This window comes from Vigna unguiculata, chromosome 1 (genome assembly GCF_004118075.2).
Source record: "Vigna unguiculata cultivar IT97K-499-35 chromosome 1, ASM411807v1, whole genome shotgun sequence".
Lineage (NCBI taxonomy): Eukaryota > Viridiplantae > Streptophyta > Magnoliopsida > Fabales > Fabaceae > Vigna > Vigna unguiculata.
In genome coordinates this window covers 405,257-693,614 of record NC_040279.1, presented here as the reverse complement: position 1 = coordinate 693,614, position 288,358 = coordinate 405,257, and the positions used below count along the sequence as shown (strand labels likewise).

The following is a 288,358-nucleotide window of genomic DNA, read 5'->3' as shown; positions in this document are numbered from 1 at the left end:
CTCAAGAATCATGGTAAGGTTCTCTTCTATTGAAAAACAAATAGTTGAGCTTAATACTGGTAGACAATAGAGCTTATGTACATGGAGCATAGTCAAAAACGTTTCAGTTCTATACAATGTCATCAAGGCTTTTTTGCATAAAACATTTCAAAAGACGAGAAAAAATAAAGTAAAATAAATAATTCTATTTGTGTAAGAGAGAGAGAAAAGAGAATATAATGAAAATTGTTTCGCAATTATGACACATACTCAACCTTCATGAATACAAAAATACCAGACAATTATTAGTTACTATATTTAGTGATACATTGACAGACATAATCCACATCTCTAACACTCCTTCTCAAGACATATATGTCATACGGGTTAAGTATGGTACAAATTGAAGGCGAATCACAACTGGACAACTGTTGAAATGTAATGTTCTTTTATTATCATGTATGGGATCCCTTCTTTAGGGTTAGGGTTAGGACTGATGACTCTTTGTATTCTGCCTATTTTTTCTTATATAAACAATGGTAAAACAGTAACAGTGATAGTTTTTCACTGTTTCATTTTCTCTAAACTTCCTCAAGTTGGTATCAAGAGCCAGAACATCTTTTCTGGTTCCTCTTCACTGTTTGTCACAGTGACTGTCGCCGTTCGCCGCTTGTCCGCCGTCTTCCGCCACCGTCCGCCCTGCCGGCCGCCGTCGCCGCCGGCGTGTCTTCTCCGGCGAAGTCAGGGTTAGGTGCGCCTCGAGAAGCGCAACCCATCCCCGCAAGTCACGTCCCCGGAATCCTCCGCACGCTCCGCCACGCGCCGCCACTCTCCGGCGGCCTTCAAGCGCGTGTTCACCACGCGCCGCCTTCCCGGCGCCGGAATCGCACCGCGCCACTGTCGTTCGACTCGCCGGAGCCTCCTGGATCTGTTTGTGCTCTTGTTTCTCTGTTTTGGTGGCCATAGCTTGTACCTAGGGTTTCTTCTCAAAAGTTAAGTTTTTTTTTAATGGCTTCTGCGGCTGCTGGAATGGCTCCCTCTCTGTCAGCTACTCCTATTATTACTTCTGCAAAACTGAACTGGAAAAATTACTCCTCTTGGTCAGCTTCGGTGGAGTTGTGGTTTCTTGGTCAAGGCTATCATGATCATCTTGAAAAAGAGGTCTCTACTATTTCAGAGGAAGAGAAACCTAAGTGGCAGAAATTGGATTTTCAGTTGTGTGCTGTTTTATGGCAATCGGTTGAGCAAGGGGTCTTAGACATTTTGAGACCTTACAAGACATGCTTCTCTTTTTGGAAAAGGGCACAAGACATTTTTGCTAACGACATTCAGCGCCTCTTTGATGCAACTCAAAGAGTAGCCTCACTCAAGCAAATCAATCATGATATGGTTTCTCATATAGGAAAGGCTAGGGCTGCGGTAGAAGAATTGAAGAGTTTTTTTGTAGCTGATTCATTAGACGATATCAATAAAAAACTTGATAAGTTTTACATGGTCTTAATTTTGAGGAGCCTGCACTCGAGTTTTGATCATGTGCGTGATCAAGTTTTAGCTGGTGATCAAATTCCTTCAATGGACAACTTAGTTACTAGACTTCTTCGTGTACCTACCTTGGTCAAAGATGAAAGTTCAATTGATGTTTTTGAAACATCAGCAATGGTAGCACCACGAGGAAGAGGAGGAGGTCGGAGCAACCGTGGAGGACGTGGTGGTCGAAGTGGGCGTCCTCAATGCTCATATTGTAATAGAATGGGCCATACCCAAGACAAGTGTTATTCCTTACATGGTTTTCCTGATAAAGCTGCTCATGTGTCCAAGTCTGATCATTCAGAATCTAGATTTTCTGATGAAGAGTACCAAGAATTTTTGAGGTACAAATCTGAGAAGTCCAACAATCCTGGCCCATCCTCTTCAATGTCAACTGCATGCATTTCTCAATCTGTGGAAGGTCTTAGTCCATGGATTCTTGATTCAGGTGCCTCCGATCATGTCTCTGGTAACATTTCCTCATTTTCCTCCATATCCTCTCCCAAAATTCCTCATTTTATTACTGTTGCAAGTGGATCCAAAGTGGCATCTCAAGGAATTGGCAAAGTTTCTTTATCTCCTTCACTAAATTTAAATTCTGTTTTGTACATTCCTCATTGTTCTTACAATTTAATCTCCTTGAGTCAATTGACTCGTTCCTTAAATTGTTCTGTAACCTTTACTGCTAATTCCTTTGCTATACAGGAACATGGTACGGGTCGTCTGATTGGAGAAGGACATGAGTCACGGGGACTTTATTTCCTAAAACCAAGCTCCTCGGTATCTTGTTTTGCAACTTCATCCCCAAAACTTTTGCATGATCGTTTGGGTCACCCAAGTTTGTCCAAGTTGAAGTTGATGGTTCCAAGTCTCAAACACATTCAAGCCTTAGATTGTGAATCGTGTCAGTTAGGAAAGCATGTTAGATCTTCCTTCCCTAGAAAGTCTGAGACACGATGTAATTTTGCTTTTTCTACTATTCATTCTGATGTTTGGGGACCAAGTCGTGTCACTTCTTTTGGTTTTAACTATTTTGTAACGTTCATTGATGAATTCTCTCGTTGTACTTGGGTTTATCTAATGAAAGAAAGATCTGAACTTTTATCCATATTTGTGTCCTTCTTTAATGAAATTAAGAACCAATTTGGGAAGACAATTAAAATTCTCAGAAGTGATAATGCTAAGGAATATTTTTCTGCTGCGTTTTCCTCTTTTTTATCTTCCCATGGAATTTTACATCAGTCCACATGTCCTCACACTCCACAACAAAATGGCATAGCCGAAAGAAAGAATAGACACCTTATTGAAACTGCACGCTCTCTAATGTTGAATACTAATGTTCCTGTTCATCATTGGGGAGATGCAGTCCTCACTGCTTGTTTTCTAATCAATAGGATGCCTTCTTCTTCTATTGAAAATAAAGTTCCTCACTCGATAATTTTTCCAAATGATCCTTTGTATCGTGTCTCTCCACGTGTGTTTGGATGTACTTGTTTTGTTCATAATGTCTCTCCAGGTCTTGATAAACTTTCTGCAAAGGCTATTAAGTGTGTCTTTTTGGGATATTCTCGCCTTCAGAAAGGGTATAAATGTTATTCTCCCTCAACCAAAAGGTATTATATGTCTGCTGATGTTACATTCTTTGAGGACACACCTTTTTTCTTGTCCTCCATGGAGGAGAGTTCATCTGTTCAACAGGTCCTTCCTTTACCATCCTGTGATCCCTTGGTCATTCCTGAAACTCAACCTCCCACTCAGAATGACAATGACATTGTTCAACCACCTCTTCTCACATATCAGCGTCGCACTCCAAGGACTCCTTCCTTGCCTGAAGACCCCTTGGACTCAAATCCTTCTCCACCAGATTCTCGAATCATGGATCCTTCATCCTCTTCGTCTTCTCTTGACTCCGATCATCCTTGGCCTATTGCCCTTCGAAAAGGTATTCGCTCTACTCGTAATCCACATCCTATTTATAATTTTTTGAGTTATCATCGTTTGTCTCCTCCATATTTCTCTTTTGTTTCCTCCTTGTCTACTATTAAGGTTCCTAAGAATGTTGATGAGGCACTTGGTCATCCTGGATGGCGACAAGCCATGATTGATGAAATGCAGGCACTTGAACACAGTGGGACTTGGGAACTTGTCTCTCTTCCTCCTGGTAAGAAGCCTGTGGGCTGTAGATGGGTCTATGCTATTAAGGTTGGTCCTAATGGTGCTGTAGATCGACTCAAAGCCCGTCTCGTAGCTAAGGGGTATACTCAGGTTTATGGCCTTGACTACTGTGATACTTTTTCTCCTGTGGCTAAAACCAGTTCTGTTCGTCTTTTCCTTGCTATGGCTGCCATTCGCCAATGGCCTTTGTATCAGTTGGACATTAAAAATGCCTTTCTTCATGGTGATCTGGAAGAGGAGATATACATGGAGCAACCTCCTGGGTTTGTTGCTCAGGGGGAGTCTGGGTTAGTTTGTAAGTTACGTCGTTCTCTCTATGGCTTGAAGCAATCTCCTCGAGCTTGGTTTGGTAAATTTAGTCGTGTTGTGCAGAATTTTGGATTGAAACGTTGTGAAGCGGATCATTCAGTATTTTATGGTCATACTTCTCCCGACAAATGTGTTTATCTTATGGTTTATGTTGATGATATTGTTATCACAGGAAATGATATCACTAGAATTGCTCAATTGAAGAACCATTTGTTTAGCCACTTTCAGACCAAAGACCTGGGTCGTCTTAAATATTTCCTTGGCATTGAAGTGGCACAATCAAAAGAAGGTGTCATCATTGCACAGAGAAAATATGCTCTTGATATTTTGGAGGAAACAGGCCTGACAAATTGCAAGCCCATTGATAGCCCTATGGACTCAAATCAAAAGTTAACAAGAGATCAAGGTGAACTTTTCTCAGATCCAGAGAGATATAGAAGGTTGGTTGGAAAACTCATCTACCTTACTATAACAAGACCTGATCTTTCTTATCCAGTGGGAGTTGTAAGTCAATTTATGCAAAATCCCCACATTGATCATTGGAATGCTGTGATTCGCATTCTCAGATATGTGAAAGGGAACCCAGGACAAGGATTGTTGTATGAGAACAAGGGAAGTACTCAAGTTGTAGCATATTGTGATGCAGATTGGGCTGGTTGTCCAATTGATAGAAGATCTACCACAGGGTATTGTGTATTCCTTGGAGGGAACCTTGTTTCTTGGAAAAGTAAGAAACAAAGTGTTGTTGCTCGATCTAGTGCAGAGGCGGAATATCGATCTATGGCTCTAGCTACATGTGAACTAGTGTGGATTAAACAACTCCTTCAAGAGTTGAAATTTTGTGAAAATGAGCAGATGAAGTTATGTTGTGACAATCAAGCAGCCCTTCACATTGCCTCCAATCCGGTGTTTCATGAGAGAACAAAGCATATAGAAATTGATTGTCATTTTGTTAGAGAGAAATTACTATCCAAGGATCTTGTTACTGAGTTTGTCGGCTCTAATGAACAACTTGCAGACATTCTAACTAAATCTTTAAGAGGGCCTAGAATTCAATTTATATGTTCCAAGCTTGGAGCATATGATCTATATGCTCCAGCTTGAGGGGGAGTGTTGAAATGTAATGTTCTTTTATTATCATGTATGGGATCCCTTCTTTAGGGTTAGGGTTAGGACTGATGACTCTTTGTATTCTGCCTATTTTTTCTTATATAAACAATGGTAAAACAGTAACAGTGATAGTTTTTCACTGTTTCATTTTCTCTAAACTTCCTCAAGTACAACCATACTTAGATGCAGTTGTGGAAAAATGAAGTCCCATATTGGTAAGTAATACAGAACACAAGTGCATATAAAGCAAGGGAAGGGATGTCAAGTCGAACTGGTCAAGTCATTTTGGACAGACAATCCTATTCGAGTTGAAGTCAAAATCACAAGATCTGTCCTCACACTTCACCACATAGAAAAACTTGCATGGCCAGATCACAATTTCCAACATATTATTATAGAGTTGCATTTATACATTGACTAGTGGCCTATTTATAAATGTTATTGAAGTTTTTTGGCAAAAATACTGGATAGAATAGTTTAAGTTATCTTTTAAGAAACTTTGCAAGAGCTGTTTTCTGTTGTATCTGTCAGTGAGAGTCCTAGGGTGGACTTTATATTGTTTGGTTATCTCTCTCTTTGTACTTTTGTTGCAAGATACACCTCTCTCTCTCTCTCTCTCCTGCCTCATGTGCAGCTTCTTTGCATGGCTCAATCAAGGGGTGTGACATCCACACACCACCTTCTGGTCACCAAAGCAATGCCGTATCACTTCCTTTGGTTTTGTTTACCTTTCTGATCCATCTTTCAACCCTCTTTTCACTTTCCACTACTGGTTGAAGTGTAGAGCATGTTGAACACCTTGTGTAATGGGTTTCTGTTTTTACCCTTTCCTTCCCCAAAAATGTTTTTAGGACCGTCCACTCTTTTTTGTGCCTCCCACAATTACTTCAGAAAAGCTTAATGGCAAAATTTATCTTGGTTTGCAGCTGTTAAGCTTTAGGTACTTGATCAAGGTTTCCGTGATCACTTGAAAAAGGATAAAAGTGAAATATCATTAAAAGTGTTGGAAGAAGCAAGATTTTCAACTTCGTGCTCTACTGTGGCAACCTGCGGAACCCAATATCTTGGGAACCCTGAGAACAGCTAAAATGTGTAAATCCTTTAGGAAGAAGGCTTAGAGTACTATTGCAGAAGATATTAGCAACTTTAAGATTTTGCCCATAAACTTGTATCTCTTAACAAACAAATCATGACATGACATCTTTTGTTATTGAAGGTCAATATGTTGTTGAGGAGTTAAATATGTTCTTAGAAATTATTCTAGTAGATATTGGGTTTAGGATTTTGGATTTAGACTTAATAATTACTCTACCATACTCAGTTTTAATAATTATTCCAACAGGTACTAAGAAATGTGAAAGTCTTAGGAAGTCATAAGTATTTTTCATAATTCATATATGCAATACTTTCACCAAAATCTTCAAGAATTGTGCCATTAATCTCGTCAAAAGAATCAATAATATGAGATAATAGATGAGAAAAGGCACATATGATGACAAACCGAAAACTACATGTATTAATACAAAGCAGGCTTAAAGAAAAGTACCAGCAGCAGATTTCAAATCATACTCGGGTATCGTAAAAGCTGATTTGATCCCCTGTAAAACATTTGATACAGTTGATGAGATAACAGAAGCCAATATAATCATGGCAGTTGTAAATGGGGGAGAGTTCTCTGCTCGGAGAGGCCTCAGCACAGTTTCAATAGCAAAGAAACAACCAGCAACTGGTGCATTGAAGCCTGAAGAGAAGAAAATTGAAAGCTAAAATTTGAAAACTGTATATAACAGTTTATTATATTTAATTCAAAGCTCTATATAAAAAATCATTCAGAAGCTGCTAAAGAGTATTGAGTAAACTTAATGCTCATCAAAAAGTTATTAAGGTCAGTTCAACTTATTTCCTGTGACATAACAGAAAGATTAAATGCCACATGGCTACAAACTTATTAGCTAAAACAATTCATTACTTATGAGATAACATCAACAACACATTTTTTTTCATAAAAGAATAATTTAAGACGGGAAAGGGAACAGGAGGATCAATCACAAATCCTCTTAGGTCACAAGAAGGGAGGAGCAGGGGGGAAAAAATAGCTGATATAAGCACCCCAAGTTTCTTTTCTTGTCTGACCCTACCCTTTTACAACAGGTAACTAAATATTGAGCTGAGTGTTAAGCTAGAATTAAAAAGAATAAATGGAAAGAAACTAAAACCAAAAATTCTTCTCCTCTTTTCTGGGACAAGGCCAGTTTCCTTATTCCCAAACCTCAGTCCATGGTCATTATCAAGGGAATGGAGCAGTTTGTTCATGTACTTAGTTTTCTCTCAGTACAGTTATTTTTCTTTTGTTTCTTTAAGGGGGGAAGTTTAAAATTTCTCAACTGTCCATTCTCTTTTTCCTTACAAGTTTCTTTTGTAAAAAAAAAAAAAAGGGAAAAAAAGAGAGATAAATCTCGGACTAGTTGTTAGAAAGGGCTGCATATGGAGGCTCTGAATAAAAAGGCTGAGTGAAACTTAAGAGTGCAGCCATTGGGAAAATGCAGTGCTAGATAAGGATGCAGGAATTATGGGATGCCAAAGTGCCATATCAAAAAGTATGACATATTCAGTGGAGTAATTAAGTGGTTTTGTTCTCACCTATTGACAGCAATTTTTTAAGGAAAATTTCAACATGTGATGGGAGCTAATCAGTAAAAGGAAATACCACCCTGTGAAGAATGGCAGTCGCAAGGGCTGGGATTTTTTCAGAAGATAGTGATCAGATATCCCTCTGCAATAGAAATGCTATACAGGGTATGTTCAGCTATGTTGTTACTATCAAGTGTCAAGCTATAGCAGTTGTCATTCTTCTTTTATGAAAAGAAAGGGTAGAAAAAAACTAATAACACATCATGTATACTGGGATATATTAAGGAAAAACTACAATGAGTACAAACATCTTGGCAGGCATATGGTGAACCAATAAATAAATTTCTCCTGTAGCAATTTTTCGTTGATTAAATCACCATTGAAAACATTCAAGGAGGTTTAAATAACCAGAATATGAAATGAACTGTTAAACTCCAATAGAGAGAGACAAACTAGGCTGAAACCATGTACATTTTAGACAACACAGATATTTTATTTATATTGAGAAAAAAAAAGAATCAATACAATAAATAGAGGAAATTTGATATCCTCTGACAATAAAGATATGATATATGGGAATAAATAAAAAAATCCTAATAATACATATATAATCTAGACATTCCTCGTTATATAGAATAGAATCAGCACCTTATTTTTATAATGATAACAATATTCCTTATTGTATGGGATTAGCACCTTATTTCTATAATTATAGCATGAACAAACATCAAATGCATTTTAAAAAGTGACTTTGACAATATTGCAGGCTACCTGACGAAATTCCAGCGGCTGCACCAGCAGCAACAAGTGCTATTTTCCTTTCTCTGTTGTGTTCCATTATTAGCGAGAATCCATTGGCACATGACTTCCCAATATCAACACTAGGACCTTCAGGCCCCAATGAACAGCCAGTACCTAAAGTAACTGCAGCCTGAATAGCCTTTATTGTCGGAAAGATTCCTGCAAGAAAATCAAAACCTTGTGTTTGAGAGGCCGTGGATTGCTTTATTTGGTCCAGTATTTCCAGTAAACCACACATCATTCCGACAATGACTCCTCCAGTGACAGGTATTAAAAGGATTCGATGCCATGTATCAGCCAATCTCTGAATACGAAGCCAGGCAGCACCCTCAATTGGAGTACCAGCCCATACCCATTCATGTATTATATGCACCTAGATTACCACATTCCAGTATACGTCAGATAAATCATCTTCCTCAACAAGTTTGGCAAAGATCGTTAGTAAAATTAGAATTTGTATAACCAGATAGCCCATAACCAAATGATTCCGGTGTTTGATGTATGATAGAAACAAAAAAAACAGGTATCAAAGATAGTTTGCAAACCATGACAACATAATTTATAAATGCCCAAATTCTCACAAGACAACATTGTGAATACAAAAGTCTACAACTACAAGCAAGCCTTTTTACAGTAGATGGGGTCGACTACATGGCTCAAATGATATCATAATGTTTGATTGTACTTGTTTCTCCTAAAATTTTTAGTAGTCTCCTTCTTCCTCTAAACACTAGGCTACCTCCATCTGAGCTATTTGCCTTACTGCTGCTTGTGTAGGAGTTGGTCCTCTACACACATGACTAAACCAACTAAAGTAATCTCAATAATTGAAGTAATAAACAAATAAAAACAGCTACAAAAAGACTTATAGATGATATAGCTTCCAACGAAGAAATAGAAGAAAAAGGGAACTTGTAATCATTTCAGTCAATCATGATTTATGCAGGGCAAGACCAAACTCACCAAAGCTCTAGCATATCATGTTTGTTCTTGGATTTTGCAAATAGATCAGAATGTCTGGCCAAAGAAAATATATATTACGTAGAAGCTAGCCAATGAAGAGGCAGACCAACAAAGCACATGATAGCAAATTTCCACAAGGATAAAAGCTAACAAAAATCCACAAAAACAAAAAAGATGCATACACCCTCAAGGCCACTCTGGTTGGGTGAAGTGTTCAGACACATGCTTTATACACCAGATAAGATAACTACAGCGTATATTATGGGTTGTCTAATTCATAAACCACCTCTACTTCTAATAATTTAAGACACTACTTACTTCAATTCCAAGTTTAAACATTATTAGAGAAATTCTTATGAACTTTGACAGCTCTACAATAGTTGCAGTCCAATAAGAAAACAAACAGTCTAAATAAGATCTGGGTTGCTGAAACACAAGTCTTACTAACTCTTTCTACTAACATTATACTATGTTATGTTTTTGTTCCTATCCACTGAGATCCACGCTCACATTACATCTTGCATCCATTAAATGAACTTGTATAACAAAAAGACAAACAAAGTGCAACCAATGCTAAGAACAAGCGAGCAACTCAAAATATGTTCTTTGGTGAGAGACTAACAACAGCAACACTGTTAACCTTTTCATTAATGGATAGAGTTGACTACATGAATTAGATGACACTATTGAGTTCATCCATAAATCCACAATTGCAAGCATCTCAAAAACTGTTACCTAGTGAGAAATTAACAATGATGACCATCAATTACTTTACTAATGGTTGGAATTGGATACATGAATTAGATGACACTATTGAGTTCATCCATAAATCCACAATGGCAAGCATCTCAAAAACTGTTACCTAGTGAGAAATTAACAATGATGACCATCAATTACTTTACTAATGGTTGGAATTGGCTACATGAATTAAATGGCACCATAGTGTTTATTTGTAGTCCACTATAAGCAACCAGCGCAAAAACAAGCTAAAATCCACTCAAGCAAAGCAACTCAAAAACCCTCCTTTAGAGAGAGATTAACAAAAGCAATAACCATCAAGCCTTTACCAACGAAAGGATTTGCGACACAGATAGAATTACCCCATTCAACGATAAATCATGTCTACGCACAAACTATAGACCTCTAAATCCTTCCTAATGGTTTCAACAATAGTTTTTATAGGTCTCCCTCTACATCCAGCAACTGGAATCATACTTGGCAAGCACCTGGCTCTGGTATATGTTTCTTGTAATTACCCTGTCCATCACGTGTTACATTATAATTAGAAGACTTCCTTTAAAGAGAATCCAACATGTACTAAGTGCCAACCACCTAAAGCAAGTGTGAGAGGGGAGGCATAGGCCATAGTGGCATGTTTATATGGCAGAATTGTGGCTTTCCACCAATCACCGTTATAACACAGCTAAGTGCTAGGTGAATTTTGGTAGGCAATACAGAGGGTTGGTGGAGAAAACTCCGTAAGTACCCAGATTTCTCGACAGATAATTTGACACAACGTCATGGTTTTTGGACTCTCTACGACCATAATTGCATCCACATTTGTCTACAAAGTCAAGGATCCCAGTTAAACTACATCTTAAAACCTTGGTAACTATTCATTTGACTATGTCCACCATCATGTGATCTATTAGTCAAAAATAACTGAGAGATCAAGATAAAAAGATAGAAATTTTGGCATACCCCTTTATTGAAAAAGGCAACAAAGAGGCCAGTTGTGAGTCCAATGAGGCCACCAATGAGTAGCAACGCCCATTCAGGAGGTGCACTGTCGCCAAGGACCTCAACAGAAGAATCAAGATCCACATCGTGGTGATGCCGGTTCTGTTCCCTTCTATCTCTATCCCTGTCTCTATCTCTATCTTCTTCCTTCTCAACGCGCTTTAAACTCTGTCGGTGACCCGGCAACCTTAACAAATCCCTCAAACCTTTGTTGTTGCTGTTGATGCCGCCGCCGCCGCCATTGACGACGGCCAATTCCGACCCTCGAGCTTCCACGTCATCCTCCGACAGCCCCAGAAGACGGCGCTGATCGTTCTCCGACATCGAAAAACTCCCTCAGATTCCTTCCACACCCATCAACCAAAGGCTCCCGCTTTCCAAAACCCACTTCTCAAATCGCGTGAATTCCAAAACCCGTGTCTCAAATCTCGTGGATTTCAAAACCCATTTGAATGGAGCCTAGGAGAAGGAAAGGATCTTGCGGAGTCACTGTTCCATGTGACGCATAAAATGGAAATGGCGTTAGGCACGTTTCCAATCACTTTGTTTTAGCATTCAATCAAAATCGAAAACACTGTTTGCGTCTTCTTTACTTCTCACAACACAACCTTCTCTGCCTTGTCTTCTTCCCCTCCCAGAAAGCGTGTTTTCATCAAGATTGAAAACAACGTCCACCCTTTTTTTTCATAATTTCCAATTTGTGGCACTTCAAAAATAGTTGTATAATAATTGGTACATAATTTAATTGTTATATAACAATTACAATTTAATAGTCACTCAGAGTACAATGTTTTTGACATTTTTTAACTAAATATTAGAAAAATGGTGAGATATCAACTATATTCAAAACGTAACTTTAAATTTAAAAAAGTTAGTTTAATGATCTCTTTGCTGTATACATAAAAAAGTACATAACAACTAAATTATTTGAGAAACCACTATAATGTTGGAATAATCATTTATAAATGACCAATTAATCATATAAATAAGGTGTAATTACCAATTATGCCTTCCTTCACACTCAATTAACATTTTTTCATAAGACAAGGATCGAACACATATTCATCCAATCTTACTCTCACGTATTCATCCAATCTCAAGATATTCATTCAATCTTAAGGTAAGTGCACAACCAATCCAATCAATACATGTTTCGTGATAACTCTTATAAATCTAGCATTATATTATCACTCATCATAATCAAACATATTATTATTAAAATAATAATTCATTAAATAACACACAGGACTCAAACCTAAGTCCTCTTAACACAATGAAGTACTCTTAACCATTTGAATTCATTTTATTCCACATCATATAAGTCAGTATTAGATGTCATAAAGGCTCACACTGCCTGCGTTTATTAATTTTCTCAGGTCTTACACCAATCTCATTGCTCATCTTTTAACACTAAAACATGTCTGCTTAACACCATTTTCTCAATGACTATATCAAAGAGTTTGCAAGCTCTAGTAGATTGATATCTGACAAAAACCATAGCCTCACTTTTATCCTCGAGTTTAGTTCTTCATTGGTCAGGCACATGTTGAAATGTTAGTGATCCAAACACCATGAAATGACCTATTGTTGGTTTCACTTCAGACCAGTTTTCCAAGGGCACCTTTCCTTCTAATCTTTTAGTAGGACATATGTTAATGATATAAATAGATTATTGTCAAATGTGTCAAACGGTGTAAACAATTCAACTACAATCATAAATTGCGTTTAAAATGTCAAATAAACTTAACAAAATTTGGTAAGAATGACTAAATTCACGCATTTCTAAAGATGAATGATTAAATTGGTATAAAGTTTCGAAGATGGACTAATTCCAAAATTCATTGAAACTTAAGGGACCGAAAACATATTTAACCCTAATAAAAATTATGCTTTTAAAAAAATTTCCCTCTTAATATCACAGTTCAATTAAAATATTTTCCTTCATTTTAATAATCACAATAAAGTAAATAGAGTAAAAGAAGAGACCTTACGTCCAGTTGTTAATCTCTAAAAAACAATTCAACTACAATCATAAATTGCGTTTAAAATGTCAAATAAACTTAACAAAATTTGGTAAGAATGACTAAATTCACGCATTTCTAAAGATGAATGATTAAATTGGTATAAAGTTTCGAAGATGGACTAATTCCAAAATTCATTGAAACTTAAGGGACCGAAAACATATTTAACCCTAATAAAAATTATGCTTTTAAAAAAATTTCCCTCTTAATATCACAGTTCAATTAAAATATTTTCCTTCATTTTAATAATCACAATAAAGTAAATAGAGTAAAAGAAGAGACCTTACGTCCAGTTGTTAATCTCTAAAAAACAAGATTAACTCGACCACTAAAATAAATCACAAATACAATCACATATAAGAAAGATTAGGGTTTAGAAAAAATCTTTCTTGAAGCCACAAGAGATGAACACATCCTTTGAGTCCCACAAAGGATGAAGACATCTCTCTTGAATCACACAAGAGATGAAGAAACACCTTCCTTGAACCACACAAGGAATGAACACCTCATTTGAATCACACAAAGGACGACTTCACCTAGCAACAACAACATCACTCGATCACTCAAGATCCTACTTGATGAAAGTTATTGCTCTACCCACACTAAGTTTCCAAAGCCTTCCACATAGAGTTCTCAAGTACTTAGACTTCTCTAACTTCTGTATTTTGTAAGATGAACTCTCGCTTTCACTTATAAAAACCACTTTCAAAATTAGGTTAAGAATATGAAAAGTTAAGTCACAATTGCCAAAGATAATCAATTATTACTTATGATAATAGATTATTCTAGAGCAGTTTCTGAAAAACATTGTTTAACTCTTAACATACTATCTTAACTATTTTAAATAACATACACATATTAAAAAACGTAAACAACTAAACTTTTAAGTCGTAAATGTATCTCTTGAATCCAAGTTCCATGAATTCATTTATGTCTTCAACATTTCTCAATGAATCATTATTAAGTCTTTCACATTTCTCCATAAGTCATCATCATCAAAACTCATTATTGAAACAAGATGTCCATCCTTTTCTTTTGTCAACAATCTCCCTTTTTTTTATGATGATCATTTTTTTTTAAAACTTGTGATATGTCATGTTCTTAATCAACAACTTAAGAGAAAATAGTAGTTAATCAAGGAGAAAAAAAAAATTCTCCCCATTTTAAAACACAATTAATTACAATACATAAACATAAACATATATCTCCCCCCTCAAAGAGGTACAAGTTATCATAAGATATCAACACAAATATATTTTTCCCTTTTTTTTATCATACTAAAAATAATGATTTTAGACAACTCCTTTCAATAAGATAACTTAATAAAATAAAACTCCCTTTTAATTAAGACTTGTATATATCTCTCTCCTTTTTATGAAAAAAAAAATTAAGAGTTAAACACCCCCTACATGTAATATTCCTCTTTTCATAAAACCAAACCTTTCAAGAATAAATACTCTCCTTAAATTAAGAAGGATTCTAAAGATTATAGAGGAAAAAAAACAAGGGTTTAAAAAGGGCAAAGTTATATTAAAAAAATGAGCCCTGTACATATTGGGGAAAAGGATACCTATAACCACCGAAGTGGTTACAGCTTGAAGGGTCGAGTATACTTCAGCCTGATAAGCAAAACATTCAGTCCTGGCACACACCAATACGCTAGTCCGAATATTCTCCAGCCTAGGAGCTTTCATATTACACAAAATTGTCAAAAGTAGATAGGCAATGTGAAGACGAGTGAGGATGTCGTGATGTTATGACTAACTAGGGAATAGGTCTAGATGACTTCTGAACAAGGGCAAGGGATACCTCTGCTGAGTAAACTGTAATAAGGACTGAGAACTTGTGCTGAAAGGATGGAGCAGTAAGAAACGAATTAGATTAAGTAAACATAGTTAGTAAAACCTAAAACCAACTAAACATTGCAAACCCTAGGCCCATAGGGTTTGACCCATTAAAGTAGTATAAAAGGCACTATTCATGAGGTAAAGAGACCATGCTATTTTTTACTATTAGTGTCATTTATTGCTTTGACACTGACTTGAGCGTCAGAGTGACTTTGCAGGCTCCGCTGCCAGTGGGACCTATCATCGAGGGAGGATACCTCGGCTCCTGGACTTAGGCACTGAAGTGAAGAAGGTGGACATGTGCATTTAAAGGTTCATTGGCTCCTACAACTTGTGTTCGCGAGTATATCTATACTCAGTAGGAACAAGTCCCAACATACTAATTTGCATTTATGAAATACCGAGTTGTTTGCTCATGATCTAAGTTTTTTAAAAACTCACTCAAACGGTACAAAAATTAAAAAATACGCGTTGGTCAAGATAATCGATCATCAGTTCAAGATAATCGATTATTGTTTCATACTCAAGAACATAATTTCTTAGCTTTGTTGAGATAATCGATTATCTCAATGGAGATTTTTGGAAAACACTAAAATAAATTATTTCTACCACTTTGGACATATCTAATATTGCCAAATCCATTTAAGATCATAGAACTTACCCAGATACAAAAAAAAGTGTTCCTGGTTTTGAAATTAACTTGCAAAATTGAAAAATTTTGGTCCCGAAAAACTTATCTCGGTCCTTTGAAGTTAGAGACATGTTACATTATAATAGAATTCTAAACATATCTTCAATTAAGAACATCAAAATGTTTAATTCTACATTTGTTAGAAGTATGTCCTTTTTGCATATAATAGAAACATGTTACACAATTTATATTCCTATAATGAATTGTTCCTTTCTCTAACCATACCCAACGAGTTCTTTCATTTTTATTCTTAGGAGCTCGCTTATTTTTATGAAAATCCTTTCTCTTAAACATTAGTTTTTCAAAACTTTTTTTATTTGTTGCATAATTATATGTGAGATGGTAGTGTCTATGAAAATGGCAAACAATGTTTGTAGCGATAATAATTAAGGTTAAGTATATTTTTAGTCTCTAATCTTTTATACAAAATTAAAATTAATTTTTGTCCAAAACTTTAATATATTTTAGTTATGAAACTTAAAAAATGAATAGAAATACTAGTTTGTAACACCGTTTAACCAACATTGTTGGATTAAATGAACTAAATTCATTTATTTTTAATATTTGAAGACCAATATATATAAAAATTTGGAACAAAAATAAATTTTAATTTTATGTCAAAATTTAAAAAATAAAAACATATTTATTTCTAATAATAATAATGATATGCAACAATAATAAGTTAAAAATAATAATATAATTATTGTTATACTAATATTAAATATATACATATATGCTATCTCTTATTGAATAAAAATTAATTCTTCTAATTATCATTAAAATAAAAAGTATTATTAAATTTATTCAAAACATATTATAGAAAATAACTATAAAAATGTAGATACAAAGTCTAGAAGGTAAAATTATTAATAAGGTAATTTATATTGATAAAGATAAATGAATTTAAAGTTGTGTATACTAAAATAATTCACTTTGTTAATATTGACAAGGAGAGATAGATAATAAATTGTGTATACTAAAACAATTTTCTTTATTAATAATTAGTGAAAATACACAGACATACACATGTGTTCACAATTTTTATGATAATAAAAAATAATAAAATTATTATTATTATATTTATTAAAATAAATATAAATATTTTTATAATAATTATTTTTTTGTACATAATTATTTATTATAAAAGTTATTTTAATTTTAAAAAATAATTAAATTTTAAAATATGAAATAAAAATCGTTAACTTTAAAAGAAAATATTTAAAACATATATTTAAGGACAAAATTGAGAAAGAAATATTTACAATAAAATGAAAAATGTTTCATCGTTTAACTCTTTAATTATTTTCAAAATAAAAAAAGAATACAATACAGGAGAAAAAAAAATATAAATATATTCTTATTATTATACCAAATAAAAACTATACTTGATAAGGTAAAATATCTAAATTAAATAATATTTTATAAATTAAATCAATTTACACGCTTTAGTTTTTAGAAAAAGAAAATAATAAAAAAAGACTTCCTTATTAGGAAGGTGAGACATGTTATAAACCGAAATTAATTGATTTAGAAAACTAGGAAGTTAAGGTGCAATTAAAGTTTTACAAAAATAAAAATGATACCTTAATTATAAGCATGAAAATATAATTAACTCTTTTATTCACAAAAATCAAAGTTGTTCACAAACATTTTCATTTTTGAAAGGTAAAACATAAGAAAACATCACTGATTCGTATATATAGGTGTCATGTAATAGCAAATTAATGTTGAAACCATGGAATTGACTTAGGGCAGTGGCTTTTCACAAAGAAAGGAAGAAAAAGGAAATTCTAACACAATGAGTAGTGACAATTCAATTTGTTCCATTCACGAGCGATCATAGCTTCGTCTTCTGCAAAAATCTTAATCGGTGGATCAACTCTTCAATTTGTTTTTGCCACTGCTGATCAACAACCACTTCACCAGAACCCTCAAACCTAACTCCTCTATCCTTTTCTGGGAATCTTGATTTGTTGTATGGCTCAGAGATTGAAGATTTCGTGGAAAATAATTTGAATTGGGTTGATCTGATCTCGCAGAGAGAAAGTGAGAATAAAGGGCACTATGCAGGCTCGGCAACGCAGTCCGCGAGGGTTTTACACGGCAGAGTATCGGCAGCGTGAGGGGGGTCTGGGGAGAGGACGGAGAGGGGACATTTTCGTAGAGGCGGGACGGCTAGCGGCAGAGTATTTGGTTTCCCAGGGGCTGCTTCCGCCCAACGCGTTGCCGACGAAGTGGCAGAACCAAAAGGCTCCCGTGGAGGGTGGCGGGCGGCAGTCGGCGCTGGCGAGGCTCGGGAGCGTGGATGGGAGGAGGAAATTGGGGTTTGATGAATTTGGGCAGAAGGGGAGGAGGAGAGGGAGCTTCAGCAGGAGCAATGGGATGGATTGGGGGAGGGAGTATAGGAGGAATGGATCTTGGTCTGGACGCGTGCCCAACGATGTTAGGGATGGTGAGGATGATGATTATGAAAGTGGTGGATTTAGTGCTAGACATCAAGATGAGGAGGACCAGCACCATTACCAGCACCAACATCAGCACCAACACGTGAATAGTAGTGACGATGCTTTGGTAAAATCAAATTCGAATGAATTTTCGGCCAGAAGTGAGGATGGTGGTGATTTGAATGGTAAGGATAAGGATAGAGATAAGGAGAAGGTGAGTGTTGAACTGTCGGAGATGAAGCAGAGTGGTGTAGGGAAAGATGTGTGTGATGTGGATATGGGGGTTGGTGTTGGTAATGATTTGGAGGGTGTGAGTGTTGGGGTTAAGGAGGTGAAGGATGGTGGTGCTGGCGATGATGATAGTGAGAGATTGAGGAATGTGTCTGCGCAGTTGAGTGATCAGGAGAATAGTAGCTCTGGTGGGGCTGTTACTGATTTGGTTTCACTTTGCAAGTCTGTGAAGGTGCCCACCCGGACGCGCTCTTCGATCACACGCAAGAATTTGAAAGCTGGGAACAAAGGAGATGGTGCTGGGAGTGCACATGATGTTGGGGAGCTTCAAGTAGCTGACTCAGCTGAGGAAGTCTTGGCTGAAAATGAGTCTGTTAAAGGCTCCTCATCGGGTGAGTTACTAGGCGAGAAAAGTTATGATATAGTGCATGTTGATGCGGATGTTGCCGAGGTAGAACCTGTTTGTGTTGCCGAGGATATGAGAGACTTGGATGCTGTGTCTAAAGCTGAGGATGTGAGAGAATTAGATGCTGTGTCTAAAGTCGAGGATGTGAAAGAATTAGGATGTCAGCCTGGTCAGGATAGAAGCTTTATTCAGGATAACAACCAAGAGTCTAGTGCTACACTACCGGGGTATGAAGTTTGCAGTTCCTTGGATGGGGAACAGGGTCAAAAGCGGGTTGCGGAAGATGACGACGATGATGTGAGGGAAGACAACAAGAGACTGAGGGAATGGTTGCCTTCCCTTGTTCCTAAGACTGGGGGTTACTTTTTGCATGGTAATCCAATAGAAGTGAAAGAGAGCCAGGTAGAAGATGGTATTTCACACATTGACAAAGTTACTATGACTTCTGATCAGGGGAGCCTGATGGGTAGCGGTTCTCAGTTCTCAGTAGGTGGAGATAGACCTTTTCTTCAGTGTTCGGACGAGAAGCCTTCGTTGCCGAGTTCGTTTAGAACCTGTGATCTGAATCTTATTGAAGTGTCTGAAGTGAATGAAAGTCATGTTGATCACCCAGTTCTTATTTATCCCCCCGCGGTCTCTGAAGCAAAGAAAGCGGTGCCAATTGACATAGATCTGAGCATGAGTCATGCTAGTGTATCAAACAAATTCAACACTCACGCAGCAAATGGCAAAGAGATTGAAGTAATTGATTTAGAAAATGATTCCATTCAAGAAGAAAAGTCAATTGACAATATGGATAGAAAGTATGAGTTCCTACTTCCTTCCCTTCTTAAGTTTTATGTTAGCTTTCCAACTTCCTATTTTTCACTGCTTCTTTCAGTTACTTAGTGAAAGTACCAGCTAGAGCATGGGCTTTTAAACATCCTTCATCTATCCTACCACTCTATGTAATATGTTGTCTTTGAAATCACAGGACAGAGACTATGTTTCCTGGCCTTGATGGTTTTTCCAACCATGCTCAAAATGCTGCTGACATACATGATGTTCAGGATGGATATGGGCTTATGATATCAGAGTTGCTTGGGCCAGATTTCACTAACTGTTCTTCAGTACCCGGTGACATAAACTCTGTGCACAACGAAATGGGCCTTCATAATGGAACGGTACAATGCTACCTTCAAATCTAGATATATTTTTTTTTTATACCAGTCCGTTTAACAGCCTTTGCTGACTTGATGGTTGCTGCATGCCTTTTTGGTCTATAATGAAATGATTCTCTGTCCTGATAAGATATTTATTAATAATCAAATTTGATGACATCCACATAATTCATTCTTTTTGGTTGCAGGGGACACTTGCTGAGGATGATTCAATATATATGTCGCTTGGAGAATTAAGTATGCCAGATTTTTATTAATGGTTTGTTTTCCTATTGGTTAAAAGTACATGTAATTAGTTTAAGTGGATATTTGATGCTGCAGTTATGAGTGGTGATTGGGTAGGTTATTGCACTAATACTTAGTGGACTTTTAAGGTGGTTGAGATATAACTATCTATTAATTTGTTCTATATATTAATAAAGGCATAGCTGTTCTCTTGAACTGTAGAATGTGTGCATGCATTTTTCCTATCATTAATAACACCAAGACACATATATATTGCCAGACACTTCTGTATGTGGGCTCACTTTAAGTTCCTTTTATTTTCTGCATTTTATTAGGAGATGCGAGTGGGGTGATTAGCCCTAATTATTTCCTTCTTCTGTTCTCCTTCTAGCAATCCTGTTTGGATGTGTTCTCCTTCTAGTTCCTGTTTGGATGTGTTCTCCAATCACACATGTTTGATTGTGTACCCTACGCAGCTCACACATTTTTGGTCCTGAATGCTTTGAAGTTTGATTGATTCTACCATTTAGATTGCCTCATCCTTGATCAAGCATCCTACCCAATCTTGTTGCATCTACCTTATCATGTTCTTCTATAACATGTTGGCCCTGTCACTTGATGTTGATGCGTGACACAATCTTTTTCCACAAAAGTTGGGTAGTATGCTTGCAAATTGATTTCTAGATCAGGAAGAAAACTTTGCATGGATTGCAAAGTCTTACACAGGGAGACCTTGACTACCCAATTGAGTTGGGGCATGGATGTAGTAAGGAGGAAAGCCAGTAGGAATTCAAGGATCAAGTGGTGGCAAACAAATGAATTAAAAATGTGAAGGAACTTTCAATGAAGAGTTCTTGGGAAGGCCAAAGGAAGTGCTAAATATATTTCTTTTTTCAAATATCCAAAAGAGTATTTATTTAATAGAAAAGGAATACTAATAGGGACTTTACTTTGATAGAAAAAACTAAGGTAGCACTGCCTCCCTACTATTGCTTTGTAGATTTTAATTCCATTAAAACTAAGGTAGCACTGCCTCCCTACAATTGCTTTGTAGATTTTAATTCCATTTATTGACTCAATAAAGAGCAATCACAAATGAAATAATCCTTCAGGTTTTTTATGAAAATATGTGGGACAAATGGCTAAAGGGATTAGGAAGGTCGTAACGGATTGATGATGAATCAAGAGGTTGGGGCCCTAAGAGTAAATAATCCAGTTGGAGAAATGCAAGTCTGAAAAATAAAGTTAAGGTTAAAATCGAAAGTCATATGGTGTGGATTCATGTAAGAATGTTGAAAATCGGGAGGAATAGGTATGTAGTTGCTAAGAATGAAGCCAAGAAGGTGGTGAATGAGTTGACCACTTCAACTTTTGATTGGTACTTAAGATGATGAATGAACCGTTTACAACTTAAAATTAGGGAAATGAAGTGGAATGAGTTAAGAATGAAGTTAAAGTCTTGATAACAAAATAATGTCAGCAGGATGAAAATCACTTCAACAAGCTTTGTAATGAAGATAATTTTTTTATTCACATTCAAATGGCTATTAACAATGGATGAGGACCAAATTTATGCCTTTTATCTTATAATTTGGCAGCATGAGGTTAACAATGCACTGAAGGGGATGGTAAGTAATAAAGTTGTTGGTATGTGTTGGAAGTCTCACATCAATTAGAGATAAAATCAATTTAGAATATATAAGTTGGTGCAAATCTTACCTTACAAGCCGATTTTGTGGGGTTCCGTTAGACTTAAAGTTCACTTCTTAACATGGTATCAAAGTCATTATTTAAAGCTTATCCTAGCAGTGAGATTTGTGTTTGTTGGGCATATAGTTTCACCCTCTATCGGGCTGCCATCGGACCATACATTAATGTCTAGTTTCATGCATGATATATATATATATATATATATATATATATATATATATATATATATATATATATATATATATATATATATATATACTTTTGCATGAGGGGATGTGTTGGAAGTCTCACATCGACTAGAGATAAAACCAATTTAAAGTATATAAGTGAGTGAAAACCTCATCTTACAAGTCAGTTTTGTAAGTTGAGTTAGGCTTAAAGTTCACTTCTTAATAGTGTGGATAACATAATCATTGAGGTGTAGAAGGGTCTTCGTATGGAAAGTATTAGTTGGCTTAGGAAGTTGTTTAACAAGATTACAAAGGCTAAGAAAATGTTGTAAAGTAAGGTGCTTGGATCCCAATTTATGAAAAAGCGAGATTTACATTGTAGGGGGCAATTAGAGAAGACTTTAGTTAAAAAGACAGAAATTTCAAAAAATGTCTTATAATTAAGGACTGAGACGAAATAATGTTAAAACTCAAGTTGGCATGAATGTCAAAGAATTTTACTTCTCAAAGGTTGGGGTTTTATTCTCCTTATAGATATGATTTTGTAAATAGGAAAATATTGTATAGCTTTATTTTAGGGTTTACATTTTATTTTTCTTTCCTTTTCTTATTTTTATCATTATTATTCCTTATTAATAGAGAACCATGTATGTGATCCTAGCACAAAATTCTTGTAAACCTGTTATGTGGAATCAGAAGATGAAGGTTTAATTCTCTCTTCATGGTGAACAGCACCTTAGAAGCAAAGAGGGATGTTACAGCAAAGAAGAGTTTGTGTTGTGTTAGCATAGAAAGTTTGATGAACAATTTCTCACGAAGTGAAAAAGGATTAAACCTCAGTAAACAAATATACTCTAGCATTATTTGTTCACAAAATTTTAACAGCCATCCCAAATTAGTTGAGTCTCGTATTTTTTTTTTTAAATATAAAAGAAAACATCAGAATGATTTTTCATTAAAAAAACTTAAGCATAATGAGAAACATCATCAATGAATGTCATGACATAGAAAAATCGTGAAGTTTTTTATTGATGTTCATGTTTGCGATCCTACTTGGTATAGAGTTGATGCTTAGTTGAATATAGCCTACTATGGATTATCTCCAGCTACTCCCCATGTTTTGTCGATATAAAAATAGTTGAGTTAAGGAGGAAGGGTAAATCTTATACACTTATTGTCAACGCTTTTATGTGGTTGTTCAAAACTGTACTAAGGCTAGATTAAGGTTGCTGGAGCCAAAAGCTCATTTTGCTGTTAGGTGTCAGCTGTCACTGATCATATGATACCAAAGCTTAACCATTATATTTATGGAGTTTCCTGGATTTTCCTCACCTTGTGAAATCTCTCCTTTTCACCTGTACATGCTACTGTATATCTTGATACAGATTCATCAATTCCTGCTTCTGCCATTTTTCTGAACGGGGTAACCATGTAGGGATAGTTGCTCGTGGCTATTTTGGTAATAATCAAATCTGTCTCAGGTTTGGTCACACTGATTACTGTTGGTTTCTGCTAAATAGAAAACTGCCACAAATTCCAATATTTTCATTTTTGTTTTGATAATTGAGTTGCTCCTCCGTTTGAACTAGTTAACTCTGGTATCGGCAATCCTAATTGAGCTGCTTCTACAGTATGTAGATGACATGGTATATGGTCCAATAGTAAATCTAAGATAAGATTTGATACCATCTTAAATTGAGTTTAACTCATTCCTACCAAATTGGTTTGTAAAAGGAGGGGCCTGCCTAACCTTTATAAGCTCTTATCAGACAGTACTTTTAGTCAATGTACTTTGATTTTTTTTTTTTTTTTAATATTGGAATTATAGTATTGTGATATTTATTGATGATTATTCTTGTCCCACTAGGTTATCATAATCATAATGAAAATATTTGATAGGCTTTCCTTTTGTACTTTCACAATCAAATTTCTACCTTGATATATCATCTTTGTTTTGATATGGTCATGAATAATTTTCTGCTTTGTTTACACACCGTTGCATCATCATCACCCTGGGGTTTCCATATCTGCTTACACCAATAGTATTGGTGATCATTGCAAAAAGGAAAAGTCTATCAAAAGACAAAACACAAATAGAAAGGTAAGCTAGAGTAAAATATTTTAACATGTTATCGAGCAAACAAATGATAAAACAGGTCATAATCAAACTAAGCAGTAAGCACCCAAATCATGTGAAACAAACAATTACAAGACTTGTCGACTCAATATCCGGATCATACTCTTGATATAGAATTCTAAAGGAAGTATGCGTTGTGTTGGCTTCTAAACTCTGCAGAGTCTAGACGCTAGGGGTTAGTTATCACCCAACCACACACAAGGTTAATCCTCTAATGTCTTGGGCCCAATATGTCTCAAGGCTAGGACCTCCTGCCACTCTCACCACATAAGTCGTCCTGCTCTATGTGAGCGTGAGCGATTATTAGAGTTCAGGATACTTCCTTTATCTAGACATCTCCTATATCAAGGTATACACTAACCACCATCACCAAGAGTTTCCCTTGAAACTCTTGTACCAACAAAATCCACATGCCACCTCAAGCATCCCATCCTCATACCAAAACACCACCAACCAACAAATCCATGAATAATTTCATACCAAGCATGCCAATTTCAGTTCATAGGAATCAAATAACCATGCATATTCAAGATATATAGTCAATCATAGATAAATCAAAGAATTAAAAATCAAACCTGCAACGTTCTCGCTTAGGCTAGGAGCCTTCGCCCAAGCGACAACGACTGCCTCGCTTAAGCTAGGCATCCTCGCCTGAGCGAGACCTGCAACAGTGTTATAGTGAGCACTCTGCGAATTCTCGCCTAAGCGGGGTCTTCTTGCCTGGGCGAGATCGCTCTTCGCCCAAAACTAAAGTCCCTTGCCTAAGCTACTGTCCAACAGAAACACACAGGTTTTCCTCGATTTCTCGCTTAGGGGAGCCTCTCTCGCCTGAGCAAGATGGTTCGTCGCTCAAATCTCTGAGCGAGAGCTCGAGCAGAAAACCAGGACGAGGTTCTGCTATTCTCACCTAGGCGAGACGAGCTCGCTTGGGCGAGAATATCAGATCTCGCCACTGTTCCACCCATGCAAAACCAGAGACTCATCCAAAACATCACACAAAGCATTTTCATACCATCATAAGCACCACACAATCATCAGAAACACAAATCAGAACTAAAAACAAGTAGAATAAATTAAAAACTCGAAACCCTAGCTCCCCTTACCTTTTTTGATTGTAAGCTACGAATAAGATGTTTAGTAGAGGAGCAACAGTAACCAAGTAGCTTAGGAAGCTGAAAACAGAAGTATAGAGGGACAAAAATGAGACCAAGGTCAAGACTTAGGTGAAACCAAAGCTTATGAGCTAAAAGACGAAGTGAAACAGAGACTGATAGGATTATTTACTTGGAGGGAACTCGTAACTTAGCCCGTAGAGAATGCTTGCTCAAAACCCTAGCAGAGCACTTTGGTGGAGAAAAGGGAGGGAGAAAGAGAGAGCTGATTTCTGGAAATGAGACAGAATGAAGGGGTTAGGGACTAGGAAGAGGTATTGGGTCCCCTAATGGGTTGGCCTTGGGCCCACGAAAAGGCCAAGCCCAAATCACTTATTGAGCTGAAAAATGGGACTTACAATCTCCCCAACAACAAAATTTTCGACCTCGAAAATTATGACAAGACTGATGTCTTTTCCCTTGAGCTCTTTAACTTGGCGATCTTCTATATCCACTGGTTGTACCTCCACTGTGAGATCCTCCCTAACTTGCACATTCTTAGCCTCCAACACATGTGACGGTCAAACACATACTTTCTTAATTGAGAGACGTGGAAAACCGGATGGAGATTAGCTAACTGAGCTAGTCCAGCTTCGACATAGGGCAGGGACACTTCATTAATCTTCATGCAATCTCAACCCTCGCAGTAATGTTCTTTTGAGATTTTGTGGTGGGTGATGCAGTTCTCATTGTGGGTTACTTCGTTGCTAACCCCCTTTGGTTTTACTAAATCAGATTACCCTTTTTCTACATTCATCTGTATCTCTCTTCCCTTTGTGGGTTTGGCTGCACCGTGCATGTGTTTGTTCTTGACCTTGAACGGGACAAACTTTGTGCCAAGGCTCACAAATTTATGTTCTAGGCGTACTCTTTTCTTCAAAAAGGGTATTGATGTTCTTGCAAACTGCTACCTAATCGATGCAAATGCAACCTCCTTCAAAAGTTCTGCTGAGCATTCCCTTTGTATGGGGCTCCTCATGTTTCCTTGACTGGTTCTTCTTCAGAGTTCAGGTTTTAATTGTTGTTGCTCACATCCTAATCCTATTGCCCGACCTCTTAAAGCACCTGTTTTCTCTCTTTATCCAATTCTGTTACCTTGCACAATCCCATCTATGGTAACTAGTTTTTCTGTTTCTTATTGCAATGTTATTTGTTCCACTCCTGGTCTGAATTGCATGGATGATTTTGAGTCACCGTTTCTATCTTCACCCTACTATACTTTGGGCAGTTCTTTTCATCCTGTCTCTATACCAAAGATTGCTTAGAAGTCTTTGTGCCATTGTGCGTTGCAAGAACAATGGTGGATTGGACAGGATGATTGCTTTGTGTTCTACTGGCACTTGGTGGCTGGTTGTTTGATCTTTTTCCAAAGATACGTTTGGCTGTTTGTGTGCATACACAAGTAAAGTTGGCCAAGTGGCCAGATTTGTTTTCTCAAAGTATGGTTTGGTTGCTTATTGCTAGACAAAGATGTGGGGTTTGGATAATGATGATACCTTCTGACCAGGTAAAATTTCTTCTGTCTACGTCTTTCTCTTCATGGCTGCCGTCTGCTTTCACAATTTGTTAGAAATTGCTATAGAGGTTTATATGAAGAAAACACCATAAGAAGTTTGGATTGGTCTGCCGACTGCCTAATGCTCCTTGTATATTGTGGCAGGGCAGCATTTTAGCCATTATTGGGTAGATATAACATTATTATTCAGGAGTTTGAGATGATTTATAGTAGTGACCACCAAGATCTATTTGGTGGTCTATGTGGGTGATGTCGCAATGTTATTGCAGATTGTGATACAGAAAATATGCGCCAACTCGAAAGCATACTTTCTTTCATGATTCTGGGTAGATATATTGTTGCATTCTCGTGCAGAAAATATGGACTAGATGTACTTGAGGATACTGAAATAACAAACTTACTATCTGTTTATACACCTGTGATCTAAATGTCATGTTTCTATCTAACAAGGGGGAGTCATTGCTAGAAACTAGGTGGCGTTTGAGCTAGTTCACTATCATGTGACCAGATATCTCGTTTATTGTGAACATGATATATCTTTTTCATCAGGCACCGTGTGACAGTCACTGGGATGATGTGATTCTCAGTAAAACTACAAGGAGAGGGATTTCTATATATTTTCCATATCTCCATGACATTTAGGGTACTTCGTAGGTAATCTTGTATATTAGAAAAGTATCAATTGCATTGGCAACATGTGATCTCTGTTGTCTAAAACTATTGATATATGACAAACTGACAATCAAGTAACCCCTGCACGCATCTATGCAAGGTAAACTATTTTCCCTGCACGGACCAACCAAACAAATAGAGCTAGGTTGCCTTTTCATGAAATAGATATTGTCTCAGTAATTGTTTATTTTTGGTCATTTAAATGACTAACAAAATATCTTACTAGTCATTTAGTGATCCTTGGATTATCTACGTTAATAACAAACAAGTGCGATGCATATGACTTACATGTGCCGTGCATATGCTTTATATGTGCAAACTTGAGAGAAAACTCAAGATGGTAACCATCTATAAAATCATTTTGTTTTCCTAAATATTCATATATATATATATATATATATATATATATATATATATATATATATATATATATATTTAAGTGAGGCGTTTGTTTGGCAAAATAATGAAGGTTTTCATGTATATACTTGTAATTGTAACAAGCTTGCAGCATAGCAAGCTTTAGTTTACTGAGGATTTTCTTGTTTACCTTCTCTGTCCTAAAACTTCAACAGTTATATTGGGGTGTATGAGAGTGCATTAACAGTTAAAACATTGCTTGCATAGACATGAGCCTGAAGCGCTGAACATATGAATCATGGATTGTTACTTGAAGCATGGTCAGATGAAGAATTGAAACATAATTGATTATTGAGAGCTTAATGTGGTGCTGTTATTAAATTGTAGAATTCATAAAATAACAATATAAAAATATTGGTGTGCAGATTTCACATATGCAATGTACTTAATTTGATTGCTGTTTGTGTAGGTTTTTTTCGGCCATGGGAGCAACCTCCATCACAGGATTATCAGAAGCACTTTTGATCTCTCTGGTCATTCAGTCCTTTCAGGAGACATTATGTAGTGGTATGTTTTGTACTAGTCAACCATGGTTCTCTGTTAGTCACCAGCTTTATACAAAAATGAAATGCTGCTTTGTTTTTCTTTTTTCATTATTATAATTTGTCTCCTGTTTGGAATTATGTACTATGTAAGCTGAATTCTATATTGCCCTAATGTTCTACTATCTCTTTTTAATGCCTCTGCCATTACTAGGTTATTAGAGGAGAATTGTGTCTGATGATGCAAAATTGTAAAATATTCCATTGTAACACATTTGCCCAAGTATCTGGCCATTATTTAATACAATGGCTTTGAATTGAAATTCTTGCTGGGTTACTTATTAAAATTAATTTATGCATTAGATTTTATTTTATGCTATGTTTTCACTTAATTTATGAATAACTTTAGGTCTACTGGTTTATTTTAGTGGATTGCAGTCTTTATCGTGAAGTATTTTCATGCTATCTTGTTTTTGTAAAAGACTTGTAAGTTTAATTTATTTTTCTCTTCTAATAAGTTATTGGAAAGTTTATAAGGTCACTGTCTTTTAAAAGTATTTATTCACACTGGTATTTTTTTTTTATGGACATGACATGAAAGGATGAGAATACAATAAGGACCTGTAGTGGGCCATTTCTTCTGTACCACCGTAATTTCAACTTGCACTTCCATATATATATATATATATATATATATATATATATATATATATATATATATATTTTGTATTATGTATTTTACATTTCAAAATATAAAATAAAAAAATGTATTTCAGAAATATAAATAAATAATTGTACATTTCGAAATACAATGTCTCATTGTGCTTTAAATTACAAAAGATTATATTTTGGATTCTGAATACAAAATAAAAATATATCTGAATTATACATTTTAGAATGTAAATTTTACATTTCGAGATTATATATATTTATTTATTTTTGGAGATATAAGAAGAAATTTATGGAGGTATAACCATATAATGGCATATATAGAGGTGTAAGAATCTATGGTGTACCGGAAGATAACCATAAAATATGAATTATACTTAAATGATAGTTTTTTAATTAATTTTTAAAATAGTACTTCTTAATTTAATTTTCTGACAAACTATGAAAGTTAAAATTTTAAATTAATTATACAACATTAGCATTATAATTTAAAATTTATAATTTTTTTAATGTTTTATTTTGTTGAAGTGAAATGGGATAGATGAGTGAAAGTATAAATAGATTGGTTTGTCTGGTGAAAATTATTTTTAAATAGATACAGAGTCATTTGGTTAAATTTAAAATAACTATTTGTTAAAATATTATTTATGATTTGCTTTTTAAAAGAAAAGAAAAAACGGTTTATTTAAAAAAAAATAGACAAACAAAAGCAAAAAATAAAAATCTACTTATTTTATGAAAAACTTTTAAATTAAACAAACAGATTAACTTGACCATTATATGTACAATATATACATTCTCCTCTTGGCCATGCAAAAAATTTTTTGTTCTTAAGCAGATTTAATAATATTTAGAATAATATTCATGTGACTAATATTAAAAATTATTTTCATAAATAATGTTTGATGAACATTTTTCATTCTTTGGAGTTCTTTAATTTTTTAGTTAAAAATAAATTAAGGTGAAAATTGAAAGTCATTTTAATTACTACGTGAATATAACATTTCTAACTTGTACAAATAATATAATTTTATTCATAAGGTAAAATGCTATCATTTTTTCTTCTTGTAGAATTTTATTTTATTTTATCCATTTATTGATGGCATACTGATCATGTAAGATAATAAATTTATTTATTTTTAATTCTTTTTGATATTTCTATATTACACAATCCTTTTCACTTTTCACTTTTATACTATTTATAATATTTATTATTCCCACAGTGTATATATAATAAATAATATGTGTGTTTTTTTTCTAATTTTAATCGTCTTTCGTGGTTATTTTTATACTATATTGCTTAATTTAACTATTATATCATTTATGATATTTATTTATTTTATTATTCAAACATTATACTTCAAGTTATTGATATTCATAGATGAAAATTTTATTTTATTGCTATTTTCAATACTTCTAATATTGCAACCATTGCACTATTTACATTATTTATTATTTTTTTAGTACTTTGAAAGTATGATTTTTACTTAAAACAAATGTCATTTTTATTTATTTAAAATTTAAGATTTTTTTTTAAATATAGTAATAGTAAAATACACAATATAAAAAATATTATAATTGAAAGTAAAAATGAAATTAAAATAATTAAACTAAAAGAAAAACTACAGTTTAAAATTTTGGATTAAAGTGGTTGTAAGACAACAGTTTGAGGGACATACTCTGCATTTTTTCACTTTCAAAATTTAATGTAATAGTGCTTCAAAACAACTATCAGATTCTCCAAACATTACAGTAAATGCCTCTAACAAAGAACAACAATTTGCCACAGTAATGGTTGTTTTTTGAGGTTCACAAGGAACATTAGTACATTCATACACAGTGATGTTTATTGCTACATGTTCAAATTCTCTACTAATTTTGTGGTGTCATTTTTTTTATTGAATATTAAAAGTACATTGATGTTAATATATTAAATTTTTTTTAATATACTTTAAAACATTAAAATCAGTGTCTATTAGTGTATTTCAAAGAAAGGTACATCATAGAAACACCATAGAAAAAACCATTAGAAAATCTAAATTCAACATTTACACAACTTCACTGAAGGTGTTGTTTGTATGAAGTTTTAACAGTAAAAGTGATGACACAACAAACACACTCTCATCATCATATCTTACTCCTCATTCTCACCAACCTTGCCAATGTGTCTTGAGCAGCCAAGGTCTGTGCATGGTTATGGCCAAGCATCACAGTTCTGATACTGATGCATGTTCTGCACAGTTCCTTGGCACTGTCTAGATGCCCCCCTCTTGCTAGCAACTTTGCTCTTGTCTCCAGCAGTGTTGCCTTCAACAAGGTCACATCCTGCCACACATATTCATCTACTTTTTGGCCTCTTTGGAGTCTCCTTTTCCAACAAACTGAACCATGGGAAGACCAATCTTGGATTTGAGACACAAAAGATTTCTCAACTTCCTCAAGAGCATTGGTGCACACCCTCAAGAGCTCCAAGGATGAGTTGCATCTTGAGAAAGAGGTGAAGGCTTGAATTGCTAGAGGAAGAGCTGTTCTCTTGATGTACAAAACCATGTCAATTGCCTTCAGCTGCACCAGAGGAGGCTCAGATTTGAACCCAAAAACAAGAAAAGCTGAGGTCCACAAATGATCTGAGTTAACTTGGCTTCCCATTTTCCTCACTCCTTGAATTGCAGCTTTGGCATATTGCAAACCACCTTTTCTTTTGGCAAATGCTTGTGTTATGGGGTGGAAATGAAGCCAACATCCATCATGGTGATTAGCCCTTCTAGCCAGTCCCATTTTCACAAGAATCATTGCTGATTCTTCTTCATTTTTCCATGTCCGTGGTGATAAACAACTTGTTAGGCTCAGAGATTTGGTCCACTTTTTGAGACGGTTTTCCACTGTAGGAATACTCTTTGCTGCATTGGCTAATAAACTGGCTGAAATGGGAGAAGGGGAAAACCAGCCACTTACAAGGAGCATTCTTATGGCCAAGAGGTTCCCTTTAGCTTTAGTTTTCTCCAAAGTTTCCAAACAAAAGAGAAGGGTCTTCATGAGAAAAGGGTTGCTCTTGCACCATTGCCCTTCTGCAATGCTCATATAGCAGGAGTTTGAATCTTCATCCAGTGGCACCTGGTTAATGGCCTCATAGAGACAAGAAGGGCCTATTGAAAGTTCAGCCAGCAGTGAACCAATCATCCACAAACCAAAGCTCAACCTTCCAAGTTTCTCATTGATTTTTTCAAGCAGGTCTATCTCATCTGCCGAATACTCTTTCCTCTTTCTTCCTATCATCAGAATCATTGCATCAGATAATGGCAAAGGTGGAAGCTGAATCGTATCATAGCTCATTACTTTGGACAATCTTGTAGTAACGATCACATGTGTTCCTCCTGTGTTTCTTGGTATCAAGTCATACAGATCCTTCCCTTCCCACCATTCCTCTTCTGTCTCAAGATTGTCAATTATCAGCAAGTAAGGAGTCTCACCAAACAGTTCCCTCTTCACTCTCTTGAATGCCTCAAATTCTTGATCCTCAAAGCTACGAATCCTACCCCTTTCCATTTCAGAATCAGCACCAACATCCAATCCCAAATTGAGAGACAAGTTCAATAAGTTCTGCCTCAGATACCTGGCTTCACCACCAACCCACAAGACCATTTTGTACCTCTGGTGATATCTATGAGCAAATTCTAGTGCCAGCTCTGACTTTCCAATCCCAGAAACCCCATTAATGCAAATCACACTGCTGCACACGCTCTTGTAGTTTCCACTCTTTGATTTCTTATTCTTCAACCTCTTCAAAGAGTTGTTTCCCATGATCGGTTCAACCCAAGCCTCTAAAGTTGGTTCTTTGCTTCTCCCCATTTCTAGACTGATATACCTCCCACACCTAGCTATCACTGGTTCACTTTCCTCATCTGCAAGGCCTTCAGATTGTCCACTTCCACTAGCTTCTCCTTTGGTGAATGCCTTACAATGATCTTGGACTTGTTCCATGCCATTCCCTCGACCGAAAAAAAGACCCTCAATCTCCATAATCTCCTTCTCTCTTCCTACAAAGTACGTGTTCCTTGGAAAGGGTAAGTTCTCAAGTCCTTGTACATTATCCTTCTGCTCAGCATTCTTCCTACCAAGTCTTGCTCTTAAAATACCAGCAGCTTTCGCTATGCAGCTTCGCCAATTACCATCATTGGCTTCTAGATTGAATTCATTGCACTTCATAAGTCCATCTATTGCCTCTTTACATTCTTTGTCAATTGATTTGCAGTTGAGAAGAGCCATAATTTCTGCAGGTCCCGTGTCAAACAAGAGGGGAATCAAGTTCTTCTTTTGAGCAAAGAATCTCACCTCCTCCATGCTAAAATGGTTGAGGAAGCTGGAACTTGTAACAACCACCACTCCAAAAGCCACTGAGCAAATGACTCCATCAGCAATCTCATGACTCTGACTGTCTGAGTACTTTGCTCTGTCAGCAAGCATGCAATCGATCCCTTGAAGCTCAAGCTCAGACTTGAGCCACCTGCAGAAGCGCACCAAGTTGGGATTCTGGCCATGAAACCCAATATAGACATCACAGCTTCTGAGTTTGGCATTGGTTGCAGGTGAGATAGGGCCTTTTGCAAAGGAAATTCTAGGGACTGGAAATGAGAATGAAATGCGTGGAGGAGCCGGTTCAGGAACACATGTCACATACTTGAGCCTTGTGTCAGCAGCGTCATCAGAGAACTCATATTGATCAGAAGGGGGAGTGTAGGAACTGCTAGGCACATCTTCAGGGGTGGAAGGGTTGGTGGTGGAAGTGGCTATTGTTAGTAGTTCTGGTTGGTTTTCCAAAGGAGATCCATTAGGTGGGTCTGGAATAATGGCCCTTGGAGATATATATGGAGACTGCAATGCAGAAACAAATGCTGATGAAGGTGGTGACACAAGAGGAGAACCATAAGGTGATGACTCTATGCCATTGTTTATGTTTGGTGAGGGTAAGTTTGAGTTGTCTAAACTCTCCCCACTTTTGCTGCAGCTCACAATCTTAATTTTAAGTGTGCTAGAGATGGCAGCGTGTGTTGAATCAGTGCCTTTGTTGTTGTCCTCTCTTTCACTTTCCATGAATAAAAACTCTTCAAAGATGGCTAACAAAGGCAGTTGCAGTGACCTTTAGGCTAGATCTCACCATGGATATACATAGCATATTACTCTACACTCTACACTCTGCAACATTTGTTTCTTAATAATTAGCAAAGGCTCTTCTATTGTCTTTGTGGGGCATGGTAGGTCTTAAAAAACCTATTATTTGCTGCTAGAGTACCCAAGACCTGAATAATGTATCTGTGTGGCACTGATTGTGACCCTACAGCATTTGTTTGGTCCTGGAAACATAAATGCAATCCAACAGTAAAAGGCTAAGACACAAGAGTTCTGCATGTGGTAAACAAACTCATCACTTGGATTTTAGCATCTGAAGCTGTGTGTTGTACTACAACAATAGCAGTTGTACTGATTGTTGTGGTGTGAGTTGTGAAGCATCCAAGGTGTTTGCTTGAATGTGAAAGTGGGGAGATGAGTTTCAGCTTCCAGTTTGGCCACGCAACTACTGTTGTGGCAAGGAAACAGCAACAATATCAGCACAGAAAATGTAAGTCACTCTCACATCACTAAGCCAATCATTTTTTTGTATGATAATGCTAACACTTCTGCTCTGAAAACAATGAAGTTACCTCATTTTTCTACCATTTTTTTGCTGAAAAAACAAAACTTTCAATGCCCTTTACTTCTCTGTGTCTCTGCTTGAACTTCAACTTCAACTTCAGGGTACCCTTTGAAAGGAAGAGAAGTAATGGCCCTTGTCAAAGTCCAGGGTACCCTTTTCTCTCTCCTTTATGAAGATGTGCAGAGTATCTAACATGGGGGTTGATTCTCCCAAGTTTGAATTGATCATATAATATTGTTTTCTCTGCCAAAACAAATGCACACATAACAATTAATGAAAACAAGTATGGTGTAGTATTTCAATACTATTATTTCTTTTCATGGCAGAATCAATGGTAATAGTTTAATGCAGTATAGTGCAATTTTCATTTTGTCTTATTCACTTGGCTCTGTATCTTCACATGCTGTAAATCAAAACACCTGCAGTTAAAGTTGTCAATGGCACAAACATCAAAGTTTTCTTCACACCTCACCGATTTTAAGTTTCAAAATTCATCAATTAATGTTTTCCAAACAAATTTATAATCAATAATTGAGTAATTGAACTTTATATTATAATATTATTATGTATTTATATTTTTCAAATAACATCACAACCTGAGTCATTTTATCAACTAAAAGAAGAGTAATGTAATTTGTTCAACATATTCAAATAACTTCAATTTTAAATGAGATAGTTTTTTTTTCAACTTATTTGAATTATATTCGTTTTTATTTTTAGATCAAAATGTTTTATTTTATTTGAATTTATGTACTGTGTTTAAATCTTAAATATCTTTTTATCTATGTAAAATAACATTTCCTTATTTTAGTCTGCTCTTTTATTTAATGTCATCTTTTTAATTATTTTATTTTGTTCCTTTACATTAGTTATTGTTAAAATATCTTCTAGAGTGTTAACAAAGTGTAGATTTTAAGATTTAAATTAGTAGCATATTGTTATTAGTAAAGTTATTAAATGTTTTCTTAAAATAAACATTTGACAATATTAAGAAGTAAGGCTAAAAATTACGAAAAAGAAAAACGAAAATAGAAAAAGGTGTTAGATTACATGAAGAAAAATATTATTTAGGCCGAGAAAAAAATTAGTATTTTTGAGTAAATATAAGAAAAAATCTTTGTAATTGAAAAGAAAAAGAGAAAAGTTCTCACAAGAAAAGAATGAGTAGCATTAGGCCTAATTCAATCAATCCAATATAATTTAAATTTAATATTTCAAAATTTATATTCAATTGTTTAACTTATTGAAATAATTGAATACGGATTCTGAATTAATTTAAAGGGATTATTCCAATTATAACAAATACTTTTTTCAAAAAAATATTTTTATTAAACCTTTAAAAAAATCATACATATGACTATAATAATTATTTTTATGATAATCTACAATTCTATATAATTTATTATTAAATTTTAACAAAAAATTATCATACCAAAATAAAGTTAATTTATTTATACAATATTGTCATTCCTTAATTCAATTTAAGCTAAATATACTCAAAAAATTTGCTTCGAATTTATTCCGAATATGCATTTATTTCCTGCGAGATTTAATGATTTTAATTTTGAAGTGCAGAAAATTATTATGCTAGTATAGTACTGTAGTTGGAAAGAGAATCTATTGGAAATTGGACCAACGACTGGTCAACCAAACACTAATAATTTCATAAAAACTACAAATTTTATTGTATTTCATTTTGAATGGTTTAAAACTAATTAAAATGTATCTTAACATAATATTTTTATTTCATATGATATTATATTTATGATACTATATTTATCTTAGAACCTAGTATATGATAATAAAGGTAATACAAAATGTTTAGGAAAGATAAATTTAAAAAGTGCTAAAATTTATTGCTAGTATATAAATTTTAATTTTAATTACTAAGTAATTTATTTCATAAAAACATCTTTCAGTTATATTTGTATTATTCTTTTCAAAAAAATGTTAAGAGTATTTTACGTACTTTCTTTAATGAAGTAGTTTTTGAATAAGCTTTATTTTCTTTTATAACATGTTATCTATTTCGTTTTAAGACTTCCATATGATATTTTGTGTATTTGTGATTAATATAAGATTGTATAAATATATTTTATTTGAAATAAACATCTTAACAATAATTTAGACTTTCTTAATTTTCTCTAATTATTAAATTATCTCATAAATTAAGATGAAAGAGACCTAATTAATTTTAATTAGTTAATTAAGCTGATTTAGATAAATGAACTGTCACAAATGTATAATGTAACATCCAAATGTATTATTATGTAATATCCTAATTTAGAGTACGTTGTTTCTAGGTGAATATCACAAATTTCGGTGTGAATGTGTCACACCACATAAAACATCTATATACATATAAAACTACTAATAATACCACATGTTATAAAACCATAATATTTAAACAAAAATATCAATTCTCACTTTATTCATATAACATACATTCTCAATTTTATAACTCTTACTATAATATATTATATATTATAGACTCAATTTAAAAAATATTTATGCATTGAACCGAATATTCATGAAGTTATACACTTGTCATGTGATCATGAAATAAAATGTTAAGATCGATCCAAATTTACTAGGTCTCAAACTCTCATAACGAGGTTAACTCACTTATAGCATTGTCATAAGTGGTGTCTCTCACCCTAAATTCTGCTATAGGAATCTCTTTTAACTCTCATTACATAAACTCTATTCTCTATATAAGTCGGTGTGTTTAGTAAAATTATCTTGACTTCACGATATGGACCATTACTCAATGCATAACACTAGACTAACCAATATGACATTCCTCCTTAGGAAGTACCATATCCATATAATGCACCCAACATCTCAATACCAATTATTTCATTGTTTCAATATACTTTCAACCACTTAAAACCATAACCATTCCATAACATTGATAATTCTCATTAAAATTTCCATATTTCAAACATACCTCTTTTTAAACAATCACAAACCCACTCAGCAAATTCACTTGCTCGTTTAGCGAGTTACCATTGGGGATATACTTGCTCAACGAATAGGTGACTTGTCCAATGAGTCAAGGCCTAAAACCAAAAACATATAAATTTTTCCAGCGAAATTAGACTCGCTCAATGACCAAACCTCTCTTGCCTCTCTACCATTTCCGAAATTTACTCTCGCTCCATGATTCATTCACTCGTCCAGTGACTTAGGTTCTAGGAGATTGTTTAAATTAAACTCACCATGTAAGATCTGACTGACCTAGTGATTGAAAGGTTTTGAAGCTCTCTGTGATCCTATTTTTAATGCTAGTTTAATGGAGGTTTGGCTTGCCAACAAATCTACAAAAAAACCAGAAAAGAAATATGAATATCATATTATACCATTGGCTTTAATGAGCATTTTTATCCATTATCTCAATCAAAATCATTACTAACTTAGTTTAAAATGGCCAGTTAAAAGCCAATCATACAAACTCATATATCCACCCTCAATGTTTCACAATTCATATCCAAATTTTAACTCAACAATGTTTAGTACATATTAAACTAAATCAAGAAATTTAAAATCAAACAATCCAACCATTCCATCCAAGATCAACATATACACAAATGAACAAGATAACAAACTCTAAAATTACTAACTTCCTTTACTTGAGGTAAAAAATCTTTTAACTCAAAGTTGCTCCTTAGAGCTCCATTACGGATTACACAATACGAAATTCAAAAATATAAATTTTACACATTCCAAATTGTCCAATATGGAATGTAAATTTGCATAATGGATTCTACAATTCAGAATGCAAAGATACATTTTGGATTTCATAATGCAAAGATACATTATGGATTGTACAATTCAAAATGTAAATATACATTTTAAATTGTACAATTCATAAAGCAAATTTATATATTGGATTTGTAATGCAAATTTAGAAGAAAATCCAAAATGTAAATTACATTTTAGATTGTATAATTTATAATGCAAGTTTACATATCAGATTGTATAATTCATAATGTAAATTTAGAAGACAATGTATAATACAAATTACATTATGGATTGTATAATCTGTAATACAAAATTATATTTTTGATTGTACAATCTATAATACAAATTTAGAAGATAATCTGGAATAAAACTACATTTCAGATTATACAATATATAATGCAAATTTTGAAGACAATCCACGATCCAGGTTGCATTCCAAATTACATAATCATTAATATAGTTTTATATTATAAATTATACAATTAATAATATAATTTTGTATTAGGATGGACGCAATGGAGGTGAAGAAGTTGGTGCTTCTCACACACGATGAAACCTATAGACGTGCACAATGACCTAGAAAAACTTGAAATGAAATTAGGATTTTACATATTTTTTAATAAAGGGTAATAAGTCATTTCACCTATGAAATGCAGGAAGAAAACATTGGGTGGGTGCAAGAAGAAAACATTGGGCTTGGGGTTTGCAGGTAGAAATCTCCATTATCCCTACTTCTTGTTAATTAATACTTTTTTTATTCATGAAAATTTAAAACACAATAAACTACTCTGTTTTTTTAACATATATCTAAATTAGACAAATCTCGTGTCGTTTTAAAAATATGTTATCCACTTAAAATTTTAATATACTATCATACTTTATTCCATTTAACAATCCTAACTAATGTTTTTTGGTTTAAACAATTATTCGTATTTAACCAACAATTACGAGGTAAGTGTTTATAATCATTAATTGTATATAATTAAATATTTTTTATTACAACACAATTTTGATACAATACGATAAATAATAAATTTAATTTTTTATATAATATAAATAAAACTACATAAATAAAAATAATGTATATTTATTTACGAAAAAGTTATAACATAACTTAACGGCGTGTTTGGATAAGATAATTTGACAGAGTAAATCATCTTTTTCTCACGAACGATCCCTTTCGCCAACGTCATTTTCTCTCTCCAGGTTCGTTTATTTTCTCGTTTAATTTAGGGTTTTCATGTTCATGTTGGATTTCGATCTTTGGTTTTGGTTTTTGTTTATTCAGTTTCTCATATTGATTTATAGGTTTCCCAGTTTGGTTTTTGTTGTTCCGTTTGAAGAGTAAACACTCTGTTTCATTTATGTGGAATTATTATTACATCAACATTTGATTAGTACAGATTTTTGGTGTGAGATTGATTCATACCTCGTGCTATAACTCATTGGAAAAGTTAGCAGAAGTGAACTATAGAAACTGGACTCTGACACTGTGTTCATAAGATTAGTGTACTAGATGGCAGATTGTGAAGGCCAGTAAAAAATCCATCATATACATATGGTAGTTGGTATTGCGGCATATGGAGGAAGCATGATAGATTATAGATATGTGGTTGTATGACCTAGATTTCCTTCTCTCACTCAGAAAAATGGTTTTCTATTTTCTAATCATATATGCTGCCTGTATAAAATTTGTATAATAATTGTGTGTAATGTACGATCGTGATACCCTTTTCATTATCTTCAACCATTATCTTTTCCTTGGAAGGTTGAAGTTACACTGCTTAATGTTCTCCAACCGGAAAGCTTCAAACAAAAGCTTTTTCATTGGATTATGGTTATTACTGATCTATGTGACCACTTTTTAGCAAACATGTCATGTCACTTTGTCTAGGCCCCATGACTCTATGTTATGGGTGTCAAAATCTCACCATATTTTACGAGATTGCTAAAACTAAAACGTTGAAATGCAAATTTGTAAAATCAAATATTTTTTTTGTTTGCTAATATTCTAAACGAAAGGCTTGATATATAAACCAAATCATATTCTATTTTAGCATTCCAACACTGAATCAGGTAAACTTCCTTTCAGTTGTTATGAAAGAATAACCAATGCTAACTACTTAATTACAAAACCTGGTGGTCATCAGAACAACCAGAGTAACAAGTAAAATTGAACATTCAGAGCACACTGTATAATTCAGAGCACACTAACTATTTAATTACAGAACTTGGTGGTCATCAGAACAACTAGAGTAACAAGTAAAATTGAACATTCAGAGCATACTGTATAATTCAGACCTGAAACAAATCCTTTCAAAATTAGTTGTTTTCTTCTTATGAGTTTGTGTGTATTGAATAACTGTAGCAGTTTGCATGGAGTTTCTGCAGATTTGAATATATCCAATATCATAACAATAATGTAACACGTGAAGGCTGAAGACAGTTCATTTTTACTTCGAACAGATAATAAGAACCTGGAATTACTGATGTGATAGATAAATGTTATTGGCCAGGAGCTTGATTTAGGGGCTGTTTGGAGTGTCAGTTTGTTTGTTAATTGTTAATATCATTTGTTTTTTTTTTTGGCTGAGATAGCGAGGAATTTAGGCAGATTGCCTATAAATAACAGGAGAGGTGGAAAGAGAAAAGTGTCTTGTTATGAGAGGGATGGGGGCCACTAGGGATTGGGAATTAGGCAGTTTTATTTCAATAATCTGAGCCAGTTTCTGTAAGGGCCATTTCGTACTTTTTGAAACATAAGATGCCTAATTTAATGTTTTAGACTTCGTGCCTAATTTGTTTCTTATTATTGTTCTATTGTCTTGTTGCATGATAAATGGATTATATTTGTGAAGTTGTTTGTCTAAGTAATTTTTATGGGAATAGGGGTGTGTATGCTTGTAAGATGTTTGATGAATGGTTTGGTCTTTTGTTTTAGAAAAAGAGGGAGGTAATGGTTATTGATGTTTCTGTTATTGTGTCTGTTAATATAATTATCTTGTTTATGTACTTGTTTTACCTGGGGCTGACTGTATTTATAATTAATTGAAGTTGAGGATAAGGATGATAGCATGTGAAGAGAATTTCAAATTATTTTATTGAAGGTTGGTTTGTAGGTCAGAGTTAAAGTGTTCGAGGTTTGAGGCTCTCATGCATCAATTTTATGGAGTTGTCTCATTGCGATAGTTTTCAATCATTCTTGTTATATTTGAGTCGTAGACTGCGATTTATTTGTCTTAACATCAAGCCAACTAACTGGTTTTCTACAACATCAATGTGAGGTTGCTTCAAATTTTTACCCATAAATCATTTGAACTTGCATGTTGTGTTATGGTTTTGGTAATACACTTGATTACGATCATAACCCGTTTGGATGTCAGATTTGGATCTTTTCTATTTTAGAAGTGTTAGATATGAGCCTTCAATTTAACTGTGAACCTCGTCTTATTTTAGTTCTTGACCCATATTTTTGTCGAAACCAGTGCTATTTATGCATAGTTCTTGTTTCTGTCACCACTTATATATTAAGTTGAGCTACATTAACTGAGATTGTGTTATGTTGATTGTTCTATAAATCTAAAACAAGTAGAGCTTTCATTTTTAAAATTTTGTGCTTTTTTCCAATTCAGTGTAACTTTTTTAAGTAAAGTTTGAGTCTACATATTGTAACCGTTGGACAACATTTACTGTATAATGTGTTGCTTGCGTTAGAGACTCGAACTCAAGTGCCATTTTAAACATACAGGAGTGTTAAACCATCAAAACTTTACATTATAATTCCATTATATTTTATTGTGTAATGCTAAAGTTTCCCGTATTAAGTGATTTTATAATATAGATTCTTATTACATAATCTAAAAATATTATAATTCTAGAAAAACCATTCTTAAGTACCTAATTCGTAAATTACGGCTTTTGGATAGACTATTCTAAATTTTCTAAAATATCTTCAATGTATTTAAAAAAGAATGAGATTTTTTATTTAAACGACGGACAAATTATATTTTAATAATTCCTCTACATTTAGGGGTGCAAAAAGGAGGTATGAAAGTGGTACGTAAGTAAGTTAAAAGATGATTGGCCCAAAGTAGAAGCCCATTAATAAAGCTTTGGTTCTTGGCCGGAGTCTGTGGCAGGGGCAAAGGCAATCACTGTATTTTGTTTGTTTCCGTTCATTCGCCAACGTTACGCTACGCAGAAGAGAAAGAAAGAGAGAAACCCTAGCGAAGCCATTGAAGATTACTTCGCACTGTGGTAGCGCTGAGCCTCACAACTTCAACGCATCATTCCTCACCTTAGCGAACGTTTTCCAGGTCAGTTTTTATTTCATTCATGCTTCTCTTAAAGTACATCAACTATACTTTGTGCTCTTCAATAAGTTCTTTAGTTTCAAAATTGTGAATCCTTCTTTGATGTGAAATTTTCATAAACAGCCGGTGGCGCCGCTGCCTAGGACTCTTGTCCTGCGGCCTTCATGAATATTTTTAAATTACAATTGAAAGATGTTATGTATTGATGTGAATTGCTATTTTTTAATAAAGTAGATTGTTAAGTGGAAATCAAGTATCTTAGTGTAATCAACTTGTGATCTGAAATTGCATTTACACTTCAATGATTTGAATGGTAAACTAAACTAGAATTATGCAGCACATTGACAAACCCACCTTGAACATTGTAAGACAAAATTTATGGTTCGTACATTTTTACAAGCACCTTGTAACCATGTAAAGGATTTACAAAGATTCACAAAAATTACTCCTTCAATCCAATTTTACATTCAGATGCATAAAATAATATTTTCAACAAGAAGGTCTTCTTAATGGCTTGTCCCTCTCATGCGGTTCTGCGTCATTCTTTTTGCGCTTCTTGGATCTGTCTACCAATTTCTCTTCCTTTTTTTTTACTTCTTCAATCTGGCTTTCTCTACGCTTACTGGTTTCCAACTATGGCTTCTTCTTTTCGCTTGCGTGTTTTCTATCTCCCAAGACCTCCAACTATGACTTCTTTTCACTCAGGTTTTCTCTTTGCTCAAGGCCCAAGACCTGGGTAAATGGGAACTTTTGTGCGCTAGGTTACCCGTTATTCCATATCATTGTATAGTATACCACTTTGCTTTAAAAGCTGGTCCACAGGTTCTGCATATTATTACTCTGTAGTCTGAACAGCAGTTGTACTTTTGCTCATAACTTTAAAGGGAATGAATTCAATAATGATAAAATAACTAAATGTTTGCCCCCCACTAATTCTAAACCATTTTGCCCAATAAGTTTCTATTCCCTATACTTGGCAGAGCACTAAATATAAGGACAGGAAAGATGTAAAGACAGGTCCTTAGTTAAAATTTCCTTTGGCAATTTTCATTGGCATTCACTTCAAGAAGCATGTTTTCATGTTCACTATAGATTTTTTCAGTTAGATGACTAGGATATTATTCATTTTAATATTTTTAGTAGCCAAATATGTTTTTGGTTGAATTGTTTCCGATTTATTTTAGCAGGGAATAAATAAATAAAAACATTGATCTGTGTTGTCATTGAGTTTTCTGCAGTTTGCAGAAACTTGTCTTGCAAGTACTAGTTTGTCTCTAACAACTTGCTGTAAGCTGAAAAGTGATCTCTGATGGAAGGAGATACTAAGATTTTGGAGGAAGATGACACTCGGAGCAAGAACGGAAGTTCTCTAGTGAAGATAAAAGTGTTGTTTTTTGCTAGAGCACGTGATCTCACTGGCTTGAGTGAGATGCCATTGGAGTTGCCATCTGGAAGTACTACTCACGATTGTTTGAAAAAGCTTGTGGTGAAGTTTCCAGGTTTGGAAGAAATCAGAGGGTGTATGGTCTTGGCTCTGAATGAGGAGTATACAACCGAGTCAAGCATTGTTAAAGACGCAGATGAGTTGGCCATAATACCTCCAATTAGTGGTGGCTGAACAACTTAATATCAGTGCAGGGTACTTCTACTTTTTGTACTGCAGTAAATATTCTGAAAAAAAAGAAGAATTTGAGTAAATGCTAATAAGTTTATATCTCATCTTAGGGTAATTTTATTGATGTGCAATCCCAAGAGGTTAACCTTTCTAAACATTTATGTGGAGACCACTAAGTTTTCTTAGTAAACGGTTTAATCATGAAGTTATTGAAAAGTAATAATTTAACGAAAGGGCTCGACCTCTTGGAAAGCACTCTATGAAATTACCCTACTATTAGAACTGTTGTAATTTGTGAACCTAAACAAGTGTAGTGATAGATTTTAATGCTGGATTTATTGTAATCCAACATTGAGACTTTTCTTTCTTCAAGTGAAAATGAGAAAATTTCATTTTACACATGTGGCATTCTATTTTAGCTTTATGGAAAATGTTTTTCTTTTCCCTTTTTCGATTTATTATTGGAAAAGTGTCCATGCCTTGAAATGAATAAAAATACGATGTTCTTTTTATACTTAAAAGTGTTTTTAGGAATAGAGGTTCTCTCAGGAAGATGAGAGCAACATCGAAATTGCTGTACCTACAACTGAAATTTGAACTGAATTACAAGTCTTGGTAGGGCTTGTTAAGTTCTGTAGAGATTTATCCGAGTTTTTTTGTATGATTACTAAGCTTTTATGATCCATTAAAGCCTCATTCATCAATAAGATGATGTTTTGTTATTGAATATTACGATTTTTTCCCCCAACAATTACACAGCACCCAGTTTTCTGTCAAATCCTATGATGCTGTTGTAGTTTTCAATTGACTATTCAACAAAACTTTGATGTTAACATAATTTGCTACAATAACTAATATATTATTTGCCATACACTTCTTTTATTATTACTTTTCTGAATGTTTACTATCAATTTGGTTAAAGTCAAAAAGAAGTTTTCAACCAAATTTATCACTTATTCAACAAAGTTTATTGTGCTCAAATTGACTAAATGGATATATTTTAATTTTACAAACACAAAAATAAAAGATTAAGACATTACATATGAATTAATACTTTAGAAAGTAATACCATATTTTATTTAAAAAATTAAAAGTCAAAGTAAATATAATAAAAAAGACAAGGATTAAAAATACAATATTTACAAAAAAGGTGAGAAAATATATTACGCAGTATACAGATATTTTCGTATATTTCTTTCTCTAATTTGATATGTATTTTATACACTCTCACGAGAAGATACTTGTTTTGGCAGTGACCATAAAATAATAATAATCACTTTTTTAAAAAATTTATTTATGAATGATAAAAAGTAGATTTACTGTGTTGAAAAGATTTACCTTTTCTATTAAAGATATTAAATTTTATTAAAAGTGCATATTAACTAAAAGTATATTTATTTTTTAAAATTATGTTGCAGTGAAGAATCTGTGATCCAGGTACACTGCTTCCATGATATGATATGACTGTGGGCCACCATCTCCATGTGGCCCACGTTCCTCATTGTCGCTGTTTCAGCTTTTTATCAAATCAATTATTATTTATTTAATTAAATTATTCAATCTATGATTAGATATTAAATTGTCACTATATTGTTCGAAAGAATTTAAAGCATAATTTATTATCTCAACCTAATTTAACTTTTTTTCTACAAACTCGGTTCTATTAATATTAATGATTAAATATGTGTAATTAGTAATTAATGTTCTGCCTTCCACAGTGCAATTTAATGATAAGTGTTGAGTTAAATAACAATTATACTTAAAAATATTGTAACATCCATTTATTTCCTTAATAAGTGTAAATTATGCAATTTAATAAATAATAAGCTAACGAGACTTAACTAAATCATTATAAAATTCAGAAGAGAAAAATAATGAAAATTTTAGTAAAGGAATGCAATGATTTGTATGTCCATAAATATATAGTTAATTTAAAAATGTTATATTTCACTTCCTACGTTCGATCCCTTCTCTGCCTATAAAACAACAATTCCCATCAAAATCCCAAATTTTAGGGTTTCCGTGTCCAATCCAAGGACTTCGTTTATGAAGGTAATTACTCTAATTCATAGATGCTCTTCTTTTTTCACTTTCTCTCTCTCATTCAATTTTTCGATTGCTTATTTTAAAAAGCCGTTTTTTTTTCCTCATTTTTTTTGAGTTATTTTTCTTGTTGCTTTTGTATTGAAGTTCTTGAATTCTCATTTCATTTGCTGTTTCAACGGCAATTAATTTTAAGTGGGTTTTGATCTCCATGTCCAGATTTAGAAAAGAGGGTAGAAACTGATCATGGATTTGGGTAGCGAATCCGTGGAAGAGAACGAAGTGAATCATGATGGAAATGGAAACGGTGGTTCCTATGGAAACGAGAAGACTGGGTTGGGATTCGAGGGAAATTCGGGTGTCAACGGGTTGGATCAAAAGGGAACGGTCGATGAAGTTGAAGTGGATAGTGGGGAAGGAGTGAATTCCAAAGGTACACCGACAAAGGGGGTTGGGTTGAAGAAATGGAAGAGAATTCGGAGAAATGTTGTTAAGGATCCGAATCCAAGTGCTGATTCTAGCAAAGTCTTGAAGAGGGGGTTGTCTGGCAATGCCAATTTGAGTGGAAAACAGCCTTTTGTGCGTGATGTTAAGGAGAAAAGCGATGGATCTTCGAATATGTTTGGGAATGTAGTGTTTTCTGACGGCAATGTGATTCATGGTTCGAGTTCGGATTCTAGATACGCACTTGGATCTGGTTTTGCTGTTGGAACTGATTCCGAGAATAGCGAGGATCGGAGTAGCAAGTCTTCTACGGCGGCTAGTGAGCCCAAGTTGAGGCCAGAGAAAAACCGTAGTAAGAATGCGAATTCAAAGCATTTAGCAAACTCGGCTCAACGAGTTCAACAGGGGAAGGGACGGACTGAAAGCACTAAGAAACCAGGAGGAGGTGGAAGAGTGCAAATTGAGAAAGAAAATTCTTTCTCTAGTTTGGAATCTGATTCTAGAAGCTCCAACTTTAAGCAGGGTGCTTTTTCAGTTACCAGTAATGGAAAACACAGTGGTAGGACAAATATTTATGATGGAGTTAATAGCGGTGAAGCACACGTTAGTGAACATTTCACTGAGGGAGTTGAAGCTGGTTATGGCAACGAAAATATTGTTGAGGATGAAGATCTTCTACCGGAGAATTTGGCTACAAATTTGTCTTGGGATGTTACAGAAGAAAAAAGTGTGAACAACCAACCATCGTCCGTTGAAGATCCCTTAATTGAATCAGTTAACAGTCTTCAGGCTGTCCAGGAAGCACTTCAACAAGGTTTGTCCTTTCGATTTTTCTGGAAAGCTTGATCTTTTCTGTGAATATTTCTCTTGCACCATTTTGCAACTGATATTGTTATGCTTCTTTGTTTTATAATCCTTTAGAAAATTTATGCTGCAAATATTACCTTAATAGCAGTTTCATGACTATTGGATTCTGCTGCATGATTTAATTCAGCTGTCAATTAAGCTATAACAGTAGATATTAATGGAATGACTTACGTAATACGTTTCGGTCTGATTGAACCTCAACATTTTAAACATTATGATTTTATATTTTTCTAAACTCAACAAGAGGATACCATTGATTTGGTTCATTTTAACGAATTTGATCCCTTGAGCACCTTGCATGTGGAATAGTGAAGGGTGTTATTGCATGAAGGAGTCTATTCTTGTTTGAAAACAAATCTATCATTTTAGTTTGAGTAGCAGTTGGCAGTTTTTGGTATAATTTTGGACATTCCATAAATATTTCACTAATAAATTATACGTGGTATGTGGTTGAGGCTTATCCAATGGATCTGAATGTGTTGTGAACTAAATCATTGAATGATCAATATTCTGTTTCCTTACAGTTTGTATTCTTTTAAACTTGATTAATTTATTATATACTTTAAATATGTGATGGTCTTCAGGTCTACTCTAGTCTCCTTTGTAAACCTTCTTCATAAATCAAATAGTCCTCTAATATTAAATTTAAAACCCGTTGTCCTCTTGCTTTTGTTCACAGTTCGCTTATATTTCTTTTATTAAAGCTTTGTTTTTTAGTAAGACCACCATGCATAATGTATTACTTTTATGTTTCTTTTCAAAACTAGCTTGTTTGTCGTGGCACTGTGATATTGGCTGTTGATTATTTATTCATGATCTAGCACCTGTAAAAGTGACCAACTCCTTCATGGAGGGTAGGTCATATTCTTAGATGTTAATTAGAAAATCTATGCTTAATGGTTAATATTTAGTGTGCATGCACAACAAATCATGCAATCACAGGAAGATCGACCAGTAATGTTTTCATTAACGACTAAGATTACATTACCTCTACTTGTTTGAGTCAAATCCATGTATTCAGAGTGTATATGAATTCTAGATCAGCTCATTTTTCTTGGTACTATTAAATGGTCAAATACATCATTTATGACATCACCAACGGGATATACACTGAAAGATAGGTTATTGACTTTTAAGCTACTTTCTACAATTCTACCTTCCTACCCTATCTGAACTATTATCTGTTGGAAAAGCATGTGCTGTTTTCTATTTCTCATTTATATTTAAATTTGTTTTACTTAAATAATTAATGACTATATATATTATAACATTTCCTTCAATCTATTTAGGTTTTGCTTGTGTTGATGCCGAAAGTAGATTAATTGCATAATACTGAGAAACAACAAATTTTTTCTTTAGTAATTTATTATGGTATGTTAAAGTTCCTTCTTTTCTGTTAAGTGGTTTAAAAGTAGGAAGAACTAATATAGATGTGCCATTGCTGACGATCAATCCACATATACTCTTGCAGAACTCCAGAAATTCAGGGAGATTGGGATTGAATCCCTTTCACCGGATGTTGACGACTCTGCCAAGTGTAGCAGTGCATCTGCTGGTACTACTGTTGATCTTGGACTTAATAAATCAAGCCATTCTGATCATTCTGGTGCTGAAGAAATTAAACAAACTACTTCGAGTTCCTCAGATCCTCAGGTATTGAGCCTGACACAAAATATAAATATTTTGGAAGGCAAGTTGGAGGAATTACAGGGTGTGCTTGCTCTGAAAGACTCCAGGATTGCTGAACTTGAAACATCCTTGAGTAGTGTAAAGATTTCTGGTGAAGAGATCGAGGGCCTTTTCCGGCTGAAGATTGAAGCTGAGATTGAATACCTAGCCATCTCAAAGGCAACGCAGAAACTGAAGGATGGAGCAAGTATCCAACAGACATTATTGGAAGAACAAGAGAAACTGTCTGAAACTCAAGCGCAGGTTCTTGACAAACTTGTAGATGCAGAGGGTAAGGCTTCAGTTCTGAAAAACAAAGCAGAAGAGTTGGAAAAATATTGTGGTGATAGTGTAGTTGTTCAGGAGTCTTTTGTGCTGCAGAAAAGAGTATGTAAGCTTACATTTTATCTTTTCTTACAGATCATATTTTTAGTTTTCTTCTTTTGGCTTTTTCTGTTACAGTTATCACCCAATTCTGGGATGGTTGTACCCACTTAGGTCTGCAAAATTAGGTTCATTTTGTGCAATCTCAAAAGTTCTTTTTTTGGCTGATCTTTGAATGTAAAATTCCGTTGTTATAATATAAAACTGACCCTTCTTTCTCTGGGTAGGGGGAGAGGCTTGTATTTTCCTCTCTTTGTTCTATTATGATTTTGTGCACAGCCCCTTGTAATTTGTGCTTTACTAAACAATTGTTATTGTAAGTTTCTTCTTCTTCTTCTTCCTGTAGTTAGTTTTAATACATGGTTAATTGATTGGAAATAATCTTGTCTTGATATCATTTTTATGGTAATTATTACATAAATTAACTACCTTATCATTGATAATAATATTGATTAGATAAATATCTAAAAAAAATGTTTACAAACCAAGAGTGGGGAGGGGGGAGGGGTTGGGTGAATTGGTTTTTCAAAAATTAAAAATATTTTTGTACAATTTCCAAGTTACATTGAGATGCTTTTTATTTGAACTTTTTCAAACTATCAAAGAAAAGCAAGGTTGAAGAGAGAACAAAACACACCAATGAAAAGCAAGATTGAAGAGAGAACAAAACACACCCATTTATACCGGTTTAATTCAATTAGAATTTACATCCAATTTTCTTTTAAGCAATATGAGCTTACAAAATTTATACTATATCAAAAGAGTTTACAGAATTATAAGGATACTTTAATAATCCTAAATCTTAAGACATAAAGAACTTGATACACTTGTCAAGAAATACACTTTAAATGCAATGCTTCATATAATTGCATCAAGATTATTACCAAAACAGTGAAAACAATATAAAAATCTGAAGAATTCAAAAGGTAAATGAAAATCTGGAGTATAGATATTACAAACAGTCATATTAACAAGCAAGAAGCTCTAAAATCAAATTCATTTTGATTGATTCTCGATGAACTTCAAAAATCTCAAAAACCTAAAGGAAGCTGGTTTTTAAAGATAAATATGTTTATTGATGATATTAATCGATTATGAAAATAACCTAATCAATTAATGTCCTTTGGCATTGAAAACTTGTAAATGTGTTCTGTTTTAATTGATTAAATTAGTAAGCTAATCGATTAATATAAATCAATGGTAGGTATATATTTTGAAATGAATTATTTTCGCGTTAAAATTGACGTTGATTATGTTGTGCTTAATTTGATTTTAAGAATATTTTTGCTTGGTTTATAGCATTTTCTAGACTCAATTTATTTATGTAGATTTAATCAATGTTTGGCCATTGTAAAAAACTAAAACTTGGAGTTCCACAATCTCCCATTTTAACAATTTCTCCTTTTTTATGATGACCAACTTGTATTCAAGAAAATATACCTTTCTCCTACTTTAGACATTGGTAAAAATGGAAAAAGAAAAGAAGTAATCATGACAAATATATGTTAGTAGAAAACAACCATAAACCATAAAATTATTATTATTATTTAGTTATTCATTAATTTCATATCCACCTCATATAAATAATTGTATTTTTTTTTAAGTTGTTAAATTCTTTTAGCTTTTATTCGATCAAATAATCTTAAATAATTACTTGAAAACTCTCGGTGCTATCCATTATAAAAGCCCCTAATTGTCTTAGACGAGAAAGAAAGATAATTGGAATTAGAAAATTTTCAAAGATTGATTTTGATTTCTTTTGTAAAGGTCGATTTCTATCATTCATATTCCTATAATATGTATTTACGTGTACATGTAGATTTAAATAATATATTTAAGCTTAACTTTATGTCTTAATTTCTTCATACTCTCAAAATTCATGTTTTATAAAATGTTTAGCTATTGAGAAATTAATTTTTGAAGAGTTTCTTATTATCAAAATAAATTCTGATAGTTTGAGAATATTTACGTATATAGAAAGGTGTATATCCAATGTTAGACATTGTAGATGCATATGAGGGTTAAATTTGTCTTCTAGATTATACATAAGGATGTCAACGGAACGAGTATGGTACGCGTAGTAGCTCTCTCATACCCTACCTTCTGGATAAATATATCTGTCTATTTTTTTCATATTCGCGGATATTTACGGCTACCTACGGGTATTTACAAAATTATTTAAAATAAATATTTAATCATAAATTCAAATAAAATAAAATAAAATACATCACTGTCATAAATTTTAAATAAAGTTCAAACAAACTTAAGTCCATACAAATCTAAATAATCATAAAAATAAATTTAAAATAACGTTCAACACATTCGAAATTATTTAAATAGTACACTTTGATCAGCAAGTCCACTTTCTTCGATTGATTCCTGATAAAAAATAATTAGGTCAGAATGTTTTTTACTAATATATATATATATATATATATATATATATATATATAAATATTTGTGTGAATTAAAGTTGAACAGATACGGATATTCACAGGTATGGATACAATAATATCCGTACTCGTCCCACTAATACAAGGTATCAAAAATATTCATACCCACAAATAATGGGTATCCATTCTTAATATCCGTTTCATACTATTCGTAATACCGCATGTACATATATTGTTAACATGCCTAAGGATTAACCTTTCATATATAATTAATTATTTCCAATCAACGTGCTACCGGTGGAAGGAAATTAAAAAAATCAACAAAGCAAGAATCAATAATAAATAGAAACTACTGCACGTGGTTTTTCAGCACAATACTTTATATGTAGCTGCCGATTTAAGATATGCCAAGTACTAAGAAAAATTAAACATTACCTTCTCTCTCTGCGTTGGAAATATCACTTCCCTCAGTTTGTTTATTTATTTGCGTTGATTTGGACCAATGGAAACAAAAAAATATTAGCTTCACCATTTTCTCTGGTACAATATTAATGTACATATGTATACATGAAACACAACACAATCAACCAAAGGTAGAGAAGAAAACATGCAGATGAGTTATCTTGCAGTGTTTCTGATACTTCTTCTGCCAATCTCATGTGCAGCTTCTACCTTGGTTGACAAGAAATTCAATGAATGCTTGATGACAAAACTTGATGGGAATTCTGAATCCATCGCAAAAATCATCTTCACCACATCCTCCTCACTGTATACACCAGTGTTGGAATCATTGGAACAGAATCCTAGATGGTTGAATTCTTCAAGGAAGCCTCTTCTCATTCTGACACCTTTCCATGAATCAGAAATCCAAGCAGCCATTCAATGCAGCAAACAACTAGGGTTGCAGATCAGAGTGAGAAGTGGTGGCCATGATTATGAAGGGCTATCGTACCTTAGTAAGGACCCATTTGTGATGGTTGACCTCATCAACATGCGTTCCATTCAAGTTAACATTGCTGATGAAACAGCTTGGGTTCAGGCTGGTGCATCATTGGGTGAACTTTACTACAAAATCTCAAAGGCTAGTAAAGTTCATGGTTTTCCTGCAGGAACCTGTCCAAGTGTAGGGATAGGTGGACATATCAGTGGAGGGGGACAGGGTGTTATGTTGAGAAAACATGGCCTAGCAGCAGACCATGTTGTTGATGCTTACATCATTGATGCAAATGGGGAGATTCATGATAGAAAATCAATGGGAGAAGATGTTTTCTGGGCCATAAGAGGAGGTAGTGCTACTAGTTTTGGAGTCATCCTTGCATGGAAAATCAGGTTGGTCAGAGTTCCACCTATTGTCACAGTGTTCAATGTTGAAAGAACATTGGGGGAAGGAGCCAACAATCTGATTCACAGGTGGCAATACATAGGACATGAACTGCATGAGGATCTTTTCATCAGAGTAGTTGCTCAGAATAGTGGTGACAAATCAAAAACATTTAAAGCAGTGTTCAACTCTCTCTTCCTTGGAGGAATAGAGAGGTTGATTCCACTGATGAATGAGAGTTTCCCAGAATTGGGATTGCAGGGCAAAGACTGCACTGAGATGAGTTGGATTCAATCAGTTTTGTTCTTTGGTGGATTCAACAAAGATGACCCTTTAGAACTCTTGCTCAACAGAACTACCTCATTCAAAAGCTCTTTCAAGGCCAAGTCTGATTTTGTGAAGGAGCCAATACCAAAAACTGGCCTAGAAGGTGCTTGGAAAATTGTTTCTGAGGAAGATACATTAGCCATGCTGTTAATGGAACCATATGGTGGTAGAATGAATGAAATTTCAGAATCTGAAACCCCATTTCCCCACAGAAAGGGAAACTTGTATAACATACAGTACTTGGTGAAGTGGGAAGTGAATAGCAAGGAAGCATACAAGAAGCATGAAGAATGGGCTAAAATGATATACAAATACATGACTCCTTATGTGTCAAAATCTCCTAGAGCTTCCTATTTCAACTATAAGGATCTTGATTTAGGCCAAAACAAGCATCACAACACAAGCTACTCAGAGGCTAGTGTTTGGGGCAAGAAGTACTTCAAGGGTAACTTCAGAAGATTGGCACAGATTAAGACAGAGTTTGATCCTGAAAATTTTTTCTGGAATGAACAGAGTATTCCTCCCCTAACTTCCTAGCTTTGTTAACATAAAGTGCTTTTCTTTTTGTGATTACTGAAAGCCTAACAGCATCAGATTGGATGGTGAAGTGTTGAATGTTGTAATTTTGCACTCAACATTTAATGAAATTTGGTTAGATTTAATTATTTCTTTCGTCTTTATTTATGTTGAAAAATTGTTGCAAAGATCTTCACTTTTATTAATATTTTGGATGAAATCTTGTTCCAAAGTGAGAAACTACTTTTGAACAACACACACTCATATTAATCTTGCAAGAATTAATTTATATATTAGATACTCTATTAATAAATATTAATAAAATATTTTAAAATATCAAACCCGTGTCACGAATTAAAATATCGATATATTATAAATATCAATATTTTATAAGAATTGGAGTCATATATTATTGTTATCGGAGTCAACTTAAAGGTAAAACAAGTAAAACATTCGTTTTAGGCCTCCAACAATAAGATCTTAAAAAAAAAATTATTATTAATATTTTTGTATTAAATTAATTATTAAATTATGTTTAAGAGAAAAGGTCTCAAATTTTTTTAGTACTAATATATCTCTATTCAGTTAATTATAAAATTATGTTAAAAAAAAAGGTTCCAAAAAAATATTTTATTACTAATATAGATATATTAAATTAATTATAAGTTTATGTTAATTATTTCTTCCGATTATCAAACACATAAACTAAGATCGATTTCAACCTATCTTAATCAGTCAATAATAATCAGTCAATAATAGGTTAACTTGTTTTAGAAAAAAAAAGTTGAAATATAACTTGCATATTGACATACTAAATAAACAAAATGAATAAAAAAAATTCAAATACAAATATAATTTCATAGCTATAAAAACATAATTCCACTAATGTTTTGTTTTTGACAAAAAAAGAAGAAGAAAAAAGCTTAAAGACAGTTATATTTATAGTCAATATTGTTCTCCTATCACGTTCAAGTTTTACTTAGATTATACATTATGCATTTAATACACAAAATAAATAAAAATATTTTAAGCTATATATTTATACATACAACACATGTTTAAACAATTTATACTAGTTTATTTCTCATGCAATACATGGGATTTTTTTTTGTTTGGAGTTGAATTTGTTTTTTCTGTTGGATGTTACTTTTTTTTCAAAATATAAAAATATAATGTAATACAAATTTGTAAATAAATATTAACAATACGGTTTGTTTGAAAATGATTTTTAATTCTTTTATAGCTTGAAAATGCTCACAAGAGACAAAAAAAAATCTAATAATTGATTGACACATGAATATTCACGTATAAATTCTTCCGAAAATTACAAGCATGAAAATTCAAAGAGAAAAAAAAAATAATGCATTAAAAAATAGCATCTAAGTAACAAATCCAGAATTAGGATCACTAATTAATTGTTTGGTCGCTAATACACAAAATTATATCTCAACGCAATCAAGACTAGAGATGACAAAAATATATGTGTCCGCGATATCCGTAGATAAAATCCACCGGGGATAGTTAGTATTCGCGGGTATTTATTATCCACAGATAGCGGGTAACCGGTATTTTAATATCTGTTTATAAATGGATCGGGTGCCGGTATCATACTACCCGTTCTCGCGAATATCCTTTACTAACAAAAAATTAAAATTTAATTTATATTTTATTAAGTTAAATTTAATTAAAATTAAAAATATTTTATTATGTTAAATTTAATTAAAATTAAAATTTATATTATATTATATTATATATTTTTATAGTTTTATTTAAAAAATTTATGAAATATATATTATTTTTAAATATTTACGAGTATGTGAGTATTCGCGGGTATCCAACGAGTAAACAAATGGGTAATGGTGAATTTTATTTTTTTACGAATCGAGTTGCAGTAGACACTATTCACACTTGATTTGACTCGTTGTCATTCATAATCAAGATCTTATGGTCCAAATTTCTTGTTGCTTTGCTTAATATTATATATATATATATATATATATATATATATATATATATATATATATATATATATATATATATATATATATATATATATATATATATATAATTGGATAATTTAGACCTTACTTTCGTTTATCTATTTTGGCAACTGCTTGTTTGACCAGGTATGTGCATTGGACTATGTTATAATAAAATAATAGCATATCATTGATGCTTATTTGCATGGAATAAGGCGTATTTAATGGACATAAAATATACTTATTTAATAATATCTTATTATTTATTATTTATGATAAATTAGTAGTCCTACTTGCTAATTGGTGAGTAAAAAAAATATTTAATAAAACTTAGCTTATAGAACATATGAAGAGTAATAATATTCTAGTAGAGAGGGTTTAATTTCAGTATAATTCAAGTAAAAAATGTTTGTGGTCAATGGATGAATATTTTCAAGAATCATTTCTACATTGTTGGCACGTCTTCTTTTCATACAAAAATTCAGAAACACAGCTCTTTTACTTTCTTTTAAAAATTTAACTTCTTTTTTATATACAAATTTATCGCCACTGTGTTAACAACTAAGTGAAGATCGCAAAATAATTGTTAAGCATAAGAATGAATTTAGTTTTGTAATTTATTGTCATTTTAATTAAATAAATAATTATTTTGGTCTATTGAGTGTATGCATTCTCTGCATTAATTTGAATTTTGTAACTTTACTCTCATTAATGGCTTGTGGAATAGCAGCCCATGTGTACTTAGATCGAAGATATTTTGTATGTGATAGTTTAGGTTTAGTAGTCAAGTCAATATAATATCCTGAATATTTGTTTAAATTTGTATTTTGATTTTGAAAATTTACGTAGATTTAAATGAGACATAGACTTTTCAAATTTTAAGAGTTATTTTACAATATAAGATATTATGAGTGTTGAAAATTTGTAAGTATTATAAAAATACGAGAAATACAAGATATTACGTACAATATGAAATATTATGAGTGTTGAAAATTTGTAGGTATTATAAAAATACGAGAGATATAAGATATATTACGTAAAATTTAGCATGAAAATAAGTTTACTAAATGATTGATCCAAAAATTTTTACTTTTCCAATATGAATTTAGACGAGATGCAGACTTAAATGAGTACGGACTTAGACCAATGTTTACTGTAATCTCTTCCTATTTAAACTAGAGCTATACCCGTGCGTACGCAGTGGTGATGTTTTTTTTCTTTTAATTTTATATTTGTAAAATTAAAAAAATGTTAGTTATATTTTGACCAAAATATTGAACTTTTTTTATTATTTATTTGATTAAAAAAATATTTTTTATTTAGTAGTGACATTTTTCCAACCTAAGAAATTCTCATCATCCAACTATAATTATTTTTTTTGTTGAGTTTAACTTTTATCTCCTATTAATGTAACCTTTTTTTTACACTTTTTTTAACTAATAAAAATCTCTTTACTATTTTAAATTTCATAAATAAATATTTTAAGAAAAAAATTAATTTAGTCAACTAATGCAACCAAAACTTATCATCAACAATGGCTCCCAACACATGCTTGAACATAAAAATTTACAAATCAGAAAGTTGTTGTCATTGCAATAGGAGACAAATATGCATAATCTCATTAATGCCATTGAAAAAACAAAAGAGACTTTAAAATTTACATGTCTAAATTGAATTTTTAAATCCATTAAAATAAATATTCAGATTCTAAACTCGTGTGTGGTGGTGTACCACAAAGCAGATTAAAAGAAGAAATTAATAATAAAAAAAGATAAAATAAAATACAGACAAATGAACTTGGATCCTTTTTTAAAAAAATAAAAATATTTTTAATAAATCTTAAGTTTTATCTTAAGTTTTAACTGGCAACTACTTTAGAAGGGGAAAAATAGTTCGCAAAGTAAAGTGGACTTAAATTTTTAGTAACAAATTTATCTGTATATTTAATAAATTTGATTTAATTTATCAGATATTACGATGATAGGATTATATACTACAAGGTAGTTAAATAAGTTAGAAGTTAACTTATTAGTATTACTAAATACAATTAACTTTTTTTTTTATTTAGTTGCATTTTAAAAATATATATAATAGCACCTAAAATTATAATATCAATGTAGATGAATAATTTAAATAAATTAGTAAAAAACTATTTGATAAGTAATTGAAATGAATTAACTTTAAAATATGAATCATTGAAAGTTGAAATTGAAATATAATAAGAGCTTTGAAATAATTAAAATTGAGCTAACTGGAAAAAAAATAGTTTATATATTTTTTGTCAACAGTCAGAAATATCCGTTAATAATTGATTTGACCTTTTTATTATTAAATATTAAACAACTCAGATCCGCAGCCATTAAAAATTATGAAGTTTGAATTAAGGGATGATTTTCACTGGTTAAAACTAAACACATACCCAAAAATTTATTGCTAAATAATTAATATTTCAGATTCGAAACTTCCATCAAATTTACGATAATTAATAACTTTAAAATTTAAAATTAATACAAAAGTTAAAAACTTGTTATTGACAAAATCATTTGCTGCAGGGAATACATATAATAGAAATAAAAAAAACGTTCTCCTTCAACAATAATGAATGACTTAAACTTAAAGTGTAAGAATTTATTAAAGTTTAAAAAATTGTGTAATATTAATTGGTAAATTTATTTTTTAAAACATAGTAGTGATTTAACTAAAAGTAGTAAGGCTTGATTTTTAAAAATTAATATACAAAATTTTCTCTGGCAAGAATCAAGTTTCTATTGTCTGCAATTTCAGGATTTTCTATTGGACTTTTTTTTTTCTTATTTATCTCTTAATTTTTATAAACTAATTTTAATGTTTTAATTTAAAAGTTCTTAATTGTAGGTTTACTTAGTTATTTAATACATACTTATATTTTAATTCATACTATTTAGTTTTTGTACAAACAATTTTTCTTTTATCTTTTAATGTTTATGTTTTAGTGAAAAAATGTGAAAAAAATGAAATCTCTATAGATAATGAAATTTCTTTTTCTCAATTTAATTGTGATGGTGTTAAAGCACTTAAAAAGTTAACAAAATTACTTAACAAAGAACAACAAAGACATTTAAAGTTCCTAAATATAAGGATCTAAGAGATTAAAATATTGTTTATACAGTGACAAACACACAGAACTTACTTCTGTGTGGAAAGTAGTCATACCAGTAAGTTTTTTAAACCAGTATTTTACTCAGCTTCCATTTCTTCAGCAGCAAATCTGGAAAATAAAAAATGCCATAGAAAAGTCAAATCAACATATGTTTCTCCCTGTTCACAAAATGGCTTCAACATGTTCTCACCTTCAATATTCTATCTTTTCATGTGAACATGTATTACAGATATGTTTGTGTATAAATGTGTGTTGAGTTATGAAACATAATAACTCATTAAAACCAAAAGCAGAGAAGAAAACATGCAGATGAGTTATCTTGCAGTGTTTCTGATACTGCTTCTTCCAATCTCATCTTCAGCTTCAACCATCCTTGAGAAGAAATTCAAGGAATGCTTGATAACAAAACTTGATGGAAATTCTGAATCCATTGAAAAAATCATCCTCACCAAATCCTCCTCACTGTATACACCAGTGTTGGAAGCATTGGAACAGAATCCTAGATGGTTGAATTCTTCAAGGAAGCCTCTTCTCATTCTGACACCTTTCCATGAATCAGAAATTCAAGCAGGCATCAGATGCAGCAAACAGCTTGGGTTGCAGCTCAAAGTCAGAAGTGGTGGCCATGATTATGAAGGGCTATCATACCTCAGTAAGGTCCCATTTGTGATGGTTGACCTCATCAACATGCGTTCCATTCAAGTTAACATTGCTGATGAAACAGCTTGGGTTCAGGCTGGTGCATCATTGGGTGAACTTTACTACAAAATATCAAAGGAAAGTAAAGTTCATGGATTCCCTGCAGGAACCTGTCCTAGCATAGGGATAGGAGGGCATATAAGTGGAGGGGGACAAGGTACCATAATGAGAAAACATGGCCTAGCAGCAGACCATGTTGTTGATGCTTACCTCGTTGATGCAGATGGGAAGATTCATGACAGAAAATCAATGGGAGAAGATGTTTTCTGGGCCATAAGAGGAGGTAGTGCTACTAGCTATGGAGTCATCCTTGCATGGAAGATCAGCTTGGTCAGAGTTCCACCTATTGTCACAGTGTTCAATGTTGAAAGAACATTGGGGGAAGGAGCCAACAATCTGATTCACAGGTGGCAATACATAGGACATGAACTGCATGAGGATCTTTTCATCAGAGTAGTTGCTCAAAATGGTGGTGACAATTCAAAGACATTTAAAGCAGTGTTCAACTCTGTGTTCCTCGGAGGAATAGACAGGTTGATACCACTGATGAATGAGAGTTTCCCAGAACTGGGATTGAAGGCCAAAGACTGCATTGAAATGAACTGGATTCAATCAGTTATGGTCATTGCTGGATTCAACAAAGATGACCCTTTAGAACTGTTGCTCAACAGAACCACCACATTCAAAAGCTCTTTCAAGGCCAAGTCTGACTTTGTGAAGGAGGCAATACCAGAATCTGGTCTACAAGGTGCTTGGAAAATTGTTTCTGAGGAAGATACATTAGCAATGCTGATATTGGAGCCTTATGGTGGTAGAATGAGTGAAATTTCAGAATCTGAAATCCCATTTCCCCACAGAAAGGGAAACTTGTATAACATACAGTACTTGGTGAAGTGGGAAGTGAATAGCAAGGAAGCATCCAAGAAGCATGAAGAATGGGCTAAAAGGATATACAAATACATGACTCCTTATGTGTCAAAATCTCCTAGAGCTTCCTACTTCAACTATAAGGATCTTGATTTAGGCCAAAACAAGCATCAAAACACAAGCTACTCAAAGGCTAGTGTTTGGGGGAAGAAGTACTTCAAGGATAACTTCAGAAGATTGGCACAGATTAAGACAAAGTTTGACCCCCAAAATTTTTTCTGGAATGAACAGAGCATTCCTCTCCTGAATTCCTTTCATTCTTAAAGGGTATGACATTATGTCGAGCAGGTTCACTGCTATGTTCATTTTCTGCTTTGTGTTGTTGCTAATAACCCAATCTGGAATGGTATGCTGCTTTTGCAAACATTTCAAAGGTTGGGGATGCAAATTTGAAATGGATATGATGTATTTTGGTAATGGTTTTGGAGTTGTGGAATGTCATGAAGTAACGAAATCTCATAAGGAATGCCAAAAATATCTTGCTAATGTTTTGCAGTTCTTATGAACAACAAGAACACTAATTGCTACTGTTATCGATGCCAAATTATGGTACCAGACTATGGTGTAAACGTTTACAAGCATATTAGAATGATCTTTTGTTATGGAAGATGATACCTAGTCAACTTTGACAATTTTCTTTTACTACTAGATGAGGTGGTGTCATCTTTTAAATAATTTTAAAATGTTAAAAGTTAGAAAAAAAAAAGTGAAAAACCACTTAAAAAATAACACCTAAGATTATAAGATAAAAGTGTCAAAATTTAATAATAAAAAATTATTTTCCTTTGATTATATAAATTGGTGAATGATGCATGGGTCGACGACCGTGATGGGCCGATCCGGATCAGGTTGGACCGACAGTTGAAATGGACTGAACCAAGCTCAGACGGACCGGTTTAGAGAGAAATTTTGATTTTTTTTTTCATTGTTTTAATACGTTAAGATGGTGAAGCATGAACTGATCTTTAAAAAGAAATTCAAAAAATAAATAAATAAATTGTATACAAAATTATACGTAATTTTCTGAATGATTAATTATATTAATTTAAGATGTTTACAAATTACACGAAAAATATAACAACCTATTACTGATATTTTGAATTATATTATTGAATACTTTTATATAAGTTAATAAAATAAGTTAAAAACTAAATTACTAACCTTATCAAACATACTTTACCATGCATTAATTTGTAATGAACATATATAAATAATATATATACTAAATGGACAATAAATAAGTAACAAAGAACATGAGACTAGATCTAATATAAAAAATGTAAGAAAGTAATAAAAACTAACATTCAAAACAACGATGAAATGATGATAGAGTAATGTCACCAAAAAGTAAATGTGTCTTCTTCTTGAAAAAAAAATTACACAGTGAAATTAAACTAAAAACAAATAGAAGATTTATACACAATTTTACATTATTATGTAATTATAAATTATTAATGTTAATTTTTTTTTACATAATATTATTAATAACGTACAAACAAAAGCAGCGTAAATACAGAGTAAATTGTTCTTTTATTTATTTGTGTGTCTTTTTATACGGAAGCAAAAGTGATTCGATTTCTATATATTTAAAAGCCTTAGTAACTTGTCTCAGGTTGGTTAAAAAGTTTAAGAGTCGATGTCCACTTAAATTTTTGTTTCAATTGCGTTGCAAATTGATTTAAAAAACTTCAATCAAGTCAAGTCATTGCATTTATAATGTGTTTGGAAAAGCTAATCGAAGAGAGTAATTCATGTGTACGAAGAATTTGAAATTTTTAAGGAAAATGATATTTTTGGATGAAAAAATTAAAAGGAATTTGAAATTGAAAAATTTTAAGAAGGTATTTCAAATTTACTAATTAACTAAAGTAGTAAAATTTGACATTCATTCAAAGAAGAAGAAAATTGAAATTCTCAAAGTTGTGAAATTACTTATTAGTTAGGACAAAAAAATCCATAGGTCCAAAAAGTTGAGCGGACTCAGGATAGACGGAAGGTCGAACTGGATCAAGTCAGATCGAGGGTTGAGTCAGACTAGTTTGATCCGAAGGTCAAGACAAGTCAATTTGGATTAAAGGTCGAGACGAGTTGGTATGGATCGAAGGTCAATCCGATTTGTCCCAAACCAAAGGTCGAGCCAGGTCAGTCCAGGTCCCAAGTCGAGCCAAGTCGGCCTTTGCCACAAGTCAACCTCTACCAAAGGTCAAGACAAGATGACTCTGATTTGAGTCGGCCTGGGTCAAAGGTCGATTTGAGCCGGCCCAAGCAAAGGTCGAGACAGCCTAGGTCAGACCAAGGTCAAGACGAATAAGCTCGGACTAAAGGTCGAGCTAGGCCAGCATAGGTAGAAGTCTAGTCGGGACGGCACGAGCCGAAGGTTGAATCAATTTAGGACGAAGTTCAAGCCAGACCAACTTCGGACGAAGGTTGAGCTTAGCCAACCTAGATCGAAAATCAAACTAAGTTAAGTTAGACTTAAAGGTAGAATTCAGCTCGCCATAAATGAAAATTAAATTGTCTTATCCAAATAAAAAAATTGAAAATTAAGATATTCAAATTACTTTATTCAAACTAATTATTTAAAAAATAAAAATAATTTAATCATAAATAATTAAATTAGTAAGTATTACAATTGTAATGAATAACGTACAGTGACATGAAAAATAAAAATACAAGATTAGATTTTCACAAACAACGTACAGTGACATGAAAAAATTGTAATGAATACGTGTCAAATTTACACTAACGGTCATACATTTAGAGAGGAAAAAGCAAAAAAATTGCTTTTTTGAATTATTAAGAAAAAAAACCGAGTAAAATAGAACAATATGCGCGATCAAACGAGTGGCATATCTTTATTTTAGAATATTAGATGACGTGGATAATTATATAAATACTAGAAAAAGAAATGCAATGTTTTCTTATGGAATGGTGTGTGCAACCATACTTATTGAACTTCCACTTTATATAATATTACAATTTAAACTAAAGTATAAAAACCAACGACAAATCAAACTACCAAAACATCAATTTAATGTGAATAAAATATTTTAATTAAAAGAAATTACTAAATAGGTTTTTCAACTGAGCTTAAAATAGATCATGCAATTAAGTGACTGTTTGATTCTGTATCAAATTAATATAAAATTGATTAAAATTGATTTTTTAATGCAGAATTAATATATGGTTTCTAAAATTAATTAAAAAATAAAAAATTTACGTTAATTCTGGATTAGTCCACGTAAAATCAAATAAGGGTTAAAACCATACCATGCAAAATGTTATATATAAATATTCCACACATAACATATCACAAAAGTAGGTCCCACACCTTTCTTTGTCTCAAACTAGTTTTTTGACCCGTGCGGGGATTATTTTTAATAATTATCATGAATTATATATTTTAAACAAAATTTCAAAAACCATTTATTATAAACAATTATATTGTAATATAACAAAGTTCAATATTCATAATTGATGAAGTACAAAAATATATTGTCATATAACAAAGTTGAATTACCATAATTCATCAACATTAAAACATTATCCTTAATCTAATCACAACAACAACCATTCACGAATACTTCAACATTTGATTCGATGAAATCATTGTCTACTTGAAAGACAACAATATCTCCTTCTTTTAATTCATTTTCAGAACAAAACAACCTCCAACCTTGACCAATCTTTGTTGAACTTCGTTGTTTGTTGGATATTAGTATTTTGCAATTCACTATAGTTTTAGGCCCTATAAGAAAGACGTCTTCTACATTGACCTCCCGAATAAAGTTGGCAAACTTTGATGGCAAATCCTACATCATTAAAACGTTTATTGTTAGCATAATTATTTGAATTTAATTTAAGTAATAAGCATAATAATAAATGAGAAGGAATATACCAAGTGACTTGCTTTGCTTTGATACTTTGACAATTTCACTGAAAATATAGATCTTGTATTTTGATGAGTAATACGGTTCATAAATGTTGAACAACTTCTTCGTGTACATCCACCTTTAAACACTGTTAGGTGAAATAAACAATTTCCCAAATACTGAAACTGGATGTGAGAATCACTTTGAATTTGATACAAATTTCTCATATTGAACCAACCTTCAGTGATCCTTGGGTTATCTGAATCCATGTTATAGGTAACTGTTGTGGTCATACCATTTACATCTACCAAGTGCCACTGTGGGCCTAATTCGTGTGCATAACCAACAGCAAAGTGTCGATCAACAAACAAAAATGGCTACAAAATAATGAGGATACTAAATTATTTTCTGCAATAACAGAATGAAAAACAAAACATATATAAGTTGTCAACAGACTTATATATCAACAAAAAATGTATTTATTTCTAACAGACGTTGATAAATAGAAAGAAAACAAAATTGAAAAAATTTTGAACATTCAAATAATAAAGAAACCTAAGTGAGAGGTGCAGTACATACTGCGAACCACATACAACAGAACATCTGAATGCAGGGTAATAGATCTAAATTTTTAATTGTGTTAAAATTGAAGACAAACCTTAGAGAATATGTAGATGGTGTTGAACTTCCAAAGTATTCTTCTCTGCTGTTGGTTTTGGTCCATTTCCAATCTTGTAATTGTAGAGAAATGGAGGTTGAAATGTAGTGTTGAGTGAAGGATGTGTATGAAATGGTAAAGTGAAAGTTACAGGTAACAGATAAAGGTGTAAATGGAGGTTGAAATAGAGAACATTGTCACGTGCAAACAGTAACAGATAAAATAAAGTATAGAAGTTACAGGTAAAGTAACAGCAAAAATATATAATTCAGATTCTTTAACATTTATGTCAAATCGGATTCAGTAACATCCAAGCACATGTATGTAGATATTTATTGTTGAAAATAGAGTAAAGCAACAAATAACAATTGAAAACCAACATATATATAAAACTAATAGAAGAAACAATAGTGTATTAATATATAAGAAGCATTACTGGAATGCAAAGAAGTAGCTCCTGGAAAATAAAATTATAAACAATGAAAGTATGAAAATTCGTATATGTTAACCAAAAATTATCAATGACTATATATTATACAGTTCTAATCTGCATGAACTGTAATGTTCACCAAAATTTGTATATGGACCCAAAATATAAAGTAATCTGCACCAATTGTAATCTGCAAGGTAAAAATTAAATACAGTTAAATGTAAAATAATTGAAAAATTTTAAGAATTATATAAAAGTAATTTGTATACCTTTATCAAAGATTTTCAAAGATTTCTTTGTAAACCACATTTGTAGTTGTAGTGGTTACTTTTCCATCTTCATCCAGAATTAAGATTTTTAGTCCTTTCTTTGATGTGACTCTAGAAACTGCTACGTACAATTGTCCATGAGTAAAAACTGGGCGAGGAAGATAAAGTCCAACTTTAGAAAGAGTTTGACCTTGGCTTTTGTTTATTGTCATCAAAAAGCATAAGGATATTGGAAATTGCCTCCTTTGAAATTTGAAAGGGATGCTGGAATCAGAAGGTGTCAAGTTCATTCTTGGTATGAATATTTTGTCACCAACATTTTTGCCAGTTATTACTGTAGCAGAGATAACATTCTTTCCCAAATCATTAACTTGCAACCTTGTACCATTGCACAAACCATTTGCTTGATCAATGTTTCTTAAAAGCATAATTGGCACGCCAACTTTCAATTTAATCCTATGATTTGGAATTCCTGAACATTTAATATCATTTAGAAACTCTTGAGTAAACCACTCACCTTGAATTTCTTGATCATCATCAGATTGGCAAGGAGTGTCTGAACTTAAATAAACTTTTTCTTCACCAGGAATCAATGATAAAATGAAGTCATTTACTTGTTCAACACTATCAATTGTAGGGCAAAGTATTGCACCATCATCAAAGAATCCAGGAGTCATGATATTTTCAATTAGACCACCATAAACAAATTTGACTAAAGAAAGTAAAGGTGTTTCACTTTCCTGAATTAGAAGATCTATTGGTATTGAAAGGTTGGCTTCACCACTTTCATTCAAATTCATATTTCCATCTCCAATTTTAAGAATCCAATCAGCAAATTCTTTTATATCTTTTGCACTTTCATTTGAAGTAGCAGTCTTTAACCTCATGTTTTGTGATAGCTTAAGAACTGTGCAATATTGCCACAAATCAGAATAGTTAATGGCTGAGTTCACAATATCATACCTTGATCCCTTTCTTACTACTGGCAAAATTTGTCTAAAATCACCGCCCAAGACCACCACCTTTCCACCAAATGGTTTGTCAGCATTATGTTGATTCGTAGCTCTCATAATGTCTCTCAATGTTCTATCAAAAGCTTGAAAGCATAGCTTATTCATCATAGGAGCTTCATCCCATATTATAAGTTTTGCTTCCATCAATAGTTTAGCACGAAGACTTCCTTGATTGATGTTACATGTTGATTCATCATTGATTGCTAATGGTATGCAAAAAGTAGAATGAGCAGTTTTACCTCCAGGAAGCAATAAAGATGCAATGCCACTTGAAGCTACATTAAGGGCAATCATTCCCTTTGCTCTAATAGCAGCTGACAAAAGTTTCCAGAGATATGTTTTTCCAGTACCACCATAACCATATAAGAAAAAGAAATTCCCTACCTCTGACTTCACTGCTGTCATAATTCTGTTATAAACATGTAGTTGCTCATTAGTGACAGACTGCAATAGAGATTGATGTAGCTTCTCCATTTGTTCTTTATCATAATTCAGTTCATCAACAATGAACCTGTTCTGAAATTTGAACGAATTTGAAAGATCAGGTTGAGGAAGGCAACTATAATCTGATAAAGCTCGCCCATTTGAATTTAGAAGTTCTTGTACTTCTAGTAAGCAAAGATTGTGTAAATCATGCTCTTCAATTTGTAAATCTACAAAATAGAATATGTAATTAATACCTAATTATGGAAAAAACAGTGTAGAAGAATTGAATTTAGTACCTGGTATGTTCAAGTCTTTTCTTTTTTGATATAGGATACCATCTGCAAGTAAAGTCCAAGTTGCATCCCAAACCACATTTGGCTTAGACATTGTATTCATGATTAACAAAGCAACAAATAACCTTCTAAGTTGATTTCCAGATGCAAGATGGCTAGCTTCTTTAATGGCATCAATGAATTCTTTGTCATCTGCCAATAATCCTAATTCTTGGCAAGCCTCTTGGTATGTGGAGAATGTTTTACCATTAATTGTCTTTATACTATCATGATCAATACAACCTTTTTGTTTTGTTAGTAAGATTCTCATGTAGTAGCATTCACCTGATCCTGGAGGAACATATGTTAGTCGACCAATACTATAACCTTGCTTTCTTGGTTTCCATTGTTTTTGTTGAGAAATCCAAACAAACTTTGTTGGAAATTCAGCATAGGTCAAGTTTCTACCTTCCTCAAATTTTTTGTTAGCTTCAAACCAAGCTAAGAACATGGTGTTCATATTCTCATTCCTTTGCAATACATCATCAATTCGATCATCATCTTTAAACAAAACTGGTTGTTGATCTTGTAAGTGAAAAGTTAACCGTTGAACAGCTGGCCACCGATGATGGATATCAAAACCAAAAATTCGCCAAACTGCTTCACATGCAGATAAATATCTACAATCATAGTATCTTTTTATCTCATCAACAATACGCATCTCTGTAGATTCATTCTCCTTGTCTGTAATTTTAATTGTTGCTCTATCAGGACCTTTGTTTACATATTTGAACAAATACTTGATTGAGTTGGATTTGTTGCAATATTCTGTGTTAACATGAGCTTGATAACGCATTAACAAAAGAGGACTATATGGCACCACATTTGCATTACCTAATTTATGTCCATTTTTCAACACAAATAAACCATCATCTCTACGTCTATATACAGGATATCCATCTTCATCAATTGTAGTTGAATGTCTAAATTTTTTAGGAAAAAATTTAGAACACCGACCTTCTTTCATACATGGCGAGTTGAATCTAGCAGCTCCGCAAGGACCATGTATCATATATGTTTGAACAGCTTTTGAAAGTTTAGGATAGAGATCTGGATGAGGAAGTTCAGCAGAGATAACTTGATCTATATGCTTTGCATTTTCTAACTTGTTAGAGTCACTCAACCATAGTAATATATGAGCATGTGGAAGACCTCTCTTCTGAAATTCAACAGTATACATACCTAAATTTGTAAAATAATTATTAGAGAAAACAATAGGCAGAAAATAAAAAAAAATTAAGAAAATTAAAATTGTATACCTGCATTGACTTTGCCAAAGAAATGATTCTTCTTGAAATCTGTCATCATTTGGTCTAATTTCATTTTAAAAACTCTGCAAACTATGTCTGGCCTATCTGAAGCAGTTAATCCTCTTGATTTGACAAAATCAACAATTTCAGGCCAATTCACATTACATGTGATTGTTATAAACAAATCTGGATAGCCATACCTCTTACAAATTGCCATAGCATCTTGGCAATTATTGAACATGTATCTCATACCACCTGTAAATGAAGCTGGAAGAACAATACGCTTACCAATGGAAGAAGGATCAGTTTCACCTTTGTTAACAGCTTCTTGTAACCCATTCAGAATATGTGAACGAATGAGTTTTTGATTATTTCGTATAAAAGACAACCTTTGGGATTCAATCATGGTGTATGTATCCACTAAAAACTGTTGAAACAATCTACGTGAATTTACAACATTACCAAATTCCACCTTTCTCTCTTGTATTCTGAAAGCAATGAATTCTCGTAAAGAAATGCGAATTCTTTTTCTACTTTGTCCATATTTTTGACAATCTCTAATTGGAATATCCTCTTGATAACCATCCTCTCCGTATGGGAAAATCAAAGGATATTGAAGAGGAATGAAACATGTGTGTGTTTCATGTAGTCTTGTTAATTGACCAGAAACTTTCTTGACAATGATGTCCCTTCCTACATCTAAGGTGCTCAAATCACCAACAATCAATGCTGCCACTTCATCTGCTACTGGTGTATTATATACTCTAGGATCCTTAAAGCGATGTCTAAATAACCTCAATCCAAAATCTGATTGTTCATGATCATGTATAAAATCTCTTACTCTTCTGAATGTCTGAGCAAGTACATTGTGTTTGTCAATCATTTTCTTCAATTCTTCGATCAATGATTTATCAAATATGGATTGCTGACTATCAGACCTGAAAAAGTAAATATTAGTCAATTATATTCCAATGATGGCTAAAACATAAAGAAACTATTTAAACATACCCAAAGTGACTAACTCTGTTGCTTGTTTCATTTTCTGTGTCATAAATATATAGTTGTGCAAATTTGGGATTTGATCCTTTTTCGGGCAATAAACTTCCAATGCGATGGTAATTTTGACCACTAAGAATAAATTGAGGAGGACCTGATCCATCGATGATTGAGGAATGGATCTTAGCACCAATGGATGTAAATGAGAACATGTTGTTGTAACTTCTTATGTAATGTAAGAAATTCTGGCTTGTACTGTCTTCTCCTTTTAACAACTTTTGAAGCAATTGTGGAGGTTTCTTCAACAATGGAAGTTGTACTTTTCCCTTTTGACAACAAAGAGAGAAATCAACTTGTTTTAATCTTTTGCATTTATCAGATCTTTCTTCGTACCACAATTGAGCTTGACAATAGGGACACTCAAGTGAACACTCCCCAACATCAACATTTCCTAATTACATAAAAAACATATATGTAAGTAATTAAATAACAACATGTCTCCAATATCAAAACACTAAAAAGTATTGTTTCACCTTGAATTTCAGCTTTTGAATACAAATCAGATTTGAAATGTCCAATTATGTTATCTGAAAGAAGAAGAATGTATTTATTATTTAAAAAACAATTTAAATAAACAAACCCAAAGTATTTATTATTTAACCATTATTGATTACCATCATTTTCATCTTCTTCAGAATTATTGTCAAAATCCAATATCTTCGAAATAGATCTAATAGCCTGCTCCCGAGAAGGCTGACAGAATTGTAAACCTTTAACAAAAATTGAAATTAATATTAGGAACCTGAATTTTTAACAATTACAGAAATGAATTTTGTTTATATTATAAATTACCATGACTTTGGTGTTGTTGAACATAAAAATGATTGACAACTTCAGAAAAAGCAGAAGAATTTAGTGAAGCATGACTGGAGCTGCCACCCACAATTTCTTTAGGTAACACATTGATTTTGCTTCTTCCAATAGGACAATGAAATTGAACAATACCTGCAAGTACATGCATAAATGAATGAACTAAATAGTAACTTCAATTTCTGTTGATTAATTTTTTTAAATAGTAAAATATATTAGTGGTATACACAATATATTTAAAATATATTTAAATAGTAACTTCAATTTCAGTATGCACAACTCAATTTTAAAACAAATAATAGTAAAATATATTAAAGCACTAATATATTAAGAGAAAAGCATTAAAATAATTAATATATTTTTCATTTGTACCTTTGTTGTTACTGTTGCTGTTTTGCAAAATTGGAGCATTGGTAGATCCAATTGATGTAGAACCATGACATTCTGGTAAGATAGGTATTAATAGAAAAATTTACTATCAAAGAAATTCAATTGAAGATTTCATAATAATAGATATATAAAGAAATAGTTATGAAAGAAATTACTTTTATCTGCTAACTTGTGATTTATAATAAGTTTCCTTCTTCTTCTTGCAGCTTTCCCATTATTTTGTTCAAGTTCTGAAAAATGCAGTTAAAAAAAGGATTATGAAATGAATTTAAAGATGAAACCAATTAATTAAAAAATGATGTCATCTAATATCAATTTGTGTTAATAAATATTAATAATGAGACTAATAAATATGCAGTTTGGATTAAAAATAAATTAAAAAACAAACTTACCACAATATGTCAACTCGGAAAGTGGCTTTCTAATAGTAGATTGAATTCTTTTATTCTGCACGTCTGTATCTTCATTGAGAGATAAGTAGGTTTTGCTACTTGAATCTGGCGTAACATTTTCTTTGGATACTGGTAGAATAGTTAAAAAGTCCAATGAGAAAAGAATACATGTCAAACGAATGCATTCAGATTTGTGTTAGTGCAATCAATGGATTCAGATTTGTGAATGAAATGACAAATAGTTTGATAACAATGAGAAATTTGTTGGATGAAATGTATAGTGAATGAAAAAATTATTAGCACAATATCTTATTTCAGAAAGAGGTGCAGTAATAAATTGTCCTCATTTGTGAATGAAATGAAACTAAGAAAAAAAAATAACATACATGTAGATTTAATTGGATGAGAAACGAATGAAATGAGCTCCAAGAAATGAAGAAACTTAAAAATGCAATGTGAGAAACATAAAAATATTGAACCTGTGAACTTCATCAAGGTATTGGATAAATTTTGTGGGATAATGTTCTTCCTTTTTCTTCTTCCATTTGTTGAATCCATTTTGTTGTGATAATGTTCAAAGTGTGCATAAGTTATGCATTGTATTGTGGTATTATGGTGTTTTACAAATTCATGACATGTTGGAGGAATATTTAAAATTACAAATAGAAAACTAATAACAATGCACTGTGAAGAAAGTAAAGCAGAGATGAACAAAAAACCTATTAGTATATGTAGGCACATTTTTAGTATTCAACCAACATTCTTCTTGATGATTCAGGTACTGTCAGTACAAAGTTTTGACAAAAAAGAACAAACATTTAACTGATATGGAAATGGCAGAACTGAACAAATAAATAAAAATTTGGAAAAGCGTACCTTTTGAAAAAGATTTGATCTGCAAAGTCCAAATTGATGATTTGCAGACAATGCAAAGCCTCATTTCAGAATGTGGATCTGTGATATATGTCCTATTTTGGCAAGCACAAAAGTACTCTGCTTTGTAATAGTCAACCATTAAAGTAAACATTTGTTTCTACATTGAGTTTAAAATACAACTACTAAAGAAACGCCAAAAGAAAATAATTTTATTGTTTTCAAGTTTAGAAATGAAAAAAAATTTCGAAGAAATAAAATTTCAATTAAAAACAATTTGAATAAATTTTGAAACAAATATTAAAAAAAACAATTTGAATAAAAAACAATTTGAATAAATTTTGAAACAAATATTAAAAAAAACTTTGTAAAGAAATTAATAAAATCTTTTGAAAATTATATTCTGTTAGTATGCCCAATTATTAGTACTGTACAAAATGAAGATGGCTTCTTTATTATTACTTCTAAACTTTTTTAAAAGGAAAACAATGAAATATTTTAACATATTTGAATTCTTATCATAATCATTTCAAATAATTTATAGTATCGCAAAGGTAAATGTATTTTAGAAAATTATTACTTAAATAAAATATGTATTACGAAAATAATTAAAATATAAAACGTGACGATAATTAATTTTGGTTAAATACTTTTAGATATGGCTTCTAACTATTAGAAGCAACAAAAAAAGGATGCTAAAACTATTACAAACAAAATAAAACCAAACTACTTACAGAGTTCTTCAAAAAAGCATACATAATATAAATAGTAAACTAAAAGAAAAGTGCAATATTAGAAATTGCATTCTTTGTGGACGTATACTTTGATCTTCTTCTTTTTCATTTTTTTTTTCCGCTAGAAACACCAGAATATCTCCTTCTTCCAAACGATTGAATGTGCAGAAGTCCTTCCATCCCTTCCCAATCTTACTTGACTTCTTTGGTGTATTACGTAGCAGAAGTTTACATTGAACAATGAAGGTGTTATTACGTCCCTGCAATTCCAACCTCCTCAATCTACGTTTACGAACGTAATCTGCAAAGTCAGATTTCAGGTCCTGAAAAAATAACAAAATAAGAACACAAATACAAATATATAAAGAAAAAAATATATAAAACCAAAATAATAAAATTATAAGTTCACCAGATGGCTTCCTTTGCATTGAGATTTTGACAATTTGACTCTAAACAGATGTTTTTTTCGCAACCGAATTAGGTTTGAAAGAAATTTGGCACCAGTTGATATTGGAGACATGTTGGGGAATACAGTGATGTGGAAGGTAGAATTGCCAACATATCTAAATACAATTTGATGGATATGTTGCAGTTTATAAAAAACTCGTAGGTTATACCAACCATCCGTGAGAACGGGATGATTGAAATCCATATTAAAGGTTAACTGATGTTGGTTCCCTTCAATATCTTCCAAGTGCCAAACGGGTCCTAATTCCTCACCAAAAATAGCGAAAAATATTGGATCAACATGTCCAAACTCCTAATGACACAAAAAACAGATAGAAAGGTCAAAAAGATGAATAAGACAAATATGAAACTGATGATGAAAGCATAACTATTAAAATACAGGAATAAAAACATGCATGGGTGATGTAAAACTGATAAAGATGACATCTTTAGAACAAACCAATAGTAAGTCAGCGTTCAAACAAAGTAAAAATATAAGTTGTGTTATGAAAGACAAAAAAGGTCGACATAGATGATAAATGCATAAAAAACAGTAGTTTGAATAAGACAAATATGAAACTGATGATGAAAGCATAACTATTAAAATACAGGAATAAAAACATGCATGGGTGATGTAAAACTGATAAAGATGACATCTTTAGAAGAAACCAATAGTAAGTCAGAGTTCAAACAAAGTAAAAATATAAGTTGTGTTATGAAAGACAAAAAGGTCGACATAGTTTGAACTGATTTCAACGATTATTGAAGAAAGAAGACATTTTCATAACAAAAATCATAGTTTAACATACATGAAGCATGGGAAACAAATAGAAAAAAACATACATGAAGGATTATTGCACAAAGTTTGAATTTTTATAAAGAAAATCGAGAATAAGTAATATTGTGTAAAAAGTGATCACATAAAAACATGTTTTTGAACGATTAGGATGGATGACGAAGCAATTTGGTGAAAAAAAAACATGAAAGCCAAAATATTTTTGAAGTTATTGTGAAGTAAACGTACCTGATTATGAAGAAAATGAAACGTGGTGAACCTTCCTAAAGTTTTTCTGGCAGTGACACTCAAAGAGGAAGCCATGGAAGCAAGTGTAGGAGAGTGACCTTTCTTTTTCAGTGATTTTGTAAAAACATAAAACTTGATAGTAAATAGGAAAACAGACGGTTATATAGATACGAAAAGACTTATAATTAAAGCGAAAGGTTTTTGAAAATTGAATCATATTTAATAATATTTTTAATTTAATTTTGAGAAAGTAAAAATAACTTTAAAAATAATATACAATTTTGAAATAATTTAAAAAAAAAATAAGAATTTGAAAGAGTAATAACAGATAAAACTAATATAATAAAGAATTGAGAAAAAAAAATTAAAAGAACGGTTTTTCAAAATTCACTGCTACTTCAATAAATTTAAAAAAATTCATAGCACAAAAAAAACAAATAGCACATTAAATAGCATAAAAGATTAAAAAATTAAAAAATTAAAAAATTAAAAAATTAATTATTTAATAAATTAATAATTAATAAATTAATAAATAAAAACAAATAAGAAGTTGGCAGAGTAATAGCACAAAAAAATAATATAATAAAAGATTAAAATAAAAGATAACTAATTAATAAAAGAACAAAACTTAATGATTAAGAAAAATAAAATTCAACTTTTATCCTTTAAATGAAAAGTTACAAATGTTTTTTGATTTGTTAATAGCACATTAAATAATTTTATGATGTTACGAAAACAATAATGCAGTTAAAAAATATACATAGATAAAAACTTAGTGAATTTGATGTAGCTACCATCATAATGTAGTTGACATTAAAAATAATATAAAAACTTCGACATTAGGCTAGCAATATATACTAAATTTTAAAAATAAGCATATACAACAAAATGTATATAAATTTATTATAAAGGATTTTTTATAAACCAAAAGAAAAGGAAAAACATATGGTAAAATTAATTAATTTAATGTAGCTAGCATGATTATGGTGTTCACAATGACAAATTTTATCAACACACTTTGATTCAGGTAGCAAATTTTGAAAGAAAAAATAGAGTACACAATTAAAAATAAGCATGAAATCTATTCATAATTAAATTAAGACATAGTTGAAGTAATATTGTTTTCAAAATAACAACCACAGACAAACAGAAAATAATGGTCATGAGTACAAATACATAGATAAAAACTTAGTGAATTTGATGTAGCTAGCATCATAATGTAGTTGACATTAAAAATAATATCAAAACTTCGACATTAGGCTAGCAATATATACTAAATTCTAAAAATAAGCATATACAACAAAATGTATATAAATTTAAAGAAATCTATTTAAAGAAGGTAAACAAATATTCAAAATAAATGATTTTTTATAAACCAAAACAAAAGGAAAAACCTTAGCTAAAAATAATTAATTTAATGTAGGTAGCATGATTATGGTGTTGAAAATGTCAAATTATATCAACACACTTTCATTCAGCTAGCAAATTTTGAAAGAAAAAATAGAGTACACAATTAAAAGTAAGCATGAAATCTATTCATAATTAAATTAACACATAGTTGAAGTAATATTGTTTTCAAAATAAGAACCAAAGACAAACAGAAAATAATGGTCATGAGTACAAATACATAGATAAAAACTTAGTGAATTTGATGTAGCTAGCATCATAATGTAGTTGACATTAAAAATAATATCAAAACTTCGACATTAGGCTAGCAATATATAATAAATTATAAAAATAAGCATATACAACAAAATGTATATAAATTTAAAGAAATCTATTTAAAGAAGGTAAACAAATATTCAAAATAAATGATTTTTTATAAACAAAAACAAAAGGTAAAACCTTACCTAAAAATAATAAATTTAATGTAGCTAGCATGATTATGGTGTTGACAATGTCAAATTATATCAACACACTTTCATTCAGCTAGCAAATTTTGAAAGAAAAAATAGAGTACAGAAATAAAAATAAGCATTAAATCTATTCATAATTAAATTAAAACATAGTTGAAGTAATATTGTTTTCAAAAGAACAACCACAGACAACAGCAAATAATGGTCATGAGTACAAATACATAACAGCAGCAAATGTTTTTCAAAAAATAACATAACAAACATAAAAATCCAAATAAAGTCTATCACTTTTCAATCTTTATATTCTTCTTCAACATCTTCACTGGAATCTTCTTGTTTTCTTGAACCATAGATCGACTTTGTCTTTTAAGTACTGGAACAGGTGGTTGAGTACCCAAATCAAGATTATCCAGATGAGATGATTCTTTGCGGGTTAACTCATGGATTTTTTTATTCAAGGATTCTTCGGGAGGAACATCGCTTGATACTATATTGTTCAAATGATCACTTAGAGTATCAAGATCATTTGATTCTTCTGTGAATTTGATCAACAAATCCTAAAAAAAAAAGATTAGAATATACAAAGCTTTACAAAATAAGTTAAATTGTAATCTTCAACTACCTCTGCAATGGAATCAGGTGAGGTTTCTTCTTCATTATTTGTTGGCTCATTTAATTTGGTTTCTTCTTCATTTGCAGAGTATAGATCCTAAAAATTGTATAAAATATTAATAATGATAAAATTTAAGACAAAATTTCAACATCAGAATAAACTTAATAAACTTACCAAAGACTTAATTTCAACATCAGAAAAGCTTTCAATAACTTTTTCATCCATGCAAACTTTTTTAACTCTGAATGATTGTTCAAATTTGGAATTATAATCATTCTTGCACTCAACTTTGAAGAGATAGGTCTTATCAATTAGGACTTCAAACTCTTTAGGCAAGTCTCCAGCAGCAGTGTTCTATTAAAAAAACAATTAATATAAATGATGTTAATTAATGTCAAAGCAATAATGAGTAGAATAAGTGCAAACGAAGTACAAAATAGAATAGTAAACAATTGATTTTGAATTCATTTGAAAATTATATAAAACATTTAAGTTAAATGTCAACAATATAAGCAGAAATGATTAGATTAAAAACTTAACCTTGTCTTGCAATTCAAGAATGTCAGAGCATGATTTCTTCAACATTGCACTTGCATCACGATCAAATACAACAAAAGTTGTAGAATCCGTAGAATCAATTACACGAAGTTTCAGTTTAAACCTAAAAAAAACAAAAAAAAAATATGAACATTATTAAGTTTACTTAATATTATATTAATAAAATCATTATGTGAATATTGAAAATATTACCTAGGTGTAACCTTAATGACATGCTTGTTACACTTTTCACAAAAAAACATTTTGGAATCAGGATAAACTGCTTTGTTGCAGATACATGCTGTATACCACCAATCATCATGATCTAGCACATGTTTGATAGTAGCTTTTACTACAAAAGTACTTTCCTGTAAAATTTAGAATATAAAATTATGAAAAAAGATAGTCATTAAATAAAAAAATTCATGTTGAACATAGATACAAATATTTGAACCTGCTTAAAATCTTTTAGACCTTCAATTGAACTCCTAGGATGCAGCTTAATGAAATCATCTTCTAAGCTAACTTTAGAAGAAGCAGAAAGTTGGGTAAGAGCTTGAGAAGGAGATTCAGTATTATCCCACATCCTACATTAAAAAAATATTTTATATTACAAAGATATACATATATCTATGTATAAAAAAAGATATATGTTATGTATATAGACTTACATTTTTTTCAACTTGGTTGCATCTTCACCATCACAGTTAAAGATAATCTTGGTACAGTTCATACAGTTTTGAATAGAAACTTTATCTACAAAAGATAAAATGTCAAAAAGATTTTTATTCATTAATACAACTGTAATAATGTGGTTTATGTTAGTTACCTTGGAAGGTCTTCACTTTGCAATAATGCAAAGCAATGACAACATGTTGATCCTCTCCAGAGGCCAGAAATGCATTTAACATATCAACATATTGACCAAATAAAGTACACTCCAGTTGCAAACTATTGAATGTTAAAAATAACATCAAAAGAGAAGCATATGAAATACATGAAGAAAAATAAAAAACAATAAAGAACAAAAACAAATGAGATCTGCTTACCCATCAGCTTCAATAAGGATGACATTCATTTTGGTTTTCTTACCAGCTTTCTCTAGCTCCCTCTCTGTTCCAACAGCAGTAAACATTCCAATCACATCTACAAAAAGAGGAAAAACAGAGAAAATAAATTAACAAAAAGTTATACAAAAAAATGAAGAAAAATAAGGAAAACATACTTACTAACTAAGTAATCTGTGTCAAAACCATCAGCTATGATGGTTGAAAAAGGGGTGTATGAAGTTGTAGTTTTCGGAACTAAGGTACTTTGCACCATATTGACCTTGGTTCCAAATTGGAAGTTGATCTTATAGGCATGTTTTGTGGTTCTATAAGAACCACCATTACATGAAACACTGAAAGATTGGATGCTGTAAACCTTGTCCTCTTTGATTTCAGACTGGAATTTGTATATCAATGTGCGTCTAACAGATGCATGGATTAGTACACCCTGAAAATAAAGATTCATAAATGAAAAAAGAGAAGCACATTTAAACTTACAAAAACATATGTAAACTTTTGGGTAAAAAAAAATTTAGGAAAAGTCAAGAAATAAAAGCAGTTTATAGTTGAAGGAAGATACCTCTTGGTCTTGAAGAACAATTTCCATGGAAAATGGAGTTTTTCCTTTTGTGTAATCTTCAACAAACCATAACCTTACAACTCTTGCAAGGATATTCCAACTCTCCTTCTCAGGGTTTAGTTCTTGTAAAGAGTGAGTGTGTTTTTGGATGACAGACATGGTTGAAGGAATGAGGAAAAGAGGGAAATCAGAGTAGAGTAAGGAATGAAGAAAGGTCTGCAGAAATGTATTTGTACAAAACATAAAAACATAAAAATAATAGATTGGAAGATCATAAATACAAAACAACAGCAGACGCATGCTGTGGTCTTCATTTCACAAATTTAGAAACAATCTGCAAAAGCAAAAACAGTTTTTGATACGAAAAAAGATATTTAGTGAAACAACACGCAAAGTGTGGTTTAGGTTAAACAAATGGAGTAAAAATTGGGAGAAGTGACTGTCAAAAATACGAAGATCACAAAAAAGAACAAAACCTGTTTTTCACATGGCTCAATGTTGTGCAATAAAAGGAAATATGGCAGAAAGCAGTAGAAAAAGAAAAAGAAAAGTAACTTTAAATGTTGGAAAAGGTTGACCAATCAACGAAAATAGGAAATAAAGATCTGATTTCAATATACCACTAATGAAAAAAGTAAGGGAATGCAATATTTATAAGTAATCAACAACATGCAATAGGCCAAAAAAATTGATGTAAACCAATTTGGATTCACTGAGTATAAGAACAAAAAATTAGGGTTTGAGGATCGCGTTTCAGGAGGCGCCAGAGAGCTGGCTAGGGTTTGTGCAGGAAGAGCGTCTGAAGCAAAAAAACCATCTACACAAACAAAAGAAACCAAAAAATTAGTTCAAAGCCAAAAAAATTGATGTAAACCCTAAAACAGTACGAATCGAGAGAATCGTGAACACAACAAAAATGTCGAATGAAGTTCAGAAAGAAAAGAGGTGGATCGGTCGAATGAAGTTGAGAAGGAAGGGAGGTAGATGGCGTAGAAGTGGAGAATGCGTAAAACAGGTTAGGGTTCCACATAGGGAAAGTGAAGAGAGGTGGAGAACGTCATTTGGTGACGCGTTTGTGGAGGAAGAGCGAATAACAGCGACTGAGGTGGAGGAGGAGGCAGAGAGCTGGAGGCGGAGACACAGGTGTGGCTAGGGTTTGAGGAAGGAGAAGAGAGGAGAGTGCGTAAAGGTTTGAGAGAGAAAGTGAAGAGAGAGAGAGGAAGTGAAGGGTCTGAGGAAGGAGAAAAGTGAAAGTGAAGAGAGAGAGGAAGTGAAGGGTCTGAGGAAGGAGAGAAGTGAGGTGCGTAAACAGAGAGAGAAAATGAAGAGAGAGAGGAAGTCGAGAGAGATGATTAAAGTGAGTGTGGTGGGAATGGCTGAGAAGGGATATGAAGATGACACCTGTCCAAATTACCTTAAGAGGTAAAAAATAAAAAAATTTTGAAATTGAAGAAATTCAGAGAGATTGACACGTGTAAGAATTTGCCTTTTGTGATTCTTTGAATTGTATTATAAATAGATTGAGTAAGAAAATCTTAAAATATTTATATCTCCAATTTTTTTTCTTCAAATTAATACATATGTTTTCTTTTTTAATTTTGTATTTCTTTTCTTTCTCTTTTTATTTTGTAAGTTAGTTCTACTTTATCATTCTTTTTATTATCTCGACAAAATTGAACGTTGACGTATTACAATAAAATAAATTAACATATTAATTAAAATTTATTTTAAAACTTAATAACCTATTATTGATCTGGATTTCAGCGAGGCTATGGCAGAAGTAAATGAAAAAATGAGAAGTGATGAATTCTAAGATGCTTTTTGCCTTAATAGATTTTTAAGTTTTATTGTGATTTTTTCTATTCACCTTCTTTGTTTTTTAGTTTTCTTCTTCGATTCACTTTCACAATCAGATCCAAAAATTAAAAAAATTCACTTTTCATGATTGTGTCATTGGTTTGGTGGCAACAAGAAAATCAAACATTTATCCCATTTTTTAGTGGTTCACAAAACTTGAAAAAGAAACTAATGATTAAAATTGTCTAAAACTTTAGCACTAATCCATTGATGTTTTTCATGTTTGAGATATGTCGCTAAATCTATCAATAACTTATATTTATCGACGATTTTTAATCTGTCGGTATTAATCCTTTGCAGATTTTCTATAATGATAATACGTGAATTGAAAGCTTGCTTTTCCTCCAAAATTTCAAAACCTTTTTTTTTTCTTCAAAACATATCAATAATATGCTTGATTTAATCAATTTTCTCTGCTCTGTTAGAATTAAATTTAAGTCTTGACATTTATTTATTTAGTTATGTATTCGGTCATTCTTTTATATTAAAAAATAAAATAAGGGTTAAATATGTTTTTGGTCCCTTAATTTTTAGTAAATTTTAGAATTAGTCCATTTCGAAACTTTGGGCCAACTTAGTCATTCATCTTTCAAAATACGTTGATTTAGTCTTTTTAATCAAATTTTATTAGGTTTATTTGATGTTTCGTACGCATTTCAAGATTGTATTTGAGTTGTTTATACTGTTTGACACATTTTTGCTTTAATATTAAGTCAAATATTATTATGAAACACGCTTGAAATGTCAAATAAACTTAACAAAATTTGATTAAAATGACTAAATCTACGTATTTCGAAAGATAAAAGAGTAAATTGGACTAAAGTTTCGAAATGGACTAATTCCAAAATTCACTCAAAGTGAAGGGACAAAAACATATTTAACCCAAAATAAAACATAAGTATTTAAATAATGGGATATGAAAGAGTAATAGTTTTGACTAACTACTCTTCTTGCAATTATTAGTGGTTTTGTTTTATATTTAAATGATTAGGCAAAGTGAAAGATCAGTAGTGGACCTTATAGTAAAAAATATTAATGTAAAACTCTGTATTTATCACAAATTAATAATTTAGAGTTAGAGTTGTTTGACTTTGTTTATAATAATGATTTTGAGGTATAACTACGAAGATTTTTTGGTGAGACTTGATCAAAAGATATTTTTTTTATGATTTTTTTTACATTGAATTTTTTTTCATATCTTATTTTAACTTTTGATTTTACATAAATAATACAAAAATCAAGTATCTTTATCATGTAGAAATAGAAGTAATTCTCATATACAATGATAAGAGGATTATCCACTAATATCATTTTTTAAATTAATTTTGTCATAAACTTTTAGTAAAGGCTTTATGGTAGAAAAAGTTGAAATTTTTATGGCCCTTATTTATCACACTTGTTTTATTTATCACTTGAATCAATATCTTATCATAGATGATTAAATTAAAGATAATACAAACAATTGTTGAACCACCAAAATAATTTTTCTTTCTATATGATTATGTAGGCATGGGTAAAATGTTTATTCTCATGGTCATTAGTCTGCAATAAAAATAACAATAACAATTAGTGAATGACTTTTAAAAGTTGCAAATTGACCTCGAATGAGATTTAACAAATGAGTAAAAAAAGTGTTAGAATATTTTCACCCTAAATTCTAAATTTATTTTTGATGATTTGATTATTTTTATTTTAATATTATTGCAAATTTTAACAGTATTTCTTATTTGAGAGGAAGAGTTACTTTAGTTTGTACTAAAAGTATTTTCAAATACTTATTTTTAATTGTAATGATTTAAGAAGTAAAAATTACACAAAAATGTTATTTATGTGAGATATTTAAAAATTTAAAAATAATTGGTCATCAAATATATTTTCTAATATTGAATTATTTTCAGATAAATATATTTTAAATGTAATATCTCATCTTAAAAGTATAAAAGTATAAGACTATTAAAATAAAACATTTCATTAAAATATTCAAACAATAGATATTTATACCCCAAGTTTCTAAACTATGGTTCTATTTCAAACTATACCAAACAAGATTTACTATCATCCCACGACTTAGACTACTACAATGGCACGGACCATTGCTATGACTGAGAGAAGCCATGGTTTCCCCAAAAATTTTAAATTTTATTTTTTATATAATATTATATATTTTTTAAAATTATATTTATATATTATTATTTTATTTATATTAAATTTAGTAAAAAAATTCATTATATCACCTATTATATATATATATATATATATATATATATATATATATATATATATTAAAATTTATATATATTTATTGTTTAAAAAATAAAATGAAAACCAACTTGATGAACATTGGTTAATAAAATATAGTAGGGTTTTGTCACTAGTTGCAAGGTTTTTTTTTTTCTTTTATAGTAAATCATTAAGAAAGAATGAGAGTAGAAAGAGAGACAAAGATATAGATTAGGAAATAAAAGATTAAAAACGCACAATATCTCTCATGAATCGAGGTTAATATCTTATTATGATGTATGTACTATGATTATATTATTATGATATTTTTCTCAAATTAAGTTTTGTCTAAATTAGTAAGCATAATTATGATCGTAGGATTCTTTAATAAAATTGACACGCACCCTAATTATATTTTTTTTTTTTGAAAGTAGTATAACCTAAATTATGAAATTATGAAATTTTGTGTTTTATGTTGTATATGGTAAAATTTGTAAAATTTTATGGATGTATCTTATCCTACGCATACGAATCTTATTGCATAAAATGAATTAGAAATATTATAAATTGAAAAATGTAGACGATAATCACTTTATGAGAATGGTTTAAACAAAAGAAATGAAGAGTCTTTTTATTTAATTAGAAAAAAATAATTTATATATAGAAAATGTAATTTGGCACTCCTAAAATTTTGTCCAAGTTTCGCCACTAGACAACTAACTCATTATCTCTAAGAGGAAAACTATAAACTTGTATCTTCATCTACTCACACCAATAAGGCGATCATTATTAAATGAAGAACACAAACACAAAACAAACCAACAAAGAAGAAAAGGTAAACTAATATACAAAAAGAACATCATATAATATGTTGTATCACAATACAATGCACTCCAACTAATCATACAAATACAAACTATATAAACAAAGACTCTCCTAAACTAAATTATTCAATACATAAATTGATATTTAATATCAAGAGGTTTTAGCATTTGTGATGGATACTCTCCACCCATAAGGTCAATCCTATACAGACCACTTAGAACTTCAAAAAGTTCCCTTGACCAGGATCTCCTGCCACTCTCAACCCTAGTCCATTCTTCTCTATGTGAGTTTGAATGACTAGTGGAGTATCATGATAACTTCCAACCCTAGACTCCCACATCAATGCTTACACTACACAACAAATGGGACTTTCCTATGTAATTCCATTCTCGAAAACAAATAACCCTTTATTTCATCCTTACTAACCATTATCTCATACAAAATCTATTGATAACCATTATACATTATCATACCTATTTATACTTATCAATAATTTCATTATAAATACATCATACCTATCAAACAAGTTCTTCTGAAATTCCAAACATGAAAAGAAGAGTTTCTGATACCACCCAGCATAACAGACCACCACCTATCGCCACTCAACCAGAGGTATCCCTGGAAGGTTTCTGCCCAATGCCAACCAAATGGCACCCAATGCCACTTTCTCGTCCAACAAAAGCACCATTGCAGCTTCCATGATTGAAATCTTGGAACTAGTGCCCAAAGACAAGAAATCCAACCATAGAGCCACTGGATTAGTGGCGCCCAGTGATATCAATATCGTTTGGCACTATACGAGAACATCAAACTCCCATTTTTGAGATTTAATTGAGTAATTAGACCTCTTCTAATTAATCCCCACTTTCTAAAATTAACACTTCAAATTTCAGGTTCTTAACTCGAGTTTGACCAAATTACTTCGTTAAAGGATCTCATAGAGGCATCCAAGTTCACATATAAAACCATATATTTGAAAAGAAATCAACACACAACCCATGCTTAACCTCAATTCAACAACTTTAACAAATCATTCAAAATTTTAGATGATGTAAACAAAATTCTGCACAATCCTACATACTACACGAGTTCAATATCATCTTATCAGTTAAAACATGTAGTTCATCACCGCAGAACAAGTAAATAAAAAATTCATAACTTATCACACCAAATTATCAATTGACAACAAAAAATTAACAATCTCGACAAGCAAAAGCAAGAATTAGCTTTCCTCACTTGTGAAAATAACTTAAACAACTCTAGATAACCAAATTGTCTCTATCTCCACATGATGTTCTATCTATATATAGAAACATCATAAAAACGATAAGGACACACCATAATGATAATTGATCAGACACATGCAACCAAAAGAGGACCGCATGCAAAGATAAAACTAATCGGTCCAAATTAAAGAGTTGCCTCGAGGATCACTCCAACGGTTTGAGCTCTTCAAACAAATGAACAAACTCTCAAAGAACTCTAGAAAAAGATGATGTGTTTTAAAATAATGAAACTCATTTATAACAAAATTATTTATACTAAATCTTTTTAATATTAAAATAATATGAAATCTCACTGTTTTTAAATCATTATCAATTCTAAAATATCATTATTCAGGTCTTTGTATTAAATGTTTTATTTGTTACTTTTTTAAATGTTTTTTTTCATATTATTAATTATGTTAATTAAATTACTTATTTTACAATTTCGTGTTATACATTATTTTATTTATTTAATAATTCCTTTACCTGCAAGACAAGTGTTTCAATCTAATTAATTAATAAAAAAATAAGATATCAATACCCATCATTACTCGTGAAGTTTAAGGCAAATTTGAAATGGTTAGAATTTAGATAATCTCTTTCCAATTCTGAATCAATTAAAAGAAGAGAAGCTATATTAATAATGTTTAAGTGTTCATTTTATTTTAATGCTTAGTTTAATTTCAAATGTCTTTTTTCCTAAATGTCTTTTTCCTATTCCTTATTATATTATCATCATTATCAACAAAGTCGAGATTCTATAACATTCTTATAATATTCTTATGTGAGATATTTTTCCTACAAATGTTATTTTATTGAGATATTTGAAAAATTAAAACAATTATACATTAAATATATTTTCTATAATTGAATTATTTTCAGTTCAATATTTTTAAGTTTCTATTTGTTACTTTTTAACAATATTTTGTTTTCATATTATTAATTTTATTAATTTAATTAACTATTTTATGTGTTTATTTTATTTTAGTTCTTACTGTAATTTCAAAATGTCTTTTTACTTATAAATGTCCATTTTCTTCTGCCTTATTATATTATATCATCATTAAGAACCACGTCGATATTCGTGGAATATTCTTAAAACATTTGAGAGCAGAAATTAAAAACAAAAATGTTTAGAAGTTAGAAGAACCAAAACAAATATTACCAGGCACAAAAACAAAAATTGATATAATTAGAGAGCTTAAAAAATGTTCCTACACAATTATAAGTTTATTCATTTAATTGTTAAAATAATAAAGCTTAATTTTAAAAATTACGTTCATTTATATTTTTAATCACTAATATTTAAAAATAAATTTGTTTCCGTTCCTGAAATGTAAAATTAACTCTCTGTTTCTATTTCATGACAAAGAAATAAACATGTTCTAATTCTATGCTCAGACATAAAATATCTTAACAATAATACAAAGCAAAACAAAAATGCCATATAAAGAACACAGAATTCATTAAAAATGAAAGTGAAATCTTAGATGGAATGTCAAAAATTTCATAATGATACCTTGAGCCTATTTAAGAAAGTGAAATCTTCTAAATAGAATATAGGTAGAGCATATTTGAGAAAGTGAAATCTTTAATAACATTTAAAATAAAATACTAAAACAACTCCTTTTAGGTTACAAAGAACTAAAATAATTAATTATAAATTCAAAAAATCAAAAGCCAAGTTATCCAATTTTTTAAAAAACTAAATAAAATATAATAAAGTCAAAATAATATATCCAAAATGACATCAGTTATGATTATAAACAGGACGGATCATTAAGGGATAGGTGTTATGGTACTCAAAACTTTTAAATTATGTGTATATTACTAATTTTTTAATTTTTTAATTTTTTTTTGAATTATAGTATATATTAAAAATGGATGGAAATTAAATTAGATATTTTTAATTTTTTTTATAAAATACAATATTTTATGATAATAAATACTCAAATATAAAATCAAAATAATAAAAAAAATACTTATTTAAATATTATTTATTTTCTTTTATTATTTTTCTCACAAATTTAAATTATCTCTATCTCACTTGATTTCTTTCTTAATTGAAATAAAAAAGTGAAACTAGAAACAAATTTATTATTTTTGTTCTTGTATTTTTTTTTATTTTTTGAAAAAAGAAATCTTGTGTTACTTGATACTGAAATATTTATTTAATAATTAACATTGTTCATTTTTAAAGAAAAAAAATAAATCTCTTATCTAACTTGATAATGAAATATTTATTTAATAGTTAACATTATTTTTTTATTTCATGAATATTTTGTTTATATTTTTTTATGAATATAAAAGAAAAAGTAATGTACTATATATTATTTCATAGCCAATTTTTAATTATAGATTAATTATTCTCTTAACAACTTTCGATCTTTTACTTTACTGTATCATGATAAATTATTTTTCATCTTAAATTAAAAAAAATAGTTATATAAATAAAATAGTAAAAGAATAAATTTATTTTTAAAAGTTATAAAAAAAATTACTCACAAAATAATATTTCATGTGTGATTTATTTTGTAGCTATATATATATATATATATATATATATATATATATATTATTAACTTTTTATAGTATTAATAATTAAATTATATATTAATTTTTATTATAGTAGCAATAATAATTAAATATATAAATTTTGAGTATAATTTTTAAAATTATATACATCTATGCTTATAAACATTACAGCATTAACCTAAACAGAACATCAATGAATTTTCCATTACTGCGTGCAATTTTAAATTTACTGACATTTTCTATTGATTTTTGCTTACCTTTTTTTAATCTTCTTTATTTCTTTCACGCATCTTTAGATTTTAACATATACTTTTTAAACATTTAATTCCAAGGTCTTAATTAAATTTACGTTTTACTTCTATAGCAGCCATCATGGACAGAGTCAAATCAACAACTGTTTCAACTGGTTGACAAAATAGCTTCAGCATTATCCTATATTTTCATCATGTGAACATGTATTACAGATATATTTGTGTATAAATGTGTTGAATTATGAAACATAATAACTCAATAAACCAAAAGCAGAGAAGTAAACATGCAGATGAGTTATCTTGCAGTGTTTCTGATACTGCTTCTTCCAATCTCATCTTCATCTTCATCTTCATCTTCAGCATCTACCTTGGTTGAGAAGAAATTCAAGGAATGTTTGATAACCCAACTTGATGGCAATTCTGAATCCGTTGACAAAATACTCTTCACCAAATCCTCCTCCCAATATCCCCAAGTCTTGGAGGCATTGGAACAAAACCCTAGATGGGTGAATTCATCAAATAAGCCTCTTCTGATTCTAACACCTTTCCATGAATCAGAAATTCAAGCAGGCATCAGATGCAGCAGAGAACTTGGTTTGCAGCTCAGAGTCAGAAGTGGTGGCCATGATTATGAAGGGCTATCATACCTCAGTAAGGTCCCATTTGTGATGGTTGACCTCATCAACATGCGTTCCATTCAAGTTAACCTTTCTGATGAAACAGTTTGGGTTCAGGCTGGAGCATCAGTGGGTGAACTTTACTACCAAATCTCAAAGGCTAGTAAAGTGCATGGTTTCCCTGCTGGAACCTGTCCAAGTGTAGGGATAGGTGGACATATCAGTGGAGGGGGGCAGGGTGTCATGTTGAGAAAACATGGCCTGGCTGCAGACCATGTTGTTGATGCTTACATCATTGATGCAAATGGGGAGATTCATGATAGAAAATCAATGGGAGAAGATGTTTTCTGGGCCATAAGAGGAGGTAGTGCTACTAGTTTTGGAGTCATCCTTGCATGGAAAATCAGGTTGGTCAGAGTTCCACCTATTGTTACAGGTTTCAATGTTTTCAAAACAGTGGAAGAAGGAGCCAAGAATCTCATTCACAGGTGGCAATACATTGCACCTGAATTGCCTGAGGATCTTGTCATTAGAGTAATAGCTCAAAACAGTGGTGACAAGCCAAAAAAATTGAGAGCACTCTTCAACTCTCTGTTCCTGGGAGGAGTAGACAGGTTGATCCCACTGATGAATCAGAGTTTCCCAGAATTGGGATTGCAGGCCAAAGACTGCACTGAAATGAATTGGATTCAATCAGTTATGTTCATTGCTGGATTCGACATACACGACCCTCTGGAACTCTTGCTCAACAGAACTACCTCACCTAAAAGCTCTTTCAAGGCCAAGTCTGACTTTGTGAAGGAGCCAATACCAGAAACTGGTCTAGAAGGAGCTTGGAAAATGCTTGTAGAGGAAGAAGCATCAACCGTGATGATATTGGAACCCTATGGTGGTATAATGAATGAAATTTCAGAATCTGAAACCCCTTTTCCCCACAGGAAGGGCAACTTGTACAACATACAATACTTGGTCAATTGGAATGGGAATAGCAACGAAGAATCCAAGAGGTATCTACTCTGGGCCAAGATGATTTACAGATACATGACTCCATATGTGTCAAAATCTCCACGAGCTGCATATTTCAATTATAAGGATCTGGATTTAGGCCAAAACCTGCTTGACAACACAAGCTACTCAATGGCTAGTGTTTGGGGTGAGAAATACTTTAAGGGAAACTTTAGGAGATTGGCACAGATTAAGACAAAGTTTGACCCCCAGAATTTTTTCAGGAATGAACAAAGTATTCCTCTCCTAAATGCTCGTCCTTATAAATAAAGTGCATGCATGACATTATTGGGAGAACCTAGAACATTTGTGTTATACTTGAATAAGATGTGTGGTTTAGTTCCTTTCCTAGATGTTCATTCATTTCCTTTTTCTTCCTTATTAGCAGCATAAAACTCCACACCAAAGATAAGCTACTACGATGACATTTTCTAATAAAATAAAACAATAAATCACATTAAAACTGGGATGGGACTATTCATATTTGAGAATAACTTTTTGAAGAATACAAATTCTGGTGATGTCATTAGAAACTATTTTCAGAAACGACTAAAATGATAGTGAAGCAAAGACGATAGGTAAAATAGGTAAAATCGACATGTGTAGATCATTGAATGACTAATCAACATTTTTAAAATTACTATAATAAAAAGCAAAAGATTAAATGAATGGCAAAAATTAATTACACAAAAAAACAGAGAATACGGGACAATGAATGGGAAAAACCACACCTTCTGGCTTCACCAAGCTTGATCATTGAGAAGATCTTGGTTCCTATAATTTGCCCATTTTTCAGACACCAAATCAATGAAACCTAAGTCGCGAAAACAGAATATGGGACGAAGAAGACACACAACAAAGAACACCCAAACTGCACCGACACAACATAGAATAGAGGAGAATTGCAGAATATAGGAATGGGAAAAGAACGACGAGAAAGGTATGAACTTTTGGGAGAAGAAGCAGAACCTAAGCATAAGAGAGAACCTAAAACATTTTTTTCTTTTACAGACCACTGTTTGCTCTTTTAAATACACTTATGGCGCCTTCTTCCTTATATTTACTCCATTAATATATACAACTAATCATCATAAGATATATAATTAATTAAATATGTCTTTAATTCTTTAAATAGGGACAAATAAAATTTTCTTTTTTGAAATTTTAATACATTTAAGTTTTCAAACTAAATTTTATGGTAATATTTGAGTTATTTAGGTGTTATTTGACATATTCCTATTTAGATGTTAATTGTAAAACACATTTAACGCAATTAGATTAAAATGACTTTAATCATTCATTTTTCAATTTAATGTTGTTGGAGATTAAAATGTATAAAATCTTTGGACAAAAACAAATTTTAATTTTGCATCAAATTTTATAAACTAAAAATATATTTAACCTACTATTAATGTGTAATTAATATATCACTATTTATTATTAATATATAAATTATATGTAAAATTTACATTAATAATCTAACATCCCGTTTTAATAGCATAACACTACTAAAATAAAACAGATCATTGTAAATATTCAAAAAAATAAAACAGATCATTCAATATATATTGTATATTAGTATAGTCTTACCAGATAAGAATGTAGTATTATCACTCATGTACATTATCAAGCTATTATACTATGATCCTATCAAAAAACTATACCTAACATAATCTAACATCGTTCAACGCCCAAACAACCAACTCCGTAACATTAAGCGATGCCTCTACACCTTTATTTTTGTCTGCTCACATCAATAAGGTGATCATTGCAAAAGAAGAACACAACACTTACAAACAACAAACAAAAGAGGGTAAGCTAATGTACAAAATGAATATCATATATAAAAAAATAACATGTTGTATCACATTACAATGCCTTAGAACCAATCATACAGATATAAACTATGTAATCAAAGACTCTTTTAAACTCAATTATTTGGATCTAGGCATTGATGTATGATTCTTTGTGATTTTTGCATGTATGATAATAAAAAGAATATTACTCGACCTGAGTTGCTCTACCTGAGCTGATACACACAAAGTTAGTCATTTTAACAGTCATAAGAACCATGTGGTCGTTCTTAATGACAAGACCTTCTGTCTCTCTCACCACATAACTCATTCTACTCTATGTGAGTCTTGAATGGGTATTTGAGTATCAGGATAAACCTCTAGTACAAACTCCTCACATCAATCCATACACTAAAGGAACATTACCATAGAATCTCTCTACAAGATTTCTGGAATTACGTCAAAATCATACTTTCATCCACAAACATTATTCCACGTCAAATTCCAAATATCAAGCATCATATTCGTGATCAATTACAATCGTCATATATTTCCCTACATGCTCATAACCATTAACATGTCCATCATCATCATAGTTTCATACATCATTATATCCATGCATATTCATTAAAGAATCGATAAAAAATTCTATAAACAACCAGATACCTTAATTTATTCCAACTCAAACCAATACCACAAATAAGAAGTGCTCTTTCTAAAAAGGGAAACCTAAAATAGGACAAACATAAGAAACTAACTTTTCTAACTAATGACCTGTAATCAAAGATACCACAACTGGTCAAAGCAATAATTCCTTTGTCTAGAATTTGTTGTCAAAATTTCAGTTCGATCTGACAGTTAACGAAACGAGAATTCAATTTTCCCAAGATGACACAAACCAGAAAAACTGAGTGGCGCTCGGTGCCAGCCTAGGCGCCTAGTGAGTTCCATAGTCGCTAGTGAGAGGACCCCTATAACTACCAAGATTTACTTGATTTTTTGGCATCCGACGACACCAAGTAAGTGAACTCTCTAACTTTGGAGTCGCCCAACAACGACTAACTCAAAGGAGCCACTATCTCATTGGCGCCCGACCTGATCAGAAATTTCTACTTCTCCTTTTGAGTTTGATTTGAGTAATTTAACACTATTCTTCTAGCTAAGTCTCAATGTTCAAACACTTCAATTATCACAAAACTCGTATGTCTTGGCTCAACCAGTGGCAAATTACCCAATTCACTCTCAAAGGGGTATTCTCAATAGTACAATGATTAATTTACAACATTTCACCAATTGAAATACAAGTCATGAAGAATTTTACATACTACACATATTCAAAATCAAAGCAAGCACTCACATACAATTTAATTTACCACTTTACAAGTACACATGCAATTCAACATCACAGAGCAAAGAAATATAGATTTACAACTTAAAACACTACATTCACAGTTCATAGCACTAATTAATAACTCTCAACATGCAAAACTAAAATTAGTTTTCTTCACTTACAAAAGGCAGCCCATATAGCTCTTTAAAAACACCAAAACATCTTTAACTCCACAGGATGCTCTATCTACATAAAGGAACATCACACAAATGATCAGGACATACCATCATGATCACTGATCAACAAATACTCATAAGGAGAGTTAAAACCTCACATGCAACCAAAGAAGACCAAAGAAGAATCACATCCAAGCCAGAACAGAGAAGACCTACATGAAAACGAGCAGAAGTTCAACGTACACGGTTGAAGAAACTAATCGGACAGAAAGGAAGAGTTGTTCGCCAAGAGGATCACCCTAGCGGTCTTTGATCTTTAAACAAACAAGTAGCGAAGAAGAAGAAGAAAGAAATTATAAAGCTTTAGAAAAGTGGTTTATAGAGAGATAATGTGTTTTAAAAATAAAGAAACTCGTTTATAACAATTCTATTTAAACCAAAACCTTTTAATATTAAAATAATCAAATCTCAATATTTTTAAACGACTATCACTTCTAAAAAGTCATCTTGTACTAAATATTTACAAATAACTCATGATATATCAATTTGTACCATTAATATATATATATATATATATATATATATATATATATATATATATATATATATATTGTTATACATACTTTTGCATGTATAGTTAATATACCCATTTATATTTTATTAAAATCAACTTTTATACTATATACATATTAATAAAAAAAATGTTAACAATAAAATAATAATAGTAGTAATAATACTAAAACAAATTATAAAAATAATTTATTATTAATGTATAAATATAATTCAAATATTTTTTTAATTTAGTAAATTAATATTAAAAACACACAAAAGAAGGAAAAAAAATCAGTGCATTATATTTAAATTTATTAACTAAATATAGAAAAGGTAATTTTAATAATTTAATTTGTTTATAAAAGTATAACAAAAGTTTTCATAAAAACTGAATTTGTAAATAAATATATAATTATAAACTTAAATAAATAAATTTTAAACATTTAAACTTTAATTTAGAAAATATGGATTTAAAATAGACTAGTACATCTAATTATTTTAATTTAAATTAGTTTTATTTTACAGAATATAGGTATTCATTTGATTTCAATTTAACTTTTAAATTATTTATATTGAACTTGAATTTAACTCACTTAATGAGATTTTTCAAAATAAGAAGTATCAAACATAAGGATGAAATTGTATAGAATATTATATTTTTATTAAAGTGCATTATAACTTTAAGAGAATATCATAAATATTTATACAAACATTACTTAATATTTAACATTTCATTTCTAGAAATCAAATAAGTAAAAATGACATATAAAAATTTACTCTATTAGGTACTTTTCTTTATAATTATTCTTACCATTTTAAATGTTCAAATTTATTTATACAAATGATCATTTAAGTTATATTTGTAAACAATAAAACAAGTTATTGTATTATTAAAATAAAAAGTAAGTGAAAAAATATAACATAACAAATAAATATAACATATTATATTAAAAACTTGATATGAATTTATCCAAAATATTAGTATAATTCTAAAAAATCATTAATGCACTTTTAAAACACAAAACATTTGTGCGTAGAAAAATGTCAATATAATATTATTATATACATGAAAACACAACACATGTATGTAATATTATTATATACATGAAAATACATGTGCTACAATGTTTGTTTTTTATGATAAAAATAGTAATAAAATTATAATGATAAAAATAAATAAAAATAATTTTTAGATGATCTTTATTTATATAGTATATAAGTTTTACTTTTTTTAGAAAAATACTTAAAATTTAAGAAATGGTTAAATTTAGAAAAGTTAAATTTAAAAAAAAAACGAAAACTTTAATGTTAAAAATAAAAAATGGACACCAAAAAGAAAATTTTTCTTTATATATAGATATATAGATATATAGATATAGACAAATAATACACGTATTCATAAATTAAATGAAATAATGAAATATAAAAAATAATAAGAAATTTCTAAAAAGTGTATTTGTTTCCTATATACTTTATAAAAAATATTTAAAATTAATTTTTTAATCAAACTTTTAATTATCCTTTTAAAAAATGTATAATTAAATTTCATGCTATGAACAATTAAATTTACAATCATTAAACAATTTTTAGATGATTTTTGTTTATTTAGTATGTAAGTTTTCTTTGAGAAAAACATTTAAAGTTTTAAAAATGGTTAAATTTAGAAAAAATTAAATTTTAAAAAAACGAAAACTTGAAGGTTAAAAAGTAAAAAAAAAGGACATAATTTTTTTTTCTTTATATATAGATAAATAATACACGTATTAATAAATTTAATGACATATAAAAAATAATAAGAAATTTCTAAAAAATGTATTTGATTCCTATATACAAAATTTAAAATTAATTTTTTAATCAAACTTTTAATTATCCTTTTAAAAAATGTACATTAATATATAAATTCTTTTTCCTTATTACATTATCATCATTACTTTAACCTTCGGGGAATATTCTTAAACAAGTGACAGCAGAAATTAAAAAAAAAAAAAAGTAATCAGAAGTTATAGGAACCAAAACAAAATATTACCAGGCACAAAAACAAAAAATGATACAATTAGAGAACTTAAAAAATGTTCCTACACAATTTTAATTTTATTCATTTAATTGATAAAATAATAAAGCTTAATTTCAAAAATTAGGCTCATTTATATTTTTGGTCACTAATATTTAAAATAAATTTGTTTCCGTTCTTGAAATGTAAAATTAACTTCTTCCTTTTTTTATTTTATTTCAGTAACTGAGAAAGAAGCCTGTTCTAATTTATGCTCAGACATAAAATATTTTAACAATAATACAAAAATAAAAATAAATTGCCATATATTAAATATGAAAGTGGAATATTCTTAAATGGAATGTGAGTCTATTTGAGAAAGTGAAATCTTCTGTAACATTTAAAATAATCTTACTAAAACAACTCTTTATATTACAAGAACTAGAAATTAATTTAAAATTCAAAAAACCAAAACACAACTTACCCAAATTTTTAAAAAGACTTATAAAATACAATTAAGTCAAAATAATAAATCTAAACACACCCCATCTTCAGTCATGGCAAACTAATTATAAATATTACCATAGCAACCTAAACAAGAACATCAATGAGTTGACTGCGTTCAATTTAAAATATATTAACATTTTCTATTGATTTTTGCTTACTTTTTAGTCCTCTTTATTTCTTTCCAAGTATCTTTCATTTTTACAAATACTTCTTAATCATTTAATTTCAATGTCTTAATTATATTTACGTTTTCCTTTTCTAGCAGCCATCATGCACAGAGTGAAATCAACAACTGTTCCAACTTGTGACAAAAATAGCATCAAAATTATCCTACGTTTCCAAGTATGTTTTCAAGTGAACATGAACTCCACATGTGTATCTATATAAATGTGTTTGAGTTATGAAACATGATAACTCAATAAACCAAAAGTAGAGAAGCAAGCACGCAGATGAGTTATCTTGCAGTGTTTCTGATACTGCTTCTTCCAATCTCATCTTCATCTGCAGCTTCTACCTTGGTTGAGGAGAAATTCAAGGAATGCTTGATAACAAAACTTGATGGCAATTCTGCATCCGTCGACAAAATAATCTTCACCAAATCCTCATCACAATATCCCCAAGTCTTTGAAGCATTGGAACATAACCCGAGATGGGTGAATTCCTCAATGCAGCAGCCTCTTCTGATTCTAACACCTTTCCATGAATCAGAAATTCAAGCAGGCATCAGATGCAGCAAAGAACTTGGGTTGCAGCTCAGAGTCAGAAGTGGTGGCCATGATTATGAAGGGCTATCGTACCTCAGTGAGGTCCCATTTGTGATGGTTGACCTCATCAACATGCGTTCCATTCAAGTTAACATTGCTGATGAAACAGCTTGGGTTCAGGCTGGAGCATCATTGGGTGAACTTTACTACCAAATCTCAAAGGCTAGTAAAGTGCATGGTTTCCCTGCAGGAACCTGTCCAAGTGTAGGGATAGGAGGGCTGATCAGTGGAGGGGGACAGGGTGTTATATTGAGAAAACATGGCCTGGCTGCAGACCATGTTGTTGATGCTTACATCATTGATGCAAATGGGGAGATTCATGACAGAAAATCAATGGGAGAAGATGTTTTCTGGGCCATAAGAGGAGGTAGTGCTACTAGTTTTGGAGTCATCCTTGCATGGAAGATCAGCTTGGTCAGAATCCCACCTATTGTTACAGGTTTCAATGTTTTCAAAACAGTGGAAGAAGGAGCCAACAATCTGATTCACAGGTGGCAATACATTGCACCTGAATTGCCTGAGGATCTTGTCATTAGAGTAGTAGCTCAAAACAGTGGTGACAAGTCAAAAACATTCACAGCACTCTTCACCTCTATGTTTCTGGGAGGAGTAGACAGGTTGATCCCACTGATGAATCAGAGTTTCCCAGAATTGGGATTGCAGGCCAAAGACTGCATTGAAATGAACTGGTCTCAAGCACTTATGTTTATTGCTGGATACAATATACACGACCCTCTAGAACTCTTGCTCAACAGAACCACCACAAATAAAGACCCTTTCAAGGCCAAGTCTGACTTTGTAACTGAGCCAATACCAAAATCTGGCCTAGAAGGAGCTTGGAAAATGCTTGTAGAGGAAGAAGAAGCATTAAGCGTGATGATATTGGAACCCTATGGTGGTAGAATGAATGAAATTTCAGAATCTGAAACCCCTTTTCCCCACAGGAAGGGGAACTTGTACAACATACAATACTTGGTGAAATGGAAAGGGAATGGCTACGAAGCATCCAAGAGGCATCTAGACTGGGCTAAAAGGATTTACAGCTACATGACTCCATATGTGTCAAAATCTCCACGAGCTGCATATTTCAATTATAAGGATCTTGATTTAGGCCAAAACCTGCTTGACAACACAAGCTACTCAATGGCTTGTGTTTGGGGTGAGAAATACTTTAAGGGAAACTTTAGGAGATTGGCACAGATTAAGACAAAGTTTGACCCCCAGAATTTTTTCAGGAATGAACAAAGTATTCCTCTCCTAAATTAAATCCTTATTAAATAAAGTGCATGCATGACATTATTGGGAGAACCTAGAACATTTGTGTTATACTTGAACATACTTGAATAAGATGTGTGGTTTAGTTCCTTTCCTAGATGTTCATTCATTTCCTTTTTCTTCCTTATTAGCAGCATAAAACTCCACACCAAAGATAAGCTACTACCATGACATTTTCTGATAAAATAAAACAATAAATCACATTAAAACTGGGATGGGACTATTCATATTTGAGAATAACTTTTTGAAGAATAATACAAATTCTGGTGATGTCATTAGAAACTATTTTCAGAAACGACTATAATGATACTGAAGCAAAGACGATAGGTAAAATAGGTAAAATCGGCATGTGTAGATCATTGAATGACTAATCAACATTTTTAAAATTACTATAATAAAAAGCAAAAGATTAAATGAATGGCAAAAATTAATTACACAAAAAAACAGAGAATACGGGACAATGAATGGGAAAAACCACACCTTCTGGCTTCACCAAGCTTGATCATTGAGAAGATCTTGGTTCCTATAATTTGCCCATTTTTCAGACACCAAATCAATCAAACCACGACACAACATAGAATAGAGGAAAAGAATCACGATACAGGTGTGGACTTTTGGGGAAAGAACCACAATAGAGAAGCAGAACGAAAACTAAAAGATTTTTTGTTTTTTTTTTTCAGAGCAGTGTTTGCTCTTTTAAATACACATATATGGCGCACTTCTTATATTTACCCCATTCGAAAATCAAACATTTTTTTATAAAGGGGAGAAATTTACTGTATAGAATATTTTTTTTTATAAGTTACAAAAATAAAGTAATAAAATTTTAAAATATTTTATTAAAAATGGTTGTTTTTATAATTTATCAAATAAATTGTTAAAATATTATTTCCCTTATCTCATCTCATTAGCACGATTTTGAAAGAGGGAACACGTTCAATTTGTGATTCCAGATTTTTAATTTTTTTTATGTTTAATCATATTTTTGATCTCCATGTTGAAGTTAAAATTTTAATTTGATATTCGAATTTTTAAAATTCTCAATTTGGTCTTGTGTTAAAAAATCTCAAATTTATTCTTTCTGTTAAGTTTGGCTAGACGACGTTAAGTAAATACTGAAATGATAATATTGACCAATCTTAAAACAGTGACGAGGCAGGAAAAACAATGACGTGGAATGGCATGGATAATTTTTATTTTTTAAAATTAATGGGTAAGTTAAATTAGGTTTAGGGATTTGTAATTTACCTAAAGAATTTAAAAAAGAATTAGATTACTGAAATTAGGTTTAGAGTTTTAAAATTAGAGAGGTTGGAAAAATTTGAAGATTGTGCGATTGGAAGGTTTTTCGAGTGCGTTCCTCCATTTGATTTTCATCGTCATCACGTATTGGATTATTGAGTTATTGGATTGGACATTGATTTTAATCTGTGGATCATTCTTAGGTTAGTCGCTTTTCCTTTTTTTCGTTCCGTGTGTATTTTTGTTTGGTGGTTTCGATCGGTGTTATTTGATGATGATATTACAAACTGTGATTTTTGAAAAGCAAATATTAGTAATGTCGGTCAATAGTAATGTATTTTGCAAATTTTTCCAAAAAAAACTACATTGTACCTTTTATTTACGAATATAGCATAGTTTTTTTAAGTAAAAATTCGATTCTTGGAGAACTGAATTGTGACCTTCATTTATATTGAATCACCAGAAAACCAATCAGCATTCAGTTTCTAGAAATCGAATTCTGAGCTGATTTTTTTTTTTTCAAAATTTTAAAAACAATTAAGGGGATGAAAAATAATTTGTTATTTGATTTGTTTAGTTTGTAGTAATTTATTATGTAGGAATATTTTTTGAAAATAATTAAATACCGAAAAATGTCAATATTTTGAAATAAATAAATTTTCTTATTGAAATATATAGTGAATAATTATCTTGAAAAATAGTAAGAAATAATAGATTCTAAAATTATATATTACTTAAAATTATTGACTTCTAATTTTTTTTAATTCTTAATTTTTATTCTCGTATATTTTTTTATAATTAATCAATAGTTTGATTAATGAATTTTAGTTTGATTAATTATAAAATAGGATATGAGAATAAAAATTAAGAATTGAAAAATGTATAAGTAAATATTTTTAAGTAATATATGAAAAAGAAAATATGGTTTGTATTAATTTGTTTATTTGTGGTTTTTTTTTTTGTATTATATTTATGAATTACAGAAAATGTAGAATTGAAATTTATAAAATACAAGTGAATAGGAAATATATTTATTGAATGAAAGTTATTATACATACCCTGATTGACATAATTAAAAATAAAATGAAATTGATTAGAATCAAAATGGATATTTAAATTTTGTATCCCATGAATCTTAATTTAATAAGGATTCAAATGTTCTCTTATTTCATAGACATGAGGTGGACATGTAAATCTTGTTTGGATGAACAATTCAATATATTGTCAAATGTCGAAACATTTCACAAACGAATTCATACGTTGAACTTTTTTCCATCGGTTGATCATTTGTGCAATATCATGATCTATTTTTTATTTCAACCATATCATGGATAAGTTTGTTGTTAAAAATATACTTAAACACTTTTTTATTTCTTTAATATTTCAATTGTATTGAATATACTTGTATATATCATTTTTATTTCTTTCATATTGGAATTCTAGTGACTATACTTATACATTTTTCATTTCTACTATTGTTTAATAAATCAAGTGATTATTTTTTTCTCTTCATTTTTAAAATAGTATTGTTTAAAAAATTTCGAAACAATTATTTAATACAATTTTTAATAATCTAAATCCATAACATAATTCATTTATTTTTAAAAAAATTATAAAATATTCAATATTCAATTGTTTCATCAATTAATGCATTATCAATTACTACATTAAACATTACTGAATTAACTTATTATATTTCTTACATATTTTTTTTAAAACTCATTCTCTAATTAAATAATTCTAACTAAACAAATAAAAAAGCCAACTTTTTAAATATTTTTTTGTCCTTCCATCTGAAAAACAAAAAAAAAAATTACAAACCCAGCTCAGAATTCGGTTGCTTGGAAACCGAATTCCGACTAGTTTTCGGGCCACCCACACTATATACGTAGTTCAAAATTCGGCTTCTTGGAGACCCAATTTTGAACTACAAAAAAAAAAACACTCATTATTTTATTCTATTTAAAATAAATGAAAAACAAAACAAAAATTAAAATCAGTTAAGAATTCGGTTCTTCGAAAACTAAATTCCGATTGGAAAACAGGTCAGGATTACCAAATACGTAGTTTAGAATTCGGCTCCCAAGGACCAAATTCTAAACTAAAAAAAAAATTGTGCTACTTTGGTAAATAAAAAGCACAATATGTTATTTGTGTAATTTTTTTCAAAATTTGTTCTAGATGGAAAACAATCCTAAATTCTAAGTGTATTTTTGATATATTTTTTTTCAATTTTTTAAATTAATAATCATAGAAGGAAAGTAATATAAATATAACGTTACTTCAAATATAGTATGTGGTTAAACTTTTTAGTATTGTTTTATTTATTTATTTCTTGGATTTTTTGATTATGTAATAATTTAATGATAATGGACACATTGCACCCTCAATCTTGTTGTGTTTGAGTGTGTGGTTTTGTACGTATAATCGTTTCTGATGTGAAATATGTTTATAACATCTATGACTTGTTCCTTTGTTTGGAATCTCACTCCTTGGGTTAATGTACCAAGTGCATGGTCGAATGTGTCAAACTGGAATGAATAATGGTTGTATGCATGAGGATACTATTGGTGTAGATGTTGGGGAAACTCTTCGTAGGATTAGAAGTGTTGGGGTAGGTTGTATGGAAGAGATGTATGAGGATTTTATTCTTGTTGTATGAGGGGTGTCTAAGTTTTCTTCTTTATCTTCTGCGTCTTGGGTGATCATGTTATCCTCATCCTCACTTAATGGGTCTAATGACCGATGAAGGTATGCTTAATGTTTCGTTGTCTGCTAGAGTAAGAGAGGAAACACGTTGTGTTGGCATATGCGAAAGATGGAAAAAGTTGTGAATTGGATGGACTGGTTAAGAGTTGGGTGTATGAGTATATGTCGTTTTCCCATTCCCATACATTTATGGTGTTAAGGTCAAAGTCCTTAAGTGTGGTTTGTGTTTGTGAGGGTTGTTGATGTGGGTAAGAATGAGTAAAATAATTGTTTTGAGAAGATGGAATACATGTGGTGTACGTCGTGCACATTTCTAGGGATCTCAAAGTTGGGTTGGCCTCTCTGATGTTGATGGCTCCATCCAAGTCATCATCTTTTTGAATATGAGTTGTTGTGTATATGACTTATCTTAAATTTGTGACTCATTAGTCAATAACAACACCGTAAAATACTTCCCATATAAATAACAACACTTCAAACCCAACCTATCACAATCTTTCATTGTCTAACAAACCCAGCCATTACAATCATTCTCCACACATCAACTTCTTTGAGATGTAGAACTTTGCCATCAACAACAAAGAGAACTATGATAATTCCTACCTCATTACTGAATCTAAAATGGTGTCCAGTTCCAATGTGAAAGTCCAAAACTCACTCGCATACCATATAACTGCACATTCAACCTCCTAAAGACAAAAATGTGCACAACTTTGGAAATTTCAACCATCTCATCTAAAAACAAGTTGTACTTCCGAAGACCCACATTGAATAAACAAGGAGCCATTACATATGATGCTCTTCAAATATCAACAGATCGTGAGATTGCAAAAATGATTATTTGTAAGTCTCATTTCCTTATTAACACAATAATTGAATTATTTGTTACCTTCACAAGTCCGACTGAAGAAATACTTTCTCTTTTAAACTGAACTCTTTCATCCTCTTCCACAAACTCAAACATTATCTCGTGTTCATGTTCAATACTTTATTACATATGAGTTATTAAACAGGCAAACATCACAAACGATCCATATGATTACAGTTTATACTTCAAATCAGACACCTCAGCCACCATGTCAATCCATCACAATTGCACCTTCAATGAACTTATAAAAAAATAAGCCAAAAAATACATTGCGGGAATTGCAAAATAGTAAGTGAAATTAACTACCTCCATGTAGTGATAATAGTCAATATCAAACTTATGCATGATATAGTTCAATCAAATCAAATAATGATGTTATACAAATGATAAACCGTTGAAATATATATATATATATATATATATATATATATATATATATATATATATATATATATATATATATATATATATATATACTTCTTTTTTCTAATTTCATTTTCAATCATATCACTCTATTTGGTATAATTGTTTTCATTCAATAAATAAATTTTCTATTCATTTATACATTTTCAATTTCATTATTATAAATTTTCTAATTACGCAACATATATTTTATAAAATAAAAATAAACAAAAACAACTTATTTCAAATATAATTTTTTTTAAAATTAAAAAAATTAAAAAACTTCTCTACAACTTACATTAAATAATTCCTTTCCTTTTTTTTATTCTAATATATATACTAATCTATTAATAACTTTTTTTTATTCTAATATATATACTAATCTATTAATAACGAACATTTAAATATTTAAATAATCAATTCCAAAATATACATTCATCTTATAAATATATACATTAAACAATTTCAAAATATACATTTATCTTATTATTAATTTTTAATACCTGTCCATGTCTCATTTATGTAAAAATCTACACCCATATATATTTTATGTAAAATAACACAAACATAAAAAAAATACAGAAGAAAACCGGATTTTGAAATTTGATAAAAATCTTAACCGAATTTTGAAATCCGAGTCCTAAATCTGTTACCCTTCAACCGAATTTCGAAATCTAGTAATCAGATTTCGAAATCCGATTTTAGTGGTAAAATGGGGAAGAAGATGAGCTTGCTTTGCTGTACTAAGAATAAATTAATGCAAAAAGTAAAATATTTTCAATTACCTTTGATATTTTCAATATAATAAATTTCACCAATTTTCGATTCCTAAGGTAATAAAAGGTTTAAATTGAATGAAGGATCCTTTGTTATAGAGCAACCACACTAAATGAACTGCTACAACATGGCACTGTAAAATTCAAAACCATTCTGCACAATTTACACCAGAACTGTCACAAAGCTACTCTTCTAAGTTTCTCTGTAGAATCATCATAACAAAATTAACTAAAACAAAGACAAATGCAATGAACAAAACGTAAACCATATGAAATTACACAAAAACACCCTATTCAGCATTTGGAGTTGAATTGTTGGATTTGTACTCCATCAGTTCAGTTCTATATCTTTCCTTATCTTTCACCCCTTTCTCTTGATAAACCTGCATCAAATTCACACACACAGAAAAAAGCATCAGAAAATTTAAGAGATATCTTCTGCTACATCTTCTAACAAATTGTTTTCCATACATAAGACAAATAATTGAACTTTGGTTAGCATGAAATGCATTTTTATACTAAATAGAAACATTTTCCCTTATAGATTCCATAAGCAAATAGAAAAACAATGTTATAGATTCTCTCAAATGTTAAAATGATCTTAGTCATAGGTAGGAATGTAAAATAGCTAAGCATCTAGCCATGTATACAAAAAAGAGAAAAAAAAAAAAACTGTTTTTGAGACCTAACACATATCTAGATTAGGAACCATATAGGTACATTAAATGGAAATACAACAAGCAACAAAGTATGTAGCATCAATGTAAGATTGCAAAGAAATTCCAAAGTAGAAAAATAGCAGACATGTTATTAATATTCTGAATCTTAAAGCAGAAGTCAATCCATCATTTGCCTGGTTAGTAAGAGGGAAAAAACAAACACCAATGAGACCTGAGCCTAATCACATAAGGCATTGATACCACTCTCAACCCAAAACCTTAAGACAATGGATTTATGGGTTTTTATCCTTATATAGTGTTCTACTTTCTCATTTCTAGTCAATGTGAGACTTAAACTCACACTTAGAGATTCCTAACAAAAGAAAGAAAATTATCATGTCCCTGAAAAACTAATCCAGATAGATATAACTTTTCCATTTCTTTCACTCCATCTTCATTATGTATGTCACAGACTGGTATGTGAAGTTAATAACAATCAGCAGCAAAAACAAAACTAAAGCATGAAACCATGGTCACTGCAAAAGGGAGTGCTTCTGTACCTGTCTTTCTGCTTCTGACAGATTGTTCCACAGAAACCCAATCCTCTTACTAATTGCTCTCTCTTGCCCGTGATAAGAGGGCTTCAACATGGCATAATTCTCAGCAAAGAAAAAGTTGTAACCGCTCCGGTTTGACTTCGGCCGGAATGGATCACGCGGCGTATATTTTGCTCTCTTTCGACTCTGTGACCCGGATGTGCCTTCACCATGATTCTGTGAACTAGGATTGCCTTCAGTGTTAGATCTCCGGGACATGTTATCAGGAACATGAAACAGGACACCTTTCAGCTCCTCCGAACCCACAGTCACTGTGACTACGTATCCACCATCAAATTTCACATCAATTGTTCCAGAAAACACAGCATCATATCCCTGCACTGGAGTAACTGCATGCATGAAAGCAAATTCATGTCACAATTATGCATGAAGAGTATTTTAACCACATAGATTAGATGAACATAAAGCTACAAACCAAGTATACTGAAAATTGAAGAAACAAATTGTCTAAGAACAGAAGCAGGTATTTGCTATATATTATTTGCAGGACAAGAACAAATAAATGAATTTTCACAGCACGTTAGAGCATTCCATAGATAACTGCATGTAGGTGTGTTATCTTCAACTTGTTTATAATTGACAACAAAAACCAATTTCATAGTATTAGGATTATCAGTTATGAACCCTAAACCCTACAAAGTAAAGTTAGCATGGTGTACCGGGACTGGTAGCACGAGTACCTAAATTTTAAGGTACAATACGTTCTCACAAAAATAAAATGCATTAACTTATATTATGTTATTTCACACCCAAATTTATCAAACTTCTACTCTCCAAACAAACCATTTGCACAAATTACTTTAGGTTAGACATAACACTCTATCCACTAAAAGAAATGTTTTTCAAAATTGATTCTTCCACACATAAATTCTATTAAAAAGTGTCTTACATTAATTTCTCAGTAATTTGGAGATTATGACTTTGTGCTATTAAGCTGTGTTTTAAAATAACAAATATATAGATTCAAATGAAGATATGAAGCATCAAAGCAGTAATCAGATATAAATGTTGACTTACCCTGAACAGGTGAATCATTCACATCAGCAACCTCCAACATAGATGTGGAGCCATTGGAAAGGCCTGGTTGGCCTCTAATCATAATATCTGGATATTTGAAAGTATTGATTGGTCAAAGATGAAAAAGATCACAACATAACTAGAGAGGTCTTAAAATTTGGATTAAGCCTAAAACAATCACTGGAATAGATTCTTGTACTCTTAGCATCAAATTTGAGACTAATTCAACACAAAGACATGCTAAAAAAGTGAGAGTTGTCCGTAACTTATATATTCCATTTTTGTTATACTACTAAGGTGATCTCTAACAAAAAAGGGAAAAAGAAATTCATATTGCATACCAGGTGTTTGGGGAGGAAAGCCTTGCTTCCCAAAATAATACACTTGCTCAAAGTGATAAAGCATGGATAGATAGGATTTTCGCACCACAAATGATGCACTCGTTATGGTATCTTTGAAATTGAAGGTCATAATCACTTCCTTCCACTTACGATCAACAATCACCTACATGAATTTGAAGAAATAGCTTAGGAGGATCATTTTTAAACAGCTACATCGAAGAGATAAATGACTCCAACAAAAAATTTTAAGATCACAGAGCTGCATCACAGATAAATTGCAGTCCTAGAATCTCTACAATCAGCACGATGGGGCAAAATAAACAAAGAAAAGAAAACACATATGCTTCATGACTCAAAAGGGCTGATTTTCAAGAATTAATAGAGAATGATGTATGCATAGCATACCTTTTCAATCCCACCACGAGATGTAACTTCCACAAAAAGACGATGTAGATCAAGTGACTTTCCTCCCACAATAACAACCCTACACAAACAAAAAGGGAAAAGTAACATCAATTTTAACTCCATTACTGTTCTGCGTAATTCTCACATGCCCCATGTGCACCTATAGACAGCAGAGAACAACTGAGAACAACATGTGTACTATAAAACTGATAAGAAGGATTAAAGGAAGTACCAAACCCATTAAAACCAGACAAACTTCAAAACCAAACCTTCAAGAAAATCAATTAACCAGAACTTTCCCAATTGTCCAACCAATAGAGCAAGTCAAGGCAAGTTTCAACAAGCATGGCAAAAAGTTAACTTAACCAAGATGCAAATTTCCATGATCATTAACAAAACACGAAAGCTTTAGAACTCTAAACTCGGTAGCAAAATAAAACAGGAGAAGAAGAAGAAGCAATTTTCATTACTTCATTTTTCACTATGAGCTAAAAATAATAGCTGGGCAAGTGGGAAAACAAAAACACCAAAAGCACACAAATTTACACTCCCCATAACCCAACAAACCAACCCCACAAAGGCAAAAACAAAAATCAGTGGCAAAAACCACACTAAAAGAGGGCAATTGAAACAGGGTACTCCTTACTTAAATTTGGTGCCAAGTGATTGATGAAAAGCTTGAAGCTTTTCCCAGAAGAGGCTTTCATCACGAACAATGTCCTGGTAGCTAGCTGTTGGTGCAGGATAAGGCTTAGTGGGTGGGTGTGTAGAAGATCCCTCCCAACCATTACTGTGTTGCTGTTGAAGCTGAGACTGAAACCCATTGGTGGAACCATCTGGGTTAGACTTATTTGTCACATTCATGTCTCTGTCTTTTGTCCTAAATCCTAATCTATGTATGCATTCACACCTTAGCTTTAGATTATTGCAAAATCATAGGTTATATAAACAACCTTATATACTGCATAACCATCTTCTGTGTAATGTTTGGTAATAGGGTGGTGCCAATGTCCAACTTTTAGTATATTGTACATAAATTAATGCACTCATAGGTGAAAATAAAATAATATAAAATAATATTGATATTAATATTAATATTAATATATTTTCACAATATGTGTAAGTCTGTTCCCTTACCTAAAAAAGAATCTGAACAATTGCTTAAGAAATTATGACTTTCTGGATTTATTTGCTTTTATGGTAAATAAAATTGTACATTTTTTTTCTTTATTTGGAATTTATAATTATTAAATAAATTATTTGTTGTCCATGTGGAGTATATGTTGTATGCTAATTATTAATTCTGTTCATTATGTTGAGTATTTTTTCTATTGATTTTTAAACTTTTGTTAATCGACATATATGGTTGGCATTTACTGGGATGGATTTTTTTTTTCTAAAAATGAGATTATTTTCAGTCTAAAAAAATTGAGAAAAAAAATACTTTAATCAATATTAATTAAGGATATTTGTTAATGAATCAATTTAAATTTAATTAAGCAATATAAATATTGTAAAAATCAGTTTTTTTTTTCAAATTTAGAAGGAGTCATTCTCAAAAAAAAAAATATTAAAATTTTAAATTATACTAAAGTATATAAATTAAAAATTATAATTATTTAGCTATTAATCTAAAAAATGTTTCATCTGCTAAACAAATTATATATTCTCTTCTTCTTTTTTAGGTTGGTTGTTATTCTCCTTCTCAGCACATTGACTATACATTTAAGTTCAAATTTGTTTTAGAATAAGTCTTTCTCTTACTTCAAATACTTTTTACTTTTTTTTTATTTGTGAATACAATGGTGTTTTACAAGATCAATCATATTTTTTGTTAATTGTATTCGTTAAATAATGTAATTAAGGTTTTTTTTTTACATCAAATACTTTTAATTGAGATATTAGAATAAACAAAACGAATAATTATGAGTTAAGCATCTATTTAAATTATTCGGTCTTTCTGTTTGTCTCTCAATTATATGTACATGTTAAAGAAACTTCGATGCTAAAGTGAATCATAGTTTGGATCAGCGAAAACAATAAATATTTTAATAAATATAGTAGAAAATTCTTAACAACCACACCTTTAACTATTAAATAAGAGAAACTAAACTATTCTTAGATTATATTAAAATTGTATAAAATAGTTTGATTTACAAATTCCAATTATTAAAATTTTTGTTTTAAGTTAAATTTAAGTGTTAATAAATGTTTTTTTGTTATATATATATATATATATATATATATATATATATATATATATATATATGTATGTATATATTATTTATTACAAGTACTTGTAATTGAGATATTATAACAGATAAAACGGTGAAATTATATTGTTTTTGTTTTGGACGTAAGGTTAAGTGTTTACTTAAATAATCTGCCAAGTCTTCTTATCTTCACTCCAATCGTCCGTTCGCTCCTCCTATTCACATGTCGATCGGGTGTACACGTTAAAAGGACTCTAATGTTAAAGTCAATGATGGTTTGATCGGCGAAAGCAATAAATGTTATAAATTTGAGAGAAAAGTCTTAACAACCATACCTTTGAGTATATATAGTTTTCTGCATCCTTCTATTCATTTGTTGATCGGGTGCACCTGTTAAAAGGAATCTAATGCTATAGTCAATGATGGTTTGATCGACGAAAGCAATAAATGTTATAATAAATTTGAAAGAAAAGTCTTAACAATCATACTTTTGAGTATTTATAGTTTTCTGCATGAGGTCATGATTAAGGTTGACCTAACCACGACTCAATTGCCTTATAAAACTAATTATTAACCTGTTAACGCTAATCACAAACGTCATTCTATCAATTTTGTCGGACGACGTCACACATAATTTGGATAAGAGGACACTAGGATGGAATCCTGGAAACAATCCAACTATTGACACTGTGAGGGGAATCCGACTGACTGTTGATCAAAATTGTACATATCTTCGTAAATGGACCGCAGGGTGGAATCTTGGGGATAGTCCAACTGCTAGCAATGGGTGAGGGTCCAATCATTGTTGACTACATGATTGCTGTCTTTTTTCGAAGTAATTTCATTCGATTGACTACCAAGCGCCAAGTGACATTGTACCTCCGACCGAGAAATTGACATTGACAGACCACACAATCAATGAATTATGTCATAGCTCTTCACGCGCGACGACACATATTCACACCATTAGACATATCTTCTTTAAAATAATCTCAAACAATCGACAATCAACTGACCAACTAAAAATATAATTTTTAATGTATATATCATTTAAATTTCAATTAGTCGTTTAAATAATAGAGGTGAAATTTGGGATGACATTTTAGATATTAAGATATTATCAAAAGTTTGGTTGATCAACTTGAATATAATATAAGATTACAAATAATATGTGAATACAATTAAATAAGATCGGGATACAAGATACAATAATCAAAATATTCTTATCATAATACTATCATAATCACTTAACTGTGTAATGTTAAAGTTCCCCGTATTAATTGATTTTATAATATATATATTTGTTTGCATAATCTCAAAATACTTTAATTCTAGAAAAACCATTCTTAGGTACCTAATTCGTAAATTACTACTAAGAATGTAGTTTTGGATAGACTATTCTAAATTTTCTAAAATATTTTGAATGAATTTTAAAAAAGAATGAGATTTTTCATTTAAACATGGACAAATGATATTTTAATAATTCCTCTATGTACAGGGGTGCAAAAAGGAGGTATGAGAGTGGTACGTAAGTAAGTTAAAAGATGATTGGCCCAAAGCAGAAGCCCATTAATAAAGCTTTGGTTCTTGGCCGGAGTCTGTGGCAGGGGCAAAGGCAATCACTGTATTTTGTTGTTTCCGATCATTCGCCAACGTTACGCTACGCAGAAGAGAAAGAAAGAGAGAAACCCTAGCGAAGCCATTGAGGATTACTTCGCACTGTGGTAGCGCTGAGCCTCACAACTTCAACGCATCATTCCTCACCTTAGCGAACGTTTTCCAGGTCAGTTTTGATTTCATTCATGCTTCTCTTAAAGTACATCAACTATACTTTGTGCTCTTCAATAAGTTCTTTTGTTTCAAAATTGTGAATCCTTCGTTGATGTGAAATTTTCACAAACAGCCGGTGGCGTCGCTGCCTAGGTTTAATCATGAAGTTAATTAGAAGAATAATAATTTAACAAAATGGCTCAACCTTTTCAGAACTTAGCACTCTATGAAATTACTCTACTATTATAACTATTGTAATTTGTGAACTAAAACGATAGTAATGATAGATTTTAGGTTAAATTATTCTTTTGGTCCTTCTATTAGTCATGAAATTTCAGTTTGGTTCTCGATCAGTCTTCTGTTGTCTCAATTTGGTCATCATTTCTTATAAGTGACTCAATTTAATTCTCACCGTCAACTTTGACTCACCGTCAACTTTGACAAGACGGCGTTAAAGTCATCTATCTGTTAAATTTCTACCATAACAATGATTTTTGTCGACAAACAAAACTAAAAAAAATGGCATTATTTTATTACCAAATTTTGTAAAATAATAATATTGTATTAATCTTATTTTATTCTTATTTATTTTCGTACCACTTTATTAGAAAGTTAATAAATTAGTTAAATACATAAATGAAACTTTATGGTAAAATATGTGAGAGCCCCTTTTTGCTTTTTCTTTTTCCATGAACTCTCCTTCTCTCTGCCACAGAAACAACACTTCACTCTCACCTTGCACTCTTCCCCTCTCTATTTTCTCTACCTTCTCTCTACCAAAAAGGGGTCTGAATTCCCATCCAAAAGTCTGAATCATTCTCTTCTGTTGCAGAAATCAGACTTGAGGTTAGTTCAGGACCTCTTCCTCAAGCTGAGCCTCCCCTCCCTACGCGTAAGTCGATCTCAATTTCTCCTTTGCTATCAAATTTTCGAATTTTGGGTGCTTCCATCTTTCTGGGTTGAGTTAGGGTCGGTTCTTACTCTTGACATCTATAATCCAGTACCTTAGGTTGTGAAATTGAGGTGCCCCCTTGTTGAAAGAGTTCTTGCTAGTAATAATTGCAAAGGTAAGGGAAGCTAACCATTCTCCTTTAAATTCATAAGGAAATGTGTTCTGTTGGTTCTGGATTTCGTGTTTGAGTGTTGAATTGATATTGAACTGTATAATTTGGTGTATGATTGAAATTGTGTGAAGAACCTGGGCATTCTGCATGTGGGAACAGTAGAGTAATATGGTATTTTCGCTTAGGCGAGTGGCTCTCGCCCAAGCGAAAACACCAGAAAATCCACCCTTGTTCCTACGTGAAGCCTCGCCTAGGCGAGCTGAGGCCGCTTAAGCAAAAGACACTCTCGTCTAAGCGAACCAGCTTAGCCTGAGCGAGAGTTCGTCCAGATTTTTATTTTTGCCACCGTTAGAGCCTCGCTTAGGCGAGACTGATTGCCTAAGCGAGTTGGCCTCTCGCCCAGGCTAGATTGTCTAGCTTGAGCGAGAGCTACTGCAGTGGGGGTGCTTGATGTTCTGTTTTAAAGGGTGAAATTATATGTTTAAATGTGATCTTGTGCAATTAGTCTTTTATATGCTTGGAATGTCATTGCTAATATTGTGAGTGGTGAAATTGGATGAATATGAATTATGAGAAGTTGTGGTTGAAATAGTACACATGTCCTCTTGCCAATCAGTTGGGGGCCAGCATCCGTCAGGTGGGGCCCTCCACAATGATAACACTGCGGCCTGGAGAGCTGAGGCTGCTGTGGCTGATGTGAAAACCTCTTAGGTCCCTGAGGCTGAGGCATGGAGTATGGCTTCCTCCTATCATCTGGTCTGCTCACGGACCTAGATGGTCCTCCCACTTTCTGCTGTGATCACCGCTGAATCTCGACTTCAGCTTTTAATTTCTCCATTACGCTCGCCTTCTCTACCAAGGCAGGGAATTTCTTGATAGAGAGCGGGGCCACCATGAGCTTGAGATCACCTCTCAATCCGTTCTCAAACTTCCTAACTGCCAATCTTCAGCCATCTTCAAAGTGTGAAGTCTGCCTAGGTGTTTGAACCTTTCAGCATACTCTGGTACAGACATATCTCCTTGCATCAGCTGCAAGAACTCAACCTCTTTGGCGTACCTCACACTGTCTGGGAAGTATTCAACATAGAATTTCTTCTTGAACAACTCCCAAGTGATAGGCTCCCTCCTGTCCTCCAGCATTATCTTCATACTAGCCCACCAATGAACGGCCTCTCCAACAAGAAGATACTTAGAATATGCCAGCCTGTTCTCTGCAGGGCACCTCTTCGCATCATAAATCCACTCCATATCTCTCATCCACTGATACGCCTCATCCGGGCTAGTCTTGCCATCGAAGCGAGATGGATGGTGTTGAAGAAAATCCTCCAAACTCCACTCTTGCACTTGAGGTGGTGGAGCTTGGGAAGAACCAACTGCAGAACGATTCTCCCCAATCTGATGCAGGGCTTCCAAAGGCCTCTGCTGAGTCGCCTTCGCTGCAAGCCTAGCACACTCCATCTGCTGCAAGGCCAGGTTGTGTTGATTTACCATGTTAGCATTCTCTTGCTACATGGCTGATATCATCGCCTCAATTGTCCCCACCAAGTGAGAACTGTCCGAGTTTGGAAGAGGAGGAGGGGGAGGCCTAGGTGCCATAGCTCTGACCACACAAAGAGAGAACCATCGGTCTGACTAATAGATACTAAATCCATGCTAAAGACATTACGAGGAACACACAACAGAAACGAAACAAGCTCACACCTACAGATCCTAAAGAACTACTGCTCTGATACAAAAAATGTAACATCCCATTTAATAGTTTTCACGCTACTAAAAAAATATTATATCATGATCAAGCAAAGCAGATAGTGGAATCAACTATCATAGAATACTAATACAGTCATCCAAAACTACTATATAAGTCCCTATCAAGAAAACCCAGTCTATACAAGGGAGAGTTAATTTATGCAACTCAAAACTCCAAAGAACCTAGTCCAGAAGCCACTACTGAAATCACAAGACCAAAGATCAACTCTGGTTCAGGAGAGGGGTGTCTTCATCTGGATTCTTCTCTGCTCACACCAGAAGTAGGTGATCATTGCAATGGAAAAACACACAAGGAAACAACATAAACAAAAAAAGGGTAAGCTAACTAAAATAAGAAAAAAATCATGCAATTCACAGTATAAATGTCATTCACAAAACATAGCTCAATTATATAAATCTACACTCAATATCCGGATTGTGTAAGTGACATTGGATCTCTTGGTGGCTTGCACCTGTGAAGGTTTCCAAACTCTGCAGAGTTTGGGCATAAGGGGTTATCACCCAACCACTCCCAGGGTAAGTCCTCTTCGCGTCTAAGACTTGATCAAGTCCAAAGATTAGGACCTCCCGCTACTCCTCACGACATAATCCATTCCGCTCTATCTGAGCGTGAATGATTATTGGAGTTTCAGGATACCAACCAATACGGAGTCCTCACGTCCTTACACACACTAACATACTCATATGAATTTCCCTTGAAATTCTATTTCAACCACAACTTCTCATAATTCATATTCATCCAATTTCATCACTCACAATATTAGCAATGACATTCCAAGCATATAAAAGACTAATTGCACAAGATCACATTTAAACATATAATTTCACCCTTTAAATCAGAACATCAAGCACCCCACTGCAGTAGCTCTCGCTCAAGCTAGACAATCTAGCCTGGGCGAGAGGCCATCTCGCTTAGGCGAATCAGTCTTGCCTGAGCGAGGCTCTAACCGTGGCAAAAATAAAAATCTGGACGAACTCTCGCTCAGGCTAAGCTGGTTCGCTTAGACGAGAGTGTCTCTTGCTTAAGCGACCTCAGCTCGCTTAGGCGAGGCTTCGCGCAGGAATAAGGGTGGGTTTTCTGGTGTTTTCGCTTGGGCGAGAGCCACTCGCCTAGGCGAAAATACCATATTCTTCTATTGTTCCCAGATGCAGAATGCCCAGGTTCTTCACACAATTTCAATCATACACCAAATTATACAGTTCAGTATCAATTCAACACTCAAAATAATGCCATTTTTTTTAGTTTTGTTTTTCGACAAAAATCATTGTTATGGTAGAAATTTAACAGATAGATAACATGATGTAAAAATTATTACAAATTATTAATAAAATGTTAAAAAATATTAGGTAACAAAATTCGTCAAAAGAGGATTAGTGAGAGATGAAGCGTAAAATTAACACCAAGTTCTTAACCAAGAAAAGAGAAAAGCAAAATCACGTTTCATTTGCAACAACGCAATTAAGCGCTTCACATTTTTCTTCTTTAACGCGATTTTGCAGTGTATCCCACGTGTGTTCGATTCGAAAGCACAACATAGCCCCTCCCATGGTCTAAAATCCAGTTCCGTAAATACCAAACACTTCTTCTTTCTTCTTGTATTCCACCATTTCCCTCTTCACACAATGAACATGTATGAATGATTTTTTCGGATATTTCAATCACTCTTGTTTCTTCGTATGCCAGCATGAGAATGTGGTTTATAGTGTTTATTGTGCTTTTCTATCTTCCTATTTGAGCTTCTGTGTTGGGCTGTGACTCTGTAACTGATGTAATAGGGTGATGAAGAAGACTATTTCAAACGTCTGTGCCCTCAAAATTCCAAGAAAGTATTTTTGTACTGAGGGTGTGAAAGTTGGTGGTTCCGCTATTGGGGAGGCGTCCAATGTAAGCATACACATAGCATTATGAATAATTATATTTTTCTAGTTTTTTATAGTGTGTGTGTGTGTGTACAAAATTGAATTCATTTACATAGTGTTAGAACAATACGGGGATAGTTATTTTTGCAATAGATTTTGGAAACTACAAATTTTAGCAATATAATTTGATAAAACGGGCTTGATTATTGTGTTTTCAAATTGTCTGTTTGGTGTGGATATTCTTGAAGATTGTAACCCTGTCTTGTTGATACAGCTCCAGGTTTCTTCTTTGGAAGATTCCTCTAATACTCATTGAAAGATGCAACCTATTTCCTTTAATACTTCTAGGGAACAATCACATATTGTTGGCTAGATTTACTTAAGGCTTTCTGTAGTCATGGGATACTTTGATGGCATCTTGATGAGCTTTCAGGTGATCATCAGTTTCGGTTTGTAATTTTATAGTCACTGTTTTACAAAATCTGGTTGGGATTTGAGTTTGGCATAATTGTTTTGAGTAACATTTTGAAAAGTTTCGAGCAATATAGTTGGTATTTGTCTTTTATTATAACAGAAAATTGAATATTTCCAGGAGAACCCATTTTGATCTTACTGGAAATTCAGATTTGAATTACATTAAAACTGCTGAGAAACAATTGGGATCTCAAGGAGCATGTCTGGGACAACAGAGAAGGGAGGGCTTCAAATACTTTTTGTTCTTTTATCTATAACCAACATCCAAGAACGTACTATAGAACAATACCTTGGACCAGAATATTTATTTAATGAGTAATCAATATGTGCTATAGTTGCAGTAGCACTGTGGAGGAGTAATGCAGTGGAGTAGCCCTAGACTTCTATGTGATTCAAATAGTGGTGTGGAGCCGTTTTCAGTAGTGCTCATAGTGGCTAAAATAATGGCCTGTTTAGGCTATAGTAGTAGCGCCACCTTGATATGGTTCTTAAAATCCCACTTTTACCACTATAGTAACATTTGTTTAAAGGTTGTGGGGTTGAATTGTGATTTCTCCCCTATTTTCTGATGAAAGGTTTGCTTCAGAAACAAAAATAGGATGTGAAACCCTCTTCCTTGGGCATTCCACAAAATTACCTCTGTTACTTTACACTGTATATAACATTTTTTCCCTCTTTTCTGATCTATTTTATTTCTCTAAACTTCTCAGTTCACATTCTTCTCATTTTAATTTAATTTGTGGTGTTCGTTTTTGTTTGTCATCTTTCATTCTTTTGACTAAATTACATGTTCCTAGATTGAAAGTGATGTCTCGGTGAACTGTGACTTATATGTGTAGTCTACATTTTAGTTTTTATTAAAATGTTTAAAATAGAGGTCATCTCACTTTTCTCTATCTTACTGTTGCCTGCTGCTGTATTGTTAATTATTAATACCATAAAGACGCAATACCCTTTGGTTTGGGTAATAAAATAGAAAGACAGCATACAACATTCCTTTAATCCTCTCATTTATGCTGCAAGCTCTTGTTTCAAGTAGCAAATTTACGAACAGAAAGGAAAAACAGCAAGATATGAAAGCTCTTCCCATCTCCTTCTACAAGCATATCTGGCAACTAGTACTCCACTTGACCATGAAAACCTTTCAATCCTGACCATGAACATTTCAAGCACTTGAGACAGATTCAAATGTCTTTGGCCTTTCTCATCATTGGTCACCGCAGCTCCCAAGCTGGTCTCCAATTCACATCATTGTAATACCCAGAAACCCAACCAAAGATTCTCTACTAGTACTCTAAGTCTTCAAATCACAAATAAAAGCAAGATCTCTCCACCAAATTTCTGGGCAATGACCCCTTACCAACTCAGGGAATGTTTATTTAGGTATTGGTAGCACTGATTTTGAGAGAATTGACGCGGAAAGAATTGATTTTGAGATGATTGATTAGGCTAAACAAATTGATTTGCATGTGGGAATGATAGTTTTGAAGTATGTTAACGCTGAAGTGTTATCACCATTTATATATTAACATTGATAATATTATTAGATATGTTCTGGGAGTCCCACACCTAGAATAAATACTTGTCAACATAAAAGCTAAAAGAATTTGCTTATCCAAGAAATTCTGTTCACTGTAGAATAGATTTGGAGAATTCCCAATGTTCTTCAGAATCTAGGCTGCCCCATTTTCTCTGAGGAAACAACCATTTGGATTTTTCCACATAGGTATTCACTAGGTTGAATCTTGCTATATTCATGACTATTTGGTTACAACCTATGATGTTAATCAATTATCTTTCCAACCACCGTGTTTGCTCCAACTCTTTTGACGCCAAATCAATTGCAAACCAGAAGGAAACACTAAAGTTGAGCAACGTACCGTCGCTCCCCCATGCGAGGAGCTCTCTGCATTAACACCGATCTTTATCATTATTAAGTTGGATAACTATCCTCATTGATGTGATCAATAAACTCTATGAATTAACTCCGACTGGAATCATTTGTGTTGGGCAACTTGTCCTTTCTTCCTTGAACAACCAGCTCTCTGGCTAAATCAAGCACAACAAGGAGAAATTGTGACATGATTCTTTTCTTTTATTAAGTTGACGAGGATTGTAGATGAGTAGCATCATATCTTTAATTTATATTTTTTACCTTTACTTTTAGTAGTTTATTCTTGTTACATTGATTAAAGTAATGACTGTGATTACTCAGTCCTCAACTTCTTTGTAATCTTTGTCATATGTGATGATATCCCGTACTCGCACCTTTATGCATTTTCACATTATTATATTAGTTTATATTGAAAGATAATCATTTCCACTATGGAATATCAAATGAAAATGCCCTATTCATATTCTTGAAAATTTGCAGGAGCATGAGAAGAAGCAGACTATTAGCAAAATTATTCCACAGTATGATATTGCTATTGTTGGAGGAGGGATGGTTGGCATGGCTCTTGCTTGTTTCTTAGGTCGGTAATAATCTGGCATGGCTCTTGCTTGTTTCTTAGGTCGGTAATAATCTGCATGGAGTTGGGTGTGTCTAAGTCATAGTTTTTCTTGATTCGATATCTGACGATAATAAGCTTTAGCATAATTCGTCATTTAATCATGTCTTTACTGAGTTTAATTTTTTTGTCAATCTGCACCTATTTAACCCCTTATCTCAGGTGAATTGACTGGAATAAAAGTTCCACATATTTTTTCTATCTAAATTTGTGGTGACTATTGAACAGATTCTGATCCGGATCCATAAAATATTTGACAATCTGTTACATTATTGATATATGCTTTAATTAGAATTCTGCCTACTTGGATCCATCCTTGGTCATTTGTTATAGCCCGGTTTGGTTGTTCCAAACCATGTCAATGGATTGCTAATCACCACTGTATCATAAAATTATATTAATTTGTCACCTGTAGTCATTCATTTTGAGATATTGTTAAAAGTAATTTATGTTTTTTGTGCAGCACTTTTAATCATAATTAGATTTTATTCTTGTAAGGTTCGAGGAAAAATTAAAATTGAATGGTTAGGCTTTTAGGATATTACTTCAGTGCATCTTAATCACCGTAAAGGTTTGGTATTTGGTAACTCCAGTTTTATCAAAGAGAGCATATAGCATGTATTTATCCGATAGTCCATTTATTTGTGATCATTTACAGAGAATATGGCTCTACGTTGTTCACTTGTTGTCATTCCAAAGACTGCCTATTAGATTTGAAGCTTGCATTTACAGTTTGCATATATTTGTGACAAATTGTGTTTTTGTTCTTACACTTCAATATTGTATCCTACTTTCCTTGTTTTCATCTATTTGTCTCTAATTTGTATTCTTTATATTGCCATGAAGTGGGCTAAGAATGATAATGGCGATGAAGGGAAGTATTAAATAATGGTGTGAGAAGGGGGTGAGTGAGGTGGAAATAGTAAAATAGAAGGTGATGCAGGAACACTATTAGAATTTGTTTTTTCCTTTTAAAAGCTCTCTCTAGAAGCTGTCTAGAAAAGTGACTATTTCCTTAAAATAAACTTTTATCCAAACACATTAAGACAAGAGAGACACCAAATAGTAATGTTATTGATGATGATGATGATGCTGGAGAATGTGTTATAACTTAAAATCTGGTCAATTATTTTGTTCTTCCAGCAAGTATGCCAATGACAAAGCAGTTGAACGTTGCAATTGTTGATAGTAATCCGGCTCTAAGTAGTGGCTTGCACATCAAGAAGGAAGATCCCCCTGATCCAAGAGTCAGTACAGTAACTCCTGCTTCCATATCTTTTCTCCGAGGTATTATGTCTTAGGTTTGTTAGTCAATAATCACTATAGTTGTCGTTTCAAAATCTAATTCTTTATTTTTTTATCTTGTTTGTTTGTTAGAAATGGAAAAACTTGTATTAGAGAAAAAGGACAAAAGTAAATGTGAAAGATGAAATATTTTTACACATTTAAAAGCTTACATATTTGTGTGTATGCATGCATACATACATACATACGCACACACATATGAACCAATAATATAACATGCCTACTAAATCCTTCTATACCGAAGGGGACAACAATAAACAGAATTCAAAGAGAAGCCATTATCATTATCGTTTCCATCCAAAGTTGAATTTGCCTCATTCTCCTCCATAGTCCATTCATCATCAATGTTATAAAATCATACAGACTACTACTAGGTGGTATAGGTAAATAGTCATAACATTAATTTCATAGATTAATTCTTATCCTCTCAAGCACTCCAATTACACTAACAACTAGATGATGTATAAGTCAAACTCAATACTTTGATAGCAAATGTTTGTAATTCTGGATATTCATCACCATATGATGCCAAGCACTCTGCTAGAATTTGGTTTAATCGCAGGTCTTAGACTGCCAAAAAATCCTATTTTTTCTTGAAATTCTCAATTTGAACATCAATCTTTTGATCTCATCAATGTCTCTCACCAACCTATCCAAACGATCATACATTCCATAATTCACTTTATAATCAACTTTAAATTTAGCATTATAGTGCAATATGAGATTAAGATAATAGCTACAAATGCAATGGCCTATGCAATTAGTTGCTCCATCTTTGATCAATGACTTCCTAAAGGGGAGTGTAGCTTAGTTAGATAAAAATAAATAAGTTAATCTCCAAACAAAGTTTATAACTAAAAAATAAATTTGAAAATCAATTATAAGTGAGAGGTAATTAGTTATTATTTTATTAATTCTACTGAAAAGACTTTGTATCTTCTTTTTAGCAATAACCATTTCTTCTAAATATACCCCTCATGCAATTCAAAATATTTTTCCAATATCAAATTTTCTACAAGCCTCCATCTCTAAATTGTCTAGATTGGCACTCCTCGGAGGTCAACATCCTAATAAGTGATCCTCTTTATCGTTCAAGAATCTTAAAATCAAATAAGTGAGAAATACTTGAATATGGCCAAACCATCCTTGAATTTTGCAACTTGTGGACAAAGGAATACCTCAGTTCTCCAAGATTTTTTGTTTGGAACTTTTGAGCAAGATATTGTTTTAGTTGTACAATACCCTAATTATCTCTGTCTGTGGTAACAACACCATCCATATATACAATGAGATAGATACATCTTTGGGGAGGATGATTATCATCACCTCGTACATCTCAAATTGCCGATAATAGTCCAAAAGCGTCCAAAATGTAGGGACCAACATAAATGACATAACATATTAGACAAATCCCCTTGAACAACAAAATTAAGAGGTTGCTCCATGTAGACTTCACCATGATCACTATTAAATATAGTGAAACTAAGAATGAGATTAATCTCTCTTGTGTAGAAAATACACATAAGGGTTGTATTTATAATAAAGAAAATATGGGCTAAGTCCAAAATACACATGAAGAATAATAATAATAGAAATTGAAAATAAGATAGAGATAAGATATCTAATGATCTATCTTAACCCTCCCCCTCAGGCTGGTGCATACAAATGTTTGTACCAAGCTTGTTACAAATATAACCAATTCTCGGTCCCGTAAAGACTTAGTGAAAATATCTGCTAACTGATCACTTGAGTTAACAAACTTAGTTTTTATGTCTCCAGATACAATCTTTTCTCGAATGAAATGACCGTCAATCTCAATGTGTTTATTCCTCTCATGAAAGATAGGATTAGAACTGATATGAAGAGCAACTTGATTGTCACATACAAGTGTCATTTGAGTAACATCTCCAAATTGTAACTCTCTAAGCAATTGCTTAAGCCAAACAAGGTCACAAGTGGCAAGATCGTAGCTCTATATTCCGCTTCTGCACTAGATCTTGCCACAACATTTGTTTCCTGCTTTTCCAAGAGATCAAGTTACCACCAATAGAGACACAATATCTGGATGTAGATCTTCTATCAGAAGGAGACCTTGCCAATCAGCATCTGAATAACAAACACTCCGGTATGGTTATTGGAACCATACAACAACCCTTTTCCGAGAGCAGTGTTGTTAAATTTCGGCTATGGCAAAAATCGGTAACACACCTTCTACCACATCAAGGCGGAGGCGAATCGGTTTTTTCATGGCGGCCGCTTTTGGCATGGTGGGTGTCGGCGGCGTAGCGGTTGTGGTGAAAAAATCGGACCCAAAAACAAAAATCATATCATGAACAAAAGAGAATATTATAACCATTGGCAGGTAGCTGAACTTTATATGGTCAATATTACCATTCGGTCTTAAGAATGTACAACCATAAATACCCAATGATTGATTTTCAAGCTGGAGAGGAACCAATCTCAAGTAGCACTATTTTGAAGGTAACATCTCATCAATCATCTTTTGTGGCCACTATAAATAAGAAAGCTCATTTAGACTTATAATATAATAAGGACAAACAAGTGCAATATATGGTGGAAAGTCGGTGATAATTAAGGTTTGTATAGTGGGGAGAAGGGTTACAAGTAGAACATGTACCTTTTTATATAGAATAAGGCCAATAATTTTCAAGAGATTGGATTCAGTACATGATAGTGTTAGGGAAGGATTAGCCATGGCCTCCGTTGTGTTATTATTTGTTGAAGATGAGTCTTGTACTAGATTTTCAATAGGTCATATATGAAGATGATACACCCAAAATATGCTAGAGAAACATCTCGAGTTATGGTAGTCATTTGGTAGTGATGAAGGTAGATTGATAATGGTTGGAAAGTGACTACATGTCATCATTAGAAGGAACAAATTTGAAGAAAGAATTGTAAACAAACACAAAATACCTATGAAGAAGATCATGAAGAATTATGGTTACCCTTTTTTAGAATGAAATGGATAAAGTGGGGTTCCTGGTCATTAACGATAGATGATGACATCTAGTTAATGAACATAGGTGTGAGGTATAAACATAGAGGGAGGGTAATGAAAATGGATAGAGTGGGGTACCTGGTCATTAATGATAGATGATGAAATCTAGTTAATGACATAATATGTTGTAAGGATTGTAAACACTAAATGTATCAAGGCCAAAAGGGCGGGGGTTAATTGTCCAAGGAACTTAGTCACGCACCACTTCTGGTCATTCATTTTAACCGATTAAAATGAGAAATCAATAGATTAAAATCTGATAGTATATCTTAATATATATCACATAGACTTTACATATAAGATTTAAGTGCTTTGATGTTAAAGACCTAGCAAGATATCGATCAACACATAGATTTGTTAATTGATTACACAATTACATCAAATTTGCCATGAGAGATACAACATACAAACTTTCTTGATGCCAATAGACACGAATTTTATATTGGTTCACTCACAAGGAGCTACATCCAGTTAGTCAAGACAACCTGAACTTGACTTTCCATTATTTGAAGAGATTAGAAGATCATTACAAATAATTTCTTGAAAAAGAAAATACAACCTTCTTGAATCACACGAGAAACAAACACAAGAACTTCTCTTGCAGATATGGACTTACACTAGGAGCACCAAACAACATAGCTGGATACAAGAAAGATCAAACCCCAAAGATCAACTCTTCCTAGCCAACGAAGAAGCGTCTTTCAAGACTGCAATGGAGACAATCACAGCTCCAACACTTCACAATTGATCTTACGAATTGCAGCACCTCTGACTTTCTCTAAGAGAAAGTTGAACAAATTTTCCACAGTGTTCTCGTAGTTTCAAAACTTTACTTCATCTCACAGAAAAAGAGAGACTATATAGACAATGCAAACAAACATATTAAACTGATTGAAAGTAATTGTAAATTGATTGATTTTCTTTAGTGAGTAAAATCAAGTCATTGGTTGTTATTTGAGCCAATTTGATATGTTGATCACATTAGTGGATGATATGCACAAGCTATTCAACATGTCAAACTCCTTTTTAACAGACTAAATAACTGCAGACACACATAAGCAACTACTAAGCTTCTAGGTTGAGCAAAAATGAACCATAAATTCTTCAAGCTTCAAGGATTCATCCAATCTTCATTCTTCAAGGCTCTTTAGGACAAGTACAACATGCCCCAAAAAATTGTGAGGAATGATAGTGTATAAGTGTTTGAGTAGTTTCAATAATATGTTTACTTTTTTATTTTGCTAATCCATGTTCTTGAGAAGTACGAGGACACAAGGTTTAACGGAGAATACCATTGGATGCCATGTACTACTAGAACTACTGAGACAAATATTCAAGAGCATTGTCATTATGAAAAAACACAATTCAATATACCAAATTGTGTTTTTGATTTCATCAAAAAAGGTTTAAAATATAGAAAACACTTCTGATCAATTATTCCTTAACCAAATCCAAGTACATTTAGAATAATTATTAACAAAGGTGATAATATTTTAAACCAAATGAGTCAATAGTACAAGAAGGACCCCAATATTGGAGTGAACTTAATATAAAAGATACGAAACTCATTCAATAAGACTATCAAGAAAAGCTTATGAATATGATTTCCTAACTAACATTACTCACAACTTAAAAGTAGACAAATGTTTTAAACTCATCTCCATCTTCTACAATTTTGTCAATCTGCAATGTCCTAGTTGTGCATGAATCATCATTGAAAAGGCTGTCAATGCACATACGATGGTAATGTTGAGAGATAGTGAAGGCCATGTGACTCACATTCAATGCGGATCGTCTGGCTTGATATTTGATGATGCAATATAACATTTTTTTAATGGAAATGAGCATAATATCATGGGATTGGGTCAATTGGGTGACAAATAATAAATTAAAGGGATAATTAAGAACATAAAGAACGAAGTCAACAATAAGGGAAGAGAGGGGTTGGCTAGTGCCAATGTTGCAAACTTGTGTTTGTGGACTGACAACAGCTATAAAAGAAAGTTGGTAGGATTAATAAAGGAGGAGAAAAGAGAATGATTACCAGATATATAAAGGAGGAGAAAAGAGAACAATTACATCATGGTCACTTGTCCAAACATTGGTTTTGGAGTTAGTGTGTTGAGCCGGTTTTTGAGCTCTCCTTTTTAGGATCATTTGGATGTTGTAACTTAAATCTTGACAATACATCGAAAGTTTTACCGGCAAAGGACTCATTTACAAAGACAAAGCACATGTAGATACTATGTAATGGCTGGAGGAAACCTAATATATTGGAAGACTATGAAACATAATGTCAAGGTAAGATCCATTGCTAAAGTCAAATACAAGGTGGTGACTATATTAAAATGCGAGTTCATCAGGTTGAAGCAAATTTTAAAGAGCTCCAATTTAAAGTGACTATGCAAATAGCATTGATATGTGATAACCAAACTGCCTTGCATATTGCATTTACTATTGTTTTTCATGAGAGGGCCATGTTGAAGTAGATTGTCACCTCATCGACTCTAGTGATCAACTGGTCAATATCTTCATCAAATCCTGGAGAAGTCTAAGAATTAGCTCTTTTCTCTCTCTCTCTCTCTCTCTCTCTCTATCTATCTCTCTCGCCTCCTCTCTCTCTCTCTCTCTCTCTCTATATATATATATATATATATATATATATATATATATATATATATGTACGTCCTCTATTGTGTAGTAAAACACATAGCTTTCAGTCTAATTATTACTCTTTTATTTTTCTTAACAAATACTTTTTGTCTATTTTTAGATTCTGGTGCTTGGAAATATGTTGAGCAAAACAGGCACGCTTATTTTAATGCAATGCAGGTAACTTTTTTTCTCTCTCTCCTATTCACCCTGTTATTATTTTCTCTTGTGAATAGCTCAATACTAGAAATGCATTCTCTAAGTGCATAGTTATTAGGAGTACATTTAGGAAATTGACACAAATGTTGTGCAAATACCTATAAAGCACAAACAACTCTACTGTAGCATGTCGAGTAGCAACAATCATGACACCTGTATGTTATATGTCCAATCCAAAGTATCAAATGCCTTCGCTATATCAATTTTAATGGCTAAATTACTACCAAAACAATGTGAATCATATTTATAGCCTCCATAACAATGCCAACACAAACTCTCAAATCTGTGGTGCAATAAATTTGACAATTTTCTTTAGATGATATTTGATAAAGCAACGAGTGGTTGCTTAGATAATATTCATTACTTATTAGAAGTTAATTGGAAAGTTAAATTACCATGCTGTAACAAGACTAGATATCTCATTTGCTGTGAGTAGAAAAAGCCAATTCCACAACTCTCAATGTAAATGTCACTAGGATGCTACTATCAATTTACTTCAATCTCTAGAGAGCACTTAGAAAATGAAGGCTTACCATTCGAAGATAAGGAGCATATGGAGATTGGTGGTTAAACAAATGTTGATATTGCAAGCACTCTACTATGTTCTCTTGGGGAAAAATGTGAAATTGTGGAAAAGCAAGAAGCAAATTTGGTTGATGTAATTGGTCACAGATTCAAGATATGTGAACAACAGTCAATGAACTCATGTGATAGTCAGGCGACACTGCACATATTTTCAAATCCTATTATTCATGAAAGGACTAAAATCATTGAGATTGATTGTCTTTTTGTTTGGGAGAATGTCGTATACTAAGATAGCAACAAAATTCATAAAGGGTATGTTTGGACAAGCTTCTCCATAAGGACTTCTAACATTAAAATATGAAGAAAAAACTAATGGGTTTTTCCATAAGCTAAAATTATTCCATTTACAAGTTAAAAATAAAAAATTTAGAGAAGTTATAAGAGATTGTGGTAGTAGGATAATCAGCTAGAGAAGTTATTGCATCTGATATTGAATCCTTGCAATTAATTCCAGCACACTAATATATACCGACCATGTACTATTATAGACATATTGTCAACCTTAGTTTTATTCTCTAAATTCAAGTATAAGTTGAAAAGAGTAACTAAGTCCACATAGTAGGATAAGGATTTGGTGGTGGTGATTAAGAAATAACACAATCAAGGGAATGAGTGAGACGAATGATAGAAAGTAAGTTAAATGGAGAATCAGAGACATAAAGAACATTATCAATTGATAAAGAAGGAAAAAGATTAACAGTACCAACACCACGAGATAAGACCTTAGATCCATCAACTGAAGGTAAATAGCTTGTAGAATATAGAGAAGATAACAAAGGTTTATTACCCATAATATTATCGGTGGCACCTGAGTCAAGAATCCAAGGTCCAAAAGGGAAATAAATTGATTTAGCCCAACAAAAAGATCCTCATACCAATTGAGAAATTCATTGAGAACAACAGAGTGTTTTGCAGATGAAATAGGATCCACATTTGATGGTTGGGAGAGAGGATCATTTTGGACCAAGGTTATCAGACTCGAGAGTCTACGTAGACACGTGAGAGTTTCGTACACTCATAAGAGTCTACTTTGATCCAATGTTTCCATCTAATGTGAGTCCTGAGTTTTGTTTCTTGATGTGTTTTTACTCTTAGGTCTAGGAAATGAAGATGCACTAACACTGGGATCACACAAATTTGAAGTAGTTCCATCTCCAGACATTATAAATCGGTGTCATTCAACTAAAAATGAAATAATTTGTTGTTTTAGAACATAGAAATAAAAAATAATAATTTAAATCAGGAAAACAAAATATATATATATATTTGTTGTCCTTTCTTGAACTCACGAGTCTGTTACGAGTCAACCGAGTCTAGTCATAAACGAGTTTACAAATGAGTAAACTTGTGACCACTGCCCTGACTCGTAGACTCGTACAGGTGTTCAAGTCAACCTCGCGGGTTTGATAACCATGGTTTTGACTATTGCATGAGATCCAGGTGGCTGACCAAGTAAAGCATAACAACTGACAATCTTATGACCGGGTTTGTGACAATGTTCACACTTGTGACGCCCTTTGCTCGACTTGCGAGAGCAATTACGCTCACCACATTGAGAAACTAAAGTAGAAGAATCATCATCAGCGAAAGCATGGGTAACAAAGTTCTCAAATCAAGCAAATAATCCCATATCCAAGTGAGTAGAGGATGGCGACTCAAACGCAGGTAGTCACTGCTAGGGTCTGACATGCACTGCCACACACAAATGAAACGCTCTCGCAGTCGCAAGGTTGAAGTGGCTTGTGAAAGTTCTGATCAAGGTGATTGTTAGAATTCTTACCTATTGTATCATTAACCCTATGTGTAGGGTGTTGAGTGTGGGAAACTATCTACTGTTGCATGTAATCATGCCTAGTATCTTAGAGTAGTCTTTTCATATGTACTTCCTTCATTATAAATAGAAGAGGAGGAAAGTGGTACTGTAGTCCACTACTCATATATTTTAAAGTCTCAGTCTCAAGTTGGTATCAGAGCGGGTTGATCCCGCTCTGGTTTCTGTCTCATCTGGTCCGTCACCGCTGTCCGCGGTTGATCGCCGTTAGTCACCGTCGCTGTCCGCGGCTGTCCAAGTTCGTTTAACCTCGTTTCTGAACTACCCAACACTGTCAAAAAACATTTCAACACTGTCCGCCACTGTCTGCAGTCCTCCGCCGCTGTCCGCCGCTGTCCGCCACCGTCCGCCGCCGTCCACCGTCGCAGTTCCGTCCGGAAACCAACGGATCTGAACCGCCTCTCCGCGCGACAGCCAACCCTGGCGGTGTCGCAGGCAGCGCCGTCGCCACGCGCCTCCACGCGCATCATCTCTGTTCGCTGCAGTCAGGCGCGTGCCGCCCACGTGCCGCGTTCCAGTCGCCAGTTCGTCGTCGCGCCACCTCCGTCGCCGTCGTCGGAGTCTCCTCTACCCGTTTTGACCCTCAAATCTTTGTTCCGATGAAGTCCAGTAGCACCTCTTGTGGAAATCGTCACTTTCAAATTCGAAAATCGTCATTGTTTCACTGTTTTCCGAGATTCTCTCTGTTTCTGTTTATTCTCTTGATCATATCATGGCCACTGGAGGTACTGGGAGTGCTATTTCATTCTCCGGAAGCCCCTGCATCACGTCCGAGAAACTAAATGGCCAAAATTACTTATCTTGGTCCGCTGCTGTCGAGATGTGGTTTCTCGGTCAAGGACACCACGAACACCTTGAGAAAGATGGCAGCCACGTACCTTCTGAAAAAGCTGAACAGTGGAAACAAGCAGATTTCCAACTATGTGCTCTATTGTGGCAGCCGGTGGAACCACGACTTTTGATGTCCCTACGGGCCTTCAAAACTTGCCACTCGTTTTGGAAGCGAACTCAGAATATCTATGCAAATGATATTCAACGCCTCTATGATTCGGCGAACAAGTTGGCATGTATGAAAATGACTAACCATGATATGATGTCATTCATGAATGACGCTCAAGCTGCTGTGGAAGAACTTCGAATGTTCTTGGAAGTCGACTCTCTAGATGAAATGAAGAAAAAGCTTGACAAGTACTATATGGTAATGATCCTCCGCGCTATACACCCAGACTTTAATCATATCCGAGATCAGCTTTTGACCTCTCATGAGGTTCCTTCCATGGAAACTTTGATCTCCCGCATGATACGTGTTCCAACTCTTCAAACTCCAAAAACTCTTGCTGTAGTGGAACCATCTGTCATGGTCGCCACCCGAGGAAGAGGAGGTCGTGGAACTAGAGGAGGTGGACGTGGAGGTCGTGGGCGTCCTCAGTGTACGTATTGTAAAAGGATGGGTCATACCCAAGAAAACTGCTACACTTTACATGGATTTCCTGCCAAAACAGCCAATGTCTCCCAGGCAGAGACTACTGACTCCAAGTTCACTGAGGACGAGTATCAAGAGTACAGTCATCTCAAGCTCCAAGTACATCAACTGTTTGCATCTCTCAATCCATGGAAGGTCACAATTCATGGGTAATTTACTCTGGTGCTTCTGATCACATTTCTGGTAATACCTCCTTGTTCTCAACCATTTCATTCCAAGAAAAATCTCATTTTATAACCCTCGCAAATGGTTCTAAAACATCCTCAAAGGGAGTCGGTCAAGCCATCTTATCTCCGTCCTTAAATCTAAAATCTGTCCTTTTTGTCCCTAATTGTCCTTTCAATTTAATTTCCTTAAGTCAGTTAACCAAAACATTGAATTGCTCTGTAACCTTCGATAACAAATCTTTTGTTATAGAGGAGCGTGGCTCGGGGAGACAGATTGGAGAAGGATATGAAGCGGGCGGATTATACCATTTTGGATCTCGTCCACGTGTGTCATGTGTTGCAGCTCCCAATCCTAAAATGTTACATGATCGGCTTGGTCACCCTCACCTGTCCAAGTTAAAGAAAATGTTTCCTGAACTTAGTCGTCTCCAGACTTTAGAATGTGAGTCATGTCAACTAGGAAAACATGTTAGATCTACCTTTCCTAAAAGGTCTCAATCAAAGTGTACTTCTAGTTTTTCTGTCATCCATTCCGATATCTGGGGACCTAGTCGTGTCTCATCTTTTGGCTTTAGGTATTTTGTTACTTTCATTGATGAATATTCGAGATGTACTTGGGTTTATCTTATGAAAGATCGTTCTGAATTATTATCCCTCTTCACATCCTTTTTGAATGAAATCAAGAATCAATTTGGTCAAGTAATTAAAATCTTAAGAAGTGACAATGCCAAAAGAGTATTTTTCGTCTGCTCTTTCTAATGTTTTGAGTTCCCATGGTATCCTGCACCAGTCTACTTGTCCTCATACGCCACAACAAAATGGTATATCAGAAAGAAAAAATAGACACTTAGTTGAAACTGCTCGTACCCTTTTGCTTAGTGCCAACGTTCCTGTCCATCACTGGGGAGATGCCATCTTAACTGCAGGTTTTCTTATTAATCGGATGCCATCTTCCTCTCTCAATCATAAGGTCCCTTTCTCCATTCTGTTTCCAGAAAATCCTCTCTTTCACACTTCTCCTAGAGTTTTTGGTTGTGTATGTTTTGTTCATGACATGTCTCCCGGGTTACACAAGCTTTCTGCTCGCTCTCTCAAATGTGTTTTCTTGGGCTATTCACGACTTCAAAAAGGGTATCGATGTTACTCTCCTGAAACCAAGAAATATTACATGTCTGCCAATGTTACATTTTTTGAACAGGCCCCTTACTTCTCTCCATCTGTTCAAGATGTCCATGTCATACAGCAGGTTCTTCCTATTCCCGTGGTTGAGTACAATATTTCCAATGTCCCTGTCCCTCCGAGTCTCGACCAAAGTCCTCCTGAGCCATCATCTCCACCTATTGATTCTCTCCAACACAGGACGCCGACGAATAGTCCAGTTGTTCAAGAACATGGTGAATCCCCTACTTCAGATTCTTCTCCCTCGTCTCTTGCTCCCACGACTCCTAGTGAAGGTGATTCAGGTTGGCCCATTGCTCTAAGAAAAGGTACTCGTTCCTCTCGAAATCCACATCCCATTTATAATTTTCTTAGCTATAACCGATTATCGCCTTCCTATTATTCACTTTTATCCTCAGTGTCTTCTGTTGTTAGTGAAAACTAGGTATAGGGTTAATTCCCCTTGTGTAGAAAATACACGTAACATAGGGTGATATATTTATAATGAAGAATAATGAAGAAAATATGGGCCAAGTCCATATACACATAATATTGTAACTAAAATAAGATATTGTAACTAACAATATCTTAATGATATATAACATCGAATGTAACATTTTATTCACTTTTCTTATTTAAGCACCTAACGTCCTTTATACCATATTTTTTGTGCTTGCCTCAGACCAGTGATTCTCGTTGTCTTGTGGGTGCATTTTGTTTTGTCTGCCCTTTGACTCTATTCAACAATTCATGAATTGTTTTGTATCTCATCGCAGGTCTGGGATTATACTGGTTTGGGATATGCTAGATATCATGCAAGAGATGTAAATAAAGACTATCTAGGGTAAGTGTGGACATGCTGTCATTAAGTAAACCCCTTTTACAAAAGCAGCTATTCCATTTGTAATTGGCAAACTTGATCACTTAGGTGTGTGGCCGAGAATAAAGTGCTCCACAATGCCTTACTGTCATGTGTAAAGGTATGAATTTGCATTTTCTGTCTATGTTGCGCACTATGGAATTTACTTGGTTAGTAATTTTATGATAAGCATTTAGCCACTTGGACAAAGTTCGAAATTGGGGGGTCTGATCGTCATTCATAATTAAAGCCGATAGGATTTCTCAATCACGCTCCTGTTCTTCAATTCTCTTCTCTCCTGACATGTTATTCTATTGTACAAAAATGATATTTTTTTGTCTAAATGATGTTAAGATGTCCTAGACTGGCTAGGAACATTACCAAAATAAACCTAACAAGACTTGGAAAATTCTATTGATCTAGCTTTCGGGGTTGAAATAGGACCAGTTCATTTATAACTGCTAAGAACTTCATCAACTACAACGTCTGAACTTTTATTATTTTGCTGTCACTTGTATTTCAGTTCAGAGTGCTAGAATAATCTCTCAATATTACTAATAATAGTGTTTTGGCTGTTTTTCTAATGGGATGAAATACTGTCATATCCTTGGATGTTTTGCTGGTTCAGATATATGTTTTAATGTTAGGACCATTAAGTCAGTAAATCTAGCTATGTTTTGGCTGCTTCCATTTTTTCCCCATTAAGAACATGGCGTATTTCATTATCTATGAGTAAAATTTGTCATTTTGGGGCATATACTTACATTACATTGAGAACAACAACCTTCTTGACAGGATTCTGATTTCAAGACAACAATCTATCCTTTGAGATTAAGTTCAATGGCTTTGAATACGAGCTCTATGTCTGTAGTGGAGGAGAATACAAAATCCGTAGAACCACCATCTGCTCATGGGCATGGTGCAAAGCTGCAACTTAGTGATGGAAGCAGTTTATATGCAAAGTTGGTGGTAAACAGTAACAAAATTTTTCTTAACTGTGTTCTGGAGGACAATTACCAACCCCCTTATTATTGTTATAAGTTGATGTGTATTAATAAAGATTCTTGTTTTGAAGGTTGGCGCTGATGGTGGAAAATCACATGTTAGGGAATTAGCAGGAATCAAAACGACTGGATGGAATTACTCTCAGAATGCAATAATCTGCACAGTAGAGCATGCCTCCGAAAATGTATGTGCATGGCAACGTTTTCTACCCACCGGTCCAATTGCTCTTTTACCCATGGGTGATAAGTTTAGCAATATTGTTTGGACCATGAGCCCAGCAGAGTCAAACAGTCGCAAATCAACTACTGAGGAAGAATTTTTAAAGGATGTGAATTATGCTCTAGATTATGGTTATGGACCTCGTCCTACATCAGGCTTATTAGGAACTGGAGACATGTTCTCTTGGTTTAAAATGGATGCAACAATATCAACTAATGAATACTTTGAAATTCCTCCAAAAGTGATCAAGTTGGCATCTGAAAGGATGGTGTTCCCTTTGACTTTAAGGCATGCCAATTCCTATGCATCAAAACGTGTGGTTCTTATTGGAGATGCAGCCCACACTGTCCATCCTCTTGCTGGTCAAGGAGTTAATTTGGGTTTTGGAGATGCATTTTCTCTTTCAAGAATTATTGCAGAGGGGATTGCTTTGGGAACTGATATTGGAGAGGTATGTTATGTCATATGTGTGCATTGTGTGTTCCTGGGTCGTATGATTAATTGCTGGTTGGAATCCAAAAGGCTTCCTTCCTAGATTATCCCATTCATATATAGCTCTAGCAAATAACATCTTTATATGTACACATTAAATTTTATCAACTTAAATTTCTTCTTTCACAAAATTTTATCAACTAAATTAAAGTGTTAAAGTATTAGTAATTTCTACTGTCACCCCTTTTTACATCTATGAATGTCTAAACTATCTAAAATTTGGTATACAAGATTATTAAGATAATAATACACTATTCAACAATTATATTAGTAAAATGTAATATTTTGTACATACAAATTTGATATGGTTATTTCTTTGTTTATTCTGCTGCAGGTAAATTTATTAAAGAAGTATGAAACAGAGAGGAGATCAGCCAATATTATGATGATGGCGATCCTTGATGGCTTCCAAAAGGCCTATTCTGTTGACTTTGGACCTTTTAATATTCTGCGAGCTGCTGCTTTCCATGGGGCAAACTGTATATCACCACTCAAAAAAGGTATCATTTCCTATGCTTCAGGAGAGCACAAGTTGCCCATTTTCTTGTGAATACATAAATGTCAATAATTTTGGCCTACTTAGCAAACTAAGTTTTAGCCAATGGTTCAACACCCCTAAAGTTTTCTTTTCTGCTTTCTTAGTTTCTTTTTTGTTTGGCTTAAGCTTGAAAAGTTACACTTGTAAAGTTGTTCTGTGCAACATTGGGTGAAAGATTAATCTTTTTTCTTACTCTGCTTTTAATGCTGTAGTAAATATATAGTGTTATTGGTGATTCCTGGATTCTTCTTCGGCTACAATGAGTATTTTAAACGGAAGTTTACACCATATCCTCTTATTTTTTGTGGTCAACATTTTAGGTGAGATGGCATTAGCCATTGAGAAATTGGTGGGGCTTACATGAACCGAAATTAAAGGTGGAAATAGGTTTCAATCATTTCCTAAATTCAAGGCTTGAACTTGGTATATTTGCATAGATTTTTTTTCTAAAGGAGTAAACTTAGTTTGAAAACTTAATTAGAAAGTCTACTGTGATATAGTTTTAGGTTGACAAACGTATAACTCCAAACTATTACACCAAAATTTAGGTTCTATATAACCCTTTCTATTTTCTTTTACTTATAACCATTTGAAAGTTCAATTTTAAAATAAAAAGTTTAAAAACAAAGTGTAAGTTTGATTGTTTATTTTGAGTTTTAAAGGTCTTTTTTAAGCTATAAGTTTTGGTAACAAAAGTATACGTATTTATAATTGTCTCTTTCAATAAGAGCATTTATAAAAATAACATGTATGCTTTTATAACTTTTACTTTTAAAAATATATAAAGTCATTTTAATTCATACCAAACAGTTATAAAGATAATTTAAATAATTTATTATATATAACAATAATAATAATTAAAGTAATTTAATAAAAAATTCATATAATTTTTCAATACACTTTTACAAGGTAAAAATATTTTTTTAAAAACAACTTATTAATTTAAAAAGTTAAAATATTTCATAAATGTCATTTAAATTTTAAAACTTAAAAAGAAGCTAAACATAATAAAAAATCTGAAACTGAAATTTTATTTAATAATATTGTTTTCAGTAACAATTGATTTCATGAAGAAAAAGAGAGATTAAATGATAGAGAAAAGTGAATAATACATCATATCATGTATCTTACGGATTAAATTAAATATTGATAAAGATAAAGTAAATAGATTCTTGTAATAAAATAAAATTCCAACAGGCCCTAAACCCGCGGCCAGCCCGCGGCCCGTATGCGTTGCTGAAACACTGAACACGAGCAAATATTTTTCAAAATGACGATTAATTCATTGATTTCATTTTTAACTTACTATTTCAATCACTGTCTTTACATCACATTATTAAAAATAATTAAAAAAAATATTTAACGGTAACTAAAGGTAATAAATAATAAATTAATAGTAAAAAGAATAGATTAAAATTTTCCTTTTCGAATCACTTCCTCACACTGCGACAGACACATTGTTCACACACTCTGCGATTCTTCTCGACTCTCTTCTCTGCGCCATACCCGCGTTTTTCCTCCACACACGTCGCCGCTGGCCACTACGAAACACGAAGGCAGAGTGCAGCAGCCCACTCACGGCGTCTCGTTTCTCCTCCACCACGTCGGTGGCAGCCGCGAGAAAACGCAGCGCAGTGCACGGAAAACGCAGAGCCATCATCGGACTACGATTCGCGGACGATTCCGACCGCCACGACCACCGCGGAGACAGGTTTGTTCGGAATTTGCGTTCTGGTTCCCTTTTTCTAGATTTGTAACCTAAACTTCTGATTTTCGTAATCCTAAATTTCTGATTTTCTGATTTCCGACCACCACGACCCATTCTGTGAATTTTCCCCAATTTTCGTGATTTGTGATTCCAACGTAAGTGAATGTTATTACATTTTATAACTAGGGGGACTGTATGTGATGGGGAAAACAACAATAAACAATATACCAGAGAATGCAGCGGATATAATTTCCCCTAACTTGCAAGAATCTATGAGGAGCAATAATCAAAGAGCAGCAATAATAAATCACCAAAAAGCACAAATAAAGGCACCAAGATTTTTAACGTGGAAAACCCCTCAAATCAAGGGTAAAAACCACGAGTCGTCCAGACCAAAGAAATAGCTTCACTATGATCAACAAGAGTACAAAAGAGTCTCAATCAATAGCACAAATTAGTGCCAACACCCAACCAAATAACAAAGCAACAAAGCTTTCAAATAGAGAAGAACAAGAGAGGAAAACCTCTACAAATCACTGCTGCAGTGCGAAATTAATATCTCCTAACTCAGACCTCGTATCAAAGATCCGACCGGTCAGAATGAAGAGCAATGAGTTCCGAACCTGCTGTAAAAATTTCAGCCCGATCCAACGGTGAACGAATTCGCAACGCCGATTCTACTGTGACAGCTCTGTGAAAAACGTGAACAGAATTTTCCCTCTACCTCTCCCTCTATGTGTTAGGGCTTTCAGTGTATTCTGACTCTATTGTTCTGCCTCTCTCTTTATTTTATAGCCTCCTCTCCACTAGGTTTAAGTGAGACATGGGCTTCTCAAATTTTGGGCCTTTTCTCCACATAGGAAGGGAGCCCAATACCCAACAAATCTCCCCCTCACAACTATGTGGAGATAACCGCCAAACCGGCGATCTCACAACAAACTTCAAACTTTCCTCTTGGCAATGCTTTAGTCATCATATCAGCACCATTATCATCTGTATGAACTTTTTCCAACTCCAACAACTTAGCATCCAAAGCATCACGTATCCAATGATACCTCACATCAATATGTTTGGATCTAGAATGAAAAGTTGGATTCTTACCAAGATGGATAGCACTTTGGCTATCAACGAACAATGAATAGTTATCTTGCCTAAAACCAAGCTCCTGCAAGAATTTCTTCAACCATAACACCTCCTTGCATGCTTCAGTAATAGCAATGAACTCTGCCTCTGTAGTAGACAACGCTACACACCTTTGTAGTCTTGATTGCCAAGCCACAGCTCCCCCTGCAAACTTTATCAAATAGCCCGAAGTGGACTTTCTGGAATCAATATCCCCAGCCATATCTGAGTCTGAGTAACCCATCAAAGTAGGTTTATCACCTCCAAAACAAAGCTTCATACCAACTGTACCATGAAGATACCTCAAAATCCATTTCACAGCATTCCAATGCTCTCTACCTGGGTTTGACAAAAATCGACTAACTGTACCAACAGCATGTGCAATATCTGGTCTTGTACACACCATCGCATACATCAAACTGCCCACCGCAGATGCATAAGGAACTCTACTCATATTGGTCTTCTCAACTTCATTTGAAGGACTCTGTTTAACACTCAGTTTAAAATGAGTAGCAAGAGGAGTACTCACAGCTTTAGCATTTTCCATCTGGAATCTCTGCAACACCTTCCTAATGTATTGCTCTTGTGATAGATAAATCTTCTTTTCTCTCCTATCACGTGAGATATGTATGCCAAGAATCCTTTTAGCAGCTCCCAAGTCTTTCATGGCAAAAGACTCGCCAAGTGTCTTCTTTAACCTGTCAATTCTGGAAATATCTTTCCCAACAATAAGCATGTCATCAACATATAATAACAGGATAATAAAGTCATCATTAGAAAAACTTTTAACAAAGACACAATGATCAGAAGTAGTCTTCTTGTAACCCTGCTCACACATAAAAGACTCAAACTTCTTATACCACTGCCTTGGAGCCTGCTTCAAACCGTATAGACTCTTCCTTAGCCTACACACATAATCTTCCTTGCCTTTAACAAGAAAACCATCAGGTTGCTTCATGTATATCTCTTCCTCCAAATTACCATGAAGGAAAGCTGTCTTCACATCCATCTGCTCAACCTCCAAATCAAGAGTAGCAGCTAAACTTAGCACAGTTCTGATGGATGACATTTTCACCACAGGTGAGAAAATCTCATTGAAATCAACACCCTTTTTCTGTCTGAAACCTTTCACCACTAATCTGGCCTTGTACCTTGGAAGCGTGGAATTTGAATCTTGTTTCACCCTGAAAATCCACCTAGTTTCCAATGCCCTTTTGCCCTTAGGCAATTTCACCAAGTCGTAAGTGTGATTATCATGCAAAGATTTCATCTCATCTTGCATTGCATCCAGCCACTGTTTCTTCTCTTCACTATCCAAAGCCTCTTCAAAACACTCAGGTTCTCCACCGTCAGTCAAGGTTATGTACTCATCACAAGAATACCTTGTAGAAGGTTGTTTTTGTCTATTAGACCTCCTGAGTTGGACTTGAGGTGATTCAGGTATATCACCAAGATCGTCATCATCATCATGTTCCTCTTGAGCATCATCAATTGGAACCTCTACTCCACTTCCAAACTGTTGATCATCAACATCACCATGTTGCTCATTGTCTTGAGCTTCCGTTTCAACATTCTCCAAATTGTGAGCGGGCAACCTCATCGGATTACCATCAGTGAGATTACTGTCTTTCTCGGGTGTGGTCTTCTCCACCTTATCAATGTCTTCAATGGTCTGATCTTCCATGAATTGTACATCACGGCTTCTAACAAGCTTCTTCTCAACAGGATCATAAAACCTGTAGCCAAATTCATCCTCACCATAGCCAATAAAGATACATTGCCTTGTCTTTTTATCTAACTTGGATCTTTCATCCTTAGGAACATGAACAAATGCCCTGCAACCAAAGACACGCAAATGATCATAGCTAACATTCTTACCAAACCAAATTTTGTCTGGCACCTCAGTATTCAAAGCAACTGCGGGACTGAGATTAATAACATGCACAGCTGCAAGCAATGCCTCTCCCCAAAAGTGCTTAGGCAACTTTGCTTCTGAAAGCATACATGTAACCCTTTCAACCAAGGTCCTGTTCATCCTCTCCGCTAGACCATTCAACTGAGGAGTTTTAGGAGGAGTCTTCTCGTGTCTAATACCATGCTGCCTGCAATAAACATCAAAAGGTCCACGGTACTCACCACCATTATCACTACGGATGTATTTCAGCTTCTTGCCTGATTGCCTCTCAACCATAGCATGAAATTCCTTGAACTTTTCAAGTACTTGACCTTTCCGCTGAAGAGCATAGACCCATAGCTTCCTAGAACAATCATCAATAAAAGTAACAAAGTAAAGTGCACCACTAAATGACTTTACCTTTAATGGGCCACAAACGTCAGAATGCACCAATTCAAGCAATTCTGACTTCCTTGAGGGTGGATGCTTCTTAAAAGATACTCTGGTTTGTTTACCAGCCATGCAATGAGAACATTTCTCCAATTCTACATTTCTCAATCCCATAAGCACATTCTTTTTAGCTAAGCAGTTAAGCCCTTTCTCACTTATATGACCAAGCCTCCGGTGCCACAAAGATGCCTCCATATACATAGCATTCACACTGTCTTTAGCAACCAAAGCTTTAGTCCAGTACAATTTAGATTGTTTCTCCCCTCTGGCCATAACCAAGTTACCTTTAGTGAGCTTCCATTTACTAGAACCGAAGTGATTGTCATAACCACAATCATCAAGCAACTGCACAGAGATTAAATTAAAACGGACATCCGGAGCATGTTTGACTCCTTTAAGCAACAACTGCACTCCCATGTTGGTTTGCAGGCAAACATCACCAACACCAATCACTTTAGACTCACCATCATTACCCATCTTTAACACTCCAAAATCACCAGAAGTGTAAGATGTGAAGAAATCCTTCCTAGGTGTAACATGCAGTGTAGCACCACTATCAATAATCCACATGCTCTCATCAGATACAAGATTAACGGACTCAAAGTCACGAAGAAGAACAAGATCACCATCTGTAGCAGTAGTGACACGATCATCATCATGATCATTCTCTCTCTGTTTGCCCTTCTTGTCTTTGTTCTCCTTTTTCCACTTAAAACAGTATTTCTGAATGTGCCCAGTTTTATGACAAAAATGGCACTCTAAATTCTTGTATCTTGACTTGGACTTGCTCCTACTCTTCTCTCTACCACCTTTATGTTCCTTTTTCTGACTTCTCCCCCTAGCTTCTGTAACAAGCATCTCAGACTGAGATGAAGAACCATGTGCCTTCCTTCTCATCTCTTCATTAAGAGCACCGCTCTTTGCCATCTGAAAAGAAACAACACCATTCGAGGCAGAGTTTGTAATTGAAACCCGAAATACCTCCCAAGACTCTGGTAGAGTATTAAGCAACCATAATCCCATAACTTCGTCATCAAACTTTATGCCCATTCCTGATAATTGATCTAGGAGCCCTTGAAACTCATTTAAGTGATCAGAAATAGAAGAATTCTCCCTGTACCTCAAATTCATCAAGCAATTTAACAAATACAATTTATTATTGCCCGACTTAGAAGCATACAAAGACTCAATCTTCTCCCACAAAGCTCTGGCATGTGTCTCATTAGCAATATGATTATAAACATTATCTTCAACATATTGCCGAATAAAACCACATACCTGTTGGTGCTCAAAGTCCCATTCTTCTTCAGACATAGAATCTGGCTTATGTGTAGTAAAGACCGGAAGATGCAATTTCTTGACAAATAATAAATCTTTCATCTTGCCCTTCCACAAATGATAATTTGTACCATTCAAAGCAACCATCTTTGCATTTGCCTCCATCATTCAAGCAAGTAAATATAGCCCAACCAAGAGCTCTGATACCACTCTGATGGGGAAAACAACAATAAACAATATACCAGAGAATGCAGCGGATATAATTTCCCCTAACTTGCAAGAATCTATGAGGAGCAATAATCAAAGAGCAGCAATAATAAATCACCAAAAAGCACAAATAAAGGCACCAAGATTTTTAACGTGGAAAACCCCTCAAATCAAGGGTAAAAACCACGAGTCGTCCAGACCAAAGAAATAGCTTCACTATGATCAACAAGAGTACAAAAGAGTCTCAATCAATAGCACAAATTAGTGCCAACACCCAACCAAATAACAAAGCAACAAAGCTTTCAAATAGAGAAGAACAAGAGAGGAAAACCTCTACAAATCACTGCTGCAGTGCGAAATTAATATCTCCTAACTCAGACCTCGTATCAAAGATCCGACCGGTCAGAATGAAGAGCAATGAGTTCCGAACCTGCTGTAAAAATTTCAGCCCGATCCAACGGTGAACGAATTCGCAACGCCGATTCTACTGTGACAGCTCTGTGAAAAACGTGAACAGAATTTTCCCTCTACCTCTCCCTCTATGTGTTAGGGCTTTCAGTGTATTCTGACTCTATTGTTCTGCCTCTCTCTTTATTTTATAGCCTCCTCTCCACTAGGTTTAAGTGAGACATGGGCTTCTCAAATTTTGGGCCTTTTCTCCACATAGGAAGGGAGCCCAATACCCAACAAATCTCCCCCTCACAACTATGTGGAGATAACCGCCAAACCGGCGATCTCACAACAAACTTCAAACTTTCCTCTTGGCAATGCTTTAGTCATCATATCAGCACCATTATCATCTGTATGAACTTTTTCCAACTCCAACAACTTAGCATCCAAAGCATCACGTATCCAATGATACCTCACATCAATATGTTTGGATCTAGAATGAAAAGTTGGATTCTTACCAAGATGGATAGCACTTTGGCTATCAACGAACAATGAATAGTTATCTTGCCTAAAACCAAGCTCCTGCAAGAATTTCTTCAACCATAACACCTCCTTGCATGCTTCAGTAATAGCAATGAACTCTGCCTCTGTAGTAGACAACGCTACACACCTTTGTAGTCTTGATTGCCAAGCCACAGCTCCCCCTGCAAACTTTATCAAATAGCCCGAAGTGGACTTTCTGGAATCAATATCCCCAGCCATATCTGAGTCTGAGTAACCCATCAAAGTAGGTTTATCACCTCCAAAACAAAGCTTCATACCAACTGTACCATGAAGATACCTCAAAATCCATTTCACAGCATTCCAATGCTCTCTACCTGGGTTTGACAAAAATCGACTAACTGTACCAACAGCATGTGCAATATCTGGTCTTGTACACACCATCGCATACATCAAACTGCCCACCGCAGATGCATAAGGAACTCTACTCATATTGGTCTTCTCAACTTCATTTGAAGGACTCTGTTTAACACTCAGTTTAAAATGAGTAGCAAGAGGAGTACTCACAGCTTTAGCATTTTCCATCTGGAATCTCTGCAACACCTTCCTAATGTATTGCTCTTGTGATAGATAAATCTTCTTTTCTCTCCTATCACGTGAGATATGTATGCCAAGAATCCTTTTAGCAGCTCCCAAGTCTTTCATGGCAAAAGACTCGCCAAGTGTCTTCTTTAACCTGTCAATTCTGGAAATATCTTTCCCAACAATAAGCATGTCATCAACATATAATAACAGGATAATAAAGTCATCATTAGAAAAACTTTTAACAAAGACACAATGATCAGAAGTAGTCTTCTTGTAACCCTGCTCACACATAAAAGACTCAAACTTCTTATACCACTGCCTTGGAGCCTGCTTCAAACCGTATAGACTCTTCCTTAGCCTACACACATAATCTTCCTTGCCTTTAACAAGAAAACCATCAGGTTGCTTCATGTATATCTCTTCCTCCAAATTACCATGAAGGAAAGCTGTCTTCACATCCATCTGCTCAACCTCCAAATCAAGAGTAGCAGCTAAACTTAGCACAGTTCTGATGGATGACATTTTCACCACAGGTGAGAAAATCTCATTGAAATCAACACCCTTTTTCTGTCTGAAACCTTTCACCACTAATCTGGCCTTGTACCTTGGAAGCGTGGAATTTGAATCTTGTTTCACCCTGAAAATCCACCTAGTTTCCAATGCCCTTTTGCCCTTAGGCAATTTCACCAAGTCGTAAGTGTGATTATCATGCAAAGATTTCATCTCATCTTGCATTGCATCCAGCCACTGTTTCTTCTCTTCACTATCCAAAGCCTCTTCAAAACACTCAGGTTCTCCACCGTCAGTCAAGGTTATGTACTCATCACAAGAATACCTTGTAGAAGGTTGTTTTTGTCTATTAGACCTCCTGAGTTGGACTTGAGGTGATTCAGGTATATCACCAAGATCGTCATCATCATCATGTTCCTCTTGAGCATCATCAATTGGAACCTCTACTCCACTTCCAAACTGTTGATCATCAACATCACCATGTTGCTCATTGTCTTGAGCTTCCGTTTCAACATTCTCCAAATTGTGAGCGGGCAACCTCATCGGATTACCATCAGTGAGATTACTGTCTTTCTCGGGTGTGGTCTTCTCCACCTTATCAATGTCTTCAATGGTCTGATCTTCCATGAATTGTACATCACGGCTTCTAACAAGCTTCTTCTCAACAGGATCATAAAACCTGTAGCCAAATTCATCCTCACCATAGCCAATAAAGATACATTGCCTTGTCTTTTTATCTAACTTGGATCTTTCATCCTTAGGAACATGAACAAATGCCCTGCAACCAAAGACACGCAAATGATCATAGCTAACATTCTTACCAAACCAAATTTTGTCTGGCACCTCAGTATTCAAAGCAACTGCGGGACTGAGATTAATAACATGCACAGCTGCAAGCAATGCCTCTCCCCAAAAGTGCTTAGGCAACTTTGCTTCTGAAAGCATACATGTAACCCTTTCAACCAAGGTCCTGTTCATCCTCTCCGCTAGACCATTCAACTGAGGAGTTTTAGGAGGAGTCTTCTCGTGTCTAATACCATGCTGCCTGCAATAAACATCAAAAGGTCCACGGTACTCACCACCATTATCACTACGGATGTATTTCAGCTTCTTGCCTGATTGCCTCTCAACCATAGCATGAAATTCCTTGAACTTTTCAAGTACTTGACCTTTCCGCTGAAGAGCATAGACCCATAGCTTCCTAGAACAATCATCAATAAAAGTAACAAAGTAAAGTGCACCACTAAATGACTTTACCTTTAATGGGCCACAAACGTCAGAATGCACCAATTCAAGCAATTCTGACTTCCTTGAGGGTGGATGCTTCTTAAAAGATACTCTGGTTTGTTTACCAGCCATGCAATGAGAACATTTCTCCAATTCTACATTTCTCAATCCCATAAGCACATTCTTTTTAGCTAAGCAGTTAAGCCCTTTCTCACTTATATGACCAAGCCTCCGGTGCCACAAAGATGCCTCCATATACATAGCATTCACACTGTCTTTAGCAACCAAAGCTTTAGTCCAGTACAATTTAGATTGTTTCTCCCCTCTGGCCATAACCAAGTTACCTTTAGTGAGCTTCCATTTACTAGAACCGAAGTGATTGTCATAACCACAATCATCAAGCAACTGCACAGAGATTAAATTAAAACGGACATCCGGAGCATGTTTGACTCCTTTAAGCAACAACTGCACTCCCATGTTGGTTTGCAGGCAAACATCACCAACACCAATCACTTTAGACTCACCATCATTACCCATCTTTAACACTCCAAAATCACCAGAAGTGTAAGATGTGAAGAAATCCTTCCTAGGTGTAACATGCAGTGTAGCACCACTATCAATAATCCACATGCTCTCATCAGATACAAGATTAACGGACTCAAAGTCACGAAGAAGAACAAGATCACCATCTGTAGCAGTAGTGACACGATCATCATCATGATCATTCTCTCTCTGTTTGCCCTTCTTGTCTTTGTTCTCCTTTTTCCACTTAAAACAGTATTTCTGAATGTGCCCAGTTTTATGACAAAAATGGCACTCTAAATTCTTGTATCTTGACTTGGACTTGCTCCTACTCTTCTCTCTACCACCTTTATGTTCCTTTTTCTGACTTCTCCCCCTAGCTTCTGTAACAAGCATCTCAGACTGAGATGAAGAACCATGTGCCTTCCTTCTCATCTCTTCATTAAGAGCACCGCTCTTTGCCATCTGAAAAGAAACAACACCATTCGAGGCAGAGTTTGTAATTGAAACCCGAAATACCTCCCAAGACTCTGGTAGAGTATTAAGCAACCATAATCCCATAACTTCGTCATCAAACTTTATGCCCATTCCTGATAATTGATCTAGGAGCCCTTGAAACTCATTTAAGTGATCAGAAATAGAAGAATTCTCCCTGTACCTCAAATTCATCAAGCAATTTAACAAATACAATTTATTATTGCCCGACTTAGAAGCATACAAAGACTCAATCTTCTCCCACAAAGCTCTGGCATGTGTCTCATTAGCAATATGATTATAAACATTATCTTCAACATATTGCCGAATAAAACCACATACCTGTTGGTGCTCAAAGTCCCATTCTTCTTCAGACATAGAATCTGGCTTATGTGTAGTAAAGACCGGAAGATGCAATTTCTTGACAAATAATAAATCTTTCATCTTGCCCTTCCACAAATGATAATTTGTACCATTCAAAGCAACCATCTTTGCATTTGCCTCCATCATTCAAGCAAGTAAATATAGCCCAACCAAGAGCTCTGATACCACTCTGATGGGGAAAACAACAATAAACAATATACCAGAGAATGCAGCGGATATAATTTCCCCTAACTTGCAAGAATCTATGAGGAGCAATAATCAAAGAGCAGCAATAATAAATCACCAAAAAGCACAAATAAAGGCACCAAGATTTTTAACGTGGAAAACCCCTCAAATCAAGGGTAAAAACCACGAGTCGTCCAGACCAAAGAAATAGCTTCACTATGATCAACAAGAGTACAAAAGAGTCTCAATCAATAGCACAAATTAGTGCCAACACCCAACCAAATAACAAAGCAACAAAGCTTTCAAATAGAGAAGAACAAGAGAGGAAAACCTCTACAAATCACTGCTGCAGTGCGAAATTAATATCTCCTAACTCAGACCTCGTATCAAAGATCCGACCGGTCAGAATGAAGAGCAATGAGTTCCGAACCTGCTGTAAAAATTTCAGCCCGATCCAACGGTGAACGAATTCGCAACGCCGATTCTACTGTGACAGCTCTGTGAAAAACGTGAACAGAATTTTCCCTCTACCTCTCCCTCTATGTGTTAGGGCTTTCAGTGTATTCTGACTCTATTGTTCTGCCTCTCTCTTTATTTTATAGCCTCCTCTCCACTAGGTTTAAGTGAGACATGGGCTTCTCAAATTTTGGGCCTTTTCTCCACATAGGAAGGGAGCCCAATACCCAACAGTATGTACTGCCCAAACTAGAATGGGTGTCGAAGGAAGATGAAAATTTGACTTATCCGAAAGGAAATTTCGTTTGGTTAGACTCAAAGAGAGCTTTGCAGCGATTGCAACCCTAACCTCTCATCATGAAAGGAATGAGATTTGAGTGAGAAAGATGGAGAAACAACTTGAGGTGGAACACGATAAAAGAGATGTTAGAAAAGAAAATCTAAACTGTTCTTTTACGATGACAGGTTAGAGTTTTAAAAGGAAACAAATTTTACAAATACCTTGCAATTAATAGGTTAATAAGTTTAATAATTAGAAAAATAATATAACATTTATATCTTTTATCTACTTTTATTAATAAAATAAAAAAATAGTATATATTTTGAGATATATAGTAAAAATTATTACGCAATTGAGTTTTTTATATTGATTATGCATGATATAACTTTTTGACTATTTGAATATTATATTTTTAAAATATTAAAATTATATAGTATATATTATTGTTCATATATTTAATAAAAAATATTTAAATTTATAACGAAAACGGATTGTTTTAAAGTATAAGTTTTAATTATTTTATGCAGTTTCATAAAATAATATAATTAATATATGTAATGTCCTAAATTGTTATTGCTTATTGCTTTATTTTTTTATGAATTTCTAAAGAATTAATTTAATAAATAATATTCGATTGATAATTGAAATAAAAGTCGCATAAAATCTATTCAATTTTAAAACACATTTTACTACCCAAATAACTTTGCCGAAATTGTTGTTTTTATTTACTAATGGATAAAGTCATTAAATTTTATTTGCTTAAAAAAATTCAAAAGCCAACTATTACTCACGAGACTTTGATATATTTTAGATGTACAAAAGAAATATTGTGAATCATAAATTCAAGGCATAAATAAAATTTTCCACAATATGAATTTGGATTTGTTGGATAGTATCGATATAAATATAAATTTGACAGAGTAATTTGAATTATATTTAGGTTAAAATACTCCATTCATATTCGTTTTTTATCAAAATCTTAACTGTTAATTTTATTTTAACAAAAATATCTAATCGTTACTTATTTAAAAAATTATAAATTTAATTAAAACTAATAAAAATATAACTAAATTAAATTTTGGTAACAAGAACCATCGAAATATTTTATCCTTATATTTAAATTTCGAAAGTTTGTAAATTTATTTTAATTTATTTTACCCTTATATTTAAATTTCGAAAGTTTGTAATTTTATTTTAAAAATTAAAATAGTAAAAGAAAAAGAGAATAAAATGGCATGAGGAATAAAAGAGGTTTGATCCTATCCTGAGCCTCCATATCTGATCAACCAACTGCTCCGCCGCATGCGCCGTCACTCTCCCTCTGCATCACTGTTTTCCGGTCCGTTCAGTAACTTTTGATTTTTGCTTCTCTTGCATCACCCGGTTTAACCTTCCACATATGAATTTGAGGATTGTTATGTGCCAATAGCTGTAAAAGTAAACAAATGATATAATAAACATACGAACATATTGAAGAATAATTGTTTCCTGTAAATCGATGTGTGTATTGGAAAGTGGGTTTGGAGTGGATCCTTGTTGAAGAGTTTGCCATAGAGAAAAGCACTGTTAATACCCGGCGAGGCTATAATACTGAGAGAAACCTCTTTCAATTGGTAGAGAAGATAGGCATGTCTCACTTTTTCTATTTCTTTTTTCAAGTTTTGGTGGTTGTGAACTTTTTATGTAGTTTTATTGATGAGAATGTTTAATTTAAGCTTGAATTACTGGTAAGTTTGAGATTTTCTTACTGTAGAATCATTCGTGATTGGCCATACACATGAAATTGTTAGGTTTTGCCATTCAGATATCGTAAGTGGGAACTGTATACTGACAGTTTTATGTAAGTTTCACCAAATTATTAGGTTATTTGGATGCAAGCTATAGTAGTTTAAGACAATGTATGATGAAGATAGATTCATAAAGTGTTATTTGATTGCTCATGTGGAAATTGGAATTGAAATCAGTCAGATGGGCAAGAAATATTGGATATTGTTTAGAGTTATAGGATTAACATATTAGATATTAGATATGATTAAACTTGGGCCAAGAGATGATGCATTGAATTTTTGTATTTGAAGTTCTCTTGTGCTTGAGTTTTTGATGTAGACAGTCAAGAATAAGATTGTGAGTGAAGGAAACTTTTTTTTTCCTCTGTGGTGTGGATGAAGAAACTAATTATAAATTAGATCCTTTCCATAAACTAATTCCCTCTGTATTTTTACTTTATCTGATTTTCTGTTTGAGGAGCTATGCTCAGAGCAATTGGAGGTTTACTCTTTTTGTAGTTTCCTTTTAATTGCAAATCACATACAATTCACCATTCTGCATATAATTTTGGTTTGTAACATGTAGTCTGTCTTTTTTTTCCTTTCATATCTCCTTTCTTTTCTCCAATTTTGCTATCAAGATGTTGGGTTTTGTTTGTCTTGCTTTTAGATTATAGGATCACTGTGACATTGTGACACTGTGCAGAGTACTTAGGTGAATTTATAGAAGGATTTTGAGATAAGATAAGAAATGAAGTATGGAGGAAAGAATTTAAAGAGAATTTAAAGGAAGAGGAAATGAAGCCTCAGGAGAGAGAGTCAGATGGGAGGGAAGGGAACTCACAATTAACAAAATAAATAATATATTGAATGAATAATACATGAAAATTAATAAATTAACTCAAAATAAAAGACACAATAAAACAAAATAAATCTAATTTAGACTATGTTGATTCTCAAATAAATTTATCACAAGTTTAAAAAATAATTTGTTTAATAAAAATATTCATTTATTAACAATTTTGATATAACATAATTTGTACATTAAAAAAATATGTATTTCTATAAATTTTAGTCCTATAAAATAAACATTTGGAAGCTGAAAATGTTAAAATAATAATATATAATTTAATGATTTTAATGATTGTACATTCCTATTGTATGTTCTGAAGTTTGAGGAGTCATATAAGTGATTTAAAAGCATCAATTAAGAAGACCTAAAATATTCCTTTGGATGCATTTGTTAAAAACACCAATTCAACTGAGAAATGTTAGAATAAGCATGGAATAGAATTTGAGCAAGCTCACACAAGGTTTGATGGTTAAAAATTTTTCCTATTCAAGGAATGACCGAGTAACTGGATGAAAAAAGGATATACAGAGAAAGGCCCTAGAAAGATCATGAAACATATCCTTTTATCTGGTCATGAAGCAAAATTAATAGAGTCAAGGAGTCCCAAACGGGTATCAAATTAAAAGAAATCCTTGTCATTTAAATTTTGATATAAGTTGAAATTCCATGAAAGCCAAAACAAATATTGGACACTGAAAATTCTGGGGAGGAAAATTTTGAGATTAAAGGTGATAAAGGCATGGAAAGGCACAATGTAAGGGGCAATTCCTTTTATTGTGTAAGTAAAGGGAGAAATTAGGATTTGTTGTGGTTTTGAAACACGAAGAACCAAAATCTTGAACTTTTTGACCTTCATCTTTACTAATATAAATCTTATGAGGCCTTTCAAAGTGGCTAAATTGTTGTATATTGCGATTATCCAGTTGGAGTTACCATTGTCACGTCTTGGACTGATGAATTGGTCATTGTGGCACTTGGGACAACTTGGTTAGTACCAAGTTAATGTTAATTTATTGCAGTAGTGGGACTAACCCAACTGTTTGATTCAAAATTTCATTCCGAAAAATGTTATTAGAGAAATTCCGAAATTAATAATTCAAAAATCAAATTTACAAGGGTCAAAAATGGTCATTTTTTTGAAAATTGATGGGGTGAAGTTATTGCCATTACTTGTTTATTCTGAAAATTGGGCCGGTGTAACATATCCAAAACAGAAAGCCCGTACCATTAAACGCTGAAACTGAAACCACATTCTCTGCAGAAATCAAGAGTGAAGAAACGATAATGAGACCTGTTTCTCAGAAATGGGGCTACATTCGAATCATGGCCGGTACAATCCTTGGAGGCATCCTCGGATTCTACGTTATGCACCGTGTTGAATCTAACTACAAGGTTAGCATACCATCACTCTCTTCTTTCTTCCCAGTTGCTTCTTCTGCCTCTTCAATTTTATGGCTTTCTGAAGCTAACTAATGGAGGCTTGATAGAATATTTTGAAACCCTTTTCCCTTTTCTCTTTAAAGATTTTTTTCTTTTTTCGTGTGTTTGATGTGGGTGTACTTGTGCTGTGTGCAGGAGAGAATGAACGAGAGGCTGAGAAACTATGAGGCTGAATTGAGGAGGAAGAAGGACGAGAGATTGAACGAGTTTGAGGAATCCTCCAAGTTTTGAAAAATTGTGGTTTTCTTTTCTTACTTTTTGATGTTCTCTTTTTCTTTTTATGTTTGATTTATGAGAATAATTGGAAAAATTCTATCTTTGTATACTAGAACATCTTTAACGATGTATAGTTTCTCCCTTTTCATATGCTGTTGAAAGGGCTTAAAAGCCTTACTATTAACCCAATTTCATAGAACTGAAACATGCAGCTTGCGTCAAACCTAAGAAAGAGATTTGTATAGTAGAAGATAATGCAGATAAATGTATTATGTTTGAATTTAATGGTGATTAATTTATGTTGGAATATGTTTGATCATATGGCAATATGTAGCATGATTCTAATTCAAATCAAACCAATCCTGTTTCAGTCCTTTGATGTCATTTTTCTTACATTACATGAATGCATTTGTTCAGGATCATTGTATAGTTGAAGGGCTTCAGTGGTTTGTTCATGTTTCCTCGGCATCAATTTAATAGACGCCCCTTTGCTTTGTTCATGTTTCATCTAATGCTTAATCAATACAACCTAGGAAAGAACCATTGTATTAAGAGTAAATATTATGTTAAAAATAAGTTTCATAGATATAACAGTCATACTTTCATTTTATCCTTTATCATTTTAAGTAGTTACATTGATTAACACTGGTGGTACTCATCTCTTATTATCATGTGACATCAATTTGGAGTGACTTGTATCTTTACTGAATTTGCTGATACAATGCAGTTACAACACAATTTAATTGTCTTTCCGCTTATTTCACACCTTTTTTGTTAATGACTTAGAGGGCTTGAATAAATACTGTATCTTGTTTCATTCGCTGATAATTCAAGTTGCTAATGTTGAAAAAAGCTCAAGTATAGCTAAATGTTCAAGAGAACTTGAAATTTAGGAAAATTAAATGAAGTGAGATGTCACTCACTCTAAAAAACCTTTACTGAGTGTTGATATTTGCTTTCGGTTGTAGATAAGATTATAGTCTTTGAAGGTAGTTCAATTTTTGCACACTGCATCAAAATGTTATGTTAAAATGATTATTAAATATTAAAAATAAGTCCGCAATGACCAAATTGTTGTGGAAAAGAAACATCTTTCACACGCCCATACAATTTAGTTGGACACATAATAATTTGGACTCTTATTGTTTTTGTCCACGAAATCACTTCAAAAGGTATCTCTTCCCTAACAATTTTAGGTTTTAAAAAATTATGACTACTTTCAGGTACATATCGAGAAAATTGTATATTATGATTCCAGCGAAGGGTAGTTAACAAATGCTCTAAATTAAAGAATATAAAAAAAAATATTTTGTACGTTAATTAAAAAGGTTTTAATAACTATTGTATTTTTGATTGTGAAAACAAAGGACAATGGATAAAATTTAAGAAAATGGAAGATATATCAATTTACGTCTACTTTAGACTCATTTTTCATAAGTGTTACCAAACTAATGATGATAGCAATTTATTTGCGTTAATATGGTTGGAAAGAATTTGTTCAATGTTTTGAAATGTAAGCCAACAAGCGTCGTTATCCAGAGGTATATAAAGTTTGTTGGAATATAAACTCTTTGAGAGAATAAATTAGACAATAAAAGACTATTATGTCTTTCAAATTCATACCTCTTGGGTGATTCCGAGCATTTGGATTATTTTGAGACAATATAAAACTAGAATTTGAACAGTTTTTTGAACTAGGAATATGGTTCTCTTTTCTCAGCCTAGGTAATTGAAGTGGATGCATTACTACTTCCCTTGGTGAATTACGAGATTTTGCAAATAGCTTTTAAGATAAAGTTACAGTTTGATTTTAATTTTCTAAGGATTTCTATATGAATGTGAACTCCAAAATGCTTACTCTTGTACAATAAAAAAGAGAAAATGAATTTTTTTTTTTCTTGAGAAGGCAAGAAAAAATATATGAAAATAAAATATATGTCCTCAAAGATGGAAAGATTTGGGAGAGAAAAACGCAGGAGACACTCTTTATTACCAATTGTCTGTGCTTGGGCTGTCATTTTTACTCGCAGTTCATGGGCCAGCCATGATCGGTCCCATCTTTTTTACCCACGAAAGGCCCCCAACTCCAAAAGCCTCGCATGAGATAGAATGGGAGAGGGCTAGTGTGGTTAGTCCCCTTCTCTTCGTTCAAAACATTTTCTTATCTCCGCAAGATCTTCTCACTGAGTCCCTCAACACGAAACCCTTACATTTCTTATTCTTCGGTGCTGGAGCTTGACAGCAGCACACATACCGGTTCCCGAGGTGGTACAAGCGTGGCGGCAGCGATAGCGTCGAGAGAGGTTAGCGTTCATTTCAACTACGTCAGAATTAGATAGATCTATTATGTGATATATGCCTTCTATTTATCATTGAGTTTGTGCAAACACAATCATTGCCGAATCGCTTTCTGGTCCTCTTTCACCAAAGATTAAAATTGATTTTTGCTGTTTTTTTAAAATTATGGTGAAATGAAATTAATGGAGATCGAAATTTCGTGTAGTTAAGACCAACATGATTCATCACATCAGCATTGATTGACAGCTGTTGAACTCACAGAATAATTGAGACAAATTATTAATGGCATTGATTATTCTGTGTATCCAGCAACTTCATTATGCTTTGGTAAAGTGTATACCTAGAGATGGCAAAATGGGCCGGGCCCGATGGGCCGGCCCGCCAGCCCAACAAAAAAAACACGGACCGGGTCAAGAAATTCAACCCGCCAACCCGATACAGCCCGGCCCGTCAAGCCCGCTGGCCTGTCGGGCCAACCCGTGGGCCAAAACGGGCCAGCCCGCGGCCCGTACCAATTAATTAAAAAAATGGCACGTGCATATTTCAGCATCCCTCACACTCACACACTCTGTCTGCGCTCCCCACCCACCCACCCAATCTCTCCCTCCGCGCACTCTCTCTGTTTGCGATTTCCATTCTCAGGGCTCGCTTCTCTTCCACTGACGTCGCCGCTGGCCACCGCGAAACACACAGGCCACCACGTCGTCGTCGCTAACCATACCCGCTTCTCTTCTCCTCCACCTTCACATCCACCACGCGTTGGCTATTTCGAGAAAACAGCGTCCACGACCACCGCGAAAACAGCGGAGCCAACGTCGGACTGTGATTGGCGGACGATTCCGACCGCCACGACCACCACGAACACAGGTTTGTTTGTAATTTGCGTTCTGGTTCCCTTTTCTTTCAATTTGTAACCTAAATTTATGATTTTCGTAACCCTAAAATTGGTTTCCTGTAATTGGAAGTTATGGTGTATGTGTGGTTGTTGTTGCTGCGATTTGTCCTTGTTTGGATTGGACCCATTCTGTGAATCATAATTGTTGTGCTGTTGTTGGTTAAATTTTCCCCCAATTTCAATTTCGTAGTTGCTGCCGTTTTGGTGTGGTGGTGATGTTCATTTCTTTTTTTCTTGTTTTTCTAGTGTTACTATTTTTTATCTGACTGTGTGATAGGCTGATAGTTGTGGTTGTTTTCTTTGTTTGTCTGTTTATCTGTAATCATGTTGGAGATATGTGGAGAACATGTATTTCATCGTTGCACTGTGATCAAATAAATACTGCCACTGTTTCATATTGTTCTATCATCCTTGAGACAAAAATATGTTCTTCATTAATGATTGAATTATATGATAGAAAGTACCAAGTTGCAAAGTTGTATGTGCCGTGTTTGCAAAGCTGGGATTGAGTTGTTTGGCATTAACTTAAACTGAAATTTGCTTATACACTGCAGTATATTTGATGTAGAACTATAATGCCACCTCCTTTTTAACTGTTCTGAACTCTAATTTGTTTGAGGCATCTCTACCGGGGTTTGATGATGGGGAGATTTCAGAAGATGCTCCTATTGATTTGGAGGGTTTAGATGCTTCTGCAGCACATGTTGCCAAACAAATTATACAACCTCTCATCCATAATTAATGCTTCTATTTTTTTTTTTATGTAACTGTTTGCACTTTGGTAATGCTCCATGCCTAAAGTACTCTAATTCAGACTTGTTATTGATGTTGCAACAGTGTCTTGATGACTTGCAGAGAGCAAAATGTCATTTATATATATTGTAGGGTTGTTTGTTTTGTGATCAGATACTGCAGGGTTGTTTTTGTTGCAATAATTTTGTTGAAATATGATTTTGGACTGAAAATGTAACATATGGAAAAAAGCCCGCGGGCCAGCCCGCTAACCAGCCAGCCCGCCAGCTTGCGGGCCGGGTTCAAAAGTGTAACCCGTTTCACCCTTGCGGGCCAGCCCGGCCCGGCCCGTATAAATCGGGCCAAAATCGGGCCGGGTCAAAACGGGCCGGACTGGCCCGTTTTGACATCCTGTACAATGATAAAAAAAAATTAATGTAATTCAATGAGCTTATTAATTTTTTTAAAGGTTTTTTTTCTCTAATTTAAATTCAATGAGCTTATATAATATTTTTAACAATTGTTATTATCTTCAGATATTTTGAAGAAGGCCTAAATAAAAGGGCAAAAACCCAATTTGTGGGGTTTTCAGCGGAAGAGCTTCCTCAACATAGCAGACAGAGAATTCGAATCGACACAATCTCCGTTTGTGTTCATCAAAATTATCTCGTCAGGTAAATTTTGTTGCCTGCATTTTATCTTTTTATTTGTTTTTTTACATTGTGATTAATGAACAATTGTTTATTTGAGTGTGATTTGTTTTTATGAGATTCAATTCAAACCTATTCCGAATTTGATATTCCATAACTGCGAAAACAAGACCCTTCGAACCCACTTTTCGTTCTGTGTTGTGCTTTGGACCTAATATACCATGTTCATCTGTCCTATTTTTCCTCTCAGCAACTCTGTTTTATTGAGGAGTATATGCAGCTGTCATTCACTTTACATAATTGGTTGAATTCTTGTGAGGTGAACTCTTGATTCCATTCTACACAATTGTCTACAAATATGGCCAAATTATAGTATATAAGTGGATGCAAACTTCATCTTAATAAGTCAGTTTTATTGAAATTTAGTTAGGCTTAAATTTCACTTTATTGAGTAATTCCCAATTGTATATATACGAACAGAGGGTATATATGGGTGTTACATTCTAATATTAATGTTAAGAATTAGGGTGGCTATGGATTAGTATCAAATCCTAACACATAAATCTGAATCAATTGAAACCGACAAATTTGGGTTGGTTTAGATTACATTGAAAAAATCCAAATTTGATCTGTTGTTTTGGATCTTGGATTCTGATTTTGAGGACCCAAATTGATCTGATCTATCATATACATCTTTTATTTTATTTTTCTTTTTTATTGTATTAACCTCTAGAGTTTAGTAAATCTTTATTTTAAGACTTACCCCTAACGTTATTAAGGGAAGTTTTGCTAAGATTAAAATTTGGCCTTTGTTGTTGAAGCTTTCAAGTTTTGCAAATTTGATTTTGTGGCTGTTTGCTTCTGTAGAAGATCGGAAAAGGTGTGTGGCTGTGTGGTTTATAAGAATCTCTTGGCATTCCTAAGAACTCCTTCTCAGATTGGATTGTCAATTTTCATTATCAATATGGACTTCCGAAATTTTGACCCAAGACACACTGGGGAATTATTGAAGTACATCTCCTTCAACCAACACTTATTCACTATTTCGATTGTGCTTCTGCTTACTGTACTTGAACTGCTCTTCATTTTATGATTCTACTTTAACAGGCACATAGATAGGCAGAATGAGGTCCTTATGGAAGCATACAGATCGATGTTCCATGAATTACGGAAACTTCAGGTTTTCACATCTCCGCTGTTTTGATTTTCCAATTTGCAATTTGGTTTTTAGGGTTTGCAGTCTTTGCATCACTTGTATTTTTTTTTTCTGCACTTTTTTTCTTCTACTACCGGTTTAGCAAAAAGTAACTCAAAATTGCTTTGTTTATTTTTCTTTTGAGACTTGATCTCAAATTGTTTGGAATTGATAATGGAATGATGTTATTTTTGTTTGTCTGATTAAGAGGATTTTCATTTTTTATTAATTAACACATGATTCTAGTTCATTTGATATCTTATTTTCATCTCATGCAACTACTCATTCTTTCCCAAATACCTTTGTTCATCGATGTTATCAGCTCTTTATCTGATTTATCTTTTAAATTATATGTTTATGATACACTTTTTCATGGTTTATTGGAAAGCCTCATTCCATTATAGCACTATTTGTGATATATCTGTTTCATTTCTGACTGGCATGCTTTTTTGGTCAAACAAACTTTAAAACCTGGGTTAATGACTCTGCCTACTTTCACGCTGAATCCCCCACCTCCTCATTTGATAGCGTGGTGGCTGTCATGTTACACCACCTTTTTCAGCCCGGGGAGAAGCTGTCTTAATATTTTCAAGACATAATTAACTTCATTTTATCTTTTCTCTGATGACCTTTACATTGAAGCCATGTTCTTCTGATCATCTACATTGACATGAATTATGGAATTTTTGGATTTTATTTTTTAGGTTGAAGAAGAAATGCTTATGCGCAAGATGCATGAAGTTATGTCAACTCATGGTCTCACCAAAATGGTATGTTGATCTATACATCTCATTATGAGTCCATTAAAAGTACTATTCTTTAAGTCTGTCCAAAATATTGAGTTGATAATTTGTATTTCTTTTTTGATGTTTAATAACACGATCTTATAGTTGATGGTTTATAATTTTAGTTCAAAAGGGTGTTAGTTATGGGAAACCATTTGGTATGGTTCTTGGACAGCTTAAAACCTCTCAAGGTTTTACACTAGGAGGTCCAACTTCCTAAGAAGGGCCAGCACTAACTTACGTGAATCACTGTTATGGAGAAACGAGGAGTTAGTTATAGGAGGATGAAAGGAGATACAATCTAATATATAGGCTAAGAGAGAATAAATGAGGGGTGGATATGTTTTGAGATTATTTTGATTGAATTGGATCAGATCCAGGAGGCGTGTGTGGCTTTGGGGTTTCACGGCCATTATTTTCTTGTAATCCCTTCCTCTTTAATAAACAGTAATACAAATCCATTTCAGATAGCATTAGTTTCTGTTATTTGTTGCTTTCATTGAGAGTCGAACTCAAGGGCCTCTGACATGCAGGTAGATAAAAAGGAACCAGTTGCTCCTGAAGCGATACTGGCAACTAGAGAAGAGCAGCGAAATGGAAAGACAATCTTGGAGTGGCTCATCCGTTGGAAAGCTCAACCGGTCGAGGAGGCAACTTGGGAGGCAGCAGAGACGATCAAAGAGAAGTTCCCTTCTTTCTGCCTCGAGGACAAGACAGAAACTAGAGAGGACGACATTGATGGTAACCCATTACCTATTGTTCTTGCACAACCTACAAGTGAGAAACCACCTTTGGTCTACACTAGGAGGTCCAAGGCCCATGTGCCTAAGACTAGCTCAAACTTCCGGGAATCACTATTTGGGGAAGCGAGGAGTTAGTTATAGAAGGGAAAAAGAAGATAGAATTTTATATACAGGGAGGGAGAAAACGTGGAGCTTGGCCATTATTTTTTTGTAATTCCTTCGACTTCTGTTTACATTAATACACTTCCACCTCAAATAGGTATGGTTCCTATCATTGGCCTTAGATGGAAGGAAGTAAAGATACTGTAACAAGTTATGTACAAAGGAAGTTGGGAAAAATAGCAGATAGCTTTGTTTTGAATTCTAAGATGAGACTGAGGAGTTCTCTCAATCTGAGGGAAGCCTTTTATGTTGTTTTTGAATTCCTAAGCGAAGATTTTGTTCTCTTGTAGTTTGGGATTTCAATTAATTGAAAGCAATTTCGATTTAATTTTTGGTGTTTATATTGAGTCTTATCAATTTTTTTCTTGTAGGTGGACGAGGAATTAATGTTAAATAAGCAGTTAAGAACAGGTGGCGTGGCCTCTGTCTTCTTGTGTAAGCTATTTTTCACCGAATTGTAGCAATGTTTCAATCAGCAGGTTTTGATGCTTAAAAATAAAATGCCCATTAAAATACCTTTGTGCATGTTCTATAGCCAGGCTCCCAAGGATGATAAATTGAAATACTACCAAGGAAGTTTGATGCAATTTTTAAGTATTTCCAATTCATTTTTTCTTGTTAGTGCTGAACACAATTTGTTGATCTATGTCATAGCCAACATCACCTAAAACGAAATGCTGGCTATTGTTATTGTTCTCTGATCACTCAATAATTCCCCTTAGTGAGTGCAAAATATTGGTCTAGGAATCAATGAAACACGATTTGTGAGGTGGTTATGGCACTTCCATTTTAGTTTGGGTAATCCCACTGATAGCTGATTGGTTTCTCAACAGGTTGAGTCATTATAAGTTGGATTGATTTTACACTTACTGCATCATTAATTTATTGATCTTTTTTTCCCTCATTCCCCCTATTTTTAAATAAATTATTTGGCTGCAACTGGGGTTTGAAGAGTATGAGAATGATGCTTAGATATCTATATTGATGTTTCACTCTTGTGCAGAATAATCGTTATCCTAATGCTTATAGCGGTGGAACTTAACCCATTCCAATTTGAAGCTAAAGAGGAACAGTTCAGAAGACATCGAGTATATAAAATCAACGAACTCTTTTTGTTCAGCAAATTTCTCCTTGTATAGGTTTTATTTTTCACAGTACAAAATACTCAATTTCAAGTTCACTCACTAATGTGAGAAAGTTGAGTAATATCAAACAACCCATTTGCAAAATCTTGGAATCCATCATTGCAAGATACTTTTCAGATAGATAATGTATCTTGTTAGATACAAGAGAGAAAAATACTATGATTCCAAGACTTTCCAATTTTATGCCTTCGATAGTTTTGTCATCAGAGCTCTCAATTATAATCAATTTCACACAAATCACAGTACTAAGTTCCTATAATAATCGTGCTAAAAAATCTCAACTAATTTCCTCACCTATGATCAATTAAGTTTTTAAAAGGTTTATAACTTATTTCAATTGCAACTTCGAAGTTTTAGGGTCAACTGTAACCATTATTATGATTGTATTTATCCACAATTTCTTACAATATAATGAACATCACCAAATTGCAAACCAATTAAGGTTTTCAAATAGGCTTTACAACTGTTTATTGCTAGGTAGTTAATTAGTAAACTATGAAGTCAAGATTCAAAAGAAGTATGTCCACAGAATACTTTGTGAATAAATTTGATATCAACAAACAAACACATGCCAACAAGATCGCATAACCTCGTAAGCCACAGAATTTAAAACAAACGAAAACAGAATCAGCAGAACATAGTTAAGAGAGTTCAAATTCAACATATATAGAGAAGTCCCATTTTTTCATTAACCATAGCAAACCAAATTGCAGCCGAAAAGAGTGAGCAAATCAGAATATGCTGAACTTGTTGGCATCGCAGAGAGAACCTATACATGATGACATTACAATACAACTACCAAGAAAAATGATGAAGAGAAAAGGGAACAAGGAGTTTGGAAGAAGATGGTGATGACTTAAAAGAATGCAGGGTTATAGCCATTGCTAGTGGTGGCTAAGATATAGTAAGCAACAACATGGCCAATGGAACCCCAAGCCAAGACATCAACGATGTTGAATCCGACAGGGTCATTGGATTTGAGGAGACTGACATACTCCTTGGCACGTGTGTCACCAGCCTCGAAGTGTGTGAGCCCGTTCTGCTCAGGGACTTGCTTTGCCACGTTCTCCCTTTGGAAGTTGAAGAACACAAACCTCCCCAAGAAGAGGGAGAGGCCAGTGCTGAGGCTTATCACAAGGGCTGAGTTGAGTTCAGCCTTCACAACACCACTGCCACGAGGGACCCTTTTGGAAGTGCTCACTCTGGCTGAGCCTGTGGACCTTGTGAGGGGTCTCAGACCCTGAAAGCACACGTTGGAGGGCTTCACATGATGCTGCTTTTGGATGGTGGCAGATAAGGCTGCAGAAGTTGATATCATGGATGAAGCTGAGGCTGCCATTTTAGTTCTGGTGTGGACTTGCAGGTACAGAAGATAAGAGAATTGTGCAGAATGGAGGAGTAGGTGGATACAAGCATGTATGAGAAGGGATCATATACCATGAAAAGGGGTGGTTGGAGACACAGATAAGATGCTTTTTGAATGTAAGCCATGGAATCAAGATTTGCCTTCTGACATGGCTCGCTTTTATTGGCTAGTTTTGGATCACAGATATTTTAGTGCTTTCTGTTTGTGGTTTTAATTTGCCACTTGAATAATGAGTACTATAATTGCTTGCTAGTGACCACAGGTGTAATTAACAGTTTAGAAAAAACTATACTCAGAACTGTTAATTTAATTAACACTAGTTTAATTAACACAACATCTTTTTATATTCATTGTTAACCATAAAATTAAGCATTTCTTTTGTAGCGACATATCTTACCTTCACCAAAATAGTGTTCTGAAGTTTCGATGTCAGAACAGGTTCAGAAGCAAAATTTTAATAGTTGTTGCCATTTAACAATGGTACTGTTTCAATGTTTCAACAATCTTCAGCCATATCTATATTGTTACCTTGAAATGAAAATAGCTTTTATGGTTCAAAGGTGACAGATTAGTTCCATGTTTTTAAGGAATACCGCACGAACATAAAAATAGTGCACTTTTTCGTCAGAAATCTAAATATAACCCAAATACTATATGACAAATTATAAACTTTGCTTCAACAATAATCAGTTTTACCACACAAAGTTCACTGGCCATATCCTGGCATTCATCACCTTCTCAGATCTTGGCATTTTACGGACAAGAGGGGCACAGAGAAAAAAAAAAGGGAAATCGGATAAAAGTATATTTTTTTGACTTCTAAACCCACCACTATCTGTTATAATTTTTATGCGAAAAACTAAATGCTATATCCTCAAAGAGCAAAATCCATTATTTTTCCCTTTAAAAATTTACTTTTCCACAAAAACATTAACAAGAGAAGTGACTTGCAAGAAGCAAAGAACAACATGAATTATATGCTCCATAATTTTCTACAGCCACAGACAGAAGCTTTCTAAAGTAAATACTGATATTCTCAGCATCACAAACCAGACACATACAAAATATTTACTTTCCATCCCATTTTCACTAACATCACCTTCTAGCCTTCTGTACATTCCCTCCCTTTCCACACACCGATAACAACGTATCCTACCACTACTTTATAGAGAACATGAGCAGGATACTTAATTTATACATAAACCAACTCATCACAATCAGACACTAAAGTAAGTTGTCATTTATTGCTCCTTGAATGTTGAAGTTAAATTAGTGCATCAAGGTATGTATAATTCCGGCGCCGGCTATACTCAAGAAGGCTGCCATAAGTGCGATCCCAGACCCCAATAAACAAGGATTCGGTGTCCGGACTGAAAGATATGCCTGATATCTCACCAAAGAAATCAATTTCCTGTTCCTTCTCATACCCACCTTTTACATCATACACATGTACAAAATCTGCAGGCTCTGCCATAGCCATATACTTGCCATCTGAGGAATACCTGATTGAACGGATGGCTCCAAGGTTGCTCTTCAGCACAGCCACTGACTTGGATAAATTCCTCATGTCCCAAATTCGGCAGGTCTTATCCTGGTTTCCAGTGGCAAAGGTCATGCCATCAGGATGCCATGATGACGCAAATGAGTAATCAAAGTGCCCAGATAAGGTATCGACTGGCTGCAGGATAAAAAAAATCAAATTAAAAAATTTTCCATCATAAGCTCTCTTGGGATACACCAGAAAAAATAATTGATTGGTTGTTGGATAAAAAGGAGTTACCTTCCCATTTTGGGAGTCCACCAACATAGCTTCAGGATTGTCTCCAACAATTAGTAGTAGTTTACCATTTGGACTGAGAGAAGTGTGCTGCAGTAAATGGAGACAGAAAATAAATTAGAGAGTAAGGGAATGGTAGAAAACCATTAACATGTACGATCCAACAGAAAGGTTATCCATATTACTACTGGCTTGTTAGATCACCATATTCCAAAGGCAGAGTCACTGACACTCCCATTCTTCATTTATTCTATAAAATGTTTAAACATTTCAGGATAGTTGTTAGACATGACTGGGAATAGACAGCAAATACTGCCAATTGGCCCATCCATATTGCCAATGTAGGCAGCATATCCTATGGCAAAATTGTTCCTGAATGCAAGACAATGTAATCTGATGCAAACAAATCGAAATGCAATTTCCAAAGGAACAAAATTAAAGTATCCATCTACCAGTCCTGGAGAGGAGAGGGAAATGAAGAAAAAAAATGTCAGGACTCACATTCACAGGCCAGGGAAAACGAAAATGGTTAGAAAGCTGAAATTTCTCCATATCAAAGTCTCTGACTCCAGAATCGTTATTTGCCGCTGTGAAATGAACTGCACCACTAAAAATCATAAAAGTACATTAGACTTGAAACCTATATCCACAATTCATGTGGTAAAATAACTGGAAGAAGAAAAACTATATACCTAGGAGAAGTATAAATTTCAATGGCATTGGTGATAGCATTATCATCAAAAGTTGTTCTCGTGCAAAAGCTAATACCAGGTCGATTTAGGTGCTGCATTCCAGTAACAAAGAAGGAGATAAGATCTTGATATCTGTTGATGGTTCTAAAACCATGAACAATTCCTATGAGGAACAAGTTAGCAGCATCTGGCAGAGTAACTATAAAGCATAAGCATGTACAGTCTGATAGCAATAATCTATGAAAATATACATTTGCAAATGACTAATAGAGAATGAAACGAAGGAAAAGATTAAACAACCAATGCTTATGAAGAGAAGCTGAAAAAATAAAGACTAAGATGCATAATGAAGAAGAAAGGAGTATCAACAGTATAGTACTCCACCAAAATCAAATAAGAATAAAAGGTTTGATGAATGAAGGCCTGGAAGAGGTGGTTCAACTAGTAGGATCCTATGATTGTACTATTTAACCATGATCCTAACAACAACGGCTTAGATACCATATTAAGAACAAACTGGGGCCTAACCAAAACCAAAAGGCTAACTCAAGGGAAGAGGATTGCCTCATATAACTAAAATGTCCAGAGATCCAAGAGCAAAATTTACACTTACAAGTTACAGGTGTACAGATTAAAAAAGTAAACATCCCTTAAACAATCAAATCATCAAATTACCTTACAAATAAGTTCTCCCTGAAATCCACCGGCAACTAGAAGCTTCTCTCTCACTGCAAGAGTACTGACTTGAGTGTGAGTAAATCCTTCTAACAGACTTTCAGGATGTTTCTGACAATAAGAAGTGATAACTTGGAAGATTAAGATTATGATTGATCAATTTTATCATACATTTATTCAATGAATAATCAGACGTTTATGGTGGTCATTTACACAAGGGATATTAACCTCTGATGGTGCAACGTGCCCTGAAACATTGAGAACTTCTGAACTTTTGCAAGTCATAGAGGACCAGTGCATTATCGAAAACTGAGACATGAGGTAAACATCATGCTTTGATGTAGCCCATACTAAATTCCTTAACTGAAAAATCATTTAAAAATTAAATAATGTCAGTGCAGGAGCTACGTATCAGAAATATACACTATCTGATTGTTTTCACTAATTTTGAATCTGTTCTAAGATTTTAAGAAATTTGTCTACAATTTCAACATAAGGTGCATTAGGCACCAATATAGGTAGTTATAGTACTGGTATGCTTATGTTCCGTTCTCAGTCAAATCAACGGGCATTCATTGGAGGGAGAGTACTGTAGACTTAAGAGAACTTCTGCAAAATTTGCTTATATATTTGAATGTCTTTTTTTTTCCTTACAATAACAAGTTGTTAACAACTTCATAGAAATAGAATAAACAGGGGCAGCATGCAGCAAGATATCACAGTGTACCCTAAAACTTAAAGCATGCTGCTACATAGAAACCAGAATAGAAACCAGAATAGAAACAGCCTACCTGAAAATGAAGAATAGTTGACTTTACTGATCTTGTATTCTTTTTAAAGTCATAAAATGAGTATCCTTTTTTTGTGTTCTTACAGTCCTGCATGCGATAATAGACATGTTAAATGGTGTTATACTGTTATGCTTCTGAAAAGCGACCTTGACTGGAGGAAAATCGATAGAAATCAAAGAGTCTTCTTTAAAGATATCAAGTGTTACCTTCCCTGACTTGTCTCCTGAACCAGGGATATTTTCATAATTCTTGTATTGCTCAAGCCTAGTTCGCCTATATCTTTCTCTGGTGATGCTAAGGTTATCCCAAGGGATTCCCTGGATGTCTTGTCCTCTTCTAGCCTGAGCAGCTGTAGTGTCTACTACCTTGTCACTCTGTGACAAAATCACAACATTAGTCCTAGAAATCCAAAGATAACTGCATACATAGTTGACATTTGCTTGATGAATCATTGAAGTGGGAGGAAGGTAATTACACATCACCAATGACTGAAAATGATTAATCATTATAAGAAACAGACTCATCATCGTGTTCATACAACAGCACAAACAGCAATTTACTAACCGAGTAATCAAATTCATCTGCATCAGACTCTACGCCACCCCTTTCTCCATCATCAATAGATTCATCGTCCACATCATCTGCCACATCCTCCATTTCACATTCATCCGCCATGTATTCAGCATCACCCTCGTGGTGATGGGACATGTTCTGTCCAACTAATTAGAATTTAGAACCTGTAATAACAAGAATGATGAAAAAAATTAGAAAATCACAGGCAGACAATACTCCAGCAACCACAATTGGGTCCAAAAGTTACATGTGTAAGTAAATAAATAAATGAGCTAAAAATGAACAAAAACAAGAAAACAATAATCCAGTAACCACAATTTCTATGAACCCATTAACGTAAAAAAAAAAAAAGAATCTTTACACAGCCCAGAAACTAGGGTTCCGATAAAATACCCTCCAAAATCACACAAATAAAATAAAGGGCACTTCTACGAAAAAAAATGATAAATTGAACAGTTTTTCTTTTCAAATTCCTTTAAAACTAAATAACCAATAGACAACCCAGACTTAGGGTTTTGAAAGACTATAGCCCAAAATGACATTACAAAAAAATTACGGCCATTTTATTTAGATAATTTCTTAATATCCATCTAGAAATTGACGATATTTGCAAAAAAATACTACAACAAACCTCGTTGTTCTGGAAAAATAATATATCAAACGTAAAATTGAAAAAAAAAAAAAAGAATAATTGAACTGAAAACGAGAAAAAGGAATTGAAAGTGGAAAAGATTGAAGGAAAAAAATGGAGATTTGAGAGATTGATGCGAACCTTTGTTGGAAGGAGCTGTCTCGATGTCAGTACTCAGGAATGCAAATTAACGGATGAATATAAATAAACAAATTATCTCAAAAGTATAATAAATTAAAAGATTATTAACTTATTTTTCTGCATCTTTTTTCAACTGTATATCAAGTTTTAAATTTTAATTATTATATTACTCTCTACATCCACCGTTTCCTTTTGTTCAGCAACATGTTAGGGTTTTTTTTTTACTTAAATAAGTTAAAAACAAAATTTGTTATTTTTTCAGTTTCCTATTGTCACAAAGTTAGAGTTTTATATACTTCCCTTTATATTCTTTTGATTATCAAGTTTAATAAAAATAAAGTTCACATATGAAAACTAAAAATCATATGATAATTGATATCTTAATACGATGAAATAAAATATTAAATTACATGAACTAAAAACATTTTTTTACATATATAAACTAATATAATAGGTATATTATAAAAATTATTGCGTTAAATATGTTTTTTTTCCTTAACTTTCAATGAATTTTGAAACTTTAGACCCATTTAGTTATTCATCTTTCGAAATACGTAAATCTAGTTCTTTTAATCAAATTTTGTTAGGTTTATTGAATGTTTCATACGCATTTCAGGATTGTAGTTGAGTTGTTTATATTGTTTGATATATTTTTTCTTTCATGTTAAGTCAAATACTATTATAAAACACGGTTGAAATATCAAATAAATATAACAAAATTTGATTAAAATGATTAAATTTACGTATGTCGAAAGATGAATGACTAAATTGGTTCAAAGTTTTGAAATGCAATAATTTCAAAATTCACTTAATGTTAAGGGACCAAAAAACATATTTAACCCAAAATTATTTACTTCTTTAAACATTTAAGAAAATGCATTATTTTAAATCTTAAGTTAAAAAGGAGTAGTTTATATAAAATAACTAAAATTAATTTACACCACATTAGAGATGACAAATAAATTGTCCCCGTATTGTCCGAACTCGTCCCCGTTTTAACGGAAAATCTCTGCATTGACTAGTATGAGTATGGGTATATTGGGAATGTGGGGATGTACATATCTCTGTCCTAATATATGTCCTCGCTATATCTTCATCACTGTTTAAATTATTAAAATATTCACAATTAATTAAGTAACTATATATATACTTTTTATTTTTTATTTCTTCTAATTATTTGGTTTATCATGAAACTCATTTGCATCTCCAATATATTTTTCATCTTATCATAACATTTATGTAACTATGTTAAAGTGATGTATCTCAAATAAAAAAAAAATTGTCTCACATTTAAATATTTCTATTCTTTTTTAATATTTTTATTTATTGTATATTTTGCTTTCACATGAAAATGTTTAATCCTTTCAATTTAAGTGTTTAATAGCATAAATCTTTCATTTACTAGGTAATATAAGAAAAAAATATTTACTTATTATTATTCATTTTTGTTTCATTTAAATAACTCTTTTATTTCACTAAAAGAAGTTTCGTTTCGTTATTTCTCAATTATTGAGTATATATGTTAATATTTTAAAAGTTTTCTTAGATTTCTAAAATATTTTTATCTTATCCTACCCTTAATTATATATTTATTTTTCTTTGTGTGATTTCTTTTAATAGTCTCTCAAATTGTTTCTAAGACACACATTTGTTAATTTTTTATATTTTATTTGTTGTTTATTTTCATCATGTAGAATGTTATTTCGATATATTTTATATAATTATTTTTTATTTTTAACTCATTATCAATCATACTATAATATTTTTCACTATAATTGTATAACTTTTATTTAATAAAATATAAAAATTTAATGTAATTACTATGAATATTTTTTTTATCACCATCAAACATATATTAGAGTTCAAAAGATACAAGATCTATGTCAAATTTTTATTATTATGTTTATTGTTTGTGTCATATTTATCAAGTGATGTATTATAACTTTTATTAGTGTATAAAAAAGATATTCATTAGAATTTAAAAAATTGAAGTAAACAAACATTTAAAATATATTTTAATTTGAATATTTATTTTTCTTTTATATATTTTAAAAATATTTTTAAAATTTATCAACTAGATTTCATTAATGTTTACAAATTTAATAAATGTTTTGGTTCTCATAAAATTTTATGGGATATTCTAATTTAAAATGTAAATAATTATAATTTAGTTCAAAGTCTTTGATATGGAAAAAACAATCATCCTCCTAATATTGAATATTAGATAATATTATATTTTCTTTAGCTTAATTTTTTATTATTTTATAAAAATAATTAAAATTAATATTGGAGTAGTAAGAAAACAGATATGGGTATGAATACGAGATTATACCCATTACCCGATGAGAATGAATGATGATGAAACAAAAGTTTGATATCCGTTGAATTTGAATATGAGATGAGAATAGGGATGTCAAAACGGGCCAACCCGGCCCATTTTGACCCGGCCCGATTTTGGCCCGATTTATACGGGCCGGCCCGGGCTGGCCCGCGAGGGTGAAACGGGTTACACTTTTGAACCCGGCCCGCAAGCTAGCGGGCTGGCGGGCTGGCCCGCGGGCTTTTTTTCCATATGTTACATTTTCAGTCCAAAATCAGATTTCAACAAAATTATTGCAACAAAAACAACCCTGCAGTATATAATATAACTGATCACAAAACAAACAACCCTACAATATATATAAATGACATTTTGCTCTCTGCAAGTCATCAAGACACTGTTGCAACATCAATAACAAGTCTGAATTAGAGTACTTTAGGCATGGAGCATTACCAAAGTGCAAACAGTTACATAAAAAAAAACAGAAGCATTAATTATGGATGAGAGGTTGGATAATTTGTTTGGCAACATGTGCTGCAGAAGCATCTAAACCCTCCAAATCAATAGGAGCATCTTCTGAAATCTCCCCATCATCAAACCCCGGTAGAGATGCCTCAAACAAATTAGAGTTCAGAACAGTTAAAAAGGAGGTGGCATTATAGTTCTACATCAAATATACTGCAGTGTATAAGCAAATTTCAGTTTAAGTTAATGCCAAACAACTCAATCCCAGCTTTGCAAACACGGCACATACAACTTTGCAACTTGGTACTTTCTATCATATAATTCAATCATTAATGAAGAACATATTTTTGTCTCAAGGATGATAGAACAATATGAAACAGTGGCAGTATTTATTTGATCACAGTGCAACGATGAAATACATGTTCTCCACATATCTCCAACATGATTACAGATAAACAGACAAACAAAGAAAACAACCACAACTATCAGCCTATCACACAGTCAGATAAAAAATAGTAACACTAGAAAAACAAGAAAAAAAAATGAACATCACCACCACACCAAAACGGCAGCAACTACGAAATTGAAATTGGGGGAAAATTTAACCAACAACAGCACAACAATTATGATTCACAGAATGGGTCCAATCCAAACAAGGACAAATCGCGGCAACAACAACCACACATACACCATAACTTCCAATTACAGGAAACCAATTTTAGGGTTACGAAAATCATAAATTTAGGTTACAAATTGAAAGAAAATGGAACCAGAACGCAAATTACAAACAAACCTGTGTTCGTGGTGGTCGTGGCTGTCGAAATCGTTCGTCAATCGCAGTCCGATGGTGGCGCTGCTGCCCCTGCCAGCGACGTGGTGGATGTCACGGTGGAGGAGAAAGGAGACGCCGTGAATGGCCTGCACTCTGCCTTCGTGTTTCTTGGCCAGCGACGTGGGTGGAGGAGAAACGAGGGTGCTCTCTTCTGGTTTTCCAAAACGCGGGTGGTGGAGGAGGAGGAGAAGAGAGTGTGAGAGGAATGAAGGAATAAGTCTGGCAGTGGCAACGATAATAATGGAGAAAGAAAACCCTAATACCTTTTAAGCCTTGTCTGGGTTTTGGAATTTGGATGAAAGTGACAACGATAATAATGGAGTTTGCCGCCACTACTTGTCTCGGTGAAACTAGGTTTTTGTTAACAATGAAATTGGGTTTGATTGGGCTTGCCCAAACACAATGCGTCCACTTCAGAATTCGCACATGGTTTGTGCTTCTTGTACCCCATCATTGTTAAGTGCACACCATATTAATATCAAAAAGGCTAAAATATCCTTTCTTAGTGCACAACACTCCTGCCGCCTCCGCCGCAGTAAAAGGAAGAAGACAGAGAGATCTCTGCAGAGAAAGAAGAGAAAAACATAATACTATGCAAAAATAAATAAATAAATAAAAGAACTTATTCTAGATTTTTTTTTGAAAACGAATTTTTTAAAATCTTAAAAATTAAACACTCCACCCACCTCCTGCTGCTACACTGCACGTGTTTTTTTTTTATTCATTAACTTATACGGCCCGCGGGCTGGCCCGTTTTGGCCCGTGGACTGGCCCGACGGGCCAGCGGGCTTGACGGGCCAGGCTGTCATGAGTTGGCGGGCTGAAATTCTTGGCCTGGCCCATGCTTTTTCAGTCGGGCTGGCGAGCCGGCCTGTCGGGCCTGACCCATTTTGCCATCCCTAATGGAGGCTCAGGATAGGATCAAACCTCTTTTATTCCTCATGCCATTTTATTCTCTTTTTCTTTTACTATTTTAATTTTTAAAATAAAATTACAAACTTTCGAAATTTAAATATAAGGGTAAAATAAATTTACAAACTTTCAAAATTTAAATATAAGGATAAAATATTTCGACGGTTCTTGTTACCAAAATTTAATTTAGTTATATTTTTATTAGTTTTAATTAAATTTATAATTTTTTAAATAAGTAACGATTAGATATTTTTGTTAAAATAAAATTAACAGTTAAGATTTTGATAAAAAACGAATATTAATGAGTATTTTAACCTAAATATAATTCAAATTACTCTGTCAAATTTATATTTATATCGATACTATCCAACAAATTCAAATTCATATTGTGGAAAATTTTATTTATGCCTTGAATTTATGATTCACAATATTTCTTTTGTACATCTAAAATATATCAAAGTCTCGTGAGTAATAGTTGGCTTTTGAATTTTTTTAAGCAAATAAAATTTAATGACTTTATCCATTAGTAAATAAAAACAACAATTTCGGCAAAGTTATTTGGGTAGTAAAATGTGTTTTAAAATTGAATAGATTTTATGCGACTTTTATTTCAATTATCAATCGAATATTATTTATTAAATTAATTCTTTAGAAATTCATAAAAAAATAAAGCAATAAGCAATAACAATTTAGGACATTACATATATTAATTATATTATTTTATGAAACTGCATAAAATAATTAAAACTTATACTTTAAAACAATCCGTTTTCGTTATAAATTTAAATATTTTTTATTAAATATATGAACAATAATATATACTATATAATTTTAATATTTTAAAAATATAATATTCAAATAGTCAAAAAGTTATATCATGCATAATCAATATAAAAAACTCAATTGCGTAATAATTTTTACTATATGTCTCAAAATATATACTATTTTTTTATTTTATTAATAAAAGTAGATAAAAGATATAAATGTTATATTATTTTTCTAATTATTAAACTTATTAACCTATTAATTGCAAGTATTTGTAAAATTTGTTTCCTTTTAAAACTCTAACCTGTCATCGTAAAAGAACAGTTTAGATTTTTTTTTCTAACATCTCTTTCATCGTGTTCCACCTCAAGTTGTTTCTCCATCTTTCTCACCCAAATCTCATTCCTTTCATGATGAGAGGTTAGGGTTGCAATCGCTGCAAAGCTCTCTTTGAGTCTAACCAAACGAAATTTCCTTTCGGATAAGTCAAATTTTCATCTTCCTTCGACACCCATTCTAGTTTGGGTAGTACATACAGTCCCCCTAGTTATAAAATGTAATAACATTCACTTACGTTGGAATCACAAATCACGGAAATTGGGGAAAATTCACAGAATAGAATGGGTCGTGGTGGTCGGAAATCAGAAAATCAGAAATTTAGGATTACGAAAATCAGAAGTTTAGGTTACAAACCGAGAAAAAGGGAACCAGAACGCAAATTCCGAACAAACCTGTCTCCGCGGTGGTCGTGGCGGTCGGAATCGTCCGCGAATCGTAGTCCGATGATGGCTCTGCGTTTTCCGTGCACTGCGCTGCGTTTTCTCGCTGCTGCCACCGACGTGGTGGAGGAGAAACGAGACGCCGTGAGTGGGCTGCTGCACTCTGCCTTCGTGTTTCGTAGTGGCCAGCGGCGACGTGTGTGGAGGAGAAACGCAGGTATGGCGCAGAGAAGAGAGTCGAGAAGAGTCGCAGAGTGTGTGAGGAATGTGTCTGTCGCAGTGTGAGAGAGTGATTCGAAAAGGAAAATGAAATTTTAATCTATTTATTTTACTTAATTTTAATTTATTACTTTAGTTACCGTTAAATATTTTTTTTAATTATTTTTAATAATGTGATATAGTGACAGTGATTGAAATAGTAAGTTAAAAATAAAATAAAAAAGTGAATTAAAGTATTATCGTCATTTTGAAAAATATTTGCTCGTGTTCAGTGTTTCAGCAACGCATACGGGCCGCGGGCTGGCCGCGGGTTTAGGGCCTGTTGGAATTTTATTTTATTACAAGAATCTATTTACTTTATCTTTATCAAGATTTAATTTAATCAGTAAGATACATGATATGATGTATTATTCACTTTTCTCTATCATTTAATCTCTCTTTTTCTTCATGAAATCAATTGTTACTGAAAACAATATTATTAAATAAAATTTCAGTTTCAGATTTTTTATTATGTTTAGCTTCTTTTTAAGTTTTAAAATTTAAATGACATTTATGAAATATTTTAACTTTTTAAATTAATAAGTTGTTTTTAAAAAAATATTTTTACCTTGTAAGAGTGTATTGAAAAATTATATGGAATTTTTTATTAAATTACTTTAATTATTATTATTGTTATATATAATAAATTATTTAAATTATCTTTATAACTGTTTGGTATGAATTAAAATGACTTTATATATTTTTAAAAGTAAAAGTTATAAAAGCATACATGTTATTTTTATAAATGCTCTTATTGAAAGAGACAATTATAAATACGTATACTTTTGTTACCAAAACTTATAGCTTAAAAAAGACCTTTAAAACTCAAAATAAACAATCAAACTTACACTTTGTTTTTAAACTTTTTATTTTAAAATTGAACTTTCAAATGGTTATAAGTAAAAGAAAATAGAAAGGGTTATATAGAACCTAAATTTTGGTGTAATAGTTTGGAGTTATACGTTTGTCAACCTAAAACTATATCACAGTAGACTTTCTAATTAAGTTTTCAAACTAAGTTTACTCCTTTAGAAAAAAAATCTATGCAAATATACCAAGTTCAAGCCTTGAATTTAGGAAATGATTGAAACCTATTTCCACCTTTAATTTCGGTTCATGTAAGCCCCACCAATTTCTCAATGGCTAATGCCATCTCACCTAAAATGTTGACCACAAAAAATAAGAGGATATGGTGTAAACTTCCGTTTAAAATACTCATTGTAGCCGAAGAAGAATCCAGGAATCACCAATAACACTATATATTTACTACAGCATTAAAAGCAGAGTAAGAAAAAAGATTAATCTTTCACCCAATGTTGCACAGAACAACTTTACAAGTGTAACTTTTCAAGCTTAAGCCAAACAAAAAAGAAACTAAGAAAGCAGAAAAGAAAACTTTAGGGGTGTTGAACCATTGGCTAAAACTTAGTTTGCTAAGTAGGCCAAAATTATTGACATTTATGTATTCACAAGAAAATGGGCAACTTGTGCTCTCCTGAAGCATAGGAAATGATACCTTTTTTGAGTGGTGATATACAGTTTGCCCCATGGAAAGCAGCAGCTCGCAGAATATTAAAAGGTCCAAAGTCAACAGAATAGGCCTTTTGGAAGCCATCAAGGATCGCCATCATCATAATATTGGCTGATCTCCTCTCTGTTTCATACTTCTTTAATAAATTTACCTGCAGCAGAATAAACAAAGAAATAACCATATCAAATTTGTATGTACAAAATATTACATTTTACTAATATAATTGTTGAATAGTGTATTATTATCTTAATAATCTTGTATACCAAATTTTAGATAGTTTAGACATTCATAGATGTAAAAAGGGGTGACAGTAGAAATTACTAATACTTTAACACTTTAATTTAGTTGATAAAATTTTGTGAAAGAAGAAATTTAAGTTGATAAAATTTAATGTGTACATATAAAGATGTTATTTGCTAGAGCTATATATGAATGGGATAATCTAGGAAGGAAGCCTTTTGGATTCCAACCAGCAATTAATCATACGACCCAGGAACACACAATGCACACATATGACATAACATACCTCTCCAATATCAGTTCCCAAAGCAATCCCCTCTGCAATAATTCTTGAAAGAGAAAATGCATCTCCAAAACCCAAATTAACTCCTTGACCAGCAAGAGGATGGACAGTGTGGGCTGCATCTCCAATAAGAACCACACGTTTTGATGCATAGGAATTGGCATGCCTTAAAGTCAAAGGGAACACCATCCTTTCAGATGCCAACTTGATCACTTTTGGAGGAATTTCAAAGTATTCATTAGTTGATATTGTTGCATCCATTTTAAACCAAGAGAACATGTCTCCAGTTCCTAATAAGCCTGATGTAGGACGAGGTCCATAACCATAATCTAGAGCATAATTCACATCCTTTAAAAATTCTTCCTCAGTAGTTGATTTGCGACTGTTTGACTCTGCTGGGCTCATGGTCCAAACAATATTGCTAAACTTATCACCCATGGGTAAAAGAGCAATTGGACCGGTGGGTAGAAAACGTTGCCATGCACATACATTTTCGGAGGCATGCTCTACTGTGCAGATTATTGCATTCTGAGAGTAATTCCATCCAGTCGTTTTGATTCCTGCTAATTCCCTAACATGTGATTTTCCACCATCAGCGCCAACCTTCAAAACAAGAATCTTTATTAATACACATCAACTTATAACAATAATAAGGGGGTTGGTAATTGTCCTCCAGAACACAGTTAAGAAAAATTTTGTTACTGTTTACCACCAACTTTGCATATAAACTGCTTCCATCACTAAGTTGCAGCTTTGCACCATGCCCATGAGCAGATGGTGGTTCTACGGATTTTGTATTCTCCTCCACTACAGACATAGAGCTCGTATTCAAAGCCATTGAACTTAATCTCAAAGGATAGATTGTTGTCTTGAAATCAGAATCCTGTCAAGAAGGTTGTTGTTCTCAATGTAATGTAAGTATATGCCCCAAAATGACAAATTTTACTCATAGATAATGAAATACGCCATGTTCTTAATGGGGAAAAAATGGAAGCAGCCAAAACATAGCTAGATTTACTGACTTAATGGTCCTAACATTAAAACATATATCTGAACCAGCAAAACATCCAAGGATATGACAGTATTTCATCCCATTAGAAAAACAGCCAAAACACTATTATTAGTAATATTGAGAGATTATTCTAGCACTCTGAACTGAAATACAAGTGACAGCAAAATAATAAAAGTTCAGACGTTGTAGTTGATGAAGTTCTTAGCAGTTATAAATGAACTGGTCCTATTTCAACCCCGAAAGCTAGATCAATAGAATTTTCCAAGTCTTGTTAGGTTTATTTTGGTAATGTTCCTAGCCAGTCTAGGACATCTTAACATCATTTAGACAAAAAAATATCATTTTTGTACAATAGAATAACATGTCAGGAGAGAAGAGAATTGAAGAACAGGAGCGTGATTGAGAAATCCTATCGGCTTTAATTATGAATGACGATCAGACCCCCCAATTTCGAACTTTGTCCAAGTGGCTAAATGCTTATCATAAAATTACTAACCAAGTAAATTCCATAGTGCGCAACATAGACAGAAAATGCAAATTCATACCTTTACACATGACAGTAAGGCATTGTGGAGCACTTTATTCTCGGCCACACACCTAAGTGATCAAGTTTGCCAATTACAAATGGAATAGCTGCTTTTGTAAAAGGGGTTTACTTAATGACAGCATGTCCACACTTACCCTAGATAGTCTTTATTTACATCTCTTGCATGATATCTAGCATATCCCAAACCAGTATAATCCCAGACCTGCGATGAGATACAAAACAATTCATGAATTGTTGAATAGAGTCAAAGGGCAGACAAAACAAAATGCACCCACAAGACAACGAGAATCACTGGTCTGAGGCAAGCACAAAAAATATGGTATAAAGGACGTTAGGTGCTTAAATAAGAAAAGTGAATAAAATGTTACATTCGATGTTATATATCATTAAGATATTGTTAGTTACAATATCTTATTTTAGTTACAATATTATGTGTATATGGACTTGGCCCATATTTTCTTCATTATTCTTCATTATAAATATACCACCCTATGTTACGTGTATTTTCTACACAAGGGGAATTAACCCTATACCTAGTTTTCACTACTTTAACATGGTATCAGAGCCATGGTTAAAGCTTATCCTAGTAAGAATTGTTGTTTGTTCGGCCTATTGTGTCACCCGCTATTGAACCGCTATTGAACCATCCATTAATGTCTAGTCCCATAGTCGAGATGTATATATGTCGACATGACGGAATGTGTTAGAGATCTCACATAGACTAGAGATAAGGCGATGTCATAGTATATAAGTGGGTGCAAACCTCACCTTACAAGCCAATTTTGTAAGGTTGAGTTAGGTTTAAAGTTAACTTCTTAACATAGTATCAAGAGCCTAGGTTCTATAGTAATTCTATATATACACTTTCTTTTTCGCCGTCGTAACAACCACCATCACTGCCGCAACCGATGTCATTCGTCGTCGCAGCCACCACTAGAGTCGCCTTTCAAATCGGTGATCACACCACTCAAATCGTCTTGGATTAGCAACCACCATGCCGCCAAAATCACACTTGAGACTGAGACTTTAAAATATATGAGTAGTGGACTACAGTACCACTCTCCTCCTCTTCTATTTATAATGAAGCAAGTACATATGAAAAGACTACTCTAAGATACTAGGCATGATTACATGCAACAGTAGATAGTTTCCCACACTCAACACCCTACACATAGGGTTAATGATACAATAGGTAATAATTCTAACAATCACCTTGATCAGAACTTTCACAAGCCACTTCAACCTTGCAACTGCGAGAGCGTTTCATTCGTGTGTGGCAGTGCATGTCAGACCCTAGCAGTGACTACCTGCGTTTGAGTCGCCATCCTCTACTCACTTGGATATGGGATTATTGGCTTGATTTGAGAACTTTGTTACCCATGCTTTCGCTGATGATGATTCTTCTACTTTAGTTTCTCAATGTGGTGAGCGTAATTGCTCTCGCAAGTCGAGCAAAGGGCGTCACAAGTGTGAACATTGTCACAAACCCGGTCATAAGATTGTCAGTTGTTATGCTTTACTTGGTCAGCCACCTGGATCTCATACAATAGTCAAAACCATGGTTATAAAACCCGCGAGGTTGACTCGAACACCTGTACGAGTCTACGAGTCTGGGCAGTGGTCACAAGTTTACTCATTTGTAAACTCGTTTATGACTAGACTCGGTTGACTCGTAACAGACTCGTGAGTTCAAGAAAGGACAGCAAAATTTGTCGTTCATTTAAATCCAAATGAAAACCCCAAACCTAAATCGAAGAAAGGAGATCTAGAAGCCGAATTCACAAATCCAATACGTTAATCGAAGAACAAAGCGAAATAGAAGGTGAAAATACCTCTACTTCACATTTCGCCACCTCTTGTTATAGCTTTACCACAATTCGTATGTCATCCCGCTATCGTCCGTCGCGTCGCAATCCTCCGGCGAGTGGGTGATCCGTAACGTCATAGTTCGCCAGTCCATTCATCTTCTTTGCTTCGCGTGGAGCTCACTCACTCTCGTATTTTTCTGTCTCCCTCCATGCATTATCTCACATATATTAAATATATATATTTTGTTTTCCTGATTTAAATTATTATTTTTTATTTCTATGTTCTAAAACAACAAATTATTTCATTTTTAGTTGAATGACACCGATTTATAATGTCTGGAGATGGAACTACTTCAAATTTGTGTGATCCCAGTGTTAGTGCATCTTCATTTCCTAGACCTAAGAGTAAAAACGCATCAAGAAACAAAACTCAGGACTGACATTAGATGGAAACATTGGATCAAAGTAGACTCTTATGAGTCTACGAAACTCTCACGTGTCTACGTAGACTCTCGAGTCTGATAACCTTGGTCCACAATGATCCTCTCTCCCAACCATCAAATGTGGATCCTATTTCATCAGCAAAAGACTCTGTTGTTCTCAATGAATTTCTCAAATGGTATGAGGATCTTTTTGTTGGGCTAAATCAATTTATTTCCCTTTTGGACCTTGGATTCTTGACTCAGGTGCCACCGATAATATTATGGGTAATAAACCTTTGTTATCTTCTCTATATTCTACAAGCTATTTACCTTCAGTTGATGGATCTAAGGTCTTATCTCGTGGTGTTGGTACTGTTAATCTTTTTCCTTCTTTATCAATTGATAATGTTCTTTATGTCCCTAATTCTCCATTTAACTTACTATCTATCATTCGTCTCACTCATTCCCTTGATTGTGTTATTTCTTAATCACCACCACCAAATCCTTATCCTACTATGTGGACTTAGTTACTCTTTCAACTTATACTTGAATTTAGAGAATAAAACTAAGGTTGACAATATGTCTATTGTTGAGAATAAAGAAGATAGGGATTGAGATTAATCTCCCTTGTGTATAAACCACACATAGGGTAATCTATTTATAATAGAGAGAGGTACAAGTAAAAAGAGTAACTGAAAATAAAAAGATTAAATAGAAGATATTGTTTGATATTGTGGTTATCAATATCTAACAATATCTTAATAATATCAAACTATATCTAACACTCCCCCTCAAGCTGGAGCATACAAATCGTATGTGCCAAGCTTGTTACAAATATAATCAATTCTAGGCCCCGTAAAGACTTCGTAAAAATATCTGCTAACTGATCACTTGAGTTAACAAACTCAGTCTTGATGTCTCCAGACATAACCTTTTCCCGAACGAAATGACAATCAATCTCAATGTGTTTAGTCCTCTCATGAAAGACAGGATTAGAGCTAATATGAAGGGCAGCATGATTGTCACACACAAGTGTCATTTGAGTAATATCTCCAAATTGTAACTCTTGAAGCAATTGCTTGAGCCAAACAAGTTCACAGGCAGCAGAGGCCATAGCTCTATATTCTGCTTCTGCACTAGATCTTGCTACAACACTCTGTTTCTTACTTTTCCACGAGATCAAGTTACCACCAATGGAGACACAATACCCAGATGTAGATCTTCTACCAGAAGGAGATCCTGCCCAATCAGCATCTGAATAGCAAACAACTCTTGTATGGTTATTAGAACCATATAACAATCCTTTTCCAGGAGATTTTTTAATATACTTCAAGATGCGAATGACTGCATTCCAATGATCTTCACATGGAGAATTAAGAAATTGACTTACCACACTGACTGCAAAGGAAATGTCAGGATGAGTAACGGTAAGATAATTCAATTTCCCCTGATTTGGTAGAAGTTTAGTATTGGGATCCATGGGTGTATCAACAGACTTTGAACTCATCAACCCAGTTTCCTCCAGAATATCCATGGCATACTTTCTTTGAGATATAACAATACCATCATTGGACTGTGCCACCTCAATACCTAAGAAATATCTGAGTTTGCCAAGATCTTTGGTCTGAAAATGGTGACAGATATGTTGTTTCAACTGAGAGATGCCATGGTTGTTACTCCCTGTAAGAACGATGTCATCAACATATACTATCAAGTAAACACATCCAGCACTCGAGTGTTGATAAAAAACAGAATGATCTGTTTCACACCGAGTCATACCAAATTGTTGAACAACATTGCTAAACTTTCCAAACCAGGCCCTAGGAGATTGTTTTAGGCCATATAGTGATTTGCGAAGACGACATACCATCCCAGAAGACTCCCCCTGAGCAACAAACCCAGGAGGTTGCTCCATATAGATTTCCTCTTGCAAATCACCATTGAGGAAAGCATTTTTAACATCCAGTTGATAAAGAGGCCATTGTTTAAGAGCAGCCATGGCGATAAATAAACGAACAGAAGCCATCTTTGCCACGGGGGAAAAAGTATCTCTATAATCCAACCCAAAAATTTGAGTATAACCTTTGGCTACAAGACAAGCTTTGAGGCGATCAATAGTACCATCAGGTCCAACTTTGATAGCAAACACCCACCTGCAACCAACAACAGATTTCCCACACGACAACGGGACCAGTTCCCAAGTTCCACTATTATGAAGAGCACTTAATTCATCTGCCATGGCCTGACGCCAACCAGGATGGGCTAAAGCGTCACGGACAGTTTTGGAATGGTCACAGAAGAAAGAGAGGAAAGACTTGTATAAAAAGGTAATGACAAGCGATGATAACTCAAAGCAATATAATGGGGAGAGGGATTACGGGTAGAACGCATACCTTTTCGGAGGGCAATGGGAAGGTCAGACTCAGGTGTCAGAGTCGGAGGAGACAAAGTAGTTGGCACTGGAGTGGAGTCACATGGTGGTGGTTGTGATCGATTACGGCGACTATAAACCTGAAGAGGTGGCGGAGGAGCAGGTGACTGTGGAGCAGGAACCGAGGGTGAAGAAGACACAGTAAGAGGGTCACAAACAATAGGAACATTAAAGGTATTAGAAGAGCTGTCAGGATTGGATGAGACTCATATCCTATGCCAATCACCTGTTTCGAACTCCGATCCTGTAAACAGACAGAATTGTTGGTAAAAGAAACAACACAATCAAGAGAACGAGTTAGACGACTGATGGACAACAGGTTAAAAGGAGACCCAGGGACATAAAGAACATTATCAATGGTTAAAGAAGGAAAAAGTTTAACAGTGCCAACACCATGAGATGAGACTCGAGAACCATCAGCCAGTGTAACAGAAGGTAAAGGATTAGTAGAGGATAAAGAAGAGAACAAAGATTTGTTACCAGTAATATGATCAGTGGCTCCTGAATCAAAAACCCAAAGACCAGGAGAAGAAGATTGAGTCAGACCAACAAAAGATGTACCTGTGTGAGCAACAGATGCAGTGGAACTAGAAAACTGTTGATCCTTATACCATTTGAGAAATTTGTTGTACATAACAAGTATATCGGATGAAACAGAAGAGAGTTCAGAACTGAAAGAGGGCGCGGAAGACGCCATAGAGGAACTGGAAGACACGCGGCTTCGAATGGCGCGTGAGGGATGATCAAAATTGTATGGTCGCCGGTCGGAACTAACACTCCGGCGACGACAACGGTGGTGGCGACTTCGGCAGTGGCTCTGGCGGCGGCTCCAGCGACGGCTCCGGCGACTACTCCGGCGACTACTCCGGCGGCGGCGCCGACAGTGGCGCCGGCAGCTCCGGTGGCAGCAGCGGCAGTGGCAGCAGATGCGGAGGCAGCGATAGCGGAAAAAAAAAAAAAACCTTAAGCTCTAGATACCATGTTGAGAATAAAGAAGATAGGGATTGAGATTAATCTCCCTTGTGTATAAACCACACATAGGGTAATCTATTTATAATAGAGAGAGGTACAAGTAAAAAGAGTAACTGAAAATAAAAAGATTAAATAGAAGATATTGTTTGATATTGTGGTTATCAATATCTAACAATATCTTAATAATATCAAACTATATCTAACATCTATAATAGTACATGGTCGGTATATATTAGTGTGCTGGAATTAATTGCAAGGATTCAATCTCAGATGCAATAATCTTAAGTTCCTAGCTGATTATCCTACTACCACAATCTCTTATAACTTCTCTAAATTTTTTATTTTTAACTTGTAAATGGAATAATTTTAGCTTATGGAAAAACCCATTAGTTTTTTCTTCATATTTTAATTTTAGAAGTCCTTATGGAGAAGCTTGTCCAAACATACCCTTTATGAATTTTGTTGCTATCTTAGTATACGACATTCTCCCAAACAAAAAGACAATCAATCTCAATGATTTTAGTCCTTTCATGAATAATAGGATTTGAAAATATGTGCAGTGTCGCCTGACTATCACATGAGTTCATTGACTGTTGTTCACATATCTTGAATCTATGACCAATTACATCAACCAAATTTGCTTCTTGCTTTTCCACAATTTCACATTTTTCCCCAAGAGAACATAGTAGAGTGCTTGCAATATCAACATTTGTTTAACCACCAATCTCCATATGCTCCTTATCTTCGAATGGTAAGCCTTCATTTTCTAAGTGCTCTCTAGAGATTGAAGTAAATTGATAGTAGCATCCTAGTGACATTTACATTGAGAGTTGTGGAATTGGCTTTTTCTACTCACAGCAAATGAGATATCTAGTCTTGTTACAGCATGGTAATTTAACTTTCCAATTAACTTCTAATAAGTAATGAATATTATCTAAGCAACCACTCGTTGCTTTATCAAATATCATCTAAAGAAAATTGTCAAATTTATTGCACCACAGATTTGAGAGTTTGTGTTGGCATTGTTATGGAGGCTATAAATATGATTCACATTGTTTTGGTAGTAATTTAGCCATTAAAATTGATATAGCGAAGGCATTTGATACTTTGGATTGGACATATAACATACAGGTGTCATGAGTGTTACTACTCGACATGCTACAGTAGAGTTGTTTATGCTTTATAGGTATTTGCACAACATTTGTGTCAATTTCCTAAATGTACTCCTAATAACTATGCACTTAGAGAATGCATTTCTAGTATTGAGCTATTCACAAGAGAAAATAATAACAGGGTGAATAGGAGAGAGAGAAAAAAAGTTACCTGCATTGCATTAAAATAAGCGTGCCTGTCTTGCTCAACATATTTCCAAGCACCAGAATCTAAAAATAGACAAAAAGTATTTGTTAAGAAAAACTAAAAGAGTAATAATTAGACTAAAAGCTATGTGTTTTACTACACAATAGAGGATGTACATATATATATATATATATATATATATAGAGAGAGAGAGAGAGAGAGAGAGAGAGAGAAAAGAGCTAATTCTTAGACTTCTCCAGGATTTGATGAAATTATTGACCAGTTGATCACTAGAGTCGATGAGGTGACAATCTACTTCAACATGGCCCTCTCATGAAAAACAATAGTAAATGCAATATGAAAGGCAGTTTGGTTATCACATATCAATGCTATTTGCATAGTCACTTTAAATTGGAGCTCTTTAAAATTTGCTTCAACCTGATGAACTCACATTTTAATATAGTCACCACCTTGTATTTGACTTTAGCAATGGATCTTACCTTGACATTATGTTTCATAGTCTTCCAATATATTAGGTTTCCTCCAGCCATTACATAGTATCTACATGTGCTTTGTCTTTGTAAATGAGTCCTTTGCCGGTAAAACTTTCGATGTATTGTCAAGATTTAAGTTACAACATCCAAATGATCCTAAAAAGGAGAGCTCAAAAACCGGCTCAACACACTAACTCCAAAACCAATGTTTGGACAAGTGACCATGATGTAATTGTTCTCTTTTCTCCTCCTTTATATATCTGGTAATCATTCTCTTTTCTCCTCCTTTACTAATCCTGCCAACTTTCCTTTTATAGCTGTTGTCAGTCCACAAACACAAGTTTGCAACATTGGCACTAGCCAACCCCTCTCTTCCCTTATTGTTGACTTCGTTCTTTATGTTCTTAATTATCCTTTTAATTTATTATTTGTCACCCAATTGACCCAATCCCATGATATTATGCTCATTTCCATTAAAAATAATGTTATATTGCATCATCAAATATCAAGCCAGACGATCTGCATTGAATGTGAGTCACATGGCCTTCACTATCTCTCAACATTACCATCGTATGTGCATTGACAGCCTTTTCAATGATGATTCATGCACAACTAGAACATTGCAGATTGACAAAATTGTAGAAGATGGAGATGAGTTTAAAACATTTGTCTACTTTTAAATTGTGAGTAATGTTAGTTAGGAAATCATATTCATAAGCTTTTCTTGATAGTCTTATTGAATGAGTTTCGTCTCTTTTATATTAAGTTCACTCCAATATTGGGGTCCTTCTTGTACTATTGACTCATTTGGTTTAAAATATTATCACCTTTGTTAATAATTATTCTAAATGTACTTGGATTTGGTTAAGGAATAATTGATCAGAAGTGCTTTCTATATTTTAAACCTTTTTTGATGAAATCAAAAACACAATTTGGTATATTGAATTGTGTTTTTTCATAATGACAATGCTCTTGAATATTTGTCTCAATAGTTCTAGTAGTACATGGCATCCAATGGTATTCTCCGTTAAACCTTGTGTCCTCGTACTTCTCAAGAACATGGATTAGCAAAATAAAAAAGTAAACATCTTATTGAAACTACTCAAACACTTCTACACTATCATTCCTCACAATTTTTTTGGGGCATGTTGTACTTGTCCTAAAGAGCCTTGAAGAATGAAGATTGGATGAATCCTTGAAGCTTGAAGAATTTATGGTTCATTTTTGCTCAACCTAGAAGCTTAGTAGTTGCTTATGTGTGTCCTGCAGTTATTTAGTCTGTTAAAAAGGAGTTTGACATGTTGAATAGCTTGTGCATATCATCCACTAATGTGATCAACATATCAAATTGGCTCAAATAACAACCAATGACTTGATTTTACTCACTAAAGGAAAATCAATCAATTTACAATTACTTTCAATCAGTTTAATATGTTTGTTTGCATTGTCTATATAGTCTCTCTTTTTCTGTGAGATGAAGTAAAGTTTTGAAACTACGAGAACACTGTGGAAAATTTGTTCAACTTTCTCTTAGAGAAAGTCAGAGGTGCTGCAATTCGTAAGATCAATTGTGAAGTGTTGGAGCTGTGATTGTCTCCATTGCAGTCTTGAAAGACGCTTCTTCGTTGGCCAGGAAGAGTTGATCTTTGGGGTTTGATCTTTCTTGTATCCAGCTGTGTTGTTTGGTGCTCCTAGTGTAAGTCCATATCTGCAAGAAAAGTTCTTGTTGTGTTTGTTTCTCGTGTGATTCAAGAAGGTTGTATTTTCTTTTTCAAGAAATTATTTGTAATGATCTTCTAATCTCTTCAAATAATGGAAAGTCAAGTTTAGGTTGTCTTGACTAACTGGATGTAGCTCCTTGTGAGTGAACCAATATAAAATTCGTGTCTATTGGCATCAAGAAAGTTTGTATGTTGTATCTCTCGTGGCAAATTTGATGTAATTGTGTAATCAATTAACAAATCTATGTGTTGATCGATATCTTGCTAGGTCTTTAACATCAAAGCACTTAAATCTTATATGTAAAGTCTATGTGATATATATTAAGATATACTATCAGATTTTAATCTATTGATTTCTCATTTTAATCGGTTAAAATGAATGACCAGAAGTGGTGCGTGACTAAGTTCCTTGGACAATTAACCCCCGCCCTTTTGGCCTTGATACATTTAGTGTTTACAGTCCTTACAACATATTATGTCATTAACTAGATTTCATCATCTATCATTAATGACCAGGTACCCCACTCTATCCATTTTCATTACCCTCCCTCTATGTTTATACCTCACACCTATGTTCATTAACTAGATGTTATCATCTATCGTTAATGACCAGGAACCCCACTTTATCCATTTCATTCTAAAAAAGGGTAACCATAATTCTCTCATGATCTTCTTCATAGGTATTTTGTGTTTGTTTACAATTCTTTCTTCAAATTTGTTCCTTCTAATGATGACATGTAGTCACTTTCCAACCATTATCAATCTACCTTCATCACCACCAAATGACTACCATAACTCGAGATGTTTCTCTAGCATATTTTCGGGTGTATCATCTTCATATATGACCTATTGAAAATCTAGTACAAGACTCATCTTCAACAAATAATAACACAACAGAGGCCATGGCTAATCCTTCCCTAACACTATCATGTACTGAATCCAATCTCTTGAAAATTATTGGCCTTATTCTATATAAAAAGGTACATGTTCTACTTGTAACCCTTCTCCCCACTATACAAACCTTAATTATCACCAACTTTCCACCATATATTGCACTTGTTTGTCCTTATTATATTATAAGTCTAAATGAGCTTTCTTATTTATAGTGGCCACAAAAGATGATTGATGAGATGTTACCTTCAAAATAGTGCTACTTGAGAGTTGGTTCCTCTCCAGCTTGAAAATCAATCATTGGGTATTTATGGTTGTACATTCTTAAGACCGAATGGTAATATTGACCAGTATAAAGTTCAACTACCTGCCAATGGTTATAATATTCTCTTTTGTTCATGATCATGATTTTTGTTTTTGGGTCCGATTTTTTCACCACAACCGCTACGCCGCCGACACCCACCATGCCAAAAGCGGCCACCATGAAAAAACCGATTCGCCTCCGCCTTGATGTGGTAGAAGGTTGTGTTACCGATTTTTGCCATAGCCGAAATTTAACAACACTGCTCTCGGAAAAGGGTTGTTGTATGGTTCCAATAACCATACCGGAGTGTTTGTTATTCAGATGCTGATTGAGCAAGGTCTCCTTCTGATAGAAGATCTACATCCAGATATTTTGTCTCTATTGGTGGTAACTTGATCTCTTGGAAAAGCAGGAAACAAAGTGTTGTGGCAAGATCTAGTGCAGAAGCGGAATATAGAGTTACGATCTCTGCCACTTGTGTGACCTTGTTTGGCTTAAGCAATTGCTTAGAGAATTACAATTTGGAGATGTTACTCAAATGACACTTGTATGTGACAATCAAGTTGCTCTTCATATCAGTTCTAATCCTATCTTTCATGAGAGGAATAAACACATTGAGATTGACGGTCATTTCATTCGAGAAAAGATTGTATCTGGAGACATAAAAACTAAGTTTGTTAACTCAAATGATCAGTTAGCAGATATTTTCACTAAGTCTTTACGGAGACCGAGAATTGGTTATATTTGTAACAAGCTTGGTACAAACGATTTGTATGCACCAGCCTAAGGGGGAGGGTTAAGATAGATCATTAGATATCTTATCTCTATCTTATTTTCAATTTCTATTATTATTATTCTTCATGTGTATTTTGGACTTAACCCATATTTTCTTTATTATAAATACAACCCTTATGTGTATTTTCTACACAAGAGAGATTAATCTCATTCTTAGTTTCACTATATTTAATAGTGATCATGGTGAAGTCTACATGGAGCAACCTCTTAATTTTGTTGTTCAAGGGGATTTGTCTAATATGTTATGTCATTTATGTTGGTCCCTACATTTTGGACGCTTTTGGACTATTATCGGCAATTTGAGATGTACGAGGTGATGATAATCATCCTCCCCAAAGATGTATCTATCTCATTGTATATATGGATGGTGTTGTTACCACAGACAGAGATAATTAGGGTATTGTACAACTAAAACAATATCTTGCTCAAAAGTTCCAAACAAAAAATCTTGGAGAACTGAGGTATTCCTTTGTCCACAAGTTGCAAAATTCAAGGATGGTTTGGCCATATTCAAGTATTTCCCACTTATTTGATTTTAAGATTCTTGAACGAGAATAGAGGATCACTTATTAGGATGTTGACCTCCGAGGAGTGCCAATCTAGACAATTTAGAGATGGAGGCTTGCAGAAAATTTGATATTGGAAAAATATTTTGAATTGCATGAGGGGTATATTTAGAAGAAATGGTTATTGCTAAAAAGAAGATACAAAGTCTTTTCAATAGAATTAATAAAATAATAACTAATTACCTCTCACTTATAATTGATTTTCAAATTTATTTTTTAGTTATAAACTTTGTTTGGAGATTAACTTATTTATTTTTATCTAACTAAGCTACACTCCCCTTTAGGAAGTCATTGATCAAAGATGGAGCAACTAATTGCATAGGCCATTGCATATTGTAGCTATTATCTTAATCTCATATTGCACTATAATGCTAAATTTAAAGTTGATTATAAAGTGAATTATGGAATGTATGATCGTTTGGATAGGTTGGTGAGAAACATTGATGAGATCAAGAAGATTGATGTTCAAATTGAGAGTTTCAAGAAAAAATAGGAATTTTTTGGCAGTCTAAGACCTGCAATTAAACCAAATTCTAGCAGAGTGCTTGGCATCATATGGTGATGAATATCCAGAATTACAAACATTTGCTATCAAAGTATTGAGTTTGACTTATACATCATCTAGTTGTTAGTGTAATTGGAGTGCTTGAGAGGATAAGAATTAATCTATGAAATTAATGTTATGACTATTTACCTATACCACCTAGTAGTAGTCTGTATGGTTTTATAACATTGATGATGAATGGACTATGGAGGAGAATGAGGCAAATTCAACTTTGGATGGTAAACGATAATGATAATGGCTTCTCTTTGAATTCTGTTTATTGTTGTCCCCTTCGGTATAGAAGGATTTAGTAGGCATGTTATATTATTGGTTCATATGTGTGTGCGTATGTATGTATGTATGCATGCATGCATACACACAAATATGTAAGCTTTTAAATGTGTAAAAATATTTCATCTTTCACATTTACTTTTGTCCTTTTTCTCTAATACAAGTTTTTCCATTTCTAACAAACAAACAAGATAAAAAAATAAAGAATTAGATTTTGAAACGACAACTATAGTGATTATTGACTAACAAACCTAAGACATAATACCTCGGAGAAAAGATATGGAAGCAGGAGTTACTGTACTGACTCTTGGATCAGGGGGATCTTCCTTCTTGATGTGCAAGCCACTACTTAGAGCCGGATTACTATCAACAATTGCAACGTTCAACTGCTTTGTCATTGGCATACTTGCTGGAAGAACAAAATAATTGACCAGATTTTAAGTTATAACACATTCTCCAGCATCATCATCATCATCAATAACATTACTATTTGGTGTCTCTCTTGTCTTAATGTGTTTGGATAAAAGTTTATTTTAAGGAAATAGTCACTTTTCTAGACAGCTTCTAGAGAGAGCTTTTAAAAGGAAAAAACCAAATTCTAATAGTGTTCCTGACATCACCTTCTATTTTACTATTTCCACCTCACTCACCCCCTTCTCACACTCATTATTTAATACTTCCCTTCATCGCCATTATCATTCTTAGCCCACTTCATGGCAATATAAAGAATACAAATTAGAGACAAATAGATGAAAACAAGGAAAGTAGGATACAATATTGAAGTGTAAGAACAAAAACACAATTTGTCACAAATATATGCAAACTGTAAATGCAAGCTTCAAATCTAATAGGCAGTCTTTGGAATGACAACAAGTGAACAACGTAGAGCCATATTCTCTGTAAATGATCACAAATAAATGGACTATCGGATAAATACATGCTATAATGCTCTCTTTGATAAAACTGGAGTTACCAAATACCAAACCTTTACGGTGATTAAGATGCACTGAAGTAATATCCTAAAAGCCTAACCATTCAATTTTAATTTTTCCTCGAACCTTACAAGAATAAAATCTAATTATGATTAAAAGTGCTGCACAAAAAACATAAATTACTTTTAACAATATCTCAAAATGAATGACTACAGGTGACAAATTAATATAATTTTATGATACAGTGGTGATTAGCAATCCATTGACATGGTTTGGAACAACCAAACCGGGCTATAACAAATGACCAAGGATGGATCCAAGTAGGCAGAATTCTAATTAAAGCATACATCAATAATGTAACAGATTGTCAAATATTTTATGGATCCGGATCAGAATCAGTTCAATAGTCACCACAAATTTAGATAGAAAAAATATGTGGAACTTTTATTCCAGTCAATTCACCTGAGATAAGGGGTTAAATAGGTGCAGATTGACAAAAAAATTAAACTCAGTAAAGACATGATTAAATGACGAATTATGCTAAAGCTTATTTATCGTCAGATATCGAATCAAGAAAAACTATGACTTAGACACACCCAACTCCATGCAGATTATTACCGACCTAAGAAACAAGCAAGAGCCATGCCAGATTATTACCGACCTAAGAAACAAGCAAGAGCCATGCCAACCATCCCTCCTCCAACAATAGCAATATCATACTGTGGAATAATTTTGCTAATAGTCTGCTTCTTCTCATGCTCCTGCAAATTTTCAAGAATATGAATAGGGCATTTTCATTTGATATTCCATAGTGGAAATGATTATCTTTCAATATAAACTAATATAATAATGTGAAAATGCATAAAGGTGCGAGTACGGGATATCATCACATATGACAAAGATTACAAAGAAGTTGAGGACTGAGTAATCACAGTCATTACTTTAATCAATGTAACAAGAATAAACTACTAAAAGTAAAGGTAAAAAATATAAATTAAAGATATGATGCTACTCATCTACAATCCTCGTCAACTTAATAAAAGAAAAGAATCATGTCACAATTTCTCCTTGTTGTGCTTGATTTAGCCAGAGAGCTGGTTGTTCAAGGAAGAAAGGACAAGTTGCGCAACACAAATGATTCCAGTCGGAGTTAATTCATAGAGTTTATTGATCACATCAATGAGGATAGTTATCCAACTTAATAATGATAAAGATCGGTGTTAATGCAGAGAGCTCCTCGCATGGGGGAGCGACGGTACGTTGCTCAACTTTAGTGTTTCCTTCTGGTTTGCAGTTGATTTGGCGTCAAAAGAGTTGGAGCAAACACGGTGGTTGGAAAGATAATTGGTTAACATCATAGGTTGTAACCAAATAGTCATGAATATAGCAAGATTCAACCTAGTGAATACCTATGTGGAAAAATCAAAATGGCTGTTTCCTCAGAGAAAATGGGGCAGCCTAGATTCTGAAGAACATTGGGAATTCTCCAAATCTATTCTACAGTAAACAGAATTTCTTGGATAAGCAAATTCTTTTAGCTTTTATGTTGACAAGTATTTATTCTAGGTGTGGGACTCCCAGAACATATCTAATAATATTATCAATGTTAATATATAAATGGTGATAACACTTCAGCGTTAACATACTTCAAAACTATCATTCCCACATGCAAATCAATTTGTTTAGCCTAATCAATCATCTCAAAATCAATTCTTTCCGCGTCAATTCTCTCAAAATCAGTGCTACCAATACCTAAATAAACATTCCCTGAGTTGGTAAGGGGTCATTGCCCAGAAATTTGGTGGAGAGATCTTGCTTTTATTTATGATTTGAAGACTTAGAGTACTAGTAGAGAATCTTTGGTTGGGTTTCTGGGTATTACAATGATGTGAATTGGAGACCAGCTTGGGAGCTGCGGTGACCAATGATGAGAAAGGCCAAAGACATTTGAATCTGTCTCAAGTGCTTGAAATGTTCATGGTCAAGATTGAAAGGTTTTCATGGTCAAGTGGAGTACTAGTTGCCAGATATGCTTGTAGAAGGAGATGGGAAGAGCTTTCATATCTTGCTGTTTTTCCTTTCTGTTCGTAAATTTGCTACTTGAAACAAGAGCTTGCAGCATAAATGAGAGGATTAAAGGAATGTTGTATGCTGTCTTTCTATTTTATTACCCAAACCAAAGGGTATTGCGTCTTTATGGTATTAATAATTAACAATACAGCAGCAGGCAACAGTAAGATAGAGAAAAGTGAGATGACCTCTATTTTAAACATTTTAATAAAAACTAAAATGTAGACTACACATATAAGTCACAGTTCACCGAGACATCACTTTCAATCTAGGAACATGTAATTTAGTCAAAAGAATGAAAGATGACAAACAAAAACGAACACCACAAATTAAATTAAAATGAGAAGAATGTGAACTGAGAAGTTTAGAGAAATAAAATAGATCAGAACAGAGGGAAAAAGATGTTATATACAGTGTAAAGTAACAGAGGTAATTTTGTGGAATGCCCAAGGAAGAGGGTTTCACATCCTATTTTTGTTTCTGAAGCAAACCTTTCATCAGAAAATAGGGGAGAAATCACAATTCAACCCCACAACCCTTAAACAAATGTTACTATAGTGGTAAAAGTGGGATTTTAAGAACCATATCAAGGTGGCGCTACTACTATAGCCTAAACAGGCCATTATTTTAGCCACTATGAGCACTACTGAAAACGGCTCCACACCACTATTTGAATCACATAGAAGTCTAGGGCTACTCCACTGCATTACTCCTCCACAGTGCTACTGCAACTATAGCACACTATTGATTACTCATTAAATAAATATTCTGGTCCAAGGTATTGTTCTATAGTACGTTCTTGGATGTTGGTTATAGATAAAAGAACAAAAAGTATTTGAAGCCCTCCCTTCTCTGTTGTCCCAGACATGCTCCTTGAGATCCCAATTGTTTCTCAGCAGTTTTAATGTAATTCAAATCTGAATTTCCAGTAAGATCAAAATGGGTTCTCCTGGAAATATTCAATTTTCTGTTATAAAAGACAAATACCAACTATATTGCTCGAAACTTTTCAAAATGTTACTCAAAACAATTATGCCAAACTCAAATCCCAACCAGATTTTGTAAAACAGTGACTATAAAATTACAAACCGAAACTGATGATCACCTGAAAGCTCATCAAGATGCCATCAAAGTATCCCATGACTACAGAAAGCCTTAAGTAAATCTAGCCCACAATATGTGATTGTTCCCTAGAAGTATTAAAGGAAATAGGTTGCATCTTTCAATGAGTATTAGAGGTATCTTCCAAAGAAGAAACCTGGAGCTGTATCAACAAGACAGGGTTACAATCTTCAAGAATATCCACACCAAACAGACAATTTGAAAACACAATAATCAAGCCCGTTTTATCAAATTATATTGCTAAAATTTGTAGTTTCCAAAATCTATTGCAAAAATAACTATCCCCGTATTGTTCTAACACTGTGTAAATGAATTCAATTTTGTACACACACACACTATAAAAAACTAGAAAAATATAATTATTCATAATGCTATGTGTATGCTTACATTGGACGCCTCCCCAATAGCGGAACCACCAACTTTCACACCCTCAGTACAAAAATACTTTCTTGGAATTTTGAGGGCACAGACGTTTGAAATAGTCTTCTTCATCACCCTATTACATCAGTTACAGAGTCACAGCCCAACACAGAAGCTCAAAATAGGAAGATAGAAAAGCACAATAAACACTATAAACCACATTCTCATGCTGGCATACGAAGAAACAAGAGTGATTGAAATATCCGAAAAAATCATTCATACATATTCATTGTGTGAAGAGGGAAATGGTGGAATACAAGAAGAAAGAAGAAGTGTTTGGTATTTACGGAACTGGATTTCAGACCATGGGAGGGGCTATGTTGTGCTTTCGAATCGAACACACGTGGGATACACTGCAAAATCGCGTTAAAGAAGAAAAATGTGAAGCGCTTAATTGCGTTGTTGCAAATGAAACGTGATTTTGCTTTTCTCTTTTCTTGGTTAAGAACTTGGTGTTAATTTTACACTTCATCTCTCACTAATCCTCTTTTGACGAATTTTGTTACCTATTTTTTTTTAACATTTTATTAATAATTTGTAATAATTTTTACATCATGTTATCTATCTGTTAAATTTCTACCATAACAATGATTTTTGTCGAAAAACAAAACTAAAAAAAATGGCATTATTTTTAGTGTTGAATTGATACTGAACTGTATAATTTGGTGTATGATTAAAATTGTGTGAAGAACCTGGGCATTCTGCATGTGGGAACAGTAGAAGAATATGGTATTTTCGCCTAGGCGAGTGGCTCTCGCCCAAGCGAAAACACCAGAAAACCCACCCTTATTCCTGCGCGAAGCCTCGCCTAGGCGAGCTGAGGCCGCTTAAGCAAGAGACATTCTCGTCTAAGCGAACCAGCTTAGCCTGAGCGAGAGTTCGTCCAGATTTTTATTTTTGCCACGGTTAGAGCCTCGCTCAGGCAAGACTGATTCGCCTAAGCGAGATGGCCTCTCGCCCAGGCTAGATTGTCTAGCTTGAGCGAGAGCTACTGCAGTGGGGTGCTTGATGTTCTGTTTTAAAGGGTGAAATTATATGTTTAAATGTGATCTTGTGCAATTAGTCTTTTATATGCTTGGAATGTCATTGCTAATATTGTGAGTGGTGAAATTGGATGAATATGAATTATGAGAAGTTGTGGTTGAAATAGAACACATGTCCTCTTGCCAATCAGTTGGGGGCCAACATTCGTCAGGTGGGGCCCTCCACAATGATAACACTGCGGCCTGGAAAGCTGAGGCTGCTGTGGCTGATGTGAAAACCTCTTAGGTCCCTGAGGCTGAGGCATGGAGTATGGCTTCCTCCTATCATCTGATCTGCTCACGGACCTAGATGGTCCTCCCACTTTCTGCTGTGATCATCGCTGAATCTCGACTTCAGCTTTTAACTTCTCCATTACCCTTGCCTTCTCTACCAAGGCAGGGAATTCCTTGATAGAGAGCGGGGCCACCATGAGCTTGAGATCACCTCTCAATCCGTTCTCAAACTTCCTAACTGCCAATCTTCAGCCATCTTCAAAGTGTGAAGTCTGCCTAGGTGTTTGAACCTTTCAGCATACTCCGGTACAGACATATCTTCTTGCATCAGCTGCAAGAACTCAACCTCTTTGGCGTACCTCACACTGTCTGGGAAGTATTCAACATAGAATTTCTTCTTGAACAACTCCCAAGTGATAGGCTCCCTCCTGTCCTCCAGCATTATCTTCATATTAGACCACCAATGAACGGCCTCTCCAACAAGAAGATACTTAGAATATGCCAGCCTGTTCTCTGCAGGGCACCTCTTCGCATCATAAATCCGCTCCATATCTCTCATCCACTGATCCGCCTCATCCGGGCTAGTCTTCCCATTGAAGCGAGATGGATGGTGCTGAAGAAAATCCTCCAAACTCCTCTCATTTATGCTGCAAGCTCTTGTTTCAAGTAGCAAATTTACGAACAGAAAGGAAAAACAGCAAGATATGAAAGCTCTTCCCATCTCCTTCTACAAGCATATCTGGCAACTAGTACTCCACTTGACCATGAAAACCTTTCAATCCTGACCATGAACATTTCAAGCACTTGAGACAGATTCAAATGTCTTTGGCCTTTCTCATCATTGGTCACCGCAGCTCCCAAGCTGGTCTCCAATTCACATCATTGTAATACCCAGAAACCCAACCAAAGATTCTCTACTAGTACTCTAAGTCTTCAAATCACAAATAAAAGCAAGATCTCTCCACCAAATTTCTGGGCAATGACCCCTTACCAACTCAGGGAATGTTTATTTAGGTATTGGTAGCACTGATTTTGAGAGAATTGACGCGGAAAGAATTGATTTTGAGATGATTGATTAGGCTAAACAAATTGATTTGCATGTGGGAATGATAGTTTTGAAGTATGTTAACGCTGAAGTGTTATCACCATTTATATATTAACATTGATAATATTATTAGATATGTTCTGGGAGTCCCACACCTAGAATAAATACTTGTCAACATAAAAGCTAAAAGAATTTGCTTATCCAAGAAATTCTGTTTACTGTAGAATAGATTTGGAGAATTCCCAATGTTCTTCAGAATCTAGGCTGCCCCATTTTCTCTGAGGAAACAGCCATTTGGATTTTTCCACATAGGTATTCACTAGGTTGAATCTTGCTATATTCATGACTATTTGGTTACAACCTATGATGTTAATCAATTATCTTTCCAACCACCGTGTTTGCTCCAACTCTTTTGACGCCAAATCAACTGCAAACCAGAAGGAAACACTAAAGTTGAGCAACGTACCGTCGCTCCCCCATGCGAGGAGCTCTCTGCATTAACACCGATCTTTATCATTATTAAGTTGGATAACTATCCTCATTGATGTGATCAATAAACTCTATGAATTAACTCCGACTGGAATCATTTGTGTTGGGCAACTTGTCCTTTCTTCCTTGAACAACCAGCTCTCTGGCTAAATCAAGCACAACAAGGAGAAATTGTGACATGATTCTTTTCTTTTATTAAGTTGACGAGGATTGTAGATGAGTAGCATCATATCTTTAATTTATATTTTTTACCTTTACTTTTAGTAGTTTATTCTTGTTACATTGATTAAAGTAATGACTGTGATTACTCAGTCCTCAACTTCTTTGTAATCTTTGTCATATGTGATGATATCCCGTACTTTTACCAACCCGGCCCGTTTAGACTCGACCCGATTTTGACCCGTTTTAAACGGGCCGGGCCGGGCTGACCCGTAAGAGAAAAACGGGTTGTGTTATTGAACCCGGCCCGCGGGTTAGCGGGCTGGCCCGCCTGTCTTTTTCCAGATGTGTCGTTGGTGGCCCAAAATCAATTCCAGAGACCCAAAATCAATTCCAGAGATGTCTTTAACTTTCTGCCATAAAAGTATCAATTTTTCTGCTATGTTTTTAAGTTAAATGTTCTAGATTTTTGAGGTAAAAAGGAACTGAATTAGTGTGTTTTTGGGATAACTTTATTCCAATTACACGTATATTCATGTTTTCACATCATATTCTTCAAAAGATGCAAAAAGACTATGCAATGTTTCAAAATGGATGAGAAACTGAGATCCAGACAGTGTGTAAGTTTTATCAAAAGGATGAGGTGTGATCTCAAAGGAAGCATTCATGGGATTCATTGTAAAGTTGTTTCTGTTTACTTTATTTTAATAGCTTTTTTCACGAAATTGCTACAACAAAATAATTATGAATCCATATCAGGATTGTTCTTGAATCAAGCCAACTTTCTATTGATAGAAGCATAATATCACCATATCCAAAGACCGATTATTCTTCTGTGAAAACAAAACCTAACAGACCACAACCTCCAATTGTGGGAAACAAATTTTAGGGTTACAAAAATCAAAAATTTAGGGTACAAATCGGAAAAAAGGGAACCACAACTCAAATTAGGAACATACTTGTCTTCGCGGTGGTCGTGGCGGTCGGAATCGTCTGCCAATCGCAGTCCGACGGTGGCTCCGCTGTTTTCGCGGTGGTCGTGGACGCTGTTTTCTCCAAATAGCCAACGCCGTGGTGGATGTCAAGGTGGAGGAGAAGAGAACCGGGTATGGTTAGCGACGACGACGTGGTGGCCTGTGTGTTTCGCGGTGGGCAGCGGCGACGTAGCGAGCGCAGACAATGGAAATCGGAGAGAGAGAGTGCGCGGATGGAGAGATTGGGTGGGTGGGTGGGGAGCGCAAATAGAGAGACAGTGAGTGAGGGGTGGCCGGTGTGTTTGGCGGTGGCCAGCGGCGACGTAGCGAGCGGAGCGGAGACAATGGAAATCGGAGAGAGAGAGTGGGCGGAGGGAGAGATTGGGTGGGTGGGTGGGGAGCGGACAAACAGAGAGACAGTGAGTGAGGGAGGGAGAGGGATGCTGAAATGAAATATGCACGTGGGATATTTTTAATTAACTGGTACGGGCCGCGGGCAAGCCCGTTTTGGCCCACGGGTTGGCCCGTCGGGCCAGCGGGCTTGACGGGCCGGGCTGTATAGGGTTGGCGAGTTAAATTTCTTGACCCGGCCCATGTTTTTTTTGTCGGGTTGGCGGGCCGGCCCGTCGGGCCCGGCCCATTTTGACACCCCTAGCCACCCTAATTCTTAACATTAATATTAGAATGTAACACCCATATATACCCTCTGTTCGTATATATACAATTGGGAATTACTCAATAAAGTGAAATTTAAGCCTAACTAAATTTCAATAAAACTGACTTATTAAGATGAAGTTTGCATCCACTTGTATACTATAATTTGGCCATATTTGTAGACAATTGTGTAGAATGGAATCAAGAGTTCACCTAACAAGAATTCAACCAATTATGTAAAGTGAATGACAGCTGCATATACTTCTCAATAAAACAGAGTTGCTGAGAGGAAAAATAGGACAGATGAACATGGTATATTAGGTCCAAAGCACAACACAGAACGAAAAGTGGGTTCGAAGGGTCTTGTTTTCGCAGTTATGGAATATCAAATTCGGAATAGGTTTGAATTGAATCTCATAAAAACAAATCACACTCAAATAAACAATTGTTCATTAATCACAATGTAAAAAAACAAATAAAAAGATAAAATGCAGGCAACAAAATTTACCTGACGAGATAATTTTGATGAACACAAACGGAGATTGTGTCGATTCGAATTCTCTGTCTGCTATGTTGAGGAAGCTCTTCCGCTGAAAACCCCACAAATTGGGTTTTTGCCCTTTTATTTAGCCCTTCTTCAAAATATCTGAAGATAATAACAATTGTTAAAAATATTATATAAGCTCATTGAATTTAAATTAGAGAAAAAGACCTTTAAAAAGATTAATAAGCTCATTGAATTACATTAATTTTTTTTTTATCATTGTACAATCATTAAAATCATTAAATTATATATTATTATTTTAACATTTTCAGCTTCCAAATGTTTATTTTATAGGACTAAAATTTATAGAAATACATATTTTTTTAATGTACAAATTATGTTATATCAAAATTGTTAATAAATGAATATTTTTATTAAACAAATTATTTTTTAAACTTGTGATAAATTTATTTGAGAATCAACATAGTCTAAATTAGATTTATTTTGTTTTATTGTGTCTTTTATTTTGAGTTAATTTATTAATTTTCATGTATTATTCATTCAATATATTATTTATTTTGTTAATTGTGAGTTCCCTTCCCTCCCATCTGACTCTCTCTCCTGAGGCTTCATTTCCTCTTCCTTTAAATTCTCTTTAAATTCTTTCCTCCATACTTCATTTCTTATCTTATCTCAAAATCCTTCTATAAATTCACCTAAGTACTCTGCACAGTGTCACATTGATCCTATAATCTAAAAGCAAGACAAACAAAACCCAACATCTTGATAGCAAAATTGGAGAAAAGAAAGGAGATATGAAAGGAAAAAAAGACAGACTACATGTTACAAACCAAAATTATATGCAGAGTGGTGAATTGTATGTGATTTGCAATTAAAAGGAAACTACAAAAAGAGTAAACCTCCAATTGCTCTGAGCATAGCTCCTCAAACAGAAAATCAGATAAAGTAAAAATACAGAGGGAATTAGTTTATGGAAAGGATCTAATTTATAATTAGTTTCTTCATCCACACCACAGAGGAAAAAAAAAGTTTCCTTCACTCACAATCTTATTCTTGACTGTCTACATCAAAAACTCAAGCACAAGAGAACTTCAAATACAAAAATTCAATGCATCATCTCTTGGCCCAAGTTTAATCATATCTAATATCTAATATGTTAATCCTATAACTCTAAACAATATCCAATATTTCTTGCCCATCTGACTGATTTCAATTCCAATTTCCACATGAGCAATCAAATAACACTTTATGAATCTATCTTCATCATACATTGTCTTAAACTACTATAGCTTGCATCCAAATAACCTAATAATTTGGTGGAACTTACATAAAACTGTCGGTATACAGTTCCCACTTACGATATCTGAATGGCAAAACCTAACAATTTCATGTGTATGGCCAATCACGAATGATTCTACAGTAAGAAAATCTCAAACTTACCAGTAATTCAAGCTTAAATTAAACATTCTCATCAATAAAACTAAATAAAAAGTTCACAACCACCAAAACTTGAAAAAAGAAATAGAAAAAGTGAGACATGCCTATCTTCTCTACCAATTGAAAAAGGTTTCTCTCAGTATTATAGCCTCGCCGGGTATTAACAGTGCTTTTCTCTATGGCAAACTCTTCAACAAGGATCCATTCCAAACCCACTTTCCAATACACACATCGATTTACAGGAAACAATTATTCTTCAATATGTTCGTATGTTTATTATATCATTTGTTTACTTTTACAGCTATTGGCACATAACAATCCTCAAATTCATATGTGGAAGGTTAAACCGGGTGATGCAAGAGAAGCAAAAATCAAAAGTTACTGAACGGACCGGAAAACAGTGATGCAGAGGGAGAGTGACGGCGCATGCGGCGGAGCAGTTGGTTGATCAGATATGGAGGCTAGGGATGTCAAAACGGGCCAACCCGGCCCATTTTGACCCGGCCCGATTTTGGCCCGATTTATACGGGCCGGCCCGGGCTGGCCCGCAAGGGTGAAACGGGTTACACTTTTGAACCCGGCCCGCAAGCTAGCGGGCTGGCGGGCTGGCGGGCTGGCCCGCGGGCTTTTTTCCATATGTTACATTTTCAGTCCAAAATCAGATTTCAACAAAATTATTGCAACAAAAACAACCCTGCAGTATATAATATAACTGATCACAGAACAAACAACCCTACAATATATATAAATGACATTTTGCTCTCTGCAAGTCATCAAGACACTGTTGCAACATCAATAACAAGTCTGAATTAGAGTACTTTAGGCATGGAGCATTACCAAAGTGCAAACAGTTACATAAAAAAAAAATAGAAGCATTAATTATGGATGAGAGGTTGTATAATTTGTTTGGCAACATGTGCTGCAGAAGCATCTAAACCCTCCAAATCAATAGGAGCATCTTCTGAAATCTCCCCATCATCAAACCCCGGTAGAGATGCCTCAAACAAATTAGAGTTCAGAACAGTTAAAAAGGAGGTGGCATTATAGTTCTACATCAAATATACTGCAGTGTATAAGCAAATTTCAGTTTAAGTTAATGCCAAACAACTCAATCCCAGCTTTGCAAACACGGCACATACAACTTTGCAACTTGGTACTTTCTATCATATAATTCAATCATTAATGAAGAACATATTTTTGTCTCAAGGATGATAGAACAATATGAAACAGTGGCAGTATTTATTTGATCACAGTGCAACGATGAAATACATGTTCTCCACATATCTCCAACATGATTACAGATAAACAGACAAACAAAGAAAACAACCACAACTATCAGCCTATCACACAGTCAGATAAAAAATAGTAACACTAGAAAAACAAGAAAAAAAAAATGAACATCACCACCACACCAAAACGGCAGCAACTACGAAATTGAAATTGGGGGAAAATTTAACCAACAACAGCACAACAATTATGATTCACAGAATGGGTCCAATCCAAACAAGGACAAATCGCGGCAACAACAACCACACATACACCATAACTTCCAATTACAGGAAACCAATTTTAGGGTTACGAAAATCATAAATTTAGGTTACAAATTGAAAGAAAATGGAACCAGAACGCAAATTACAAACAAACCTGTGTTCGTGGTGGTCGTGGCTGTCGAAATCGTTCGTCAATCGCAGTCCGATGGTGGCGCTGCTGCCCCTGCCAGCGACGTGGTGGATGTCACGGTGGAGGAGAAAGGAGACGCCGTGAATGGCCTGCACTCTGCCTTCGTGTTTCTTGGCCAGCGACGTGGGTGGAGGAGAAACGAGGGTGCTCTCTTCTGGTTTTCCAAAACGCGGGTGGTGGAGGAGGAGGAGAAGAGAGTGTGAGAGGAATGAAGGAATAAGTCTGGCAGTGGCAACGATAATAATGGAGAAAGAAAACCCTAATACCTTTTAAGCCTTGTCTGGGTTTTGGAATTTGGATGAAAGTGACAACGATAATAATGGAGTTTGCCGCCACTACTTGTCTCGGTGAAACTAGGTTTTTGTTAACAATGAAATTGGGTTTGATTGGGCTTGCCCAAACACAATGCGTCCACTTCAGAATTCGCACATGGTTTGTGCTTCTTGTACCCCATCATTGTTAAGTGCACACCATATTAATATCAAAAAGGCTAAAATATCCTTTCTTAGTGCACAACACTCCTGCCGCCTCCGCCGCAGTAAAAAGAAGAAGACAGAGAGATCTCTGCAGAGAAAGAAGAGAAAAACATAATACTATGCAAAAATAAATAAATAAATAAAAGAACTTATTCTAGATTTTTTTTGAAAACGAATTTTTTAAAATCTTAAAAATTAAACACTCCACCCACCTCCTGCTGCTACACTGCACGTGTTTTTTTTTTATTCATTAACTTATACGGCCCGCGGGCTGGCCCGTTTTGGCCCGTGGACTGGCCCGACGGGCCAGCGGGCTTGACGGGCCGGGCTGTCATGGGTTGGCGGGCTGAAATTCTTGGCCTGGCCCATGCTTTTTCAGTCGGGCTGGCGAGCCGGCCTGTCGGGCCTGACCCATTTTGCCATCCCTAATGGAGGCTCAGGATAGGATCAAACCTCTTTTATTCCTCATGCCATTTTATTCTCTTTTTCTTTTACTATTTTAATTTTTAAAATAAAATTACAAACTTTCGAAATTTAAATATAAGGGTAAAATAAATTTACAAACTTTCAAAATTTAAATATAAGGATAAAATATTTCGACGGTTCTTGTTACCAAAATTTAATTTAGTTATATTTTTATTAGTTTTAATTAAATTTATAATTTTTTAAATAAGTAACGATTAGATATTTTTGTTAAAATAAAATTAACAGTTAAGATTTTGATAAAAAACGAATATTAATGAGTATTTTAACCTAAATATAATTCAAATTACTCTGTCAAATTTATATTTATATCGATACTATCCAACAAATTCAAATTCATATTGTGGAAAATTTTATTTATGCCTTGAATTTATGATTCACAATATTTCTTTTGTACATCTAAAATATATCAAAGTCTCGTGAGTAATAGTTGGCTTTTGAATTTTTTTAAGCAAATAAAATTTAATGACTTTATCCATTAGTAAATAAAAACAACAATTTCGGCAAAGTTATTTGGGTAGTAAAATGTGTTTTAAAATTGAATAGATTTTATGCGACTTTTATTTCAATTATCAATCGAATATTATTTATTAAATTAATTCTTTAGAAATTCATAAAAAAATAAAGCAATAAGCAATAACAATTTAGGACATTACATATATTAATTATATTATTTTATGAAACTGCATAAAATAATTAAAACTTATACTTTAAAACAATCCGTTTTCGTTATAAATTTAAATATTTTTTATTAAATATATGAACAATAATATATACTATATAATTTTAATATTTTAAAAATATAATATTCAAATAGTCAAAAAGTTATATCATGCATAATCAATATAAAAAACTCAATTGCGTAATAATTTTTACTATATGTCTCAAAATATATACTATTTTTTTATTTTATTAATAAAAGTAGATAAAAGATATAAATGTTATATTATTTTTCTAATTATTAAACTTATTAACCTATTAATTGCAAGTATTTGTAAAATTTGTTTCCTTTTAAAACTCTAACCTGTCATCGTAAAAGAACAGTTTAGATTTTCTTTTCTAACATCTCTTTTATCGTGTTCCACCTCAAGTTGTTTCTCCATCTTTCTCACCCAAATCTCATTCCTTTCATGATGAGAGGTTAGGGTTGCAATCGCTGCAAAGCTCTCTTTGAGTCTAACCAAACGAAATTTCCTTTCGGATAAGTCAAATTTTCATCTTCCTTCGACACCCATTCTAGTTTGGGTAGTACATACAGTCCCCCTAGTTATAAAATGTAATAACATTCACTTACGTTGGAATCACAAATCACGGAAATTGGGGAAAATTCACAGAATAGAATGGGTCGTGGTGGTCGGAAATCAGAAAATCAGAAATTTAGGATTACGAAAATCAGAAGTTTAGGTTACAAACCGAGAAAAAGGGAACCAGAACGCAAATTCCGAACAAACCTGTCTCCGCGGTGGTCGTGGCGGTCGGAATCGTCCGCGAATCGTAGTCCGATGATGGCTCTACGTTTTCCGTGCACTGCGCTGCGTTTTCTCGCTGCTGCCACCGACGTGGTGGAGGAGAAACGAGACGCCGTGAGTGGGCTGCTGCACTCTGCCTTCGTGTTTCGTAGTGGCCAGCGGCAACGTGTGTGGAGGAGAAACGCAGGTATGGCGCAGAGAAGAGAGTCGAGAAGAGTCGCAGAGTGTGTGAGGAATGTGTCTGTCGCAGTGTGAGAGAGTGATTCGAAAAGGAAAATGAAATTTTAATCTATTTATTTTACTTAATTTTAATTTATTACTTTAGTTACCGTTAAATATTTTTTTTAATTATTTTTAATAATGTGATATAGTGATATTATCGTCATTTTGAAAAATATTTGCTCGTGTTCAGTGTTTCAGCAACGCATACGGGCCGCGGGCTGGCCGCGGGTTTAGGGCCTGTTGGAATTTTATTTTATTACAAGAATCTATTTACTTTATCTTTATCAAGATTTAATTTAATCAGTAAGATACATGATATGATGTATTATTCACTTTTCTCTATCATTTAATCTCTCTTTTTCTTCATGAAATCAATTGTTACTGAAAACAATATTATTAAATAAAATTTCAGTTTCAGATTTTTTATTATGTTTAGCTTCTTTTTAAGTTTTAAAATTTAAATGACATTTATGAAATATTTTAACTTTTTAAATTAATAAGTTGTTTTTAAAAAAATATTTTTACCTTGTAAGAGTGTATTGAAAAATTATATGGAATTTTTTATTAAATTACTTTAATTATTATTATTGTTATATATAATAAATTATTTAAATTATCTTTATAACTGTTTGGTATGAATTAAAATGACTTTATATATTTTTAAAAGTAAAAGTTATAAAAGCATACATGTTATTTTTATAAATGCTCTTATTGAAAGAGACAATTATAAATACGTATACTTTTGTTACCAAAACTTATAGCTTAAAAAAGACCTTTAAAACTCAAAATAAACAATCAAACTTACACTTTGTTTTTAAACTTTTTATTTTAAAATTGAACTTTCAAATGGTTATAAGTAAAAGAAAATAGAAAGGGTTATATAGAACCTAAATTTTGGTGTAATAGTTTGGAGTTATACGTTTGTCAACCTAAAACTATATCACAGTAGACTTTCTAATTAAGTTTTCAAACTAAGTTTACTCCTTTAGAAAAAAAATCTATGCAAATATACCAAGTTCAAGCCTTGAATTTAGGAAATGATTGAAACCTATTTCCACCTTTAATTTCGGTTCATGTAAGCCCCACCAATTTCTCAATGGCTAATGCCATCTCACCTAAAATGTTGACCACAAAAAATAAGAGGATATGGTGTAAACTTCCGTTTAAAATACTCATTGTAGCCGAAGAAGAATCCAGGAATCACCAATAACACTATATATTTACTACAGCATTAAAAGCAGAGTAAGAAAAAAGATTAATCTTTCACCCAATGTTGCACAGAACAACTTTACAAGTGTAACTTTTCAAGCTTAAGCCAAACAAAAAAGAAACTAAGAAAGCAGAAAAGAAAACTTTAGGGGTGTTGAACCATTGGCTAAAACTTAGTTTGCTAAGTAGGCCAAAATTATTGACATTTATGTATTCACAAGAAAATGGGCAACTTGTGCTCTCCTGAAGCATAGGAAATGATACCTTTTTTGAGTGGTGATATACAGTTTGCCCCATGGAAAGCAGCAGCTCGCAGAATATTAAAAGGTCCAAAGTCAACAGAATAGGCCTTTTGGAAGCCATCAAGGATCGCCATCATCATAATATTGGCTGATCTCCTCTCTGTTTCATACTTCTTTAATAAATTTACCTGCAGCAGAATAAACAAAGAAATAACCATATCAAATTTGTATGTACAAAATATTACATTTTACTAATATAATTGTTGAATAGTGTATTATTATCTTAATAATCTTGTATACCAAATTTTAGATAGTTTAGACATTCATAGATGTAAAAAGGGGTGACAGTAGAAATTACTAATACTTTAACACTTTAATTTAGTTGATAAAATTTTGTGAAAGAAGAAATTTAAGTTGATAAAATTTAATGTGTACATATAAAGATGTTATTTGCTAGAGCTATATATGAATGGGATAATCTAGGAAGGAAGCCTTTTGGATTCCAACCAGCAATTAATCATACGACCCAGGAACACACAATGCACACATATGACATAACATACCTCTCCAATATCAGTTCCCAAAGCAATCCCCTCTGCAATAATTCTTGAAAGAGAAAATGCATCTCCAAAACCCAAATTAACTCCTTGACCAGCAAGAGGATGGACAGTGTGGGCTGCATCTCCAATAAGAACCACACGTTTTGATGCATAGGAATTGGCATGCCTTAAAGTCAAAGGGAACACCATCCTTTCAGATGCCAACTTGATCACTTTTGGAGGAATTTCAAAGTATTCATTAGTTGATATTGTTGCATCCATTTTAAACCAAGAGAACATGTCTCCAGTTCCTAATAAGCCTGATGTAGGACGAGGTCCATAACCATAATCTAGAGCATAATTCACATCCTTTAAAAATTCTTCCTCAGTAGTTGATTTGCGACTGTTTGACTCTGCTGGGCTCATGGTCCAAACAATATTGCTAAACTTATCACCCATGGGTAAAAGAGCAATTGGACCGGTGGGTAGAAAACGTTGCCATGCACATACATTTTCGGAGGCATGCTCTACTGTGCAGATTATTGCATTCTGAGAGTAATTCCATCCAGTCGTTTTGATTCCTGCTAATTCCCTAACATGTGATTTTCCACCATCAGCGCCAACCTTCAAAACAAGAATCTTTATTAATACACATCAACTTATAACAATAATAAGGGGGTTGGTAATTGTCCTCCAGAACACAGTTAAGAAAAATTTTGTTACTGTTTACCACCAACTTTGCATATAAACTGCTTCCATCACTAAGTTGCAGCTTTGCACCATGCCCATGAGCAGATGGTGGTTCTACGGATTTTGTATTCTCCTCCACTACAGACATAGAGCTCGTATTCAAAGCCATTGAACTTAATCTCAAAGGATAGATTGTTGTCTTGAAATCAGAATCCTGTCAAGAAGGTTGTTGTTCTCAATGTAATGTAAGTATATGCCCCAAAATGACAAATTTTACTCATAGATAATGAAATACGCCATGTTCTTAATGGGGAAAAAATGGAAGCAGCCAAAACATAGCTAGATTTACTGACTTAATGGTCCTAACATTAAAACATATATCTGAACCAGCAAAACATCCAAGGATATGACAGTATTTCATCCCATTAGAAAAACAGCCAAAACACTATTATTAGTAATATTGAGAGATTATTCTAGCACTCTGAACTGAAATACAAGTGACAGCAAAATAATAAAAGTTCAGACGTTGTAGTTGATGAAGTTCTTAGCAGTTATAAATGAACTGGTCCTATTTCAACCCCGAAAGCTAGATCAATAGAATTTTCCAAGTCTTGTTAGGTTTATTTTGGTAATGTTCCTAGCCAGTCTAGGACATCTTAACATCATTTAGACAAAAAAATATCATTTTTGTACAATAGAATAACATGTCAGGAGAGAAGAGAATTGAAGAACAGGAGCGTGATTGAGAAATCCTATCGGCTTTAATTATGAATGACGATCAGACCCCCCAATTTCGAACTTTGTCCAAGTGGCTAAATGCTTATCATAAAATTACTAACCAAGTAAATTCCATAGTGCGCAACATAGACAGAAAATGCAAATTCATACCTTTACACATGACAGTAAGGCATTGTGGAGCACTTTATTCTCGGCCACACACCTAAGTGATCAAGTTTGCCAATTACAAATGGAATAGCTGCTTTTGTAAAAGGGGTTTACTTAATGACAGCATGTCCACACTTACCCTAGATAGTCTTTATTTACATCTCTTGCATGATATCTAGCATATCCCAAACCAGTATAATCCCAGACCTGCGATGAGATACAAAACAATTCATGAATTGTTGAATAGAGTCAAAGGGCAGACAAAACAAAATGCACCCACAAGACAACGAGAATCACTGGTCTGAGGCAAGCACAAAAAATATGGTATAAAGGACGTTAGGTGCTTAAATAAGAAAAGTGAATAAAATGTTACATTCGATGTTATATATCATTAAGATATTGTTAGTTACAATATCTTATTTTAGTTACAATATTATGTGTATATGGACTTGGCCCATATTTTCTTCATTATTCTTCATTATAAATATACCACCCTATGTTACGTGTATTTTCTACACAAGGGGAATTAACCCTATACCTAGTTTTCACTACTTTAACATGGTATCAGAGCCATGGTTAAAGCTTATCCTAGTAAGAATTGTTGTTTGTTCGGCCTATTGTGTCACCCGCTATTGAACCGCTATTGAACCATCCATTAATGTCTAGTCCCATAGTCGAGATGTATATATGTCGACATGACGGAATGTGTTAGAGATCTCACATAGACTAGAGATAAGGCGATGTCATAGTATATAAGTGGGTGCAAACCTCACCTTACAAGCCAATTTTGTAAGGTTGAGTTAGGTTTAAAGTTAACTTCTTAACATAGTATCAAGAGCCTAGGTTCTATAGTAATTCTATATATACACTTTCTTTTTCGCCGTCGTAACAACCACCATCACTGCCGCAACCGATGTCATTCGTCGTCGCAGCCACCACTAGAGTCGCCTTTCAAATCGGTGATCACACCACTCAAATCGTCTTGGATTAGCAACCACCATGCCGCCAAAATCACACTTGAGACTGAGACTTTAAAATATATGAGTAGTGGACTACAGTACCACTCTCCTCCTCTTCTATTTATAATGAAGCAAGTACATATGAAAAGACTACTCTAAGATACTAGGCATGATTACATGCAACAGTAGATAGTTTCCCACACTCAACACCCTACACATAGGGTTAATGATACAATAGGTAATAATTCTAACGATCACCTTGATCAGAACTTTCACAAGCCACTTCAACCTTGCAACTGCGAGAGCGTTTCATTCGTGTGTGGCAGTGCATGTCAGACCCTAGCAGTGACTACCTGCGTTTGAGTCGCCATCCTCTACTCACTTGGATATGGGATTATTGGCTTGATTTGAGAACTTTGTTACCCATGCTTTCGCTGATGATGATTCTTCTACTTTAGTTTCTCAATGTGGTGAGCGTAATTGCTCTCGCAAGTCGAGCAAAGGGCGTCACAAGTGTGAACATTGTCACAAACCCGGTCAGAAGATTGTCAGTTGTTATGCTTTACTTGGTCAGCCACCTGGATCTCATACAATAGTCAAAACCATGGTTATAAAACCCGCGAGGTTGACTCGAACACCTGTACGAGTCTACGAGTCTGGGCAGTGGTCACAAGTTTACTCATTTGTAAACTCGTTTATGACTAGACTCGGTTGACTCGTAACAGACTCGTGAGTTCAAGAAAGGACAGCAAAATTTGTCGTTCATTTAAATCCAAATGAAAACCCCAAACCTAAATCGAAGAAAGGAGATCTAGAAGCCGAATTCACAAATCCAATACGTTAATCGAAGAACAAAGCGAAATAGAAGGTGAAAATACCTCTACTTCACATTTCGCCACCTCTTGTTATAGCTTTACCACAATTCGTATGTCATCCCGCTATCGTCCGTCGCGTCGCAATCCTCCGGCGAGTGGGTGATCCGTAACGTCATAGTTCGCCAGTCCATTCATCTTCTTTGCTTCGCGTGGAGCTCACTCACTCTCGTATTTTTCTGTCTCCCTCCATGCATTATCTCACATATATTAAATATATATATTTTGTTTTCCTGATTTAAATTATTATTTTTTATTTCTATGTTCTAAAACAACAAATTATTTCATTTTTAGTTGAATGACACCGATTTATAATGTCTGGAGATGGAACTACTTCAAATTTGTGTGATCCCAGTGTTAGTGCATCTTCATTTCCTAGACCTAAGAGTAAAAACGCATCAAGAAACAAAACTCAGGACTGACATTAGATGGAAACATTGGATCAAAGTAGACTCTTATGAGTCTACGAAACTCTCACGTGTCTACGTAGACTCTCGAGTCTGATAACCTTGGTCCACAATGATCCTCTCTCCCAACCATCAAATGTGGATCCTATTTCATCAGCAAAAGACTCTGTTGTTCTCAATGAATTTCTCAAATGGTATGAGGATCTTTTTGTTGGGCTAAATCAATTTATTTCCCTTTTGGACCTTGGATTCTTGACTCAGGTGCCACCGATAATATTATGGGTAATAAACCTTTGTTATCTTCTCTATATTCTACAAGCTATTTACCTTCAGTTGATGGATCTAAGGTCTTATCTCGTGGTGTTGGTACTGTTAATCTTTTTCCTTCTTTATCAATTGATAATGTTCTTTATGTCCCTAATTCTCCATTTAACTTACTATCTATCATTCGTCTCACTCATTCCCTTGATTGTGTTATTTCTTAATCACCACCACCAAATCCTTATCCTACTATGTGGACTTAGTTACTCTTTCAACTTATACTTGAATTTAGAGAATAAAACTAAGGTTGACAATATGTCTATTGTTGAGAATAAAGAAGATAGGGATTGAGATTAATCTCCCTTGTGTATAAACCACACATAGGGTAATCTATTTATAATAGAGAGAGGTACAAGTAAAAAGAGTAACTGAAAATAAAAAGATTAAATAGAAGATATTGTTTGATATTGTGGTTATCAATATCTAACAATATCTTAATAATATCAAACTATATCTAACACTCCCCCTCAAGCTGGAGCATACAAATCGTATGTGCCAAGCTTGTTACAAATATAATCAATTCTAGGCCCCGTAAAGACTTCGTAAAAATATCTGCTAACTGATCACTTGAGTTAACAAACTCAGTCTTGATGTCTCCAGACATAACCTTTTCCCGAACGAAATGACAATCAATCTCAATGTGTTTAGTCCTCTCATGAAAGACAGGATTAGAGCTAATATGAAGGGCAGCATGATTGTCACACACAAGTGTCATTTGAGTAATATCTCCAAATTGTAACTCTTGAAGCAATTGCTTGAGCCAAACAAGTTCACAGGCAGCAGAGGCCATAGCTCTATATTCTGCTTCTGCACTAGATCTTGCTACAACACTCTGTTTCTTACTTTTCCACGAGATCAAGTTACCACCAATGGAGACACAATACCCAGATGTAGATCTTCTACCAGAAGGAGATCCTGCCCAATCAGCATCTGAATAGCAAACAACTCTTGTATGGTTATTAGAACCATATAACAATCCTTTTCCAGGAGATTTTTAATATACTTCAAGATGCGAATGACTGCATTCCAATGATCTTCACATGGAGAATTAAGAAATTGACTTACCACACTGACTGCAAAGGAAATGTCAGGATGAGTAACGGTAAGATAATTCAATTTCCCCTGATTTGGTAGAAGTTTAGTATTGGGATCCATGGGTGTATCAACAGACTTTGAACTCATCAACCCAGTTTCCTCCAGAATATCCATGGCATACTTCTTTGAGATATAACAATACCATCATTGGACTGTGCCACCTCAATACCTAAGAAATATCTGAGTTTGCCAAGATCTTTGGTCTGAAAATGGTGACAGATATGTTGTTTCAACTGAGAGATGCCATGGTTGTTACTCCCTGTAAGAACGATGTCATCAACATATACTATCAAGTAAACACATCCAGCACTCGAGTGTTGATAAAAAACAGAATGATCTGTTTCACACCGAGTCATACCAAATTGTTGAACAACATTGCTAAACTTTCCAAACCAGGCCCTAGGAGATTGTTTTAGGCCATATAGTGATTTGCGAAGACGACATACCATCCCAGAAGACTCCCCCTGAGCAACAAACCCAGGAGGTTGCTCCATATAGATTTCCTCTTGCAAATCACCATTGAGGAAAGCATTTTTAACATCCAGTTGATAAAGAGGCCATTGTTTAAGAGCAGCCATGGCGATAAATAAACGAACAGAAGCCATCTTTGCCACGGGGGAAAAAGTATCTCCATAATCCAACCCAAAAATTTGAGTATAACCTTTGGCTACAAGACAAGCTTTGAGGCGATCAATAGTACCATCAGGTCCAACTTTGATAGCAAACACCCACCTGCAACCAACAATAGATTTCCCACACGACAACGGGACCAGTTCCCAAGTTCCACTATTATGAAGAGCACTTAATTCATCTGCCATGGCCTGACGCCAACCAGGATGGGCTAAAGCGTCACGGACAGTTTTTGGAATGGTCACAGAAGAAAGAGAGGAAAGACTTGTATAAAAAGGTAATGACAAGCGATGATAACTCAAAGCAATATAATGGGGAGAGGGATTACGGGTAGAACGCATACCTTTTCGGAGGGCAATGGGAAGGTCAGACTCAGGTGTCAGAGTCGGAGGAGACAAAGTAGTTGGCACTGGAGTGGAGTCACATGGTGGTGGTTGTGATCGATTACGGCGACTATAAACCTGAAGAGGTGGCGGAGGAGCAGGTGACTGTGGAGCAGGAACCGAGGGTGAAGAAGACACAGTAAGAGGGTCACAAACAATAGGAACATTAAAGGTATTAGAAGAGCTGTCAGGATTGGATGAGTCAGAGGTAAAGATTGACTCTTAAAATAAAGGGAGAACTCATTAAAGGTGACATCTGCAGACACAAAATAACGGTTAAGAAAAGGAGAAAAACATTTGTATCCTCTTTGTGATCTCGTAAACCCTAAGAAAACACACTTATGTGATCTAGGAGAAAGCTTGTCAAGACCAGGACTAAAATTATGAACAAAACATGTAGACCCGAAAACTCTTAAAGGTAAGGGATGAAGAGGTTCATGAGGGAATAAAATGGAGTGAGGTATGTTATTCTTTAAAACCGAAGAAGGCATACGATTAATGAGATAACAAGCAGTAAGAATGGCATCACCCCAGAAATGTTCAGGAACCTCGCCATGAATTAAAAGAGTGCGAGTGGTTTCCATAAGATGTCTATTTTTACGTTCAGCTACACCATTTTGTTGAGGGGTATAAGCACAAGAAGTTTGATGCAGAATGCCGTGAGAAGCCATAAATTGTTTGAAAGAATGAGAAAGATATTCACGGCCATTATCACTACGCAAAACTCTAATAGAAACACCGAACTGAGTTTTAATTTCATTAAAAAAAGATTGAAAGATATGAAATAATTTCGAACGATGTTTCATTAGAAATAACCAAGTGCATCTGGAGTAATCATCAATGAAAGTAACAAAGTATTGAAAACCTAAAGTAGACTTAACGCGGCTAGGACCCCAAATGTCAGAGTGAACCAAGGCAAAAGGGGGCGAAGCATCACGTGTGACACTACGAGGAAAAGAAGTACGAGTATGCTTGCCTAATTGACACGACTCACAATCCAAACGAGACAACTTGGACAAGGCAGGGACAAGCTGTTGTAACTTGGCAAGGCTTGGATGACCAAACTGAGCATGAATAAGAGAGGGAGACTCCCTAACTGCACCAATGTGTGTAGAGGGACGGAGATGATAAAGACCATGAGACTCATATCCTATGCCAATCACCTGTTTCGAACTCCGATCCTGTAAACAGACAGAATTGTTGGTAAAAGAAACAACACAATCAAGAGAACGAGTTAGACGACTGATGGACAACAGGTTAAAAGGAGACCCAGGGACATAAAGAACATTATCAATGGTTAAAGAAGGAAAAAGTTTAACAGTACCAACACCATGAGATGAGACTCGAGAACCATCAGCCAGTGTAACAGAAGGTAAAGGATTAGTAGAGGATAAAGAAGAGAACAAAGATTTGTTACCAGTAATATGATCAGTGGCTCCTGAATCAAAAACCCAAAGACCAGGAGAAGAAGATTGAGTCAGACCAACAAAAGATGTACCTGTGTGAGCAACAGATGCAGTGGAACTAGAAAACTGTTGATCCTTATACCATTTGAGAAATTTGTTGTACATAACAAGTATATCGGATGAAACAGAAGAGAGTTCAGAACTGAAAGAGGGCGCGGAAGACGCCATAGAGGAACTGGAAGACACGCGGCTTCGAATGGCGCGTGAGGGATGATCAAAATTGTATGGTCGCCGGTCGGAACTAACACTCCGGCGACGACAACGGTGGTGGCGACTTCGGCAGTGGCTCTGGCGGCGGCTCCAGCGACGGCTCCGGCGACTACTCCGGCGACTACTCCGGCGGCGGCGCCGACAGTGGCGCCGGCAGCTCCGGTGGCAGCAGCGGCAGTGGCAGCAGATGCGGAGGCAGCGATAGCGGAAAAAAAAAAAAACCTTAAGCTCTAGATACCATGTTGAGAATAAAGAAGATAGGGATTGAGATTAATCTCCCTTGTGTATAAACCACACATAGGGTAATCTATTTATAATAGAGAGAGGTACAAGTAAAAAGAGTAACTGAAAATAAAAAGATTAAATAGAAGATATTGTTTGATATTGTGGTTATCAATATCTAACAATATCTTAATAATATCAAACTATATCTAACATCTATAATAGTACATGGTCGGTATATATTAGTGTGCTGGAATTAATTGCAAGGATTCAATCTCAGATGCAATAATCTTAAGTTCCTAGCTGATTATCCTACTACCACAATCTCTTATAACTTCTCTAAATTTTTTATTTTTAACTTGTAAATGGAATAATTTTAGCTTATGGAAAAACCCATTAGTTTTTTCTTCATATTTTAATTTTAGAAGTCCTTATGGAGAAGCTTGTCCAAACATACCCTTTATGAATTTTGTTGCTATCTTAGTATACGACATTCTCCCAAACAAAAAGACAATCAATCTCAATGATTTTAGTCCTTTCATGAATAATAGGATTTGAAAATATGTGCAGTGTCGCCTGACTATCACATGAGTTCATTGACTGTTGTTCACATATCTTGAATCTATGACCAATTACATCAACCAAATTTGCTTCTTGCTTTTCCACAATTTCACATTTTTCCCCAAGAGAACATAGTAGAGTGCTTGCAATATCAACATTTGTTTAACCACCAATCTCCATATGCTCCTTATCTTCGAATGGTAAGCCTTCATTTTCTAAGTGCTCTCTAGAGATTGAAGTAAATTGATAGTAGCATCCTAGTGACATTTACATTGAGAGTTGTGGAATTGGCTTTTTCTACTCACAGCAAATGAGATATCTAGTCTTGTTACAGCATGGTAATTTAACTTTCCAATTAACTTCTAATAAGTAATGAATATTATCTAAGCAACCACTCGTTGCTTTATCAAATATCATCTAAAGAAAATTGTCAAATTTATTGCACCACAGATTTGAGAGTTTGTGTTGGCATTGTTATGGAGGCTATAAATATGATTCACATTGTTTTGGTAGTAATTTAGCCATTAAAATTGATATAGCGAAGGCATTTGATACTTTGGATTGGACATATAACATACAGGTGTCATGAGTGTTGCTACTCGACATGCTACAGTAGAGTTGTTTGTGCTTTATAGGTATTTGCACAACATTTGTGTCAATTTCCTAAATGTACTCCTAATAACTATGCACTTAGAGAATGCATTTCTAGTATTGAGCTATTCACAAGAGAAAATAATAACAGGGTGAATAGGAGAGAGAGAAAAAAAGTTACCTGCATTGCATTAAAATAAGCGTGCCTGTCTTGCTCAACATATTTCCAAGCACCAGAATCTAAAAATAGACAAAAAGTATTTGTTAAGAAAAACTAAAAGAGTAATAATTAGACTAAAAGCTATGTGTTTTACTACACAATAGAGGATGTACATATATATATATATATATATATATATATATATATATATATATATATATAGAGAGAGAGAGAGAGAGAGAGAGAGAGAGAGAGAAAAGAGCTAATTCTTAGACTTCTCCAGGATTTGATGAAGTTATTGACCAGTTGATCACTAGAGTCGATGAGGTGACAATCTACTTCAACATGGCCCTCTCATGAAAAACAATAGTAAATGCAATATGAAAGGCAGTTTGGTTATCACATATCAATGCTATTTGCATAGTCACTTTAAATTGGAGCTCTTTAAAATTTGCTTCAACCTGATGAACTCACATTTTAATATAGTCACCACCTTGTATTTGACTTTAGCAATGGATCTTACCTTGACATTATGTTTCATAGTCTTCCAATATATTAGGTTTCCTCCAGCCATTACATAGTATCTACATGTGCTTTGTCTTTGTAAATGAGTCCTTTGCCGGTAAAACTTTCGATGTATTGTCAAGATTTAAGTTACAACATCCAAATGATCCTAAAAAGGAGAGCTCAAAAACCGGCTCAACACACTAACTCCAAAACCAATGTTTGGACAAGTGACCATGATGTAATTGTTCTCTTTTCTCCTCCTTTATATATCTGGTAATCATTCTCTTTTCTCCTCCTTTACTAATCCTGCCAACTTTCCTTTTATAGCTGTTGTCAGTCCACAAACACAAGTTTGCAACATTGGCACTAGCCAACCCCTCTCTTCCCTTATTGTTGACTTCGTTCTTTATGTTCTTAATTATCCTTTTAATTTATTATTTGTCACCCAATTGACCCAATCCCATGATATTATGCTCATTTCCATTAAAAATAATGTTATATTGCATCATCAAATATCAAGCCAGACGATCCGCATTGAATGTGAGTCACATGGCCTTCACTATCTCTCAACATTACCATCGTATGTGCATTGACAGCCTTTTCAATGATGATTCATGCACAACTAGGACATTGCAGATTGACAAAATTGTAGAAGATGGAGATGAGTTTAAAACATTTGTCTACTTTTAAGTTGTGAGTAATGTTAGTTAGGAAATCATATTCATAAGCTTTTCTTGATAGTCTTATTGAATGAGTTTCGTCTCTTTTATATTAAGTTCACTCCAATATTGGGGTCCTTCTTGTACTATTGACTCATTTGGTTTAAAATATTATCACCTTTGTTAATAATTATTCTAAATGTACTTGGATTTGGTTAAGGAATAATTGATCAGAAGTGTTTTCTATATTTTAAACCTTTTTTGATGAAATCAAAAACACAATTTGGTATATTGAATTGTGTTTTTTCATAATGACAATGCTCTTGAATATTTGTCTCAATAGTTCTAGTAGTACATGGCATCCAATGGTATTCTCCGTTAAACCTTGTGTCCTCGTACTTCTCAAGAACATGGATTAGCAAAATAAAAAAGTAAACATCTTATTGAAACTACTCAAACACTTCTACACTATCATTCCTCACAATTTTTTTGGGGCATGTTGTACTTGTCCTAAAGAGCCTTGAAGAATGAAGATTGGATGAATCCTTGAAGCTTGAAGAATTTATGGTTCATTTTTGCTCAACCTAGAAGCTTAGTAGTTGCTTATGTGTGTCCTGCAGTTATTTAGTCTGTTAAAAAGGAGTTTGACATGTTGAATAGCTTGTGCATATCATCCACTAATGTGATCAACATATCAAATTGGCTCAAATAACAACCAATGACTTGATTTTACTCACTAAAGGAAAATCAATCAATTTACAATTACTTTCAATCAGTTTAATATGTTTGTTTGCATTGTCTATATAGTCTCTCTTTTTCTGTGAGATGAAGTAAAGTTTTGAAACTACGAGAACACTGTGGAAAATTTGTTCAACTTTCTCTTAGAGAAAGTCAGAGGTGCTGCAATTCGTAAGATCAATTGTGAAGTGTTGGAGCTGTGATTGTCTCCATTGCAGTCTTGAAAGACGCTTCTTCGTTGGCCAGGAAGAGTTGATCTTTGGGGTTTGATCTTTCTTGTATCCAGCTGTGTTGTTTGGTGCTCCTAGTGTAAGTCCATATCTGCAAGAAAAGTTCTTGTTGTGTTTGTTTCTCGTGTGATTCAAGAAGGTTGTATTTTCTTTTTCAAGAAATTATTTGTAATGATCTTCTAATCTCTTCAAATAATGGAAAGTCAAGTTCAGGTTGTCTTGACTAACTGGATGTAGCTCCTTGTGAGTGAACCAATATAAAATTCGTGTCTATTGGCATCAAGAAAGTTTGTATGTTGTATCTCTCATGGCAAATTTGATGTAATTGTGTAATCAATTAACAAATCTATGTGTTGATCGATATCTTGCTAGGTCTTTAACATCAAAGCACTTAAATCTTATATGTAAAGTCTATGTGATATATATTAAGATATACTATCAGATTTTAATCTATTGATTTCTCATTTTAATCGGTTAAAATGAATGACCAGAAGTGGTGCGTGACTAAGTTCCTTGGACAATTAACCCCCGCCCTTTTGGCCTTGATACATTTAGTGTTTACAGTCCTTACAACATATTATGTCATTAACTAGATTTCATCATCTATCATTAATGACCAGGTACCCCACTCTATCCATTTTCATTACCCTCCCTCTATGTTTATACCTCACACCTATGTTCATTAACTAGATGTTATCATCTATCGTTAATGACCAGGAACCCCACTTTATCCATTTCATTCTAAAAAAGGGTAACCATAATTCTCTCATGATCTTCTTCATAGGTATTTTGTGTTTGTTTACAATTCTTTCTTCAAATTTGTTCCTTCTAATGATGACATGTAGTCACTTTCCAACCATTATCAATCTACCTTCATCACCACCAAATGACTACCATAACTCGAGATGTTTCTCTAGCATATTTTCGGGTGTATCATCTTCATATATGACCTATTGAAAATCTAGTACAAGACTCATCTTCAACAAATAATAACACAACGGAGGCCATGGCTAATCCTTCCCTAACACTATCATGTACTGAATCCAATCTCTTGAAAATTATTGGCCTTATTCTATATAAAAAGGTACATGTTCTACTTGTAACCCTTCTCCCCACTATACAAACCTTAATTATCACCGACTTTCCACCATATATTGCACTTGTTTGTCCTTATTATATTATAAGTCTAAATGAGCTTTCTTATTTATAGTGGCCACAAAAGATGATTGATGAGATGTTACCTTCAAAATAGTGCTACTTGAGAGTTGGTTCCTCTCCAGCTTGAAAATCAATCATTGGGTATTTATGGTTGTACATTCTTAAGACCGAATGGTAATATTGACCAGTATAAAGTTCAGCTACCTGCCAATGGTTATAATATTCTCTTTTGTTCATGATCATGATTTTTGTTTTTGGGTCCGATTTTTTCACCACAACCGCTACGCCGCCGACACCCACCATGCCAAAAGCGGCCACCATGAAAAAACTGATTCGCCTCCGCCTTGATGTGGTAGAAGGTTGTGTTACCGATTTTTGCCATAGCCGAAATTTAACAACACTGCTCTCGGAAAAGGGTTGTTGTATGGTTCCAATAACCATACCGGAGTGTTTGTTATTCAGATGCTGATTGAGCAAGGTCTCCTTCTGATAGAAGATCTACATCCAGATATTTTGTCTCTATTGGTGGTAACTTGATCTCTTGGAAAAGCAGGAAACAAAGTGTTGTGGCAAGATCTAGTGCAGAAGCGGAATATAGAGTTACGATCTCTGCCACTTGTGACCTTGTTTGGCTTAAGCAATTGCTTAGAGAATTACAATTTGGAGATGTTACTCAAATGACACTTGTATGTGACAATCAAGTTGCTCTTCATATCAGTTCTAATCCTATCTTTCATGAGAGGAATAAACACATTGAGATTGACGGTCATTTCATTCGAGAAAAGATTGTATCTGGAGACATAAAAACTAAGTTTGTTAACTCAAATGATCAGTTAGCAGATATTTTCACTAAGTCTTTACGGAGACCGAGAATTGGTTATATTTGTAACAAGCTTGGTACAAACGATTTGTATGCACCAGCCTAAGGGGGAGGGTTAAGATAGATCATTAGATATCTTATCTCTATCTTATTTTCAATTTCTATTATTATTATTCTTCATGTGTATTTTGGACTTAGCCCATATTTTCTTTATTATAAATACAACCCTTATGTGTATTTTCTACACAAGAGAGATTAATCTCATTCTTAGTTTCACTATATTTAATAGTGATCATGGTGAAGTCTACATGGAGCAACCTCTTAATTTTGTTGTTCAAGGGGATTTGTCTAATATGTTATGTCATTTATGTTGGTCCCTACATTTTGGACGCTTTTGGACTATTATCGGCAATTTGAGATGTACGAGGTGATGATAATCATCCTCCCCAAAGATGTATCTATCTCATTGTATATATGGATGGTGTTGTTACCACAGACAGAGATAATTAGGGTATTGTACAACTAAAACAATATCTTGCTCAAAAGTTCCAAACAAAAAATCTTGGAGAACTGAGGTATTCCTTTGTCCACAAGTTGCAAAATTCAAGGATGGTTTGGCCATATTCAAGTATTTCCCACTTATTTGATTTTAAGATTCTTGAACGAGAATAGAGGATCACTTATTAGGATGTTGACCTCCGAGGAGTGCCAATCTAGACAATTTAGAGATGGAGGCTTGCAGAAAATTTGATATTGGAAAAATATTTTGAATTGCATGAGGGGTATATTTAGAAGAAATGGTTATTGCTAAAAAGAAGATACAAAGTCTTTTCAATAGAATTAATAAAATAATAACTAATTACCTCTCACTTATAATTGATTTTCAAATTTATTTTTTAGTTATAAACTTTGTTTGGAGATTAACTTATTTATTTTTATCTAACTAAGCTACACTCCCCTTTAGGAAGTCATTGATCAAAGATGGAGCAACTAATTGCATAGGCCATTGCATATTGTAGCTATTATCTTAATCTCATATTGCACTATAATGCTAAATTTAAAGTTGATTATAAAGTGAATTATGGAATGTATGATCGTTTGGATAGGTTGGTGAGAAACATTGATGAGATCAAGAAGATTGATGTTCAAATTGAGAGTTTCAAGAAAAAATAGGAATTTTTTGGCAGTCTAAGACCTGCAATTAAACCAAATTCTAGCAGAGTGCTTGGCATCATATGGTGATGAATATCCAGAATTACAAACATTTGCTATCAAAGTATTGAGTTTGACTTATACATCATCTAGTTGTTAGTGTAATTGGAGTGCTTGAGAGGATAAGAATTAATCTATGAAATTAATGTTATGACTATTTACCTATACCACCTAGTAGTAGTCTGTATGGTTTTATAACATTGATGATGAATGGACTATGGAGGAGAATGAGGCAAATTCAACTTTGGATGGTAAACGATAATGATAATGGCTTCTCTTTGAATTCTGTTTATTGTTGTCCCCTTCGGTATAGAAGGATTTAGTAGGCATGTTATATTATTGGTTCATATGTGTGTGCGTATGTATGTATGTATGCATGCATGCATACACACAAATATGTAAGCTTTTAAATGTGTAAAAATATTTCATCTTTCACATTTACTTTTGTCCTTTTTCTCTAATACAAGTTTTTCCATTTCTAACAAACAAACAAGATAAAAAAATAAAGAATTAGATTTTGAAACGACAACTATAGTGATTATTGACTAACAAACCTAAGACATAATACCTCGGAGAAAAGATATGGAAGCAGGAGTTACTGTACTGACTCTTGGATCAGGGGGATCTTCCTTCTTGATGTGCAAGCCACTACTTAGAGCCGGATTACTATCAACAATTGCAACGTTCAACTGCTTTGTCATTGGCATACTTGCTGGAAGAACAAAATAATTGACCAGATTTTAAGTTATAACACATTCTCCAGCATCATCATCATCATCAATAACATTACTATTTGGTGTCTCTCTTGTCTTAATGTGTTTGGATAAAAGTTTATTTTAAGGAAATAGTCACTTTTCTAGACAGCTTCTAGAGAGAGCTTTTAAAAGGAAAAAACCAAATTCTAATAGTGTTCCTGACATCACCTTCTATTTTACTATTTCCACCTCACTCACCCCCTTCTCACACTCATTATTTAATACTTCCCTTCATCGCCATTATCATTCTTAGCCCACTTCATGGCAATATAAAGAATACAAATTAGAGACAAATAGATGAAAACAAGGAAAGTAGGATACAATATTGAAGTGTAAGAACAAAAACACAATTTTCACAAATATATGCAAACTGTAAATGCAAGCTTCAAATCTAATAGGCAGTCTTTGGAATGACAACAAGTGAACAACGTAGAGCCATATTCTCTGTAAATGATCACAAATAAATGGACTATCGGATAAATACATGCTATAATGCTCTCTTTGATAAAACTGGAGTTACCAAATACCAAACCTTTACGGTGATTAAGATGCACTGAAGTAATATCCTAAAAGCCTAACCATTCAATTTTAATTTTTCCTTGAACCTTACAAGAATAAAATCTAATTATGATTAAAAGTGCTGCACAAAAAACATAAATTACTTTTAACAATATCTCAAAATGAATGACTACAGGTGACAAATTAATATAATTTTATGATACAGTGGTGATTAGCAATCCATTGACATGGTTTGGAACAACCAAACCGGGCTATAACAAATGACCAAGGATGGATCCAAGTAGGCAGAATTCTAATTAAAGCATACATCAATAATGTAACAGATTGTCAAATATTTTATGGATCCGGATCAGAATCAGTTCAATAGTCACCACAAATTTAGATAGAAAAAATATGTGGAACTTTCATTCCAGTCAATTCACCTGAGATAAGGGGTTAAATAGGTGCAGATTGACAAAAAAATTAAACTCAGTAAAGACATGATTAAATGACGAATTATGCTAAAGCTTATCTATCGTCAGATATCGAATCAAGAAAAACTATGACTTAGACACACCCAACTCCATGCAGATTATTACCGACCTAAGAAACAAGCAAGAGCCATGCCAACCATCCCTCCTCCAACAATAGCAATATCATACTGTGGAATAATTTTGCTAATAGTCTGCTTCTTCTCATGCTCCTGCAAATTTTCAAGAATATGAATAGGGCATTTTCATTTGATATTCCATAGTGGAAATGATTATCTTTCAATATAAACTAATATAATAATGTGAAAATGCATAAAGGTGCGAGTACGGGATATCATCACATATGACAAAGATTACAAAGAAGTTGAGGACTGAGTAATCACAGTCATTACTTTAATCAATGTAACAAGAATAAACTACTAAAAGTAAAGGTAAAAAATATAAATTAAAGATATGATGCTACTCATCTACAATCCTCGTCAACTTAATAAAAGAAAAGAATCATGTCACAATTTCTCCTTGTTGTGCTTGATTTAGCCAGAGAGCTGGTTGTTCAAGGAAGAAAGGACAAGTTGCCCAACACAAATGATTCCAGTCGGAGTTAATTCATAGAGTTTATTGATCACATCAATGAGGATAGTTATCCAACTTAATAATGATAAAGATCGGTGTTAATGCAGAGAGCTCCTCGCATGGGGGAGCGACGGTACGTTGCTCAACTTTAGTGTTTCCTTCTGGTTTGCAGTTGATTTGGCGTCAAAAGAGTTGGAGCAAACACGGTGGTTGGAAAGATAATTGATTAACATCATAGGTTGTAACCAAATAGTCATGAATATAGCAAGATTCAACCTAGTGAATACCTATGTGGAAAAATCCAAATGGCTGTTTCCTCAGAGAAAATGGGGCAGCCTAGATTCTGAAGAACATTGGGAATTCTCCAAATCTATTCTACAGTAAACAGAATTTCTTGGATAAGCAAATTCTTTTAGCTTTTATGTTGACAAGTATTTATTCTAGGTGTGGGACTCCCAGAACATATCTAATAATATTATCAATGTTAATATATAAATGGTGATAACACTTCAGCGTTAACATACTTCAAAACTATCATTCCCACATGCAAATCAATTTGTTTAGCCTAATCAATCATCTCAAAATCAATTCTTTCCGCGTCAATTCTCTCAAATCAGTGCTACCAATACCTAAATAAACATTCCCTGAGTTGGTAAGGGGTCATTGCCCAGAAATTTGGTGGAGAGATCTTGCTTTTATTTGTGATTTGAAGACTTAGAGTACTAGTAGAGAATCTTTGGTTGGGTTTCTGGGTATTACAATGATGTGAATTGGAGACCAGCTTGGGAGCTGCGGTGACCAATGATGAGAAAGGCCAAAGACATTTGAATCTGTCTCAAGTGCTTGAAATGTTCATGGTCAGGATTGAAAGGTTTTCATGGTCAAGTGGAGTACTAGTTGCCAGATATGCTTGTAGAAGGAGATGGGAAGAGCTTTCATATCTTGTTGTTTTTCCTTTCTGTTCGTAAATTTGCTACTTGAAACAAGAGCTTGCAGCATAGATGAGAGGATTAAAGGAATGTTGTATGCTGTCTTTCTATTTTATTACCCAAACCAAAGGGTATTGCGTCTTTATGGTATTAATAATTAACAATACAGCAGCAGGCAACAGTAAGATAGAGAAAAGTGAGATGACCTCTATTTTAAACATTTTAATAAAAACTAAAATGTAGACTACACATATAAGTCACAGTTCACCGAGACATCACTTTCAATCTAGGAACATGTAATTTAGTCAAAAGAATGAAAGATGACAAACAAAAACGAACACCACAAATTAAATTAAAATGAGAAGAATGTGAACTGAGAAGTTTAGAGAAATAAAATAGATCAGAACAGAGGGAAAAAGATGTTATATACAGTGTAAAGTAACAGAGGTAATTTTGTGGAATGCCCAAGGAAGAGGGTTTCACATCCTATTTTTGTTTCTGAAGCAAACCTTTCATCAGAAAATAGGGGAGAAATCACAATTCAACCCCACAACCCTTAAACAAATGTTACTATAGTGGTAAAAGTGGGATTTTAAGAACCATATCAAGGTGGCGCTACTACTATAGCCTAAACAGGCCATTATTTTAGCCACTATGAGCACTACTGAAAACGGCTCCACACCACTATTTGAATCACATAGAAGTCTAGGGCTACTCCACTGCATTACTCCTCCACAGTGCTACTGCAACTATAGCACACTATTGATTACTCATTAAATAAATATTCTGGTCCAAGGTATTGTTCTATAGTACGTTCTTGGATGTTGGTTATAGATAAAAGAACAAAAAGTATTTGAAGCCCTCCCTTCTCTGTTGTCCCAGACATGCTCCTTGAGATCCCAATTGTTTCTCAGCAGTTTTAATGTAATTCAAATCTGAATTTCCAGTAAGATCAAAATGGGTTCTCCTGGAAATATTCAATTTTCTGTTATAATAAAAGACAAATACCAACTATATTGCTCGAAACTTTTCAAAATGTTACTCAAAACAATTATGCCAAACTCAAATCCCAACCAGATTTTGTAAAACAGTGACTATAAAATTACAAACCGAAACTGATGATCACCTGAAAGCTCATCAAGATGCCATCAAAGTATCCCATGACTACAGAAAGCCTTAAGTAAATCTAGCCCACAATATGTGATTGTTCCCTAGAAGTATTAAAGGAAATAGGTTGCATCTTTCAATGAGTATTAGAGGAATCTTCCAAAGAAGAAACCTGGAGCTGTATCAACAAGACAGGGTTACAATCTTCAAGAATATCCACACCAAACAGACAATTTGAAAACACAATAATCAAGCCCGTTTTATCAAATTATATTGCTAAAATTTGTAGTTTCCAAAATCTATTGCAAAAATAACTATCCCCGTATTGTTCTAACACTGTGTAAATGAATTCAATTTTGTACACACACACACACACTATAAAAAACTAGAAAAATATAATTATTCATAATGCTATGTGTATGCTTACATTGGACGCCTCCCCAATAGCGGAACCACCAACTTTCACACCCTCAGTACAAAAATACTTTCTTGGAATTTTGAGGGCACAGACGTTTGAAATAGTCTTCTTCATCACCCTATTACATCAGTTACAGAGTCACAGCCCAACACAGAAGCTCAAAATAGGAAGATAGAAAAGCACAATAAACACTATAAACCACATTCTCATGCTGGCATACGAAGAAACAAGAGTGATTGAAATATCCGAAAAAATCATTCATACATGTTCATTGTGTGAAGAGGGAAATGGTGGAATACAAGAAGAAAGAAGAAGTGTTTGGTATTTACGGAACTGGATTTCAGACCATGGGAGGGGCTATGTTGTGCTTTCGAATCGAACACACGTGGGATACACTGCAAAATCGCGTTAAAGAAGAAAAATGTGAAGCGCTTAATTGCGTTGTTGCAAATGAAACGTGATTTTGCTTTTCTCTTTTCTTGGTTAAGAACTTGGTGTTAATTTTACACTTCATCTCTCACTAATCCTCTTTTGACGAATTTTGTTACCTAATTTTTTTTAACATTTTATTAATAATTTGTAATAATTTTTACATCATGTTATCTATCTGTTAAATTTCTACCATAACAATGATTTTTGTCGAAAAACAAAACTAAAAAAAATGGCATTATTTTTAGTGTTGAATTGATACTGAACTGTATAATTTGGTGTATGATTAAAATTGTGTGAAGAACCTGGGCATTCTGCATGTGGGAACAGTAGAAGAATATGGTATTTTCGCCTAGGCGGGTGGCTCTCGCCCAAGCGAAAACACCAGAAAACCCACCCTTATTCCTGCGCGAAGCCTCGCCTAGGCGAGCTGAGGCCGCTTAAGCAAGAGACACTCTCGTCTAAGCGAACCAGCTTAGCCTGAGCGAGAGTTCGTCCAGATTTTTATTTTTGCCACGGTTAGAGCCTCGCTCAGGCAAGACTGATTCGCCTAAGCGAGATGGCCTCTCGCCCAGGCTAGATTGTCTAGCTTGAGTGAGAGCTACTGCAGTGGGGTGCTTGATGTTCTGTTTTAAAGGGTGAAATTATATGTTTAAATGTGATCTTGTGCAATTAGTCTTTTATATGCTTGGAATGTCATTGCTAATATTGTGAGTGGTGAAATTGGATGAATATGAATTATGAGAAGTTGTGGTTGAAATAGAACACATGTCCTCTTGCCAATCAGTTGGGGGCCAACATTCGTCAGGTGGGGCCCTCCACAATGATAACACTGCGGCCTGGAAAGCTGAGGCTGCTGTGGCTGATGTGAAAACCTCTTAGGTCCCTGAGGCTGAGGCATGGAGTATGGCTTCCTCCTATCATCTGATCTGCTCACGGACCTAGATGGTCCTCCCACTTTCTGCTGTGATCATCGCTGAATCTCGACTTCAGCTTTTAACTTCTCCATTACCCTTGCCTTCTCTACCAAGGCAGGGAATTCCTTGATAGAGAGCGGGGCCACCATGAGCTTGAGATCACCTCTCAATCCGTTCTCAAACTTCCTAACTGCCAATCTTCAGCCATCTTCAAAGTGTGAAGTCTGCCTAGGTGTTTGAACCTTTCAGCATACTCCGGTACAGACATATCTTCTTGCATCAGCTGCAAGAACTCAACCTCTTTGGCGTACCTCACACTGTCTGGGAAGTATTCAACATAGAATTTCTTCTTGAACAACTCCCAAGTGATAGGCTCCCTCCTGTCCTCCAGCATTATCTTCATATTAGACCACCAATGAACGGCCTCTCCAACAAGAAGATACTTAGAATATGCCAGCCTGTTCTCTGCAGGGCACCTCTTCGCATCATAAATCCGCTCCATATCTCTCATCCACTGATCCGCCTCATCCGGGCTAGTCTTCCCATCGAAGCGAGATGGATGGTGCTGAAGAAAATCCTCCAAACTCCTCTCATTTATGCTGCAAGCTCTTGTTTCAAGTAGCAAATTTACGAACAGAAAGGAAAAACAGCAAGATATGAAAGCTCTTCCCATCTCCTTCTACAAGCATATCTGGCAACTAGTACTCCACTTGACCATGAAAACCTTTCAATCCTGACCATGAACATTTCAAGCACTTGAGACAGATTCAAATGTCTTTGGCCTTTCTCATCATTGGTCACCGCAGCTCCCAAGCTGGTCTCCAATTCACATCATTGTAATACCCAGAAACCCAACCAAAGATTCTCTACTAGTACTCTAAGTCTTCAAATCACAAATAAAAGCAAGATCTCTCCACCAAATTTCTGGGCAATGACCCCTTACCAACTCAGGGAATGTTTATTTAGGTATTGGTAGCACTGATTTTGAGAGAATTGACGCGGAAAGAATTGATTTTGAGATGATTGATTAGGCTAAACAAATTGATTTGCATGTGGGAATGATAGTTTTGAAGTATGTTAACGCTGAAGTGTTATCACCATTTATATATTAACATTGATAATATTATTAGATATGTTCTGGGAGTCCCACACCTAGAATAAATACTTGTCAACATAAAAGCTAAAAGAATTTGCTTATCCAAGAAATTCTGTTTACTGTAGAATAGATTTGGAGAATTCCCAATGTTCTTCAGAATCTAGGCTGCCCCATTTTCTCTGAGGAAACAGCCATTTGGATTTTTCCACATAGGTATTCACTAGGTTGAATCTTGCTATATTCATGACTATTTGGTTACAACCTATGATGTTAATCAATTATCTTTCCAACCACCGTGTTTGCTCCAACTCTTTTGACGCCAAATCAACTGCAAACCAGAAGGAAACACTAAAGTTGAGCAACGTACCGTCGCTCCCCCATGCGAGGAGCTCTCTGCATTAACACCGATCTTTATCATTATTAAGTTGGATAACTATCCTCATTGATGTGATCAATAAACTCTATGAATTAACTCCGACTGGAATCATTTGTGTTGGGCAACTTGTCCTTTCTTCCTTGAACAACCAGCTCTCTGGCTAAATCAAGCACAACAAGGAGAAATTGTGACATGATTCTTTTCTTTTATTAAGTTGACGAGGATTGTAGATGAGTAGCATCATATCTTTAATTTATATTTTTTACCTTTACTTTTAGTAGTTTATTCTTGTTACATTGATTAAAGTAATGACTGTGATTACTCAGTCCTCAACTTCTTTGTAATCTTTGTCATATGTGATGATATCCCGTACTTTTACCAACCCGGCCCGTTTAGACTCGGCCCGATTTTGACCCGTTTTAAACGGGCCGGGCCGGGCTGACCCGTAAGAGAAAAACGGGTTGTGTTATTGAACCCGGCCCGCGGGTTAGCGGGCTGGCCCGCCTGTCTTTTTCCAGATGTGTCGTTGGTGGCCCAAAATCAATTCCAGAGACCCAAAATCAATTCCAGAGATGTCTTTAACTTTCTGCTATAAAAGTATCAATTTTTCTGCTATGTTTTTAAGTTAAATGTTCTAGATTTTTGAGGTAAAAAGGAACTGAATTAGTGTGTTTTTGGGATAACTTTATTCCAATTACACGTATATTCATGTTTTCACATCATATTCTTCAAAAGATGCAAAAAGACTATGCAATGTTTCAAAATGGATGAGAAACTGAGATCCAGACAGTGTGTAAGTTTTATCAAAAGGATGAGGTGTGATCTCAAAGGAAGCATTCATGGGATTCATTGTAAAGTTGTTTCTGTTTACTTTATTTTAATAGCTTTTTTCACGAAATTGCTACAACAAAATAATTATGAATCCATATCAGGATTGTTCTTGAATCAAGCCAACTTTCTATTGATAGAAGCATAATATCACCATATCCAAAGACCGATTATTCTTCTGTGAAAACAAAACCTAACAGACCACAACCTCCAATTGTGGGAAACAAATTTTAGGGTTACAAAAATCAAAAATTTAGGGTACAAATCGGAAAAAAGGGAACCACAACTCAAATTAGGAACATACTTGTCTTCGCGGTGGTCGTGGCGGTCGGAATCGTCTGCCAATCGCAGTCCGACGGTGGCTCCGCTGTTTTCGCGGTGGTCGTGGACGCTGTTTTCTCCAAATAGCCAACGCCGTGGTGGATGTCAAGGTGGAGGAGAAGAGAACCGGGTATGGTTAGCGACGACGACGTGGTGGCCTGTGTGTTTCGCGGTGGGCAGCGGCGACGTAGCGAGCGCAGACAATGGAAATCGGAGAGAGAGAGTGCGCGGATGGAGAGATTGGGTGGGTGGGTGGGGAGCGCAAATAGAGAGACAGTGAGTGAGGGGTGGCCGGTGTGTTTGGCGGTGGCCAGCGGCGACGTAGCGAGCGGAGCGGAGACAATGGAAATCGGAGAGAGAGAGTGGGCGGAGGGAGAGATTGGGTGGGTGGGTGGGGAGCGGACAAACAGAGAGACAGTGAGTGAGGGAGGGAGAGGGATGCTGAAATGAAATATGCACGTGGGATATTTTTAATTAACTGGTACGGGCCGCGGGCTGGCCCGTTTTGGCCCACGGGTTGGCCCGTCGGGCCAGCGGGCTTGACGGGCCGGGCTGTATAGGGTTGGCGAGTTAAATTTCTTGACCCGGCCCATGTTTTTTTTGTCGGGTTGGCGGGCCGGCCCGTCGGGCCCGGCCCATTTTGACACCCCTAGATGAGAATATGAATGATTTTTGTTAGGAGGATGGGTATGAGATAGCGAAACTAGTCCCGCCTCATCAGTTGTCATCCCTACACAAAAGTCGACTTTAATTTTATTATTAGTAACGATTACTCCTTCATTAATGTTATTTTTTTAATATTTAGAAGAAGGAAAGAAATTTTATAAAAAAATAAATTAAAATATACTATAGAGACCAGAAACAAAATTTAGAATTTAAAATTATTCATATTTTATTAAATTTTAGAAAAAGTTTCTATACTTTAATTTTGAAAATATTTTATTTTAAAATTTATATTTAAAATAAAAAAAGGGCATTTCTTAAAATAATGTAAACAAAAAATTTATACAATTGTTTATATTTTAAAATTATTTTTTTAGTTGAAGAAAGATACAATACAATATTTTAAAACAATAATATGAATTCTATATTATTTATTTTTTATAAATAATTTTAAAGAAAAGTTAAAGTATAATACACAAATGATTAGTCAATATTCTATAATGTATTTTTTTATCTTTTTCATTTTTATGATTTGAAGTTCTATTTATTTTTAGCTTTATTATTAAATGAGGATGTTAAAACAAAATCACACAATACATAACATACTTTTTAACAATAATTTGTTTCGATCTAAAATATGATGTTTGTAAAAAAAATGAAATTTGAAGTTCAAGTGATAATATAAATTTTATTTTAATTTTAATTTTAATTTATTTTTAGAAACTCCATACTTTTATATCTCATATTTCTATTTTTCTATAATTATTGACCTATATGAAATTCTCATTTAATCTTTATATAATTATGATTTTCTACTGATATTTTAAATTAGAGAAAAGAAAAAACTACATCCTTCAACAATTGAATACTTACAAAATGATATTTTCCTTTCTGTTATTTTTATTTTTTGTAAAAAATATTTAATTAATATTTTAGATAATAAAAAAAGAGTAGGAACGTGAGTACCAATGTACTTCTTCGTAAATGGGAGAGAATTCGACAAAGTTTGATAACGATTGGATTTAGGACGAAAATGAGAATGAACTTTTACTTTGAGAATAAGGATGAATATGCAAAGGATGAGAATGTTGTTATAACTATCTAAGAGTATATACACAGACCCTAACATTATTGGTTAAAAAATAAACAAGACACATACTAAATGCTCTCCGAGTAAAGTAGAGAAATTTTTTTCTAGAACATTTGACATCAATCATGGGGAAAATAAACTTGTTCCTACTTCATAATAAAAAAACTCTTAAAAAACTAAATACACAACCATGAGGGGGTTGTAAACAAACTCTTAATACACTACGAGGATGATACTTTCACTCTAAAATCATGCAATGGTGGATGACTTTAGATGATAGACAACGAAAGCTTAACAAATATGAGCAACTTCATAAACACAAAGAGGAGTTTCAATGAACACTTCACCAAGTGGTTTATGGAAAAAGGAAAAAATTAGAACTTGAGACCAACAATACACCTTCTAGCCATTCTCGATCCAAGTCATAAATGAACCAATTCATGTCCATTAAATGTCTGATGGTGTATAATGCAAAAATTTTGCCGATATCGTTGAGGTTGAGGATGTTATTGCTCGTAAAAAGGTTAAAGGAGAAAAAACATAGAGACTCGAGAAGCAATTGGCAAAAGCATCACTCCAAAATTTTAACAAACAGTCTACATTACTGAACTTAAAGGTAATCATGGTAGTTTCCAATTTCCATCCAATGTTGCTCACCATGTCAAAGTTAACTTTTGATGGAGGAACATGCAACTAGGATTTTGACGTTCCAAGTATGACTATGCAAACAACTTGATCATTTTTGTGATGCATAGTGTGATTTTCATTGTGTCAATAGTTATAACAAGAAAAAAATGTTATGTCTTAAATTGGACATTTGATATGATCATAGGCACTGATTTATCATCTACGAATTTACCTCAGATGGATAGGCGAGTTACCGGGAGCATGATTCAGCAAAAGTGTGAGAATTTGTGCATTTTTCACATTGTTGGAAAGTAGTGGCGAGAGCCCGACGGCATGGTCCAGCGCCCACTGATGAAGGATTGACCTCAACCAAGGATGGAGGCACATGCTTAAGAAGACTAAGCATGTTTAGAAAGGAAGTTCACTAATCCTTCATCCCTTTCATTTATGCTTGTTATTTTTGATTCCCTAAGTTGACTTAGTTGAATCAACTTTAGTTGACTTGTTGACCTTTGACTAGGTTTGACTTGTTGATATAGTTGACTTGACTTAAGCCAACATGCTAATCTATGTTTATTTGCTTTGTAGGTTAATTAGGAGTAAGAAAGCAATGCTAGGTGGCCACATGGTGATTGGGGAGCATAAATGATGTGGAGGAGAGAAGTAAGCAAAGGCATAAAGCATAAAGAAAAAGGCATAAAGCAAGTGTACCTATGTACCTTTGGTCTCCTTGTTTTTAGCACACTATGGCCACTTTCTAGAGACATATGACGACACATTCTTGGTCTCCTTTGTCCTAGAACGAAATTAGCCTTGCACACACCATAGTTAGCTCTTTTGTCTCTCATTTTGTAACCTTATTTGACCTAGTTTCTAGAAGCTAGGGTTAGGTTTTTGTAGAGACATCCTTAGGTATCTTTATTTGCTTAGAGGCCCCTAACTCTTCTATATAAGGGGTGCTCATAGACATGTAAAGGGTTGAACATTTTGGAGAAATTATACACTTTGTGTTTCAACCTTTTGTGAGAGCATTCCTCCTTAGGGAGTGGAGTTCTTTCAAGCCTTATCTTGCCTTGGCAAGTGGCGGCACACATCCACTCATCTTCAAGGTTGCCATGGCTTCTAGCCTAGCCTTGTAGTGGCGTACTTCTCACATTTTTACCATTTCTTCCCTTTCCATTTTATGTTTTTCTTCTTCCTTTAATTGTTCTTGGTTTCTATGGTTTATGTGCTTTCCATTTCCTTTTTGTTTTGAATCAATCCATCATCTTCTTCTCTTGAGCTTTGGTGAAAGGAACCTTCACATCTAGATAGCTTGCTATCTTAATGTCCAGTGGGGATTTCGCTTAGCTTTCTTAATCAACTCACACCATATTCAATAATCTTAAAAAGGAACAAGATAATCCTTCATCACCCAGCAACATGTTTCTAGCGCCAGACAACAACGTAACTTTTGCTTCTGGCAGCACGTTTTCCACATGGGTCCACATGATTAGTTGCTTCTTTTTAGTAGATCATGCATAACCTTTTACTATAAATAAATGGGCTACATTATACAAAAAGAGATTTGGGAAAAAGTGAGAATGAAATGTTTTTGAATTGTGAGAGATAGAGAATGTGTTTTGTGTTAAGTCTTACTTGGGCTTGTATCTCTCTTAGCGACTCCAGCGGTCACTCATCTTGGTTCGTTTTCCACCAAGTTGCATGAAAGCTTCCTTTTCCTCTTCCATTTGCACCAGCGCCAACGACATGTTTCTAGTGCCAGACAACAACGTAACTTTTGCTTCTGGCAGCACGTTTTCCATAAGGGTCCACATGATTAGTTGCTTCTTTTTAGTAGATCATGCGTAACCTTTTCTATAAATAAGTGGGCTGCATTATACAAAAGAGATTTGGGAAAAAGTGAGAATGAAAGGTTTTTGAATTATGAGAGATAGAGAATGTGTTATGTGTTAAGCCTTACTTGGGCTTGTAACTCTCGTGGCAACTCCAACGGTTACTCATCTTGGTTTGTTTCCCACCAAGTTGCGTGAAAGCTTCCATTTCCTCTTCCATTTGCACCAGTGCTCATCTTCCGCTCACTGGTTGAAGCGCCATTCCAATAAGTGTTCTTAATCATTTGTTTTCTCCGTTATCGTCCTTTCTTGATGCATGAAGTCATGATTCTTGGCATTGTTTATTGGTTAGTTTCGATTATGGTTTCTTTCTTGTTTGTTTGTCCATATATGCGTAATATACATGTTTCCACCAAATAAAATGAACACAACACTCGTTTGTGAATCTTTTGGCAATGGATCCATCGATTGGATCTCTATTAATAGTATCCAAAAAGAATGAGAGATGAAAGATTGGCGATTTATAAGAAATAATGAGTAAGGAAAAGTTTGATAAGGTCAAGAAGGACAGTCCAAGAAGACCATTAGTCAAATGATGAACATGAAACTTTTGTCTTGGGGAATTTAAATATTAGGTTTAATTAGTCAGATGGTACCCACTTTCGTTCATATGTGTGAGTTTGGTACTCGCTTTTAAAAAGTGTCAATCGAGTCTCAACTTTTGAAAAGTGTTTCAATTAGGTCCTTTTTGGAAAAAAAAATTAACGCAATTAACTTTATTATAACTTTTATCACTAAATTTTATTATAAATATCAATACTCAATTTGTAAGTCATTTTAATATCAATACCGTTAATAATTTTTTTTTCTAAAAGGGGCCTAATTAAAGCATTTTTTCAAAAGTTGAGACTCATTGACACCTTTTTAAAAGCAGGTACCAAACTGATACATTCCGAACAAAAGTGGTATCATCCACCAATATAATATTATAAAGGATTTGTTGGAAGTGGATGTACTAGTTCGACCCGAAAATATATTATTAAGAGATAATGATGTAATGGGTAGGTATTCTTCACCAACGAAGAACCAAACTATCACATTTTCAATTAAGAACTTGTATGATATAAATACCATATGAGGATGATCAAATAGTCATATTCATGTTCATGATACATTAGAATGTGCATCATGTTTTAGTTGATCATCGAGGCTCTTCCATGATTGTTTTGAGACACTTTTGTAAGCCTTTTTAAGTCCAAAAGACTACTTAAAACTTGTTAGGAGTACAGGCAAGTTTCATAAATGATCATGTAGAGGTAAAAAGATATCCTAAGTTAAGAACAACTTTCAGTACAAGAGAGTTAACAAAACGTTGTTCACCATGTATTTGGTGGTAAATGTTCCATCTTTATAAAAGGTTAGTTTAGGTCACCCATCCTTACATAAGTTGGGGGTTGTGGTTTCCACTCAACATCTTAAAGTCAAGTATCGAACTTCTGACAAAGATGTAGGTATTATTTGAGTTACTGACATGTAGTTCAAAAGTGTTACGAGGGTAGCTTGAAAAAATGGATGCACCTACTTTATTTCAAAAGTAAACAATAAATTTATATATCAGATTTAGATCCCAAAATTGCGTTTGAAGAAGGACACAACAAACCTGTTGAAAACTGTTTCGGTATACCTAATAAGTCTCATATCGCTTAGGAATTGAGGTCAAGCGAAATTTAAATACTCTTACCTCCCTCCACCCTTCGAGGCGCCTTTTAAGGACAAAACCGTGACGAAGCTCAAACGTTCTAAAGTGGACAATACTTTGGGAACGCGATGGTTGTTCCTAATGATGGCTGTCGAACGAACTTGGATCGGAATCGAAACAAAAACTTAAAGGATGTTTTATTAAAGGAAGAAAATGGTCAAAGTAGGTATGAATTGGGACTCACATCTAGAGAAATGGTCCAGTTCTTAAAGGTTAATATCAATATACTTGTGTGGTTGGTGGTTAACATATCATGAATCAATCTTGATTCCCTATCTCAGATTGCCTTTAGAATTCTCAGACAAACCAATCACCTGAGGAAGAAAATTTGGTGAAGAAAAGAGGAGGCGATAAATATGGGACTAAAATTATGAAAGGTTGATCTTATTTGTGAAATTTAATAAGCAACGTGAATGATTCTTATTCATTGCCTAGTATGGATTAACTTGGGAATGGAGCATTTGGGTGTGAACTAAAATGACTTTCATGTAATTCATTTTTGGGTTGTGTAATCTAAAACACATTTATAAATTATGTAATTTAAAATTCATAATTATATAGTGTAATCCAAATACATTTCTAAATTATGCAATTTGAAATACATTTAAATTTGAAATCAGTTTAAATCGATTCTGTAAAGTTGATTTAAATTTAAAATTCACATTTTAATAACATACACGAAAAAAAAGTGAGACTATAAAACTAAACATATTTCTATTAATCAATTTTGTATAACTAAATAAATCTTGATATGTTCATTAAAATAAGATAAGTTCTCTGATTTAAACAGTTGTTTTTTCCTAAACAAATACATTTAGAAACTTATCTAAGTGATAGTACAAATTATAATTATCAACAAATTTACTATTATAAACTACATAAACCACTTTTCTTAATTCTCTAAATTAAGAAAAGTCTTATTTGTATGTAAAGACGTATTTTATGTTTTTAAATTAGTGGTCTAATTAAAAAAAAAACTTAAAAAAAAACAAACTTGAGTTTCCGATTATTTTTTTTTCTAATTTTTCAGTAAAATTAGATTTGAATATCTAAACTAATGCCACATAAAAATTTATGATGACAAGAAATATGTAGTTGGATAGAAGACTCTAGAGAGATATATAGATTTTTTTATAAAAATGAATAATTTAAGAATAAGAATGGTAAAACAAAAAACATGTGTATGGTGTTTTTTTTGTTAGAATTCCATGGATAGGATTCAAACAGAACAGAACCAGAAGGATTGGGTGTGTTGGTGTGATTGGTAGGTCAGCTCAGTTCATTGTTCTCAACATGTCGATGCTGCTGAGGAAGGCCTGGGATATGGTGTTGTGGAGATCTGACTCGTCACCATCATCATCATCATCATCATCCATATCAACAGCAACAACAACTGCAACAAGATTTTCACTTGAAGTGGCACATTCTGACATGGGTGAATTGGAGCAGCTACCCAGTGACATCTTGATGCAAATTCTGAAGCTTTTGGGTCCAAAAGCGGTGGCAAAATTAAGTGTGGTTTGCAAGAGTTTGAGATCCATTGCGTCTGATAACAGACTTTGGATATACTTCCTTCAGACCCATCAGGCTGAACCTTCTGGGATTCTGTCTTCTTTGCTGAGACCACCTTGAGTTCTGGCTACCCTCTTCCGTGAGTACTACCGTCGATCTTCCTTCTTCACTTTTTCTTGGATTCAATTTTCGTGTCATGTAATTTGCTGGTTTGTGAATGAAAAATTATTTTTTGATGGGTGGTTCTGGAGAATTATGTTTGGATGGGTGCTAGTGAATTTGGTGGATTGTGATTGAAAAATTGTGGTTTGATGGGTTGTGTAAGTTATTGCTGTGATGGGTCATGCGCTTGGATTGATCGTTGGGTCTTGCTGCTGGTGAGTTTGATGGACTGTGTGGTGATAAAGATTACAATTTTGTGTTTTAGTGGTTGGTGGTGTGTTAGAGGTTAAAATTTTGTGCTTTGACCGGTCACTTGTGTATCTTATGGATTGTGCTGCTGGTGATTGACATTTTTGTGTTTTGTAGGGTAGTGATTTAAATTTTGTGCCTGGTATGTCTTGCTTGTGAATTTGATGGATTGTGCTGTTGGTGATTGAAGTTTGTGTTTTGGTGGGTGGTCCAAAATGGTTGTTGTTTCTTTTAGCTATGATGGTGTTGTGTGCTTTGTTTGATTGTTTGTGTTGATACTCATTTACATTTTGTGCTTTGACGATGGGTTGCGCTAGTGATGATTGGTGGTTTTAGCAATGGTTAGTTTTCATGTTTATGGTGTTGTGTGCTTTGTTTTGTTTGACGGGATGTGCAAGTGATTTTTATTTGGCACTTCTAATTGTGATGTATTGAATTTCATGGACTGTATTGTCTACTTCATAGAGATTGAAATTCTGTGATTTGGTGGGTTGTGTTGTGAGCTAAATTTGGTGGCATGTAATTGGTATTGTATTTTGTGCTCAATTTGATGGGTTGTGCATGTGATTGATGTCCTATGCTTTTATAGATCTTATAAGTGAAAGTGATTGATATTTTGTGATTTTAAATGGTTTTCCCTAAATTGCAGAGCATACGTTGGTCACTGGCCCCAGCTATCATTCAAGCATATTTATGGCCAGAGAGCACAAGTTCCTGGTTCTATTATTATTGATGGTCAGTCTAGCAGTTTTGAACTGTGAGCTTATGTTTCTCTTATTCGTGATGATTATATTTTCTCTTACTTTTATTTTTGTCCATCAATCTCTGTAGGTGGTTCTGGCTACTGCAAATTTGGCTGGAGCAAATACGAATGTCCATCTGGTCGATCAGCAACATTTTTGGTAATGATTTTAATTGTAAACTAGCACTAACTGAGGCTTGCTTGCACGTTGTTGCCAGTTTACCTTATTCTCATTTCGACTTTGGTCTAACCTAGAAATAGAAGAAAACACTTATGGAGATACTAGGCATTGCGTTCTGTGTTTTTCAGTTTATTCTTACTTGGCTGCATATTTTCTTTCCTCTTTGATGGGCAGGAGTTTGGTAACATTGAGTCTCCAATGTATACTAGGCTTCGACATTTTTTTGCAACTATTTATAACAGGTATTGGTTACAGTTAACACTTAATAATCTTTCAAGTGAAGTAAATCCGTATTGGTCTCATGCATTGCACTTTAGAATGTACATATTAGATGAATTGTATTGTACCAGAGCAATCACTCTGTTGAGAGGGCAGTAGTTTTAATGATTATTTAAATTTTATCAATAGAGAAATATTCATACTTATCGTGAATTAAGGCATTGCTTTTTTGAAAATACGAGAGAATTTTCAATGATGTTCCTCTTCCCAAATAGCCTACATTCTTTGTATTTCCAGGTTCAATCTGTTGTAAAATGTAATTGGCAATGGTTATGTTTGTAATACTTATGAATATTGTTGAGAATGTTCCTTTTTTCCTTATTTCAGTTATTAGTACCATTGCCTTGTTACTGTTTTATCTTTACATTCAATGTAAGATTCTATCATCCCTACTATCAAGGGATTCTTCTCTTATTTGTATTCCTTTCTGATTAATGTAAATAAAGAGCCTGAGGATTGTTTTGCCTCAAGCCTTTGGCATATCTAGTCTTGTACTCCAATTGGGATCAAATATAAATAGATCATTCAATTGAATGGTGATTCTCACTAAAGCACTTCAGAAAAGCTTTGTTTCTAATTTACACATGTTTTATGTTGCTGGCAGGATGCAGGTGAAACCAAATAAACAACCAGTTATTGTTTCGGTACCAATATGTCATTATGAAGGTCAGTTTCATTTTGTGATATATTCAAGTGGTTGACAAAATAAAAGAAAAATGAGAATGAGTTCTATAAGAATTTTAACGCAATTGTTACAATAGTTCAGTTTTAAATTCATGTGTCATCTATTTTATTTCTTTTATTGTACATAGTTGTTCGTTGGTTTGTCTGCATCAGAGAAACACCCATCATTTTGTGACTTGACCTGACACGATTCACTGTGGTATTCCCTAAAGTTTGGAACTATTTTACTGGAATGTTCTGTTACAGTTCTATCATTGTCAGGGCTGGGTAATTGGTCTCCAATCCATAGTCTAAGATATAAACCATCAAGCTGAGGGCACAAACTGTCTCAAATGTTTGACCAACTGCCCCTATGAGGTTGTCACTTGGGGCTTTGTCATGTGCCTTAACAGGCACCCTATCTTGTGAGCATGTGTAGCTCACCCTGTCACGTGCCTTGTTTTCTACCTTCCCATGTCTCTTAGGATTCTATGTACTGCACTTTTCTGTGTTCAGTGCTCAATTCTGACATCCTCTCTCCATTCATCAAGCTTGACTTGTTTGTTCTGTTACTTGCTGTTCTTTGTGGTGGTAATCTGTGGTTATTCATTGTTCGGGATCCTCTGTGATTTTTTTCCTATGGTAGGCATTGCATCGATGGGAACTTGTTCTATATCTCAGAAGCAGTGTTCATTCTGTTCTAGACACGAGGCCACAATCATTGTCTTGAACACAGTCTTGACATGCCATTTCCACTCCTATAATTTCAACAAATAATACATAGTTTTTCTTAAAATATGATGTTCAGCTGTACAATGTTAATCTATTTCCTCATTCCAGATACTCAATCTGCAAAAGCTTCAAGACAACAGCTTAAAGAGGCAATCTACGCATCTTTGTTTGACATGAATGTTCCTGCTGTTTGTGCTGTCAACCAGGTAATTCATGTTTATACTTCCTTGTTTGTTTGACATGTTATTTTACATTTAATATATGTTTTTCCATCAAGTATATTGAGTCACTTGTAAATTAGGATTTGACCGTCATCTTCTAGGTATTCAGTTTTTCTGCTGAAGTTGCAAGAAAGTGAGAGCGCAAAGCACTTGATTACTTGCAGTAGAATTGTTATTCTGCCAGCTTACGAGTTTAAACCTGGGAGAATAGAACCTTGTTTACAAATATTGAAATCATTGTCTATTAGTGCATGGTTTTTTACCTAATGAATTATGTGTGTTTCTAGTTTTTTTCATGTGTATTTACCATCTATGTTGTAAAATGTAGGCCACTCTAGCTCTGTACGCTGCAAAACGAACTTCTGGAATAGTTGTTAATATAGGTTTTCAAGTCACTTCTATTGTTCCAAGTATGCTCTGTTTCTTTTTCTCTTACCTTTCTGTCTTAATATAATTCTTAATTTATTTATGCTTAGCAACAATTCTTTTGCATTAAATTAATTGTTCTTGAAATGCAAATGGGACTTGGGAAAGACTCATAATGCTTAAATCTCACCACTTTGTTCTGATACACAAACAGTATTTTGTATGTTAGAAGCTAATGAACATTTTTCTACTTTTCCTTCTGTTGCAATTGTGACCTATTATCTTTTCACAGTTTTAAATGGTAAAGTAATGCGCAAGGTGGGTGTGGAAGTTGTGGGGCTGGGAGCACTGAAGCTTACAGGATTTCTCAGGGAGAAGATGCAGTTGAACAACTTAACTTTTCAATCTTTGTATACTGTTCGCACACTGAAAGAGGTACTGATATTCATCTTTGTGCTCTGAAATATTTACAGTGTGGTGGAGATTTATTCTACGATGTCAATCAGGTCAAGTGTGCTACGACAGCACATCTTAGAGGACAGTACAGGACCCTCCATTACTTATGAAATGCAATCCACTTATCACATTTACTTCTGGCTTTCTCAAATTGGATTAGATTTTGGAATTCAAAATATTTGACATTTTTATAAGCTTAACTCATTATATTCAAAAAGATACAATGTTTTAGTCATCTCTTTTTTTCTCTCTCCCACCATTTGTTCTCTAAAAACTGCCCTATAATGAGTCTTGTTTCCTGGTATTAGCTGCCTAATATTTATTTATTTTGCCAGCTTTTAGAAAGATACTTATTAAGTAGTTAAAATATTAGATGATGGGAAGCTCTAAGAACTTGGTCGTTTAAGAGAAGACATAGCCTCTGGTCTCCTTCAGCCAGAGGAAGATTTTTCTATCTAATGATAATGAGAAAAGGTTAGGTTTAACTTTGCGTTATTGAACTTGCTTTTATTAATTGTTGTTGGAGTTTGCTGAAATTAATCAGAATCCTCATGAAAACTTTTCCCTGTATAAACACAAAGAAAAAGAGAGTCATTCTGGCCTCTAATGGCCTTAATTACAGAGGCAGATTTGTATAAATCACACAATAAGTTATTCCTATAATTGGGAATATCCTAATTAAATGAGGAACAAATCAAAATATAAAAGAAGAATAAATCCTAAGAGATCATCAGAGATACTCTAAAATATTCCAAGATATTATCTTCAGATATTTCTTATGTCTTATGTTTCTAACTTTCTAGCAAGAATCAACCTAGAGCACATTATTAAATAATAAATGACAGATAAGTAAGGAGTAAAGGTTGGTAGATCTGTTTATTGCCCATGCTTCAAGTCTGAAGGATTCTTGCATGAAGGGTAAAGTCAGAAATTGATAGGTTATATTTTTTCATATATGGTTTATAGTCATGGTCATGGCATAGTTATGGTCATTGAGAGATTGTGGTTCTATATGGTTATATGACATTAGTCTTACACATATAAGACCTTAGACACCACTTTTACACCAAAACCTTAAGGCAATGTTGTTATGGGTCTTTATTCTTATATAGTGTTTAATTTTGTCTTTTCTATCCAATGTGGGACTTTTTGACTCACACTTGGACTATTCCCAACATCTCCCCTCAAGGGTGAGTCCCTTGTTTTTTTTCTTTTTTTTTTTTCATATGGTATATTTCCCTTTAGATGTATGAGTGACCCCTTTGGTTATGGTTATGCGGTCAGTCACATCGGTGACCCCCTTTTTTGTTATGGTTATGCGGTCAGTCACTCCGAACCATCGGCTCTGATACCACTGATAGGTTATATTTTTTCATATATGGTTTATAGTCATGGTCATGGCATAGTTATGGTCATTGAGAGATTGTGGTTCTATATGGTTATATGACATTAGTCTTACACATATAAGACCTTAGACACCAGGACTATTCCCAACAGAAATATAATAGAAAAAAACATTCGTGTGTCTTCACCCAATACCTTAAATAATTTTTGAAATAGCCAGTTCATAACGTAGCCTTGAAACCATGTGGTGAGATCAGCTACTTGAACTAAGACTGGAGGTGGAAAGCACTCGGTTGTGGTGGTTCAGTAATTGAATGAAATCTTGGCATTACTTGGTAAATAAGAAAACATGCTAATCTTTAAATGTGTGGAATATTATTCATCGCCAGAAGTCAGTCCTTTAAATGTAATATCTGTATCTTGAAGGATTGTTTCTTGATTCTCAGCTGAGAGATGCCATGAGTTATGCCTGGGAAAAAAAGATTCATCTGAGAGTAACACAGGATATTACTGTTTGAACAAATCCCTCTTTTATATCTTTCTAATTGTCTTTATATGATTTTATATCTTTTACTTTTTTTTCCCTTTTTCACTGAAGTGTGGTGGGAATGGGAATGATTGGTATTGCAGATATCTTTTACTTAAATGTTCACAGAAATTGTTTGGTAATTTTTTATTTGCATGGAGACAGAAGCTATGCTATGTTGCACTTGATTATGAAGCTGAGCTATTAAAGGATACAAACGCATCATATGAGGCTGCAGGAGAAGGATGGTTACCCTCTCAAAAGAGAGGTTTCAGACAGCAGAGGTCTTATTCAAGCCTCATTTTGCTGGAGTGTAAGTTTTTCTATTTATTGCCATACAGCTATGACAGATTAATCACGCATATTTACTTCAATCATTGTGATATCATATCATCGTCTATTGGGATGGATTGTTTGCAAAAGTGCATTTAACTTGAAAATAAATAAAATTCTTTTCCTTTTTTTACTCCTACCCCAACAAACTTAGGGTTCCCCATTTGCATTATATAGGTTAATTTGTCAATAATAATAATAACATTAATAATTAACTATCCTTTTTAACAGGTAGACTCAAAAGCACAAGAATCAGGAGGAAGTTTTGTTAAAATGAAAATGATTGGCATGACTTTGTAAAGTCTTTATTTGATACCTCTTCTTATGGACGGGCTTTGCCTATTTGTTTTATTTTCCCAACTATTAATCAGATTTCAATTAATGGCTATTTGATTGAGTAAAAATATTTTTTTTCTTAGGTTGATGTTACCGATTTCTGTCATCTTTAAAGCATGCACTAAATTGCATCTTCTACCAGCTTTTGCGGGATGAAATTGAAATCGTGTATTTAGGCTAAGTTAAATTCCATTCTGTTTACTTTCATACTCGAACTGCTTTAACCTTTTCAAGTTGCATTTCATAAGGGCTGTCTAATTTAAGATGAATGGGGTAAATTTCTCCTAGTTGATCCATGGTAAACTCATGAGAATAAATCACAATTTGATACTTAATTGGTATGATAGAAAATGAATGAAGAATGACCATAAGATATCAAGAAATCTTATGTAATTTGAGAAAAAGGAAAAAAATTTGTCTAGCAATAATCCAAAAAGTGAAGGTAACATAGAAGATATTCAAGAGAAGACTAGGAGGAAAAATATAATACATCTATTTTTTGTCAGGCCAGTAGATGTGCAACTCAGAAATCTTTGTCTAAAGTTTGAGGGGACCAGTTGGCATTGTGTGTTAGACTTGGAAGATTTTGTAACCAAATGATATGCAAATCTAACTACACTGGCATGTCATGTTATGGGACATAATATGTGTTACAACTTAGAATATAGATTCTTTCTTTTTGTTAGTTGAGTTCTATATATTTCCTGAAGCTTATGTTGTTCTCACTTGTTGGTTTAGGCAAGCCATGGGTCTGCACCAAGCAATAGCTCTTTGTGTGAAACATTGCCATTTTGCAGATTTACCAGGTGACAATGATTGGTACAAGACTATAGTTTTATCAGGGGGCACTGCATGCCTACCTGGTTTGGCTGGTAAATGATTTTTGTTTTCTTTCTATTGGAACATCTTATTTGCATGAAATGGATCTAAACACCTCTTCTGGTGTATGACATTCTTCTAACTATGCTACTTTTGAAACCATTTTGGTACAGAGAGGGTAGAGAAGGAACTCCATACCTTACTTCCTCCCTACATGTTCAATGGAATTAGAGTCATACCTCCTCCATATGGTGCTGATACGCCATGGTTTGGAGCTAAGATTATTGGCAATGTGAGTTATGTACTACCTGAGATAAACATACAAATTTGGTTTACTTGATAGCAGAGATATTTTAGTTTATAATCAATGTGGTAAATAAAGAGGTCTTTGATTCAAGGCTAACTGTGTCTGAATTGTGTACAGTTGAGCACCTTTCCTGGTCATTGGTGTGTTACAAAAAGCAGTTCCGTCAGAAGCCTAGACTCAGCCTCATATGGTGATTATCTTGATATATAATTTATTTTATCAATTATTCCCTCTAAGAACAGAAGATCAGAATTCTAGCAACTGCTCTAGCATGTACAAATACTATGTTTTCCTCGTTGATAAGAAGCCTTTAATTAATATTTAGCCTGTTAAGAATAATGTAATAAGGTTGATGGCTACACTGCAAGTGTCAAGAAACTGTTGTAGTTGAAGAGCAAACCACAACATGAGAGTTTTGCTGTAAGTTGAAAAATGCTGCAAGATTGGAATGTATTCTGGATCTCCCTCTCACGTTTATTGTTGAAGTGAGATGTACCCTTTAAGAATGACATAAATTTCTGAGATGAATTGCTCCTCAACTTGCAATTTCTCTGAGTTTGATTATTTTATCTGTTTCGGTCTATAATCATGGCGACTTTTTATGCACCGAAAACATTCTATGCACAAAAAATAAGGATAATTTAAGAGAAACTATTAAATATGCAGTTCTTTATTAATACATGTTTTATATGCAATGAAATGAACACTTAAACCAATATTAGAATTTTTCATATTTTGTAAGATTTTTTTAAATTTGTTAAAAAGATTTATAAGAAAAGATATTTTTTATTATTTTCCTATGAATTTTAATTAACAGATAATTTTTTCGTAAATAATTATTTTTTATAAATTTATAAAATTTGGAAGTATCTTTTATAAAATTTGTGTAAAATATTTTCTAAAATAATGGTAGTAAATTTTTATAAATTATCATTCATAACATAAGTATTTTAAATTAAAAACTAAAAAAAATTGGTAAAAAATATGTGTTTTTATGTAATAAACAAAGCAAAAATAGATGATAAACCGGTAGAAGATGGAAAATTGTTTATCAGAAATTATGTAACGTTCAAATAAATATTTCAGAACTTTCTTTAAATTCCGGTTTAAAATTCAATGGTTAAACTCTAGATCAATTATATTACAAGAGTCAAAGTTTTAAATTACTTTCATTGCAGTTTAATATTTAGGGGTTCATAATTTCAGAATAGAAATGTATAAATTTATCTTGTATGACTTACCGTAAGTCATGTCAGATTACCAGATAATCTATTTTAATAAATTATTATAGTAGTTATATAATATACAAAATAAGATTAAAACTTGATATCATAATTTACACAAAAAAGTTATTTGTGATTAAATCAAATTTCACTACCTATTACACTATCATAATTGAATGATAATTTATATCTTGTTTATGTCAATTTTTGACAAAATAGAAGAATAATAAAAAGAAAATTAAACAATTCATTTTAAATAAACACTAACGAACACATATATGTATATATGTATTTTTAAATATGAATGATAATATGATAATATTGTAATAAGTACACATATATGTGTATGTATTTTAGATATGAATGATAATATGATAATATTGTAATAGGTTATCATAGTGTAATATTATTAAATTAGTGAAATGATTAAAGAAATTAATTGTTGATGAATAAAAAAAAAGGATAAACAGTTTTATAAAATTAGATAAAAATAAACGTTAATTTTAAAAAATTAATAAATAATTATATTATATAGTAAAATTGATATTATGAAATGTAGATAAAAAGAGATAATTTTTTATATATTGTTATAGATAATAAAAAAAAAATCAACATAACGTCAAACTTATCTACATAAATAAGATATTAACAATTTTTGGTCAATATAAATCTTATATTCATATTCAATCTAAAATAGTTTATTCTTTATATAAAAAACAATTCAATTCAAAGTTATCAAACACTGAATTAGAATAGCAAGAGAGGAACAAACAGCAACCCTGCTATGAAAAGCAACAAATTGCAAACAAGGCTTGTTTTTTTACAGATCTTTGAGCAAGAAGTTATTTGAAGCATTTCAATCAAATGAAATCTGTTGAGATGTAGTATTTTTATTTATCATGTATGGGATCCTTTCTTTAGGGTTAGGGGTTAGGACTGGGCCTTGACCCTTTGTATTCTACTTACTATCTTCTTATATAAACAGTAGTAAAACAGTAACAGTGAGATGTTTTTTCACTGTTTCATTTATCTGAAATCTCTTCAAGATGGTATCAAGAGCCAGAACATGAGTCTGGTTCGTCTTCACTGTTTGTCACAGTGACTGTCATCGTCCGCCGTCTTCCGCAACTGTCCGCCGCGGCCGTCCGCCGCGCCGTCCGCCGTCGCCGCCGTCGCCGCCGGCGAGTATACTCCGGCGAAGTCAGGGTTAGGTGCGCCTCGAGGAGCGCAACCCATCCCCGCAAGTCACGTCCCGGAAACCTCCGCACGCGCCGCCACGCTCCGCTTCTCTCCGGCGACCTTCACGCGCGTGTACACCACGCGCCGCCTTCCCGGCGCCGGAATCGCGCCGCGCCACCGTCGTTCGTCTCGCCGGAGCCTCCTGGTCTTATATCTGCTCTTGGTTCTCTGTTTCGGTGACCATATCTTGACCCTAGGGTTTCTTCTCAAAAGTTAAGTTTTTTTTTAATGGCTTCTACGGGTGGAATGTCTCCCTCTCTATCAGCTACTCCTATTATTACCTCTGCGAAACTGAACTGGAAAAATTACTCCTCTTGGTCAGCTTCGGTGGAGTTGTGGTTTCTTGGTCAAGGTTATCATGATCATCTTGAAAAAGAGGTCTCTAATATTTCAGAGGAAGAGAAACCTAAGTGGCAGAAATTGGATTTTCAGTTGTGTGCTGTTTTATGGCAATCAGTTGAGCAAGAGGTCTTAGACATTTGAGACCTTACAAGACATGCTTCTCTTTTTGGAAAAGGGCACAAGATATTTTTGCTAACGACATTCAACGCCTCTTTGATGCAACTCAAAGAGTAGCCTCACTCAAACAAATCAATCATGATATGGTTTCTCATATCGGAAAGGCTAGGGCTGCAGTAGAAGAATTGAAGAGTTTTTTGTGGCTGATTCATTAGAAGATATCAACAAAAAACTTGATAAGTTTTACATGGTCTTAATTCTGAGGAGCCTACACTCAACTTTGATCATGTGCGTGATCAAGTTTTAGCCGGTGATCAAATCCCTTCGATGGACAACTTAGTTACTAGACTTCTTCGTGTACCTACATTGGTCAAAGATGAAAGTTCAACTGATGTTTTTGAAACATCAGCAATGGTAGCACCACGAGGAAGAGGAGGAGGTCGGAGCAACCGTGGAGGACGTGGTGGTCGAAGTGGGCGTCCTCAATGCTCATATTGTAATAGAATGGGCCATACCCAAGACAAGTGTTATTCCTTACATGGTTTTCCCGATAAAGCTGCTCATGTGTCCAAGTCTGATCATTCAGAATCTAGAATTTCTGATGAAGAGTACCAAGAATTCTTGAGGTACAAATCTGAGAAATCCAACAATCCTGGCCCATCCTCTTCAATGTCAACTGCATGCATCTCTCAATCTGTGGAAGGTCTTAGTCCATGGATTCTTGACTCAGGTGCCTCAGATCATGTCTCTGGTAACATTTCCTCATTTCCTCCATTTCCTCTCCCAAAAGTCCTCATTTTATTACTGTTGCAAGTGGATCCAAAGTGGCATCTCAAGGAATTGGCAAAGTTTCTTTATCACCTTCACTAAATTTAAACTCTGTTTTGTACATTCCTCATTGTCCTTACAATTTAATCTCTTTGAGTCAATTGACTCGTTCCTTAAATTGTTCTGTAACCTTTACTGCTAATTCCTTTGCTATACAGGAACATGGTACGGGTCGTCTGATTGGAGAAGGACATGAGTCACGGGGACTTTATTTCCTAAAACCAAGCTCCTCAGTATCTTGTTTTGCAACTTCATCCCCAAAACTTTTGCATGATCGTTTAGGTCACCCAAATTTGTCTAAGTTGAAGATGATGGTTCCGAGTCTCCAACACATTCAAGCCTTAGATTGTGAATCGTGTCAGTTAGGAAAGCATGTTAGATCTTCCTTCCCTAAAAAGTCTGAGACACGATGTAATTTTGCTTTTTCTACTGTTCATTCTGATGTTTGGGGACCAAGTCGTGTCACTTCTTTTGGTTTTAACTATTTTGTAACGTTCATTGATGAATTCTCTCGATGTACTTGGGTTTATCTAATGAAAGAAAGATCGGAACTTTTATCCATATTTGTGTCCTTCTTTAATGAAATTAAGAACCAATTTGGGAAGACAATTAAAATTCTCAGAAGTGATAATGCTAAGGAATATTTTTCTGCTGCGTTTTCCTCATTTTATCTTCCCAAGGAATTTTACATCAGTCAACATGTCCTCATACTCCACAACAAAATGGCATAGCCGAAAGAAAGAATAGACACCTTATCGAAACTGCACGCTCTCTCATGTTGAATACCAATGTTCCTATTCATCATTGGGGAGATGCAGTCCTCACTGCTTGTTTTCTAATCAATAGGATGCCTTCTTCTTCTATTGAAAATAAAATTCCTCACTCGATAATTTTTCCAAATGATCCTTTGTATCGTGTTTCTCCACGTGTGTTTGGATGTACTTGTTTTGTTCATAATGTCTCTCCAGGTCTTGATAAACTTCTGCAAAGGCTATTAAGTGTGTCTTTTTGGGATATTCTCGCCTTCAGAAAGGGTATAATGTTATTCTCCCTCAACCAAAAGGTATTATATGTCTGCTGATGTTACATTCTTTGAGGACACACCTTTTTTCTTGTCCTCCATGGAGGAGAGTTCATCTATTCAACAAGTCCTTCCTTTACCATCCTGTGATCCCTTGGTTCTTCCTGAAACTCAACCTCAAAATGCCAATGACATTGTTCAACCACCTCTTCTCACATATCAGCGTCGCACTCCAGTGACTCCTTCCTTGCCTGAAGACCCCTGTGACTCAAATCCTTCTCCACCAGATTCTCGAATCATGGATCCTTCATCCTCTTCATCTTCTCTTGACTCCGATCACACTTGGCCTATTGCCCTTCGGAAAGGTACTCGCTCTACTCGTAATCCACATCCTATTTATAACTTTTTGAGTTATCATCGTTTGTCTCCTCCATATTTCTCTTTGTTTCCTCCTTGTCTACCATTAAGGTTCCTAAGAATGTTGATGAGGCACTTGGTCATCCTGGATGGAGACAAGCCATGATTGATGAAATGCAGGCACTTGAACACAGTGGGACTTGGGAACTTGTCTCTCTTCCTCCTGGTAAGAAGTCTGTGGGCTGTAGATGGGTCTACGCTATTAAGGTTGGTCCGACTGGCGCTGTAGACCGACTCAAAGCCCGTCTCGTCGCTAAGGGGTATACTCAGGTTTACGGTCTTGACTATTGTGATACTTTTTCTCCTGTGGCTAAAATAAGTTCTGTTCGTCTTTTCCTTGCTATGGCTGCCATTCGCCAATGGCCTCTGTATCAGTTGGACATTAAAAATGCCTTTCTTCATGGTGATCTGGAAGAGGAGATATACATGGAGCAACCTCCTGGGTTTGTTGCTCAGGGGGAGTCTGGGTTAGTTTGTAAGTTGCATCGTTCTCTCTATGGCTTGAAGCAATCTCCTCGAGCTTGGTTTGGTAAATTTAGTCGTGTTGTGCAAAATTTTGGATTGAAACGTTGTGAAGCGGATCATTCAGTATTTTATGGTCATACTTCTCCTGACAAATGTGTTTATCTTATGGTTTATGTTGATGATATTGTTATCACAGGAAATGATATCACTAGAATTGCTCAATTGAAGAACCATTTGTTTAGCCACTTTCAGACCAAAGATTTGGGTCGTCTTAAATATTTTCTTGGTATTGAAGTGGCGCAATCAAAAGAAGGTGTCATCATTGCACAGAGAAAATATGCTCTTGATATTTTGGAAGAAACAGGTCTGACAAATTGCAAGCCCATTGATAGCCCTATGGACTCAAATCAAAAATTAACAAGAGATCAAAGTGAACTTTTCTCAGATCCAGAGAGGTATAGAAGGTGGTTGGAAAACTCATCTACCTTACTATAACAAGACCTGATCTTTCTTATCCAGTGGGAGTTGTTAGTCAATTTATGCAAAATCCCCACATTGATCATTGGAATGCTGTGATCGCATTCTCAGATATGTAAAAGGGAACCCAGGACAAGGATTGTTGTATGAGAACAAGGGAAGTACTCAAGTTGAAGCGTATTGTGATGCAGATTGGGCTGGTTGTCCAATTGATAGAAGATCTACCACAGGGTATTGTGTATTCCTTGGAGGGAACCTTGTATCTTGGAAAAGTAAGAAACAAAGTGTGTTGCTCGATCTAGTGCAGAGGCGGAATATCGATCTATGGCTCTAGCTACATGTGAACTAGTATGGATTAAACAACTCCTTCAAGAGTTGAAATTTTGTGAAATGAGCAGATGAAGTTATATGTGACAACCAAGCAGCCCTTCACATTGCCTCCAATCCGGTGTTTCATGAGAGAACAAAGCATATAGAAATTGATTGTCATTTTGTTAGAGAGAAATTACTATCCAAGGATCTTGTTACAGAGTTTGTCGGCTCTAATGAACAACTTGCAGACATTCTGACTAAATCTTTAAGAGGGCCTAGAATTCAATTTATATGTTCCAAGCTTGGAGCATATGATCTATATGCTCCAGCTTGAGGGGGAGTGTTGAGATGTAGTATTTTTATTTATCATGTATGGGATCCTTTCTTTAGGGTTAGGGGTTAGGACTGGGCCTTGACCCTTTGTATTCTACTTACTATCTTCTTATATAAACAGTAGTAAAACAGTAACAGTGAGATGTTTTTCACTGTTTCATTTATCTGAAATCTCTTCTGTTTCATTTATCTGAAATCTCTTCAAGAAAATCAAAACACATGATTATGCAGCAAGAAGATAAATCACTAGGCATAAGTAATTTTTTCAATATAATACAATCCTCAAACTACAGGCACATGGACAATTCTTTGGCTCAAAAAGCACTTCAAACACAGCATACAAAAATGGTAATGCACGAATATATATAGTGCAAGAACAAAGAATGAAAGTTGGTATAGAAATATATCAGAATAAGAAGATTAAGAAACAGGTTGTGAGCAAAAGAAACAGAGATGGACAGTGAAGAAATTGGTTTGAAGTGTCATCTGCTGAAACTGATGGTGGCAATGCAGGACATTCAAGACCAAGCTTCCCTTCACGACACTCACTGGCAAAGAGGCCAGGAGGGTATTTTCCATACAGATTGATGTAACTAAACATGGTTGAGGCACACTCATTTGTGAGATCATTTATAACATCTGCATAAGGGCAAGCAAATTCTTTAAATGCCCCACAACATTCTTTGGGAGGGTATTGGGGTCCTTTGCATTTGCTTGTGATGATTGTGTAGTTTAAAAACTCAAAATTCACAGAACAACCTGCAAGTGCAAAAGGTGAAAAATGTGTCATCAGAATACTATTTTGAGGGTTTCAAACAGCATACTTTCAGTTCTTTAAAGAGTTCAAGAGATTAGTACATGAATCACTTGCTCTGTACCTTTGATGAAGTTCATATAACCTACCACTTCTCTACTTTGCATATAAACCAGTTAGAAATTTTTGAATAACAAAAATCCTATGGAACTATAGAAGACAAATTACATTGCAGTAACCACCTAGTAGTAGCCATTGTTGTTTATCAGTTATCCAAAAAGAATGCACCTAGTTTCTTTAATCTCAAAATGAAAATGATACTAACAGAAGATCTATAATAATAAAGACAAAATAAGCAGACCACCATAAATATATCACATAGAAGGATTTGACACTATCAAACAATTATAAGTCAATATAGATATGACTTTTTTTTTTTAAGACAATTATGGTAAAAGATGTCAAATTTAACAGAAATAACACTTTGAAAATTGGATGATAATGTAAACTGGAAACACTATTTTCCCTTAACTATCATAATTAAAGGCCTTTGACTCCAAGATGGACTACCTTGTATCCCTACAAGTTTTAGTCTTTTGGATCAGCTATGGAACTAATTCTTTAGTTACTAAGAACTAAACTTGAATGTTTCAAAGAATACAAACAAAAAGGTAAAGTTTTAGTATTTATAAAGAACAACAAGTAACTGAACATAAAATATAAGTTGAATCAGTTAATATGACAAGTAATATTATGCATGTGGTTTTTCTCTTCCTTTTCTCAGAGCTTTATTATCGGTAGATCCAACAAGAAACGAAGATACAACCACAAAAAAAAGCCAAACCTTTTTTCGCCTGAAGGAGATTCCGACCGGCATGTGCTTGAGAATCGAAAACGTGGTCTGCAAAGAACAAGAAAAACCCCAAATGTAAATTAACACAAAAACTTGTCAGAAAACTGTTTGGTTCACCAAAACTGAGAAAATCAAACACCAAAAACCAAAGTCCAGCTTAAAGTAAAACATTTACCTGAAATGAAAGTGGGAGTGAGAGAAGAAACGGAGAGGGCCCAGAAGAGAAGGAGAAACGAGGAAGAACCCAGAAGCGTTGTGGAGAGAAAACACCATGACTGGTTCAAAACTGAGAGAAGAAAGGGTAGATCCAATTATAGAAAGGGTTGTTCTTGTGGTAGTTGTTGTTTTGATCTTGATTTGTTTTGAAACTGAGTTATGTTTCTGACTTCAGTAACGGGTAATGAGAAGATTTTAACGCAAAGAGAGAAAAAAAAATGAAAATTTGGTAGAAGAATTAGATAAGAAAGTTGAACTAAGAAATTTTGGTGTGGTTTGGTTCTTTAGAGTGTAATAATAAGAAATGAAAGAGATAATGACTGACAGCACAAATACACAAATACGCGTAAACACGTTCTTCTGCAAGCTGTCTTTTTTTCAGACATCTAATGAACAACATAAATATTGAACTGTGTTTATTAATAAAGTTAGATGAAGTTGTTGTATTTATCTTATGTTTAAAGTGTCTGTCTTTGTCTAAATTTGATTTCAAAGATATAAAAAGGATTATTAATAATAATTTTTTGAAAGAATTAGGATTCATCAATGGGTCAATTTATTTTTTTTCACTTAACTCAAATTAATTTAATTTGATTAGATTATCATGAGTTTTATTTGTAATTGATCAAAATTGACCTCATTCAAATTAATTTGCTTTTATACGAGTTAAATTATATGATTGGTATCCATAATTTTATATCTGTATTGTAAATATGTTATATTATATTTTCTTCATGTTTTAAATTAGTTTAGATATCATGAATTATTAAAGTTTTAAATTAATTTTTGTAAAACTATATTATTTATTTAATTAAATTGATGTTTGAAAATTATAATTTTTAGAAAAAGGAATTGAAATTTTGGTTCAATCTGATCTAAATCAGTTTAAAAATATGTGATAGTTTCTTCAAATCTCAAGAATTGTGTTAGAGATCTATATCAACACAAATAAGATCAATTTACAGTGTAAATTTCAATTTTTAATCTTATAGAATTAAATTAAACTTTAAATCAACTTCATATCAAAGCCATTTAGAATATATTTTAATGAAGTTTGTTTAAACTATCTTATATATGTTAACTAAGTGTTTAATGTTATATTTGATTTTTTCTGTTGTCGCATGGACTAACTAGCTCATGTGATATCAATTAATAAACATAATGTAAATCTTCATTTAAAAGCCGAAGGATTATACTATATTATACATAATAACATTAGATAATGTTTCCTATATTGGTAAAAAATTAGAAGTAAAAAATATTTTGTAAGAAAGTGAAGGTTAATTTATATGTATTGTTCAAGTAGTTTTATACTGTTGATAAGTTAAAATTTTATTGTAAATATGACTCATAATAATTGTCATTTTAGATGATACTATAAAAAATTTTACACTATCACTATATATATATATATATATATATATATATATATATATATATATAATCGTATAAATGATATACATTTAATTGACTTGCCTTAAATATTTAAATCTAAATTTAATCTTTTATTGATCAGATAAATATTTGATTATTTCAGATTCATTTTTTTACTAAGTAAATTGTGTTTTAAAAATTACAATTAAAAATAAACTAAAACCAACACTCGTTAGATTGTTTAGAAAAAATGTTGATTAAGATGTAAGAAGGGATAGATTATAGTGGAAAGTGATAGATAAGATGATTTGTTAACAGAGATTTGAGATATTAAAGTAATAGCATGTTTACATCTGCGTATTTATTATGTTCACTATATTCGAGACATTGGACCACAAATCTATTCAAAATTTCAACGTCCTATAAGCTATCTAATATAGTAAGTAAATTAACTAATACTTTCTTCTTTTTTCTTAAATCTATTTTTCATATACTCTAAACTCACAACATTTTTTTAAATTATTATGACGATGATCTTTTGAGATTTGAGATTATATTAAGAATAAATATAATTTTAGTCTTTAACTTTAACTTGAAATTAAAATCATTGCCATCCCATATTTTGATATAATTAATCTTCAAGTTTTAAAAATAAATAAATATCTTTCTAGTTCAATTACATCAATTTCTTTTATGTATGAAACAACAGTTTAAGTTTTCGTTTAGATTAATTGAACCATTTGACATATTTAATTCAACTATTATTTTGAAATATTGTAAAAAAGAAACATAACTTAAGATACCTATATTTATTCATTTCTAAAGTTTGTAAATCAAAATATATCAAAATTATTTCAGACAGAAATAAATTTTAATTTCACATCCAAAATTAAAAACTAAAAACATATTTAAATCCTTATATTCAAATAAACTATAAAGCAACATCTTTCGAGAAAAGAGTGTATGTTTTACAATAAAAGAAAAAATAAATAAATATAATATAGAGAGAAAGAGGTAAAACACAATGAAAATTTGCCAAAACAACGAAGATAAATTTGCCAAAGTTTGTTTCTGATCAGCACGGTACTTGTAAATTGCCTACCAATGTGTGCAATACAAATTGTCTTTGAGCTGAAGTGGTTTAGTACTACTACTTCCAAATTTGTGATAATGAATACAGTTTGAGAGCTGAACAACCCTTACATGCACCACCAACATGGAAAATAGATATCTAACATTCCAATACTGTTTCTTAAAATCGTTCCAATGTTTCTTAAAAACATTTTCAAAATCCTTTAGCTGCAACAAAAGGGGAGGGGTTTACTAAACTTTCTGCTGTATAAACCTTTTCATTTTCTTTCTATTCTCAAACTGTCTAAAACTTAAGAGAATATATCTCGTCCATGCATAATTACACCTTTACACCTATTTATTTACTACCAAAAATTACAAAGAAGATTTGAAAGGAAATCTATATTATATATTATTATAATCCTATTTATAGAAAGAAAGTGGACTGTGTACCATCTCGATTCCTCGTGTTTCTATGTATGCTCTACCAAAACTTATTATGCTTGAAATGTGTCCTTTTTTGCCTCAGGTTTGGTTGGTCCAATCTAAGTGTGAGCTTGCACTGTGTCTTCTCTTTGATGTAAATAATATTTTGTGGTGCCTACGACCTGTGTTGCTGAACGTTTAAATGATTCAACGAATAGTCTTCTTTGCTGCAGAATAATCCTTGTTAAAAGCCGGTTACAAAAGTGTTCTTTTGTGTTACTGTAATTTATGATGTCTTGTTTCAATTGCAAAAACAAATGAGCCAAGAAGATGTGATTGTAGCGTTATAGCTGATAAAGAAAGAAACAAACACAACACGACAAGAACAATAGGATGGGAAAGCCGAAACTAGTACTACCAAATTGAGATCTTATTCAATTTTAGATGAAACTGGTAAGCTGTAAGCCTGTAACTACGAATTCATCAGCAGAGTTTGACAATTGCTAGCTCACTTATCTAAAGATACAGAAATCTAGTTAAAAAAACAGGGAAAATCCTTTTTACAAGTTAATATTCATTCAGATAACATAGTTCGTTAATGTTAACTTACTCGGCACTTTGTTTTCTTCAAGTTCTCCAGCAACTCAGCAATCTCAAGCTGCTTCATCACTGTAGCATGTAGTACCTGCATTAAAAGCATAAAGTTTAACCACCATCCGATCAGATCAGCATAATCTAAAGATCTATATGACTGGGAAATATAGACCAATACCCTCTTGGTCTGTTCAAGGTCGAACTCAACGGATTTTATCCTATTCATGGAACCATTAGCATTTTCTCCTTCTCCTGAGGCATACCATCAGGTTTGTTGCTAAGTTCCTCAAAGACTTTTCTAGTCTCTGAAGACGTTGTATACACGGAAGAATATATTCTCTTTCAGAACCTGATTCAACAGCTGCTGAATGGTTATGAATGTTATGGTCCACGGTAATTGATGGGTGAATATTGTTCTGCGTTCTCCAAAATTCGAATGTTAAATAGTGGAGGAGTGTAACTAGTTTTTTCTGTGAAAATGTCAGTACTCTTGCCACGTATAAGATATTTATTTTCTCACTTTTTCCTTAACAATGCCGAACCAACTGCTGTCAGAAGTACCTGAAAAAAAAGCTAGTGAGTTTATTAGATAAGGACACTCTGAAATAATTGCCAATTAAATCAGTTATACCTAGCATGAACGTAGCTATTATGAGTTTGCAACTTCCACATGCAAATATGACAAGGTATATCTGCAACTTAGGTTCTGAACAGCATATAAATATAATTTTTTGAACAATCTCATGACAATAACCTCTTGAATCTGTTCTACAAGAAACATTCCTACATCATTACTTTGCACTGGCTGCTCTTGATTAAGGCGAAAATGATCACTTTCAATCACTTTCTCCACTGCTAGAGAGCTATCATCACAACTGTAGTAGCCATTGCGATCTGGTACTTTAACCTACAGAAGATGTGGCGTTAGGTATGACTAAAAACTCAAGACAAAAATACAAATATCGTGCATATAGGTAAAGACAACAATGAGGAATCTCAGATAAATCAGATTCAAAGGTTCCAGTTCCAGACTGTACTTCTTCGCGAACTGGGGCTAAATAAGGATAGGGACAGCTCCTGTATCTGTTGGGAGAGGAGTATTCATTCATATCAGACCCCGATTCAGCTGTTGATGTATCACTGCACCGTTCCTGGGAGATGAGAAAAAAATGTTTAGAACTCCATATATCTTAAGCAAACACTTGTGATGTCCCGACTTCTCAATGTCAAGATACATGCCTTCAACGGGTGGAGCATTTGAAAGGAGTCAAATTTGTGTTGTCCATCAGGTAATTTAATGATTTGCCTCACAAATTTTGCCTCCTCATTATGTACCAGCTAAAGATCAGAATATCCAACATTAGTTAAACATATACTAGTTTGTTGGATAAGGCAATTCCAAGTTGTATATGCTTTCAAAATCTGACACTTGCAAATACAAAGAAACAAGATATACAAAGAAATATTACCTTCATGATGTCAGGATCATTCCATGGGCCCTTGTTAGACCGAAGACATCCACCTTCTGAAGCACATGTACAAGAACCACCCAGAAAGTCTGGCAACTGACTGCATAGATTCATTTACAAAATCCAAATTAACCAATAGATTGAATAGAAATGCAGTATGGTGAAGACATGGATGTATACCTAGAGTCAATGACTTCCAGTAATTTATATAAAGACTTAGGTTCAACAATCTGGAAAATTGGGAAATGAATGTAAAGTCAGTTCACCGCAGGAATACATCTTATGAAATGAGTTGAAGCTAAAAGGTTGAATTATTCACCTGTATCTTAGCAACAGTTTTGGCATCAAGAAACTTCTGTGCAGCAGGCCAAAGCATCTTCTTAAATCCAGAACCAGCATTGACGATATACATCTGATGCAATGTCTGTAGATATACACTACGAATTTTTATAAAAGAAAATGGAGGAGGGACGTGAAGAAGTTAGTTTGGGAAAAGATGGGACAAAAACCTCTGGATAGTAACTGCTATCTATTTTTGCCATAGCAGACAAAAGACTTGCAGCAGTACGTGAGAAATTTTTCATTCCCTGCATCACACATATGAAGTGCCAGATAAAGTTTTAGCAGAAAAGCTTTTCAACAACTTAAACCAAGTATGCTCCTGTCCTAAAATTGAGAAGCACCCAATCAGGAGAGATTCCCGCAGTAAATACAATACAACGGATTTTAAATATTTTAAACAGAAATCGTGTTTGATATAATGCATAAAGGTATTTGATAAAATACATAAAGGATAAGTACGTAAATAATATACAACCAAAATACAGCATAGACTATCAGGCATACAAAGAGAAACAAACTACAGAAATACACCTGATATTAGTGATATGGCATGCAAATAATTGTGTAATGCAACGTACCAGGCCATGTACATCCAATACTGTTGTTGTCGAAGAAATCCGTTTCTTTGCTGCAATGGAACATGCTGGAAATTTCTCGTGCAGAGTCCTCTCGAACTCCTGGACATGATATTTCAAATATCGATCTATTGTAGTTATGCGCATTAGGCGGCTTGGATGGGCTTTCCCAAGTCTCTCAATGTAAACTGGCCTACCTTCCCTATCAATCCCATGGTACCCTTGAGGATAATACTGCAGTACTTCTTCCAGCTCTCCAAATTCAAAATCCTTTTAAACAACATTATCACATTCACGTCAAAAGTGTGTGTATGAAGTATCTTCTGATGTACATTTATGCTGATGCAGAAACATTCAAAGATTAAGAGAGCAAATAACTCTGTTCTATCAAGGACCAACTCTCCTAATAGCTTAAGCCATTAGGTAAATGAATGGTTTTAACATGTCCCTTCACATGGAATACTCGTGCTTGATGCACGGACAGAATTGGGATAGTAGCACAGAGTTAATCACATGACCATAGAGACTCTAATATTGTCAAAGCCTAGCTTTCCTAAAAGCTTAAGCTATTGGGTAGAAGGCTGAAAGCCCACCAGTGGCTATATTTAAATCTAGCATGCCTCACTTGAAGTGAAGAAAATACAAATTTTGTCTTCCAAAGTTATCTGCAGAAGAATTAAGCAGATCTGGCGGAACTGTTTTTGACCATTTTGCTTGGTCATGAAAGCCTAAAAAATGCCATGCCAATGACCAATTCTAGTGAGAGCATAAGCAATGAGATGTAAGTTCATGGATGGTTTTATGTCTAACTTGTTCAAATTACAAAACAAACAGATAAAGTTCATAATCTACATAATCAGATAAATAAAGGAATTGTGTTGCCCCTATATACACTGAAACATTCTGCAGCCTAAAGCAGCCTATATTTCTTTCATGGCTATGACAAATTATTGTCATTACCTCAAGAATAGTATCAGTTCCATATTCCTTTCGCCACACAAGCATTTCCTCCCACATCTGAATTGTCTTCTCAATGTTAAACTCCCTGGCTTTAAGAAACCTAACAAGAAGTAGAGATCACCATAGCAAGAGTGAGCCAAAAGACAACATTAGATATTCGTATGTGAACCTTTTGAATTGATCATATACCTTAACAATGTATGGTAGTCATCATGCCTAGGAGGCAAAGAACCCCTTTCAACAAGTTTTTGGCGCAATTCATGGACAGCAGTCTCCTCCCCAGCATCTCTTACATCCTCAATAGACACAGAGGGAACCCTGTAATCAATTTTCCTTTTCCCTCTTTTCTTAAGAGAATGAGTGAATCTGGAAGAAGCACTCATCGCCTTCTTCTTCAAGTTCCCAATTCTCGACCGCCTCCTCTCATCTTCGGAGTTCTCAACATCAGACCTCCTCTCTCTACTCTCGTCATTACTACATTGCCCTTCAAACCCTGCCACACCACATTCCATCAACAACCATAGAAAAAAAAAAAAAACATCATCAGCAATTCAATTTACTAACACACCGACTCACCAATCATCACAACATACACAAAAACAGAGCAGAAAATACCTGATGCAGACATTTTAGTCTCAACACAAAACCAATTACAGGTGATGCGCAACCCTTGAATCAGCGAAACAAGTTCACACCAACCTCCGTCCTATCATAAATTACTGCCACAAACACACACACAATCAAAAATTCAAAATCATAACAAAAGAAAAATCCATTAAAACACAGAACTAGTACCTAATTGTATGTCACTGAATTGTAAGGTACAAAAACTCATAAAATTAAAAATCAAAATAAAATGCAAAATGCAGATTCATCAAATAGAATCAAACAATCTAGAAATGAACCTAGCATGGTGTGAGAATGGTCGCTCATGGACCTTTTTCTAGCTGTTTCATTCTTCAACCAAAATCAAAAGCACAAAAACCATAAATCTAGCAAAAACACAAAAACAACAACTCGGATTCCCAAAAACGGCGTTTGGCAGAGCGAAGATTCTCCACGATTGCAGTGTACAAATGGAGAATGTTAACAAGTTGAGAAAAAGAAGAGACTTTATATTTATTTTTTTTTTCTCTTCTTATTTATATTTAAATTAAGAGGTGTTTTTTAATGAAGTGAGAGATGTGAAGTTGGTATACACATGAACCATCATACATCATTAATGTCATGCCTTGGATCTGTGGTTGCCTATATTAACACCAAACTTCAGCAAAAATAAACTCATCTTTCATTTCAATTGAATTTTACATTAATAATAATAATAATCATCATCATTATTTCATTGTAAACTTAAATTTTGAAAAAATAAGAACAGAAAATAAGTGTAAATATATGAATAGATACGAATATATGATGTACATGAAGTTAGAGAGATGAGGCATGCATATCATGCATGATACATACCTTTTAGAAAGAAGAGAATGGTGTGTGTAATGTAGATCCTTCTCCTTCTTTCTACTGTTCCTCTCTTTATTATTATTATTATTATTTTTTCAATTATACAGACAAAAAATAAATTGTTAACATTAAAAAAACTTGCTAAAATGAAATTAATGATAGAAGGCCAAAAATAATGTAATTAGTAACAAACTGTCAATTTCTAATTTAAAAATTAATTTGATGACAGCACTTTAATATTTTTTTAGAAAAGTTTAATGTTGAACTTTAACAATTAGTTTAGAATTAATTTATATATACTATTGGTTGAACATAATTACACGAAAATTTATGTATTATTTTTTATTTACTATTTTAAAATATTAAATTTATAGATCTGTGTATTTATAAATATTTAATTTTTGTTATTTTTATCAAAGTAAAACTTAAATTTATACTTATATTCTTAATAATAGTTAATAAGGATCACAAGCAAACTTTATTTATTTGAAATATTTTTTAAATACATTTTAATGTTAAAAAAATTATATTAGTTAAAGATAAATGTAGACATAAATAATGTTTAAATTTTTTAAATTGAATAAGAAAGCATAAGTTATTACATAAATTCATTTTACATTTATCTTGTTTTAAATTATTAAAATATTTTTAATTTTTTTTATATTTCAAAAAAATTATATAAATATAATTTTCATTTATTATTTGGTATTTTCAATATCATAAATTACAACAAAAATAATTAGAAACTTTTATTTGATGAATATAAACTAGTTTAGTCGATATTTATAAAGAAAAAGTGATATTGAAGTTATAATTTGGTTGAAGTATTGATGTGAAGTGACATGTAAAAGTGGAAACCAAAACTCTCAACCAAAAGAAAAATAATGCATTAAATGAAGAAAGAAAAGAAGTGAATAAGAAATAAAAGAAATTGAGAAAAAATAGAAGTGATAATAGTGAAATGCAATGTGAAGGTGCCAGCATTTAGCAACTGTTACTAAAGCATCCGTCACAAAAATTTCGTGTCATGTCATCTTTAATTAAAAACTTTGTATTATTATATATGAATTTTATTATTTGTGGGAAAGCGGGGTCTCCACTTTCGGTTTCTTTAGAAGTGTGATGCTCTTACGTGTCCAAATACTTTATTTTTTTTCTTTTTCTTTCTTTTCTATTCTATTATATTCTTTCTCTTACTTTCTTATTTATTATTATTATTCACTCACTCTTGTTGTATTTGAACCACAAAAATAAATATTTATTTGCATAATTTAAGTTTATTATAAACAAAATAATTTAAATATGTAAATAATATTTTTGATTTAGAATAATTTATTTATATTATCATACATAAATATCTCTAATTATTAATCTTTATAAATATTAAAACTTAGTTAAAAATTGAATAAAAAAATGTAAAATTTAATAGAAGTTGTCGTTAAAGTCTTAATATCGAGTTGGAGGGAGTAGAGTTCAGAAAGTTTTAATGATGGTGGTGTTATCTAAGTAATAGTTATGGTGGTGGTGGTGATGGGTGTCATTGGGATGGATGGAGGGATTGTGTCATAAGAGAATATGGAAAAGAGAAGAGAATTTGGACTAACATGTGATCATCTTTTAAATGGTGTTAATATCTAATTTAACATAAAATACCACATTGAATCGTTTTAAAATAAAATGGGAATTGGATTGAAGACAAAAAAGAATTAAGGGATCACTTTGAATCGACCGTCTAATTACAGGGACCAAAATACTAATACACCTATTTGAAAAGTATTATTTAGTGAAGTTTTACATGAACACTACAAAAGATATCACTAGATCTTTCTAAAACAAGTATCATCTGACATCAAGATGAACGATAAAGATCAAGATATCTACGAGAAGATATTGCATGATCAAAGTCTACCATATATAGAAACAACGGTCAAATTCTCTTAAGCTTCGAAAAGAGAACGAGTTGAAAATTAAAGACATGACCTGCAACATATTTCTTATTTTGTATATGTAGTGTTATGTTAGGTTGAGAGAAGAATTGTTCAATACTTCACACCATGAAGCTTTCCCAAATGAGCTTATATTGTATTCTCTGTAAGACCGTCTACTTTCTTTGTTTTCTTATAAGTCTTTAATCTTAATGGGAGATTAAGAAGTGGTAACTTAGAGAGATTTATGCACTCATTTTAACCTAAAGAGGTTTATGTACTCTTTGTAATATGTGTTTGATTAGTGAAACCTCTTAATTTGAGTGTTTAAGGAAGGAGAGCTAGACGTAGCATGTGAATATAGGTGAACTAGTATAAATCCTTTGTTTTAACCTGAAGAGGTTTATGTACTCTTTGTAATATGTGTTTGATTAGTGAAACCTCTTAATTTGAGTGCTTAAGGAAGGAGAGCTAGATGTAGCATGTGAATATAGGTGAACTAGTATAAATCCTTTGTGTTTGTTCTTGATACTAGACGTCGAATCTGGTACTGCGTGCTACAAACTCTATTCAACCCCCTTCTAGAGTCCATTTATTTTATCACAACAAAGATATGGTCCAAAATCTAACTACTCAATGTTAAAGGTATAAGGGTGTGATGCTTAAAATTGTGTAGATAACAGTAAGTTTAGACTTACATCCAAAAAGGTTGTTTTCATGAAGTAAAATATTTCAAAGTATATCATTTTTTAATAAATAAGTAATTATCAGTAGATAAGTGTTTGATGAAGCCTGATACATCCTTAACTTGAGGAGACACCATGAGAAGCATTTAGGAATGTAAGGAAGTTTAAAAAGAAGTGAAGTTCTCTTTGAAGGAATCATATGATAGGTTAGGCACCCAACCATCTAGTATAACAACAATCATGAAGTTCTGAAACCTTTGTTTGAAAGTCTCAAAGACAGTGAGATAACATATGAGATATGACTTCGGTGGTTGTTTGACCTACGCAACAAAAGAGGTGAAGTTCTTAAAGCCAACTACATTTCATGAAGCAATTTCTTATGTTATGGGTGGCATATAGATAACTTTCATGCAAAAGGAGATAATGTCTCTATAAAAGCATACAAGTTGAAAGTTGGTTAAACCATTTAGAGGTAGGAATGTTATTGATTGCAAGTAAATCTTCAAGAATAAAATCAATTCTATATTGTTTGATGGTAGAGAATTATACTCTATGGGTCATAGTTTAGTTGATGGTTAAAGGCTATTACAAAAGTAAAAGAATGAACTATAATGAGATATTGTCTCTAAGTAGTAAAGGATGTAACATTTTTTTTTCGCTCTCCTAAGACATAGCTACACGAATAATCATATTTCAAATAATTACTAAAAAATGTCACACTTTATTTACATATAAAATAAAAAGGAAAATTCATGTTTTACATCATGGTACATTATATTAACTTGACAAAATTAAAAATAAATAACAATAAAATCTCTATAACTATGAATGCATAAACTAGTCTTGTCCAACTTTCACTTTTCAATTTTGAGTCACAATGGACAAAATTAAAAATCATGTCTTTCCTAGCTAGAGTTTTCCCCATATTACTTCCACACATCTTAATTCTAACTAAAAAAATGAAACTCATTGCCAAAATGCAACAGTTTTTAACAAAATCCAAACTTTTAGAGTTTAAAAACCAAAGATAGTAAATCAAATACATAGAATAAATATGCGCACAATCTTTGCTCTTCCAAGAAGCCTCCTCGACTGTGTGGAACAAAGTGCTCTTCCGAACAACCTCCCCAACTAATGGAACACACCACTCTTCCGAGCAGCCTCTTCGTCTATGATGACAAAACGTTCTTCCAAGAAAAACCTTCATAACAATAATAGGGACTCAATTCACACCCAAAAGAAACACCATGATTAGTTAGCTTCCCTTTCCTCATAAACGCATTGTCTTCTTCCCCAAATTTCTCCCTTTTGTTCTTGTCCTACTTTATGTTTTCTCCACTTTTTATTGCGCTTCCACCACGTCCTTTAACGGGTAAAAATGTGGCTTGCCCTTTATCATATTCATCAATCTTCATTCTCCCTAAATCTCACAACCTAAGATAGATTCACGTCACAAATCTCATTTCATAACTACTTTTATTCTCAAAAACCAACTTATCTACTCATTTTTATTCACTAAATATTTAGGGATTTGATTTGTAATCACTTTAATGGAATAAATATTCACCAAAGTTTCTATCTTTTTTTTTTCTTAATCTCATAAAAATTACATTTTTAGTTACCTTAACCAATCATGCACCATACTAATTGTTACAATTTTATAGGATCTCACAAAGGACATGTCCCTTAGGATCTTGTTTATTCGTGTAGTGAGTTAAGACATGGAGTGTTAAGACATTTTAGGTTAGAAATTTATTAAGTCATGTACACCTTTAACAATGTTTATACACCTTTCTTGGCTCAATTATACTCAAACTAATGAGAAGAAGGAATACAGTGGGAATTTCAATACATGTTATGTTGTACACTAAACTTGACCTTGCTCAAACAGTCAATGTAATAAGTATGTATGTGAAGGAACTTCGGAATGAGTATTGATAGGCTATGAATCCTTAGATACCTAAAGGGAACTAAAAACATTGGAATCATCTTTAACGGTAATTAATAATGAGTTTTGCAGGTTTCTTTGCTTCTAATTACGTTGTGGATTTTGATGTTAGATAGTCCATTATTGGATATGCATTGCAGGTCATTGGTTTCTTTGAAACGTACTCTTCAACCAACAATAGCCTTTTATATTATTAAAACAAATGGAGTTAATAAAAGTAACTAAGGAGGGTATTTTGTTGAAGGGTCTAATCCTTATGATTTACTTAAGAGAAGACAATGGTATTTTATGGTAGTACATGTGTAGTTATTTGGTAAAAAATCATGTTCATCATATTGCAACAAAACACATCAATGTCATACATCACTTTCTTTGTATGATAGAAGTGAAGAAGATCGACAATAAAGAGAATTTGGCAAATATCTTCACATAGTAAGTTATCAAAAGCAAATTCGTGCTTGTTTAGACTTGTTGAATATAAATTATTAGTAGTAATTACCAATGAAAGAAGTTATAGTCCAAGATAAAGTTTGTTAATCTTGATGTACTAAATTTTTTCAAGGATCTCGTCCAGTAATAGACATATAAAGAGTAAACAATATGATGAGATATAGGAAGATTGTACATTGATATATAATCATTGTATACATTTAAATAATTAGTTAGGATCTTTCTTCTTTAAATTCTAACTAATTTTTTACTATTTTATATTTCATCATAAGAATGAATTGTATGTCTCTCTAAATTATGCAAATTATTCATTTATTTTGCATTATAGACAAAATCATTCATATTTTCATAATTTTGTATTTGATTTTTATTATAAGTGTGATTCACAATTAACTTTGCATATATCTTTCATTATTTTTATGTTCAATTCAACACTAGGTAATATGCATTATATATTAATATTTGACTTCACTCATTGGTTTATCAAGGATGTATAAATAATTACACACTTTAATACTTAAGTCATTAGTGATGGTTTATCAAGGATGTATAAATAATTACACACTTTAATACTTAAGTCATTAACGATTATGCTTGTGATAACATATAATAAATGTTTAGCTAACATGGTTGTCATGTTTGCATTCTAAATTGTATGACACAAAACCTATGGAGATGCAACATTATCCTATTTTGAAATAGAATACTATCAATTCACTGGAAACAGGTATGAGTTCATTATATTAAGGCTTTTTTAAGGTTTTTCTTCCTGCTTCTCCCCTTTTTCTTCTTGCACCCTAGTAAAATTTGTAATTCCCAAATTACCTCTCATTAAAATTATAATAAAAACTCCATCTCCTTTTTTAATATCTCTAGATTGAGTGCTCCAAAATATATTTTTGGATTCGAAAATATCTTTTGAAACACTCAATACAAATTATTTAAAACAACATATTCTAAATTGGGTGTTCAAGAATATATTTTTTAATTTGAAAATATCTTTTGTACTACCCAATATGGGATATAAAAATATTTTCTACATTGAGTGTTTTAGAAAATATTTTTGGATCCAAAAACATATTTCGGAACACTCAATTTGAAAAATATTTTTATATTCCAAATTGAGTGTTATAGATTTTATTTCTAAATTCAAAAATAGGTTTTAAAGCTAAATCTGATATATATTTTTTGCAAATTTCGGAAGAATATTTTAGAACATGTTTCGGATCTGATAAGATTTGAAAATACCTTTTGGATTAAGTGTTTCGAATTGTTCTCCCACCCAAAAACTCACACAACTTCTTCTACATCCATAAGTACATCTTTGTCACATCTTCATCATCCTTCCTATCCCACACTTTTTATTTCCTTCCTCATGTTTCTCCTGCTCCTTCCTCCCCACCTCTACACTTTGTTTCCTTCTTGGGTTAAACACAACCAACTCATCTAATTTGTGGTATTGAGTTTCACAAGTTGGTGGAGACATTTAGGCCTAGAGAACATGTGAAGGAGGTGCTGGAAAACTTGAGTAGCTCATTGCCATCTGCTATGCAACGTGGGTGTTTCTTGGGGACTTTCATGGCCTTTGGTTTTATGGAGTCTCTCCCATTTCTTGAGGGGTTTTAATGTATTTTAATCAAAGGTAAAATGGGTATATTAGAATTTATGGGGGTGCAGGAAGAAAAAGACGAAGATAAAGAAAGAAATGCCTTTTTTATTGGATTATAGTGTTAACTTTGGTCACCATTAAGCAATTTGGATGGTTGCCACTTCTTGCACCCTATTTATTTCTCCCTACACTCCCATAAATTTTTAAAATATCCATTTTTCTCATGAGTAAATAATAAATATGAAATCCTAATTTTACAATCATCTTTTACCTTGTATCGATGTAGCTCCCATCATCTCCTCTTCCTCTGTTCTCTCTCTTGTTGTTGCTACTGGTTTTTTGTAGCTTTATTGCTTATAGTGTTATCAAAGTGGATTCCATATCACTTAACATCTCAAAAACAACTCTCTTAACCTTTCGAGAGCCCAGATAAAGCTAATATCTCTTTAACTTGATAACAACTCAAAAGTTGTAGAGAAACTCAACCATGGTGATGTGACACCTACTATCTCAAGAACAACAACCTATATTTGTTGGTTTTCGTATGTGTTATCCATCAACAAAAGATACTAAATGCATTCAACAATTTAATTGCATTAGGGTGTATCCAAAAGATGTCGTTTACCACATATGAATGTTATATGCATCTACTCCAATGAACATAGTTATCACGTTTTACCAATATATGCACCATTTCAAAGATCTTTTGTATACATATCTTCCATTATACAACTTATTTATTGTTGTCACATTGTCTTCATTGTTTTCCTTGAGTGTAAGTAATATGTTTGTCCGCTTGGCTAGCCTTTAATCTACTAGGATAAGCATGAGCAACTGAAGTCTTTGACAAATCATAGTTATGAGTGCCGCATATTGCCTTTTATTGCCACCCTTCTCCATTATAAACTGGCTTACATCGCAATTTAAAAGGACAATCACATTTCTTGTCCCAGTTACACTTGGCTACAAATCAGGTTTATATTTTCTATAGTTACCACCCCTTTCACATCCTAACAACACATATGTCATCCTCCAAAATGTCCATTAGCTACACCAAGACCAAGACCAAAAGCTACACCTTGCACCCACTCAATTAGGCATCCCATGTACCAAAAATCTCATCAATGGTAAACGGTCCAATATAATCTCCTCTCATCATTTTTAATATACATCCTCTCTTCTAGAACTTCTATTTCGAAAGTCTTTTTGAATTTGGTAGGATGTTTCGGATTGGCTAATCCAAAAATAGATTAACATGTTTTGGATTACCTAATTTGTAATAATTTCACAACCAAAAATAAGTTCTGGATTGCAAGTTCCAGACACCCACTACATTATCCTTTTTTCGAATTGTTCACTCGAACATATTTATCGAATCTGGTATAACATTCCAAATTGAATATTCTAAAAATATGAAAAAATCCTAACAAAACCTCCACCAACCATTGACATTGTCAAAATCAAAATTAAAATAAACATCTTATCTAAACTCAAAGATAAAACACCTTACTTTTGTTCCAAATCTTCTAAACCATTCTATGTTTCACATCTCATTGAGGATAGTGATGAAAAACGACAAGAAAACAAACAAGATGAACTGTGAATGAGAGGAGATGAGAGTGAAGACAGTGCAAAAACTCATATGAATAAAGTGAAAATATAATATTAAGTCAAAAGGGTAGAATGGAGATTTAAAAAACTAGGGGTGCAATAAGAAATAAATGGGGTGCTACTAATTTGGATTAATCTACGACTCCTTCTTCCTACACTCCCACATATTTCTCTTATACTCCCCATTTTCTGAAAACGTTCGTTTTGCCCTTTCTAAGTTATAATTCGTTCAAGCTCCAAAACTTCCATTAGTGTCTTTACTTGTGAACTCTTACTATGGACATTGAATATAACCAATATTATTAGAGGTGAAGGTTTAACACGTGTGTTCTTTTTAAAGATTTGAACAACTGTAGAGGTGCCACTGATTTTTAAATTATTTCTAAATTGTATAATTTCATGTTCAATGAAATTGTAAGTTGTACAATCCAGTAGAGACATACCACCAGAAGAATTTCATATTATACTGTTTCGAAAGTGTCAAATCTTAGATTGAACAACTTGATGAAATGTAGTAACACCAAGATCCTCAATCACAAACTAACAAGGTAGTTATTAGTTTTAGTAAAAGAATAGAAGTAAAAAGGAAAGATCACTAACAATAGCAAAAAAAAAAAACTAAATGAGCCGAAAAAAGGTACTTTCACAAATTTATAATCTACATTAGATACTACAAAATGTCACCATACACGCATTGAAGTAAATATTATCTATCTGCCTCACAATCTGGGTACAAGCCATAACATAACCTTCCTCACAGAATTCCAAAACCATATCAAAACTGTCATTGCAAGCTTAAATATAACCCCATATAAGATATAGACAGATTTGGTGAATATCTAACCAAATCGCCTAACCGACACTAAAAAAAATCACCAAACTCAATTGGACCTTCACTACGTGCTACCATCTTTAAACCTCCCCCAAACTCAATGTAAACACACTGCACATAGAACATGTTAGAACTGGCACTATGGTGCCAGTGCCCCGATGGCAATTCAGGGCATTCATTGACAGCAGCTCCAGTGGCATGGTAAGTGCTGATTTAGAAAATTAACACAAGCTCCAAAAGCTCTCCCACCCTTTAAGACAATTTACCCCCTGGTCTTGGCCCTCTTCATACCAAGGCTGTTTTGGAAGGGTGAAACAGAACCGGACATGGGAGAACCCTCCTCGCGAAGAGTGCCGTTCAGCATTGCTAGCTCCCGAAGCTGCTGCTTCTTGTAGAAATCCTGAGATTCATCCTAAAAGATAGAACTTCAAACAATTAGAGCAAGCAAAATCCTGATAAAGTTGTGTACCACTACCAATATCAATTGAATTCACAAGAACATACCACCGGTTTGAGCAAATCTTCAAGTATATCACGTGCCTGCATCAAGCGTGCATCAACTATTTCAACCGGTAATTCTGCCTCAACAAGAATGTGGAGAGGTTCGTTCAGATGTTCATACCCAGGTTTCCCTCTCATCATTTCCTCCTACAAAAATATGATTAAAACTCAATCACCACAAATACCTAGGAGTCCAAATGAAATCTACAGAACATTAAGCAATGTAGCCATTAACATTAGATTTATTACAGTCGTTGGACACCAGAGCGGATAGAAATATAAACTACAATAATTGACCACACGTACATTAAGACAGTACAGGGTGCTACACCAATTATTAAAATCCTTTTGTCAGGATCAATGCGAGAAGATTGCAACCAGAAGAAAATTAGATCTCTAATAAAATAAATACTACTACTTTAACCAGATGCGATGATTTGATACGATATGGCATGATAAAACATCTTCTCAAAAGATTTTCATGTTTCATCATAGTGCAGTAATTTTATCAGGTAACATAAATCATGTTAGACTTGGAACACGTAATGAAATGTTCACTCTTACCCTAGCCGGATCCTTAATGCTACCTCGGCCCCTGATCAAGACACGACAGTCAGTACTCGCTTCTACACGCTTTAGAGAGTTTCCTCTAGGGCCTAGGAGGCGACCAACAAAGTTATACTGCAATAAACTAAAGTCAATAGTAGATCTTTCTACAATGTAAAATTTTACATAAATTGGGGCAGAGATAAGATCCTCCATACATTAGGATATGTGTCCACAGGTATATCGACTCTGACTGTCTTTTTAACAAGTAAACCAGATGAGCTACCTTGTGGACTCAGCCAGTTTGGTGTTGGTGAGGACTGCAACAAGCTGGGTCTCTGCATGTTTTAATTCTAATGTCAATTAGAAAAAAGACATATGGTAGTCTATTTACTGGCAAGCAGATGAAAATTACTGTTGTATCAGAGGCCACCAATAGATCACCAAAAAGGGACAATACTAGCTGCTCAGAATTAAAAATAAGTTGAAAACACATAACGGAATATATAATCAAGCAAAGAGTATCTACGGTCATGAGATGACATACATAAAGACAAAAATGTACACATGTCCTGACTATGATTGTCAAGAAGAACCAGAGAGCAGAAAATAATGTCAAATAATATTTCAAATTATAGCTGAAGTCAGACCATTAAGACATTAAGATAATTACAAGCCATTTTGGGAACTTAGCTAATAATTCATTAAACCTCATAAAACTTACAGTTTCACTTCTCTTAATCTGGCTAATGTTAGCACTCATAATTCATGCTAATATACTCAGATTTATCCAGATGCAAATATTCACCACATCTGTGATTTGGCAGAAAATTGTAAAGGCGGCCAAGTATTGACATCAAATTTATGTTGACATAAAAAGACGATATCGACTAGCAGGATTTTAGAAACAGAAGCTAAGCTATAGAATAATTGTCAGATCCTGATGTTAGCTTTGAACTGCCTGTCACAAACAATTAGAGCTACAATAACTAGAACAAATGTCATGAGTTAGCATGGGATGAAAAATTGAGTCAGAAATACTTCTAAAATACAGAATTAGATGAAAATGAATTAATGAAGTTATGTTAATGGTTAGTATCCATACTTCTGATTGAAATCGTGATGCCCATCCGTTCACATTGGCACCTCCGTTTGAAAATATTCCTCCAGTAGCCAGGGGGCTAGCTTGTTCAAGCCCACTTTGACCTAAAACTGATGCATTCCCCATCAGCGATGTTACACGCAAAATTTCTGCTCCAAAAAATGTCAATTTTCAAGAAGAAGATTTACCAATCAGCATTTGTTAACATGTTAGCAGTCACTACATAATCGATGCAACACGGATGTTTGCTGAGTCAGTAAAAACTAATGCTATCCTTATGAGATATATTCCAGGTTTTGATGGTAGTACTCTAAATGGTGAGGGGGAATGCACTTATTTGTCATATAATATTTACAGAAAATAATATTACGCACTTAATTGAAACTATAAAACCTTTAAAGTCATTTAGTAAACCATTGAAACTCGTATTTCCAACATAAGAATATAATTTCAACACATCTTTAAAAATGAAAGATATTTAAGCATTGTTTTAACAGAAACATTTAAAGAGTTTAAACAATATCTTGTAAGCACATACTATTAGATTAACATAAAGAAGCAATCACATATTCCAGCTGGAAATTTTCTTTCTCTGCTTTCTCAGATGGAAAACAATTAGTAATAATACATCAGATCCTATAAGTTATACACACATTAAAACTCTGCTAAAACTAAGCTAATTGAACCCCTAGTACCCCATTCAGATAAGTACAAGATCAATGACATCTAACTTTCAATTACTTAACAACTAAGTCATCAACTCAAGAAACACCTTTCACACTCATTTAATAAGTATTTAAAAATAGTGTTAACAATTAACATCTGATCCAATTTGGGTTCATTTAGGAATTGAAGGAAAATGAAGGTGAAAAAAGGAAACAAAGATTAAGGGTTAAGTAATAATTTTTCTTTCCCTTGGTGGACCTTTAAAAGGATCCAAATTAAAGGAAATCTAAAATGTTTGCAGAAATTTATTAGTGAGGATTTTGTGAGTTTACTTGATAATCTCTCAGCTTCCTCTCCACGTAGTAAGAACTTAACTCCCAACAGAGAATATTTTCACAAATCCTCCTTTTCCCTCATATCTCATTTATTTAAACATAGATAATAGAAAAGGGATGATTTGTTATTAGGTGAATGAGAAGGCTTGCCATGATGTTTAAGAGCCCTCAGCGCCTGCATTTACTGAATCACTTACGAAGAATTTTCCCGACATTTGCTTTGAATTTTGCAATGTCATGAACAAGGGACTAACTAAAACTGTGCACGTATTACAACACCCTAGACTTTCAATTGAAATCAAGAATACGACACAGATTTCCTGCAACTAGTTTTGGCTGAAGTCAATTAAAATATCTTGACTTACAGAAAACTTACCCTAATGAGATGAAAGGTAAGCATACAAGGTGTGGTACAGGCCTTCTAAAAGGCCACTAGGAGCAAATAAGCAGTCTTTTCAACAATTAAATCAGGAAACTAAGACTGAAAGCCTTTTAAAGGTTTCTCAACCAAGAGTTTCCAGTTTGAATGCTATTCCATTTAAAATGTCATTTCTAACTAATTACGTGAAGCTGCTATCACTGTTTCCACTGTCATGTGAAGGAAACCCCAAGTTAACCAAAAATCCATCTATGGCCATTCTAGTAAGAACATCTCACAATAGAAGAAAAATAGTAACAATACATCAGGTGAGAGGGATAGAAAAGAAACTCGGGAAATATATCTCTGTTTAGAAGAAGGAGAAACAAGGAGAGAACTCCTTCACCAGAGTACCCTTTCGCAACCTATGAATGATAGATAGGCTTAGTACAATAACACAAATCCTTGCACAATAAATCCCCCAATCTATTAACTGTCCCCACTCTCAACTGTCAAACTCATTGCCAGCTCTGACTGACTGGTCATCTGACTATTACTCATTTTTTTTCTTCTGTTCCTTCTCTAATACACCTTTGAGATCCTCTCTTCAATTTCAATGTGCAGGGGTCAGGGATCTAACACCATCCAAACCCATCCCCAAACCAAAAGATACGGGTAAATCCCCCATTAAAAAAATTGGTGATATTAGTTAGAACTCAAATAACAGTGGACCAAAAGTTTTAAACCTGTCAATCCTTTTCATTAAACCCTTCACATGAACTCTTTCACACCATTGCTTACATTCTTAAACTTATGATGTCCTCCCAAACTTCTCCAATCTCAACAAACTTAAAAAGGTTTTTCAACAAATGCAGCAATTAATAATAAAAGAATAAAGTATACACACAGTGCACATATAAGTGGTATAATTCTCTTCACAGTTGAAGTGCAATTTTCTAGCACAGCATGGAAAAATGTACATTTATGCTTCCCTATCATTACCCTTTGTACTTTATAGTATTTTGAAATACAGTAGCTTTACAGATTTTCGTACACAAATCAGCACAGGTTAGTACAAGTCCACTGCTATGCTCCATCCAACTGAATATCATAGGCTTCACACAATTTGTTGGCATATAATCTTCAGCTCCCAGAATAATTTATCATTCAACAGAAATATTACACTTCATATACACTCGATTGGCTTCCCAAATTATGTCTAAACTATGGTAAAAGTAGAAACAATTGATATACTTCTGACTTAGCTTTCATCCCGAAAAGGCAAGTTACTCAAGTACAGCCATCAATGAAAGAAATTGACCATTTAAAACTATAAATACTAGAAATAGTGGTAGGCCCAACGCATCAAGCTGAAGAATACCAAAAGGGGCACCATTTTTATTAGAGCTGGAAAGGAAGTACGTGTTGTTGCTTTTAACAAATTATTGAGTCACAAACATCAAAATGAAAGGACAGAACAACTCATTGTATAATAAATACCAAAAACATTGATATTAATGGAGTAAACGGAAGGTATCCAAGATAGTTATGCCAAAGCCAAACTAAGGCACCAGTTGCAGTCACTGTCATGCCTCCTCTGTTTCTTTCTGGTTTCTGATGCTTCGGAAGTTTCACAACAGTTCATCAGTTCAATCTCTCTCATCAGTGCCATGCTCAAACCATCCACCACAATCAGTCACCATTCGCAGAATATACCAGCTCACCTTCCTTGGTCTTTGCCGCCTCCAAATCTTCCTCACCATTGTACTCGACTGTGCTCTCACCACATCCTACAGAGCTCTTGATTTTCTTTCCTCCAATTTCCTCTCCATTGCCAGAGGCTCAGGGTTTGCTCATGAGAGAGAATTTGGTTTTAATTAAGGAACCACCATAATGGTGCACCTCAGGCTATATTCCACCAAAAAAAGGGGCTTCCAATATATAAAAGCATGTAAACAAAAAGTTGTAATTGTGGCTGGGAAGATGGTAAATGGAGCACACACGCAAGAAGGGGGAAAGTGGCACGTGAGGGACATGAAGAAGTCTCCAATAGCAGGTTTTCATGCAAGATGGTACATGGAGCTCACGTGCCAGCAGGGGCACTGGCATGTGAGAGCAAATGTGGACGTTTCCAGTAATAGGGCTCCAGGGATAGCCAGGTCTGCTGGACTCTGGAGGTCCTGCAGCAGTATTAGGATAGGTTCTGGAGACTTGGCAGAAGGGACAGGACAAGAAGTGGCGAAAGGAAGTTGTGTTGAAGGCCAGGGTTGGCCCACGACAGGAGCTAAATTAATCAGGAGTTCTAATACCTCAATGGGAGTGAAATTTCTTAACATTACTTGATAGTTTGAAACTATACAAAGGTGGTACATTACATACACCAACTAGCATCAGCACTTCCCAGATATAAGCCTAAAACTATGGAAACTATCAATCTTTCTTAATTTACAAGAATTATGGTAAATGATACACCAACTTATAACAATAGGAGTAATAGATTAACTTCACCTATAGATAGAATATCTAAACATTTAAGTATGAATCTACCAAACACATTTCATATTTCTGTATATAACCAAGCAAAATAACACGTACTTGCCTATATTGGGTGCTACGCAAAATAAACTACTTTTTATGCAACACGAAAGCAGCATAAGTCCGGACAACTACATTATTCCCCATAGTCCACGTTTCCTTGGGACTACAAAACATTAATGCAGATAATCAATCATTATTAGTTTAAAAATAATTAAATAGTTCGATGAAATTTACGTACAGGTCTACAACATTTAAGATGAAAAGTATTGAATTTATATCGGTACAAACTTGTTTCAGTTTGCCAAAGCACAATTGTGCCCCATAATTTACCTACGATGGAACATTTTTAATCATGGAATAAAATAAGAAACATCAATTAAATTTGAGATCTGACTTATGCCAAAGTAAATAGACAACTGATTAAGAAGCTTCGCAAGTTGATAGATGCTTTGATTTCCTATCCCTAGACAATAAGGGACTGGGACCGAAGTAAACTCATGTTATGATAAAGATAACTAAAGCATAAAGAGAGATGCAGGGGGCGCTTCATGCTATTTCGCCACCGGTTTGAGTAACGAATCTCACCTTGGTTTAATAATCGAAAGCACTGGGGAAGCACAGCATGAAAGGACTAAGCTTGTTACGTTCTCCCAACAACTCAGCTAGATATCTGAAAAACAAGCAAAAAACCTCACAATGAGAATAGGACAATGTAGCCATTACAAATCACAAAACAAACAAAAAGAACAGTTTAATAAACTTATCAAGGATGAAGGACTAATGCCAGTTGTTTAGCTTGGTAGTAAATCATGAACTAAAAAAGATCATGAATAAAAAAGTACAACAAAGACAAAAATGACACACATACAAAGGCAGTACCAACAATGCAAAGTCATCTTCAGCACAAACAACAACAAAGCCTTCTACCACTAAGTCAGGTCAAGTACAAGGATCACACAACAACATAAACCCAACCAAAGAAAAATGTCAACTTATTTCCGACAGCAAGATGAACTAATCGCAAAACAACAAGATCAACTAATCAGCGACAAAGATCACCCTGCACAAAAGCAATCAGTGAACAGATAAAACCAGCCAAAACAACAATCCACCACAACAAAAATCAATTCACAAACAGAAATCAAATCCACTATCCACAACCATTTTCCGTTTCCACCAAGAAGGATCCATTCTCCCGACCACTCCAGCAAAAGCGGCAGATCAGGTCACGAAAACCACCATCCAAACCATCAGCCACGAAATCCAACCACACAGCAAAAAATAAACAAAAACAAAAGAACCAATCAGCAATTGAAGTGAACACAGTGCGACTCCTCTTTGACCATTCCCGAAAAACAAAAACCAAAACCCTATCCCCCCTCCCCTCCCCCCACGCTAAAAAACCCTCAGCCGAAGTCCGAAATCAGCTAAACAAACAACATCGCAAGCGAGACGAACAAAAATAGAGAGAGAATCTCGTGAGCGGAATTGCTTAAATTAAACACAATAAGTAACAATTAACCGAAGATCCAAGCAATCCACACGCACACACATACATATCGAGAGCGAGAGTAACAAGACAAAGAGATATAGGTATACTTGTCCTGCTCGGCTAAAGCGGAGGAGCGCAGGGCGGAGAGATGAGGTGAGGGAGGAGCGGAGGGCGACGGCGGAAAGGCCATGTACCTGCCGGCGCCGGTGGAGGACATCATGTCTCGGCGAGTGAATTCGCAGCGCTCCTCACACAACAACCACGCTTGGCGACGGAGTGTGGTTGGTGAGAGAGAAAGAGAGAAGAGAGAGAGAAGAAGAAAAGGGTTTGTGCTGTGCGTTTTATGGAATGGAGTGAGAGAGTGGGACCCACACAGGGAAACGTGCTGTCCCTCTAAACCAGCCACCCACACTCTTCGTCGGTGCAATTATTACTGCCTTCAAACATATTCACTGTTCATCAATGTAACAAATATTATTTTAAATTTGCATCAAATAAAAGAAATAACAGAATTGAATAATAATAAGGGATAAATATATTTTTTAATCAAGTTAAGTTTATTTATCATTTTAAACGTGTTTTATAGTAGTATTAGTATAAACACTAAAGCAAAATGTATCAAACAGTATAAACAACTCAAATATATTTTTGGTCCCTCAAGTTTCAGCAAAATTTGGAATTAGTTCCTCATCAAACTTTTGACCAATTTAATCCTTCATTTTAAAAATGAATGAATTTAGTCCTTTTAACCAAATTTTGTTAAGTTTATCTTACGTTTCAAGCGCATTTTATGATAGTATTTGAATTATTATACTGTTTGAAACATTTTTGCTTCAATGTTAACTCAAATATTATCACAAATGCGTTTAAAATGTCAAATAAACTTCATAAAATTTGATAAGAAGGACTAAATTCATGCATTTCTAAAGATGAGGACTAAATTGGTATAAAGTTTTGAAGAGGAACTAATTCCAAGATTTACCGAAACTTGAGGGACCAAAAACATATTTAACCCAACATCAAATAAACTATCAAATTTGATTAAAAAGATTAAATTATGTATTTCGATATCAAAATTTGATTAAAAGATTAAATTCATGTATTTTGATAGATGAATGACTAAATTGATCTAAATTTTGAAATAAACTAATTCTAAATTTACTGAAAGATAAAATCATATTTAACTCTAAAAATAAATCAACTAAAAATTATTTATAATCTATAACTGTTAATAAAAAAAATCTTTTGGTAACCATTGGAAATCTTTTTCTTTAACATATTTCACTTCCATTTTACCTTTATAATAGTATAGACTATTTATTAATTATTTTGCTTCTAAGTTCTATAGTTATTTTTTGGAATTATAGTTTGACTGATTTAATAATAATTAGAAATATTTATTACTATAAAGTAAAAGTGGACATGGATGTTTTATTAATAATAATTTCTTTTGCATTATTAATTTGTGTGCCAACCTAAACACTGCACACCCATCATTCTACATCTACCCCTCTCACCACTACAATTTAATGCACTGCTACAAATTCAGAATTTTGTTTTTCTTTTTCCTGAATCATAAATCATTAATGTAATTAATTCTTTTTTAGGATGAATATAGTTACTATTTATTATTAGGATCAATGTAATTAATTTTATTTCGTTTACTTTCATGGTTTATTTATTACTACTATCTTCATTCCTGTATATTGGAACATATAATTAACATTCTCATATTTAATCTTAAGCATTAATATCTTTTGTAATGCATTATTATTATTATTATATTATTATTATTATTATAGAAACTATTAATAAAGTCTTTGTTATAAATATAGAATAGAAATTAAACTATTTTTCGCATATTATTATTATAGAAATTATTAATAAAGTCATTGTTATAACATAGAATAGAAATTATACCATTTTTCGCATGAATATATGAAACAAACATGTCTTTAAATCTATTTAAAGTTATGTCGAGTGCAAAAATGAAGTAAAAGCGTTTTTTTTAAATAATTTAAATACACTTGCAATATCAAAGCTTTTATATGTTATCTCATTATAAATCTGCATGTACTCATAAATTAAACTTGAGAACAGATTTATAGGTAGCATTTAGTACTATTGATGTACGAGTACAAATAAAGATCTGTAAACATTAAGTTATTTTTATATATGTTGCATTTGTTAAAATATTATGCTATAGAACACAATTTACATTGAATTGTATTTTATTTTTCTACTAAAAAGTGAGATTAGGGTTTCGAAATTAAAATTTATAAATGTAATTTGTAAAACAAAAGTAGAGAGTCAAAATCAAATAATAATTAAGATAAGTCAATCAAATTAAGAGCCAAACAATCAAATTATAATAATTTTCTAATTATTATATTCAAATTTGAATCATTAATCGATTAATAAATCGACTAAACGATTTATATAAAGTAAATATCAATATATTACATTTTGAACCATTAAATCAATTGACAATTTAATTTTTATAACATTAAAAATAATTGGCCTCATTTAATCAAAAAGTCCAATTAAAATGTGTAAAGAAATCTGTTGATTTTTTTATAATATCTCCATGATAGTCTTTCAAAATATATTTATTTTATATATTAAAGAATTAATATATTTTCAAATATAAAGTTAATATATTTTGGAAATAGCATAAAATCCAAACTATAAATTTGTTGGAATTTGTTATGTACTATTAGTATTACATTCATTGTATATTATATTAATTAAGTATTTATGTGAGAATCTATAAAATAGTATTTAAAAATAATAATGTTTTAAATAATGAAATTATATTATTTTAATAATATTTTTTTAATTATAAATATAAATTAATAAAGAATTTATTACTTAAAAATATTTCATATCTCTATAAACCTCTTAGAGATATTTTTCTCTTTAAGTTATTTGATCTTATGATCATATGTTTGAAGATCGAAGACCGTTTATGTGATTCTTGAGGTGAAATCTTCAAGTTTATCCAATCAATTTCTCCATTTAAGTAAGTTGACTTTTAGTTATTCCTTTTTGTATTTTGACAATCTTTGCATGCGTCTCTCTTTGATATTGCATGTGTTCCTTTAGTTTTCTATTTGGTTCTCTATTTATCAAGGGTTATGAGGACATGTTATCATTGTGGTAGTTAATGAACACAGTTTGTTGTTAGCAGTGGCGGAACTAGGATGTGACAGGGGGAGCCACGGCTCCCCAATTTTTTTTTTAATTTTTTTTATATATATTTATATATTTTTAAATTATTATATATTATTTATATTAAAATTATATTATGGAAAATTATAATAAAAGATAAAATAAAAAAAATTTAATAGAGACATTAATTTATAAAAGAGATTAGATTTTTTTTCTGACTATAAGATTTTTCATCATGTAAATTATCATGAAAGTCTGTGAAGAGAGATAAATACAAAGGTTGGGAAATAGAGGTTGGAAACAATAGATGAGATTCATATATACATTCTTGCATGATCTATCACAAATCAAGTTAGTATCTTATTATGATTTATGTATGTTAGTTTATGATTCTTTTTAGGATGTTTCTTCCAAATTAAGTTTATCCAAATTAATATAACCCTAATTATGATTTTAGGATTCTTTTATGAACTTGGCATGAACCCTAATTATAATTTTCCTAAATTATTATAATCCTTAATTATGAAATTTAGGGATTTTGTGTTTTTCGCTACCTATGGTAATTTTTTTTTAAGTTTTGAATTTATACAATATTGCTTATTTAATTAAAGTAGTATGAGTTTTTTATGTTTTGCATTGTGATAATTGTGATTTGTGAATATAAATTTTATTTTTTCTAAATAGGTAAGAGGTGATAAATTTATACTAGAAAGATTATGATAAAAAGTAAAAAAAATGATTCCTTTTTTCAAAGAGGAAGGTTTGTGAGATGAAGATAAAAAGAATGCATTTACGTTAACTAAGCTTGAGAAATTTAATAAGAACCAAGAATTTAAGACAATATAAAACAAATATCTAAAGTTATCAGAGTTACATATAATGAATTTAACAATTCAATAGAACGTGATCTGGGAAAAACGACATCAAATTTGACAATACACCAAATCAAATTGATGACATACAAATGACTTATCTAAAATGGTATTTATGAATTAGTATCATGATATAATAGCGAATGATAGTAATATTTTTTTGAATTCTACTATTATATGTGTTGTTATAGAAGAGAAATGAAGATAAAAAATGAATAATTTTTCTTTTAAAAAAAATTATATATAACAAATCTAATTTGGCCCCCCTACAATTTTAGTCCAAGTTCCGCCACTGGTTGTTAGGATAAATTGGGAACAAATTGACTATTTGGATGAATTATCACATGGTGTGTTACTAACGTGATATTGTATGATCTAGTTTAAAATTGCAGGTTATAATGGTTGTGTTTGTTAGTTTGATCTTGTAATGTTTGAGGAAATTAGAATTGAGAAATTGACTATTTCGGTATGAGCCTCAATGTTTTTAAAGTGTTTAAACCAAAGTACTAAGAGAGGGGTACAAATTGAGTTATGAAACAGGTCTAATTCCCTCATATCATAGTGTGCAAATTTGGATTTCTGATACAGTGTCGAGCCTCACATGGTAACGTTGAGCGTCAGCTTTTCCGAGTCGATTGACGCTAAACAGGTTTAATTTCCTCATATCATAGGGATAACTCATAATTTGGGAGGATAAACAAACTTAAAAAATATGCATTTTATTTAATTTTTTTGTTGCAAAATTATTATTAAATTGTCACCATTAATTTTATTTAACATTCATTCTTTAGCAGATAATAAGGGAATCCATCTATTTTTATTGACACATTATTGATCTTAAATATGTTTTATTATTTTTAGCTTTGAGAAACTCCTATAGCATATGAATTTGTTAACATTATTCTATAAGTTATATAAGCATTTGTAAAGAAACTATTTTTTTATACAATTAAAAATGACAATTGGCTTATCATTTTCCAAACTTATAATTTCTCTTAAGATATTTAATTATTAAAAAATCAAATTCATCAATATTCAATAAATTATCATGTTTTAAAGATTTTTCAAGGTTTAAGTATTTTATTTAAAAAATGTACAATCTAGTGACTTTAATTTTTTAACACTAAATAAAAACCAAAAATATCATCACATATTTTAATTGTTCAAATTTTTTTGAAGTATGGTAATTGTTTTATCTATGATATACAAAAAGTAATCAACTCTAAATGATTTTTGAAGATATTTTACAATTTCATTCTCAATGTTTTCATCAAATTGTCTCTTTCCGTGTCTAATACATTTTCATGAAACTTCGGTTCTATATTCATTTCAAAGCAATATCATTGACAAAATCAATGCATTTTCGAAAAGTAAAAGATGACCTTTTAATTGTTCACTAGCTTCATCGGTGCACATATATTTTGATTGTAATTCCCAATTGATAGTAAGTATTTTTTCCTAAAACTGAATTATTTTTCTACAGAATTTCAACTTTGAATTATGCTCATATTATTCTATTATCAACCAAAAGATCATACCTAATCTAATTAATAGTTTTGTAGAAAATTTCAGTTTCTCATCAAGATATATGCAAAAAAAACTCTTCAAACTCGTAAATTGAAAGTACCGAAATCAAAACTAGACAAAAGAAACGTATTTCTAATTCTAATACACATATATAATAGAATAAAAACACAACAACACAAATAAAAGGAAAAAAATACTAATCAGAAATGGGGATGAAAATTTTGGTACACACATACAATATAAATTCAATGAATGTAATATGTGAAAACCTTAAAATATGCCTCTAAGAAGAGAAGAAAGTAAAGAGAGAGAAGAGAAGTCACACAGAGATATAAAGATAAGAGAAGAAAATAGAATTCAAGTTTATTATAAAAGAATAAAGATAACTAATCATTATTTTTTTAAACTAAATATAATTTACTAAATAAAGGTTTTGACTCATTAATTATCATTTTTAATATCAATAAAAATTAGCAGACACTAATAATAATTTAATTAAGCCTATATTCAAACATAAACTTATAATTAATTTAATAGAACTATATTAGTAATAAATATTATTTGAGGCATTTGTTTTCTTACACATAATTTTACAATTAACTTAGTATAAGTATATTAGTACAAAAAAATCGAGGTTTTTTTTCTCAAACATAATTTTATAATTAATTTTATAGAGAAATATTAGTAGCAAATTTTTTTTAGACCTTTTTTTTTGTCTCGAAGCATAAAACAAGTATTTCACTTGCTTTACCATGCGACCTTGATAGTTAACAATACTTATCATGACTAGTTCAAATACATTTTTACTCAAATCAAAGTAAAGTAAAAATTATGCGTAGTGTTAGAGGACAAGGTATGGGATGATGGTATCATGCCACTTAAGGGATTAGACAACCAAAGACGAGTGGTATCGTGCCACTTATGATCCACACGAAAAGTGCCTCCAAGAAAATTTTAAATAGAGAAAAGGAGGTGTCCAAAAGTAAAATATAATGTGAAATTAAGAAAAATGAGTCTAGAAAATTTAAGACACAAGTGAAATACTAAATAATGATAAGACATAAGTGAAATACTAAATAATGAAAAGGAAAAGGGGTATCAAATGTGTTCTTTTTGTCATCATTCTCATTTATGGGTTTACTTTTTGTCAAGCTCATTTAGACAACTCTAAGTTTGAGTGAACTTTTTATTTATTTTAGCATTGAATCTCTAGGAAAAAAAATCTTGATTATTATAAATTTGTCAATAATCACAAAAATCCGTAGATAAAACAAATTATCAATAGTAAAAAACTCATCATAAAATGACTGTCAATAAATTTTACTAACAAATTGAGAATATGTTGGTAATTACTGACGACAACAAATTTGTTGGTAATTCTTCGTTTGTAAATATCTGTTAATAATTATTGACAGATTTGTGGTTGTTAGTAAAACTCGTTGATAATATATCAATTTGGTTTTCTTCTTTCTCCCCTCCTTTTTTATTTTCTTTTCTTCGTCTTCTTTCTCTTTTCCATTTCTTCCTTTTCCACCTTCTCCTTCTCTATCGTCATCATCCATCATCGTTGTGTCCACCACCTTTAACTTCTTCTCCTCCTTCATCGTTGTCGTTGTTGTTGCTATAGTTGCCACCGTTGCCTACTCTTTTCTTTCTTTTCATTTTCCTCTTTATCGATTCTTATCCTCTTATTCTTACTCGTCTCCATTTAATTTATAATACATATTCCATCAAATTTGGCGGAAAATCAACACTCATTTTAATGACAAATTGACCGATGATATTATTTATGAATTTAAAAAAATACATTTACTAACAGATTTTAAAAAATTCAATTACCAATGGACTTATCGAGGGATTTTTGAAAAATTCAATTACTGACAATATGGTCAAAGTTAAAGTAGAAACTTTAGTGTCCATTTGCCAACAAAATTTATCAACAAAAGTATCCGTCGGTAAAAAAAGTTATGCATTATCCATGAATTTACCAACAAATATATTTTTCAGTAATTAAAATCATGAGATCCGTTAGTAAAATCTACTGAAAAATATAATTTTATCGACATTTTTTTTCTTTGACAAAATTATGTCAATGATGTGATTTCTTTTTTGGTGAATTTGAAAGAGGTAATTATATGTATGAGAGTGATGTTCAATGAAGTTTAATCCTAACAATGACATACCATATCTTTGTAATTTATTTGCATTCTAAGTGTTTGATAAAATCTCAAAAACAGTATTTTTATTTTTACATAATTTTAATTAATAAACATCAACGTAGTATGTGAAATATTATTTTTTATAATTTAATTATCATTGTAATTATTATCACGTATTGCACAATTATTTTGTAGAAAGTGACTGATACACATACAATTAAACAAACCTTGCTGACAACATTTCTAAATAATGTTAACTCATTAAGTAAAGGACATATCATAAATTCAATAAATTCAATAAATGATCATGTAAATTAAGACATCTTGGTGAAAAACTAAATAATGTTTAATGTTTATGCTAATTAGGTAACATAATTTAATCTTTGATAAAATCATACTTAATATAATTGTGAGTATTACAGCACAAAGATTTATTAACAAATAGATATATTATCTTTTCTTTGAAATTCTTTTATAACCTAAACAAGGGGAAAATGAATGCATGTTCCTCGTCAAACAAATGAATGGTTTTCTAAATTCACCAAAGTCGAAACATTAATTCTTTGACATCAATAATTCACATTAAGATATTATCTATCTTTTATCATTTTATCTTTTTTCGTATGTATGTATCCAAAAACTATTTAAAAAAAATAAAAAGTGGACATCAAAGTTGTGCTACTTTAGTTGTATAACAATTATTTCCCATTATGATTAAATATTCTCATGGAATTTATATATATATATATATATATATATATATATTATATATATATATATATATAAAATTAAAATATCTAAGATTTGAAAGTCAATGATACATTATTTTTCCAACTCATCTCAACTCTATTTTCTCACACCTCAATTTGTAACAACCTTACACCTTTTTATATTTTATCTTCAAAAAATATTTTTTAACTATTAAATTTTGACAACTTTTTCTTATAATAACATTACTCATAAAATTTATCATTTGTTTTTCTGTTTATTTCTATCTATTTCTTCTACATTAGTTTGCGAAAGTGAAAATACTTAGTTTTTAAATCATATATCAAACTTTTTTAATCAAATATTTTGGTATTCTTTTTATAATCTTCCTGATTAAACCGCATAAAGGTATATTTTTTTAATTTTTCAGGAAAATAAAGATGTGGAAAAAAATTAAGCTGAAAAAAGCAATTACCCCAATCAAATCATGTTACACTTGTGCATGTGCAACCTGAAAATAAATATCAATTATATTTTATTAAAATTCCAAATTAGAAGTTACCCTCGTAAATTCATAAATATCAAATTACCTTTTGCATTATTTTCTTTTAAATAATTTTCAAAATAGGCCATCTGATTTTTTTTCAGATTTTAAAATATATTTTGAATTATGTATTTTGAAATATATTTCAAATGTATACTAAATCATATTTTTAGATTTGGAAATATTTTTTGAATTGTATAATCTAAAACACATTTAAAGAAATACATTATATGATGTGTATTATGGAAAACAAATTTAAATTTAAAAATATTTCTGAATTGTATAATTTAAAATACATTTAAAAATTACATCTCAGAATATGTATTAAACATAATTTTAGATCTGAAAATTAATACATTATAAATATGTATTTTCATATTAAAAATACTTTTCAGATTACAAATCAAAATGCATTAATGTGTTTTGAAATTCAAACTTCGAAAAACTTTGGTGGGGTTTATGGGTTTTATAAGAGTGCAAGATAAACAAGGTGCAAAAGAAATAATCTGTACACTTTGATTATGATTTGGGCTTAGTCCCATAATTCCAACAAAGCTATTTGGGCTTTCTGATGCTCTTTGGTCATCCAAGTATGAAATTGTTAGCCTATTACTACTTCTTGCACCCTTCAAATTTCTTACAAAAATTGTTATTC

At 33.5% G+C, this 288,358-nt stretch overlaps 24 protein-coding genes and 2 long non-coding RNA genes across 52 annotated transcripts in view; 12 read left to right on the top strand and 14 right to left on the bottom strand.

Annotated features, from left to right (window-relative positions):
- LOC114193285 (chloride channel protein CLC-f) overlaps positions 1-11,922 on the bottom strand; it is a 16,051-nt gene extending 4,129 nt beyond the window's left edge. The window contains exons 1-3 of the mRNA XM_028083018.1: positions 11,197-11,922; positions 8,503-8,905; positions 6,647-6,841 (exon numbers count right to left, since the gene is read on the bottom strand). Coding sequence (XP_027938819.1) covers positions 6,647-6,841; positions 8,503-8,905; positions 11,197-11,559 — 961 coding nt within the window. The 5' untranslated portion in view covers positions 11,560-11,922. The remainder of the gene's footprint in view (positions 1-6,646; positions 6,842-8,502; positions 8,906-11,196) is intronic.
- A 5,587-nt stretch (positions 11,923-17,509) lies between these two features.
- On the top strand, positions 17,510-28,862 carry LOC114173197 (uncharacterized protein At4g26450). Of its 2 annotated transcripts, none has more exons than XM_028057457.1 (4): positions 17,510-19,678; positions 19,849-20,038; positions 20,224-20,272; positions 28,443-28,862. In XM_028057457.1, the coding sequence occupies exons 1-4, from the start codon at positions 17,859-17,861 to the stop codon at positions 28,496-28,498; spliced, it is 2,115 nt and encodes a 704-aa protein (XP_027913258.1). In that variant the 5' UTR covers positions 17,510-17,858; the 3' UTR covers positions 28,499-28,862. The 2 variants fall into 2 exon arrangements, with proteins under 2 accessions (XP_027913258.1, XP_027913263.1); XM_028057462.1 differs by having other exon boundaries at positions 20,224-20,294.
- Positions 28,863-31,189: 2,327 nt separating this feature from the next.
- LOC114173117 lies at positions 31,190-35,308 on the bottom strand. The gene is made up of 2 exons (XM_028057346.1): positions 34,884-35,308; positions 31,190-34,759 (listed from the first exon to the last, which is right to left on the bottom strand). The coding sequence occupies exon 2, from the start codon at positions 34,273-34,275 to the stop codon at positions 31,312-31,314; it is 2,964 nt and encodes a 987-aa protein (XP_027913147.1). The 5' UTR covers positions 34,276-34,759; positions 34,884-35,308; the 3' UTR covers positions 31,190-31,311.
- Positions 35,309-39,734: 4,426 nt separating this feature from the next.
- On the top strand, positions 39,735-44,947 carry LOC114184412 (molybdopterin synthase sulfur carrier subunit). Of its 2 annotated transcripts, none has more exons than XM_028071727.1 (3): positions 39,735-39,826; positions 42,651-42,936; positions 44,234-44,947. In XM_028071727.1, the coding sequence occupies exon 3, from the start codon at positions 44,243-44,245 to the stop codon at positions 44,549-44,551; it is 309 nt and encodes a 102-aa protein (XP_027927528.1). In that variant the 5' UTR covers positions 39,735-39,826; positions 42,651-42,936; positions 44,234-44,242; the 3' UTR covers positions 44,552-44,947. The 2 variants fall into 2 exon arrangements, with proteins under 2 accessions (XP_027927528.1, XP_027927525.1); XM_028071724.1 differs by having other exon boundaries at positions 44,172-44,947.
- A 1,512-nt stretch (positions 44,948-46,459) lies between these two features.
- On the top strand, positions 46,460-50,274 carry LOC114186121 (WPP domain-interacting protein 2). The gene is made up of 3 exons (XM_028074152.1): positions 46,460-46,600; positions 46,811-47,849; positions 49,374-50,274. Exons 2-3 carry the CDS (start codon positions 46,838-46,840, stop codon positions 50,066-50,068), a joined length of 1,707 nt encoding a protein of 568 aa, XP_027929953.1. The 5' UTR covers positions 46,460-46,600; positions 46,811-46,837; the 3' UTR covers positions 50,069-50,274.
- A 2,646-nt stretch (positions 50,275-52,920) lies between these two features.
- LOC114196257 (berberine bridge enzyme-like 22) lies at positions 52,921-54,644 on the top strand. Its single transcript, XM_028086848.1, has one exon. It carries the CDS (start codon positions 52,955-52,957, stop codon positions 54,530-54,532), a length of 1,578 nt encoding a protein of 525 aa, XP_027942649.1. The 5' UTR covers positions 52,921-52,954; the 3' UTR covers positions 54,533-54,644.
- Positions 54,645-59,864: 5,220 nt separating this feature from the next.
- LOC114175819 (berberine bridge enzyme-like 22) lies at positions 59,865-61,741 on the top strand. The gene has a single exon (XM_028060638.1). It carries the CDS (start codon positions 59,933-59,935, stop codon positions 61,517-61,519), a length of 1,587 nt encoding a protein of 528 aa, XP_027916439.1. The 5' UTR covers positions 59,865-59,932; the 3' UTR covers positions 61,520-61,741.
- A 4,748-nt stretch (positions 61,742-66,489) lies between these two features.
- Positions 66,490-75,306, bottom strand: LOC114181520. The gene is made up of 13 exons (XM_028067996.1): positions 75,232-75,306; positions 74,365-74,520; positions 73,957-74,083; positions 72,154-72,282; positions 71,917-71,991; positions 71,744-71,815; positions 71,354-71,506; positions 71,176-71,271; positions 71,035-71,088; positions 70,514-70,952; positions 69,515-70,443; positions 68,220-69,437; positions 66,490-68,150 (listed from the first exon to the last, which is right to left on the bottom strand). The coding sequence occupies exons 1-13, from the start codon at positions 75,304-75,306 to the stop codon at positions 66,490-66,492; spliced, it is 5,184 nt and encodes a 1,727-aa protein (XP_027923797.1).
- Positions 75,307-78,646: 3,340 nt separating this feature from the next.
- On the bottom strand, positions 78,647-79,372 carry LOC114181510. The gene is made up of 4 exons (XM_028067986.1): positions 79,287-79,372; positions 79,067-79,188; positions 78,909-78,993; positions 78,647-78,824 (listed from the first exon to the last, which is right to left on the bottom strand). Exons 1-4 carry the CDS (start codon positions 79,370-79,372, stop codon positions 78,647-78,649), a joined length of 471 nt encoding a protein of 156 aa, XP_027923787.1.
- A 9,599-nt stretch (positions 79,373-88,971) lies between these two features.
- Positions 88,972-90,738, top strand: LOC114193606 (berberine bridge enzyme-like 23). The gene has a single exon (XM_028083478.1). The coding sequence runs from the start codon at positions 89,104-89,106 to the stop codon at positions 90,709-90,711; it is 1,608 nt and encodes a 535-aa protein (XP_027939279.1). The 5' UTR covers positions 88,972-89,103; the 3' UTR covers positions 90,712-90,738.
- A 6,286-nt stretch (positions 90,739-97,024) lies between these two features.
- LOC114193617 (berberine bridge enzyme-like 22) lies at positions 97,025-98,927 on the top strand. The gene has a single exon (XM_028083488.1). The coding sequence runs from the start codon at positions 97,239-97,241 to the stop codon at positions 98,817-98,819; it is 1,581 nt and encodes a 526-aa protein (XP_027939289.1). The 5' UTR covers positions 97,025-97,238; the 3' UTR covers positions 98,820-98,927.
- A 5,952-nt stretch (positions 98,928-104,879) lies between these two features.
- On the bottom strand, positions 104,880-108,841 carry LOC114174196 (high mobility group B protein 10). The gene is made up of 6 exons (XM_028058989.1): positions 108,511-108,841; positions 107,865-107,943; positions 107,460-107,622; positions 107,119-107,205; positions 106,045-106,430; positions 104,880-105,208 (listed from the first exon to the last, which is right to left on the bottom strand). The coding sequence occupies exons 1-6, from the start codon at positions 108,726-108,728 to the stop codon at positions 105,116-105,118; spliced, it is 1,026 nt and encodes a 341-aa protein (XP_027914790.1). The 5' UTR covers positions 108,729-108,841; the 3' UTR covers positions 104,880-105,115.
- Positions 108,842-111,568: 2,727 nt separating this feature from the next.
- Positions 111,569-135,294, top strand: LOC114183228 (ubiquinone biosynthesis monooxygenase COQ6, mitochondrial-like). 6 transcript variants are annotated; one of them, XM_028070172.1, is made up of 12 exons: positions 111,569-111,860; positions 112,680-112,739; positions 112,849-112,914; positions 116,455-116,563; positions 119,387-119,486; positions 120,666-120,809; positions 126,623-126,681; positions 132,721-132,788; positions 132,873-132,924; positions 133,599-133,772; positions 133,879-134,478; positions 134,854-135,135. In XM_028070172.1, exons 4-12 carry the CDS (start codon positions 116,459-116,461, stop codon positions 135,067-135,069), a joined length of 1,518 nt encoding a protein of 505 aa, XP_027925973.1. In that variant the 5' UTR covers positions 111,569-111,860; positions 112,680-112,739; positions 112,849-112,914; positions 116,455-116,458; the 3' UTR covers positions 135,070-135,135. The 6 variants fall into 6 exon arrangements, with proteins under 6 accessions (XP_027925973.1, XP_027925979.1, XP_027925966.1 ...); XM_028070178.1 differs by lacking the exons at positions 112,680-112,739; positions 112,849-112,914; XM_028070165.1 differs by lacking the exons at positions 111,569-111,860; positions 112,680-112,739; positions 112,849-112,914 and adding an exon at positions 116,287-116,309 and having other exon boundaries at positions 134,854-135,294.
- A 1,269-nt stretch (positions 135,295-136,563) lies between these two features.
- On the top strand, positions 136,564-160,292 carry LOC114183306. 10 transcript variants are annotated; one of them, XR_003604344.1, is made up of 8 exons: positions 136,564-136,768; positions 155,947-156,084; positions 156,928-157,071; positions 157,168-157,240; positions 157,960-158,025; positions 158,574-159,042; positions 159,317-159,356; positions 159,949-160,292. XR_003604344.1 is itself a non-coding variant. In XM_028070338.1 (8 exons), exons 3-7 carry the CDS (start codon positions 157,025-157,027, stop codon positions 159,340-159,342), a joined length of 420 nt encoding a protein of 139 aa, XP_027926139.1. In that variant the 5' UTR covers positions 136,564-136,768; positions 155,947-156,084; positions 156,928-157,024; the 3' UTR covers positions 159,343-159,356; positions 159,949-160,292. The 10 variants fall into 10 exon arrangements, 8 of the variants coding, with proteins under 8 accessions (XP_027926139.1, XP_027926148.1, XP_027926090.1 ...); XR_003604343.1 differs by having other exon boundaries at positions 159,317-159,380; XM_028070338.1 differs by having other exon boundaries at positions 158,574-158,781.
- LOC114183361 lies at positions 148,431-151,792 on the top strand. Its single transcript, XM_028070371.1, has 3 exons — positions 148,431-148,549; positions 151,091-151,221; positions 151,405-151,792. Exons 1-3 carry the CDS (start codon positions 148,513-148,515, stop codon positions 151,498-151,500), a joined length of 264 nt encoding a protein of 87 aa, XP_027926172.1. The 5' UTR covers positions 148,431-148,512; the 3' UTR covers positions 151,501-151,792.
- A 439-nt stretch (positions 160,293-160,731) lies between the features above and the next one.
- Positions 160,732-161,514, bottom strand: LOC114183352 (photosystem I reaction center subunit V, chloroplastic). Its single transcript, XM_028070359.1, has one exon. It carries the CDS (start codon positions 161,427-161,429, stop codon positions 160,947-160,949), a length of 483 nt encoding a protein of 160 aa, XP_027926160.1. The 5' UTR covers positions 161,430-161,514; the 3' UTR covers positions 160,732-160,946.
- Positions 161,515-162,403: 889 nt separating this feature from the next.
- Positions 162,404-166,836, bottom strand: LOC114183292 (uncharacterized WD repeat-containing protein C2A9.03-like). 2 transcript variants are annotated; one of them, XM_028070264.1, is made up of 10 exons: positions 166,737-166,836; positions 165,956-166,128; positions 165,598-165,765; positions 165,392-165,478; positions 164,829-164,963; positions 164,601-164,711; positions 163,926-164,017; positions 163,735-163,840; positions 163,237-163,323; positions 162,404-163,134 (listed from the first exon to the last, which is right to left on the bottom strand). In XM_028070264.1, exons 2-10 carry the CDS (start codon positions 166,097-166,099, stop codon positions 162,721-162,723), a joined length of 1,344 nt encoding a protein of 447 aa, XP_027926065.1. In that variant the 5' UTR covers positions 166,100-166,128; positions 166,737-166,836; the 3' UTR covers positions 162,404-162,720. The 2 variants fall into 2 exon arrangements, with proteins under 2 accessions (XP_027926065.1, XP_027926072.1); XM_028070271.1 differs by lacking the exon at positions 166,737-166,836 and adding an exon at positions 166,358-166,424 and having other exon boundaries at positions 162,721-163,134.
- Positions 166,837-169,381: 2,545 nt separating this feature from the next.
- On the bottom strand, positions 169,382-170,803 carry LOC114183369. Its single transcript, XR_003604349.1, has 2 exons — positions 170,315-170,803; positions 169,382-169,734 (listed from the first exon to the last, which is right to left on the bottom strand). It is a non-coding gene; the product is annotated as an uncharacterized LOC114183369 (long non-coding RNA).
- Positions 170,804-174,248: 3,445 nt separating this feature from the next.
- On the bottom strand, positions 174,249-198,925 carry LOC114183266 (ubiquinone biosynthesis monooxygenase COQ6, mitochondrial-like). 6 transcript variants are annotated; one of them, XM_028070212.1, is made up of 10 exons: positions 198,788-198,925; positions 193,670-193,778; positions 190,752-190,851; positions 189,424-189,567; positions 183,577-183,635; positions 176,755-176,822; positions 176,619-176,670; positions 175,771-175,944; positions 175,065-175,664; positions 174,249-174,689 (listed from the first exon to the last, which is right to left on the bottom strand). In XM_028070212.1, the coding sequence occupies exons 2-10, from the start codon at positions 193,772-193,774 to the stop codon at positions 174,474-174,476; spliced, it is 1,518 nt and encodes a 505-aa protein (XP_027926013.1). In that variant the 5' UTR covers positions 193,775-193,778; positions 198,788-198,925; the 3' UTR covers positions 174,249-174,473. The 6 variants fall into 6 exon arrangements, with proteins under 6 accessions (XP_027926013.1, XP_027926022.1, XP_027926031.1 ...); XM_028070221.1 differs by lacking the exon at positions 198,788-198,925 and adding an exon at positions 193,990-194,008 and having other exon boundaries at positions 174,408-174,689; XM_028070230.1 differs by lacking the exon at positions 198,788-198,925 and adding an exon at positions 193,266-193,424 and having other exon boundaries at positions 174,408-174,689.
- A 2,018-nt stretch (positions 198,926-200,943) lies between these two features.
- On the bottom strand, positions 200,944-202,257 carry LOC114183376. Its single transcript, XR_003604352.1, has 2 exons — positions 201,866-202,257; positions 200,944-201,284 (listed from the first exon to the last, which is right to left on the bottom strand). It is a non-coding gene; the product is annotated as an uncharacterized LOC114183376 (long non-coding RNA).
- Positions 202,258-205,749: 3,492 nt separating this feature from the next.
- On the bottom strand, positions 205,750-226,436 carry LOC114184555 (ubiquinone biosynthesis monooxygenase COQ6, mitochondrial-like). 4 transcript variants are annotated; one of them, XM_028071863.1, is made up of 10 exons: positions 226,353-226,375; positions 226,098-226,206; positions 223,174-223,273; positions 221,886-222,029; positions 216,015-216,073; positions 208,256-208,323; positions 208,120-208,171; positions 207,272-207,445; positions 206,566-207,165; positions 205,750-206,190 (listed from the first exon to the last, which is right to left on the bottom strand). In XM_028071863.1, exons 1-10 carry the CDS (start codon positions 226,358-226,360, stop codon positions 205,975-205,977), a joined length of 1,530 nt encoding a protein of 509 aa, XP_027927664.1. In that variant the 5' UTR covers positions 226,361-226,375; the 3' UTR covers positions 205,750-205,974. The 4 variants fall into 4 exon arrangements, with proteins under 4 accessions (XP_027927664.1, XP_027927668.1, XP_027927671.1 ...); XM_028071867.1 differs by lacking the exon at positions 226,353-226,375 and adding an exon at positions 226,418-226,436 and having other exon boundaries at positions 205,909-206,190; XM_028071870.1 differs by lacking the exon at positions 226,353-226,375 and adding an exon at positions 225,690-225,848 and having other exon boundaries at positions 205,909-206,190; positions 226,098-226,207.
- Positions 226,437-237,198: 10,762 nt separating this feature from the next.
- Positions 237,199-245,803, top strand: LOC114185051 (actin-related protein 8-like). Its single transcript, XM_028072549.1, is given in 15 exon segments — positions 237,199-237,625; positions 237,628-237,680; positions 238,602-238,687; positions 238,784-238,854; positions 239,050-239,117; positions 239,759-239,820; positions 240,658-240,755; positions 241,099-241,180; positions 241,429-241,571; positions 243,628-243,709; positions 243,712-243,775; positions 244,870-245,003; positions 245,124-245,242; positions 245,375-245,402; positions 245,405-245,803. Coding segments are annotated over 15 exon segments (1,440 nt in total). The 5' UTR covers positions 237,199-237,322; the 3' UTR covers positions 245,452-245,803.
- A 2,673-nt stretch (positions 245,804-248,476) lies between these two features.
- On the top strand, positions 248,477-249,602 carry LOC114178322. 2 transcript variants are annotated; one of them, XM_028064168.1, is made up of 2 exons: positions 248,477-248,908; positions 249,165-249,602. In XM_028064168.1, exons 1-2 carry the CDS (start codon positions 248,506-248,508, stop codon positions 249,200-249,202), a joined length of 441 nt encoding a protein of 146 aa, XP_027919969.1. In that variant the 5' UTR covers positions 248,477-248,505; the 3' UTR covers positions 249,203-249,602. The 2 variants fall into 2 exon arrangements, with proteins under 2 accessions (XP_027919969.1, XP_027919961.1); XM_028064160.1 differs by having other exon boundaries at positions 248,477-248,929.
- A 2,655-nt stretch (positions 249,603-252,257) lies between these two features.
- LOC114178314 (GPI-anchored protein LLG1-like) lies at positions 252,258-254,152 on the bottom strand. Its single transcript, XM_028064149.1, is given in 4 exon segments — positions 252,258-252,790; positions 253,630-253,686; positions 253,814-253,890; positions 253,892-254,152. Coding segments are annotated over 4 exon segments (507 nt in total). The 5' UTR covers positions 253,912-254,152; the 3' UTR covers positions 252,258-252,437.
- A 2,201-nt stretch (positions 254,153-256,353) lies between these two features.
- On the bottom strand, positions 256,354-261,794 carry LOC114163742 (phosphatidylinositol/phosphatidylcholine transfer protein SFH13). Its single transcript, XM_028048039.1, is given in 19 exon segments — positions 256,354-256,952; positions 257,336-257,410; positions 257,498-257,550; positions 257,553-257,612; positions 257,615-257,722; positions 257,725-257,757; positions 258,074-258,103; positions 258,106-258,226; positions 258,357-258,470; positions 258,559-258,657; positions 258,789-258,888; positions 258,969-259,018; positions 259,108-259,212; positions 259,298-259,375; positions 259,709-259,975; positions 260,666-260,765; positions 260,855-261,158; positions 261,281-261,384; positions 261,571-261,794. Coding segments are annotated over 18 exon segments (1,818 nt in total). The 5' UTR covers positions 261,294-261,384; positions 261,571-261,794; the 3' UTR covers positions 256,354-256,844.
- A 9,181-nt stretch (positions 261,795-270,975) lies between these two features.
- Positions 270,976-279,052, bottom strand: LOC114169535 (KH domain-containing protein At5g56140-like). Its single transcript, XM_028054770.1, is given in 8 exon segments — positions 270,976-271,596; positions 271,689-271,832; positions 272,250-272,366; positions 272,450-272,569; positions 273,337-273,482; positions 277,816-277,851; positions 277,854-277,900; positions 278,830-279,052. Coding segments are annotated over 8 exon segments (873 nt in total). The 5' UTR covers positions 278,943-279,052; the 3' UTR covers positions 270,976-271,446.
- Positions 279,053-288,358: the final 9,306 nt, after the last annotated feature.

Excerpts from the sequence above, each read along its gene's own strand:
- LOC114183361 (XM_028070371.1), top strand. The coding sequence starts at position 148,513 with ATGCGCCGTCACTCTCCCTCTGCATCACTGTTTTCCG. Across the intron at positions 148,550-151,090 it reads CTCTGCATCACTGTTTTCCG|AAATCAAGAGTGAAGAAACG; the intron begins GTCCGTTCAGTA and ends CATTCTCTGCAG. Across the intron at positions 151,222-151,404 it reads GTGTTGAATCTAACTACAAG|GAGAGAATGAACGAGAGGCT; the intron begins GTTAGCATACCA and ends TGCTGTGTGCAG.
- LOC114175819 (XM_028060638.1), top strand. The coding sequence starts at position 59,933 with ATGCAGATGAGTTATCTTGCAGTGTTTCTGATACTGCTTCTTCCAATC.
- LOC114183306 (XM_028070289.1), top strand. The coding sequence starts at position 157,025 with ATGGACTTCCGAAATTTTGACCCAAGACACACTGGGGAATTATTGAA. Across the intron at positions 157,241-157,959 it reads ATGAATTACGGAAACTTCAG|GTTGAAGAAGAAATGCTTAT; the intron begins GTTTTCACATCT and ends TTTATTTTTTAG. Across the intron at positions 158,026-158,573 it reads CTCATGGTCTCACCAAAATG|GTAGATAAAAAGGAACCAGT; the intron begins GTATGTTGATCT and ends TCTGACATGCAG.
- LOC114193617 (XM_028083488.1), top strand. The coding sequence starts at position 97,239 with ATGAGTTATCTTGCAGTGTTTCTGATACTGCTTCTTCCAATCTCATCT.
- LOC114173197 (XM_028057457.1), top strand. The coding sequence starts at position 17,859 with ATGCAGGCTCGGCAACGCAGTCCGCGAGGGTTTTACACGGCAGAGTAT. Across the intron at positions 19,679-19,848 it reads ATTGACAATATGGATAGAAA|GACAGAGACTATGTTTCCTG; the intron begins GTATGAGTTCCT and ends TTGAAATCACAG. Across the intron at positions 20,273-28,442 it reads TATGTCGCTTGGAGAATTAA|GTTTTTTTCGGCCATGGGAG; the intron begins GTATGCCAGATT and ends CTGTTTGTGTAG.
- LOC114181510 (XM_028067986.1), bottom strand. The coding sequence starts at position 79,372 with ATGTTTACTGCTGTTGGAACAGAGAGGGAGCTAGAGAAAGCTGGTAAG. Across the intron at positions 78,994-79,066 it reads CAAAGTGAAGACCTTCCAAG|ATAAAGTTTCTATTCAAAAC; the intron begins GTAACTAACATA and ends TATCTTTTGTAG. Across the intron at positions 78,825-78,908 it reads GCAACCAAGTTGAAAAAAAT|GATGTGGGATAATACTGAAT; the intron begins GTAAGTCTATAT and ends TTTTTAATGTAG.
- LOC114178322 (XM_028064160.1), top strand. The coding sequence starts at position 248,506 with ATGGACAACTTAGTTACTAGACTTCTTCGTGTACCTACATTGGTCAAA. Across the intron at positions 248,930-249,164 it reads TGCCTCAGATCATGTCTCTG|GAACATGGTACGGGTCGTCT; the intron begins GTAACATTTCCT and ends TTTGCTATACAG.
- LOC114196257 (XM_028086848.1), top strand. The coding sequence starts at position 52,955 with ATGCAGATGAGTTATCTTGCAGTGTTTCTGATACTTCTTCTGCCAATC.
- LOC114183266 (XM_028070212.1), bottom strand. The coding sequence starts at position 193,774 with ATGAAGAAGACTATTTCAAACGTCTGTGCCCTCAAAATTCCAAGAAAG. Across the intron at positions 175,665-175,770 it reads GTTTATATGCAAAGTTGGTG|GTTGGCGCTGATGGTGGAAA; the intron begins GTAAACAGTAAC and ends CTTGTTTTGAAG. Across the intron at positions 174,690-175,064 it reads TGGGAACTGATATTGGAGAG|GTAAATTTATTAAAGAAGTA; the intron begins GTATGTTATGTC and ends ATTCTGCTGCAG.
- LOC114174196 (XM_028058989.1), bottom strand. The coding sequence starts at position 108,728 with ATGAATGTGACAAATAAGTCTAACCCAGATGGTTCCACCAATGGGTTT. Across the intron at positions 107,944-108,510 it reads TCACTTGGCACCAAATTTAA|GGTTGTTATTGTGGGAGGAA; the intron begins GTAAGGAGTACC and ends TTGTTTGTGTAG. Across the intron at positions 107,206-107,459 it reads CTTTCCTCCCCAAACACCTG|ATATTATGATTAGAGGCCAA; the intron begins GTATGCAATATG and ends TCAAATATCCAG.
- LOC114184412 (XM_028071727.1), top strand. The coding sequence starts at position 44,243 with ATGGAAGGAGATACTAAGATTTTGGAGGAAGATGACACTCGGAGCAAG.
- LOC114183292 (XM_028070264.1), bottom strand. The coding sequence starts at position 166,099 with ATGTCCCATCACCACGAGGGTGATGCTGAATACATGGCGGATGAATGT. Across the intron at positions 165,479-165,597 it reads CAGGAGACAAGTCAGGGAAG|GACTGTAAGAACACAAAAAA; the intron begins GTAACACTTGAT and ends TATCGCATGCAG. Across the intron at positions 163,324-163,734 it reads GTTTTCCCTGGCCTGTGAAT|CACACTTCTCTCAGTCCAAA; the intron begins GTGAGTCCTGAC and ends CATTTACTGCAG.
- LOC114183352 (XM_028070359.1), bottom strand. The coding sequence starts at position 161,429 with ATGGCAGCCTCAGCTTCATCCATGATATCAACTTCTGCAGCCTTATCT.
- LOC114186121 (XM_028074152.1), top strand. The coding sequence starts at position 46,838 with ATGGATTTGGGTAGCGAATCCGTGGAAGAGAACGAAGTGAATCATGAT. Across the intron at positions 47,850-49,373 it reads CCAGGAAGCACTTCAACAAG|AACTCCAGAAATTCAGGGAG; the intron begins GTTTGTCCTTTC and ends ATACTCTTGCAG.
- LOC114183228 (XM_028070165.1), top strand. Across the intron at positions 126,682-132,720 it reads CTTATTTTAATGCAATGCAG|GTCTGGGATTATACTGGTTT; the intron begins GTAACTTTTTTT and ends ATCTCATCGCAG. Across the intron at positions 134,479-134,853 it reads TGGGAACTGATATTGGAGAG|GTAAATTTATTAAAGAAGTA; the intron begins GTATGTTATGTC and ends ATTCTGCTGCAG.
- LOC114181520 (XM_028067996.1), bottom strand. The coding sequence starts at position 75,306 with ATGGCTTCCTCTTTGAGTGTCACTGCCAGAAAAACTTTAGGAAGGTTC. Across the intron at positions 71,089-71,175 it reads TGAAGAAGATGAAAATGATG|ATAACATAATTGGACATTTC; the intron begins GTAATCAATAAT and ends TTCTTCTTTCAG. Across the intron at positions 68,151-68,219 it reads AAAAGACTTGAACATACCAG|ATTTACAAATTGAAGAGCAT; the intron begins GTACTAAATTCA and ends TCTATTTTGTAG.
- LOC114184555 (XM_028071863.1), bottom strand. Across the intron at positions 223,274-226,097 it reads CTATTGGGGAGGCGTCCAAT|GAGCATGAGAAGAAGCAGAC; the intron begins GTAAGCATACAC and ends GAAAATTTGCAG. Across the intron at positions 207,446-208,119 it reads CCTTACTGTCATGTGTAAAG|GATTCTGATTTCAAGACAAC; the intron begins GTATGAATTTGC and ends CCTTCTTGACAG.
- LOC114193606 (XM_028083478.1), top strand. The coding sequence starts at position 89,104 with ATGCAGATGAGTTATCTTGCAGTGTTTCTGATACTGCTTCTTCCAATC.
- LOC114173117 (XM_028057346.1), bottom strand. The coding sequence starts at position 34,275 with ATGGAAAGTGAAAGAGAGGACAACAACAAAGGCACTGATTCAACACAC.